Below are 288,358 nucleotides of genomic sequence, written 5' to 3'. Positions count from 1 at the left end.
GTAGATGCACTGAATAATAGTGTTGTACAAGCCTGGAGAACTCTCATGGGAATCAATTTGACTAATACACACACAGCATAAAAGGGGGTATTTCACCATCAAAAGGATGTTTTTTCCCCTGAACTGGAGAACAACAGCAATCATTTCAGCTAGAGTTTCTCTATGGCAGTTGGAGAGAAGTGATGGCTTCCCCATGGATTAACATTTCCTGACTTTGCTCTTCACACAAAGGTTACAACTACTTATGTTATATGCAAGTTATGCATAATAATTAGAAACAGGGCACACTGTCTAAATCATCATACTTGTTAGCATTTCAATGCAGATATCATTTTAATCCTTGCATTTCTAATGTCAACAGTAGCCGCTTAGAGTTGTCATTGAAATCTTTAATTTCTCCCCTCTTCATATTGCATCTATGTACACACATTGTTCATTGATTATGGTTTGGCATTTCTTCGAGGTTTTTATAACCTTGCAGTAGATTTATGCACACAAGAACTTAAACTGGCAACCTAAGTACATGTTATACAAGAGAGGTTATATTTGAATGAAAAGTATTGAAGTTACTATCCTATTCAGGAGGATTACATAGATAATAAAAGGTCAGCTGAGATACATGCCATTATGTTAACATGCAAAAGAATGTGTAGTAGTAGTAGCAGTAGTAGTATATGATGGGAAGGGTTTATTTATAATAAAAGCAGGTCATGCTTTAGGAATAACTTTAGGATAGCAGTAGACAGTGATAATGGATTATTGTAGGCTTATAGGCCATTTTCATGTCAGATAAAACAATCAGTTTAAACTGGAGTCAGATTCTCAAATCCTAACAAAGCAAAGAAAAATACCTGAGGAGCTTTAGAAAGAAGTTTTCATAAGAGCTTTGAGCTGGGGTGGTTGTTTCCATCAGCAGGCCTCTTGGCAGTGGACCTTTCCACTCATATTAAATTCATACTGAAAGTCCTGACAGTGACAGTGACTTTGGCACATCAAAAATACAAGTATTTTCTGTGATGTCCCATAGTCAGTAACAACTACCTAAATCAGGACATTCCCTGATAATTAAAAATAAACACTTTTAGTTTTCATGACCAATAGTTGCCTCCCTCACAATTCTTCCAGATTTTCTGCAGTTTGGAAAAGGGGAAAGAATTTCTCTTCTCTGTAGTTTCCCTATGCAGGGTGATGAGTGTTACAAGGTACTTAAGGCCCTGTACAAGTCAGTTCTGAAATACAGTTCATGCATTACTTATGAGTTTTCACTGAAATGTAAATCTGAGCGATTTTCATTTGTTCCCTAGGTCTTAAATGAAACATTTACTGAGTCCAAGGAATCATTCTCAGAGCTCAAATTCTAGAGAGAAGTGTGTGGTATGGTAAAAATTATTAATAAAAAATACATACATGTCCAGGCAAATAAAGCTTCTGCACTAAAAAACTTCACATTTGTCTGTATTAATGTTTAATGCATTTGTAAAAAGCAGTCCTGCTTTGTAGGAAATAGCCACAAAAGTGTCCTGCAATCTACTAGCACTTATGATCACAGCATGGGTCCAAAGAGGATTGTCAGAATTGCATGATCCATGTTTGATAGATCAGAGGAACCATAAAGAGTATATTAAAGCCATATTATAGCTGCTGAAAGGAATGCAAAAATATTTCTGGATTAGCTCTAAAATTAGAGGTAAACTTATAATTTGATTGGCTTAAGCACACAGCATATTAGCAGTAGGTATTGGAGCTTGCTAAGAAAACTCAGTTATGACCTACAGAAACCAATTACACAAGAGGGAACTAAAAGAAAATTTAAATTATGAAATCACAATGTTTTATAAGTGGCATGTCTTTCTAATATACTAAAATAAAAATAATGAAATACTATAGTGTGTTCTACCATAACCAGTTTACATCCATGGTATTGAGAACAAAGCGTAGTCATAGTTTCTTAGGCAGGTTTAAAAAATGCCTAGTAATTTATCTGGGCAGTTTGCTTCCATCTCTGAATTAATAAGATATGTGGCATTTTAAAAACAATATAAACTTAGCATCCAGGCAAAATATACTTGCTCAAGCATTTTTTCAGATGATTTTACAAAGGGTTATTTAAGTGATAATGCTGTTGTTCTTACATTTGTGTCCAGCTAGGAGCATCATGATCTGCAAGTGCAATGGAAATATTTCCAATTATCTTCAAAAGATATTTCAATTTCAACTGAAAAATACATTTAAAATGGGGTTGTGTATCTAAAGTAAAAGTTAGAGCACTGAATTGAGTAATTCCACAAAATTTTAAAGAAGTGCTAATATTTGAAGTAAATGTGACTCCAAATAAACACATTAGATGCAGACACCTTGTGAAAATGCAAGCTCAAGCTATTCTCCCTTGAAAGATAAAAAAGGGCAGGGGATCTCAGCATAGTCTCAAGCTTGTTAGACATGTACACACATGACTAGTTATAATCTGAACTTGAGACTTGAATCTTTCTTATTGAACAATAGCTTAATCCTTCAAACTCCTTGGGGAAATAGCCTTAAACAGGTGAAAATAAAATACAATTAACAAAGAAGTGAAAAAAGATGAGGAGCCCTTTGAGACTGTGGTGAAAAAAAAAAGGCAAAACAAATTACATTTTCCAACCTGAATAAATCTTTGTAGGAAACATAAAAAAAAAAAAAAAAAAAAAAAAAAAAAAAAAAAAAAAAAAAAAAAAAAAAAAAAAAAAAAAAAAAAAAAAAAAAAAAGCATAAGAGGAAGAAATTAAATAGATCCAAAATTATGAGTGCACTAGAAAACACAGCACAATAAACTTGAAATCAGCCTCTTGGGAAAAGATTAAAAATAAGAGTTGTAAACTATACGAGAAGTATTTTGTAGAAACTGCATCTTGTTCAAAAATAAAGCAATCTAACCTATCTTTCCAGATGCAGTTTTCTACAGTTTAATTTGCTAGGCTAAGTATTGGTTTTGAACTTTTTAGCTGATTTCTGTCTAACTAGCTTTAATTGTTATGTTTACTTCTAATTGACATTCAGCAATTCCATGAGTTATTCACTGTGTTAAGAGGTTCAAAAATATCTTGAAGCTAGAGCAACCAACTCAAATGCTATTCAAAATTTCTCAAAATGTTAAAGAAGAAGTTCCATAATGGCTGCAAACTTTTACTATCAAAGGAGGAGTACAGAATTACTCACAATCCACTCCTGTAGTTAAAGGCTCCCAAACAAGAGAAGCAAAGCATACCACCATGTCTCAAAAATTGTTTATGATTGAACTGTAGTTTTTAAGATAAGACTATTTACAAATTTATGTTGTGATTGGGAATGTGCTTTTCTGCATTGTGCAAAATTCACTGGTGTGTGTACAGCAATTGGTTTTAAAGAGCCAAGGGACAAAGAAGATACTGAGCATTTCCAAAAAAATATGGTGAAGTCTGTCAGACCAAGATTCTTTCCTATGTGATTCCCTAGGATTACAGTCTCCATAAGGGCAAATTCCTGTTCATAGACAGAATTGGCAGAGTGTTGAAGCACTGGAATATCAAATCCTTTATCATTAATTTGGCAGCTAGAAATTAAGCCAAGGTCTCCAGTTTATACTTACAATCAGAGAAAGAAATGTCCATGGGTGTCTTTGTTCTAGCCTCAGTGTGCACGGTAATGCAGCAATGGAGATGCAGTCACAGATTGGCAGCCGTGTACTTCAACCCCCAGTTTGAATTTTGGTTATTAGTCCCTGTGTTGTTGTATATGCAGATACAGAGATACAAGTATATTCATTTTATTCTTAGTGTGCTGCAATCACACCTACATTTTACTTTGTAGTTATACCTTCAGGGAATAGCTTTCAGGAATATTATGCTGGGAAACTTCCCAGGAAAATGTCATTAAATGTGTGCATCTTCTCTCCTATCCCTCTCTTCCTCCTGAAATTTTCTCCTTCACATCAAAAGTTTACTGTTACTTTGAAGTAATAGGAATCAAAGAAAAGGGAGAAAGCTGGCTCTATCAGAGCCAGTGTTGAAAAGTTCCTGAGGATGTGGGAGAGATGAAAGAAACTGGAATTGTTTCAATCAAAGATAAGAAGTTGGAGGTGGGAATGCAAGGATTTTTGGACAAGTGGAAAGATGGGGGGAGGCATACATATATTTACACACATATTTCAGGGGTGAAAGGAAGTAAGATAGCACAAAGTTTCTGAAATCGACTTCAATATGTTATTCATTAAATCCTTGTTTTGCCTCCTTTCAGTCAACTTCTTGGTACTATTTCAAAAATGAATCCAAGCTTGAATAAAAGAGTCACAGAGAATCTCTGCAAAGCCCTTCAGAGTGAGTACAGTAAATGACAACTTTCTGGACGATGAAAGATGATGTTGATGTGTTTAAGCATCTCATCCATTTCAAACCTTTCTTCAAAAATATTTCAATCTTTATCAGTTCCTAGAGCTAAAAATAGTGGACAAAAAATATAACTCTTTAGATTGCAGCACTTTTAGGTTAAAGTATGAATGTAATTTAAAATATTCTTTTATTGCATATCAGATTTTAGTTAGTGGAAGTCAAAGTCAGCAAACTCTGAAAGAAGATAACCAGTTTGGCTCTAAGAAGTTCAGGGCAACTGAGAGGCTCCTCTCAAAGACGTAACATACAAATGTCCTGGAACTCACCTGAAAGGAATACTGTCCAATCTAAAATGGATTTCTGCAGGTATAAATCCCCTTTCGCTGCTTGCCGTTTGCAAAACCCACTCATTAAAATTCTATAAATATTCTTTTAAATCAAAAGGAGGTGTAGTTGCTAATATCCAAGATGTCCCATCTTTGAAGAATCTCAGAAGAGAGAAAACTTTATTCCTTTTCTCTTCTTCACTACAGGAATAATTAACAAAGATGAGAAAGGACAGCAAGAATAATAAAGCCTCAGTTGTGTCTCCAAACATATGTGGATGACTCCACACTCCAAAATCACTATCCCAGGCTTCATCCGGATATTAAAGCAGCAAGACAGAGATTACATTTCATTGATAGGAACAGACAGAGCTACAGATATGCCATTCATCTCACCATCTGGGCTTGTTTGAAGCAGGGAAATACAGTCTGGAGCACAAAGTATTTCCCCTAGCTACAAAAGCAACATCTTCTCTTGGACCCTGCACACTGGTAAGTACTAGGTACCTTTTAAACAAATGTATGCATCATAGCAAAGGAGAGGAAGTGGAACTTGTACCTTTGTGCTAATCCTTCTCCTCCAAAAAACAGCAGATCTGGTTTCTCTGAACCACTTAGTCCAGAAATGGATTGAAAATGAAGAAGGCAAGCTGAAGATCAGCTGCTGAATTACATCAATTGAAAGTGACTCCACCAGCTTCTCAGTAGACCAAGTACTGAATGTGCATATCTGTAAGTCAATATCAGCAACAACAGCATGAAACTTCAGTGTTTTGTTGAAGTATAACAGGAGGAATAGGTGCTGAGCAGTGGGGGTAAGGAAAGCAGAGGGAGAGTTTGAATTATACTTATCATGCATGGATCCTACACATTTTTGCACCTTTATTCTGATTCTATGGAATTTCATCTTTAGGGGTGTTGAGGAGTGGAAGGCAAAAAAAGCACAGGACTTCCCATTACAGTCACAAAGAAATCCTATGAGTCTGAATTATGTTCAAAATCATAGATGCAGGAGTATCAGAGATATAAAGCTATGCTACTAATTACTCCTTCATATTACTCCTGAGCAACACCAACCCAAAAGTCAGAGGTTTCCCCTCATTCCTTCTTTCTCTCATCAAAGCCTGACACAGAATAACCAGTTAGAAAGTAAACTGAGGAACCATACTATCAAAAGATAAGATGTCTATTCTGCTTGGGGCCAAAAGGGGTAACAATCATTGACTCCCTTGAATTGTTCAACTCCAAACTTTCCTTCCATTTGATTCTCGTCACAAACTTCTGCTGACATCACTACATAGATTATAGGGTCTTCTCTCATAACCAGGAGGGGAAGAAACATCATGCCCAACAAATCAAGCATAATCAAACTCATTAATATTACTGCCATTTGATATTTCATAAGAGGAATTATAATCATCTTCCAAACAAATATAGAGGCTGTTATGTGAGGATTGCAGGGTAATTCAGCTTGGAAGGGATCTCAGGACATTTCTAGTCCAACCTCCTGCTCAAAGCAGAGCCAATTCTGAGTACTGATTCCTGGAACCTGACTCCATCTCTTTCATGACCTCTCTGGCACTGGAAGCTGATATTAAGTGTCCCCATAGCTCCTGTGCCATCTCTTCTCCAAGCTGAACAAGCCCAGTTCCCTCAATCACTCCTCACAGGACAAGTGCTACAGCCCACCCACCATCTTCAAAGTAATTGAATATTAAGAATAATATTCTAGATGGAAATAGGACACATCAAAAATTCCTTCATTCATCCAGTAACAACTTATGGAAGAAATACTACAGAAAGGTTAGAAATTAGGCAAGATGTGGCCCTATGATCTATACTGGTGTAGTTAAATCCCAAACTGCTATATTGAAAATACTGCTATAGAATCTCTCATAATTCATAAAATCATGGGAAAAGTCAGACTGGAAGGTGATCTAGCCAACTTCTGCCCAAAAACAAGGTCAGCTGTGAAGTCAAGGTTTTAATTCTTCAGTCATCTATTTCACGGGCAGCAGATGAAGAATTCAACCTTATTTTCCATTTTCCAAACAAATTCCATTTCTTGCTAGCCCACATTTCATTATAGGATTCTAAGGAACGAAAATATTTCATTATGAACATGGAAATTGCAAGGCAAGAGGGAGGGGAAGCCATCTGTAGCAGAATACACTGCTCCTGTTTACATTCTCCCATCAGTTTGTTTACAGTGAACCCTCCTGAACCTCTCCTTGTTAGATAGGATGCCTTCCCTTTGTGTTAAGCAGGCTTATGCTTAAAGTCAGAATGAGCAGATGGAAAGAAAACTTTTAACAACAAGAGTGCTCCTCCATTGTACTTATGATAACAAAACAGTACAAAGTGTCAGCAGCAGGCAGAGTCTCCTGCCATCTACAATATTAGGTATATTTCTGGTTTGCTTCCATCCAGAGTAGCTGTTTCTGAGCAACTTGAAACATGCAAAAAATTATTTTTAAAAAAACCTAGTCAACTGAGGACAAAATTCAAAGGAAGTCTTTCATTCCACGTCCTCTCCTTTTGTGTATAATAAATACAAAGAAGCCATCAACCTACAGCCTTGGTTCAGAGCTAGTGCACAAGTACAATTCATTTATGTCCCCGCTTGCTGTTTTGCAGTCAGGGCACCTTAGGGCATCACAGGCAGGAAAAGAAACAAATGCCTCAAACAGGCAATTAGAACCTGCTTCTAGCCAGTCCCTTCAGTGTTGAATTCAGACACAGCAGCTTGCACAGCAGTTTCTGGACCCTGCTTCTAGATCTTTCTGAACCCCTGGGATTGCTGGAGGACTGCTGGGTACTTTGAGGGGCACCAAGGCTCCTGCCACTGCTGGGTAAGGATAGCTACAGGAGATTGAAGTCTCTAGCAAGCTCTAGCAGCTTCTAACAAGATCCCATAGCTGCTCTTGGTCAAAGGTTGTTCTAGTCCTAATCAGGATATTAGGAAGGGTCAAGCACCCTTTCAGCAGGAGCTACAGAGAGGCATGGAATACATTTGATTGTGGAAAAGGGGTTAAAATATTTTTATATGTGCCTAGCCAGCAGTAATGACATGGCATAGGGCACAGTGACTGAAGCAATTAGTCCTGCTATCCTCTGGTTACTGAGGACTGTTGGGAAGAAGCAGGATCCACTCAACAAGTGGAGCAAAAGTTATCTTTACCAACAGACTGGCCAGCCTAGTAAGGAAACCTTCAAACCAGGAACAAGGGGGCCAGGAAGTTGGCAACAGCCAACGCAGAAAGGAAATTATGTGTGGGATTGGCAAGTATCCAATGTGATGTGGACAGGAAACACCTCAATCTGACCTGAGGAGGATGCCTCAAACCTATGCAGACAAATGAAGTGCCAAAGGACAGTAGATTGCCTATGCTTTCTCTGAAATCCGTAAACTGGTGCTTCTCTGAAGTGCCCGTACACCAGTTTGCAGCATGGCGAACAGGCAGGAGTAATTAGATGTCTGTTACAGGGCTACAACCTCCTTTGGTTAGAGATGTGGGGTAGCTCACTCAACTGCTGCAATGGGCGAACACAGGCTTTTTAGGAAACCTTATTAGGAATGGTAGATCCAGATGCATCCACCATTTGGATGGTCAGGACTGTGAGGAGGGAGAATTGCCCTTGATGTGAAAACAGCAGATGGGTGATGAGCCAGCTGACAGCTTGTAAGTCAGAACCATTGGGCAGACCAAAATCAGTAGTATCATGAGGAAATACTGGATTTTGTGGCCCTCGTGCTCATGCAGACTTCAACCATCTTTCAAGGATCATTTCCCTCCAAATTCAAGAATGGTCACCTCACAATGTGCAGAAAGTCAAACAAAGGTAGCAGAGAGCTCTTGAAAATCTCAGCTGTAAAAAAATAATAAGAAGTGGCAGAAGGGACATTTGACCCAGGAGGAATACAGAGATACGGTCCAAGTGGGGAATGATGGTGTTAGGTACAACAAAATCCATCTGGAGCTGAATGCAGCAGGGAATCTACAAGGTAACAGGCCTCACTTCAATCTCTGAGAAGGTAATGAAGCAAAAAAAATTGGAATTACTTTCCAAAAATATGAAAGAAAAGGAGAGAATAGTCGGTATGCATTTATGATGACATTTTTATATTGACTTTAGCAAGGATTTTGACAATTTCTCCCATAACTTTCTCACAGACATATTGATGAAATGTGGAGTAGATTAGTGGATAGTAAGCAAGGTGAATTGAAAACTGGTGGAACTGGCAGGATCAAAGGGCTGTGATGTGCAGCACAAGGTCCAGGTGAAACCAACCCCTAACAGTGTCCCCCTGGGGTTGATACTGGGGCCAGTGTTGGTTAACATGCTCATTAACTACCTGTAACGTGGGCCTGGGTGCACATAACAGGAGGAGGGGCTGGTACACCAGATGTTGCCATTTCAGAGCCACCACAACAGCCTGGACAAATGAGTCAACAGAAAGGTCATGAAGAGGGAAGAGCAGAAGTCCTGTATCTAGAAAGGAATAATCCCATCTATCAGCACAAGATGGGGGCCAGCTTGCTTGGAAGCAGCTCTGCAGAGACTCTGCAAAGGAGGGAATGAACAACTTTTTCATTAACCAGCAATGTGTCCTTGCAGCAAAGGCAGTCAAAAGATGCTGGCTTGTGCCAGGGAGAGTATTGCCAGAAGGCTGGGAGAGCTGATCCTTCTCCTTCACTCAGCACTGGTGAAGCCACTGAGTGCTGGGCGCAGTCCTGGAATCCCCGACGCAAGAGAGACATGGACACGGGTGGAGCAAGTCTGTTTACAGGCTGTGAGGATGATTAAGCGTCATATGAGGAAAAGCTAGGACTCCTCAACATGAAGAAAAGAAGGCTCACATCTGATCCTGTCAGTAAAGAAGATGGAAACAGACTCTCCTCAGTGGTATTAGCCATAAATTAAAATACATAAAAGTGCGATTTAACCATTAAAAAAAAATTTAAAAAAAAATGAAGAAGAAGAAAGAAACCATATTTTCAGTGTGAGGGAGATTAAACACTGGAACAGGTTTCCCAGAGAGGTTGTGGAGTCTTGGCCTTTGGAGATATTCAAGATCAGATTTAATACAGCCCTGAGCAACCTGACCCCTTTTTGGAGACAGGGGGCTGGACAATCTCCAGATATCCCTTTCTACCTCAGACCCTTCTACCAGACTCTGTGGTTCTGGGATCAGTTTGGTCACCTTCCCAAACACACAACCAAAGTGCAGGGACCTTTCACTGTGTTACATGTAGACTTGTGTTCACCTGATGGGAACCCTCATCTGTTTTAGCTACACTACAAGAATGCATTCATACCCATACCAGAAAAGGATCATGACCTACAAGCCCTGGAGTGCTGTAGGAACACGTGTATGCCGCACTGCGCCGGAATCACTGGGAACTGCTGATGGAGTAGATTCTTCTAGTTAAAAAGCCTAAGCAGAGACATAATTAGCTATGGACTCAAAGCTATATTTGCTGGCAGTAGAACTCCCAGGAAGAATTACTCTGATTTACAGTAACTTTCCACTGAGGATTTCAAACTTCACCAAAAAAAAAAAAAAAAAAGTTCATAATATAACAGCAGAGATGAGAAAACTCCCCAGGAAAGTTTTCTGTGCTGGAATATTTTTGTAATATTTTTGCAATATTTTTGCACCCTTTCTCCACTCTAATTACATACAAGACTGTATTTACTAACAAAAGGATTAGGAAAACTGAAAAAATATTGCCACACTCTCTAGAACCAGTGATGAAAAGAAATGGCTGTCTAGTTTGCAAAATATTTCTATTTGTCAGATGTTTTTATTTTGCAGTTTTGTATCAGAAAAGGGAAGGGGCAAAAAAAAAAAAAAAAAGAAAAAGAAAATACCACTAGAGTCTATCCTGTTGACTCTGGCACCTGCAAAGGAATCAAAGGAAAGTAGAGCTAGAGGTTTACTCTCCTGCTCTGAATTAAACAAAGAAGGGACTTGAATTTAAGTCTCCAGTTAATGCCCTATGGTTTAATTTAATGGACTATGTTAGGCAAAAAACCAAAAGTCAATGGGGCTAATATGACTTTACTGTGCCTTTACAATACCAAGCACTAAAATGAATCAAAAACTGGCCCACTTCAGCTTCTTAGCTGAAAACAACATTACATTTTTTAACATTTTACGGAAAAGAGAAAAGCAAGCAAAAAAGAAGCTGAAACCTGAAAGGAGGTATTTTTAGATGGGAGATTGTTTGTTTTACCATGGAATCTTTTCTATCACCAAGCACATTGTACAGGATGATAACAGAGCTAACAGAAGTCCCTTACAGGAAAGCAAACCATTCTGTGGGATCAACTAGGTTAATTTTAAGAACAAAAGAGAACAAGACAAAATAATAAGTACCAACAACATCAAAAAGGCAGAACATATAATACCTGTTCATGAATCTTACACCATATGGTACAGTAATATGATATACATACAAATACCTGCAAGTATGCACAGCCATGTCCTGCATCACTCCTGTTCACACAGACACATCAAAACTAGCTTTAAGCTAACTACATAATTGTTGCTGTCAGCATAATCACAGCATCTCAGTGCAGACTGGAACACCTACTGGGGAAGTTTATTCAAGACCCATTGGTAATGTCTACCAAGACCAGCACTTCCAGAGCAATACTAATAACTGTATTTGAAATAGAACATTTAGCTTCATATATTGGCACAAGACATACTTATTCAATACTACTGGAAGATATTCTCTAGCACATAATTCATCGTGGACAAAGAAAAGGAGCAGATTATAAAGCTGACAAAGAGGCAGCAGCTTTGTAAATTTATACAACTTTTACCATCACCTAAGAAACATCTATCTGCATCTTTGCTCAAAGGTTCCCAGCACAATATTTCAGAAGAGCAGTCTCACCTGGCTAGGAAACAGTCACAGCAGAGGTCAGGGAGCCTGTAAGAGAGAGACATTAATTTCAGACAACCAGACATCCTCCAGGATCCCTTCTTATTCCAACTCTCTGATCTGTCTCTGTCTCTCTCCCCAGATGCCATGAGGGATCTCAGGACATAGCAAGAGCCATGAAATTCAAGCTCTTCAACGTAGCTTTCCCTCCAGAAAGGAGAGAGGTAAATGGATCGACATCTAATTGTTTCAAACACCGTGTTGTTTAATCACCAATTAGACCTCATTTCTCATCTGCTAAGTTCAACCTATTGATTTCCACTCACACACTCTTCTTGTTTACTGTAAAGACAAAGGCATGCCTCCTGTGTGCTCAGAGGAAGCAGGAGCTGTGGCCCCATGTGTACCCCAGCAGCCCCATCAGCACACATCCCTGCCTGTGCCGTGCCCAGATGCCCATGTCAGGAGCAGGGCATTTTATTGCAGGCATAGCTGCACAATAACAAGCCTGAAAGCTCCGGGCTGAAGCTGGCTCGGAGCAAACATCTGACTAGGCAGATACTACAGTCGAAAGCTGCCCTGGGGTTGTGCCTGCAGAGCTCTCTGTTCGCATTAGTTTCCTGACTTTCTCAGACTTTTCTTAGAATAATTTTACATAACAGATTGGGATGGCACTTGGAGTAGGTGCAGCTACATAACCCTTTATAGAGAGGTTGTATAGAGGCCTCTGCACAGCATAAGTACCAAACTAAAAGCAACACTCATCTTCAGTGCCTGGCTGTCAGCTGTTCTAGGATGAACATATTTTTAGCACTTGTCAGTATTCCTGATGCTTAGGCACCTTCCTCAGAAAGTTTTAAAATCATTGTTTCAGCAAAGTGTTTCAGTTTCCACAAAACAGTAATTTCTGACAAAAAAAAAGAAAAAAAATTGTGCATTCATTGATGCTGAGCAGTTCTACCAGTTTCTTAAAATAAGCAAAAGTAACAGCACCAGAAGCAATGAAATGCAGCTATATACATAGTAGAGGCAGGAAAAAAGGCAAAAAGTGACAATGTAGCAAACAAACTCGAAAAAAGGTTTGCATTTATTACCTGGCTATTTTATTTGCTGACCAGTGTAAACCTATTGTTTTTGCAAGACATTACTTCATCTCAGCTGCATACTGTACATTTTCTTGCTGCTGTGATCTGAATGGGTCATTCTTATCTACCATTTCACAGTTTATACATCTTATTGATACTACAAAATCAAATTCTTAGCAAAAGGATGGCCTGTCATTTTGTGGAAAATAATCTATACAAAGCTGAGCTTCTGTTAGCTTATCTGCACCCATCAAATTAATCTGATTACTTCTAAGCTTCCCTAAACTATTCAGAAGTAGAAAATTCTGTTAGAATTAGGAGTTATGATTTTTATGTCATTCTAATGTGCTTAACAAGATAAATCATTACAGAATTCAAACACTTTGGCAACACATATCCCTGGCAGGGGAATGGACATTAAAATGGCCGCAAAACCAGTTTCTCACGCTCAGGAGACACCCTAGAGGGCTGTCCTGGAACAGAACTTCAGTTCTGCATGGGCTTAAGTCAGATAAAACCAGCTGAAGGAAATAAAATAGAATGTTGGAGAACATACATTTCAGCAGTTCCTATGAAGAAATTAAAAAATTACAAACCTACCATCACAGATAGCTGTAGAGACACAGGCTGATTAAAGAAAAAATATAGTACCTGATCCTGTTTGGCTAGATGCTGAAAAGCGAAGTCCATTTATTTAGAAGAACAAGACGACAAAGATACAATCTGTTTAGAACAAGAATGTAATTTTCAGTTGCATGTCCACTTTCAGCAAGTGCAATTGCTGCAGGAAAAACAGAAATCGAATCACACTTGCTGCTAAATACATATTTAATTGCTTATGTTTTTTTTATATTTTGTTTTGCACCAGACTGTTTACTCTGCTCATGATGATGTGGAATTAGTGTTGCTAAGTTTTCTGCTTCCTTTAACCAGTCTTAAAGTGCCGCCTAGTGCACATTTAAGGCAACATCCTCGCCTAACACAGCAGTGCCAGGGCTGAGCATGCAGAATATTCTGGCAGATTTTATTTATTTCATTATCTCCCTCCAGCCAATTTCATCAAATTTTAGGGGCTGAAGTGATTTCTAGATCTCTGGGAATGTGTATTAGTAGAAGTTAATCCAGTAAAACCCTGGATTGATGTAGCATAAGAAGTCGTACTAGTGCTGTCTAGCCTTCCAACCTGCACAGCTATGACAGAGGAGGGAGAGCTTGTCAGGGACTCTGGGGCACTCTGGGACCAGCTCTCAGCACCAGCTCCCACCAGGAGGCTTGCAGTAACATCAACTTAACCCAGCAGGCTGGACCCAGCCCGGGGGCCATCAGCCCCACAGAGAACATCCAATCCCCAGACCTTCTGTCCTCTACTCAGCAAGAAAGGATGAGTCCTTGGCTCTGTCTGGACTTAGGAAAAAAACCTTAAGGAGTGGATTGATCTCTTTGGAGGCTTTGGAAGAGAGTGCCAGGGCCTGATACCCTCCCTGGAGTTACAGCTGGCTGCATCAAACTAAGCAACAGATATTGCTGGAAACTGCAGTTATTTAACCACACACAGACACAGCACTGTACATCATCCCAACTGCTCGTGTTTTCCTTGGGAGTGAACAAATCGCCAGTGCTCTGTGGCACAGTGAAGGAAAAGAGGAATTGTTCCTTTTATTTTTAATCACAATGATAAAAAGCTGGGACTTACTTAGAATCCTGTCAAGAATTACATGAAAAAATCTGAAATTACCTGAGCTTTTAGCTACCTGACATTTGCTTGAACCACAGATTTCTTTCTCCCTTACAAAACCATGTACACTCAAAATGAGCTCTGCTCTTCCTTCACTAATTAACTTAACACTGCAGTGGTATGAAAGAGCCTGTTTCTCAAATGCTTAAATATTACTCTTGATGTATAGGGATCTACCTGTCTTTTGTGATATGTTGTGATAAGCTAATTTCTTCTGCAGAGCTTTCCTGCCAATAAATTGTAGTGCAGGAAATCACAGAATCACAGAATAAGCTGAGCTAGAAGGGACCCACAATGATCCTTAAGTCCAACACCCAACCCTTCACAGCCCCATTCCAAAGAGTCACATCATGTGCCCAAGAGCAACATCCAAACACTTCTTGAACTCTGTCAGGCTCGGTGCTGTGACCACTGCCCTGGGGAGCCTGTTCCAGTGCCCAACCATTCTCTGAGTGAAGAACCTTGTCCTAATATCTGCCCTAAATCTCCCCTGGCACAGCTTCAGGCCTTTCCTTTGGGTCCTGTCACTGGAACCACAGAGATCAGTGCCTGCCCCTCCTCCTCCCCTCGCGAGGAAGGTGTAACTGCAGTGAAGTCACCCTCAACCTCCTCTTCCCCAGGCTGAGCAAGCCAAGTGACCTCAGCCATTCCTCATACCACTTCCCCTCAACGCCCTTCACCTTCTTGGTTGCCCTCCTTTGGACACTCTCTAACAGCTCCCTGTCTTTCTCATTTTGCAGTGCCCAAAACTGCCCCCAGCACTCGAGGTGAGGCTGCCCCAGCCCAGAGCAGAGCAGGACAATCCCCTCCCTTGCCCGGCTGGCCATGCTGTGCCCAATGCCCCCCAGGACAGGGCTGGCCCTCCTGGCTGCCAGGGCACTGCTGGCTCACATTCATCTTGCCATCAATCGGGATCCCCAGGTCTCTTTTTGTGGTACTGCTTTCCAGCATCCCATTCCCCTGGAACCTACATCCAGCATTGTCCCAGGCCAGGTACAGAATTCAGCAGTTTTCCTTGTTGATCTTCATATTGTTGCTGATTGCTCAGCCCTCTGATTTGTTGAGAACTCTCTGCAGGGTCTCCTTGCCTTTAAGGGAGTCAGCAGCTCCTCCCAGCTTTGCATCATCTGCAAACTTGCTCACTCCCATGTCCAAAGCATTTATGAAGATGTTACAGAGCACAGGGCCAAGGATGGAGCCCTGTGGACCCCCCCCTAGTGACAGGTCAGGTCACCAGCCTGATGTCACCCCATTCACTGTAACCCTTTGTGCCTGACCTGTGAGCCACTTGCTCACCCATTACATGAAGTGTTATCCAGCTATGTGCTAGAAATTTGGTAAACTATTACAACATTCAGCTGGATAATTATAAAAAAACATTGAGAGAGTCCTTTGGTCATCACTATCACAAATAAACCTAAAACCAATTGAGGATCAATAAATACATCCAGCTGGAAAATCTCAGTGACAAGACGTCCTTATAATTAGAACAGCAGCATCTGCTTTCCCTGTTCTACCTCACAGAAATCACCTCAATCTTGCCTCTTTAGATATTTAGCATTTACACTGATGAAATGGATCAAAATTCCCAGGCAGAAGTCACTGTACACATACATTAAGAATATTTTGACCCTTCTTAGTTTTCTCTTCTTTTCAGGATTAAATCAGAGTTCATAGTATGCCTCCGCCTTTTGTGGTTTTATTAATTTGTACCTAATTACTTATAGAGCTATTTTGGTTTGACATTATTCCTGCTTGGGCTCTGTTAAAAGATCTTCAACAGCTGTTCCAGATCAGTGTAAGCATTATTTCACATCCATTTTATCATCAGAATTAATGAAGAGAAAAAAAGCACCTGACTTACTGTGTAGGCCAGGGCAAGTGGTTTTTTCTCTGCGCTTAGTTTCTATATCAGTACCACCTTCACAAATACTTATCAAGAATCACTTTTTTTTTCCATTCATACAGTACTAATCATGCTCAAAAAAATGCCAAGAAAATAACCAGCACTCTTATGTGTGTCTTTTAATGGTGTATTTAAAATTGGTGTAGTGCAGAATCCAAATATTTTAAAGTGTCATTAGACTACAGATAAAAGGACCCAAAAGATCATTAGTCCATCTGGTCAAACCAAGACAATAAGACTTCATACTACAAGATTTGAAAACACCCAATAATGTCACAGCAAGAACTGCTATGCAGTAATGAATTAATTTATTTATACTTGCCACAAGCAGCTTGTTCCCTCATTCTCTTCCCTGTAACCAAATTACATATGCAAAGTAGGATCTGGTAAGATTGTTTTTCCCTGCATAAATATATACATACTGCTGTGTGCCTATTTTAGAGAAGTCAAGGTCAAAAAAGTCTACTTTCCGTTTGATGCAGCAATTCCCACTGTGGTTCATATAGAAGATTATTAAAAAATCTTTGCTGAAATAGACCTTAATTGCCTGAAGAGTCCAAGTGACAGCATCTGAAGGCTTTCTTCTGAAACTTGTGCTTGCTGGAGTGCTGGATGGACCCAGCCTTTAAACACCTTCAACCTCTCAGGGGGTCAAATTTGGTCAAGAAAGCTGAGAAGACTTTCACTGAAAGGTTGTTCACAAGAAACCACTGAAGCTGTCCAGTCCAGTCTCACCCTCCAAGCAGGATTATCACCAGAACTGAATCAGGTCATCAGTAGAAAACGCCCCAAAGATACTCACCTGGCTGGGTGCCTCACTGCACTCCTGGGAAGATGGGTTGACTAAGCTGACCCTCCCCATGCAGAAATCATGATCACTGCCTCCTGATACATCATCTGTACCTTCTGAGGAATTCTGGTTCTCTCATTTTCATAGCTCCCCATATTGAAGTAGTTATAAATACTAGATCACTCCTTAGTCTCTATGTGACCATGTACATGCCCAACTCCCTCAAAGAGCACATATCCTGCAGTCCATCTTGGTGGCCCACTGACAGACTACCAGAAAATAATTTATGTATTTACTTAATTGAAACATGGCTCTGCTCTGAAAAAACTTCCGAAGTCACTGGGATGTATGTTTAATCATGCTGTAATGCTATAGACTCCAACGCCGCTTCATCTGCTAGGCAGGACAGCTAGATGACAGAGAATGACAGAGGGTCTTTCAGATGCTATTATGCAAGCACACACACAGAGAATTCATCCTCCCCACAGAGAATACTGTACTGTAGCACATGAACTCTCCCACCTCTGTACTGCAGCTGAAATGACTTCAACATACCTCATACCTCAGGTCTAAACTAAAACTCTTGCACGTATCTTGTTAGCATTCCATATGGCTGTGGTTTGGCCCCCATCCCCAGACCATTTTGATTGGAGTCATATCACCTTACACAACTGAACAATGTACTATACCATGCATTAAATTGTTCATATCTTAGCTCAGCACTTTCTAGGTATTGTCAGGTTGCATAATGTCACAGTCACTACACCATCCCAATGGATCTTTGTAATGACTCCTGGTAAATTTCAGTAGGTCTGGAAGAGGATTGACCTTCTTAAGAGGATGAAGCCATATGAAAAGTCAGTTAGCAGAAACATGCTTCTCTTGATACTATTCTTTGTCTTGCACCAAATATTTAAAATTTCAGGATTTACAACTAAAATCTAAAGTGAACACATCAGCAGAATAACCACAGCCACAGTTTCATTAACAAACTGAACAGCTAGAAATTAGAATGTAGAATGTATTTTTAATACACAATCTTGTGTTTAGCTCAGAGCAAGAGCAGCAGAGTCTGGCCTGCAAAGTACCCCTCGAATACCACCTAATGCTTAGGCCAACATAGGATCTACTTTTTTCAGCTCTTGTGTCAGTCACTTTCTTTCCAGTCACTGGTCTAAAAATTGCCTTTTTATCCCTGAACATTTTGACTACAGAAAACCACTTAAGTAGCTTTAGTTCAGGACTGTGTCAGCTCCACTCTAGCCTGAGCTACATCATATTTTCCTCAGTCAGACCTTTTTGATCCAATGCATCCAAGTTCAGTGCTTGTTTTGACATCTGCATTCTGAGAGCCAAGCTATTCCAAAATGGCAACAAACAAAACAAACTAAAAAAAAAAAAAAAAAGAAACACCAACCCCACCAAAAAACAAACCACCAACACAGACTCTGACAAATTAACATAGTACTAGAAACAGAGATAATTTGCAACAAGATTTATGATAGATGCCACATCTCAAAATTTCATGGTAAGCATTGAAAGATGGAATTCTATTCATAGAACTCTGTTCATAGGTTATATGGTCCAATTTCTAGTTGTTGTTCTGTAATTTTGCACATGCACGTAAACAAGTGAGAAAACAATATTTTACTTTTCTCTTCCAAAAGAAAAACATTTTAATCCTGCACCGAAAAGCACCGATGTACAAAGGCTGCTTAAAGGCAGTGATAAAAACCTAACACCTACCCTACCTGCCAATATCTGTGTGCAGAAAACTCAGCTAGAATCACAAAGAGTTTGGCTTAGTTTTAATCTAGCAACTGTTTCAGAGGATTTCCATTACTTTTACACAACTGCAAATGTTTTCCATGCATCATTGCATACCAACAACATTTTCCAATGTCTTTCTTCGATAAATTTTACAGAAGACCACAGCAGGAAATTCTGCATGCCCCATTGGGCTAGCAATCATTAAATATACAACATCCTAATGAAAGGCAGTTTAGAGTACCAGCAAAGAACTTTTCACACATTGACAACCAGTTTCTCAGCTTTTGAAAGCCTCATAAAAAGGCTTCCAGCTGCCATATAGTATTTACAACCAAACAAAAAGTAATCCTTGGCAAATGTCTTTGCAAAAAATAACTACAGAGAATAATAAAGTGGTTAAAAATGGAGTCACACCAAGAGTAAAAACAAACACTAAACCAATCCTTTTTAGCCTTCATTCCTATTTTAAATTGATATGACTCACTCTTCCACATCATTCTCCCACCTGTGCAAACTTGGAGGTGATATGCCAATTTTCAGTCCTTCAGCACAGACAAATATGATAACAACTGTCCTGTCCTCAGCCAAATTTCACACAACTCAGCATTCAATAGTACAGAACCAAATTTAGTTCAGCTGAAGCCTAGTACAGACTGACACAGTAGTATTTTGACATTCAACTATGTTTTTCATAAATTTATGATCAGTTCTTGAGTAAATCTCATTTCATAAACAAGACAAGGGAGTGCAGTTTCTCAAGGCTCTTGCCTTCCCTTTCCCCTTGGCTGCACAGGGACCCGTGACAGCCCTCAGCGCAGCAGGACCATGATTATGGTCTGGACATCAGCAAAAGAGAGCAGAAGCCTTTTACAGGGGCTTGCATTTCACTGTTTTTGGACTGCAGGAGCCAGTCAGCAAGGCACACAGCAGTGTTAACCCCTTCCAGCACAGAGAGAGGAGGGGATAAGACCTGCACCCAGAGGGGGAATGCCAAGGGGCAAGTGGGGCCAGGGAAGTTGGATGGGAGAGCATTTGGGGTTCTTATGGGCTGGCCAGCAGCAGGGCAGCTGGAGGCATGCTTGGCAATGCACCAGTGTACAAATCCAACCTGGCAGGAATAACAAAAGAGTCAGATGATCTGGATCAGCATCAAAGGCTTTATCACAATGCCCTATCCAAATCCTACCCAAAAAATATCTTGGTATTTGGAAAGGAAACTTCAGATGACACTTGTGGAAGAAGGCCTTTGTGGCAGCTGGACTAACATGCTGCACTCTCAGTAAGAATCAGTCCTTCCCCCAGCCCCAGCCTGTATTCCCAGACAGCAAGCTGCAACTTTCTGAGGGAAGACAGTGGGTTGGTAGCTATGTGATATGACTCAATACACAGCCAAAGGCAATGGCACATATCTGACCTATTTTAAACCACAAAATGTGGAAACAACTCTCAGCAAGAAAATATGTGCTTTACTTTCAAGAGCAGGGAGGCCCAAGTAGTCCAATCATTTACCACCCAAGATGCTAAGGAGAAAAATAAGTCTCTCACTTCCAGTGTTGTTACAGAATCTCAGAAATATTCATGTCTCTAATTACTTGATGATGTTCCTAATATTCTTCACTAATGCTTCCCTCTCATTTTTTTTCCTGGCCACCAGCAAGCTACAAGAATCTTGAACTGACCCTATTTACATAGGAAGTTTTTTTTCTAGATTGTATTACATTATTTTCTTATTTACTTTGGAAGTAATATATTATTTAAACATAAATTAGTTGGTCTCAGAAAAATGCAATATTAGAAATATTAGAAAGACAAATGTATGTTTAACTTTCAGCTGATTTTTAATTTTGTAGTTCCACAAGAGAAAAACAGGCTTTTCCTGCTCCCTATAAAAGCAAGAAAAATATCACTAATGCGGAAACAATACATTGCAAATGTATAGAAATTGTTTCTCTAATCCTTTTAGCCTACCCCCAAGAACTCCAAACAAACAAAACAAAAGGAAAAAACCCACAACTAGAGCTTTGTTTTAAGCATTTTTTACTTAAAACCTTTTCCATTTTGCATTTTTAACTATAGGGAAAAACTTGCAGTTTAAAAACACAATTACTATCTATTTTTTCTTGTCTTTCTCACTCTCTCTAAGGAACTTGTGTAAGAATCCCCTTTTTAGCATATCTGCTGAGCTTATTGGCCTGGTCATTAAAAAAAAAAGCTGAATAAAAGCACAGATGTCTGCCAATAGAACCACCTAAGTTAGCAAGAGTCAGCCAGGAGCCTGCCTCCAGTGACATCTATGAAGATGTCCTTTCAAAAAAAGAAAATGTTTGCTCCCTCTCATCACTGATTTTAATAAGATTCATTGGCTGAGACAGCTATTCATGCACAGCAGTTATGATCCCCTCAGACTTTCACTGACCTTCAGGGAATTATCTAAAAGAAGGAACCAATTTCCATTCCTGGAAAGGAGGAGGGAGAAAGGCAAGCCCCCTCTCACTGTGTAAAGGTAAATACTTCAACAGAAAGAGCTCTGATGTTATAAAAGAATTCCTAACAGCAGGAAAGAAGGCATCAAATCAACTGCTGTCATTTTAAATATTTCCTACAAAGGAGGAAATATGCTTTAGTGCAATGAGATATCCAGCAGTGGATTTTTATGTAGCATGCTCAAGAATTAATCTCCATGTTCAACCCTGCGCTACTACAGCTGAGTCAGCACCATTCTTTTAAATGACCTGATTCTGCAATCGCATTATTAATATCATGAAAATTACTTTCCTCTTTGCTGTTTTGTGCTATCAATGGAAAGCCACAGAAGCAAAATGCATTAGCTCTCCCAGGTCTCCTCTAGGATTATTTGCATCAATACAAACTGAATTAATCATGGAGACATTTGAATAATCACCAGTCGCGTGATAGTGCCAGAGCTGTGTCAGGAGCTGTGGTTCACTGCTGTAAAATGTTGCATTTTATTTGTGTTATTGTCATCTGAACCATGCATATTTTACCATTCTCTATCAGGATGATATCTTGCAATCTGCACTGTTATTCCTTTTTATTTCTTGGCATATTTTATATACACTGTCTGCTTTGTGTTCCCTAATGTTCAATCCTAAATTTTTAAGTGGCACATACTTAAATTTATGAACCTGAAGGGGGGAATTCATTAAAAGAAATATCAGCATAACAGAAACCCCCTTTGTTCTGAAAGACATTGACTCAACTTTTGATTTGTAGTGTTTTGTACAACTCTAAGCTTTCACTGCAAAGAGGAGAACAACTAGAGAACCAGAGGATTGCTCTGATGGTCACTAAAGTTAAGCTCTAATTTCTGAACACTTCTATAATTCAAGCAGCCTGCAAATATTAAGAGTAAAGTACTTTGGGAAAAAAAACACTAATGACAAAACAGACCAGTTCTAATCCTACTGACTGGTAATCAGTGGGTTCAAGGCAATTTGTGGAGCCTGTTTAGCAATCTAAATTCTATAAACTTCAGCATTTCTAGCAATATATTAGTAACATTTTAAATTCAAAAGAGGTTCAGACAGCTAAAATCAGAATTCTGATAAAAGTGCTATAGGGTTTGTCAACATATTTAATCTGCAAAACGAATTTTAAAAGATACTTCATGAAACAAAAGCAACCAGACTTCTCATAAGACCATACTAGAAGCTTATCAAACATTTTAATATACTGCTGAAAAAAAATGCATCTCCCTCAAAAATAGTACATAAATACATATGAAAGAGATCCAAGAGGCATGAGAGTGACAAGCAGTCTTACACAAAAGCTTACATACAAAAGCAGGAGTCAAACAAATTACTTGTACTGAAAATTATCATAGAAACATACATTTACACCACTGATAAGCATGGTTCAAGTGAGTTTTAAACTATGAAAGAAAAAAATCTTTATCAAAGGAAATTCAGAATAACCAAAGTGCCACGTGGTTGCCACAGGCTTTGGAAGAAGGACAGCCACAATCCCATCTATCTTGCCCACCACTTTTCTGAGTCCTTCCAGCTTTCAGGCCCCTGTTGCAGCAGTATGGCAACATAAACATGATTTCCCTGAGACACAAAATTTCATGATGCAAACATCCTCTAAGCAAAACTATGGAAATAGTATCACCATACCAACAATAATAAAACTGGAACAGCAAAAAGCAGCAATGTACTAAAAAGCATCCAATCAAAGCAGACATTGGAGCAAACATTCACTGGAGTAAATATATTCATCTCTGCCCGAAAGGAGACAAGACCTGTCATTTGGGAGGGCAAAGGCATTTCATGAAAGTACCACAGCCAATTTATCCAAACAGTCAACTGAGCTATTTTTCATTAATTTCCCTCTGAAATGCTTTTTTCTTTCTTGTATGTAGAAAACAATGCTTCAGAGAAGTCCACATGGGGGAAAAAAATCAAGTATTTAATCCTACCCTGTTACTATACAGCTCCAGTTACCATAACAACTTGCTGTAGCTCTTCTCATAATAGGCTTAGAGTAGCTTGTCCATAAAACCATTTTGTGACTGGAACTACAGCTAGTACCCTATTCTGCATCCATGCAGTCCCTCTGTTGCCAAGAGTCAAATTTGTTTCATTTTAAGTGTAAATATAGTTCACAGTATTTGAGATTTTATGGCTAGAAAAGCCAGACTACAGGAAAAATAGCAATCACATCACTTATCAATATGGCACTGCATTAATCATTAAAAAAAACCCCAAAACACAGCCTCCTGCTGTTCATCAAATGCTTCAGTATTTCACTATGTTTATAACAGGAAAAAATATTTTAAATACGTGTGAATTTGTAGCTGTATTTTCAGTTATGTCACCAGTTCAATTACAACAAATCTGCAGTCCTTTCATTTCTAGATTTGAAAATTAAATGCTATTTAAGCCTGCACTATATATCAACTCTTTTTCAGGTATCTTTTATCTCTGTTCTTTGATAAAGTACTCCAGCTATGGAAAATGACTGTGAAATCTGCCAAAATTCTGTGAGTAAAGTTGGAAATCTGGTACTAATTTTTTTTCTCCATTTCATAACACAAATACCCTTTCATCATATTTATTGTTAAATATCAGCTTCCCTTTAGCATCATTTAGGTAGGAAGTGTTTGTACAAAGGCTAAGATGAAACTTGATGTCAAAGTACTAGGTTGAAAGATCCTCAAAATATCTTCTAGCTGTTTTGAGCACTAATAATTCCTTAATGAAATTACCTTATCTTTTTAAGATAGTTATTCACAGTGCTTCAATACAAGGGAAAATATGTACATCCAGGCTGGTCTGCTATTTGGTGTTCCCAGTTGAGTACATTGGAGTAAAGGTGCCAGGCAAGTGCAACTTTCAAACGTTAGAACCTTCTAGACACTCTCTACTATCAGGCAGGGTAAAAGACTAAATTTAAAGCTCCAGAATTTTTTCTCTTGAAGGAGAGAATAAACATTTTTCTCCAGATGACAAATTCAAATACAGACAGCTCCACATTTTTCATTCCGCAGGAAGCCTTAAAACCTCCATTTAAGCAGATCATAAATGGGAACTCATAGGTTTGCCCCTATAGCTGATGATCAAGATCCACCCTCATCCCCAAAAAAGTTTTACTCCTCTGGATCAGGCCCTTGGAGCAGGCTGCACTCTAATCCTGTATCTGGTTTTAGTGCAAGAAGTCTAGCAAATTCTTACCAGTACCAGGAACTTGCCCATTAGATCCAAAACCAAGTGGCAAAGTAGGCAAGGAGTGGTGCCCTCTCTGATTCTACAGGATAACTTCCACAAGGACTGGGTGAAAGTCTCTGCTCTGGCTGCTGCCTACTCCCTGCATGAAGGGACTCTCTCAAATTTGTGCGCAGCTGGGAGCCAGGATGAAGGTGGGCAATAGCCTTACTTACAGATATGAAAAATCCTCACAGTACCACTGGTTTTCCATGCAATTTTGTGTACTCTTAGTAAGACATTTTCTGTACCTTGTCAACTGTTGCAACAGCATTAGAGTCCATTTGCTGTTACATTTAATTTCTTTGTTTCCTTTTTAAATGAATTTCCTATTTTAAATCCTCCACAGCAAAAGTTTATTTCTATCCAAATCATTTGTATCTGCAAAGTTCTCAGAGGTATTCAAATTTCAGGTGTGCTATTTTATGAAGTTTGAACTTTAAATCATTCCTAAATCAAAGCCAACAACGTGGCATATTTGGACTTAATTTGATGTGCAAAGACCATTATTATCTAGTTAGCAATCTCCTCTCAATTTCAAGTATTTTTAAAAGATCAGTAAGGGAAAAATTCTGCAGTGTTTCAGTCAATGCATACAAGTCATTAGCTAGCAGAATGTCAGACCTTAACTATGGATAGAATTTTGTCTGTTTAATTAAGAAGTGATGAAGAACAGCCATAATTTTTGCATGTAAGCATCTTAAGTGGCTCTAGTCCAATTGATTAGTATTTCCTAAGCGGAAGTGGCAGGCTAGCAAACACCACTTTGCAGATGTTAGCTCAGCTCTGGCATCAGTAAAGTCTATACTAAAAACTTAAAAAGGACATCTGAGTACAATAAGCAGATCTTTATTTCAGATCCATTAAAATGCTGGAAATTGCATTGTCAGTAAAACCAGCAAAATGGATATGAAAAGCAATTATTTCTACCCTTAAATAAAAGTGTACTTGAATCTTCCTTGGAAAAATAGCAGTATCAAATTCTTGGAAAATTACTAATCTGTTCAACATAGTCCAACTTAATACTGCAAATTCCACAATATGTATGGCTAAACAACCTTCTGTGGAGGGAAATTAAAAGTGAAAGACCAAGAAGAGTAGATGAAATGACATAGCACAACCTAAATGTTACCAACTGCTTTACAATTATAGTTAACTCTGTGGTCAATTTAACAGGTTTTTACTGTATACAAATTAATGCCCTGTTTCTATTAAAAATTATCCATGTCAATCACTGGCCAGTCCATTTAGAGGGAACAAATAAACATTCCTTTAGGAGCACATTGCAAAATCCAAAGCTGTTGTCCAAGACACTGCCTTGTAAAACACAGTCTGAGCACAACTTGCGTGCAGGGTGAGAATGAACTTCCAGAGAATTCGATGCAAATGCAGGATTTGGAAAAGTACATAGGAGCTGTGAGGTTCTGGGACAAGAAATAGTGGAAGCCCAAAAGAATTTTAGTCAGCAATAGCCTTAGAAGGCCTGGAATACACAAACACAGAAACTGCTTCCTGCCCAGTAAAGCTACTCTTTCATACATCTCCATACACCTGTCATACACATGTACAGGACAGTGCCAGAGAAATGCCTGCCCCATCTCAAGAAGCCTCAGTGGGGACAACCACTAAAAAACAAGAATGCTAGAGGCATTCCTATCCTGAGATGCTGTAACAGCTGTATATCTACAAAAAACATTGAGAATGAGGTGCAAAGCCACATCCAAGTGCACACGCAAAGTCTGCTGTATTGTCATAGCATGAACAGTGAGTTTGGCCAAGTGACCTTATCCTTTATGCTCTTCTAAACACAGGCTTTTTGCTGTATCTCTTACCAAGCAGCTGGATGTTGCACCAATTCATAATACCCTGAGTATTACCACTTGCAAATTACTTCCAAGGGAATGAGTACTCAGGAATTTGTCGGAGACCTGATTAGATGGTGAAATGAATCAGTGTTAGAACCGCAGTAGACTTTGATCAGTTTAAAAATGGCTTGTTTGAACATCTGAAATCATTAGCGAGGTGCAAATGGGAGTGATTTAATATAGTGTTGAGAGCAATTAGATTGGAGTTCATTTTGTAGTGTCTATTGAGAACATTATTTTTATCTGGTTTAGAAACATTATAATACTTGCATAATAGATGCGACACCCATTCTCCTTGAGCATTATTATAAATGTCTTTCCAGTAATATTCATACATGTGAAAGCAGCAGTAAAAATAGTATTTGCTCTTGATCTTTTTCTGGGAGAAGGCTGAAGATTTTGGTGGATCAAATACTTATTCTGCCTTCCAAGCTCTTTAGACATTTATCCAAAGATCTACTAAAGCAGTCAATGCAGATGGAAATGAAACTTTAAGACCTAGCTCTACAAGGTATTTATATGGAATTGCTTTAGAAAAATCCAACTACACATATTTAAAAAATGCACCTTCCTTACAAAATGCCATTAATCTGTAAGCTATGCCTCCAGTTTCTCCCAAAATTTATGGCATTACTTTTAAAATAAAACCTAGTAAAATGAACAACCTCCAGAAAGATCCAGTTCAGAAAATATAGTGCTCAAAGTCCCAGACTTTTCCATTATTTATCAAATTGATTTCTATGTGAAATTCTGTGGTTGCCTCCTCTCCTCTTCCCAGCAGTTCTGCCTTTGTCTCCAATAACAGAAATTTAAAGCTCTTTCTTATATCATTTTGCAGTAAAAAACTGTTGGGAAATATAGCTGGTTTAATGGTAGCCTGTAGAAAAAAATATATATTTTTATATAAATACATATTGACTGTAGTGGTCTGAAAATCAAGAAATATAGCTCAAGAAGTGACCTACTGCCAAACAACAGGGTTTTCAAAGTATCATTGTTCCAGACAGGTTTATATCTACTGGCATGAAAGTAGATCATATGAGAGGGCCTGAGCCAAATCAGTTCAAACTCAGGAAGTTTTTGGTAAGCTTGGCAGTCTATACACATGGAATAAAAAGTGCCATTTAGAAAGCAGTAGTAGATCTGCCTCTATGTGATTTATGTGCAAAAGCAAAATTGTGCAGAAACAGACTAGTAAATGGAGGGCCTTATTTTTTTCCTAGTGACTGTGTTCATCATGAGTCATTTCTAACACAAAACACTTACTAAAAAATTGATCACTTCAGGCTTTAAAGTTGTTTTCCTCACAGCACCTGCATGTGATGTATAGAATTAATTTTATCTTCATTTATAGACAAAAATTTGAGGCCTAAAATACGCTCATAAACAGAAATTCTATGACAGTAAAGAAAGCTACTATGCCAAAATATGAAGTTCATGTAACCAGCTTTTTCATTCCCATCTATTAAGTCTCTTGTTTACTCAGGCATTGCTGAGATATTTGTCTTTGTGCCATTCCTAAACAAAAAGCTGCAGCTTCCTTCAGGGAAGCATCAGTAGTTCATATCAGTGGAATGAGCATGCTCCACGCTGGCTCTGGATAAGGATTCATCCCAAATCAAAGGATAATTGCCTGCTTCTCAAAGTCCTATTCCACAAAGTAAGGTTCCACAAGTAAATTTTGGGTTTTCTAGGACAGCATTGACATGGGAATCAGCTTTGGCACATTAATCTTCACTATTTAATGTTGTAAACACTTCTCATCTGCCAAACAATTTATGCCTTTTACTGATGCTAAATCCTTAGAATAAACATATTAACTATATACAGAATCAGTTTCAAATAAAATGATGATTTCTGCCCCAACGCCAAGTTTTCACTCAGGAGCTTAATTTTTTTTTTTTGCTAGGCAAAGGAAAAACTGCTGTTCCCCTCATTAGCACTCCACAGTTATTGAATGATTACTTCTCCTTCAAACACTTCCTAAAAACTCACCTTGCTGAAACATGTGAATATGGGGGACTAAACTCATGATCGTTCACTAAGCTTCATTCATCCTGCATTTTTAGTCAGGTATTTTACAGGATCCACGTAGCATAATCTTTGTCATATGTTTTATAAAGCACAGAGTACACTAATATTCAACAAAAGGTTAAGAAACAGATGAAGAACTAATGAAGAAACTAATGAAGAAAACAAAGAGGTTGTTCAGGTATCATAGGAATTTCCAATATTAATTCTTGTTGGTTTTCTCTCCTGCAGGCCATGATGACATGGAAGACAGAGCCAAGCAAGGGAATGCAGCTCATGAGTTACAATCTAGTTCCCATGAGGAAGCTGGTAAGAACATGATTAATTGGAGTCACCCAAAAGCATTTGAACTATGAGTTATTTTTCTGAAGCAAAATGTTTCACTGTGCCTGTGCAAAACACAGAATTTTATATATTTTAAACATTCTGTAGAAAACTGACCTTGTTCAAAAAGTAACCAGAATTATATTCTTCTTCTGCAAGTGGCCAGATGGAAAATAAACAAACAAGTTCTCAATGCAAGTTGTCCTCACTAAAGAGTTTCATTGTTTTGGGGAAGGAAAGGGTTGTGACATTATTTTATTTTACACAATCAGTCCTTCAATAGCATCAAGTCACTTAAAGAAGAACCATCAAAATAAAATTAAAAAGAAACCAAATTAATTTCTGCCCTTGTTGTAAGATGGGTAATTACACAAAACCCAACAACAATGAAAGCAAGATCATTACAGAGAGAGTTAAATAGAGAGAAAATCCCAGAGGAGCACATAACAGATGTGGATGCTATATTACACCATTGTTATCAGGAAAAACTATTCTCTTTGCTTGTAAATTAAGTTAATGTGTTAGTATTAATACTTAGGGATTTGAAAAATAAACCGGATTTCAATTATCATCACATTTCTATATATGGTGAGGATCAAGTCCCTTGTGTCAGGATGCATCCTGCAGAGTATTAGCTACTTAGAAGTGATTTTTCTGGATTTTTACCTCCACTGTTTCTAGGATAACAGGGCAAGGGCATGGCAGGGAAGGATGACTGATACAGGTGGCAGGCAGCAACAAAAATTCTGACTGGCCCTTCACTGAGACCCCACACAGGCTCCCAACACTACCCATCCACCAACCCAACAGGGCTAAAGAAAAGCAGAATTAGGGCAGGCCTTACAGCAGTCCATTCAAAATATCCCTAGGATGATCTGAACAGACAGGTCAGAGCTAAGGGCTGTGGCATATGCACGAGTAAGGAGAAGCAACACCCAAGGGCCCCAAGTCTGACCCAGTCAAGAGAGAGGGAATAAAAACATTTCCTCACCTCCCTGCTGCAGCCTCACAGCTCATTTGTGTTCTCCAGTTTGACCCCCCCATGGGCCTTGCCAGGGGAATCTCTTTGCATTTGAGCAAGGACCTGAGCCTTCATCTCTGCCTGCACATCTTCAGAGAACCTCCCTGTGCCAGATCCAAGTGAATCAAGCCAGTGTAGAAGGTTCTTCAGTAGTACAAGGAGCCTTCCTCCCACCACTGAAGCAAGAAACAGGAAACTTGCATAATTAGTTAATTTAGGCCCTGTAATGAGCATTGTTTTATGTTGTGGCATTAAAGAATGTAGGAATCATTTAAAACCTGGAAGGCAAATTCACTGTTGGTGCAAACAGCTGACTCCAGTGACATTCAGCTTGTTTATGCAAGCAGCGAATTTGGCCTGCGTGTACTTTTTGCTCAATGCTTCTGTCAGACAATGCAGAACAAACAATATTTGGCTTCATCTCACTCTGGGCAGATCAACTATTTGCACCCAGGACTTTTTTCTTTGCCTGCCAGTTTGAATTTTCCCCCAGCCCAGGCTTTGATGTACCTTTATAACAGCTGCAAAACACATTTCATGCCAAGGAGCAATTTGCAGGCACAGCACTAGACATTTCAGAGCATTGCTAGTTATTCATACAGTATTTTTTTGGCAGCTTTTCGAAATATAATACCATAGAACTGTCGTCTCTCACAGTAACAAGTATTTTCATGCATTAGTCTCTTCTGTGAAAATAATTTATAATTTTTTACCACAACAGAGAACTCATCCTAGCAACATAGAAATTTTAAATCCAATAGTTTATTTTAGTAGTGCTAATTCTAAAGCAGTCTTAACAAAAGCTATGTTGACATATGTGTACAAAATATCTCAGGTAACAGAAAGGAGGAAAAAAGAGGCAACTCCAATAAAAAGCACCTTGCATCCCCACTGCATGCTTTAGCTGACCTGTCTTTCCCCAGGGAAAGAATGCAATGCCTGATAAATCATATACATGCTGTGAAAGCAAAGGCTCATTTCTCTGTTCCTGTTTTTTCTGTACAAAATGTACATAGAAATACTTTTAATTTGGATAACAATTCCCCATAAGAAAATATTTCTGTTAAGCAGACGTAAGTCTTATGTACCTCATTTACTTGAAACTCCTACAACTAGGCTAGGAAGACTTTGCACTCTGTCTGAATTTATGAGTGATTACATAGCAAAGATATGGTAAATAACATTTTTTAAAAAGAAAACCCAAATGTATCCTTTATCAGCAAAAAATAAAGCTGCTCATATTAGCTTTGCTCAATGAAAAGAGTTTCCATCACAGGCTAGATCCTGGAATATGAGAGGATGACTTTTTCTTAGTTTAGTTGCCTTTTAATGACCCAAATGTATCTCCTACAAAGTTTTTCAAGGACAGTTTCATCACAGAATTTAAATTCCATTGATATTCAACTACAAGTAATCCACTCCTACAGGCCAACAGCCCCAGGGCACCATTTCTAGCCTTCTATCTTTCTCAGTTCAGCAGGCACATCACTGTTTTCTTACTTTGTGTTTCACATCACAGGCAGACTGAGCCATCACCCTGAGCTACATTTTCAGTGTAGAAATCAGACATTCAAATCTCATATTCTGGAAGACATCCATCCCTGCTCACCAAACCCTCCCGTCTCATTCACCTTGTCAAGAAGTCATCTCATCAGACTTAGAGCCTGATATTCTGGCTTTTAGGAAAGTACTAATTCATCTCCAGGATCTGGGCTGCAGGCTTTTCAAGGAAAACCTCCAGAGAAGAGCCACCTGCAGCAAGTTTCAGCTCACCAGCACAGGTCCCCTCTGTCCTGGAAGGCAGGTCAGCCCTGCTTCTGCAGGAGGGAGTGTCTTTCTCCTACTTGCTCCAGGCCCAGAAGCTCTTTGTGAAAGAGAGGAAAGGATAACCCCTGCCAATTCACCACTCTGCTCCTGCCCCCTCACGCCCCCTCCCCAGCTGCCAGGCAATTTGATGTTTAGCTGGCAGCAAGCATCTTGTTCTCTCGGAGAAAGTAAACTAATTGCCTTCATTATTACTGCTGTTTCTCATCCCCTTTCTGCTTTGTGCCACTTGGCTCTTTTGATCATTCTTCTTAAATATACACAGACTTCAATTCATTTAGATTTATCAGTGTTGTATTCTGCAGGTTATTACTCTCTCAGAAAGCAAGTTTTCTCATAGTGTGATAGCATTTGGATAAGTAAGGAGTCAGTGTCTCCCTTTGCACCTTATTTACTTTTCCCCTCCCTCCACATGTCAGTTAATAAAAAAATATGGATGGAAAGCATAAGAAAATCTTATGAGATAAGAGCTCCTGCACAAACAGACAGAGAAGTTAAACATCATCACCTAGGAAATCAATAGCAAAGTCAGAAGAAGATCCAATCTCTTGATCCAAATCCAACAGTCTCAGAAAAGTACTTTATGTCTAACATCACGTTGGTTTCATTTAAGACATATTTCTCATTGCTGTTGCTTGAAATACTTTGAACAGGGAAAGAAAAAATAAGTGATGAGCTCTCCTTTATTTTCCTGGTTTAATTTTAAATTAAAAAGAGCCTTGCATCATCCCTAAATCCTATATTTCAAAATTTAAGTTTGCTTAAAGAAGAAATGATTGAATGAACAGCAGAAAATGTTTTTTGTTTAAAAAGAGGAAATTGTTCTTTAAAAAGGAAGGAAAATATCTACAAGTATTTCTCAACTGCAACTTGCTAGACATAGATACAAAATACAAGCATTTTAGTCCAATTTAGTTGACAGAATATTAAGTACATAAGAAAAATAGTCAAACCCTAAGGACTGATTTTCTAATATTTAAAACTTTACTTAGAAGTATTTTTGGCTGTTTGGTAGGTGAAAGAGATACACACATCCAAAATGATCAGAGCACATAGTGCAGCAACCAGGTTGCTTTCAAGTTGTCATTTAAGAGACCCAGACAACAAAATACACAGCCAGCAAGGCAGCTGGATGCACAATTTATTTCCAGTCCCTTTTCTCATAATAAAGACTACTTTTCTGTCATAGCAGCAGCATTCATTATATCCAAAGCAGTGAAACAATGAAAACATCATCACACTGTAATTGGCCTGAGGGATGCTGGCATGTCACCTCTTTCTGCCAGAAGAACATTGCGGCTCATTCCTCCAGTGATCCCCAACCAGAAGCAGCTCTGCAGCTGAGAGCTCTTGCCCCTTTGTTATAGCTATTGGGCTGTCCCATCAGGGTTAGATGTCCTAAAATGGAGTAAGCAAACTCAAAACTAACAATAAGTCATCCCCACAGGATTCCACTCTGGCTTGTCACAAATTGTCGGGCTTACAAACAATTACAATTAAATCATTTTGTGATGAAACTGTTATTAAGAGACAAGACAGAAACAAAAACAGCAGCAAAATTCAATTTGTTTTCTCACAAAAGATACATTGTTGATCAGCATTTTTCAAATCAAGGCCTTCTACTCCTGTGTCTTGTAAAAGACAGAGGACATTTCTCTAACCTCATTAAGTTCTCAACAAAGACCAGAAGGAATACTGTCTTCAGTTTTCAAAAGATGACATATGGTGTGTTCCACAGGATTGTCAGAACTAATCTCTGAAATCTTCACCTTAAATTGGCTGACAACTGTGCTAAGCTAAAGTTATTTTTGTATTAACCCTTAGGAATACAGATTGCCAGCAAATAGTAAAGCTAGTAACCTTTGCAATTCCTTTTTGCTGTGGATCTGAAAAGCTCAAGGCATTATACATGTGTCAGCCTTCAAAACATCCAGTAGGAGTAATACTAAAGCCACTTTAAGGTAGAAGCATAGAGTAAGAAATAAAATAAATAGATGGCAAAAGAAGTTTGCAACTCAAGGACAGAGATAATTTCTCAGTGCTAGCTCACAGCTGCAGACAGTCTTGTCATTAAAAGAAGTTATTTCCTAAATGTTTTCCAGACCCACTACATCAGCACAAGCCAGTTTGAAAACTCCTGAAATCTAACATTTTTACATACAGAAAAATGCACAGAAGGCACTCGCTTTTGTAGACATTATGAAAGCTTTTCTGGTCAGGACTCAGAAAATACTGATTCCAACACTTCCATTGATGTAAATCAAGAATTTGATGAAACCTGAAAGACCTGTGCCCAAATAGAGAATTAAATTGCTATTGTCCTGAGCAAGTACCTAAAGTGAGATGCTCAAAAATATTAAGTATATTGAGTAACTTACCCCCTCCCCCCCCAAATCTATAAAACACCATTTTGCTCTTCACACATCCCATGGAGACAGCTGATTAAACACTAACACAGTCAGCTATTACAGCCAGCAATCATGTAAGACAGGACCTTATTAAAAGGGAAGTTTTTTCCATAAAGTACAGAGTTGCCAGGTATAACTTCTCCTTCCATCATTTCAGATGATCTCTTCTAGCTTTTGCTGGTCTGTTTCTAGCATTACTCTGTACAGCACATGAGGCTATTTAAAAAGATCAATAAAATCAGTGAACATTAGCAAAATCTGTTTAAACAACACATCCAGACTAATTTTTCTCAGAAACTAGACAATATAGGCATTCTTTATCTTAGTAGTAGAGAAGAGGAAAGCTCACATCTCTAGAAATCATTTCCCTTTGTTGATTTCTTGATCAGACACAAGATCTTCCCTCAATTCCATCTAGAGAAGTTGCCTTAACCCTTCCTATATTTTCTTCCACTAAAGTGTATTGCAACATATGACTGCTCCAAGGTGAGGGATTATTCTCAAAACGTTTGACTAGAAGAAAAGAAAACCTTTTTGGAAGCAAGGAATATCTGTTGTCCCCAAGACATTTTTGTGTTAGATTCCTACATATTTTTATCTCTAAACCTTGCTCCTCACAGCTTCTTCCTAGCTGTATTTCCATAAACAGCTACAAGCCATACTTATTTTTGATCTGCATGTTCATTGTGCTTGACTGTAGTGCTAGAAATCACAGCCCATCTGGGTATGTCTTTTCTCTTTATCTGACTACTGCTTACAAGAATTTGCCTCTGCATATTCCCCAAGCTGTGAATGTGGTTATTCAATCATGATACATAAAGATCATTTCAGAGATAATCTCAGATTCAACAAAAAGTATAGGCAAAAAGATAGACCTTCCTTTCATGAACAACAAGGAAAAAATCTTCAGCTGGTTTTGTTCAGGCAACAATATCAATTTACACACAGTCTCTAGGAGACATCACTGGGATTCTTGTGAAGAGAGAGTCATCAGAGCCAGAGACTCTCTGGCATGCACCAAACATTAAGCCTGTAAGCTCCTCTAGGCAGAGAGAAAGAAAAAAAGAAAGCATTCAAGTCCCTTTTATATCTCATACACTTAATACACAAGTGAAGGAGCAAAAATAACACCAGTATAAACTCTTCATCTAGCAGCTCATCACCTCCATGGGAACTGCTATAGCAAAGATTTCAGGTCAGCTTCATATTGATCAGATGAAAATCAGTTAACCATTTTCTCCTCACAAAGATTCTTTTCATGAAACTGCAAGCATCTTAGTGATATAGAAGCTTCTTGCTTGATAACAGAAGAGAAGCTTTAACTTCAACAGTCCTGTAAATTAGGCCACCAACTGCATTGTGCTGCAGACTATTTTCAAAACTCACTGCATTCAAAGGAATTATGAATGTCTATGTATTGCTCAAAATTTTACCTGTTGATTTTATGAGGGTTTTTTTGCAGCTGTACAGTCATAATAGCATAGGTATGCCTAGATTTTTGCAAACTTTATTTCAATTTTTCCCTAAAAATTAATGATGATCTTTTGCAGTAGGCCAGTGTAAGTTCAGAATCTGTAGACTCTCTTACAGAGCCCTGAGAAGCATTCTCAAAAGAAATACAGACATTACTGCAATTCACATTATCAGAACACAGGAAGTGTTATACCTGAGAATACCATAGGATTGTCAGATCAGTCACAGTTGGCCTATAATTAATAGCATTGCACTGACAAGCATATGCATGTGCATATATATTGAAATTATATGCATAATACAGCTTTATCTTGCATAATATTCATAACATATAAAATAATATGTAATATAAATAATTCTCTCCTGCAATGCTGATGATAGTGGTTTCCAGTTAGACCTCATATACAGTAAAATCTTATGCCTTTGCCAAACCATGTATCAGAACATGCAACACTATCAGTGAAGCACTGGCAGCCAGCAGGCCCTAGGTTTGCAAACATCTAGCAATCCAAGCCTGTTTTACACCAGCTACATTGGCAAAAATGTTTTGCTTTTACACTGAAATCTTGGCCTGTCCAGGGCAACACCACCTTCTACTCTGCATTGCCATTTCCAAATATAGGCAGAAATAATCCTTTCTGTAGTACGTTTACAGGAAGGCATCCAGTGCATTTTTAAGTGAAATACAAATCTATTTTCCCCAGCAAAGCAGTGGAATTCCAAGGTTAGGGGAAATGGTTACTCCTGCCTTTCAGTAAGATGATGTCTGTTATGTGAAGATACATGGCTGGCCAGGATCTAAGTGCCCCAAGACGTGTTTGTGAGAGCCTCCAAAAACTGTGAAGAGTGGTAAGTTACTGTTCCAACAGCACCTCTAAGTCCTAGCTCACACCACCTTTCCTCCTGGTTTCAGTAGTCAGATAGGTTTTACCGTGCCAGATTTGTGGCCACACCCTGGTGGGTTCAGATTCCCCAGGTGTGTCCAGCCCTGTCTCTTTTGGTGAGGAGCAGCTCTGTAAAACAACAGTGCACTCCTGTATGAACATGTAACTTCCATCAACACAGGGAGCCCAGCACCAGGAGACACCCTCTTTCCCCCCTCACCACATTTCTACCCTTCAGTGTTTTATCCAAATGTTCATCTTCATGACCATAGCAGATTCAGAATTCTCCTAGCTGGCTGCAGAAGAGCAGGACCTGACACACATTTGCTGCCTTCTCTTGACTTTTGATTCAGCAAAACTTTAATAAATCCTATAATTTAAATAATCATATTAATATGAGCAGTTGCCACCACTATGTTGCTTTCTCATACCTCCATCAGGTCTTTTTAACGCATAGGATCTCTGAGAGGAGGACTAATTATTGCTTTGTGTTTGCACTCCAACATGATTGAGCCCTACTTACAAGGCCCTACTTTAAAATAATTGCATACTTTTATAAATTGCCACACAGACAATTCAAGCACAGCTATTTTTCTTCAGTGCATGTAAAAAAATTCTCACTTTATAGTCATTTGGAAAACAAGATACAGCACTGAGGACAATACAAATTGGCAATTTTAAAAAGATAGAGATAGATATACATTTAAATCCCTGTCTAAAAACTTCAAGACCTAGGATGAACTTTTCATGCCTAAGCCTGTTCTTATCTCAACCAACTCTCTAGTGAATAGAGAAAACAATTAAATAAAGCTCACGGAGGCATTCTTGAAATCTGGCTTTAAGACTAAATAATAAAAATTGCATGGAAATTCTTTTCCACTATTTGGGGCTTAATTAGCTTAACATTTGCAGGATATAACATCATTTAGTCAAAACTAGACACTACATTTCATCTGGCTTCAAGTACCATAGACACAACCAATTCCACAACATTTTTCCACGGAAGCAGATTTTTGCCTGTAAAATAAGTTAAAGTGTTAGTAGCTCCAGGTTACCCAATACATCATATAAATGATGGCATACATTAATGTGACAGGAGCTTTCCAAGGAGTTCATGAGAGAAACATTTCCATGATCATGCATCAGAGTATCCAGAAATTCCTTTCTAGTTGTAGCAACAACATTCATTGTTCTCTCCATCAGACTATGAAGAGTTGTGCTGGGTTAGTTTGGGTTTCTCATAAAGCAAAGAACCTGATAGGAAGTGGATATTTTGATCTATGTAAATATTAAACTAAAGAAAATGATGATGAGACAGTTAAGGCGATACAGGTTATTACATTAACCTGCCTCAGCTGCTCATGAGGAATGAATGCTGAGCCATGAAACTCAGCTGTAATTACGTAATGTTGGATGAAAACCAACAATTTAGAACTGATCACTTAACTCACAGTGTGAAGTGTTAATGTGTAACACCTGTGTGAGACAAAAAAGGCAAAAAAATCTATTTTTTTATTTAGCAATTTTTTAGAGATGTGGAATTTAAATCAGAATTTAGCGTCTTAAAAATGCCACTCAGAATTTAAACAGATTAACATGTTATTGTACTTAATACACCAGTATTTTCAGGAACAGGAGAATGTTTGCCTAATTTCCTGGGATGTTATTAAACATTAAAATTGCATGGGAAAGCATAGTCGTGCCCACTTGTTCACATTAATAACATCATCATATGAAGATCTTGCACACGCCACATACTTCTCTGCCAGCTTAATTTCCAGTTTATGGAACGTTTCATGGAATTTAGCTAACTGGGAATACGTCCATAATGAGTAGCACAAAGGGAAGAGGCAGCACAGGGAGCTGCACCGTGGGCCAGCCCTGTGTCCCTGGCGCTGTGTGCCCGCGATCCCCCAACAGCGCTCACGGGTGGAGGAAACCAAAAACCTGAATTTCAGCTGAAGGGAAGCACCAAGTACAATATGCCTGCAGCACATGACTCATTCAATATCACTACCCCCAGGCCAGCAATGTTGGGGACTATTGCTACAGGCAGATTTAATGCCATCTTTAATATACTTTGCATAAGCTGTTGTTTTTTTTAATTGGCTATACTGAGTGAATTTTTTTTTTAATTAACAATAATGAAGCACAGTCTCCAGAACTCCAAAGAGTTTTTCCAAATAAAAAGAAGCTCTAATGACAGATTCTGAGCTTTTTTAACATGGTGAAATAAGGTAATTCCAGTGTCATTTGAAAGTAACACTGGCTGCAGAATACTGCAGAACACAGAATACCCCTCAGAAAGAAGCTATGGAAAACCTTCAGGAAAATTTGTTCCCCATTCAGAGTCACATGACTAAACGCCATTTAAATTAAGTCAAAACCAAAAGTTATTGATTCTCTCTGATTTTCAACAAGCAAATTTTGAAGTGCCACATGGATAAAAGAGTACACAAGAGTCTGGTTGGGTACAGCACAGGAGTAGATTACGTTCCTTCTCACAAGTACGTAAAAATTGTTAAGATTTTCAATTTAGACAATACAGCTTAATTTCACAAAAATCTATGTCCAATAATAAGCAAAAGGGAAAAAATAATCCAAAAAACCACATCAACAAATTTTAGGAAGATTTCAATGTGCAGATTTTTTTTTCTCCCTTCCTATACCCATCACAGTATTTATACTCTTTACACAATATGACAGGGCAGTACTTTAATAAGTAGGATAAAATTGCTTTAAAATATATTTCAATACTGAATAGGTATGACTAGGATACAAACTCACCACAAGTGGTGGTATCCAAATTCTCCACAGAAGGGAGTCTTCACAGATGATTGCTCGACTTTTGTCAGAGGTTAAAGAATATGTTAGACCCCTTTCCTATGCACATATTCTATTCTCCCTATTATTCTTTGTTTTGTTTTCATAACAGATAAAAACAAAGAATTTCAGGTTAAGCAGCATTCCCAGTTATAGAAGTAACACTGCACATATTGGGATTAAGGCAATGAATACTGTCCTGTAGTCCCCAAAATTTTCAAAGATATTACCTAGAAATCATGAGAATGGGTGTGAGCAGATTCTCACATAGATATGCACACAAGAGAGTGAATGTGATACTTAAAACACCACATGACTTTCAGAATTAATAGGATTTGACCCTTGAAAGAAAGGAAAAAAAAAATCTGGGGCAGAAAAAAAGGTGTGACAATGAAAATCCAATACCAAGTACAACCACAGAAGCTGCTCTTGATAACTGTTATATTCTCTTCCCTGTACATATGACCTGTAGAGTCTCTCCAGAGACACTCACCTTCCTGAGGGGGTGTAAGCTGTTCTCCTGACTGAGCAGACACCCCTGCTCTATGTGACTGACCACGTGTGCCGCTTCAGGAGCTTCGTCTGGAACACACAGATCCAGAGAAACCAGAGGTGACTGTGCCAGGTAGGCTGCTTTTGGGGCTCACACCAGGCTACTTTCTATCTCCCCTGCTTTTGCCTTCCCCATTCCAGCAACCTTCACACAGGAAAGAATGTAAGAAGAGAAAATCCCTGAAGCCTACAAAAGAAAAATTAGCAAAACAGCAAATCTCTATCTGCAGTAAAGCAGGGACACCCTTATTGCCAGAAAGGGACGAGCCTGAGACAAGTTCAGCCATCCTCAACATTAGGAAGGATAGGTTTCTTTGCTCCTTCCACTACAAGTACTATGAATAAATATTGTATTTGAAGAATCTCTTAAGATGAAGTGTATGGAAATTATTTTTGTAATCAGATTCTGAAATATTTGGGGTATTTTTTCCACATTGATTCAAGAACTAATATAGGCCTCTTCAAGTAAAACTTCAGGTATTCATATGTATTACTCAGCGGGCATTAGAAAAGCAAAAAAACTACTAAAATACAAGGCAATTTTTATTGAGGTACATCAACAGACCCTTAACGACCTATTTTGGCATGAAACTGAGAGAGTTTTAGCATTTTGAACAAACTTTAAAATCCCATTCTGCTGTTTGCAGAAAAAAAACCCACAAACTATTCCCTGCAGCCAGAGAGTCTGCTCTGATAAGAGTTTTATGAGACTAAGCATAATTTTAAATTGAATAGTCTTTTTTTCTCCATATAATTTGCCGTTTCTCCCCATTCTCTGTCTATCCCATAATTTTATTTTTTAGAAGTAGTTTTCCTTCATATTGGATTTTAAATACGCATTATTACAATTCTGTTAAGTAAGACTGCGAACACAGTGTTCCTCTCAGTCAGGAAAAATGTCTTGTGACAAGTAAAATTTTAAAGCTGTTTAGTTTTCAGGTAGCATCTTTGCTTATGTTTTAAAAAAAATACCAAAAAAGTCCCCACCACTAAATAGAAATTCTGAAACTCCTGAAAATCCAGCCTATGAATGGACCCATTTTGTTCAAGGATCTCCAATCCACTGTTTACACAATAATCCATCATCCTTCAATTTCCAACATGTGCCACCTATCCAATCTCAACTTTGCCATTTTAAATCATTAATAATGTTCTAGTATTGATCGTTCCCTGACAATAGATGAATGACGCATCTGCATGGATTTTGAAGAAGACGGTTGAATCTTTATTAGCTCCAAGATTATTCCTCCTCTTCCAAAACCCTGTCACTTTACTGTTCCTAGACTGTTAGATGACGTCTTTCAACAAGTAAGGGATCAGAGCTAGCACTACTAAAGTAAATCCCTTGGCATCTCTCCCTCTTACGAAGATAAGAATAAATCAGCTGTCCCCTAAGACTCTCTTCACTATTTGCCCCTGGAAGCTTGTTTCTCAGCAGACTTTCCTTACAAAAGTTGTAAATTGATAAGGTACATCCCTGTAACCTGACAAACCTTATTTGAATTTCCCTTTGAAACAAACTGTCCCTTAAAATACATGTAATGACATAAGCTGTTCCCTTTTCTTCCAGATAGTGAAAAACACTTCAGGCCAAAAATACACAGGCCAATCAGGCATGAGGGTCTGGGCAATATCTCCACTGCTTAGGAGAAGGACAGACAATGCTAGCAGAACAACTATCTGATTCTCAGGAGTGCTCAAATGCAGAAAAGACTTGTCAGATTGCCAGTGGCTGCAGGAAAAAGACCAGGACCCCAACTTCTTCAAAATGTAAGGAGAGTTATGTCTTGCAACCAGTACATTTTCAGGGCAAGGATATAGGGCAACTTCAGGTAGGGACATATTTTAGGCACAATTTAGGGGCAAAGGTGATGAAATATTATGATTAATACCCGAACAATGTTCCAGCATGCATCAAACTCCATTGAAACATCTTTTAATTCCAAAATATTTATCTTTATTCTGATCAACCCCTATTAATGCAGGGGGTGGTCAGCACTTACTTCATTTTCAGCATTTACTGTGTTGTATTATTCCCTTTCAATAACAGGATTTGAGATGCAGCATAGACTATACACCTTCAGGTAATATTCTGAAAACTACTCAACTTCAAATTATTTTTTCTGCCTGTCAGGGCTCTTTGTAGGTTGAAAATCACCAGACCTATAAATCACTATATTGCTTTGTTATGCAATCACAGATTTCTCACACTTCTCTTTTCTCTGCAGGTCATACACATACAGTGTTACGACCATTCCCTAAAATGTCTTGCACTTCTGTTAAAATGTGTTTTCCACAGAGAAAAGCCCCAAATTGAGAACAAAAAAAATCCTCTGAAAACTGACTTCTGTCTTTTGATTAAAAGGCAAAATACTTGAGCAAATATTTACTACTAAGTAGTCTCCAGGTTTTCTCAGTGAAACCACAGCAGCCCCACCAGGCAGCCAGCTTATCTTCTGGCAACACCCCTGCACAGGATTTTCCCTGATGGGCTCTGCAGCAGCACAGCAGCTCACCAAGGCAGGCAGTCACCAGCACAGCACATTGGTTTCAAGACAGCAGGCAAATCTTTTCAATCACTATTTCAGTAGTAAAACATTGAAATGACATTGCTGGAGGAAGATGAGGGGAACATTGATATAAATGTGAAAGCGCTCAAACTGACATCTGAGAAAGAAGCTAAGACACTTTTACCTAATGCTATGTTAATAAGGGTGGAATAGGTACCAATACTGTTTGCAGGTCACATAAATAAAATCGTGCATAGTACTCGGTAAAGTGGTGGGTGTTGAGGTTTCACTTGCACTTTCACGGGGAGAAAATGCAAAGTCAAAAACCTTTTGTATGGTAGCTTCATGAAACACAGTCAAAAACCCTTTGTACAATTGCTTCATAAAACACTGTAAAAATCCTTTTGTAAGATAGCTTCATTAACATTAAAAACATGTAAGAGTATGACATTCCTCTTGTACAGGGAACAGCTACAAAGGTAGTAACCCTCACCTCCTGAACATCACTTTATGTTACTTGATAGCAAACCCCTGTGGAAAGCACATTAAACAATATTAGCATAGAGCTTCCTGCTTCACAGAGAACAGAATCTCCTCACGGTGACTAGAGCAAGTAGAAGAAAAATGATGTCACAAAAGGTGACCTCTGAACAGTTTTATAGAGAGGTGATAATATAAACCTATTCTCCCAAAATAGAACAGCACAAGAATTGCAGTTACTAGCTAAGGAGGATTAGTTCAATTCTCCTATAGCAAGGAGAAAATATTTTGTTTAAATTTAAGAACCTAAAAATTAAGAAATATGATTACAGTAGGGAAAATCCAGCTTTTCTGACCTTTCCCATTGACAACAAGGTATGAGTAATCTGTAGAAACACTAGTCTTGTCATATCAAGCAGCGCATAGCAGCATTAATGCTGAAGACCTTCAAGACTCCCTAATGACAAATGGTTGCATTGCAGCAGCACTAGTTAGCATGCTGAGTGCCAAAATCCCTCAAGAGTCAAAATATTCCCCAAAATATATACTACAAATTTTGGGACGTTTTGAAAAGTAAACACAACAGATTTCCTACAAACAAATTGAGCAATTGAAGACAGTCTTCAATTTTATTTGGTAATGGGGTTGATTTATTTTTTAGAAGCAGTAAGAGAGCAAATTCATACAAGTTTTAGTCAATAAAATGCTGCTTTTATAGTCAATAGAAATGCTAAACTTATAAGCTTTGAGGATTTATACATAAATAAAGATTAAGCTCGGAAATAGGCACAGCATTCTTTCATTCCTGTATAAAAATATTTAGGAGCCTTTGAGCCAAGCTGAATGAGTTTTTTCATAAATTCAAGTATTGATATTTTCCTGAAACATTTACATTACAATTTTTTGTTATTTATACATACTTTTGCTTCTCACAGTTAAAAAAAAAAAAAGGCGAGAAACCTCTCATGGGGATGGTTCTCCTGATTTTCCCTTTACCAAAAAAGCTGTGTTAAGGGGTGTTGGGAGCAACAGCCACCTCCAGCATCTCCAGCCCAGGACTCTGTCCTGGTCCCTGGGGCCAGTCCAGTGCCTGGGAGCTCCTGTCTATTCTCAGCCTGAGGGATGTGGCTGCTTCTTTTCCAGCTACAGGTTCAGCCACTGGCACAGCTGCACACACATGCAGGAGCTGACAGGGCTGGTCACACGGGCTGCCACACACAAGGTGCTGCCTTCAACACCTTCCCAAAACACAAACCAGACAGCCAAGTGCCCTCCTCCTCTTCAGCTGGTAGAGACAGGAGGCCGCTGGTGAGCACACACCCACCTTCGTGCACCCCCCCAGTACCAGCAGAGCCCCTCCGTCCACCCAGCACCCCTGCCCACATCCCGGGCCCTCCAGCCCTCCTCCAGGTCCCCTCCCAGGTGGTTGGCGCTGCCAGGGGTCTGCCATGAGCACACCCGGGTACAGCTGCTCTGGGGGACACTCAGGCTCTGAGCCACCCTCCCCCAGCTGCGGACACTGAGCCCACCCGCTGCTCCTGGCACAGAGGGTGGCACAAAGCTGCCACTGGCTCCAAAGGCCAATGGAGCCCTCACCCCCACTCTGACTCCAGCGGCTCCAAATCCATTCACACAGCACCACAGCAGCTGGAACCTGGTCTTTGCAGCACTCCCACACAGGGATTCCACAGCAAATCTTTAAGACATGATCAGATCCGCAGATCAGACAGACCGTGATCAGTGTAGGGTTCAGTCAGTACTGACCAGCTTTTTTTACAAGTGAGCAACACCTTTTTAATCCCTTTCTGTCCATATCCACATTTCCCCTTTGACTCCCTTCCCGTGCACATTCCACCACCAGTACAGATAGAAACAACAACCCTTTGCAACATCCTGGACCCTCAGGCTTACAACCTTATCAGTTTTAAAGTGCCCATTTGTTAGCAGATCATTCATTCATTTTTGTTTGCTTCTTGTCTTTGTCCCATTATATTTGTCTGCCAGGTCTGTGTCTATGTTTCAGTTATTGCTTCCCTCTTCTTTTTATCACGTTCGACAAGGTCCTTGACCAGATCATCTTACAGAAAGAAGTGTTCCCATGTTCCCCACACTTACCAGTTTGACATACCTGTACGTACACCCACACAGTCTTACAAACTGCTGATTAAAGTGAAATCAAGTAAAAAAATACACTTCAGCCATGGGAGCCTTCCACCTATTCTTGCTTCTGATGTGCTCAGGCAAGGACTGCATTCATACTCTTGTAAAGGACTTATATTCCCTGCTTTTATAAAGCAGTGCCATTTTATTTCAATGAATCCTCCAAGAAGGAAAGTTATACTCAGCATGACTAAAAGGTGCTTTCAACTCAAAACACAAAGCAGATTATAGTGAGAAAAAAAGTCAAGGTGGTCCACAAACCAAAGACAAGCATGAAGTCAACAATTCTATTTTCTGTGAGAAGGAGGAAAAAAAATTCACTTTCTTTAACTTCGAGGAGAAGCTTGCAAGCCAATGCTGTAATTGCTTTACTCTCTTTTTAAACCACTAAAAATATAGAAAACTTTTAGTAAAATGCAGCATGACTTTGAAAAAAAGGATACTTTTTCTTTCCCTCATATTTCAATATTTCCATTTATGTGTCCAGCTAACACTCACCACCTAACAAAGATGGGGAACATCAGTCTTGGGAGTAGCACTACAAAATAGTGTTTTAACTCCCACAACACCAACCCTGCTGCAAAATCCAGAACTGTAAGCACTGAGAAGATTTTTTTCTAAATAGTTTTCATTTAGGAGTATCAATAACATACTCACCATGGGTGGAGAGGTAGCCTAACCACGTGGGCAATGAAAACACATACTAAACAGAAGAGTAGCATGACTAAAGCTGAGGAAGAAAGAACATGAACATCCTTGGAATTCCCTACCCCCCTCCACAGCTCCAGAAAGACTTTCTAGACTTGAAATGTCTGACCTCCTGAAGAGTCTAATTTAAACCTCTCTTCTCCTGAAAGCTTTCACTGCCCCCTTTTTACCTCATATAATCTAAAGTTCAGAAACAGTGTCAAAAGGACACCAGAAATTATGCTTAAATGTGTGGCCAACAAAGAAATTATATCTAATATTTCAAAATTCTTGGAATTAGAGGATGTAGGGTAGAGCTTTTGCTGAAGTGTTTATCTAGGTAACCATTAGAGGGGCTCAGTCCTTCTAGGCTCTTACAGTGCACAGAGCAGCTTACACAAATGTATTCAGCCTGAGAGAACAGCTTCCTTACAAAGGTGTTTCAAGTGTCCCATCTCCCTGTTTAACATGCGTTTTGTGTCATAATTTAATCCTTTCCTAGGCAAAGAATTTGACATAGCACTGTTGGAAAGATTAGCTCTTCCCCCAGCCTCAGCCCCTCCCAGGACACTCTAACTACTGGCAGTTCCTACACATCACCTCAAAGTCGCTGCAAGTATCAGCACTTCGTAGCAATTATACTTTACAAAAAATTCTGCAGCTTCTAATTGAGCCAGGCACTTTTTATATAGGAAAACACTTGATTATTTTTTCTCCTTTAAAAAACACAGCTTATGAATTTTACCTGCTTACTGATATATTTGACACTATTGGAAAAATAAGGCAGCTGATTTAGGAAACAAGAATTATTCACACTAGAGAGATCTGTATCATTAACCATTTTTTGTTTCTTAATCTGTTCTTTGTGTGCTGAAGATAGAGCAATTCTGCCACCTAGAGTAAAATTCAGGTCCAAGATAAAAAGATTTTGGTGAACATATACTGTGTGCTTGACTAATTTGAAATGGAAGAGATACTTTCTCTGGCAGATAATTAAATGCAAATATTATGGGTTTATTCATTTATTTTTTTAAGGCATGCTACAAAATATTTAGTCGGGTGCTTGCTATCAGAATCAGCAGCATTGCCAGAGAACCAGGTGAAATATATAATAAATACAGCTGAGATAATTTACATTTTTATTGGTCCTTTCATTACACACTTCTCCAAATATTTCCACAACTTCACACAGAAGTTATGTTTCCCCATATAAATGGAAGAGAATTCCCTTAGCAAGGTTTTTAAATCCAGAATTAGTCTATTTGAGCAAATCAGAAAATTAAGAAAATTATAATCCAACTGAAACATAAAAATGGTTCCAGTTCATATATATATATACACACAAACACACGTGTGTTTGTATATTTCCAAATATTACTATTACTATTTTGGAGGCCAAAAACTGCTGCCAGTTGATACATGAAACACTGTCTGTTCACTGGGAGGGGAAAAGTGAGGCAATGGCAACACAAATTTCTTACACAGAGCTGGTGATCTTTAATTTAAATAAAAGCCAGGATTTTAACATCTCATTAGTATGAACTAATGCCTCTACATCCAGTTGTCTTACTCACAAGAACAAAGAACTTGTCTCCTCAGATAGGAATCTGTGGTTTTAAAGATTCTGATAAATTTAATGCAATAACTCATCCTTTTCTGGGGGCTGAAAGGACATATGCTGAGCTCTTCCATGAGCACTCAAAGTACCAAGTAACGCATAATTTTACTCTAGTGACTCAAATACATTTGTCATCGTGGTGGATGGAGATTTGCTTGCAACTAAAAAGACTAAATATATTATTTTCTTCCTCTCTTTTCTCTCAGTCAGGGGAGAGCACCCTATAGAGGGTATGCAAGGTTAATCCCTTAGCTCATCAAGCAGTGGCTGAAAAGGCAGGAACAAGAATTCCCTTCAGGGGCAAGTATTGGATGTAACCTTCAGACCACAAAGTCTTTAAAAATTTGTTTCTAGAAGCCAGGAGAGTTTGCCAGATAAAGCCTCTGTCTTTTGTGCAGATCTGTTCCTTAAACACTGCTACTCCTGAAGCTGAAATAGTGAGATAACTGAACCTTGGCATGACCCTTCCTAGCCATCATCATGTGGTTGCTCTTGTGATAAAAAAAGTACCAAAAATCAGTTAATCAGGAATCAGAAATAGCCTCTGCTTCTTGGCAATAATATGTTGCACCGAATGCACATAGCACACTTCATCCGAGGATCTAAGTGTTTTGAAAACATTAATTAAGCTCTGCACTGCTATTATGATTCACAGAATGCCATTATCACACCCAAGGGATGCAGGAAAGAAAGCCATTGAAGCAAAATATAGGGAAGCAAGCCCTTGAAAGCAAAATGATTCTGGTTCCATTTCAGATCACATCGACCTACATACATCCTAGGACAGAGAAAATGAAGTCAAGGATTACTCAGAACAGAGCAGTTGATTTTTATGTGATTTATGAAGCATAGATACTTTTTAAAAGTACTGGTTTCTTCTGACCTTTCTTCCTTTTCTTGTCATTTGCAGGATTATGTATTATTAGCATTTCCCAGTCCTACTATTATTTCTGTATATTCTGTTATCTTCCTAACCTTGAATACATTCACCTTTCTTTTCAAATCTGCTAGTCTCAACCTACTTCCAATCGTTTGACCTTTGAGTATCACATTTCCTCCAAACACCCTATGCCTCAAGTTCTTTCACTTGACATTTCCCTCCAGAAGTCAGAGAACATTTTTTCCTCTCTCAGCCTTTAGCACATTTTTCAATACTGCACCAATCATTGCTGACTCCCTGGGGAGCAAATCATTTTCTATTCTAGGAATCAGGAGTAAACAGGCAGAGTGGATCTTGGGAGCCAAGAGCAGTAAGCATTCATTGTCCACCACTACGTCCTTTCAGCTCATCTCCATTACAGCAGAAACACACTGAAGGATATGTTTGAGGTTCAATAATTGGTGTGTTCTGTGCTGTGATAAGTCTTTGTGGCATCAGTCATGTTATCAACAAGCAGCCAGGATGACTGAGTGCCTCTCGGAAGTGCCAGTGCACCAAAGCTCAGTGGGCAGACACCAGGACTTGGAGGCCTGCACACAGCTGGCAGGGCTGTGATCTGACTGGGACCATGAAACACGGTGGGGAAACTTACACAGCTTCTGCAAGGGGTGGTTATGTATTGAGGTTTTGTGGACTTCTTGTACAAGTTCCCCATGCACTGGTCCTGCTGCTTATGCAGGCTTTGACCACCCCAGTATCTGGTGGAGGGATAATAGAGCAGAGCACAAGTAACTGAAGTAACTGAGGATGTTTCAGGAGTGCATTAATGATGACTTTCTGACTCAAGTGATCACCCAAAAGCCAGCCAAAAAAGGGCAGATGCTCTGCTGGACTTCATCCTTGCAAAGGAAGAACAACTAGCCAGGGGTGTTGTGATTTAAACCCCACAAGCACCTCAGCCCCCTACAGCTGCTCACTCACTACCTTCTGCAGAGTGCTGAGGGAAAGAATTAAAAGAGGAGCAAAAGTGAGAAAAATTGTAGGTTGAGGTAGGAGCAGGAAAGGGAGAATGACAAAAAGAAAAAGCTTGCAAAAGCAATTGTTTAGCGCCAGCCAACAAATGCCCAACTAAATCCCTGAGCAACATCAACCCCTGGAAAACTCCTTCCCAGTTTTATGGCGGAGAACAATGTCACGGAATCTCCTTTTGGTCAGCTGGAGTCAGCTGTCCACCTCCAACCTCCTCACTGCAGCAGAGTAAGAAACAGAGAAGGCCTTAATACTGTGTTAGCACTGTTCAGCAGTAGTGAAAATATTGGTGTGTAATGAGCCTCACTTCAGTCACCAGTCCAAAACATGGCACTTAGGAGGTATTTTCTGCACAAAATTAACTTCATCCCAGCCTGACTTAGTACAGGGAGTGTGAAGGCTGGGGGCAATCATGAGTTTGGGATCCAGAAAGGAGGGGACAAGGCAAATACCAAGACTCTGCACTCCAGAAGAGTACTTTTGGTTTCCTCAGGGACCTGCTTTGAGGAGCCATGTAGAGTACAGGTCTGGAGAAAAGAGGAGGGCACCTGTTGGATTTTTTGTTCAGGAATCACCTCCTCCAGTCTCAAGATTTGTCTCTCCCAATGTGCAGAAAGAACTCCTGCACAGATGTACAGGAAGTTCATTTCAAAACCATCTATCAAAAGGAAAAAATAAGAGATGACAGCAGGGACAAGTGACCCAGGAAGAACACAGAGTCACTGCCCAAGCGAGTAGTAATGGAGTTAGATAAAATCAAAGCCCATCTGAAGCTGAATCCAGTGAGAGACACAAAACGGAATATGAAAGGCTTCTACAGGCATATGACCAACTTAAGGAAGATTAGGGGCAGTGTGCTGCTGAATGGGCTCTATAGTAGCAGTCAACACAGATAAGGCTGAGGTACTCAGTGCCTCCCACACTCTGGTCCTTCCTAGCAAGATCTGCCTTTCAGAAATCTCAAGTTCTTGAAATCAGCGAAAATGTCTGGAGCAGGGAAAGTGCTGTCAGTAGAGAAGAGATGCACCCACAATGAGAGAGCCAGCCAATGTAATGTCACTGTGAGACCACGATCAATGATCTTTGAAAGGTCATAGTGACTGAAATAAGGTTCCTGACGACTGGAAGACAGCAAATGTCATGTTCCAGAAGCACAAGGAGGCAGATATGAGAAACTGCAGGCCAACTGGCCTCACTTCAAACCCTGGCAAAGTGGTGCACCAAATAATCCTGGAAGCTATTTCCAAGTGCACTCAGAAGGTGATGAGTTAGCATAAACTTACAGAGCAGAACTCATACCTGAACAGCCTGGCAGCCTTCCACAACAAACCGATGAGCTCAGTGGGTGACGCTGTGTCCCGGCGGCGGCAGGCGATCGGCATGCCCGCCACGAGAGGCCGCGCCCCACCTCAGCCGCCGGCAGGCGGGATCGCGGTCCGGCCACTGCCCGGGGTCCTGAACTGCCACAGGCGGCCGATAAACGTGGACTCAACGCCGAAGGATTGGGGCAAAGGAAAAAAGGAAGGACTCTCCGCTTACTTCTTCGAGCTGCTCTATTTCCTTCCCGCGCAGGAGCGGTGCTGGGGTGGCACCGCATGGAATCGGCAGCGCGACACGGGAGCGGCGCCGGAGCGAGGCGGGTGGCGCAGCAGGGCGCGGGCAGGGCCGCGGCAGTGCCGGCCGTACGAGCGACCCCTCCCGCAGCAGGAGCCGCGGCAGCGAGCGGCGGGGCTGTCCCGCGGCGGCGGCGGGGCAGCCCATGCCGCACGGCTGCTCGTCTCCGGCGGCCGAGAGCGGTGTTGGCTGCAGAGGCCTGCGCGGCACGAGTGCCGGCGGGGCACGGCAGCCGCGCCGCTCGACGAGGGGGCAGTGGCAGAGAGCGGGAAAAAAAGAAAACCAGCGGCTTTTACGGAGGAGGGGGGTGGAATCGCAGGAGGGGACTGTCTGGCTAGCCAGGAGGGGTCTGGGGGGACAAATGTAAACATAACCTGGAGCGGGAAAGACACAGACCAATGGCAGAAAGGAAAAATCGTAACTGACAGCGAATTCTCTAGATAAAGGGGTGTCTACAGGGGCAGAACTTTTGAGGATAGACAGGGAAAAATCTGGAATTATTAAAACTGCCACGGCGAGACAGGGGACAAAACAAACCCATACAGAGACTAAACATACTCCTCAAACCCCCACTGCACTAGGCAGGAAGAGACCGTGTATCTCCAAACTCCCACTGCCACAAGTGGGTGAGAAGAGAGTCATGGATATGGTTTATCTTTGCTTCATCAAGGCTTTTGACAGTCTCATATAACTTTCTTCTAAATACACTGACAAAATACAAACTAGAGAAGTGGACAATGAAGTAGATTGAAAACTGGTTGAACTGCCCAGATGGTTGCTGTGATCAGCAGTTCAAAGCCTGGCTGAAGGACAATCACTAATGTATCCCTGAGGTTGATACTGGGGCCAGTACTGTTTAACATCTTCATTAGTGAACTGAAAGATGGAACCGAGTGTGCCAACAGCAAGGTTGCATATGACAAATTTCGGGGAGGAGTGGCTGATACACCAGATGGCTGTGTTGCTTTGCTGCCATTCCAAGGGACCACAGCAGTAGGGAGAAATTAGTAAACAGAAACCTCATGAAGTTAGGGGAGATCAAATTTAAAGTCATGTATTAGGGGAGAAATAACACCATGCATCAGCACAGGCTGTCTGGGGCAAATGGAAGGAAAGCAGCTCTGGAGAGAAGGGCTGGGGGATCCTGGTGAACTTGAGTCACCCTGCACCCTTGAAACAATCCAAAGCACTAGGCAGAGCCAAGACAGCAGGCAGATCACAGAATCACTAGGTTGGAAGAGACCTTCAGGATCATCAAGTCCAACCCATGCCCTAACACCTCAACTAAACCATGGCACTTAGTGCCACATCCAGTCTTTTTTTAAACACATCCAGGGATGGTGACTCCACCACCTCCCCGGGCAGACCATTCCAATACTTTATCGCTCTTTCTGTGAAAAACTTTTTTCCTAATATCCAGCCTAAACTTCCCTTGGTGCAGCTTGAGACTGTGACCTCTCATTCTGTCACTTGCTGCCTGGAGAAAGGGACCAACCCCCACCTGACAACAGCCACCTTTCAGAAGTGCAGAGAGTGATAAGGGCACCCCTGGGTCTCCTTTTCTCCAGGTAAACACCCCCAGCTCCCTCCGTCGTTCCTCACGGGGTTTGTGTTCCCAGCCCCTCCCCAGCCTCGTTGCCTCCTCTGGATGTGCTCGAGCACCTCAAGGTCCTTCCCAAACTGAGGGGCCAGAGCTGGACACAGCTCTCAGGGTGTGACCTCACCAGTGCCGAGGGCAGGGGGAGAACGAGCTCCCTGCTCCTGCTGGCCACACTGTTCCTGACACAGGCCAGGATGCCCTTGGCCTCCTTGGCCACCAGGGCTCACTGCTGGCTCCTGGTCAGTCACGTTCAGCCCACCAGCACCCCCAGGTCCCTTTCTGCCTGGGCACTGTCCAGCCACACCGTCCCCAGCCTAGAGTGCTGCAGGGGGTTATTGTGGCCAAAATGCAGCACTTGACACTTGGACTTATTAAACTTCATCCTGTTAAACTCTGCCCATCTGTTCAACCATTCCAGGTCTCTCTGCAGAGCCCTCCTACCCTCCAACAAATCGGCACACGCTCCCAGCTTAGTGTCATTGCAAATTTACAATGAAATACTCAACACCCTCATCCATGTCATCAATAAAGATATTGAACAGATGATACTTGCAGTGGTGATACACAACATAGGTACTGGGACCAGCCCTGCACTCCCCAGTACAGACATACAGCACAGATGAATTGGAGCAATTCCAGCACAAAAAATACTCTGGAATCTCCATCTGTGGAGATAGACAAAACCAAACTGAATATAGTCCTGAACAACCTGCTGTAGGTAACCCTGCATTCAGCAGGGGTGTTAGATTAGACAGTCTTCAGTGGTTCCTTCTGATCCTAGTTCTGTGACTATGTGACCCATGTTCTGGTGACTGGATAAGACCTAAATAATTTAAAAAAAAAAGAAACTGACTTTCCCCCAATATGTTTAAAACTCAACATACAGAAAGAAATCAGAGACTGTCAGACATTCTCATACACTAGCTGCAATCCACCAGCAGGTTAAACCTGCAGATGTCTCACCCACAGTAAGAGCTCAGAACACTTTTGAAAAACTAGGAGGGTTCACTGAGTGCATTGGATTCCAATTAAGACAAGCTGCAACACTTTTTCAAGAATGGAAACACAAACTACAGAAACAGGGACTATGCTCTAGCAGAATACTTGTTAATGTTGTCAGATAATGAGCAGAAATGAGGGGATAAGGTTGAACATTCTTCTCTCCTATTTGTGTGGACTCCATTAACATATACAGGGTTTTCAAATAGCTAGAACACAGATGTGAAATAGATTGAGAGCACTACTGAAAGTCTTTTTGATGTTTTCATACCACTTATGTTTTACATTCTCAATACTTTTGCATCTTTTCCATTCCCCCATCATGTTACTTTATGAAAGTCCCTGTTTAAGAAGCAGGAAGGTGAAACCTGCTTTTTATAATATATTCTTTCCTGGATTTTCATTTCAATTTTCATTCACTCCTCCCCATGCCCCCCACCCTCTAAAATATGAATAGGTTAGAGTATCTTGAACAACAGAGGAGAGTTTAATGGAGCTTTGGAAAATCACCACTTTTCTTTGCAAGAAAAAAATGCTTAGCTCTCAGAAATTCTATCCCTTAATCTGGTATAGTACTTTTAATTAACAGAAGCTTAACATTCATTCACCCCCTTGCAAGAAGCCAGTCACTATTGCCTTTATTTTACCAAACAATTGAACTGTCTAATTAAAAGTCACAAAACAAATAAGTGACAATGAGAACTAGATTTCAGCTTCTGAAGCTTAGCTAAATGTATTATGTTATCTATTTATATTCATTAGAGCAAAGATCTAAAGGCATATCTTTGCCAGTACTCACCTTTGAAGGGCCAGAAGACAAAAGAAATCTCTCACTTCAAAGTAACAATAGACAAAACAACTGAATTTTTCACTTGAAAGATTCATTGCTCTAAGGTATTAGTGGAAATTTATAAAAATACTTACCCATCTATTTATTTCTACATACATATGCATGTGTGTATATATATATATATAAATCACACACACACACTAGCTGATGTTGATCTTGAAGTAGACAATGTCAATTTTCTTTTAAGGAAGCTTTTGGGGTTTGGGGTTTTTTCCCCTCTCACACTAATGTGAATATTGCCATGCTAGGCAGTAGCTATTTCATCTCAATAGAACCTGGTTGAGCTGCTCAGGGTTGAGTCTTATCAGGTACAGCCCTCAAATCACACAAAGCACAGCCAGCAGCAGCCTAGGCAGATCAAATACTAAGCTGGGGTGCAGTGGGCAACCGCAGCAGGGACTGCTTTATCTGTCTCCTGAAACAGAAAGAACAAAGTCCTACCAGTTCATTAAAAGCAGCTTTGAAAGTCCTGTAGTTTTCTCAGGTATTTCCAGAGCCACTTAAGATGAAGAGGGCTGTAAAAAGTTGTGTAAGGTTCATGAAACAAACTTCTTCCCAGTTCAGAGCAAGAAATTACTGTTGTCTTATCAATTAAAAAATGGAGAAAAACGCCACACCATTTTCACTAAACACAGGTAAATGACCTGCAATAGTGCAGAATATAAGTGATAATAAATTATATTCTTCCACAGTGAGACTGCACCTTTTGTTTTCATACACAACAGACATTTTCTGTGTATTTCTACAACCCAGTTCTACAGTATTGTGGAAAGAAAGTGCAACTAAAGATTCAGTGATTAAAGTTTTAGTTACACTTCCAGAAGGACTTAGGAGGATATGGTCAGTTTCTTGCTAACAGAGATGGGGGGCAGAAGTGCAATAGAAACACCAGTAATAACCTAACTGGAAAACATTATTTGGAAGAAATTCCTTAGCTAACTTGCATGAGCTATAAATATCAAGCTGGCAAGTTGATGGAGCACTATTTAAGTGTTTCCAATTGATAGGATAATATTTTAAACCAACCTGAAATCCACAGGTGCTGATAAATCTTTCTGGTGTCCATACCAGTAAACAATAAAATTCAAGGAGCAAGGAGGCTTCTAGGTATAAGATCCACAATCCAACAGTATTTTCCTGAAAAGTAATACCAATGTGATTTTTGAATTCCTGCCATTTCCATTATTCTCTGTTCCTCAAATTCTCCACTGCTTCAATCATATCCTACAGTAGAGTACTGATCAAAGCAGGTGTCCTTTACTGCTGCAATCCCCTCTTTTCTTATATATAGAAAAGCATCCCAGTAGGACACTCAGATTTCCCCAGATCTTCAGTAGGAAAATTGTGAATGTGCTGTTTCATGGGCACAGCACTAAAACAGTCATTCACCACTGCAAGACCCTGAAGAAAAAAGAGGAAACAGCCAATGTTTCAGCAGAGCTCAGGCTGCACCTAAAGTGAGAGAACTATTTGTTTAATTTCCAAGCCTTCCTGTTTAAATGAATGTTTGATTTCCCCCAGACAGGGAATACAGTAAAAAGTAAAAGGCTTTTTTCACAAAAAGCTAAGAAATGGAGCTGCCTGCCTAGTTTATGTAATTCTTTGCAGAGAAGTCATCCTCTAATGTGAATACTAATTTCCCTTGTGAAAAGGAGCAGCAATAATAACCAACAAGTTGAATGTTAGCATATTTGCGACCTGTCAAATCAAAATGTGTGAATTACAGTGCTGCTTTCTCCACTGATGTTTGAAATCTAACATATGCCAGTTTACACAGTGCTTGGAGATGGAGAGCATCTTTTAAAGTCATGGATAACATACACCCCCTTCTCTCTCTGGAACAAAAGAAGAAAATTAATGTTTGGTTGTAATGCAACAAAAAAAAAAAAATCAATCACAGCTCTTTGATAAAGGTTTGTCTGAGATCCCCTGGAAAATAGGACACTTGAGAATTCTTAATTACAGTAGATACAAATCCAAAATAGTTACAGCAAATTAGTGCCAAGGAAGGCTGAATTACTTCCATACAAATCTCAGAATAGTTTGGTTTGAACGAAGAGGCACCACCTTTACCTACAGATGTAAGTAAGCAGAGTATGGGGCAAATATTCTTCACAATTTTGGTTAAGGGCATATTTAAGATAATCTAGATAAAGAAGTGAATGTGTGTTATTAGGGATCTTACACTTGATTTCAATAGCTCTAGATAAAAAGGTGAGCATGAGCAGCAGAACTGTATTCACTGCTACACACTCGGGTACAAGGCATGGGGAAGTCTATAGTCTTTAATTGAAAATGCCAGCTGACATTTCTGCTTTTGTGGAGCTCCCTTTCACAGTACTCCTGCAGGATCTTTATTTTTAAAACACAGACTCTCCAAAGAATTCTGAAATTATTACCATACAGTGTTACTAATGAGGGTCTGAACAGCAGGAGTCTGGTCAGAAATGTGGAGGAGCCCCATTTGTGTTTTTCTTTAGCTTGCTTTAATGCTGAAGAGTATGTTACATCTCTCAATATGATGATTCAAAAAGAGCAAAGTTAGTTTTTACAAGAGAAATGATTACCACAGCAGCTGATGATTACCTTGCACAACTGGCCATACTATAAATGTCATTATCAGGAGTACACATCCAATCCCAATCCCCATGTGCAAATTAGCACATTAGTTGTTGATTAGCAACTCAATAATCCTACATGAGGCTGCCAAGTCTCTTTCATAACATCCAACCTACATTTAGAGCATTCTGTGGGATAAATTAGTTTATATTAATAAAACTAATCATCTAATGGCTCTTGTACACTTTTTTATGCACATTCCGTCTTTAATGAAAATAAAGCCTGAAAAATCTAACAAAGTGCCTTCACTGTTCCTATCAAGTACACAAACATATTACTCCTTTTAGTTTCTTAATTCCTGGCCACTATGTCACAAGCACTGTCACAAAGGGTTTGCAGAACTCCAAGAAGAACTACCATGTTTCCTTTCATTCACACTACTCTGGGATATAGAAGAATAAAGTAATATTAATTTTTTTCTTTTCAAGAAAATAACCCTATTCGAGACTGCAGTAACTAGAGCTCCTTGAAGGCTTTTCCGTCATTTATATTGGCATGATTTAGGCAGAAATTAGAGAATTTTCTCCACTACCTGCAGAGCCTCAATTGGTGTATTTGTCTCTGGCTTATGTTAGCACTGGTACTGAGTAGCTACAGCAGCTCTCTCAGACATGCCACTGATCACTAGCAATGCACAGCAGCTCTGGCCAGACCTGCCTGGACTGCAGTATTCCAGGCAGAAAACTCCAATAAATAACAATAACAAAGCAAAACTCCAATAAAAAACCCTGAAAAATAAATTGAAAAACCTAAGATTTGCCTGTAGAATGAGGATATACACTGCTAGCAAGAAAGCAGCAGAGGTGTCCCAGACCTGCTTTAGGCACTGGAGGCTGCACAAGTCCATTAAAGAGCATAGACTGCACTGCAGAAACCTTTCATTGCATTATGAAGACAAAAGTCAGATTCACTACAAAACATAACTTCATGTTGAAGGCAATGCTGCCACCAATGGGTTGAGCAGATGACTGAAAGAAATCAAGATCACCAATACACAACTAATTGATGTATTTAGTTAGTCTACACTAGAAAACTTGTCTTTAAAGGATGTATTATTTTCTATGAGAAGTTTCTAAATTGAGGTTTTTGAATTTTTTTTTAACTGTTACATATTAACTTTGGAATTTTCAGTGTTTACAAATCAGAAGTCATAATCAAAGCAGGAACTACAGACTTAAAGCACACCAGTGGCCAAGCAATTGTCTGGATGCATGAACAGAAGAACTCTTCAAAGTGACAGGAACCTTGTTAGGAAAAGTTCACATTCAGAAGCCCTTTGCTTGTTCGGTACTGCAGATACATTAACTTTGCCAACTTTATCAAAACCCTGTGTGTTTTTCTTATGTCTCTTCTGAAATTAATCAAAATCTCTGACAATGCAAACTGCAGTTATCCAGGCTGTTATATGCTCCAACTAGGCAACAGCAATCTGAAAAAAGAAAATACTTTAAACACAACAAGGATGGGGTTTGGGAGAATTTGGAAGGTGGGGCTGTTGGTTGGTTGATTGGTTTGTTGGGAGTTTTTGTTGTTGTAGATATTTACGGTAGTTATCCATCTTGCAGTCTTCCTGGTAGATGATATGCTATCTCCAGAGGAATATCAGATGTTATTTCTGATGTTTTATTTATCTTTCTCAAGTATTTTATCTAAAATTGCTACAAAAAATTTATACACACTATAGATTGAGCATAAAGCAGAACTGACCTTTGTGGTTTTTTAACACAAAGTATTTCCATTGACAATCCTTCTTAGGATCTTATATCTACACTTTTTAAAAGGGTGTATTTCTTAAGGGCAGGAGTAAGGAAGGGGGAAAAAACCCAAATATCAACTACATAGTCTGTTTTTGAGCTTCCCTCATACGTAACTTGTACCTTCATTCATTATTCCAGACTCCTGCATTCCAGAGTACAAACAATTCATGGTATATCCCTTCTTCTCCTGTGCCCCTGCCCCCTGTCTCTTTCTTCATCCTTACAATTATTCATGTGCCTGCACCCCCAGGCTGTAATGGTGACAATTTCTGGAATATTTCTCGGAATTTTCTGATGAGAAAAACTGGAGAGTGGATAGTTTAGTAGTAAAGAGAACAGGAGATCCAGCATGAGGTTCAGAAATTACTTCCAGGATATGATTAGCCATAGACTGAAAGCTAAGACCTCTTAGAATACAGACAAAACCTGGCCTTTAGAACTTAACTATTTAACTTCCTCTTTGGAACACAGAAGCAGAAGAGGAAGGATTGAAACAGACAAGTACTGCAGCATTAAGCGGACAGAAAATTCAGCTAACCTTCTCTTTGAATACAAATAAATTCATTAAATAAATAAATATTTCCCACTGTATTGATATATTTGTGGATACTTAGCACAGCTTTACAAGGCACCCAAAGTAACAGGGAGTATATGGTAGACCTTTCTGAAACTGTTCCAGAACCAAAATAACCAGGAACACTCTCAGCCTAGGAACAGCTAAATGCCCAAAAGATCTTACAGGAGATTACCTGTCCCATTTCAACCCTACATCACATCCTTCACCTCACTTAGGGCAAGCAGGATACTATAGAATTTCACAAGTGATTCCATCACCAGTGAAATTGGAAAAACTATCAGTTTAAAAGCTGAGTTTTGGCAGTGTAAGGCAACAGACTTGGATTCAATAGTAGTCAAATGCAGTTCATCAGAAAAAAAAAAAATCAAACCCTGACTTCACTGACTGCATTCCAGATTGCTGAAGCTGTTAATTAACCAAATCTCAGTAATGTCCTTTGGGATTAGAATGCTGTGTGTTCCACTTGCTTGGGTGCCAAGTCTTGCAGTAAAATAAGCCATTTTTTATAAGCTATGCTTAATAGCTCAATCAAGATTTGCAGGAGAAATTAACAGCATGTTCCCAATAATTTAGCTCTCTGAAGATGCTGACTTAGGCTTTGCCAGCCTATATGATTTCCCCATTGATAAACTGTTAATAGTGTTTAATCAAGAACACCAAGGACAAATTGAAGTGAAACTAGTGACCAACTCACACACACACACTAAATTACTGCTTCTGAAGTGGGCTGAACTAGATAACTACAGCTGAACATAATTTATATACAGACTCAATTATCAATATCCATTTTTATCTGGAAAAAAACTAAGTTAAATTCTCTAAACATGACTCATATTGAACCTGTGGTTCACCTGTGTTGTCAGTCCCTGATTTACCCCACCACCATCTTGTCACCTCTACATAAGTGGGATTTTTAGTTACAAGAGAAGCTGCATTGAAAAAGCTCTTCTTGAGCCTCTTCCTTCTCCGAGCTTCTTCTTCTCCTCTCCTTCCCCAAGTTAAAAAGAGTATTAAACAACAACAAGGGTTTGGGGTTTTTTTTCTGGTAGAGAGCCACAGGCTCTCAAACCAATCCTCATGCTCAAAATCACAAGGCTACATATTATTCCAGCAGTCACTTGGAAAGGCTTTTCAGCTTGTTCAGAGGGGAAAAAAAAAAAAGGAGCGAAAAGAAAACAAAACAGCACAAGCCCAAAATGTTAAACAACTTAAGCTGAGAAAGGATCTTTCAAGCAAAAGCAGGAAGACTCAGGATTTAGAAACCTGACTGTTGCACCCTAGTTGCCAAACAAAATGGTCTCTACCTTTCCTTTCACAGTAATATTGCTGTCAAGCTTTAATAACAGCATGAAAAAAGAAATACTGGCCAGAACCCTAAGGAGAACCAAGAAAACTTATCTCAAGATAAAATAATTTGAAAAAAAATCAAGAATTATATACTCAGGGAACAGACTAAGATCAATTAAAATTACATAACATGTTCACTAACACAGTTTCACTTTTCAAAATGAAAGTCAGATTTATTCAACATTAAGTGCAACAACACATCAGAAATCAATAAAATCAATTTTCACTTATAAAGTAAAGCAAAGTAACATGAATAAACACAGGAAAATACTGTCTGAGACTCTCCAAGCAGGACATTTCTCATAAGACTCACAGAAAAGGAAAAAAAAAAGATTTTTATATGCAAACAGACTAAATTCCCCCAAATTCAGGTTTTTTTCCAGTTGTAAAGCAATATATAGCTAATGGGAGGTAAACTAGAAAAGGGGATGAAATGCATCATGCTGTACAACACCAAAGAAATACTCCAAATGCATTTGTGTACAGCATTAACAACATGCAATAGGTGAGGTTAAAAGCAAGTACAGTGTATATATTAGAGACAGAACCTAGTCAGTTTGAGGGCTTTCTTTCTTGTTTTAGTTCAACTAATGAAAACAAACAGAAGCCAAGAGCAAACAGAGGAAGAGCAGAATCTGCATGGAGAACATCTCTTCCCAGAACAGTAAACATCTTAAGATTCAAATTTTGCACTCATTTACTTGTCTTGGTCCTCTTCTTGCTATGTCATTAAAACATATCCAGATCCAATGGGCTTTATGCAAGTATCTACATTTTTATAAAGCAGTAATTAAACAAAACAATGCAAGTCATTCCAATTCTGCTAATCTTACAAGTCAGGCATTAATATGCTGAACACTCACTACAACTCAATGTTATTTAAATTTAAAACAAAAACAGGGCACGACATCTCCCAAACAGCCTTGCTGAAGTCTAGGGTATTCTCATTATATTTGTTGCTTGGAGGAGAGCAATGTGAAAACAGACAATGTGCTACCCAATTCATTTCATTAAGAATTATTCAAACCATACTTTTAGACAACAGCTGGTCTCTTTGTTCATTCTATTCAGCCTGACAGATTTCTCTTTCCAGTCTTTTTTTTTTTTAAACAGCAGTTTTTTAAGACAAACTCCCAAGATCTCCTATAGATTTTGTCAGCTATTGAAAAGCAAGCAAGCATAGCACACATGCAAGTTAATAGACTTAGAGAGCCAAATATAATTAACTACAAAGTTCCAAGCAGTACATACATCTGCATTCCCCTGGGGAGACTCCATTTTACTGGGAGATGGATTTGAAAGCTGATAAAGAACACAGGTTACCTGGTTCACTTCTGAAGTTCTCTGCCTTCCACACAAAGACTTACCAGAATCCATTCTACCACCCAACAAGCTAACAAGCTAGTACAAATATTTAAGATTGTCATCAATTTCTGTAAGAATGGAGTGATGGCTGACAACTGAAGACTGACCTTAATTTTAAATGAATTCAAGTCTGAAAATAATTGTGCAGCATTAACTTAAGACACAAATAAACAATCAAAGGATAATTAAAGGATAACTTTACCACTCAGACACAAATCACACCAGGCAATGCTCTACCTCGTTCACCTGAAGTACAGCAGTGTTTTTACAATATCCAACTGTGACAAAGTCTTTAAAAGGCAACTATTTATCACTTATCTATTAGTAATTCCCAAAAAAGCCTGTAATACTCTAAATTAGAAACAACTACCAGTACCTGTTTTTTTAACAGGAGAAGGATCACAAAGAACTGAGTTGAATTAAAATGAAAGGAATGCGAAGGACAAAGTTTTCATTCAGATGTCTTTAGCACATATTAAACCAAAACTGACATGAAGACATGCTACTAAAGGTTCTCTGAAACTGCTCTGAGGTCTGGCAATCACCCCAGTTAGTACTGCAACTACTAAATTTAATGTTGGGTGAAAAACAGAATAGAAATTAGAAGAAGGTAATACCCTGGAGAGGACATGTAAAGAAGAAAGAGGGTTTTTTTGTTGGATAAAATGTTACTGATCTGAAAGCCTTGAGACTGAATGTACCACTTATCTCCACCAATCTAAACTGTGAGTGTTCCTTCGGAGATTAAATATCACCGAACATTTTTCATCCTCTCCAATGAGCAAGAGGCATTTCTTTTTACCTTGCTCAAATGTGTAATCCTTAACATCAAAGCAGAAATCAACCTTCCCACTTTCATTTCAGTAAAGCATTAAATGCACAGAAGACACACACAAAATTTGGTAAACTTGAGATTTAAAGTTGTAAAGAAAAACAAAAGATAACACAAATCTACTTTATTTCTGATTGCCTGAAGTAGATTGGTAAGTACTGCCATCTGCTTAAGCAATGTCAGATGCAAGAGCACCCAGGAATAATAGTTTAAAGTTTGACATTTGTTGCCACTTATATGAAGTGGTGCATTCTGTTTATGTAACAGAGGACTAAGTGGAGAGTCAGAAAAACACCATCTGTACTGGGCTGAAAGCAAAAACTATCTGTTGAATACCTGAATGACACATTTGAACTGCAAATGAAGCCTCAAAGAATGGTCACCTAAACATCTACACGCTGTCAGGCAGCCAAACTCTGCAGGCAATTTTTGGTAATTAGTTATCCCAACATCTGTGTCTCTAGCAGAAAATGTTAGCAGCACTCAGACTCAACCAGGTATAGTGGGCTCCACCATGAATCACTGAAGATGCAAGATCCAGGTTAAACTGCCTACAAACAATTTGGAGCAGTGAATCAAGTATAAAATAGTAACACACCCCTATAGTAAGAGCAACTGGAACAGATGAGAAAAATGTGTTCATCCAACTTAACATATAGCACAAGGAGATAAGCAATAGACAAGAGGCCCAAGAATTAGTAATTCCTGTATTTGGCTTTAAAAAAAAAAATTATTTGCATTGTCCACTGCTCATAAATATGCTTGTAATTGAATGGAAAAAACATATTTCATTGCATACTTATGAAAGTAAGATAGCAATCCCTCTCCAGCAATGTATCATGGAAACTAAATGAAACTATTCTGAAACTCTAAAAGCTGGTGATACAAGAAATACTAATCAGCTCATCTCAGCTCATCTCCCTCCTGTGCAAGCCATGCTCCCATATTTTGGGAAGAAAAAGGGCAAAATTTGAAAGCTTTAATTTCTAATTAGATTTATCTTTTTAGGCTTTTAATCAGTTTTAAATTACTGCCTAACTCCAGCTGGCATCCATAAATATCATAAGAAAACTGAAATCAAGTATTCTTATCTTCATAATCTCCTAGGCTTCCAAACAAGGAACTACATTCTTACTATAACATTACTACTTGGATGACAATTGAGAATTTTTTCTCTTTCAGCAAATTGCCCTTCAGGAAGTAGAGGGTAATCCACTACCTAGGTACCAGTGGGGGAAGAAAAGTTGACATATGCCTGGAACTGCCAATGAACAATTTCAAGTTCCATCACTGAGCTGTGGGGATGAGGGATGGAGGGGAACCCACCAAAATGAAAAACCAAAAAATGCAAATGCAATCAAGCTGTTTTAATCTCTAAATCCACTATAAGATGGTAAAAAGCATTCCTCATGGTAACCAAAATGCCCTTCCCAAAACTTTTATGCTAATCAAGTGTCATGTAGCTTTAGTAAGAATTGTGGAAAGGTTTGTGTTTGTTTAGCTTTGGAAGAACTGGGATTTTTTTTCTTCTTTATACAGAGCCTTACATTTGACACTTCTTCAGTTTACAAGTGACTTAAACAGCAACCTTAAACAGGGAGAAGTCTTTTAGGCAATTTCCACAAAGGAGCTGCTGTCCTGACAAAGTACTCTAACAAAATATTTAAATAGCAAAGAGCCTCATCTTCTGAAATACCAGATAATTAAAAATAGAACATGGATTTTAGCTATAAAAGTGAAAAAACACCCAAAACAAAAACAAAACAAAACCCCACAAACCAATCTCTAATGACACTAGCTGACTGTCTCAAGTGACTGATATGCCCTATGAATCCTAGTGGTTGGAATGCTGGCTGGACTCAGTGACTGCCAGAGTTCAAGTGACACTGGTAGCAAACGGAACAGAGAACCTTTTGAGGCACATTGTCTGACTTCTCAGATGTGGACATGTGCCAGGTACTTCAGTGCTAAGACTGGATTTGATGACTGCCAGTGAAGACCTACCTCAGAGCCAGTGCTCTCAGCATCCCTCAGTAACATGACTAACCATTTAAAGATGGGAATTTCTGCAGGAGGAGCAATGGAAGCCACTTACATTGTGGACAAATTTAAATGGCAAGAAATGAGAGTGACTATTAAAATAATAAAAAATAAACTCAATTAACGTAGAATTAGTTTGTCCTCCAACATATAACACTCACCTCTTCTGATTGCATTAATTTAAGATTTTTGTTTTCTAACACATATTAAGAAGCAGCTATAGCATTACAGGACAGGTGATACACTGAGTGTTGAGAGTTGTCTGTACTCCAAAGGTTTGCCATTTTGAAGCCAAAATCTATCACTATGATAATGTTATCTGATTTGTTTGCACAGTATAAAGAGGTAATTTTTCCAGAAAATAGCTTGTTTTTTTAAAAAGATACTTAGCACTTGAACTCTCAGCCAATAAAGAGTTCAATACCTCCTCTATTTCACTTTTAGTAATACTTACTAGAGAAAACTGAATTTGTCTGTTTTGGTGTCTCAATATTTGAGTTTGCCCAATTTTGATATCAGAATTAAGAAGTGCTGCTCTTCCACTACTCAGTACCAGCTTTTCCTCCACGTGTAAATGTTTACTCTCCAGTACCAAAATGCCTCTTCAACTGTTTTGGTAATGATAGAGACAGAGTTACTCAAACCTCACACCAGCCCCAGATCTTATTTTGAACTCAATTATTGCTACAGCCTTCTCAAGTGCAGCAAGATTTTTCTGGTAGTAGTCTTCTCCATGTTGTTTGGGAGGCACAGGAAGTTCCCTACTTGCATAAAAGTGATTGTTCCCTTTGTAGATGTTCAAGTACTTCAACAGGCTTTAAACTACAGCTCTTGAAGGCTCAGCATTGAGGTGGTTCTTCAGCACAAGTCTTTTTTCATTGCTGCTTTTTGTTGTCTGCCATGTACAGAGTGTACAATCTTTGTTCAAAGAGTCCATTGCTACGTTGCAATTGCTTAATTTTGAAGCTACAGCTGGTCAATCTGATGATTCAGAGAATAACGGAACAATATTATGTTCTCATTATTTTCTATTCCACTAATTTTTTCTTCTGCAAACTTTATCAAATAGTTGATTTGTCCCGTGATTTTCTGCATAGATGGCCTACAATCAGTCTCTGTTAGACAACAAAACTCTGGATTATTTCTGTTCTCTTAAGGAATTAACCAATGTACTAGGACATTTAAAGTACTTGCACATGCAAGGCCTCCACCCCATTTTATAACCCTTCTCTTTCAAACATATCACTAATCACAGTAAATCTGTTAAAATGACCACCACTTCTTGAGGAGAGAGCTAACACATTGGGTATGTACAGTGGAACCTAAATAGAAAATGATAGAAAAGACACATATCACTCGATTTCAATTAGCTACAGGCTTTGAAGGCTCCTTACTAGAAAAAATATAGGCAGTCCATGAAATAATTCTTTCACACAGTACATCACATACGTATTGGCAAGAAGTGAGCCCCTAATCACAAGTCCCTGGCAGTGGCACCTGCTACTGAGGCAATTAGAACACCCCTATGGAAGATCTGAGACTGTTTAGTCATCACTGGGTAAATTGCTTCTGTTGACTAAAGCAGGAGATATTTCTTTGGAATGTACCTCAGAAGAAATTCCTGCTCAGTATTAATATTTTCAAACTGAATAAAAGGCACTGTTGCTTAAGCCATACATTTCTTGTCTCCAACTGTTTAAAAAAAATAAAAAATATGATTTTGAACACCTAGCTACTGCTACCCTAAGAAGGCTTCCTTGTTACCTCACAGTAATTTCATCTCTCCCTAAAAAAGCTTCACAAAAATTGCTTTTATCTGAAGCATGTCATCTCTCCTTTATATCTATCTTTATATCTAAAATTATGAGTTAGTATAACAGTATGCATTATAAAATTATACCATTTACTTCAGACATCTCTGAACAGCTAAATCTTCAAACTATACAAAAATAAAGTGTATGAAATCTTACAAAAGGAGGACATTAAGACAATAATAGCTAATTCAAAAAATATAATAACTTATACACAGCAGTAAGCATAAGCAATGTAGCCTACGACAGCTTCCAATTAACAGGACCTCTGAAACATGTCTGAAACAAGAATCAGCTAGAATTGGAACATTCCCAAGCACAATAATGCTTCCAATTTATTATCTTTACCACAGTACAAACTTTCACAACCCAAATGTCCATTGTCTGTCAATCTGTAAACAAAAGCTAATATTCCCCCTCCTCATTTTGAGAGGTGAATTTTTTCAGTCTTCAGTCAAGTTTCACAACCATCTTGCATAAGGAATCAAGAGCCTGTTCTCTTGGTAATTTAATTTTTTTTCTTTTTTTTTTTTTTTGTTTGTTTCTCATACAGCCCGCAGTGAATTAAAATCACAGTGAAAGTCCTGGGAAAAAAATGATCTTTACAGCAGGACTTGAACCATTCTAATAATAAATGCATCTAACAAAGCTTCCCATAATAAAAGCATAACATTTCCATTTCCAGAAATCAAGTCAATTAGAAATGCTAAATTCTACTTAAAAACCCCAAAAGATCTAAAAGTGAAAAGATTCATCTTCTCAGTCAAATACAAGTCTTTCAGTTTCACTTGCAGAGACTGTTCCAGTCTGTAAAACAGTAGTGCAATTCATTTAGTTCTACTTCTTTTATTTTTGTTAAAGTCCGGTAGATAAATGTCCTATTTCTATGGAAAGACAGGAAGATGCTCCAGTAAACAAGAAACTTTGGCAAGCCCAGAAAGGCTTACTAGTCCATTAAAGCTTAGAAGTCCAAAGTGGCTTAAAAATGGTTTATGAATAAACTTAAAAAAGCCCAACAAATCAAATTTAAAAAAAAAAAAAAAAAAAGCTGAAAAAGACAACCTAAAAAAATTAAAGAAATAAATAGGCAGAAATTAATGTAAACTGTCTGAACGTTTTAATGATTTCTCATTGACAGCTGGCACAACCGTTGACAGTACAGTCATTAAATATAGGTGACCTACAGAGTATTCCATTAGGGCATCCACTCTGGAATGCTCAAATGGAATTACATTCCTAAAGATTTAAAAAATAGAGTTCTTATAATATTACTATAGGTTTTCTTCTGCCCACCTCACTTACACTTCTTCTTAAAGAGGTTTTTTATTTTTGATGGCTTTTTATTTTTTTCACCATTCTGGTAGAGGTCCTGGGGGATGCTGCTTATCCTGGGGACAGAAGCAGCTTCGTGGCTGGGTTTGCTATCACTGCCGGTCGAAGAACATGAGGTGTGACGAGGCTTTGGGACTGGGATCCCAGTTGAAAGCTGGTTCATGCTGCAAGACTTCTCCAGGATTCCATTATAAACTTTGCTTGCAGGACTAAAGATCATGCTCTTAGTTTCTGCCATGCCTACACAGTCAGGAGAGCCCCTAGAAACATCTGCAGTTAGAGAAGAGGAGTCTCCCGTAGATGATTCCTCAAGTGAGAATTCTTCTGGTGATACTTTCTGAGGAGAAATTGTCTGGTACATCTCAAGACTTGCTGGAGGAGACTGTTTTCTTCCAATAGATGAATTTAAGGAGTCACATTCCGAACCTGTTTCCTGTACTTCCCTGAGTCAGAGCAGAGAGAAGAGAAAATATAATGAAACTACAATTTCCTTCATACAGTTAAAAAGGAAATTAATTTAGAATCAATAACATTAGTCTAAAAGCACCACCCACACTTTTCCTTAGTAGTTAATTAAACAAAAAAAAAAAATTAAGTTAAACATTTTAAGTTACAACTTGCATTACATCATTTTATTATCTAAACTTAAGGGAATTAGTTTGTGCAATCTTGCTTTTGTGGGCAGCAGCATCTGCCCAGAATCAGTCATTTGTATCTCACTTCAAAGAACAAAGTCTATCTTTCTGGCACGTGAAGTCAGAAAAGTTATGAAATGAAAGAAGGAGATTTAAGCCTATCATATACAAAAAGTTTCTTCAGGACAAGTGTCCCTACCTTTCAACAAGCTCATTTGCTCCTTCCAAAAGGAATTTAACCTTTTCCTATGAGGCCATGTAACAAGAGTAGGTACACGCTCAACATGCTGTAAGAATTGTGTTACCATCCATCTCCTCTTCGCCCAGTAGCTGACATTGCTTTTGATCCTAGTTTCAGATGTAAAAGCCAGTAACATATTGTAATGGAGAATCAGGGTTAGTTCAGTGCACCCTGGATTGTAACATTACTTAACTGTACATGACATGCTAGCTATTTACATACACATACCAGACAAGAACTCTCTGCTCCACGTAGACTATATTAATTTATATTATCCTACAGATTACTTTAACTTTTGGCTTGGTTTAACCTCTAATTCTAAACTGTTAGTCTCAATAATCCTATCAAGAGCTCCAAGTGCTGTTTGCTAATCTCCGTACCATTGTTTATCAGCAGAGAAGTAAATGGCTTCCTCCTCCTCTTCAGTTCGATAGAGAGCTGGGCAGCTCGACACAGAGAGGATGTCAGGGTCAGGGGAGTGCAACGTGTGCTGAGACTGTGGAGATGATGGCACAACACTGCGTCTTGATCTACACAAGCTACTGCTTCTTGCCAGAGTGCTGGGAGCTTTTACAATGGACCCTGAGGCAGAGAAAAAGCAAACCAAAACCCTCCAAGTGACATTGATGTTAACAGTATCTACTCTGAAGATGAAGTAGCAGATATCTGCTCCAGTGACAGTGACTTTTAAACAACTTTGACATCGCTTGACAGTTTCAGAGGAACAAAGACTGACACACCTCATACATTACATTCTACAGCTAGATGAAGCAGCTAATCAAGATGCAACTGCAGAGATTTTGTGCCTGCCAAATACTACCCTGACCAAGTACACCAAAGCTCTGGCTCACTGTACTCTCTTGAGAACAAAAAGAAAAACTCCACTGGAACTCCCAACCCTTCATAAACTAAAAATAGCAGTGCTGAAATTAGTATGTTACACAATGTCTTGTATTTTCTGTGGTGATTTGGAGGTTAGAAGAAAACGTAAAAGTTTTGCAATGTTGGTATGACTAACCAAACAGCCAACTGATATACACTACACTAGTTGAAAAACAGGCTAGATAGAGAAGACCAATTTCATTTACATAACATGACAGAAAATACATAATTCAACCTCATTTTAAGATCAAGAAGTTTCTTTTAGATAACATTGTCTCTTGCCAGGCTGACTATGAATTTCTGGAAGTAAAAATACTAAGAATGGGTGGAGACAGCCACACAAGACTTCATCAGCAAAGTACCCAACAGGAAGTGATAAACTCAAATGTTCCTAATCCAACTCCTCCTTCAAAAGATTATTAGGCAGCAATACTTGTACAGAAAAAAATCTACAGACCTCTTGTCAAGCTAGCTACAAGTCTTAGGATGTTTCACACCCCTCCTCAAACTGTCCCATGGATTGCAACACTGCTTATGTAAGATACACCAGACCCTTACTGGTGCTCAAAATTGTTTAACAACCACAACGTGCTAAAAATCCCTTCAATTATTTTTGTAGAAAAGGATGTCTAGCCTGACAAAATACATTTGATTTTCTGCAATGCCAGTTTATCATCATATAAGTTACAGTTTCCCTTCCTGGAATCTCAGAAAAGGACAAGTTGTCCACTCTCTTTTAGTACAGAAGATCACTAACAGGATGTAACTGCACCTTTGCCAACACATAGGTTTATTTCCACTCCTGAGCAGGAAAGAAAGGTTTGCAATTCTTAACATGACAGTTGACATGTAACTCAAACTTCTAATATTACTTTTGAGGAATTCCCTACTGACCTTAAAAGCTTGTTGGGAGCTCAAAAATCATCTTGTGTCATTACAAAAAAAGTTCCTCAAAGAGCAAATGTGAACTGAGATAAGAGAATAAGAATCTCTTCAGGAAATTTGTGCTATAGGTCCAGGTAAATTCAGATACCATCCTACTTACTGGTATTAAAAAAAAAATTTAAAAAAAAAACAAAACTAAAAAAAAAAACCACCCAAGATTGCACCATCGGTGAATTTTCAGAGAAGTAACAAGCATTTTAATCCTTTGTAGGTGTATACACACAGGAATATGAAGAATTCAGCTATATTCAGCTATGACAATTGAACACGTAGAATTTTCCAGTCCAAATGAAGCTTACTAAATCAAGGAACCAGATAAATTCTAATGAGCCAATGGAAAAACAGAAGTTTCATTATCACCTTCCAGCTGTAAGGACTTTTTTCCAGTGTCAGACACTATTTCTTAATCCATTTTTGTTGTTCAGCTTGAGATTGATCAAACAGCTCTATTACTTGACACCATATAAGCCTATCAACACAAGTGCTCTGGCACAAAGAACCCTGTCCAACAGACTTCAAATTTTGTCAATCTTATGAGTCCAAAGGATGCTGGGGCAAGGCAATAGCCCAGTCCGCTTTAGATCCAGTGATGGAAATAGCTCTTCTTAAGTGACCTCCTGCATGGTGCATTTTGCCTGGAGCCTCATGGCCAAGACAAGCCATTATGCTTCTGTCCTTCCTCGTGTGCATTTGTTATTTTTGTCTAAAGGATGGGAATAATTCAGTATTTACTGAACTAACCTACAGTTATTTGACTCCTCAACACTAGTTTCAACAGCAGATCATTTAGCATATTTTCCTCATACAGTAAAGTTTCAGCTAAGTATGCTATTACAAACGGTACAGTCTTTTCTAATTGTAGTTCCTTTGAATCAACTGCACTTTCTTCTCTGTTTTCACTTCTAAGCAAGAGCTAAATGAGAAGAGGGCCTAGAAAAACTCACAAGTCTGAAGTTTTTTTACACATATCCAAGTGCTGTCATTGTAGACCATCTGGAAAATCATGACACTAAATGGAGCACTTCATTCTGAAATCAGACCACAGGCTTCTCGATACAGAATTGGAAGCTTAACTCTAGGCATCCATATTTTATTGGGTCTCCAATAAATTTGTTGCTAGGGTATAAATCAAAGTATTTGCACTGAAGACAGCTAGAGAAACAGCATTCCTTAGAAGTGATCAGAACTTGCACTAAGTTGCAAGAGGATTAATGAACTTTTCACTGTGGTCTGCAGAAAAAAAAGGTTGGTACATTAAAAATAAAAACAAGTGCCCAAGGCATACTGAGTGAAGCCAGCAAAGTGGCAACCTTATGCTATTTTAAAATACAATTTGAATTTCTTCTGAGAATCCCAGCCCTGGAAGAAAAACGTACCCACATGACAGTTTTCCTTCCTACTCATTCCTCAGCTTAAAACAGCTTGTTTGAATAACTGCATGGGAGCTCATCTTGTCGATTTGCCTCTAGAGTCCAGTTAATCACAAGCTCCACGAAGTAGGCTCTTGTTCTGACACTATGACTCATGATACAAGGGTGGTCTGAATCCCCAGTGTATATCTTCTGATCATAGTTTAACCAAAGCTGGACTTCTCTCCCTACAGAACTCGGCCTCTCTGACAGACACACAAACAACTGTATCCAAACACAAACATTCTGCTTCCCTTGAAAAAGCTTCCCTTGAACAACAACAGGATTTTGTTCCAACCACGAAAGAACGTGTGCAAGGCTGTATAGCATGCGGCCTCCCAAAGGATGTGATCTTTCTCATAGCTCAAGGAACCCTGGACTAACCTCATCCCTTCCATCTGAGCTAACAAACTCAGCATTATTCATTACAAACTTTTGTTTAAGTAGCAATCCAAGGTTGACAGCCACTTTCAAAACCTTAGCCGAATTTGCCCCACTCTCCCACTGAAACAAAATACAGGCTTTTTCTTCATGTTATCTTCACTGCAAAACCCACTTTTCCATTTAAGTCCCACTGGAGCTAGTATCTGAAATCCTACACAGAATTTTGGTCTTTTTGACTTTGATCTAATGCTGTTTGATTTCAGTACTCTTCTCCCACCTGACTTGAAAATCCCATGTCCCACAACTTTTCCCCTTTCTTTTTACCAAGCTCAACACTTACCATGAAACTGTGAAACTATTGGAGGAGTGTCTTCATCTAAGTCATCGACTCCCCCTGCAATTGGGTAGGGAGGAATGGAAACTCGAGGCATAACTACCCAGCTGTGATCAGAGTAGAGAGAGGAGGTCAAGCTTGGCAGCCCAGAATTGTGTGCGATTTGAAACCCGCAAATCTTCTCAATCTGTTGCCATCGATACAGACGCTCCCGCAAACACGTCGTCAACTCAGAGAGTGCTTTCCTGAAGAAAGACACATATTAAAATTATATACACTGTGCTTATTGATAAAGCAAAGCAGCACATTCATTCCAGCATACCAGAAGATCCCTTACATCTGTTGAAATATTCACATTTTAGTATTTTTTAAATTGATTTTGTAAAGTGCAAAACCACTAAGACACTCTATTCCATAACTCTCTGGGAGTTCTGTTCCTGGAGCAAATAATCACAAAAGAATATGCATCCTGTCCCAGTAACCCTCTTACTTTGCTTCAAGAATTTTATGGTCCACTTCATCCAGGGAGGAGCTGTGTGCAACATGTAATGTTCCAAATACAGTGCTTCTCTTCTTTTTTATCTTTTCTGCCTAGAAAGCAAAGTAAAATGAAATGCATAAAACTAGTAACATAATTAACAGATGACAAAACATTAGCAATATTGACAAGTAGCAAACAACAATTCAGAGAAGAAAAAAGTACAAATGCTTATCTGCTTTGTGTTTACTATTTCGTATCTCTAGCAACAGATCAGAAAATCTTTAAGTAGCTGAAGAATAATTTATTACCTCATCTTTAGCAATTGCTAATTGCATTTCTGCATGCTGTCTTTTGATATTGTAATATTGTACTTCAACTTCATGTGTTAACTGAAGCCACTTCTGCAAAGCTTCAGGAACAGACCAATTACTTCTCAACTCAAACTCCTTCTCGGCCTTTTTTAAAGCCATACGAACCTAGCAATCAAGAAGAAATGAAAGTGTCACCAAAAGTATCATTAGAAGTAACAGGTGAATTATAAGCACCTTTATAGCCCACAGCAACATAGCAAAGCTTGAAAGAGTTTTGGTGTGTGCTGACTGTTGTCAGGTATGCAGACCTGGCAGCTCTGAAATCTAGCATATGACCTTCCATATTTTTTCCAAGGCTATATAGTTCCTAATTTGAAGTTTAAATATTTTTGTAAGATGATAATTTTTTTAGTACAATAAATCCAAATTTATTGCTGCTCAGATAAAACAAAGGTATTCTCTCTCTTCTAAGAACAAGATCAAAAAAGCTTTTGTATATATATTTTTTCAGTGAATCCCAAAATATTATGAAAAGCTAATATACAAAGTTTACAGCTTCTAATAATTTCAGGATTATTTTACAAGATAATGGCATGACTGACAGACAATCATTAAGCACTCTTAGAATTTCTCCATTCAAATCCAGCATTTGGGGAATGCTCTTTTAAACACTACTGAGGATCTAATAAAACTAGGACCAATTTAAAGTCAACACTAAATTTATTAACAGCTGGCAGATACCTGTACTAACTCTTCCTCTGCATATTTGAGCCTGCTGAGCTCACATTCAGCTCCCTCTCTCAATTCCCTGAGGCGATGAGCTTCACGTTTTGCATCATTGATCTCATCCATCATTTTGCGCTCCAGATTTTGCTTTTCTACAGCAACATTTCTATTCTCTTCTTGTGCCTTCTCAAGCCTTCACAATTGAACAAAAAATATGAGAAAATACACAGCACATTTGTTAAAAGTTTTAGTCCTCAGGATAACAAAATGCATCCAGCAACGGGGCAATGGGCACAAACCAAAGCACATGAGGTTCCATCTGAACACCAGAAAACACTTTCACCATGAGAGTGACTGAACACAGGTTGCACAGAGAGGTGGTAGAGTCTCCATCCTTGGACATATTCAGAAGGCACCTGCACATGGTCCTAGGCAACCTGTTCTAGATGGACCTCCTTGAGCAGGAGGGGCTGGACATCCAGAAGTCTCTTCCAACCTCAACCACTCTGTGATAATAAAAACTCTGCAAGCTTCATGAATCAGCAGCAATTACATCACACAAGGTGATATCCACACCAGGCAAAATACCCAAACTTTTGAGTGAACTATCACTAGAAGTGTAGTATCAAAACACAAGTCTCTATAGACAATTGTGTTACAGGTGCACCACAGACTATCAGCTTTCACATTGCTATATATGCAATAGAAACTAATCAGCTCACATCTGTTTCAATCTTAAAAGCTTAAAAAGAGAAAGAGTGTTCTCATTCCCATCTATGCAACTATTTAAAATAATAAACTGTAATTATATGAAAACAACAATACATACATGAAATCTGTAGGAAAAAAGACTGAGCCTCTATTCTCTACCTTCATCCACAAGTTTGCATTGCCTGCTAAAATATCCAGGAGCAATCTCTACCCAAGAAATCAGCACCACTAAAATCACAATTTCCATGCAAAGGGAAGATGAACAAAATCCAAAGGCAGTTAATGCAAAAAACTTAAGACTGTAAAGGATCTGCATTTGTGTTTAACCTCAAAACAAAAGGACAACTTTTTTTTTTTTTTCCTTTTAGGTTTTATACCTTTCCTGCAAGTCAAGAAGACTTTGCTCTGCTGTTTGGAGACTTTCTAAGTCCTTCATCATTTTTGTGATATGTTCTCTTGAGGTTCTGTTCTGTGTATATGCAAACCAGCAGCCTCCAAAACCAATAACTATAGAAACTGTTAATATAAAATCCTTCATCCAGTTGTGAGGGGGACCTGTGCAGAGAACAACACCATCATTAACTAGTTAATTGATACAGACAACAGACTAAGGCCTTCCCCCCATCTCCCCAGCCTAGAAGGTGACAGAACCTAATGCTAAACAGAATTCTAGTTCATTTACCTCAAACCACCTCCCACAGCTAGCTCTCTAATGTATTCCACAGCATTTTCCATACAACATAAGCAGGTCTGCTCTAATACAATTTACTTCATCTATACTAAAACATTCATTAGACTGAGAAAAGCTTACTAAACCCCTTTAGAGTACATACTCAGTACCTTTATTTAGAGTTAAAATAGAGTTCCACAATTGCACTGCATCAGGCCAGTAGGAGGTGTAATTAGATTTGAGCAAGTTCTCCCCAGTCTGCACCCTCTTAAATACCCTATACTGAGTTAAAAATGCAATTGGGAAAAATCAAGTACATTTTTAAATCGTAACAGCAGCACTTTTTAAAAGTAAAAGTTGGATTGTTAAATTATCATATCCAAGATTCACACAACACATCTTTGTTAGCACAACTTTTATAGTCACTTGCACCTCTGTAAAGACAGTTTCTGTGAGCATTAAAGGTCTAATACAAAGTGCTTTTCTTCCCCCCCCTAAAATCCCCAGCTCAGATGTGGCCTGACTAGTTCAGGAGCACCTGACATGCACAGTACCAGAGCAGAGCTGTACCTGTACCAGTGAGCATGCACAGCACTGGGGATGTGGTATGGACATGGCTGCCTATGGCAAAATGGGTCAGATGTGCAACTCCTGCATTAAATTTAACTGCACTCAAACTCAAGAGTGCACAAAAGACACAGGTGTTGGATTTGCATCACCATCTCATTTTTTCTTCTTGGGGAAGGTCATCCCCTCTCATTTCAGCATCCCAGCTGCACTGTCCAAGCTGATTGAGAAGTGAATGTAACCTTAGCTATAAATGTAATTTAAACGGTCAGAAATATTTAGAGGACACTTCTTGTGACACAAAAGCCAACATCCATCTGTCATGTGAGGTTATACTAAAATTTTTACATGATCTTACACACAGAAGTGAACCTTTGTTCTGCTCACAGCACCCAAATAACCTTTTTTAATTCATTGCAGAGTTCCACAATGCATGCCAAGCAATCCATCAGCACATCCACAAAATAGATAAGCTGTCCTATCTACAGTATCAAGTGTCATGGAAAATATGCTCTGTTGAATTCCTACAATCAAGAGATAAGGAAAAAACTCCAAAAAGTTACTAACGAGTGAGAGGTCCAAATAAAACAACATCCAAGGCTTTAAGCTGAAGCTTCTGTCTGTGACTCCGGTCAATTATTTTCAAGTGAGAGATCATGAAAGCATGTTCATTTACTGCTATCCTGTTAATGACAAGACAAAATGTTACCTATTCCATAAATTATATTCAGAATCAGTCTATGCAAAAGACATCAATAGCATTTCCCACAGTTATACAGATTACAGCAATGCAATTAAAAGTGAGAAATACAATACAGCAGTAATGTTATATAAATGCATATCATTAAGTGGCAAAAGAAGAAAATAAAGTCATTTAACTATTCTTTTCTTTCTGGAAAACAGAATTAAATAATTAATAAATAAATTAATAAATAAATCTATTCAGCATAGTTAAAGGTATATTTACAGACTTGTGACACCAGCTCCTAAATACACACAATACTCAGGCGTGGTATTTATGCTCCAGGAAGGCATTTTACAGTTACATTGTTGTATATACCCATACAATAGACCAGAAGATGTTGAAAAGGAAGTTTGCTACCACACAGAATTATGTGACCTTAGATAAGGCCCACAGAAAGAAATAAAACTTTTAGGAAAGTTGTATTTTGAAATATTCTGGCAGAAAAAAAAAATGCAGTCACCTCTTCAGAACTGCAAGGACACATCTCTTTTCTTGCATTTGACTGGATCTTGTTAGATTTTAGGTTCACATAGTTGTTCCTACCATTTAAACTAATGCAGCAACCTGTGGGAAATTATTTGAAACCAATCCAGAAGATATATTCACCTGGGAAGTGTTGTTCCATTGACATTGCTGTCTCTAAAATTCTTTTCATATTGGGGCAATTCAACAAAATCTGAGAGCCACTGAAGAGTGTCCTCTTGAGTCCAGTTATGAACTGAAAGAAAAATTAAATTGCCTAAGGTTTTTAGTAAAAATCAACAGCTTAGAGGACAAGCGGTAGAAAAGCAGCTTACAATAACCAAGAGAGTTTGGCCAAATATAATTCCAGAAAAATTAGCATTACCAAGGTGTTTCTGGCATTTTGCCTTTTTCATTACATGCTCCCCTGTGAAAGCTTAGGCAAACTATAAATAAACAAGCATGGAACTAATAGAACTATTTCTTTATACTAAAACTTTCACAGAACAATTGAGTTTTTTGCTTTAGTTTCAATCAGGACAGCATCTTGTGACTTTCAACTACTTAAACCAATTCCAACCTCAACCCCTCTGTCCTCGCTACTCTTGCAGAACTAAACACACATCAGCTGGTGCTGCAACCATTTGAGGCAATGTATCAAGATCTTCCCCAGGATGATGCCTTAAGAACTTGTTTTGACAAGAATTTTCTTAGAGGCTTATGCCTTCTGACCACAAAATAGGAGCTGACAAGAGAAGGAGAGAGAAGACTGAAATAAAACACAAAAAGACAGAAGAAATTTAACAGGAAAACTATTACATCTCTCACAAACATGCCCAAGAAAAGTAGAATAACATGCAAAAAATACTTTACAAAAAAATGCTAAAAATGTTGATAATAATTAACAACTTTCCTTAATAACAGTAACACTCTACATAAACATTCATAGCTGTCCTAAGAAACATTCACAGATGTGCTAAGAAAATACCACTCACAGATATTACCAAAAAAATCACATTTCTGTCCCTTACAGAGCAGCTGCTGCAGTTTACAGCTTCACACTGACAAAACTGAAGGGAAATTGTTCACTCCATTTATGAGTCTGCAAAAGTCATTCTGCATATGAAAGAAACAGGGACGGTCTCTTTCTGGACGGACATGTATTCACATGACAATCTGGGGGGATTTTTGAACATTTCTCTGTCTAGCATGTGACACTGCACACTGCATGTGACAGTGCTGGGCAGAGATTATCACTAGGACAAATTCTCAGCGGTGACTTTTGACAACAATCCTTTAGAAAGCACTGCTGCAAACTTGACAGGTAAAGCTGCAGGCAATGGAAATTTTTATGAGTTCAAATTCATATTTCAGTTCACACTGTAACTGAAATAAGGACTTCTAAGTCTATTGTCCACACCAGCACAGCTGCAAAATAAGCTTAAACATTTTAGATTATTATCATTCCCGATAGGCAGAGACAGAACTCATTTCACAGACTCACAGCTTCAAGAAACAAACTCAATGCAAACCTCTTGTTATCCATCCATATGAATGGCTACACAACCTTCCCAGTATGCTGTCCTATTTCTTTCTCTGCTGTAAGCTACAGTCAGATATTGATTTGACACAGACCTGGTTTTGTCATATTACAATATTACAATTTACCACATTACTCTAAGATTTTATCTGAGCTCCATTTATAGACAGGTAGTTTTCCCATTGCAAAGACTCTTAAGTGTTCTGTGAAAAACAAGCAATCAAATTTACAAATCATTCAAAGTAATTTGACTGGTCATTACAAGTCTCAAAAGAGTGGTAAAATGCTCCAGAAAGATATCACCTTAACTGCATTCTAGAAATGTGTTCATAGAATGATCCAAAGTAAAAGCATTGTTTTGTTGTGACATGAGGAAAAAAGTACCCAAAATAGCCCCTGCACACTACAGACTATCACTGACAGTACAGAACACTCAATTTCAGAAGCCACACAATTCACTGAGTTTATAAGTTGGGGGAAGGGTTAAAAATACCATTGAGACTTTTCACTTCTACTGACAAAAGAATTTTGTAAACACTCTGCCAAATTTTACATAAATTTATAGGTTTTTATAATCCAGTGGTAATACTAAACATATTATCCTGAAAGAAATGAGCTACACATTTAAGTGGTTTACCATAGAGCCAATCACATCTGTTGCACTGCCTAAACTGGTGTGATGTTTTCTTCATAGACTGGCAATGAAATTTTTCCAAACAAATCAGTTATATTCTGGAAAAATAACTTTATTATTCATTATTATCACTGTATCAGATATCCCATTAGTACAGAAACTGCAAAAAGAAGCAACCACAGTCTATCCTAAACTAGAACTGTAACTTGTACTTTCTGTACTCTTGTACTGTTACTCATTTATTAAAGAATAATATCAATTACTTATTTATTTATGTTGTGGCCCTTTAACTGACCATTCAACCACTTAAGCTATGAATATATACTGTAATCTATTATTCTGGGATGTCGAGATCTGAATCTCTTTTCTCGCATACATATTTTGCAAGAAATTTAGATTTACTACGTCAACTGATTCCTCATTCACAGAAGTCCAGTGCCAGTGCCCCCAATCCCCAAGTTTTGCAGGTGGACTCAGACTCTAAACTACACTGCTCTTGCTTTCCTATTCTATCAATCAGTGAAAACATTCAAACTGCTTCTTTTTGTTGTTAACTTCCATACACCACATCTTGGTAAGGAGGATTACTTGACTTGTCTCCAACAAGACCTCATGACACACATATGTGTTTGTTCTACAACAGCATAAAGTACTGAAAAGCAAACTGGCCCTTCTCCACAAGAAGCACTGAGACATGGCACAAGGCAAATGTGATATACACCAGGACCACTGAGGGGCAAGCAGGACAGCTGAAATTCATCTTGATCAGCACTGCCAATTACAATGTGCCAACTCACACTAATTAGCTGAGGTTGTAATTTTTCCTTAGTTTAATCACCAAAAAAGAAAACAGTACTTCAGACAGCAGAATAGCAAGCCACAATTACTTTAAGTTAAATGCATATAGCATTACAGAGTTATTATAACATCCTTCTCTCTCACAACTCTTTTTACAAAGAGATATCTCCAGAGAGAAGATGTCAGCAACATGCTTTGGGCAGGCAGGTATAGAAGGCACCCCAGAGCAGTACTCAGTCTCTAGATCTCCATCAGCTGTTTTATTCAGACCACAAGTCTGAGTTTTGGGGTTTTTTTTTTATACTTCTTTTCAACTCTTCTACCAACATACCTGAAGGTGAAGACAGCAAAAGTAGCTTTAAATGGGCCCTATGTGAAAGTTTCTCATTGTTAACCCACAGTAATTAGAAGATCAGGCTATTTACCAGTTTTTTTGTTACATTTATCATCATGTTAAATTTATCATATCACACAAAAGGATTCAAAACTTAATTTTTAGGACCTTGAGCAGTAACATCAGGAGTATGCAGCATTATGTAACTCATCCTTAGCCAAGCCCTGCTTGCATTCATTTCCAACCTCCAGATATTTAAAACCTGAGAGAGCAAATGATTAGAGAGCAAGGCAACCACAACATGTTTGTGGTATGCAGTTTAGTCCCAGTTGCTGCAAGAACACTTGTACAGTAGTACATCAGAATACAACAGGTGATCACACATGCAAATATAGGGCCATTTTTGCAGCTTTTTACCCTAATAAATAATGTACCAGACTTCAGTTCATTCTAACTAAACTAAATTAATTACAGTCTTGTTTTGTACCAAAGGAGTCCTTTAAACTGAGTGGCAACCCAGCAACAATAGGCTAGATGCTGATTCAAGCTATGATATGACTCCTGCCATGCAGGTAAAACCTGTAACAGCCTTGAACTTCCTTTAATTTGCACCAACCTAGACTATGCCTTAAGGATTCTGCACAAGGCAGGGACATCAAAAACCTGCCCAGTGCCAGAAATATTAAAAAGCAATATTCTGAAGCCCCTCTTTTATTAGGCAATTTTAAGAGCTTTGAATGCAGCCAATCCTCAGTGTTACATTCAGTGTATAAAATCCTTCTCAATCAATTATTTAAAAGCAACCTCTACTTTCCTTAATCCTAAAAGGAGACATCAAACAGCAATGGCATTTTTTTGCTTTCTTCCCTCACACCTTATCTGCTTTGCACCACCAATATGTTAAACAAAGAACACCTTTAAGCTATTTGACAAATATTGAAGACAAACATTCACATACAGCAAGCTTTATGGCAAAGAATAGGCAAATTCTACTCAGTATAAACTACGCAGCAGTAGAGCCTGAAGATGTTTTTGTATATACTGTCAGGAGCACTAGAGTTTGCAATTCTCACACAGACACCTCAACAGATTGTTTAAAAGTCTCAAATTACTGATACTATCATTTACACTACCTTCCATCCTCTTGTTTAATGTTGTCAAATTGCTATAAACTAGTGGCACATAAAAAACAAATCAAGATTTCCTAAAACATACAGAAAGGAATGGCAACATTTTCCATGTTACCTAAAATCAAATAAAAGTAATTCATTTTCTGAGGGGCTTCATGCTTTCTAACAGTCAGCAGACCACTGTTAACACTGCTCAGGAGTCTCATTCTAAAGGTCTCCCTCTGGTGCAATTTTAGTTCTCTCAGCAGGATACACAGATAAAGCCACTATCAGCAGACAATGAGATGAGACATTCCTCCCCAAAATCTTTTGAGTCTTATTCACTACATTCAAGAAAACTGGAATAAAGATATACACAACAGACAAACTATACTTCTAGAATCACTATAGCCTACATTCATGAACAGTTACTCATGACTTAGACCTACAGTTTTGAGGAGATCATTTTTTCTGATGATTTAGTTGCAATACCTTCAGGGAACAGGATCTTCAGCGAATAAGTACTTAAGGAATATTTGAAGAGATAAGACCAAAAGTTACTGGTTAAAACAGATATTTACTACATTCCAAACACTTCATGCATTACCTCAGAGTGCACTTAAGTGACTTCCTGCATTAGCAGAATGAACCAATGCCATATTCCTGGTTTCATTCCCCTCCTGTTCTTACTTTCAGTTGTTTGACCCATACCAAGTTTTAGATCTCTCTATGCTCACCATTAGAACATGTCATGGTTTAGAAATGGTATTCTCAAATTTGGCACTCCTTTACAAACATGTGCAGTTCCCCCTCCCCCTCCAATTGGAGGCACAAAGGGTAAAGATCACAAGTTGAGATAGGAACAATTCACTGGAAACAGCAATGAGATAAGAAAACAAACAATAAGAGCAACAATACAATAACAAAAAGTATAAGAAAACTAAATTACTCACATGGAAAGCCCCTGACAATGAACAAATACCAGATGGGTCTGTTCCCCATGTTTCTCCACCAGAATGAATCTCTTCTCTGGGCAGAGAGAGACACTCCAGCTCCCAAGCTCCCAGCAGTGACGTGGGGGTGCAGGGGTAGGATAACACCCTGGCTGTAGCCAGCGGGGGTGCAGGTGTAGGATAACACCCTGGCTGTAGCCATGCCCCCTCCTGACTGCTGCTGAAAATTAATCCTGGCCTGGCCACAACCAGGACAGCACAACACCTTTGGAATGAGGGCTGAGGTGGGGAAGGGGCCGAGGAAGTTAGGTATTTTTCGCCTAACAGTTCCAACGTTTCAGATCTCTTTTTTAATCGCTATATCCTGGGACATATTTGGCAATGAACACTATGCTGATTAAACACTGTCCTTTGATACTTGGAATAGTTGGCTCAACTTGCTTATTTAATTTAAATCAAAGTGAGGGAGGGCTGGGGGTGTTGGGTTGTCAGTATATTTTACTGTATCCTAAGTTATAGATTTTTCAAAAATTCTCTGGACTAAGAATTCTAGATCTTTGTAGCTCAAATAAAATTGAAATCAAAGTGAAAGTGCATTGAATTTTCCACTTAATACCGTATTATAAAAAATTTTAACAACTTGGGAGAAACCCTCAGGGTTTATAAAATAAAACATACTAATCTGGAATTCAGCACTTACACCAGTCACCTTGATAAATTAGAGCCTCATATAAGCTACCTTCGTTTACTTCGTTTACAATACACAAAGCACATGAAGAGGAAATTACCTTTAGCTGGACTAAAGGAGTTCTTACTCAGATTTATGTGTGCCTATAAATAACAGTGTCAAAACAGACTGATGAAGATGCTTCATCAGTTCATTCACTACTCTATAAGTGGTGGAAAAATTGTTGAATTACAAGTATGTCATTTTCAGCTATACTTCTTTGCCTACCTTCAGATGTTTTCCAGCGTTTCCACAGATCCTCAATGGTGATATGCTTGTCTTCTCTGTGCAGGTGACTATGTTTATTTGAGGCATCCTTGTATTGCATATCTTCCCTTAAAAACTGAAGAAAAGGGAAAAACATCATCTTAAATGCCTAAACAACAATTTCTGGAGAGAAACTACACAGAAATCGGGTAGAGTCTTTCCCATCTCTTTCCCATGCAAGCAGCAGAGAATTGATCTGAGTTTTCTATATCAAAGACTCAGAAGGTAAGGTAAACACTCTTACAAGATTTGTTTTTCACAATTATTAAATCCTAGGAAAACTGACAATGCAGTTTCCACTGTACAGAGTTTAACATTATTAGCATGCCTCAGATTTACAGTGATTACAGGAACACGCCACACAGTCACACTGTACACTTCCCTATTCTAGTGGTATTTAACCAACTTCTCCTCCTTGAAAATAAGGCCATGTAAGATTTGAAAGTGTGCCAGTCATTTTTGGATGAGTAATGCCTGAATCCTGCCATACCAGTTAAATGCAACTGCCTGAGGGATGAGAGTAAGCTGTTTACTAAGTAGTATTAAAGTCTTTTGATTAGACAACAAAAATTTGACTTCTATTCATCGAATTAAAAAACAGAAGTCATCTGAGGGCCAATTTTATGCTTGCTAATCATTCCTCAGTGGTTAGACTCCAAGCACAGAAGCATTACATAAAGCTGCTTCATTTTCAGTAATTAATAGGAAGCCTTTTAGCAAACATTATAAAAAGGAATATCATGCAATCATGACATACAGAGTGGGTGGTGAGGCACTGGCACATGTTGTGCAGAGAAGCTGTAAATGCCCTATCCCTGGCAGCATTCAAGGCCAGGTTGGATCGGGCTCTGAGCAATCTGATCTAGTGCAAGATGTCCCTGCCTACCACAGGGAAGTTGGAATCAAATGATCTTTAAGGTCTCTTCCAACCCAAACCATTCCATGGTTCTATGATACAATTTTATGATAGCAGTGTTGTATCAGTATTCCACAAGTTGCTACGAACAGTTCTCCAAAGACATACCCAAGAAAAGCCATGGAACTGCAAAATTAATTATTTTTTTTAATTTCATAAAGGCCTAGAAAAGTTGGAATACTGGTTGGTAAATGACCTCCTGTTAATAGTGGAAACCCTTGACATAAGTATCAGACCCTGAAAGTATTGCATGAACAGTCTCTGTGGGTGAAGACCTTAGGATTAGTATCAGAAAACTAGTATCTGGTACTAACACTACCAGAAAACCAAGTAACCTTCCACAGCAGATCCCTTGCTTTCTTCCGTTCATGAAGGATGAAGCTGCTCCAACAAAACCAGCTACAGATAGTCATGACAGCTAAGTAAAAAACAGCCTTTTATACAGCTGATCATATGTCATCAGCACTTCAAGAGAGGTGAGGAAGAAACCACACTAGTGATGCACTGCAGAAGAACTCAATTCTTAAAATTCAGTCCAGGTAGTAATTCAAGTGCACAGCACCCCGCAAAGGCTTCATTTGTAACAAGGGCTCCATTCCTAACAAATCTACAGAGTATACCATTCAGAAACTGCAGGAGACACTGAAAAGTAGCCAAGGTTAAATAATAATATTAACTCTTAATAAAAAGAAACAGTATACAATAGCAGAAATATGCAAGCAAAAGCTAAGACCTACCAATTCTCCCTAAATAAAATATTTTTACTAGAATGTGAAGGAATCTCAAACTATGAATGGATTCAAGTTTCTCCCCCGACAGATTTGGGACAACATACTAGTTTGCCCTCCTTAAACAAACCACAGAGCCATAGTATCAAAACACTGATTGGATGTAAATCCTCTCGCATTTATCTACTGCTTCAAAACTTTTTCTGATTGTCAGACATTAATTTTGTAAAGATTTTTGATTCCTAGAATAGTTCCATTTAGCCCATACAAGCTTCATAAGCATTTTTAACTCCTTTTCCCCAAGTGTATAAGAATGGCATAAATTGAGATATATAAATATACATATATGCACACACATGCATATACAGGAGAAATATATGAGAAACTAATGAAATATGTGAGAACTGAAAATAGCAGCCTGTTGGGGCAAAGGCAATTACAGAACTTCTGAAAAAACATGGATCAGCAACACTAAAAAGGTTTAATAAGCACAGGACTGTACGCTGTAACTGTATGCAAATGTAAAAATATCTGTTGCATATTCCATCATCCAAGTGGGAACTCTGAATACTTCCCATACTGAATACAATGCCATATTGGCATGGCTACCATGACGCTTCCAAATTCTACAATTGTCATGCAACATGCAATGAAAGATGGATTGCCCTGTTCATTCCCACTCCATGTTTATTAAAGGTTAAACTGAAAAGCAGGAGTAATACAATAAGAAAACAAAATAATTTCTTATCCACTAATGTCCCTAAACCTTTCCAGATTACAGTACAGTCTTACAGATGGAACAGCAGGAAAGAACTGATGCTTTCCCACCTTACCTTTTCCTTCCAGACTGCAAGTATCTGCTGTCAACTGACATCCCCAGAATATCTTTCAGGAACTTGCAAAAAACATACTAAAAATACAGCAAAAACATGTATTACATGTCCCTCTCTGTAAAGAGTATCTCTTTTCACATGGGGGTTAAGGTAAATGCTAGCGCTCACTCTTCAGCTTTCTAGTGACTGATGATGCATTGTCCTTGGAGACTCCAAATGTCAGGCATGGACATTTTTTTTCAAAACAAGTGTTGTAAGGTGATCAAGTTGCTGAAGAGGGACAGAATATGTTGTATATATATGTTGTATAATTGGGCTTGGCCCAATTTTGAGTCTTCTCAGGTAAAATTCAGATCACTTTTGTTTGTACAAACCCACTACATTTACTGAGAGTTGTCAGCAAAGGCTGTAAAATATCGAAGGTTGAGAACTTTTGTTCGGTTACAGGTGCCGTCAAGGAGCATGTGTATTGCTATTAACAGCACTACTCAAGTGTCAGAAGTAAAGAAGAGAAGGAAGATGCCGGCTGCAAACAGGAATCTCCACGGTGTTACCGCTCAGCCCATCCCAGCCCCGGAACGCTTCCCGGGTTAGCGCCGGGAGCGGCGCGGTCCCTCCGCCCGCAGTTGCGGCGCGCGGCCGGCAGAGGGCGCGGCCGGCAGGCGCTCGGGGCGCGGCTCGCCCGCGGCACTGCCCGGGCCGGGCGGAGCGAGCCTGGCGCACCCCCGACACCCCCGAGGGTCCGGTCTGACTGCGGCCCTCCTGCCAAAGGGAGCAGCTGGCACTGAGCAACCAGCACAGTGCCTGCTCAGGGACAGAGACAGTGCATCTCTGAGAACTTCTTCCAAGCGAAAAGCCCTTCTTCTCTTCTGCTCCCGGATCCTTAGAAAGTAACCACCGTGACTTCTGCAGAGAGGTTCTCTGGCACCACAACGTCACAACACCTAAGTTACAGTGCACGTGTCTGGAAAGAGGTCACCATGTTTCAAAAAGTGCATTCACTAACAAAGAGATATAAAACAACATATAACAACATTAAACATCTTTCTTTTGTATAAAAGATCTTTATTTCAAGAGTGGCCTAATATGGAAGTGCTTCTTTAAGAAAAAGAACTGGGACCTAAATTAACGAAAGACAAAAACAGAACAATTCCAGTTAAAAAGAGGATTTTTCTGTTCCTTGTCATGGCAGCTAATCTCTCTTTTGTTGCTCTGGTCATTAAGTATACAAAGAAAAGGTTAGAAAAATAACTCTAAATAGGGAGGTTAAAAGAATAAGCTCTAAGAAAAACACATTGAAGTGTTATCTTAGCCAAGAGAATTACTCAGGAAGGAGTAGCCTTTTAAGACTACAAAGTTGAAACCGAGAAAGCAGAAGGTAAGTTGCCTAAAAACTCTGTATGAAACAAAAATAATCATTGGTCAAAGCAGTTACTTCAAAAACAAGTACAGAATTAAAAAAAACACCACACCTAGACTTGAAACTAGAGTTTTGATCCCAGAAGTACTATAACAGCCAAAAAAAAAAAAAAAAAAAAAAAAAAAAAAAAAAAAAAAAAAAAAAAAAGAGAGAGAGAGAGAAAAAGAAAATAAAGGAAAAAAAAAAAGGAAAGAAAAAAAGTTAAAATATCGATGCTGCAAGACACACTTGCAGGACAAACAAGCAATTGCATACTTTCAAGAATGCTACTGGAAAAGTAAAATTAACCACACTCACTAACAGCAGCAGGAACCACTCTCATGATGTTTATATTTTGTTCTGGGTGAAAGCTCAAGTTCATGATTTTCAGTTTCATCAACTGAGGGTCAAAACAGACTCTCTAACTGACAAGTTTATTTTAAGAGCAATTAGTAACATCACCTGGCGAGGTATTACTCTCACCCTTGAGCATCTATTCCTCAGTGTTATTTCCTTCAGGTTTACTCCTTCAAAGGGAAAACCAGCAAAAGTTCCAACTTCAACCTTTTAGTACATTTCCTCACATCTATTTGCTACAAGATTTGTGGCAGCTATTGCAATGTCACACGTACTGACTAAATTATAATGGCAGATGTGCTTTTGAAAGGCAACATACTATGATTCAGGTATGACTGGCTACCCTACAGAAATGGCTTCTAAAGATGCTATAAATTAAAATAAGAAAACATGTTCAATAATATTAATAATAAAACATGACAAGAACAGTGTAGGATACAGCCAGGAAAGTATTATCAAGTATATCTTAAATAACCTATACATTCTATCAAAAAAAGTTACTGCAGCTGAAAAGAAAAATGTATCTCTCTACTGCAAAGCCAAAATAGAATTTCCAAGGGACCACTTCATTGTAGCAGCACTAAATAAAGAGGTGCAGACAGCTTGGTGTTAGCTTCAGCACGTCCAAGGAGGCAAGGCGTGAGGCAGGTCCAGTCCAAGCCACGCTGGAACAGGTTTCTATGCAACTGTACCCAGGGTAACACGTGCTGCCTCTCTGTGGGGCTTCATTGCTCAGGCACAGCTGTCAGCTAACACCATCCATGTTTTCACACAAGACCCGGCTCCTTATCCTCCTCTGCAAAAGCAAATTGTCTAGACACGTTCGGAGCTGCTTACAAAACTTCAGGAGATTAGAACACACTATCTGGGGACAAATACATTAGGAGTTGAATGAAAAAAATCAATTCAAAAAAGACCTCTATTAAAAGAGCCACAACAAATTAAGGAATTCAAAGTAACCCAGTAGCTTTGGGGGCAAGGATTTGCTGTACTGGTTAGGAAGCTCAGAATCCTTGTCTGAAAGACCAATGTTTGTAACAGAATGTCTTGCACAGTGAGATGTAAATGCACTTAGGAGCCATCCCAGTGTCATGAAAAATCAGTTATACTGTCCTCAGTTTCTAAACCACTGCGGCACATATTTTTCCACATGCAGAATTTTGTCTAAACAGCTGACACCAAAATATTAAGTTGTTTACAGAAATATCAACTCCAGTTTGAGGACTTTTATTACATAAATGACAATGACAAAACCAAAATACTAAGGGAATTTGAAAGGCCATTTAATATCTTGCTAAGAGTATATTTCCAGAGAACAAAATGAAGCCTATCCCTGTCAAACTTACTGAAGCAAAAGTGCTATAATAGTATTACCATTGCAGACCATGCTAGCTACTTCTCTTGCTTTAATGACTGTATAGAAGAGAATCATCTTCCCTGGTTTAGGCCATGAAAGTTAGATTGTATTTGATTCTTGCCTCCAGACAACATTTTTAAGTCAGTCACTTCAACATATCATCTCTGAGGTTCCAACATTTTTGACCGTCCTGATAAAAGCTATTATTATTATTATTATTATTATTATTATTATTATTATTATTAATATTAATATTATTAATATTAATATTATTAATATTATTAGTATTATTAATATTATTAATATTATTAATATTATTAATATTATTATTATTAGGAGGAGGAGGAGGAGCATGGGGCAGGGTGTTGGTGATTTTCTATGGGGTTTGTTCAGCTTGGAGATTTTTATAAAGTGACAATTCCAGTTACCTCCTTAAAAAAACTTAAGCAAAATATGAAGTGATCTATCCAGAGATCCCACACATTTGTGCCTTTAGCTTGGTGAGACATTGGACACACAGCAAGATACTAATACTTCAAAAACATCAACCTATTCTAACACTAACACAGAGAGATTCCTTGAGGAAATTACTTTATGTAGGACTGCTTAGGGAAGTTAAGGAAACAGGAAAAACCTATGTAAATAGTGAACATATGATAAGTCTGCTTGTGTCTCATCATTAAAAAAAACCACGTTCCCATGGTGCAACAGATGCTTCCTGAGGCAGATAGCCTCCCACAACACTTGACTAAAACCTCAGGAACACCACATTCTCCCTTCCAGTTACCCATTTACAGCCTACCCCTTGAAACCAGCTTAAACAACCACAATCCTTGACATATAAAGTAATAATATCAGCAGCTAAGTCTGATAGGAAAATACATATTAGCTTGCTCTCAAAATAAGTACAGAAGGCTTTTTTTCTTCCTTTTTCTTTTTCTCTGCTGTACCACACCAAATATTAAGGAAAAAATAACTACTCCATGCTCAGACTAGAGCCCCTCTAACTTCCTAAGAAGACTTCAACAAAATTCCTCATGTTTTGCTGACTGTTAAATCCCATGCTAAAAATTTAGATTGTTTCCTCACATCAACTTTATCAAAGTCAAGTTTCTTTCCAGTCCGTACAAAGTACGTCCAAAGGTCTTCCAGTATCAGACAGTTTTTGAGGAAATAAGAAATATCTTCATTCAAACTTTTTAATATCCTAGAAGAATTTCTTCTTTACAGAATGCTTTCATGTGGTCCTTCATTTTACAGAGGAAAAACAAGCTACAACCTAAAACAGGGCATAAAAACATTAGGAAAAATAAACTATGTGCAGATGAAATGTCTGGAATCACTATCAGGAGTTAACTGGATTAGCAAATTAAAACAGTTAAAATAAATAGTTCAACATCTTTAGCTCTTTTTACCTTCCTGTCTCAAAATAACTTATTTACAAGAACTTCCTTCCTTGGTGTAAATATACCTTTGCAACACTTGTAGTGCTGGTAAAACAGCAGAAAGTTATTCTACTTTGTCACATTCTTCCTGCCAAGTAAAAAGAGAGTGAACATCTAATCCACATACTCAATATGCTGCTCTTCAGGAGTCTTGCAAGTAAAAACCATGCAGCATAAAACAGAAAATCCATTCCCTGCTGTTAAGTAAAATCCCTCTATTTCATGTGAGCTTTACTTCTAATAAAGTGGGTTTTTTAATTATCAGTCCTCATTCTTAATCAGAATAAGCAGCATTACCCACTGTGATAAAAAAAAAAAAAATCTGGTTCTGAAATATAAACAGGACATATTTAGTACATATTCAGACCTACTGTAATCAGGTAACTATGTAACTATGTTGGTAAATGTAGATCTTTTAAGATAATGGTAAAGATTTAGTAAAAGTACTACAAGAAAAACAGAGGTTACTAGCTGAACTTGCAATTAAACTTCATTTCTCATTAATTTCAGGTTTGCATTTAATGCCTTAGAAGAAAGCCCTCTATGCAAATACATATTCATCACTAATTTGCGTGGAAATTATATGTAGAAAGTGCTACTTTGCAAGGAGTGGGTTATTAAATATTTCTTCAATAATTAAAAATGAACTAGCAGAAACAAGGGCTACAATTAAGTCATCTTATTTTATGCACAATGTGTAGTTTGAACGTACAGTTTCAACCATCTCTAATTACCCCAGCTGATCATCATGCCTCATCAACTATTACAATTTCAGCCATTTAAACAGGTCTTTAGCATAGTTTCTATTGCTTCCTCTGGAACAGGAAGAAACTTAAGGTCAGGTATAAAGATGGTCCACTGGAAACCAGGGCAAATCTTCTGAATACTAATAAAATGTTTCAGTATTTTCTTTTAACTTCCTCAATTTCGGTGTATAAAAAATGCAGTACAAGTCAGGAGAATCAAAGTACTGGGAAGTTCTTTGGGAAGCTCACACTCCATCACCAATGTTTCAGTTTGCAAACTGAACTGTGCCTGTCCCAAACATTCTGCAATAACAAAGGCAGGCTATATGCATTATTTTTGAAAACTCATGGCAGTCAGGTGAAGTCCCTGGTGATCGAAAGAAGGAAACATCACTCCTATTGAAAAAGAGGAGAAACCCAGACCTGAGAAAATAAAGACCATTGAGTATCACAGCTCTGTGTTTTGGAAGATCATGGAGCGGATCCTCATGGAAGCAATGTTACAGCACACACAATGAAGTGATCAGAGACAATCCAGCTTGGCTTCCCTAAGGGATCAGTGTCTGACTGATTTGGTGGCCTTCTATGGTGGGGTGACTGCAATGGTTGATGGGAGAATATCAAACAAATCATCTACCCAGACCACTGAAAGGCCTTTGACACAGTGGCACATAACATCCTTATGCCCAGACTGGAGAGAGACAGATTAGAAGGATGGATCATTTGATGGATAAGGAACTGCCTGAATGGACATAGCTGTCAATCATTCTCTGTCCAGGTGAAGGTCAGGGATGAGTGGTGCCCTTCAGGGCTCTCTCTTGGGACAGGGGCTCTTTGATACCTTCATCAATAACACAGACAGCGCACCTAGCAGGTTTGCAGATGACATGGAACTGAACAGCCCAGTTGAACTAGAAGAAGAAATATATGTCATCCAGAGGGATCTGGACAAACGTAACAAGTGGGCTCATGAGAATCTCCTGAAGTCCAAGGGGAAGGTATTACACATGCATTGCAGCAATGGGAGAAATTATTGAGACTGGGAGAAGTCATTGAGAGCAGCCCTACCACGAAGGACTTGGGGGTGCTGGGGGATGAAAAGGTGACCATGAGCCAACAGTGTGCACTCACAGGCCAAAAAGCGAGCTGCATCCTGGGCTACGCTGAAAGAGGAGAGGCCAGCAGGTCGAGGGAGGTGATTCTGCCCCTCTGCTCTTGCGAGATCCCACCTGGAGTGCTGCCTCCAGCTCCTCAGCACAAGAAAGACACTGACCTGTTGCAGAAGTCTGGCTAACAAAGATGATCAGAGCACTGGAGCACCTATCTTAAGACAGGCTGAGAGAGCTGGGCTGTTCAGCCTGGAGAAAGTTCTAGAAAGATCTTACTGCAACCTTCAGAACATATAGAAGGAGTATAAAATAGAGGGAGAGCAACTTTTTACCCAGGCAGATAGCAACAGAACAAGGGTGAATGGTTTTAAACCAAAACAGGCAAGATTTAGATGGCATGTTAGGAACAAATTCTTTACTCAGAGGGTAGAGAGGCACTGGAACAGGCTGTGTACAGTGAAGTTGTGGATGACCCAATCCCTAGAAGAGTTCAGGGTCAGGCTGGATGGGGCCTGTTGATGCTGTTAGCACACAGGCACACGGAAAAGTAAGTAGCATCACATTAAATTTGACAATGATAATTCATAACTTAACTCATTCAGGGAGAACAATCTTCCCCTAGATGTTATATAAAAGGATGACAAAACTAGCCCCCATAGAATCCACAGGGCTAGATTCTTCTCCCATTCCTCTACAGTAAGAATGGGTGTCAGAACCATATGACAATACCCTCATTTTTTAGGGGACATCTTCACTCCCCTTGGTTGTCAAGCATGTGCCTAACAATGGCCAGAAAGCAAAAGAAACAAGCACAACAAACTACATAGACATTTCCATTCCTACCCAGTAATTCTGAGAATCCCAATGGTAAAGTTGAGTAAATGCAAGGGCAATCCTTTGCCAGGACCACCAGGAGCCTACCTACCAAACTCATTCAAGCACAGTCCCTACCTACCAAACTCATTCAAGCACAGTCCCTACCTACCAAACTCATTCAAGCACAGTCACAAAAGACTTCCTTAGGTTGTAGGACCTAATTTACCATTAGTAAGCACAATGTTTTTACTACTTGTCTGTAAAATGTAAACCAAACCAGAAATCTTTCTTCTACACTACTCTCTGTAACAGGTACGGTTTAACACCATGAAGTGCCTGCAACAGATCTAAGGTAAATAAGATAACCCAGTGATGCCTCAACCAAGAAATTTTTGAGTGAAGAAACCACAACACCAAGCAATGGATCACATCACTCTCTTACTGCAAGCTAAACCATTCACCTTTGCCCACCTCTTACACCAGTCACAAAAGTAGCACCTTTTATACAGTCATACAAAACCTCAGGCTAGAACAATGGACAGTAATATCCCATTTCAGACAAATAAAGAAATTAGACTTTCCTTCCATATGTGTCTGAGAAAAGGACTGAATTAAGAAGAACAGCAACAACTACTCAAGTGCTGAAAGATAAAGAGCAGCTGTACAAAACAAAAGGATAAAAAAGACTTCATGAATGCACAAGTAAAGTTTTTTTACTCCTACCTCATCACTTTCGTCTACTTCGATGCCACCATCTTTGTCATCATCCATCTGCTTATGGATCATGCGGAGAGCTTCCAGGCTGAACCGGTCCTCCTCAGTAAAGCACGGGGGGCTGAGTGAACTGCAGGGATCTGAAGGAGGACAAAAAAAAATCAAAACAACACAACAAAATGTTATTTACTTTCACTTCAGAATAGAAAGCTTCCAAGCAAAAGAAAGGGTTTAAAATTCTGCATTGTGTAAATGTATTCACGGCACATAACCACCAGGTCACAGATATCAAATTTAGCCGTAAAACAGTAATTGTACAAAAAAAAGTGAAATGCTTGTGTGTGCAAATCAACTCTTTTTTTATTCAGGAAGGAGTCCCAAAAAACAGACTGGAATAGTTTTGACTTCCATTTATTTCTTCCATCCCACTAACTTACTATCTCCATTTTTTCTTTTATCATCCACATTTAGCTCATGCCAGTGCACTGGCAAATAAAGCTACCACATTTCCCACCCTCCTTTCTGAAATCTGAACAAAACAAAGAACAGTGGAAGAAAAGAAAAGGAATTGTCATATCATACAATCGTAATTTCATAAACAGATAACAAAGGAATGGTAATCACATTGCAGATCAAATTCTAAATAGGTGGTAGGTACTGCTGAACACAAAATACTCAAGGCTCCAAGAGCAGAAAACACGCTGCAAAGAAAATTCAGCTGATAGTAGTACACGATGTATTAGTCCTGTACACTCAGATCACAAACTGCAGTCACTGTAGAGCAGGATTCCAAGTCAAAAATAGAACACTTTCATTTGCATTCATTGCTGAAGGCTCATGATTTGCACACATCTGATGGCTCAGCTTGCACATCAAGTTGCTAAATCTGTGTTCTTTCCCTTCTACAAAGTACATGCCAAATGCTCCAAAATTCTACAATGCATGATGATCAACCATCACCACAGTGGCCTTACACAGACCTTGGCATTAACTAATAGCAGTTATTACATTAATTCTGATATACTGAATACCAGCAAAGAAAACAAGGTGGAGAAGGATACAGAGAAATAGTTTTTTCAAAATTTAACTTAAATAAGGTAGCAAAAATTCCCACTGTACTAGCCACTATAAAACTGCACCAGTTCCATAAACTGTTACACTACACTTATATCAATGCAAGTAAAAATTGAGGGAGCATATGAGTAATTTTACTTCTAATCTATCAAAGAATTAAGCTTTCTTGTTGCTACAGAATTTATTAAAAGACTCACTTGTATAAGTAAAGGAAGCACTTCTAGAAAGTGAGAGGAATCAAATGTCTTCAGAGAAAAATTCTTTAATTTACAATTTCATACCAGCTGGATTAGCATGATTCTGCTTTTCTGTCTAAAATGAATTTTAAAATAATTGAAAATCAAAATAAATTAATGTATAAGGTTACAAAGCAGGAAGTGCAAAGATAACAACCATGACACAGCTGGAATCTCAGACACATAATTAACAGGACTGGTTTCCACAGCTAGACACGAGTCAATACATTCCTACTTCATACTTCAGTTTTATTATACAGGAGTTAATGGAAATCTTATCTGTTCCCATGCAGCAATTAAAAAAACAAATAAACAAAGCAAAAAAAACCTGAACACTTCACTGACACTGTCCAAGAACTGAGAGGTTTTGCTTTTAGAACTACTTAATGTAGTTCTAAAAGCAACACCTAATACAAAGACTGATTTCTATATTTATTAGTAAATAATTATTACCTATTAATGAATATTTAATTTATAAAATGCATATTATTATTATTAATTACTAAATATTAAACCAGACCAATCACAAACAATATAATTTTCAGCTTTGGAATGCAACTGATATTTTATGAAGGGGGAGAGGTTAATTTTAAAAAATCTATTTTATTTGTCCATTTTTTATTTATTACATAAGGTTTAATTTGCACAATTCTCAACCTTCAGATTTTTGCCTTACAATGAAAAAATTACTGTCATTTGAGGGGGTAAAGGACCTATCCCTGCAATTGCAAGGTGCTCCATGTAGAAAGGTTTCCCTTGCAATAACAATGAATCACCTCAAAGTTCTAATAATAAAATTCTCATGGCCATGAACAAAAAATATTATTTTACTAAAATACAATCATATCAGAATAATCTCTGTATTACAAGTTATGATCTATACTGTATCTTAAGTTAGAAGAAAGCATAGTTGTCAAAACAAACAGATCCCTCAAACAAACCCAACTTGTTTAATTTGTACTTAATTCTATTCTAACGTGGAATCAAAGTTCAGGTACACGTGTTCACAGTTTGCAAGCACCCATTCAAATGGTTTTTCATTTTGTGCAGCTGAAACCCCAGTTTTTCAAATCAAGAAGGTTTCCTCAGAATATATTTTCTCACAACCAAGGCTGATCGGTCCTTTAATCAGGGTACTTATTTAAATATGCCTTTTTAGGATATTTAAGCATGAAGGCACTTCAGAGAGCTATGGCTTTTCTTGAGAGAAGTAAACAGGCTGCTTGTGCTTCAAATGTCCCATGTGCTGGCTCCAAGAACACTTGATCTCTCTCTCAAGAGCCGATAGAGTGCCAATTGCTCTTTTTGGGACTGAGAACAGAGCAGGACCACACGTCAACTCTAATAAAAATTAACCCGCTCTGAAGAGAATCCAGATTTATTTTCAAGCTTATTTTCATCTGGTAAAATTAAACATTTAGACGGACAAACTGACAACACTGGTCATCCCCTTCCTTAGAGAATGATCTCAAAACAAACTACAAAGCCACAACCTAAAGAATATAAGTGAAAAGCATTTCACAAGCATACCTAGGGAGCCCTATCAAATCTAAAAAACAGCTGATGGAAATTTGATCATCTGCAGTTCTGCAGAATATTCTACCATGCAGTAGAGTTTGCCTCAATTGCATGGCAAAAACAATTCAAATTAATACTAGATGGAGTATGGTTAGTTAACTGGATGTCAGGGAAGTTTTTGAGACAAAAGCCAATAGAAGAAGTCTCAAGACACAACAAACACCAGAAATATAGCCCTGAAGCCCCACAACAAATCATAAGCCTAGCTGATAATTTTTCACTTTGAATTGACACTATTGAAGGTGTTCTGGGACTCCAAACCTTCTCTTGGACTTTAGGGACAAGCCTGATTTAACGTCTAGACCAATTTCTCCATCCTAGTCTGGGGTGTTGTCATAAATACACTTAGTCCAAAATCATCACTGCAGGAAAGAACAGATGATAAATTCACTCAGGGAGTGAACCAACAGTTTGGAATTTGAGCTTTCCTTTAAAGAAAAGCACAGAAGAATTAGCAAAGGAACCAAAAGAGACAAGGTGGGCAAGGGGCAAAAAAGCACAGCAGATACCACTCCAGGCACAAGTTATTTTATATCTCAGTTTTTCATGTTGCTCAGAAGCAAGGAAGTTTCAGAAATACTGGTCATAATAATGAAGGAATTTGTTCCTGAACTACTACATGCCAGACTCGTGGCTCAAAAAACTTGGCAGAGGATTTTGAAACAAACCTCCCTCCCGCCTTGAGGCAGTAAGTGCCTCCCAGCTCTAAGGCAAGGGGGGAGGTCCTCAGCAGTCAGTGCACAGGAGACAGTCTGATAATGAACCAAGCACAGTCATCCAACCCAAGATAAAGAAAACTTTATAAGTAAAGGGAAAATAACACTTCACACCCTTTCACCCCACCCCTCCTTCCCCCCCACTTTAATCTTCTTCAGTGAGACTAAAATAAGGTGAGACTACAAAAAGAATTTCAGTTTGAAATTCCTCTCAACTTCAGATTCACAGCTGAAGACAACAGAAGTTAAACTTAAAATGTGACATTGCCAATACAAGCCAGAAAGGAAAATTAAATATCCCCTTAAGCACTCAGCAGAGCCCCTGAAATTCATTTAGGGCTACACCATCAGAAGAGTTCCCAAAGCAAAAAAGGTATATGCACCTGATAGCCTTTCATCCACCTTGCATTTGCTTCTCCCTAAACACCTGCAAATGTTACAGACTTCAGAATAAAAAGGACTGACAGACCAACAAAGAGGGAATAAGCCTGCAGCTCTCTCACACACCTCCTTTTGCATACAGACACTGGAGCACAACAGCTATGGCTGTGCCAAGCTGACAGAATGATTCCAACCAGGTGTTCACAGCTCCAGTCTGGAACTTTTCAGTGTCTGAGCAAGTCTTCTTAAGGATACAGGGACACACAGAAGTTTCATGATTTTTCACAGGCACCTGGAATCAGGTAGACACTTCCAAATCTAAAATTTAAATGCCTTTAATTTTTTTCCATTAGTTGACTGAGAGCAGCGTCGCAGTCAGGAGTTAATTCAAGAGCCTGACTACCACACATGGTTTTTGTTCTGTGAGGATGTTCAGCATTCACCAAGAAAGAACAGCATTTAGAAAGTTTTTTAGAACAACATATGGCAGTCCTAGGGCAGCCCGCAGGGTTCCCATGCCTGTCTGTTACTGATGAATTCAGAAGTGCACCATGCTGCTCCAGGTTTATGATTCCTCATTCCTAAAAAGCCATATGGGATAAAGGGAAGCCTCACAGAAAAGGCAAGCACTATAAAGCATCAGCTTCCTAAGTACATATTCTCATCTTAAAATAACTGTGCTTCAGTATGCCATGATGACAGATGTGGATTTCTTTGCATTTTCCAGACAAAGGAGGTGGCCACAATAGGTCCAACCCCCTGCCAAAGGAATATTCACCTAACTGGGATTCTTATTTCCTTACATTTCTGTTTTACATGTACATTAATATATTGCAGTTTCTTAATCAATTCCATGACACCTTTCAAGACAAAAAACCTTTACAAGAACAAGTTTTGAAGACCTCAGTACAAACTGGAGAGTCAGATAGTACAGGGATTGATGAAAATACTGAAAAGCAGGTGTTTTCAAGAATTTTGTCTGATGTTCAAAATAAATTTATATATAGTAAAGGCAAACATGTTTTTATTTTAAATCCTTACATAATACATCCTGTCACTAAAATCTTTAAATGCTTGAGACAGCCTCAGAGTGAGCTTCTTTTAATCTTTCAATTAAAAGCTCCCAAAGCAAATCACTCCTACTCTTAATAATTAAACTCCTCCATATGGCAAGTAGGCTGAGCAGCATCTAACAGTTAACTTGACAAAGTAATTTGTGACATTATTTTTCACTCCAATTAGTTAAATAAAAGTTCATCATTGCAGCTGATCTTTCCACTAAAAACATTAAAAAAAAGAAAAAACAAATAGATAAAATTTTGACAAAAAGTGCAGAATACCTTATCTTCTAACCACAACAGTGATGTTATTTAAATGAGCTTCCCGAAGAGGAAAATGCAATAATACTAATGACAGCAGGGCAAGGGGAAGAGGTGCAACAGGAAATCTGGAACATTGTTGTCCCTAAAGATTTTGAAAATGTTTCACATTAGGCTTTTCCATTGCTATGAGCTCATGCAATAACAGTAATTAAATTCATATATTAAACTCCTGACTGCTAAGTCTGATATCCTGAGCACTTATTTCTGAATACACATGTAATGTTTAGTGACTGGTAACACTGCAGTTTGACAGAAAAAAAAATAACAACAAAAGCCCCAAACTACTTGCAGATAAGCTGCAAGAAAACTGCCATGATTGTTTCAAAATCCACTAAATACCTTCAGTAAAAGAAATGACATTTCAAACAGCCTTAAAATAAATCATTACAGCTTCAATACGCAACAAGCGATTTTCGCATGAGAGATTCGGATCTGATTTTGTCACTATTGAAAAGTGTCCATTTATTCTGCTATTTCAGTATCTTTTCATATATACAGATCAATTAGATTCTTTCCCCCGCATAGAAACTTGATGAGGCAAGCAAGGCTTTGATTTTTTTTCTTAAATCATCACTAGCTCATCTCTGCTTTCTCCACACCCACAAAAAAGCTGTCTAATTCTCAACTTCATTCTCTATACACTGGGGAAAAAAAAGAACATCAGTGAGATCTGTTTATTTAAAGTAGAAATTCAGTCAAATAATATTATTAACAAAATTGTTAAGGCAGGTTTATTAAAGCTTTTCTAATCTTTCCAAGGTAAAATCTTCAAAAGAAGCAGCAGGCACTTAATTTTCTGATCGCTCGTTAAGACATCAAAACATCACACACTATCTCAGAAAAATGTTTAAAAACTTCATACCCAGATAAACAGTAACTCAAAGGAAAAAATATGACAGGAATTCCCTAGAGAATAAGATTTGATGGCAAATTAATTTTGCTTTAATATAACTGCATTAAAAGCAACTATTCCAAATCAGCAATGCTTGTTTAAAAAGGAAGCTGCAAAGAGGGGGTTGAATATGTTAATCATGCCAAGGATCATTCTGTCAAGATGAAAATATCAGTATAAATACTTCATTTAGACTGATAGGAAATTAATTATTAAAATTACAATGCTGCTCTGTCTGACTAAATAAAAATCAAGAAGATGAGTTCATGGCTTTTCCATCTCCTTCCCACACCCTCCCTGAGCAATTACACAGTTTGAAGGGAAGAGGAAGTTCGACAATTATTGTATACAATGGTCAAAGCAGACTGATTTAGAAGAGGAACTCCTGCCAACCCTAACAAAGCAGGACGAGAGGAAACTGGGAGATGCATCTTACGCAAGCCCCTAAAATCCTGTTTTTCCCCCCTTCTAACCCTACCTGTACTCCTATGATACCTACTATACAAACCTACAAAAACATATGGATGGATATTCAAGGTAAAAAAAAGATGCCAGATGTATGATACTTGCTCTCAGCAACAGAAAAGTCTCTTTCACTTTACTTATATTTATTAGTAGAAGACCAAGAAGGGAAATACTTCAAGTAGTTTAAATCTAAGTTTTCGTGCTTTGGTGGTAAAGACTGTTTAATGCATCTTCAGAAATGTATGATGTACTCTGTACATTATAGTGATTATCAACACTATAAAATTCCAATAGTTCCAAGAAAAAAAGAAATTTACAGACTTAAATAGGATGCGAATTCACCTGGAATAAACACATCCTCAAAATTTAAAAGGACGCACTCTTATTTTCCTTATGTGTTTAGAAAAAAAGGATTTAGTGGATTTTGAGTTCATTTGTCAATAGAGCATTCATTAATCTGATGAAAAAAGTTACAATTTGTATTCATATGTACTTGGTGACAAGGCATAACACACATCTAAGAACATATAAAAACACACTTCTAAGTTTTTGTGTATTTTAGGTCTGATTGGTTCTTTACTGCTCTTCTAACAACTTTTCTAACAGCAGGGAGCTGGAAAAGATGCAGTATATCCCTGATTATATACTTTAATCTGCCTAAGAATTTGTCAGCTCTTAAGAAGGAGCAGCAGCGTAGCATTTAAGCCACTTCCTTAATTTGGTCAGGAAATGAGAAAAGTGATATATACAGGTGACCTTCAAATGTCTAATAACATGCCCATGTGATTTCGAAAGCAAATATGCTGGTAACCATTTTCTTACTAAAAATTCATTTTCTTGCTCAGAATTCCATCCTTATTAATACATTAACCTAGAAGCCTGATCTCCAGATGCCTGATGAAAGCCTATAATCAATATTGAGTGTATTAATTTCAATTCAAGTAGGGCTCAAGACCTAGAAGGAGCATGAACCACTAAATTCCAATTTGGAAGATAGTGTCCGCAAAATATAGCAACCATGATAATATGGCTGATACTAAAAAGTCACAGATTTTTTCACACTGAAAAGGTAGTTCACAAAGGTGAAGGGAGGGAAGCACTGGAGAAAAAAAGAAAAATAAGGTGCTAAAATACTTAAGTTTAATAAAAAGCCTAGAAAGTTTTACCGATGTGGGTTTAAAATTTAAAAAACATCTGATACTTTCAGACAAACAAACTGAAATTTTCAAAAATTAGAGGAGTTTATTAAAGTCAAAATAATTATTTTCATATAAAATTATATATATATGTATCCATCTTTAAACTTAAAGTTTTAATCACGTCAGTGTTTCCTCTGATATATTTGTTTTCACATGTGATTCATAATCATATCCCATATCCATGAATCAGGCATGTAAGCATGACATTGCTGGCATTACTGAATTACTTCACTCTTCTACACCATTTGATCTAGTGCACATATTATTAACTGTTCCAACCAAGGAATCAAATTTAATCCTCTGTGAGCACCATCTGTAGCATCATCAGTTCCCTCACAGTTCCTGTAACAACATGTTGTCAAGATGTATTTATACTTTAACAGATCATGTCAGAATTATAGAACTGAAACCTACATTGAAAAGATGTCACATAGCACTCACTACAAAGGAAGATTAAAATAAAGCACCTGGGCACTTCTTTTAAAATATATATAATCTGTTAGGATTCTAGCATTTGAGTATTACATTTGCCATCCTATGTTTATACTTTCAGAAATACAAAGGCACTGAATGCATAGATTCATTTTATTTAATAACACTGTAATGAAACACTTCCTTTTAGCTCCATTCAACATACCAGTAATTTTAAGTATGTACAAATATCATTTTCTTTAAATAGTCCTATTAGCTTTTGTGAAAATTTAGTGGTACAGATTGTTGGCTGGTTAAGGACTATCCTACTTCCAGAAGCTTACGTGAACTGCTCTGCTGTTAGCACTCCAACTCCAGATTGCATAACTGGCAGTTTTGCTCCTACTAATATGCTGCTAAATATTTTTCTCATGATGAATTTCACCAAGTGATAAACCAGGCTGACAAATCTACTTATGGTGTCTCAGTTCACCTTGGCTTATTTGATGGAAATTAGATGTAAAGAGCCTTTTAAAAAACCCAATCTTATAAAAGAAGAAAAAAAAAATTAAAGAATTAAATAGTCATTCATCTCAGGAGATACCATATCATCATTATGCTCTTGCTCAAACTAAGCACAGACAGTAAGATATACAATTATCAGGATGTTAGAATAAACCAGAGCTGCACATATCTTAGATATATCTTGGCTGATACCACTCTGGCAAATGTATTTCTGGGACCAAAAAAACAGTAGCAAATGGTGTATTTTTCCAGGATGTATTTCATAGCTGTTAGAGTGGGGAATAAAATAGAAGGCAGTTCTTAGACAATGAGTACACACTGGGCATATACTCTGTGCATACAGCCATGCAATGGAATCACTCAGAGTAGAAAAAGAGGGAACTCAGTAATGAAACAAGAACTCCAAAACCTAGAATAAGTTCTATCATGTTAGATTTAGCTCAGACTGACAAAAAGTCCATGCTACAAAATGTGTTAAATATAATTTGCACAAAAGTTTAAAGCAGTACTATTCCACCTCTAGTCACTGCAAACAGAAGAAAAAACAACAAGGGAAACTCTACATTTGCTTGAACAGCACACCTTGTACAAACAGTGCTCGTACAGCTTCAAACACTGTCAGCTGCTCCCCAACAGCATGAGCATATTTGGGATGCAAGGAAGAGCCACGACAATAACTCCACATATGCTCTAAGGCAGAATAAGCCAAAGACTAATGCTAAAAGGATTTCTAATTGTTCCTGCCCCTGCTGTTCATTTCTGTCCCTGTACTATCTCCTTCCCGGTACCCACACAAGCACATTTGTACAATCCTGCTGCAGGAAAGATGGGGACACTGATTCTGTCTGATCTCTATGCACCTGCACAAACACTTTTGACAGTGAAGGTGCAGGGGAGGAGGAGGAGGCCCACGCAGAGGCAGAGATGCCCCGCACAGCCCCAGCACTGCTGCTCTGCCCTGGCGCTGACACATCCCACGCTCCAGCTGAATCCCGCCAGCAGCACGGCAGGGACAGAGCCACTGAAAACATGGAATGGAACAACATCTCTACACTACTGGAGTGGAAAACTCCACCTCATTGTTTAGATCCTGGCTTTCACTACTAGGAGGAGCAGGACGAGGATGTGTCCTGGACAACTCGTTGCAATTAACAACTATCAAGTGTTTTTCCATGTTTTTTTCGAGTGTATTTTGTAGCCTTACAAAACCTAAACCAGACCTTTGCAGCACTAGAGCAGGAGATGAATACCAAACTCAAAAAGACCTCTCCACAACATCTCCCAGAACAGTTTCAAACACCACAATTTGTCCTTTCTCCAAGGCCTCCCCATGAGCCTAGAGAAGTCACATCTCCAGGCATAGCCCACTTGGGCAGCAGTCGGTCCACATCACAAACAGCCAGCCTCGACAGACACCACATCTCTACAAACACACACCAGCAAGCTCAAGGTGCCGGCTAAGTGCACGTCTGCCCCAAGCACTGCTCCAATTTATGCTGTGCCTTCATTTAAGCTCCAGTTGTTTTGACCCTTTTCCAAAACCTTGGCGCCAGAACATGCATTAACAACTAAACACACAAGGCTATAAAAAAAGCAGCATAACAGAATCTGTCCCAAAGCTGACAAACTATGACACTTGGCTACACAAAGCCAAATGAGTTTGTGTTTGGGACTGTTTTGCTCTTTAGGGACTTGTAAAAATTTTTATTATTGGCAGATGAGACAACAGCTTTCTGAAGAGAAGAAACAGACAGACATACTTAAGGAAAGAGCAAGAAAGTACAAAGATCTTTTATAATTTAAGACTGTGACAACTGAAGTTATAACCAATTGCAAAAGAATATTCATATATGATCCTTAAAGCTAACCAATGACATTAGGTGATATATAATCTACTCTTCAGTCCCCAACTAAACCCCACTGTACGTTCCTGACATACACTGGGAAAAGTCAAGAAGAAATGAAGGGCAGTGTGCTTTTCCCAGATGATGACACTTTTACTTCTGAGATTCATTACACATACTTTATGACATTTATACATATTATTTCTTTAAACATAAAATTTAAGTGTATAGTTTTGTCACATAAGAACTCAAACATTAACACTGATTTGTGCCTATCATATTTGAAAATACTAACGCATGAAAAATAACATTCCAGGTTTTTTAACTCTCCTGGACACATACTGCAAACAGAGCTGTATCTCTTGCACTGCATTACTGAAGGTGCTATTTGCTCTCCCCACCAGACAGCAGTAGGAAAACAGGCACTGAGTCAAACTGCAACAGACAACTGTTTCCACTACATTACCTCCTCTTAATGTATCAAGTATCAACACATACAGGCAGTCCATCATTTTCAATATCAAAAAGGAAGCAACTTCCTTAAGTTAAAAAAGCCATGTGCCCTTCATTAAACACCAACAAAAATAAACCAGAACCATGAAAGATTAATTCTACTTCAATACATTCAATTAGACTCCATTTTCCAAAACCATAGGAAGTTAATTTCACAAGAAATGTCATTCTGCTTCCCACAGAAATACACTACAAATAGAACATAGAGAAAAAACCCAATTTTAATAAATCAGAATTGTTTTCAAACATGTTGGGGTTTCTGTCTTGTTTTGTTAGGTGTCCTGTTGCTGGGCTATGGCCTTCATAGCCAATAAAATACATCTGAAGTTGTTCATTCACATCTCTGAGAAACAGGTTTGGTAATACTATTCTGCCTTGTCATTTCACTTTGATTTAATCAAATATAAGGAACATACATACTCCAGGCTTTATCTCTGTTCTCATGCCCTAAATGCAATACCCTAAAGCTGACATCCAAAAAACACCTATTCCATGTCAGTCACATCTATTAAACAGCACAAATGTTTAAATATTTTCTATACCAACACAGTGACTTGTAGGCTGTAAATGTTTGCTTTAAATCTTTTTTTGTCTGTAACAATTTTAAAGTAATTTTTATGCCAAGTCATCTGCTGGGGGCAGGCCAACAATGTTTTTCTATTCTGTATTTCTGAAAAATACAGAGTACAATTGACATACAGCTGATACCAGAAAATGGGAGCATATTTACGCCTTACTGCCCATAACAAAATTCCAAATTCTCTATTTGCTCTACTAAACAACAAAGAAAATAGTCTTCTCCCTTCATTAACTTAATTTATTTACTGAAATTTTAATTAACACATATAAGGTAACACTTGGGAAAGTTTCCAGTTACTATGAAAACAGACAAACATAAAAAATCCTCTTCTGACATTTAATATGCTTGCTGAAGTTCTCTTCATGCAAGTAAAATCTTAGACCAATGTCAAACCAAAGCCATAACATTGCCTCTAAAATATTTTTAAACTTACTCAGTTAACACTATCAAAAAAAAAAGAATCAACATTTTTCAAACTAGGAGAATATGCTCAGAAAAATTTCACTCCGATCCAAAAATTCTCTCTAGAGAAAACACAGTGGAGACAAAAGAACAGCAGTACTTGCATACATGACAAAGATGAGGCTATCATGAAAAGAGAACCCAACTCTGAAAACCAAGGCTTTTATAGTTTACTTCAAAGTGGTATCATTGTAATTTGAAAGCCTAGTACACTCACCATATTGTAAGCAGATGCAGGTTTTCTCACTTCCTTGACCTATGATAACATTACACACAGACCATGCTACTGACCCACTTTCCTACTAGCTCAGTAATCATCAAATAAGTTCTCAATTTGTCCTTCCTTTCTTTTTTAAAATTTAAATTTGGTATTCTTAAGATTTGTTTGAAGGGAGAAGGTGTCAAGGCATTAAAGGAAAAGTCTTCCATCCAGGCATGCCAGAAATTCAATCTGAAATCTTTCTTTTAAGCAAGTCTATAAATTTACTTCTCTTCAGCGTTTGGGAGTTGGCCAAATTATGTGTTCTTGCAATGGTGACATTCCTGCCCAAAGCACAAGTTTGACATTCACTGGTCCCTTTTCAATCAGCATCTATCATCTCTTCGCAAAAGCAGATCCCACAATAACAACTGTGTCATCATTCCTTCCCCTAGCCCCTGACATTGAGGGCTCCAATTCACAAACACAAATAAAAATGTCATCCTTATTTATGAAATCTTGTATCCTCACCCTCTTTTCTTAGAATGCTCCAAGGAAACACTCTGTACTAAAGAAGTTGCTGACACAGCACATTTATATCCCAAAGCATAAAGTAAATTATAACAGAAGAAACAAGGTAAGGCTGAAGAAACCCTTGGAAAGTCCTCTCTGGGACTTGACCAGGACTATCTGTGCACAAGCTCTACTTCCCTTCAACATGTATCTCCTGTCAGTGGTAAAGAATGTCTGTATTCATTCATGCATATGAATAAACCTCTCCTAAGCAATGCCTTGGCAAAACCCGTATGTTTTTACCATCACATCAGTTGGAACCAATACATTGAATATAATGAAGAGGGACGAGTTTCAGTGGAACTTAAGGCATGCTAAGAGAACAAGGTGCCAAGAATTGGTATGCCTGTAGAAGCCCAGAGCTTGAAAACAGGGCAATAACCATCCAGAAGCAAGGATTCATCTCAACAAGAACAGGCATGTTCGCTCAAGAATGGGGATTTCTGTAAAGCTGCACTATGTTGCATAAAATTGCTTTGTATCTTGCAGTTCTTAAAGAACTACTTTTTACACAAGGAGATATTTTGTATGCACAACCTTATAAAGGCAGAAAACTAAAATTCTACCTGCATGGCCGTGTCTAGCCCCAAATAAATGGCAACCCACACTTGTAAGTGAGATCTATTACAAAAGTCTACACATTTGTCCCATAGCTAGAGCAAAGAAACTCTGACACTGCTAGTCCTCTCAAGTTCCAGTAAAATTCCACATTGTTTTGATAAGAGGCCTCACCTTTCCTTTCAGTGATTTAATAACAGAGACATCCGAGATTCTCTGGGGATTAATATATTCAAAAAAGTTTTATATGGCTTTATGGCATTTACCAAGTTTTAAAACATTTTGTGAACAATTAGCAATTTTCATGTGTAGAAGGAGAATGGAAGAAAAGACAGGCTTTTTTCAAAATGTTTTTGTAAGCCAAAAAAGTAATTAATGAAAAAGTGTTACATAAGTTACTGCACTACAACTGCAGTCATGATCAAAAATAAGATTCAAGATGCTGTTAGCTAAGTTGCAGTCAAAAGCAGAGGGAAGGGAAAGAGAAGAGTATGGAAATAGTAGAAAAAGAGACAAGATAGTAAACCATCAACATCACTGATCTATTTAAGATCAGTGTAACAAAATCATCCTACAAAAAACATTGAGTGTATTGCAAAAATTATTTGCAACCCTAGATAGCATTTGACTTTATCCATATTTTGACTGGAAAGCTGTAGAAAATTATTCCATATATGAAATACACTAATAAAGGGAAGAAACAAAATCAGATATATTGAAGTGAAATTAATATGCAGAATTAATGCAACCAACAAATCTATCCCAATAGAGTTGTGTTCTTTAAATTCCCTTGTTTGATACAAGACCACATGGTTAATGATTTACTGATCCCTTACAAAGGTTTATGTGTTGTAGTAAAACCTGATTAATAGAATTCCTTTAGCTTGGCAATTAAAATAAATATTCCACGACTATTAAAAGCCAAAGACACAACTGCAAGAGCACTAGACTGAAGCAAAAATTAAGTATATACTATTCCAAGTACAGATAACCAAAAATTTACATAAACTGTCAAACAAGTGAAAACAAAAAGCACACCTTTAATAAAAAGAAAATTGAGAGCCAAGTACAATTTTTCGAATTGCAATAAAATTTTGCAAATACATGCAGAGACAATAAAAAAAATCTACTTTACTAAAAATGCAATCTATGATGCTACTAGAGCATCACCTTTAAATTAATCATTCCTTTTGCCATAATTTATGTGTGCCCTTCCAGGCCAAACAAGAATAGGCAATTCCACAAATGCAGACCAACGAGGTGACAAATGAAATAACTCGCTCCATAACATGAATTTTCATATCTTTTTATTCTAAAAGCTAGTGTTCCTTTTATTCTAAAAACAAGTAACAACTAATTCCTAATTCCTGCCTCCTCATTTTTTAAAAGTGTATATGAAGTAGCATATGCAACTTCATACACACTTTAAAAAAAATCTCCTTTAATAAACACAAGCACATGCTTTTCTTATCTCAAAGGGCCTTCTACCTGCAGACCTGTTTGAAATGACTCCAAAAAAGAGAGCAAGAGGGTAAGGACTTTCATAAAAGGAGATATTTTATATGCTTTAACATCCACTTGTACTTTTCAAATTAGATCAGCATTCGTTAGAATTGTATACTTCTACATATGCACAAAAAAAGTACACACACAAGCACAAATAAGAGTGTACATAATTGCTAAACTGCAGAAACAAAACACAAGCAACTATGAAAACAAGTAGGATTTTAGCCCCATTTTTCACACGGACATCTTGATACAAATGGGATCTGAAGATTTACATGTTCTCACAAGATTTTATTTTTATTCCCATATGTATTGCTACATAATAAGCCACATCAGTATATGCCAAGTTCATATAACAACACCTGAGCACGGGCCCATTGACCTACATATGAAAAACACCTGAGGTAGCCCAGGCAAACCCAGAAGGGAGGAAGAGTTTTTGAGAACAGTTTTCTACCTTTTGAAAATAAGCCAGATGGCAACTTAGAACCAACTTGGGCAACAGTTTCATGTTACATTTATCCTTCAAAAAATGCCAGTTAGTATTTGTTCAATGATCCCTATTATCTGGATCCAAACCTAAGAGTGCCACCTGCATGCTGCTCTGCCTGCACACCATACCTGAGTCTCATTAATCTGTTTCTGCAGTATAGCAAATTACCCACCCACATGAAGATGTGGCTGATAGAAGCCACACCTCAGAGAGGCTTCAAGCAGAAACAAGGAAATCAGGTCAAACACACAGTCATGTCTGCTGCATTGTGTCTTGCTGTCACCTCTGAGACTCCAGACTAACTCCACTCTCTCTTCTCAGAGCATCGCCCAACTCCCATCAGAGCTCCCCTGCCCAGGCACCCCGGGTGCCTTGCACAAGCACAAAGCAGGAGAACAAACTGCAGCACAAGCTCAAGCTGCAGCCCTTGGTGCCTCATCAACTAATCAGAAAGATAACAGAAAGATGATTTCATAAGTCAGTGTTTTGAGTTTTTCTGTAGGGGTGCCAATATTTAACTCAGCTTGCACATGCCTCAAGCGGGACTTGCAAAGTGAACACAATCACCAGCCTGTGGTTTTGCACACTCAGTTCACAGCCAAGAAAATACTTTTCCTTCTGTTAGGGGACAAGAGAGAGACAAGAAATGTGTTGAAACTAAAGGAAATACTATCTCCATAATTACATATTCAATTGGAGATGCACTAACTCACTAGAATCTAACCAACATTACCAAAGAAGGTTTGTGTATAAATGTGCATAATACATAAATAAAATGTTTCTTCTTAATAGGAATTACCCCCCAAAAATGTGCTGTCATTCATCATTTGATATGTGAAATGTTTTAGCAGAAATCAGGAAAATTTTGCTTTGTTTGGACCCACAGGAACGCTTAGTCACACAGAGCCAACAGATTCCTGACACAATGTCCTCCAATTGTTTGCTATTTAACATCACATGTTTACCAAGTATGGGAAAATTACCCCTCCCCATAATGGGATTTTTTTATCTCAGCCTACCAGAGCACACTGGGTTCTCTCTTCCCTCATCAATATAATAAATATTGCATTAATATGTTCTAGGAGAAAAACTGCATTCAATTCTGTCTGAAAAATGTTGACTTTGTTTCTTGAAGGCGTTGTTTCTTAAAGCTAGTATTTTACCTGTAGACAAATTCAGCAGCCAGTAGATCATACAAAATCCTTTTCATAAGCTGTTGTACTCAACAGAACAGACAGTACAACGTGTAAAACCAAACTAAAGACAATCTTCAGAGACAGGATACAAATGCATCAGAGAAATATTGAACACAATGTATGAAGCACTTCTTTTGTACTCAGAGGCTTACAACCACTTTATGCCTGAAAACAAACACTGACTTCCTTTTTCCCTGCTGGAGAGCTACAAGTTCAGTTGCAGAAATGACACCAAGCATAACAATCTTCTTCCTTCCTACTGAATTTTGCTGTTGGCAAAGGAAAACACGTTAGCAGAAAACACCATCTATGACAATGTGCAGAGAAATTCAAATCTGAGCTGCAGAAGGAGATGTGGAGGGGAAGAGGCAGAACAGCTGACCATTGCTGACTGGCACACTAAATCACCTGAGGTAATTAAACATATTGGAATGTTTTTGAGAACTTCTTACCAGAAAGATTGCTAATTGGTGTTAACTCCACTAAACTGTTTGCTTAATAAGCAGCTATTAAAAGTTGCTAAACAGAGAAAAGCAGAGGCAATTACACCTTCCTTGCTTGAGTACTGCATGCTGCTCTGCTCATCTCTAAACAGAATCAGCATAATTTCAAAGAAAGAAAGGGGAAGTCTTCATAAGCAAAAAAAAGCACAGGATAGAAAGCAAAGTGAAGAAAAACAAACCAAAAGCATACAAAGGAAAACAAAGTGAAAAGAACCAAATCAAAAGCATACAAAGAAAATAAAGAAAAGTTATTCTTCAGTTGACAGTACTTTGAAAAGCTACTAGCTAAAAAAAAGATACAAACTAGATACAAACTGTCTTTCCATAAATGCCTTAATACACACTTATGATAATGAGTTCTATTGATCATCATGTCCAAGACACCAGTTTTCTTTCCAGTGAGATCTACATGATGGAACATAAAGCCATGTTAATATTTGGTAAGATAAAAATCAAGCAGTCTGGAACACATCTTCACAGTTCAGGACACAAGGCAATTAGTAATTGTTTTTTGTTAGGAAGAATTATATTAAATTGCTGGGCACTACACTTCTTGCAATACCTTTTCTCAAGCCCCAGGCAGATGGATATTTCAAGATATTAGATAAGCTATTTATTTTCTGAATTTTTAAGGTAATGACTAGGCTGTTAAACAAAATTTTAACCAGTTACTTATGGACCAGTGCAGGAGGGAAAGCACACAATAACATGCCTAAAATCCTGTTTGTGAATAGCATCAGTTTTGTCTGACAGAGCAGTCTCTGGAAAAAATACAACTCCCTAAAGAGCCTCTGTCAATTTCTACATTACACCAGGATGGATGATAAACATGGCTTTTTGCTTACAAAAGCAGACACCAATGTCTGAGTTTATCCCACAGGAATTGAATCCTCTGTCCTATCAGGAAGTAAAATTTTAGCAATATGCTTGTGAATAACAGATGACAGCGATAGATGCTCAGCAGAAATGCAAGTAAGTTAATTCTTTTATGAAAGCAGTAAAAACAGTCCCCAAGATCACTTTGTTCTGAATACAGTATTTTGCTAGTCCGTGAAGATCTACAGTTACATCCAAAATTTGATTCCATTAATATTTTTTTTTAAATGGGTTAGGAGAAGAATATGATACATGCATTCTCCTTGTCTGTTATCCAAGTCTTTGGAAGAAAACAAATAATTCTAAGTAAGGCTAAATGATGTACAACAAAGTGAAAAACCTTTAGGGTTTGTTGCAGCATATTTTCAGTACTACTGATTTTTGGACAATCTGTTCTCATGCGTACACTAAAACAAATTCTGCTAAACCAAGTTTTTTAAAAAAGTAAACCTACTCTAAACACAAAGGTGCTTTGTCAGTGAATTAGCAAAGAACTTTCAGGCACGTAACAAAAGTATGCAAGAATATGCCGTGAGTGGAATAAAAAATACACAATGTAACCTGCCAGGCACCCTCAGAGTGGAAAATTTCAAAATCACCATATTTCTCCTAAAAAAACAAACAAGATAATTAAAGATGTTTCTTAATTTAGCATTTCTGTTTTGCTTTATAATTGTTTCTTCTACAGTTATAAAATTTATACAGCTAAAAAGCATTATTTACATGAATAAATAGCACTTACATGAAGAAATACACCAAAAGAATGGGAGACAAGGAATAATCCAAAGCAATATTTCACTGCTTCCTGACTTGTTTACTGCTGGGAAGTGTGTATGCAACCCTTTGACCCTACACAAAACAAATCTGTCACCTGTATGTCTTTAAGATAGTTTGCCATTAATAGCCAGAAGTTGTTTTCCTAAACAAATGCAAAAGTAACTAAATTTTTTTTACAATGCAACAGCATGGACAATCTTTGCTACCCTCCTGTGACAGAGCTTTTCCAGCCCACACCTTACTCCACTGGCAACTTTTCCTTTGTTGCTCTACCCGTGTTCAGTCAGTCTCTATCTCCTGTTGAACATTCACTGGGCCAGACTGACCCTCTCCTTAGTTACTCTCTTCTTTCTGCAATCTTGTGGGGCAACAGTGACAGCTGGTTGGGACATCACATACTGCAGCAAGCAGGTGCATGGAAGAGTTAAAACTCTGACATAACTTTTGCTGAAAGTTGACTATGCTACTTTTAATTATGGAATATTTCATATCCATGGAACATTCAGTTATTTACTAGCATCGCTATACACAAGCAAGGTCCCAGTTCAGGGATATTAGCACTGTCACCCAGCATAAAACAGTCTTTTTGCAGATATCCAATGATACAGGCATTCAAAAATTGGGCAGAAATTACAAAAGTTTAAACAAATCCAGACAGTAATACAGCCTTAACTAATCTAAATGGCTGTGCATCATATTTATCAAGAACATTTCTCAAGTACTAACCCTCACTTCATTTATCCTCTATCTGAACTGAGCTACTTTATAAACAATATAAAAGGAAAATTTGCACACAAATCTACTTCTAGAATTTTTTAACCCATTGCTTAGCAAGTTTCATTGGATATTCAACTGAGAAAATGACTAAAATTGAAAGTAATGTCAAATAGGCATCCAAAGCCAAAGTTTTCCCCAAACAAAAACAAAAAGACATATATTTTAAAAACTACATGACAAAGTAAGTAATTCTATACCAGAAAAATCATTACTTCTAAAAATATTTAGTTATTAAAAGATTTGCATATAAAGACCTGCCCAGAAGATTTCTAGAAGCCCTAATTACATGAAACACATTTGCTGTGCTCAGATTACAGTGCAGAATTTAGGAATAAACGTTCATCTATTACAACTTGCATTAATCAGAGGTAACAGGCAAGAGTTCCTGCAGATTCCAGCGTTAGTCCAAAAAAGTGAACAGCCACTCAGGAGAATCCTGTCAGATATTCCCAACTTCTAAAAGATCCTCAAACACAGGACAGCTGCAGCCTCCTAACAAGCTGCAAATTATGTTGCCAAAAATTCTTGAAGATTCTGGGTTTTCTCTGACTCTCTGATATCTTTCAAATACAAGTCTGTGCCATCAGAAATAAAGGCACTGCCCACAACTCTCATCCTTTTGACTGCAAAAAGAAATGAACACTACTGAGCCACTCAGAGCAACTCCAGGGCTGTGGTAGCTTCAAAGGCAGAGTAGGCAGCCCAGCACTCTGCCTGTGACTAAACCAATCACAGCTGCACGATACTGAACAATTGTGGGCGAGCAGATCACAATTTCTAATTTAGCACAACATTCTGCTCTGAAGTACAAAGTGTAACTTTAAGCTCCCTGATGCAATTAATGCAGAGGTGGAATTGTTCTTTTTTCTTTTCTTTTTTCAATCTTATCTACTAAGACTACCACATGGGCTGATGGCAGTCTACTCTTTACTTCTGACACTCTTTATGAACATAGGCAGAAGGTTCTAAAACCAGCTGTGCATCTTATATGCTCTCCCCAAAAAGATCTAGTAAAGCAGCGAAATTCTTTCTGGAATCTACATGGCATTTTCAGTTATGTACTCTTGCACCCAGCATTTTACAAGACCTACACAATTCCTGCATCAAAATTTAGCATTAGAGAAATGCTATCTTTACCTTTTCAGTATTCCTGTTCCATTCTTAGCTTGGAGCAAACAATAAGTGGAAGTGGTAAACCAAATGAGTTAAGGGTGCTTGAGGTACACAATCAGAACATATAAAATATGTACAGGATTTGTTGGGGTGAAGAAGGGAAGGCAAGGACATGCAACAGATCAGACATTTTAAAAAGAATTTACCAAATATTTTAGGAAACATTACATCCTAAAAAATTCCATTACACTGCAATTCAAATGAAGTTTGTAAAACAGTTCAAAAGCTAAAGTGAATTCAAGCACTGATCTTCTCTAGTAAATAAACCATCTACAAGGAAATCTCAGACCTCCTGAAAGTAATAAATTATTGCTAACAAGGCTATCAAAGAAGAGGAGAAGGAGTTAATACCACTTCCCTTTCCTTGAGTAACATATTAACTATAGCTTGTTAGGTAGTATTACTGATTGGCTGAAACCTTATCCTGCAACATTTTCAAACTAAATAACAGAGGAAACAAAACTTAAGTGCACTTAGTAAGCATTGCAAACATAAGTATCAAATTAATTATTCATTCTGTAGCATTCAAAAATTTAAAGACATTAAAGAAATATGGCAAAAATCCCTGACTCAAAAAACAATTAAGTTTATATGTAAACATATATCCTTAAACAAAAGAAAGCACTGCTTTAAGAACAGTTCCCATATTAACCCAAGTGAGCAATGCTTTTTCCCCTATTTCTGAACTAAGTATCATCTTCACACTCAACAGAAATCTGACACAGTGAGCAGACCTAGTGGCAAGGTCCATATGTCCAAACAGCATTTCCTATTTCACAACAAAACAATTTGAGTCTATTACAGAAGGAGCCCAGATGCTGACACCGCAAAAGACCTGAAATTAATCCTGTGCCTAAAGATTCTGGTCAGTAACACCATGGATACGCACTTCAACACCTCTGGGCCCTACAAACTCAACAATGTTAAACAACAAAATAATAAGACTGGGTGAAGCAGGAAGCTGCATAGTAAATGCTACGCAAATCTGCTTTTCCAACCACATCTTGAAGTTTGCATGGTACGAAACACTCAGACCCCAAATGATGCTGCATTCTCAAAGCCCAGGATAACAACAATAGCTTTGGCATGAGCAAGAGCCATTCAGAAAAGCCAAGAAGGAAGCAGGCTCGCTGCTGGATATTTCCAGTGTGAGAAGCAGCAGCTGCTACTGGTCTGGCTGCTTCCCTCCCCTCTGCGCCCTGCACCCACCAGTAACCACTGCAATGCTTCACCCAGCTTTGCAGAAACAAAGCTTTCTGCCTGCCCTGCCAAATGCAAATCACTATTTCCCTATTTCCTCTAAAAGGAACAACAACCAACAGAGAACTGGAGGATGCCTGAAAGCCATCCTTTGGATGGTGACACCTTTACAAAAATAAAGTATCATTTTTGATAAAAGTATTTAACCCATATTCAGGTATTTAGGTGTACCTGTTGTCTTTATAAAATCTTTAGATTAGGAATGAAATACTGAAGTTACTTGCATTACAATTAAACCTCATAACCATTTCAGTTGGTAACAAAAAAGTACAATTTAAAATCAAGGGATTTTGCCTATTTAACAAACAAACTAGCTTCAGCTTGTACTTTGAAGAATTCTCTGTTTAACAGCAGTTTGAGATAGGCCAAAGAAGTAGCAAGTTTCAAAATATCCAAGACTATCAGTTGAGGCTACTTCATAAAACAGGTGAACATGTCAAAGACAACAGCTCATTATTCATGCAAATATTACAGGCTACTTAAAACTCTCAGGCAAGATGCACAGGGTAAGAACAGCATTTACCTTGCCCTAGCACTGCAATGCACTGAGAACTTCTTTTTGGTGTTGGCACCTGTACTTGACAGCAGCTTGAACATTGTAACTCACTCTTTACTACATCTCTAACTTACACCTAGCTCACATACTAACACCAACAAAAGACTCAGAACTATCCTCTCCACGAGGTATCAAACAACCTGGGGCTAAGCAGAATACTTTAGGGAAATTCCTTATATGCTTTAGCTCCACACAATACAGACTGTTCTGTAGTCAGGTGCTGAGGTCAAATTCACTACCTAGCCAAACAAAAGGAGCTTTGAAATACCCAAGCAGTATAAATGGCAGCCTCTGAGCTGATCCTAGGACATAAGATGTTGTTTTCCATAGTGGTTTACCACTGATTTTTCCAATTCTCATCTGTGTGCAAAAGGCAACAAAGAATTTAATATTAATAAACTTGCCAAGGTCTGTCTTGATAGTTAAATACGTGCTCCTTTCCAGTTTCTAACCAGTCTCTTACTACGTTTCCAATTAACTTAAAAGAATTAAGCCTGTTCTTTATGATCATTCTAACTACAGCACACACCGGGAAAAGCAAACACAATTTTCACTCCTTTAAACATCATATTTCCCTAAATTTTTATGTGCAACAAGTCTTGTAACCAGCAGAGTGTTTCACTTCCACTTTCATTTTAATTGTGTACATCAACAAAATTTTGAAGAATGCAAACTGAACATTCATGAAATATTTCTACAGTCAGTTTCCACAGCAGAACACAAGACCAGATAGTTTCACTTCAAGTACTCACAATCAGACAAGAAGCAGTGAAACAATTCTTCTTATTCCAATAACCTTTATAAACCCTTGGGGGCAGGGCAGGTGGTGGACTGAATAAAAAAAAAATACAAGAGGCCACAAAGTCTGAGAAGTTAGTTATGTTCCCTCAGTATCCTACAAATAAGGGTGGCCTGGTAGTAACTACAGAGCAAATGCCCATTTTCTGAAGCAATTTGGATGAATGATCTTCAAAAATTAGTTTATCAACCTGCAAAATCATCACCATCACCTAAAACCCTACAGCTGCCTAAAATCTCCATTCACAGTCAGACCTGAAGGGAAAAGACCAAAGACAGACAGCAAGCCACAATATCTGGTCTTTAAGCAGTTACACTATTACTGTGTTCTGAAAACTCTGTATATTCAGTTGGTATGCTTATTCTCTGCCTAAAGTCTTCTCAAACACTTCACAGACCCTAAAAATACAGCAAACAACAAATTATCAGTATTAAAGAAGCACTTCTTTAGACATTTCTACTAAAGCATAGAGAGCATCTATTCAAATGAACAATCAACTATTACATTCATATTTAAAGAATAAAAACAATAATTTGGGCAACAAGGCAATGTCTTGTTCTTTGGCTTTTATAAGAATGTTAATGTGCTGTTGACAGCCTTTTGAGTATAGAAAACTAAGTATGAACTAAGTAAGAAAATCAAAACCAAAAAAGTCATTGTAATTTTATTAACTTCTGTCAAGAAAGAAATTTTAGTGTTAGGAGACTGCAAACCAATACAAATCAACAGCAGAAACACAGTTCAATAAAATCAATTTTAAACATAAGTCAATGCCAGCAAAAATTTTGCTAGTCCTCAGACTGAAATCACCAAATTAGTTACACCTTCCAAAACCTAACCACCTAAATTATGATGTAACATTCTGACATCCTCCTTGAAGTACTCTACCCTCATTCTTTCTACTTTAGCAATCACTTTAAACATTTGCACAGAAAGAAAAACGAAATGCTAATGGAAATGGCAACCATACTGCCAAATTGTTTTGTCTCAAACAACACAATCATACCTGTAGTTTCACAGAAGTTTGCAAAAACATATGAAATAGCCACCCTTACTCCAAGGTGCCCACCCAACTCAATCTTGCCCAGGACTATCTACAGCAAATGATGCAGTACAGAGAGTAATGGCAACAATTTTTCCCCAAAACAACACATTTTTCTTTTACAAAACAGTCCACTGTAATGAGATTTCTAGCTCAACTGCACCTGTTCATGCAGACATGTATTTTCCACTTCAACCTGGAAACTGGGAAGCAGAGCAGTGATGTATCTATTTTCAAACATTCAGCTGATTTTACAATTAATGCCTCCAAATCTCACAGCACGAAAATAAATGCCAGTTTTCTTATAGTTGCCTGCTATATATTACTCATTATTTCAAAAAAGGCCTACCACACCCTTGCTACCTCCCTCCTAAGACTCAAAACCCATCTGGCCATCACAGTGCTTTTCCATCCCTCCCTCCACCTTATTAGCCTTCCTTGCTTCCAGCCCAGTGTTCATTCAACCTTTGCAGTAGATTATTCCAGCAAAAAATGAGCCCCACAATTAAATTGCTCAGCATGAGGAAGAAGACATGCTGAAGGCCTAAATTGCAGCTGCCTTTGGTTTCTGAAGAACAATGGCCACAGGGCAGGTCTTTTAACACCAAGGAGTCCTACTAGCTTATCTTACACAAAAATACGTATAGAAAAGCACTGGCAAGCTTGATTCAAGTATCTTAGCTCAGTTGGTTAGAGCATGGCTCTAGTAACACCAAGGCTGTAGGTTCAGTCACAGTATGGGTCACTTACTGGGGGCAGGACTCTATGATCCCTCAGGATCCCTTCTAACTAAGAATATTCTCTGTTTCTGTATATTTTCTAGTTTTACATATCCTTTCAAGAGACAATGATTAGTATTTCTCTGTATTCATTATTCGTAGTATTTCTTCCTGACCAACACCCAGGCTTTTTTCAAAGAACAATACACAATTACTCCCAAAAAACTCAGCTAATCAGAGATCCATTTAATCAGTTAAATCAACTCTAAGAATACACTTAATGGTGCAAAAGCACTCATTAAATTCAGCTCCTTCCTCTTTTCTGTCCCTGCACCACTCTTCTGCATGTCAACACTACCATCTCATCCCTCTGTCAAACAGCATCATGAAATACTTTCAGAGACCTGTGCAAGCAACAGCAGCTCACACTGAGTCCCAGCTCCTCACCCTGCTACACACCAAATTTCTGATGCTCCATTTGTAACCATCCAGTACTGTGAAGATGCATCCTTTTTCCTTCCAGCAGGACAATACAGTAGCTGTGATTGTTCACCATGTTTTGTAAGAAAACAGTGATTTCTGCAAACCTGATCACAGAGCAGGCTGCACACAGAGCTTCCACTCCGTTGGAATAAGGAAGTCTTACCACTCATCAACATCAAGAGAAATTAGAGCCCTGACTACTGTTCATGGGATACTATAAACAGACATGAGGCAACATAAAACAAGCTTCCGAGTGCTTCGGAGACAAAGGAATAACACATCACAGATGCATAGTTTCTTAGGATGTTTACTTAATAAACAAAACAAACTAGCTTTACTTGGATTCTTTTATAAAAGGGTTTAAAGTAGTCAACTGGATGCATTTAGAGTTCAGGTAGGTGGGGTTTTTTAGCTTTCGAGCATCTACAGTTGAATCAGAATGGGACATGTTCTTATTATCCTCTATTAATAAAATAACATTTCATTAATTTCACTGAAGTACATAATTATGCCTGGCAAGCAATTTTAATTTTGAGATATAAACTCTCTTACAATAACTCAACAGGCACAAAACAAATTAACTCCCAAAACAAAGGTTTCATCCCCAACCATCCATTTTTCTGCAAGCAAAGTTACTATTATCTACAGTAACTAATCTCTTTAAGGAGCCCTACTAAAATCACGCCTCTACTGCTAATCTAAAAGCCTCCCCAAGTGTTATGGATAGCCAAAGTACTTCCTTATCTATTTTGAATGTCATTTTTCAGATGCACAGGTGGTAACGTGGGCAAAATGTTGCTTTTTGTAAGCTAAGTCTCCCTTACCCACCTTTCTCAAGTGCTATTTACTTGGCACGTGTAGGCTTCCACTAAAATGGTTAATAATTGTTTCCCCCATCACTTTCACCTCCTCACAAGATCCTGCTCAGTGCACTGAACTGAAGCAAAGACCTGATCCTGATGAAAAAAAACCAGCTTTCAGCTCAATCAATTCCCCCAGGCAGACCACCTCTAGACACGATAAGCGAGCAGTCAGAACACACAAAATAGGCAGGGAGGGAGAGAAAGCAGCAAGCAGAAAGGAGGAGCAGCCCTTCCTGCAGAGACAGCCCATTTCAAGGTCAAGTCAAAGCAGTCCCCAGGCTAACACCCTCTAAAGCTGCAGAGCTCCAAGTCCCCAGCCCTGCCTGCAACACTGCCACTGTAAAACCAGTTATTGGCAGTGGAGCTTCACAAGACCAAAACCAAAACATCTCTTTACTTTAAATGCAGTCTTGGAATGCAATCCCAGCGAATACAGACTCATACACTGAGTCAATGGAATCCTTTTCAGTGGCTCTTATCTGTATTTTAGACTGACATATTAATGTGCTGCTTCCAAAGTAACTAGAATACCTTCTACAGCACAGATAGTTTCAGTAAATATATTCAGGGAACATGAACCAGGTATCAGCAAGAGACTGAGGCAGCCAGGTTCCATAAAAATACCAGCAAAGTTAAGTTTTTCAAATAAAAATTAAAAATATACTCTGGGAAAGACAGAATTGTCTCTACATATTTCATTTGCAACTAAAATCCACCAGCAGGAAAGGATATAAAGATATTTTCCTTCCTGACACTTAAGAATATAAATTTTGGAACTATATGATATTATGTAATCTAAATTTCATATTTAGCAAAACAGTAGAAAGTACTTGGCGCTAAAAAAAGCAATTTCATTTTCACTTCAAAACAATTTTTAATACTTCAAGCAATGAAAACAACTGAAGCCAGCAGTATTTTCACACAGACATACAATGTTACAGCAAGAAGTTACCTTGCAACCTTCTATATATAGCAATCTAGAATTAAAATATGGTAGAAGGGAGGCTCCTACTCAGAATAACTACCTTTCATATTTGTTTTAAAATCATCACAGAACACCTGATTTGCATATGCTTTTTATTTGTTAACAGTACAGTATTTCTTGTTTGTTGTTCTTCAAATGAAAATACTGTGTAGCACTTCAAAATGAGGAAAAACTAATCAAGCTTGTCATTTCCTGACTACTAGAGAGAACCAACATTCTTTTTATATGCTTTAGATCTAGGCATAAAAACAGAAGACCCACCTAATTAATGCATCTAGGGAGGGCAGGATGGAGGAATGCATTTCAAGTAAAGCCTGTGGCTGGGACAAAAAAAATTCAGACTGACAAAAGTTATCAGTCAAGGCTTGTAATTCCCCACCAAAGCCCACTGAACATACTTCTATATGAAAACTGAGTATATCTTAAAAATAATCACTTGTTGAGCCATTCACTCATTTGTCAAAGGCTGCATATATTAAAAATAACAAACAAACAAAACAAAACAAAAACAAATCCAAAAAAACCCCCCCACACCATTCAGGAGATATTCTTGACAAATATCCAGGGGAGCCAAAAGGAATTATTTACTATTAAAATAACATTTGTGTGAAAATTTCTTTTCTAAATAACGTATTTAACTTGCAGGAAACGGAATTTAAGCAATTCAGCTCACAGAGCTACTAGATGGAATTGAGAAAAACTGTTCCTTTATCTCTGTAATGCTTGTTTAATAATTGCTAATAACAATAACAACAACAACAACAACAATAATAATAATATAATAATAATACAATTAACCTCTTCCTTTATTCTAAACTACAAAGTGAGAAGGAGCATTCAGACCACACGTTAACAAAGTTTCCCCTTTTAAGGAGAAAGTGCACAGAGCCTAGAAAACCAAAACATCTTAAGCAAATTTTTATTCAAGAAAACCTTGCTTAAATTAATACTCTATCACAAGGTTTGTTTGTTTTTAAACACAGCTTTAAATAGGTTAATGTAAACTACTCAGTTCTAGAAGCTGAGCATATGACAATTTCTTACAAATGAACATTAACTACAGAAACACAGTACACACACAAAAAATAAATCCGGTATTAAAATTTTAGCTGGAGACAGTACCAGAGGGCTGGGCTTGCTGACAGTTTTTAAATGATTCATGATGCATAAGAAAAGGAAGGAAACAGAAACTGTTGCCTAGAGGAAAAGGATCAAAGCTATCTTTGCATTCCTATAAATTCTGAGCTATTGCAGAAGTTAAGCTTAACACAATCCAAGTAGCCTCAACAATTCCAATTCACACAAGTTTCTGTAGGGCTGCTTCTGGTTTACAATACAAGCTGCAGTAACTCAGTGATGGTTCCCTTCCCATCTCAACATCTAGGAATCACTGAAGATTCACCTGCAGTAACATAGCACTGCCTGCATGGAGAGAAAATCTCCTGATATACTTAAAAATCTTGGCCAGACCCCACAGGAATGAGATGGAAAAGGTCAGTGGCTCTTACCTCTTAATTTGAATTCTGTTGAAACAAATGAGTCAACAGTTCTGAGTGCTGTGAGCTCTTAATTCTTAATTGTACTGACAAGCACATTGTCTTTGGCTTCCAAGGTGAGTTTTAGTTAAAATTCTACATCTCATTATACAGATTTAAAGACGTCTGCCTCTACCAGGTCTTTGAAAAATGCCATGGATTTTTTGGATTTGAAGGAAAATGAGCAAGATCCAGAAGAAAAGGACAGGAGGAGGAAAGGTGTAAATGAACTCTCTTCAGTTAAGTTTGAATTGCTCAGAGAAATCAAGCGAAGAAGGGCAAATTTTCTGACAATCATCACATTCTGTCTGTGCTGACTCTAAATTTTAACAACACAGTATAATTTTATTCACCCCTCCTCTTTCAGATATGCAGTTTCCATAGTAACTTGCAATACTTAGTAGTAACCAAAGGCAGAATAACACTAACTTATGTAATACCTCAAAACTTACCTTGGTTTCTAAAAACGTGTACATGCTTATTTTAGAACAACAAACATTGTGGTTATTCATTTTTTACACATTCCCTATGCGGTCAAGATAAACATCTCAAGTTTCAGTATTTCAAAAAGCCAGTTTCACAGACAGGTTGTAACAGACTAATCCCAATGAAGTCTTCTCATATATCAGGATTTCTGCAGTAAATTAGTCAACACTTACGTAAAATAGTAAACTTGACTTTTGAAGAGTCTCTGACCATGCACTGATTAATTTTTTTTTTTTTAATAAAAGAACACTAGTAATTTTCTTAGCTTTCCCACATCACAGCTCTTTGCTATGCATTCCTCTTCCTAAATATTAAGAATGAACCCTAAACACAAAAAAGATATAAAGATGCCCAAGTTAGAGAACATTATCTAAAAATCAATTAGAAGGCTATCAAACTGCTTACTTCATACAAATGCTAAAAAACCCCAGTATTTTTAGGTGATTTTCATAGTAGTAGTATCATCATCAGAAATCTTATCAAGATCAACGGCTCCTGTCCCTGGGCACAGTCCTCTTTTCACAAATACATGGCAGCCCAACCCAGCTATGACAGATCAGCATCCCTGGAGTTAGGTAGAAGAAGATGAGTCATGCCCAAGTTGCGTGGGCTCAGCTTTGCAGAATCGGGTAGGAGGTCCTCAGAAAAGCAGAGCTGTCTTCAGAAAGCTTACAGCTGAAAGGGCAACACAAAAACCTGCTGATGGAGAGATGACAGAGCTCCAGCATTTTAGGGAGCAACACTGGGGGGATTAAGAAAGGGTCTGCTACATACGACTACTGTAACACAAAAAAAAATACCAGCTAAATAACCTGTCTAAATCAAAACACTCAGACTGAATCCTCAGCAGAGGTGAAGGAAAGTCCTCACAGGACACCAGAAGGTGCAGAACACACTGCAGAGTTACAATCAAAACATTGGAAGGCTGTAAGGCAAAAAAATCAGCTAAGAGCAAAGAAGTTACAAGTGCTTGCTGTTTTATCTCTGAGTGGCAGTCCAATGCCACTAAGCTACATAAAGGCCAGGATTTTTCCTGGTTGATTGTTTTTTTATTATTTGTTTCAAAACTGTCTACAGATCCAGCCATCCACAGCCTTTTTAACTGTATCTCATAGTTATGACAATGCAACTGCTGACTGAGCTATCAAAACACAGATCTCTCCTGAATTTCTTCTGTTCTTCATCACTAAAAATAGAAAACATGCTAAGAAATTAAAAACTTAATTTAACTGAGAAACTCATTCTATTTCAAAGACAAATGACAGCATTGAGATGCTATCAAAAAGGCAGTCAACACCCTTTACAGGAGACAGGACTTGAAATTTGTCCTCCCACCAGAAATAGTAAAACCAGACTACAAGGAGCTTTTCTATACACAAAGAGAAGAAATGAAATTGCAAAAAACAAACAACAAAAAAAACCTCAAACCTGTATTGCTGAGTCTCCATCACTAGAGAAACCAACTAGCAGTTTACTAAAAAAGCAATGGAAATCTCATAGCTCACAAACTTTTAAGACAAGTGCGTGCCAAACTAGTCATGCAAAAGCATTTTGCTATGTGCCCAAATTCACCATCCTCTTTGTATTAGCTCACCATACAATGAAGTCTCACACACAACCACCAAATTCCAAATGCATTATTCAAGCCCCAAAAGGTCACTGATGCAGTTTCACAGCCACCTTAGTGATAAAATTCTATGAACAGCTCTGTTCAGACTATCACTAAGTGCCATCACAGGAATCCTTGTTCCCACCTCCTGACACCATGGTGCTCCCTCTTCTTTGCACTGGTGCTAGGCTTAAAGTAAGTTAGGAAAAAGTCTGATAAGAAATTCATAGTTTTACCTGTTGCCTGTGGTTCTTGCCACATTCCTGCAAGCCAAAGCAACAGACAGTGCTCATCACAACATTAGGGCAAGTCAGGCAGTACAAAGCAGAAAGGGAGCATAAAACTCCTTCCCTCCTGGTGGGTCAGTAGTGGGATGAGCATGCCTATTCCTGCTAGCTCTCTTCTGGTAACAATATTACCTGCATGACCAGCTGGGGTCAATCCAGAGAAAAAAGTCCCACCTGAACAGCAACACACATTAAAACAGCTTAAGCCAACTCTAGAGCTGCAGCTAAAACCACATTTTCCAGAAATCTTCACTTCTCAAATGCCAAAGCCTGATTAATTTGAAGAGCTCAGAGTGTTAATATGATGGCTAAGTTCCAGGAAAGAAATGTAATTAAAAAGAAAAATCTTTGTTGCCTATTATTTCTTCAATGCAGTGCTGTATTTAAAACTGGTCTCAAATATTGTAAGACATAATTAGAGAGAAATTTATTAGTCAAATACAGGTGCAGGATCTCTGTCGCACCCAAAGGCAGCCAAGCTAATCCATGATCATGGATTAAATTTAAACACGAGAAGAATCCAGAATTACAAAGCAACTTAAAATTGGGTGAATATGAAAATGTGAAAACCCAGTGCTATCTTCAAGCTTTGAACAGAAGGTTCCTTAAAACCTTCTACCAAATTAAGTAGTGAACAAGCAGAGTTGGAGTGAATAGCAAACAGCCTCATGGTGTTCCCTCCAAGGGAGACACAGTTCTGTTGGTCCAATTTTCATAATCATGACTAAATACCTTCAAGCACAGTATCACATTACATACTCAGCTGTCACTTAAAAATACTGTTAAAAAGGCACATATACACAGGAAAGGCAACAGCAATGATAATCTATATACTCAATTAAGTAAGTACCTGAATATCTGATAAATATGGCAAAAATAGAATCATAAGCTCTTCCCTAGTCCTAAAACTCATCACACATCCCTTTTCTGTCAAACATCTAGATTATATTTGCCACCCTCTTTTCTAAGCCAATAAAAACCTCTGATACGGAACCTGTTTAACAATCTACACAATTTGACTGTTATAGGTAAAAACTTTCCAGCCTATATTTAGTCTAAATCACACCCACAAAAATTTACTTCCTCTTAACCCACACCTCAACCACATGAAAAAGAAAAAAAAGAAAAAAACCAACATAAAAGAAGCTTAAAAAAACTCCCAGTGCTTCTATGAACGATTTCTTACATACTCATCCCACAGCCTTTTCCACCACATCAAAATAATCCAATATTTAAATAAAATTTAAAAATTAATTCATAGTTCTGAACCTCTCAAAGCCACATGATTTAATACTCAAAACTGGACACAAAAGTGCAATCAAAAAGAAAAAAAAAGAAAAGGAGAGAAAAAAAATGCCTTCTGTACTGTCTGTACTTTTAACTCAATCAACATATCCAAGGATGGCATCTACTTTTGCCAGCTGCATGTTGCTCATTCAGACCATTTTGTCACTAAAAGTCCTGAATTATTTCCTACAGCTCTTTTTCCCAAACATCTCTATCTAAGCATCCCATAACCTCTTCCTAGCACAGCATTTTATGTGCATCAGCTTTTTATCTTCTGGATAACCAGTCAAAATCATTCACTGCTCTCCAGACAAGTGTTGGCATTCTCTCCTAACTGAGCAGCGCTTCTGCAACTTTCACCTTTTAGGAAAATGATAGATAATATAACCAAAATCACCCCCTGAAAACATCATCTGTTTTTTCCCTAACGTTCAAGAGTTCTTCCAGCTTTGCAAAAAGTAACTTAAAACTATTTGGGAGTTAGTTAGACAGGCAAACAACCTCCATGACAAACTGAAACATGTATTTATTAAGTGGATGAACACAGAACTATGGTGAAACCTCCTAAAATTTAAAACTGTTTGTAAGATGGCTTTGAAGCATATGTATCTTCCAGACCATGTTGTCATGTAACACAATAAATCCACTTAGAGCATGTTAGATTTCTCAAATAATTGTATTTCTTCTTCACGCCAGTCACTACTAAGTGGAAGAAAACACAGCTGATAGGCATCTCAGTACCTTTACAGTCCAAAAAACATTAAAAAATTTGTTTTTTTCCATACAGACTGACACATCAAAATTGATTAAGCACAAAATGTAGACAGCATCAGCAGTATCCAGAGTAAGAACCGCTTACCACCACCTACAACCACATCAATCACAATCAAAAAACAGAAAGAGAGAGAGCTGTTCTGATACAGCACTTCCACAACACCCCTGGGAGGTACAACTGCTGCTCCACAGACTGCGGATGTTCCAACTTCCTCAGTTCGTACCGCAAGCCAACAGACTGGACAATTCACACTGCGGGAATGTCACGCCCCCAGACAGGACCGCTAGATCACGTAGCCTCGCATCTCTACCTTGGAGTTATTTCATCACGACTGCTGAAGTTTCATTGATTCTAATTAAAATTCATGTCTTTAAGGTGTTGGGCTGAGAAGAAACCCAGGTATGCGTGGTCAGCTGAAGTTCAACACTTTTCAGTTCAGGGTGTCAATACTATTCCAAACAACATCAGAAGTTTTTAGCTGAGAAACGCACACTACTTTGATTCTGAAGGGATATGGCTTCTTCTTGTTTCATCCACCTTCCAAGTTCTTCCTTTCAATTACGGAGCTTTTTGAAAAGCACATTATGAGACAGGACAAACTTCTAAATGTTTCCGAGAATTTCCTAACATACAAATCCCATTTTCTTAAGAGAACTGTCTAAAGGTAGCAAATCTTCCTCCTGCTCATTACAAGACAGATTCAGAATGCGTATAAGCGATCCAGAGCCATCAAAGCCTGCCGAAATTAGATTATTTTAAATGTTTCAGCAGAACCGCTGTTTTAATTGCAGGCGTTCCCAATTGCCCTAAGTACGGTAATGTGACTTTTCTTTAAAGAATTAAGTGAAGGCTGGAATGCCTTCCCCTTTCCCGGAGAACTAAACCCCCCTGGGGCAGGGATGGACACCTCTGCCTTCGCAGGAGCCGTGCAGCGATACAGCGGGACCCGCGACCAGCCTGTGCGGGTCCCTCGCCGCGCCCGCCGGAGGCCGCCCCGCGGGTGCGGCGCCGGGGCGGGCGCGCTCGGCCGCTCTCGCCGCGGCTGGCGGCGGCCCGGACACCCGCACGGGCGGCACCGCGGGAGCCGACACGGAAGCGGCGGCTCCGGATCTCAACAATATCGCTATTCAACAGGATCCTGCACACATCCTGCGGCGGGCTCCTTCCCGGGAAGGGCCGCGCCGGGCAGTACCGCAGTGCCGCCGCCGCAGCCGGACCCCCTGCAGACCGGCCCGGCGCCCTCTGCAGAGCCGCACCGCGCCCGGCCCCGGGCGGCGGGAGGCGGCTCGGAGGCGCCCGGGAGAGCGGCGTCCCCACCCCTCCACCGACAGCCCGCCCGCCGGCGGGACGCGCCGGGGCCGTTACCTGTCACCGGCTCCGCCGCAGAGCCGGCCGCGCCTCCCCGTCCTCCCCGCCGGCCGCCGCCGCCGTCCGCAGCCTCCAGCTCGCACCCCGCGCCCGCGGCGGCGGCGGGCAGGAGCAGCCCCAGCAGGACCAGGCAGGTCGGCACCGGCCGCACGCCGGGCGCTCGGAGCCCGCTCATCGGTACCGCCGCTGCCGCGGAGCGAAGGCAGGAACACAGGGACGGAAGGAAGGAACCCAGGGCTGGAGCTCCGCGCTGCACCGCTGCCGCTCCGGCGGCACCAACCCGCTCCGCGCCGCCTCCCGCCGCTTCCGGCGGCCCCCGCGCCGCCGGGCGACACGTCACCGCGCGGTGACGTCACCGGGGAGGGGGCGGCGAGAGGCGCGCGGCTTCGGTCCCGCTGCCCGGACAGCGCGGCCCGGACCGGACGGGACCGGGCAGGACAGGACCGGGCAGGACGGGACCGGACCGGACCGGACCGGACCGGACCGGCGGCAGCCGCAGGTGCCGGGGCCGCAGCCGAGCCGCCTACATCGCCGGGCGGCGGGGCACTCCTGTCGGGGCGCGGGGAGCAGCCGTCCCGCAGCGGCCCTCGGGGGTCCGCCCGGCTCCCCGCCAGCCCGTGCCGGGACCCGCGGAGCGCTGGCTCCTCCGGTCCGCCCGGCGTGTCCCGGAGCCCCTCCGATCCAGAGCGATTGGGCCGGATCCAGGAAAGGCACCGGTGACAATAAGAAGTTTTCGCTAAGGGGCAAAACCTTGGGCTTTGCCCTTACCGCACCGCCAGTGCAGGCACCTGAGGACCGCTTTCTGAAGCTCGGGTTCGGTGTGTACTACAGCACTCTCAAAACACCGACAAAACGAGAAAAGGAAGAGTTTCAAATCTGATCTCACACAAGTGAGACCAGGAAAACTAAGTCTTCACAAAGATTTAACCGTGATTTCATTGTGCTTAAAATCTTGACCAAAAAAACGCCACTTTTGCTTATGATGTTTCCATCAAGCCACTGAATGGCAGTAAAGTCTTGCTTTGTCCTGTCCAAACCTGTGATGCTTTACAGCATTCCGTTTGGAACCATTCAACGAGAATAACACAGCCTTTAAAGAATTCAGTCTAGTATCTTAGATACACAGTACGTGAGAAAACAATGCAACACAGATGATAAAAGCTACATAAACATTACGTTTTCTATTAACTATTGCAATTACCTAAGAAATAACAGAAGAGGGGTTGAAAGAACCTCGAGAAAAGCCTTTGCCTGCTTTGTAGACCCTGCAGGAGACAGGAGCACTAAATGGAGTTGTACAAGCTGCTTCTGCGAGTCAGCAAAATCTGGAAAGCTAACTGTGAAATCATTACAGTACTATTAAATGCAGCAGGAAACAATTTCTCTAGTAATATAGTTGGCGTGCAAACTCCATCCAGTTAAAACATATTTTCACGGTGTTGTATATAGAGGGTTAATTCATGCTGTTTATATATATATGTGTATATAAAATATTGTAAAAATCCAACTCATGTCTTTGACCACCCTGGCTGGGAGCAGAGTCCTATTTCTATTCAATTAAGTCCGTTAGCTTAAGAATGAAACCTTCCCGGGCCCATGAGCATCGACTTCCCAGGAATGCCTGAGCCTTTCAGGAGGACCTGCACCTGGAGCAGATTACATCTACCATCTCCAGTACTGGCACCACTCGGTTACGTGTGAAAGAAGGCTGCCCAGAGGAAATTCAGACAGCCATCCGGCACCTGGACTGGCTTTGTATCTGTATGGTCCCAGTTCTACATGTGAAGGGACACAAAGGACATTCTGTCATGGTCCCAGTGCTACATGTGAAGGGACACAAAGGACATTCTGTCACTTCTGCCCCAGGCAGAATACACGGGATATAAGCTGGCTGTGTGAGACAGTCAGGGTGAACCACCGGGGAGACGCTGGCACTCTGTCAGTCGGATCCAGGTTCACCCAGCGCCAAATTCCGGAGTTGACGCTGCCTTGGCTGTGGTGGGTTTTTCAAAATTCTATTTCGTTATTGATCTAATAAATCTTTGTTATTTTTTTTTTTTAATTTGGCTGCAGATTTGATCATTTATAACAATGGGGAAAAAATACCAAAACTTTTATCATATAGCATATAAAGATTTGGAAAATGTGTCTAAGTCTAGTGAACTCTGATTGAATTGTGAAGTCTGTGCACAGCGTTATCATTTTTGCTGGTGAATACAAGAGCTTTTAAAGACCAACAGTATCTAACCAGATCTTATGTAAAGAGAACAATGAAAAGCCTGTATCTTAAGAAAGCTTGTTCAGTGTTGTTTAACTTTAGGGAGGGGAGCTGGAGCAGTAAATTTCCCAGATGGAAACAAAGAAACCAGCTGTTAATTTAATTAATTAGTTAATGTTATATTACAAAGAGAGAGGAATGCATAAAGGGCACATGAAAGAGGCAGGTTTCCTGGGTAAGTGTGAACTGTTTTAACTGAGAGTTAGTGAAGTCAAAAGTTTCACACTGCACAAGTACTGTAAAGAACTGCCTATCCTGCATCAGAATAGCTGTGAGATGGGGACACTCCAAGAAAAACTGATGTGGGCCTAAAATAATAAATGATCCTTACTAAAAGTCCTCTTTCAGTATTGGTTCATTCTCACCTCCTGCTTTTAACTACAAGTCCCCAACTCATTAAGCGTGGAATGGATAGTGCGAAAAACACCAATCACTTCTTTTCAAATTCTTAAAGGTTTAATAGTAATAAAATGGTTATAGAAATAACAATACAGTTAAGAGTAATAATAATTTGGACAATTTGAATTAGCATAATATGAGACAACAAAAACAAAGAGTTACGGATGTCCGGGTACCTTTTTCTGGGCAGCACAAGCCCGAAAAAGGACACCTGTTAACAAAGGATTAACCCTTAAAAACAACAGCCTGTTGCATATTCATACACTTCACACATGATGCATAAATTCCATTCAAATAAAGGATTCGGTCTGGTCATCCTCACCTTCTTCCTCCTAATGCTAACAGCGCCTTCGAGGCGGGAATCATTTCTTCAGATAAGAGGGCAATACATTCTTTTTCATTGAAAGATTTAGGTGTCCTGTGGCTGCTAGCTCACTGCGAGTCCTTTCTTTAAAAAAAGTATCTTACATAGCATAGTTCCTATTTTAACATTTTGTTATACCCCAAAACTATATTTAACACACTACTTAAGAGAATTAATACAGCATTACTTTCTAACACAACACATATAATATTCATTTTAATATTTGTGAAAAGCCAATCATAAAATATGCATTTTTCACAGATAGTTTTCAAGCAATGTCTGTGTTCTGGAGTTAGGGGTTTGTCACTGCTGGTCAGATAAAAGATCTCGCAGTGAGAAGCTTCTTAGCTGGAAATGCCTCAGGATGCAGTGCCACTTCATATCATGCCAAATCAGCTGCATGAGCTCAGAATCAAGGAAAGTCTGCAGCCTAACCCATTAGTCCACAGAAACCTAAATAATTTGTGGCTTCAATATGAGGACCCAAATTCTAAGGAGTGCCCTGCAAGGCTTCATCACAGAACCAGAGAAGAATGTGTGACATCTAGAGTTCCTCTAGTCTAACTCCCTTACTCAACCCTGAGGAACGTTACTCATAACCAGATGCCAGTTTCATTTCAGACTGGTCACCACTACTTTTTAAGTAGAGTGGTTCAGACTGCCATGCACCTTGTGTACTTACCCAGTCCCTACTGGACTACAAAGATGCTGTGGATATCACATCAAAAGACCCTTGCTGAAATCAGTATGTGCTGCTCTTATCACTTCAGTCATAGAGCCAACTCTCTCATGACCGAAGGCAGTTGGTGGAACTGGGCTGGTTTTCTGAACTGACTCATCCTTTGTCATCCCAGAAATGGCTTCCAGAAACTTTTCCTTCATTATCTCCTCTGAGAGAGATACTTGGTAAGGATGACTGCTCTGCAGTTTCCTGCACCTTGCTTTGATGATGGATGTGACATTTGCTTTTTCTAAAAACTGGAATTGCCACAGCCTTTAGAAGGTGATAGGAAGCAGCACAATGAAGTTACTCACCTTCCTCAGCACCTTTACAAGCAGCTGCTGTTTAGCCCTTAGGACTTGCAAACATGTAATTTGCTAAATTTGCTGAACTCTCCTTCTCCAAATCTTGCCAAACTAGGAATGGGGCTCTGTGAACCCTAAGGGCTGACCTTGCTAGTAAAGAACAAGGGAAAGAGGGCTTTGAGCATCTCAGCCTTTTCACAGTTCTTTATCACTAGTGACCCGCCCCGTCCATCAGCAGAGCTGTGTGGGTTTTGGGTATGCTTGCTATTTAGAATGTTTTCTCTACCTCTGGATGTAGACAGCTGTAATAGAAGGGCTGGAATTTGTTGTGAATGGAGAATGGATGGTAATGTCTGGGCGTGGGGCTGCTGGATGAAGCACACAGCAGCAAAAGCGTTCTCACCTTGGACTATGCTATTGGCATCCAAATTAGCCAACCCAGCACATCTATGTGCAGTTTTGCAAGAAACGTTTTCTCTCCTTCTGGAGAAAAAGAGCAATGAAGAAATCCCGATGACTTGCAGAGGTGAGACAGGATGGCGACACTGATCACTATCAGCTGCCAAAGGCTACAAAGAGGCATATCCAAAATCTCTGCACTGTTGCCAGCCAAGAGGAACTGAGACATGAGGAGAACCTCAGAGTTGGTGTCACTTCTCTCCTGTGTAATTGCCATGGATGCTGGACCCAGCACGGTCTGGACAGAGTCTCACCTCTGGGCGGCCTGGTCACCTCTGCCTTGGTGCCCCGAGGCTGCAGGAGAGCACATGTTCCCGGGGCTCCCGGGCGTGGGACACCCTGAGACTGTGAACAAAAGTTAAAGCTGCTCTGTTTCGAGGTCTGCTCCAAGTACAACCACCTTCCCCGAAGAAGGTCTGGCACTGGCACATGCACATTGTTGACAGAATGTTGCAACAGCGTTTCCCAAAAGTGCCTACATTTATCTTTTTGCAGGGAGCAAACAGGTCTTGAAGCCTTAAGAGTTCAGCCATTTATGTTACTTTCTGTCACGAATCCTGATGAGTATTAATGCACTCCTACAGTCTTGGTCGAAGTTTCTGAGTGTTCTTTGCTGTGTGGATAATGTGAGAGGCTTTTATGTGAGTCTTGTCCTGCATCCTTCCATTGATCTTCAGAGCAGAAAGCTTTTTTTCCCTTTTATTAGTGAGTATTAACTGCTTTGAGTTGCCTTTCCTGTTAGCAATTTTATCATTCACCTAGCCTTAATCACCACATTGATTTATCTGAACAGAAAAAGGGAGAGGAAATAATCTTCAGAGTTGTTTAATGCCAATAGTTCTTTCCAATATATACATTCAGCCAGCCCTACAATAACCCTGAAGCAGGTTTGAACAATAGAATAAAGGAAAAACAATATTTTTTTCTGCCCTTTAGTGCCATTTGCAGTCTCTCCAAACTAAAAGCTGTGAATGCTCTGGGTAGATGAGAAGACTGATGAGGAAAAATGAGCCAGACTAACAATAACAGATGAGAAAGAAAACTAGTGGGAGAAACAGAAACAAAGTACGAATTTAGAATAAATGCTACAAAGTTACCTTACAGGAAAGAAGGCCAGAAATTTTTTTTTTTTAATTAAAAAACAATGCAAGTACAAACTGGCAGTAAGTTCAAATTCAGATAAGCAGTTCAGATTATTGGTAAATTGTTCAAGAAACATTTGATACCATAAGTGCTGTGAAAAGAAACATTCATTTTTGAACAGGCTTGAGATTAAAATTCAAATATCTTCTCTTGGTTAGAGAAGTTATTCATATCTGCACCCAAATTATAAAACTTTCTAGTTCTCAGATTTCATGTGCTGATGAAATATCTAATGAAGGTTGAATTTTGCAAGATTTGTATTTGCCAGGATGAGAGGATCAGTTTAGGAACCCCTTCTTAGATGTTTCTTGATTACTGAAGTTTATGTTTTGGGGTGGGAAACTTGTTAGTTCAAGAGGAACTTATACAAAGGATTTTAAGTGGTCCTGTATTTCCAGCTGTTAATTGACTAAGAAACTATGGGTCACAGATGTTATCTCAGTCCAATAAGAAAATTGAACTCAGAGAATGGAAGTCAGTGAAACATCTTCTTGATCTGATGGGAGTATTAGCCCTTATCAGTGATCATGAGTCTAGATATCCCTCAAACGAGCAAATTACCTGCTAACAGGCTAAAATGCTGCAAAAATTACAAAATCTCTTTCAATAAGAAAGAAGGAGCAGTCATTAAGGGCAAAACAAGAGTCGCAGATCTGCAAAGAACTTTTTAATTAAGTTTCCTAGTCTGAGAATTATTTTTTCAATCAGCATTGTCACAGGCATTACAGAAGATTTTTTCTTTAACACTTATGGAGTAAAGACAAATATAAAAGAAGTCTTGGAACACACACTGTTCAGCAAGTGCTCATTGCAGCTGATTCTTGTATTGCATAGAAGCTTTGCTTATCCTTTTTTCAAATTGTTGAGCTCTTTATGGGAACAGAGATGCCATTCCAGTTAGAAGATGTTGGCTAGGCGGACTGTGGTTGGATTCTGTTTATTTCAAAAATAAACAAAGACTCAATCTGTTTACACAAGATCTGGAGGCACATCCGGAGATACCGAGTCTGAAGGAAAACAATGGCAGAATCAGGGAATGAAATATTTCAGGCAGCACTTGGATTTCTGGAATCTGTAGTAGGAGCCAAACAGTTGCCAGGACACAATCTTACTGGTGGTGCAGGAGCAGGGAGGGATCTTGCTATCTTGAATATTTTGGCTTGTCAGATTACAACAAAGTGATGGGTTGTTGCATATTTTGACAACTAAAGGTCATTTGAAGCAACGCAAAAACAGTTGTGGAAGTGAAATACATTACAGATTTAGGTGATCAGAAATATGTTAAAAACTACGAAGGGACAGCCCTGGAGATGATGATATGACAAAGTTCATAATCTGATCAACTCAGAACATACATCTGGTTTTGCCAAAATTGATTGCCAGACTGTAAAAGTCCAGGCATCTTATTAAATTTTAACAAGACTTTGGTAATTTTGCATTCACATAAAAAAATCATAATGGGTTTATTTGTAGTTCAAACTGTCTTTAAATGATCAGTGTCACCATTCCTGATGTTTCATGAACAGCAATATTAACACAACAAATCCAAACATTAAAAATAAATTGCTGGCTTTTTCACTCTTCAAGCAACGTGAGAATTGAACCAATTTCAACACAGAAGTGAGAGCTATAGACATGACTTGCCAAAAAAGGCTATATTAGAGGGAATGGAGAACAGAGCATTTTACCACCAAATAAAAAACCCCAAAAATATCCCAGTATGTACATAATATTTCTTTGACTTTCCCTGAATCTCAGCAAATCTCTAAATCTGCCATTACCTAAGCAGAGACAGTCAGTGCTTTGTGTCTTCTTATTCCCTCCCTTCCTGTTAGACAGGAAACAAGAAAAAGCACAATCAGGAGCTGATGAGAGTCACTACTGCACACAACTACTTTTTATTTTATAATAAGCATACTGACCAACTGTGTGGAAAAAAAATAGAATAAAAATCACAATTTTAAAAAAAATATCATTTGGACAGAGTCATTTAGCACATTCTCGTGAGTGCAGCAAGTATTGAAGAGTGCCTCCTGGGACATGTTTGGGTATGGTTTTGCTCAGAGAAAATAGTTCCTACTCACATGTAACAGGAACTGTCAGAATGGAGTCTGCTTATTCAGGCTGGTAGAGGCATTCTGGGGATCAGTTTTCATTTTCTCAGTGTCTATAAAGTAACTGTTGCATTAAAAATAATGTGAGTAGTAAATTTCAGAATTTTTTTTGTCTAAATAAAAGCTTAGTTCATAATATATAGAGCTGTTCTTTACCTGAATGAGCATGGTCAGAAAATGCTGTCAGATTAATTATTTACAATGGAAATAATTTGTCTCTTTAAGATAATATTTGGGGTAAGAACAAAGACTGTTAATGACCTTCTGAAGAAGCAAGAAGAAATTCGCAAAAGCTTTTACTTCAAGTGTGGTTTTGATACTTTTAGAAGCTGTTGATTGAAAAGTGGAATGAGAAATCACTCAATCAGAAGTCAGAACTTCGGTGAGTAGGAGATTATATTCTCATGATCTGTGACTAACAGGGAGCAATAAAAAGCCTAGTGAACATGTGTATCGTATAAATACAATTCTATTGTCAGATGGCTTGTGGTAAATTGAAATGGCTGCTCTGAGGTCACAGCAAGCAGGCTGTTTCCTGGAATTTCTGCAGGCAAGTTGCACATCCTGTAAACAGGAGCTCTCAAAATCTGTGGCATTGCACTGCCAGGTACTGTGAGCGACACAGACTCTAATAAATAATATCATTCTGCAGAGGCAGAGAAAGCTGGTCTCAAATTACCCAGAAAGTTGAAGGACATATGCAAACCACTGCTAAGAAAATCAAACAATAGATATTCTTTCTCTGCCTCAATTTTTGATATGTTTTGAATTGGATAATAGAGGGAAAGCATCAGAGACTGTATCCCCAGTTAAAAGGTCGTTGGATACCGACCATCTCCCTGCTGTCAGAACACAACCATGGGCATTTGGTGTTATCACTTGGTACAAACACCTGCATTTCTCACAAAAAATTTAAAAGAAAATTTTAAAAAGAGTAAAATTTCATCCATTGCTTACATTTTCAGAAAGAGTAGACATAGTTCATTTTTGTTCCTGCTTGCTTTGCAGGTTGTGGTACTTGCAAGATTGTGTGCAATGTAGCTAGGCTTCCTTGAGCATTGGAGTTGAACAAGTTTTCATGATCTTCCTTGGATCTGGATGTTTTTTTATTCCTTAATCTGCCCATTATGAAATTGTGACAGTTTTGGTTAGGATGGGACAAAAAGGTTCTGTATTCATTGAAGTTTTTCAGCTTTCTGATATGACTTGTATAGGACAGGTCATTTTTTTTTTATCTTCTACTTGATGAGTTTGAGCAGTTCTTTCTGAACTGTTCATAGCAGTTAATAGGAAATGCAGGGAAGGGCTCAACTAAAAGTCTAAATCAGGGACAGTCTTAACCCCTTTAGAATCAATCGAGAGTAATGGGAACTTCAGGTTGTTAATTTCTTACTAAAATAAGCATCTATAATCTGAAGCTTTTCAAACATGGAGAGGAGAGGCAAATCAACTTTCAGGAAAAACAACGTATCTTCTGTCTCTTATCCATTAGGAAATGACCAAATAACACTGCCCCAATGCCTTTCTTTATTTCCTGTTCTTGGGACACAGGAATCAAAATACCTTTTAGGCCTTACTGATATAACTAGAAAACAACCATAAAAGAAACTGCTCACTGCATGAACGAGTTGGAATGCACATCCCGTAGAAAAGGGTAAACTTTTCCTAATGTTTTAGCATCTGCTTTCATGTTTATGCTGCAGTAATTTCAGAGAATGTCTTCAGAACTAAAATGACTAAAGGGAGACTCAGAAGAGTATTTGATTCTTAAGATGTGCTCCCACTGGAATTACCTGTGCTAACCCCTGCAGTGTTCCCCTTCCCCTGGAATGAGTGTCTGTGACCACTCAATAGTGAAAGTTTCGGTATCACTTCAGAGGAGGTCTCTTCTACACAGTCTTGATCTCTCTGTAATCTGTAAAAGGAGACAAGCTCAAGAAACAGTTACCTACATGATCCAAAAAATTAAGTTCAAAGAATCACAGAATGGGTTGAGCAGAGACCTGGCAAGGACAGGTCACCTTGTATGTTGCTGATGGCTTCTGAACTATAAAGACTTGAAGCAGATGTGACACCTATAGAGAGTTACTGGAGAGAAACTGCAGTTAACCATAAACTATGGCAGTGGGTGTTGTTCCTTAAGGCAGGGTGGTTGCCTTGTCCTGAGAGTTTTAAGCTGAAAAGAACAAGTGATGTACTTCTTAAATGCTATGAACTTCCCTTTTTCGATCTAACCGATCTCACAGCCTGAAAACTCACAGTGAAGTAAGTGGGCTAGTGAAAATTTAAAATATATTACATTATGGAGGAAATAGAAAGCTTAAATGCCTAGCATTAATCCTCACTGAAATCTTAAGAAAGCACTGAGTCTTGAAAGAACATTTCTGTTCCATAGTAGCCCTGCCTTTGAATGGTCTGGTCCCACCAAAAGCAGAGTGCACAGCACTGACCTGTTTGCATTGGAACAGTTTCCTGGGCGGTATCAGTAACCATCTCTGTTTAAATGTCTGGACTGAAGTCAAGAGAGAGTAATTTATCCTGCACTTGTCATTTAAAAATCTCACCATGGTGTTTTCTAAGGAACAAAACTTCCATCTAGAGAAAACTGAAAAGATGGCTTACATTTGCATTAAGAACATAGTAATTTCATTGGGTTGTGCCCAGTTTTCTGGAAGATCTACAGTAAATTCTACAAAAAGAGGACTAAAAAAGCCAGTTCATCTCAGAATATTTTTTATTAAACTGTTTGGAACTTGTGAACAAAAGATCTCTATCTATGAAGGGCTATTTCTTCTAAAACATTTTGCATTGCATATATTTGTACTGAAAAAGAGGGTGATATTTTTCCCTTATAAAATAAAACATACTGAACTGAGATTTGATAATAATGTTCAGAACTGCCTAGCAAGAAGAATAGTAGCCTTGAGTTGAAAATACAGAACTGAGAATTACAGATCAAGCTTTTAAACTAGGAAAATACAAATACATATAATAATATACAAACACAAAATTAATTATTCAATGAAAACAAAAAAATATCTCATCTGGCAAAGATGGACCTTACATGTCAGAGAGACTCATGCTCTTTATATTCAAAAAAATCTCCACAGTTTACTTAAAGGAAAAAAAAAAAGAAGATAAAACTGTCCAGCTGCTAACATTATGCTATTGTAGATACCATGTAAGATGATACTTGGCTTTTTCTTTGCCCAGATTGCTTGGTTAACTAACCTTAACATTCTCTGTCTTTTCTCTGGAACCAGTATTTTCACTTTGTCCTAGTCTCATGTTCTAGAATCCTGTGTAAAGATCTAGTGCATACAAAACAAAGCAGTTTATTTGTACAATCTACCACCTTGGCCCTTCCCTCATCCAAAGTCAAGTAGTAGGGATTAGATTTCTGACAATGTTTTTGCTTGCAAGTTAGTGCCTAACACTCCTGTGTGTGTGATTTCTTCCAAAGCCAAGGTGGCCAAGGTCTTAGACAGTTTTCCAACTTTGAGGAAACACTTAGGTTATCATCCAGCCTGAGAAATCTGCACTTATTATGGTGCTTGCAACTTCCCTGCTTCTCTTTCACTACTCCCTTCTAACTGAAATCCTGGCAGGCAATGCAGCACTCCCTTTGTCCACAGAGCTCTCCAGTGTCTGCATTTAGAATGGTCACCTAGGATGTTCAAGAGAACACCCTGGGCATCACTTCCTGCTGTTTCTGGAGGACTGCACTGATAGGAAGGTCTCTGATATATTTGGCATTCTAAGACTGCAAACCTCTGTTTAGGTCTTTTTTAACCCAGATTGTTGCAAAGCCAAACATCTACCACTTCCACCTTTTAATTGTGTGTTTTCAAGACTGAATATTGATTAGCTGCCTAAATAAATAATACTTGCCATAAACAAACTGCACTATAATCCTTACCCCTTATCCCTATTACCACCTAATGCAGGAATGGACTGATACCAAATTTAAAGTTTTTCCAGGATTTCTTTGTAACACAATAGAAACATATTTCCCAGGGGAAGAGAATAACCCTAATCAGAAAGGTTCCTATTTTTCTCTAAGCTGTAAACAGTAATTCCCATACAGGAAATCCAGATTAGACAAAACTATGTAAGGATATTTGTTGAAGATTGCAAAAAGAGAAGGGAGAAGAAGATAAAGCTCTGGAACAGAAAAATCTAGTGGTATTTCAAAGTCTGAATTTCAAAATTTATACAAACATATCAAAAAGACACTTTATCTTTTGTATGATTAACAAAACTTATTTAAGCTTTTAAAATAAGAAAAAAAAATTGTTGAATAAAGATGCAATATAAAGTCAGTAGAAGAAAGTGTTAAAAATACAAGTAGCAAATGATTGCTTTTTCGGTTGCTGAGGTCAGTTTACCCCTTTTTCCACACACCGTTTTTCCACAGCTTTTCCCTTTCTTTCAAGGATTGCTTTCCCCACAGTGGAAGTGCATTGGGTGAGGCAGAGGTGGCAGATGGGCTCTCCTGCCTCCGTGTTAATGGAAATGAGGGGCATTAATGCTCCTAACACCCCTTTCCCATGTCTGTCAGTTACCTGAAATGCTTTCAGGAACTGGGTACAGTTAGAATGTATTACAAACTAAAATGAGACATCTAATTTGTCTTAAGGTCAGAAATGATGGAGAGAACTTCACCAGTAATGTGAGTGCTGGATTGGAGCTTCCTTCACAAGCTGTAACTATGCCAGTTTTCCACAGTTAGAACTTGATGTTAACATTAATGATGCACAATTGGGCTTCAAAGAAATGCTTGTTTTTGTAACCCAGATGCACTTGGGAGAAAAGGGAAAATGTTGTGACACTAGACTTATTATCAAAAAAATTTAGATAAGAAATAGTACTGAACATGTAGAAAATTAAGTATTATTGCTTTTTATATTTTCTGCTGATCTACTATTTATAAATAGACTTATTAGGGTATAACTATCCTAAACCGAGCTTTTCAGAAAAAAAAACTAAACCCATAGAATGTAACACTCAGAGAACGTTTCTTGGATAAAATGAACAATCAGATACCTACTAAAACGTATTATGTGAATAAAACATAATATTTTGCCATTGACTATCAGATTCCAACTTGTCACTTAGCAACATGATACAGACTTTTTTGTTTAAAGCAAAGCACAGAAATTGGTCACATGCTTTGTCTTGCACAAATTGTGTCTTTAACTCTTTTGTTAAATATTCCATTTATTTTGGTCATAATTCCAAAAGAAACAATTTGTTCAAACTGTTCAGCCAAACACAATGTCATTTGGCAAAGCACTGTGGTCCTCCATAAAAGCCAATTCCCTAGAGATAATTGTTTGCATATATCAGTAGTCCAACATCTACAACATTTTGAAATCTGGGCACATGGAGGCCCCTCTGCAACTTTCTTCAGAGAACCTCAAGTTCACTTCCTGTAACCAGCAATGTCTGACAAGACATAGAATCAGGTGAACCTCCCTGGGCTTAAACAAAAACTGAAAAAAAAAAAAAATTGCCAAAAAAGCAGTATTTCTCCCTTTGTACTAATTTTAAGGCTGATCCCTGGTTGGTATTTGGCACAATCAGATGGCAGTACCACTGTTTATGTGTTGCAGTCAGAGCTTACAAAACATGGTGATTAATCCGAGACAAACATCTTGTCCTAACCACAGACTCATTCTGTCCCCCTTAATAACTGGGGACTTGTGCAGCAGCGTCCTCCCCAGAAAAGACAAGTATCCCAAGATGCTTCTCCAGAACATAATTGGCCAGTAATGCCATAATTTGGTAGGTATACTCTTAATTGCCTAATTTTAAAAGTACTAAGTTGAGACATTTTAACACTGTTTTGAAGCACAGCTCAATTGTCACACTGCTGGATCAAAATGATCTTCCCTGCATTAACAATTTTGTTAAGGTACTGAAAAAGCCGAGCATAAAGTGTACAGGAAAAGAAAAATCTTTCAGTGATTTCAAACAGCAGCACACAGTCTCTAGGTTCTAGAGATTTTGGTTTATTCCATGGTTATTTGCTGCAATAAGTGGTTCAGATCACAAACGTGCAGCCCCTCACTACACGTGTGACCTTGTGCTAAAAGCCAGAAAACCTCCAGAAGGGAACTTTCTGCCTTCTGTACTGATTCCTAAAGCTGTGAATAAAACCCTGAATCCCAAGAGCTGGAGTTGTCCTTCAGCACTTCTGAAAGCCCCCACAAGAATGATACCCACCATCATTCCTATGGCTGCTGGAGGGGGAATTATCCCAGGGCTCTTTCTCCTGTGGTGCTGCCCAGTCCAACAGGAAGGCTGGCTAATGCCCCGTGCCTGCCTGCCCTTCCCAGGGCCCTCACCTTGCCCTGGCCCCGCTGCTCTCTCTGCCCAGCAGCTGAGCTTCCTGGGGCTGGAGGAAACCTGCTGGAGCTGGCTGGGCAGCACAAATACGTGCTTCAGCTAATTGCCCTTTCCGTGTGGGCTGTGGGGATGGAAGCTGCTGGTCCAGCACATGCAAGCTGCCAGGCAAGGACAGAAACGGCCCGGAGGAAAAGAGGAAAAGGAAGCGTCCAGCAGCTCCCACTGCATCCGTCCCCTCCCTCCCCCATTTCCTCACATAAAACACTGGACAGAATATTTTACTGATTTGTTAAAATATTTTGAAAGGCTCTTCCCCTTCCTCACTAAAGATACAGCCCTTCAGTTTTGCAATTTATTTCATATCTTTTATAAAATGCTTATTTTACTGCTAATTAACAGCTCATTGTATCGCTATCCCCAAACTGATCTTTATACAGCAATTCTGTTTCAAGGAATCCCTTCTGTCTTGCTGGAAGCATTTTATAAAATTCATGAGAAGATAGTAAAATAGGTGCAAGCTTAATTTTTTTTTTTTTTTTTTTTTTTTTTTTTTTTTTTTTTTCTGTTTTCTGGCAACAAGTAGAAATGTGTCTTAAACTGGAGACTCCTTGCAGCCTTTTCCCTTTACTGGGATATCTAACTGTTTTACAGTCTTTATACTCTCATCATTTCTCATAATAAAATTTGTTACTATGACAAAAAAAATCCACTAAAAATTATAAACTGTTCTAGTTATTCAGTTGTTCCATGACCCAGCCATCAAGATTTGAGCTTCAACATATTTTGGAAGTACTGAAGGAAGATAACTTGGGTACATTTTTAGACAAGCCTATTTATTTTTGCATTTTTTACAACAGTCTATTTGACATTACAAGAAACCCTTGACAGACCATAGCCAGAATCCTAAGGTAAGCAGCAAAATATTTGATCATTATCTATAAATATGAAGACAACTGGTTCTTGTACTGAAATGTCTGTTTATATTGATTTCAGATAGGGAGGAATGGACCAAAACAATTTGACTAAATCGAGCCATTGGACATTAAACTGAGCCTGTTTAAAACAATGTAATTATCATGTTAGATATGATTCTATAATCACATCTGGCCATTACTTACAACGGGAAAAATGAAAAACGAGTTTTAGGAATTTGGAAGTCAAATGACAGACTATATACGTCAAGAAGTTTGGACTGATCTCTAAAGTTAAAGAATTAAAACTTCAATAATTGATACTACCTGTGTATACAAGAGAAGCATCTAGCTGCAAGACAGAAACCAGTCATTTTAATAATAAATTGAATTAGTATTATTTAAGCAAAGGAGATTAAAAATACAAGTATCAGCCAGAATCTGAAACAGAGTCTTTTGCTGGAACTAAATGAGTAACTGAGGGGAACATGAAAACAACACCGCTTCAGTAAAAACAACACTTTAAAATAGATTTTTAAAAATATATAAAAATCTAACAGTATAGTTGAAGCTTAAGATGAGGATCTAGTTCAGTTTTTAATCTCATCCTAATCTCCTTTTAAGGCACTTATGCTCTGTACTCCTGTATACAAGGTGTGTGGGCACCCTCATGAGCTCCAGAGCACAAGGTTCCCTTACAGGCATCAGGAGAGACACTGGTGCAGGTCAGGCACAGTTTAAGTGCCCCAGTGGGGAAGATGGAGGGGATGCAAGGGAGATGTGAGATAAAAACAGATATTCTATTAGTCACAGAACTGCTTGTTCAAACAAGAATCAAACAGTCTCTATCTCTGCCTACTTATAGCATTTCCAAATTTATTGAAAATTAAAAAGAAGAGAAGATACTGCTCAAAAATCCTAATCTGGAAAAAATTAAGGTGCTGTTCAGATTCTGCACTGTGTATGAGCACAAAGCAAAGGGAATTAGAGGGTCAGCAGGCCTGTAGGGAATCTTGCTTGCTATTCAGTAAATACTTTTAATTCTTTATAACACCATGGTAGCCTTGAAATGACCTTATTGAGCCACAATCCTTGTGACTGCTTTGTAACATTATAATTTCTAAACTTCTACCCAATGTATGGATTTTAAACACTGCAAAATGCTGCATTTTTAGATGGAGATCTGAAGATTAAATAAGATCTTGTGGTTTATACACAGAGTATCCAGAAATTCAAGAGAAGAGAGACTACTCACCTCCTTGAGGAATCTACTCTGTAATCTTTAGCAATTCACTTAATCTTTCTAGGCCTTCATTTCCCATATATAAAACAGGGTAATACTTGCTGTAAAGGATAAAAGCTACCACGTCTTTTTAAAAATCAAGTGTCACAGAAAAACCTCTAGTTAAACAGTTAAAACAACTTCTTGCAAATATTAAGGAAAACATCAATTTTCTCTGTTATCCAGAGCAAAATTTCCCCAAATATTCTCAAACATTTTATCTGCTAAGCAGTTTGATTCTTTATATAGGAAGTGATACCACCAAGTCCCCAACTTAACCTCTTTATAAGTTAGCCTTATAAATTTACTAGTTCAGTAAGTTTCTACTACATTATCATGACAGAGACAAGTTTCTACTCATTATCATCACAGACATACCGCTCATACCCCTACCTGAGACTACAGCTTACACCACTTGTCAAATTTTGAGCAAGGTATGAAGGATTCATGTTTCACTGACTTACATTCAGTATGGCAAATAATGACACCTACATGTACATAAGCATGTACATGTTCATAAACCAGACAAAACCAAAAGTCCTATTGCAAATTCAGTAACTATATAATCCATTATAATTTTTTGGCTTAGAGCCTTTTTCAGGGGTTTAGATACACTCAATCAAATCAGATTATTGATTCCAACTTTGGTATTAAACAAATCAAATAAATTTTGTGAGGAAGACCTCACAAAAAGGTATGAGAGCTAACAGATGATGCCAGCCTGACTATAGTGACAATGCATCATCAGCATGGGCAGGGCTCTTGCACTGAAGCCTGAGCTGTTGAATCACAGAGGCTGCAAAACTGTCAAAGGCGTAGCAGTGCCCTCCCAGAGAGGGTGTGGGGCACAGCAAAAGGACTCTTGGCATCGTTCTCAGGGCAATATTTTGTCTCATGCAAAGACTGGCTCCAACAAGTTCTGAAGGAAGCGGTGCTCAGGCCTTCTCTGCAGGGGAACACAATTTGTGCCTTTGATCTGGGGAGGAGTTCAGCAGATGCATGAGATAGCTCTATACCTAACCAAAGATGAATGGGGAATGTGTGACTACATCTCTGTGTATGAAAAGAATAAACAGGAGCAGTTAACATGAGAAAGAACATGGAGAAAATTTCTGTGAAAAGAATAAATAAGATAGGGATAGCAAAACTGATGTATGATCCCATTTTTTCCTAAGAAAAAAGTAAAAAATAATCTTGCAGGTAAAAGTGTCTTTATTTTCTCACTTGACAGTATTGGAGATGATATCCTCTAAGCTGTGAGCCTGAACAAGTAATTTCATATTAAAAGAATAAGAGCTTTTACAACTCTGACAATAACATCACAAAACTCAGATCACGAATTACATTTACTTTATTTAAATTAATATCACATGCATTTTAGACAGTGATTCATATTATTTACTTGCACAAGTAGTCATTCTCAATGTACAAGTAATTGCTTTTACATTGCTTTTACAGTGCAGTTCATTAGCATGCACTTCACACAATCATGTGCAAAGTTATTTTTTCCAATTAGAAAATATTAAGGTAATTATTTCTAAATTGATTTCATACATGGAGTTTAATTTTGGTTTTATGCAGACATTGCATAGTTGATGCTTAGCTTCTCCAGAAAGACTGAGATGTGGTACCACTATTGTTGAAACAGATCAAGTGACAGTAGCAAACAAGAAGATTTGAAGAAGAGGCATAACTTTCAGGGTTGAAAGGTCAGCAAGGACAGCCTAGGATGAAAATCAAAAAGGCTTGTTAAATTTGACATTTGAATCAAATTTCCTCAAAGCAAGTTAAGAAGTCAGCAAAATATTCAAATACTGACTACAATACAGCCAATAATCAGATGTGGACATGGCGAGAAACAAATTATACTGGTTTATGTTAGTACCCTATGGCATAATTTTGCATTCTAACATTCCAAAGAAAAAACAGATTTACCCAATGTATAGTACCCAAGTAACTTTATTTTAGCCTTTAGCCTTACTTCAAATATACACTGCATCATGGGTGAATAAGGAGTCTAACATTTCAACTTGTTTCTAAAAATAATTGGGAATTAAGAATCCTTATCCTGTGGCTTGGCTAGTACTTGTGAACTAAGTCCAATGTAATGCCTCAAATAATCAATGTCTTCTCATGAAAGTATGTTAAAAAAAAAAAAAAAACAAAGAAAGTGATCACAAACTCTCTAAATCTGGAAAAAATCCATCACTGCATTTTTGGAAAAAAAAAAAGAAAAAATTAACAGGTGACTATATAAAGTAATAATCTTCATGCTAATAACTTCATTTTCTTAATTTCTTATGGCAGTATGCAGAGTGAAATTTCAGATTCACACTGACTAAGTAATCTTCTAAAATTCTTGTAATTTGTAGAACAGAAGCAACTAAAATGTACTGAGGAAAAGGGTACAAACCTCTGCAGTATTTCAAAAACAATATATCCCACTAACACAGATTATATATTTTAAAAAACTTAACTGTAAAAAATAATTTTATAACACTGCATTTTTATAGGAAATATGTTTATTTTCTTTTACTCCAGAAAAGCAGCATTATGTACTGCATGTTCACAATTTCCTTATTTCTTATCTAAGGTAAGAATTTAGACAGAAAGATTTGCACTATGCATCATGTGCCATGTGAAGCTTAAGTTACTCTTTCTGGCAAAGCATCAGAAACTATTTCAATCTCCTCTAAGTGAAACTTATCCTTACTTCAGCTGCAGCCAGTGATGTCACCTCCATCAGGTTGACTGCTCGGAAAGCAAACACAGCAGCTGCCAAGACTGAAAGAAAATGTCCAACATTTAGGTTTCTGACCTGATATGTAGTGGTTAGAATTAATCTTGATATAAAGTACCAGTTTTCACTTAGTTTAATTATTTTGATTCTGAAGAATAATATACAACAGGTGGCTTGTTTGAGTTTCTTTGACTGTTATTTTAAACAGACAGGAAAAACACAACATTCTTTCAAGAAAGTCTGAGTTTAAGATGAATAGCTTTTAATTAAAAGGGACAAGCTGTCTTACATGTACAAATGAAACCAAAAACTTCTCTCTTCTACTCTCCTACTTTGTATTTAAAAACTGACTCAACTGAAGATACATGTTTTCTTTAAAACATCCATCTTAAACCTTCCTAAACATGAGGGCACTATTTAGCTACAAAACTTTCAAAGTGTCTTAAAAGATGCCACGTTGAAGGAAATCCAGCAAAGTCAGGGGGACTCTCAATTGCTTTAAGTACTGTAGAGGTAGTTGCCATAAATACCATGAATCTTGTACTTTGTGAAAGGTGATGAATTCATTTACCACTAATACTGAAGCCGGGAGAACATCCTGTGTTCTGTTCAGAGAGCACTTAGCATTTTTGAGTATTGCCATTAAAAAAATTACCTGATATATTTTTTATTAAAGATGCAGTACTCATTCAGTTCCACTTTTCTAGATGATATATGCTTTGACATGTATCTAACCTGCTGTTTGCAGGTTGTCAAAGAGCAACTATTTTCTTCTCATCACAGAACACATTGAAGCTAATGAGTATTTGCCTTACATTTACACAGACTTCACATGTTTTGTAAAAATAATTCTATTACCAGCAAGAATTTCTAGAGAATTGTATCCCAGGATTCTGTCCCACAGAAGCAAGAGCTGGTCTGTAGCTAAATAACCAGAAAATGCTCGTACCATCCATTTAAATGAAATTCGTAGCCTGCAAACAAGTGACAAACAATGGTTATTCTATTTCTGCCTCCCATAATGACCAGATTGTCTGTAAATTGAAAATATTTCATTATCTTTCTGCATTTCTCTTCTCTTCCAGGAAGAATAAGCATTTTCTTTTGCTGCAGTAATAATCAATAGTTTAATTTGCAACAGCCATCATAAAATTATTTAGCATCTCATTTAATAAAGTACTAATATCATTCTCATAATCATTTTGATCAAACAATCACATTAGAGTGATCTTCAGCTATTATCACCCTCAATGTTTCATCCTTTCTGCCATTATGCTATTAAGATGGATACCAATTAAGACAAAACGGTTTTCAGGTTCTGTTGTGCCTGGCGCCATGAATTCATTATTGAATGACTCTTGCTCTCTTGTCTCTTCTAGTACCTTCTGCTGCAACTAACACATCTCTGTATCTTCTGTCCCCTAGGAAATACATCACTTAGTTCCATCAGATACAACATGAATTACTGAAACTTAGCTGAATAATGCAGCAAAGAACATTTCTCACAGAGCAATTCTCTCTTTCACAGAGCATGCAGAAGAAATGTACAAAGCACAGATACGCAGGTTAGACAAAGCACTCCATCTGACTCTCAAGAAAAAATGGAGAACTGATGGTTATACTTTTGTGTAATTTCCTATAGATCTTCAATTAAAACACTACAGAACAGCGTTTTCAGAATATTTCAGCATTTCCAGAATACAAGTCAGAAAGAAGTACTTACGGCTGAGCTCCAATTTCTCGGAGGTGATAGAAGAGCTGGGGCAGATGAGTTTGTAGTAGAGTCTCAAAAAGCAAACACAATGATACAATGCCCTAAAGAAACAAGATCATGTCATGAATACTAACACTCATCCTGTCAAATCTGGGAAAACACTAGCAGCATGTAAGTGTGCATAAATTTTTAATTCAAGCAATAAAACACTATTAATGATACAGTATTCAACTCAGGTGAGAAAGGCACAAGCAATTCTAATACCTTCAGTCACTAAAGCCTTGCTCCTGAAATTCCATGTATGTATTAGCAATATAATATGTTCTGACAGTCCTTTGAAAGTCTGAGTTACTTATGGTGTTTGTATGTTGGGGTTGAAGTACTTAATGGGTTATAATGCAACCTACTTGAACTATTTCCACTTTGATGAAACAGACCTCAGTTGCACTAAAAAATAAAGGATGTGAGAAAAAGTATCTCCCTGATAAGTAAAACCAAACAGCAATAGGGATAACTACAAAAATAGTTAAACATAAACACATTTTAAAAATTGTTTCAAAAATTACCATGGATATGAATAGATTCTTGTTGGACCCCTTTCTCTGCTATTAAAGATGGAAAGCACAATACCATAGCCTTGAAATGGTATACCAGGGACAGGATTTTCTTTTAACCAGGAAATATTTTCAAAAAGCAATGTAGCTTTTCAGCACTTTTTGAAGGAAAAAATAAATATCTACTCGGTTTTATTCTTCACAAATAGAAGACAAGCCAATTTTTACAAGTCTTGTACATTCAAGACAGCTGATCCTGGCCACAAACAGACAAATTATTTAAGCTCATCTAGTAGTACTAAAAAGTATGTGCTGTCATACCAAGATTCTTCAGTTAAAGAAACAGACACAAACTTGGTATGACTGAAATAATATCTAAATACATATATTTTATTCCCTTTACCCCAGACAATATTTCAGAGTCCATTTACATATCTTTAATGAAAGTGAATTTGTTTGACTCTTTGAACTGAGAAATCTATTGGATTAAAAAACTTGACTCTTATAAAAGACCCCAAAACCTCATGAAATGAGAACTTACTATTTTAATAAGGTACACAACAGCAAAGACTAACACTGACATAGAAAACAACAATATTCAGACTGGAATTACCTAATAATTTTCCCAAGGTTGCCTGAAATATTTTAGTATATTTTAAAAATACATTTCAATCACATAGAAAACCATGCTACTGTATATTATTGTTCTGTAGCAAACAGGATATCAGTGAGTGGATTTAATTCCTAATGAACTTACAGAGGGATGAGAAGAGATGGAATGGAGTCTGAAGAAAAAACGCACATACATCTCACGGAATATCTGATACAATTTGGAAGGTTCATGGTACAGAAAACAAAGTGGAGCAACTGAAAGGATAAAAGAATTATAATTGACTCAACACTGTAAACTGCTAAAAGAGTTCAATGATTAAGTGCATGAAGTATGAGGAAAAGCCAGGTAATTTATAGTACCACAATTTACAAGAACAATCCTAACCCAATTATTGAGAAAGAAGTATTCCATCACAGTCTATCATTTAATGTAAAAAGTCAAAAAAAGGGAGTATGATACATTGTAGATATTATTCCTACATATTTCAAGAAGCTAAACCAATTAGAACCTGCTTACTACAGTGCTAGCTTCTGAACCATAAGAAATATACTGTAAGGAGAGCACACTAAGTTGCAGGGCAATGTGAACAGTGCAAGTTTTTGATTAAACTGTCTCTAAATTTCAGTGGGCCATGGGGCCAGTGACCAGCTCCAAATTGATGCCCTATTTGTAAGACTGCTTGAAGACAGATATTGTGAAAATGAAAACATTACAAGAACAGCTTTTGGTTGCCACAATAACATCACTAAGTATGACAAACTCATAGAGACATGTTTATTTCTTACAAGATCTGTAAACCATGGACAGTTGGTAGTTTACTGTTTAGAAGTCTTCTAGTAGACCTGATTCAAAATAATAATTGATTACATTTGTAAAACAGCAGGTCTGAAACTTTGCTCGTTTTGTAAAAGTCTAGCATATAGATAAATCTGTTATATGTATGTGCTGCTCAAACATAACCATCATTCCTTGAGACTGACAGTCCATACATTCAATGCATTCTCACAGACAGCTGTCATACCTTTTTGTGAACAGCCTTTTGATCTGTCCAGTCATCATGCTGACTGCTTCACTTTACAGGTTTAATCATTTTTAGCTGACAGTTTGCATTTTAACACACTCACAGTTTCTATCTCTGCATTCACCTTTCCCTCCATTTTGCTTACACTAAGCTAGGGATATGGATATATTTATCTGCATACGTATGTACATATACACACCAAGATATATGTACATTTCTTAATATAATACAGATATATGCATGTGTGAATTTGTTTTCTTATTTAAGTATCAGAGAAGGTGGCTTAATAACAAAAATGGTGTCTGTGTATGAGAGGTGGGGTGCTAAGGGGTCAGAAAAGCAAGGGGTGTCACCCGTGCTCATGTTTTTAATGCTTGAAGATGGAGGTGGAAAACTTGTCAGTGTGCACATGTACATAAAGGCCTGGAGGGTAACAGAACAGCCTCTGACAGCTGGCACCCTGACAGTGAATGCATGCAAACAGGAAAAAGGGTATAGGATTTTCAAAAGGACCCAGACACTTCCTCACAGAGCAGCACAGTATGGAATACAGCGGATGCTCTGCTTGGTCCCAGCCGCTGAAGTCACAGTCTTGAGCTACATTACCATCTTTCTGCTGCCTTGCTTTTGACCCTTCTCCTTCTCAGAGCCAGACTATTCTGAGCCTGTGCAAAGACTGGGGAGGAGGGAGGGAGGAAAACTCACACCTCCATTTGGGAGACTGTTCTCAAGGGCAGAGTCAAATCCAAACATTTTGAAAAGCAGTTCACACAGAGCAAGTGAACGTCTCTAAGGGAGTCCCTAAGGAAGAGTTTGTAACTTAAGTGCTCATTACTCCAAAGACTCTGGATTCCCTACTCAGGTTCAAATTTGCACTTCATAGTTCAATTCCATTATTTTAAAGATTGTGTGTGATCATTAAACTTCATTATTAGTAAAACACAGCATTTTAAGTATAATCTTAAAATCTGCTTGCTCTGTGATGCTACAAACACCTTTGATAAACCAAAAGAAAAAACTGAAAAGTCAAAACATCTAATCTCACATCTTCAGATTTTTCTGCTTTTTTTCCTAAAAATATTGTTGATATTTGTGCTTTCCTCTGTGCAGTAAATTAGCAAGCATTATATTATGAAATGCTCTTTTAACACCTCTTGCAGGTAAATGTAGAGAGCAACAGACCTTTTACATTATTTATGTTTTTAAGAATTTTTTTCATGGGTAACTTGGTCTACCCAGAAGTGAAACACAAGGAAAGAGCACTTTGTTGGTAATCTTTATCCCTCTATTCATATACATTAAGATGCATAGCTTAGCTCAGCTATTAGCTCTCAAAGAAGGAATTCCCACATGGCAGCAAGCTGTAATATAAGTAAATAAAACAGCCTAAAATTTAAAAAATTATATTCAACAATCTTCATACACAAAAAACATAAAAGCACATACATAAGTTAAAAAGTTGCAGAAAAGCATATACAGCTTTAAACTTCAATATGAAGAAAAGCAATCCTGAGGTTTTAGCTTATGAGAGTCACACTTACCATACATAGAAAAGCCATGGAAAGGAATTACACCTGCAAAATAAAAATATTTCTTTTTTTATTATTCTTTAATAATCCTCTTTATGCATGCAAAAAATATTATTCCCCCTCACATTATCAAATTGTATTCTGCCTACATCAAGAATAAAGTATTTCCTTGTTATTACACCTGCACAGATCTCCATCTTGTACATACTTAGGTACAGTATCACCTATGTCACTACAACCAATGACATGCTTAAACACAAGCTACAATTCCTAGAAAGTCAAGTAAAGCTCAGTTTCCTTGAAGTTGATACACACAGGCTTTGCTGATATCAGAACCTAATTTCAGATAAATGACAACCCATAAATGTCATGCACTGACAAGAATGGAGTAGGAAAAAAAGGAGGCCAAGACCTCTAGTAATTCATGTAGTACTCAGACAGAACATCCACAGTACTTGGCAGCTGTAGCCTGACAGCTTGCTCCTCCTTCCCAGCTGATCTTAGCTCTCATTCACTAGATTTTATATAAGACTGGTAAGAGGTGGCTGCTTTGGCAAAAGATCGTAAGAACAATGCTTCATGGGTACAAAGCTGCAAGAATTGCAGAGGCAAACACAGAAAAACATGAAACAAAAGTGTGTTCTCCAACTGACTACACTGAAATACAGAAGACATAAAAGACAAGGCCAGAGACAGAGATCTAAGATTGGTGATGTAAGGCCTTGAAAGCAAGAGGAAAGAGCTTGAAATACAAATGGAGGGAAAGGATTCAATAAGGGATTGAAATGGTCAAGGTAAGAGCTGAAAAAACCAATTTTAATAACTGAAGTTATAGCAACAGCAACAATATTAAAATTATATAGATCTGTTGTGTCAACACAGATTTTGAAAGGAGAAGACTTTAGGGTGTAGCTTGTTCAGTACTGAAAAGCTGGGAGGTCAGCCAGTTTCAGCATTTATCATTCAAGTCCTCTAAGTGCTGATCCAAGACTGAATACAAGCTGCAGTATCACAAGTTGTTTTCCTTCTCCTTCCCACACACAAAGACAAATTCCATTTGTAATTACTAACACCAGGCTGAATGTGGGTTTGGAGTACCTTCCATCCAGCTTACTCCTTTTAATGAATGAATTTCACAGAGTAATAGCAAAACATAACTTGCCATAGAATAAGAAAATATCATGTATTTGAGGAAAAAAAATCTTTCCAAACTGCCACTAGAGGAGGCAAGAGTATAATTCATACCATTTGGAGGATAGAAAACAGCATATTCTTCCATTCCGAGTTTTCCTGTGAACCATCAAACCACAAAAAAAAAGTCATTAAGCTGTAAAATGTATAAAGATTTAAACAATTTAAATTAAAAAGTAGGTTTTAAGTTACAATTACAAAAATCATAACTAATTACATTATTGACCATCTGACATTGTCTAAAATGTGGCAAGGAATGCAATGGGACATGTACAATGTCAGGTATAAAACTGAAATGCAGCACCAATAAAAAAGAATGACAAACAACAAAAAAAGAAGAGGAAAATTTCAGCAATGCTGTTCCACTGAGATTCTATCTGGGTATGTCTTAGGAGCTCTAAAGGTGTTTGCTGCAGATCTGGAAGACAGTGAAGCTGTAGGAGGGATAAGGGCAGACTGACCTAGGGACAGGAAAGGTCTTCAAACAGATACAAAATAAAATACAGATAAAAAAATATTCAAGTCATCATTAGTTTGCAACAGAGGAAAATGAATATTCTGATATAACAAACAAATATTTAAGTAATCCGCTGGATACAAAAGAATTAAGTCAAGAAAACCACTGATCATATACACTGATGGTATAACTTTTTTATCTTCCTTGCAAAATGAACAAATTGTATTATTAAACCATATTTTAACTATGGAAATTAATAATTCAAAATCTATTACTAACATTTACCATTTATTTAGAAATATAGAAGTGCTATTAAATATAATTACAAGTAATTAAAACTTGCAATTATTTTAGTTCTAAAATGAGAACATTCAACTAAAAATTTAATTCATTACATGAAAATTTATCGAATATTCTGTGTACTCTATTTACTCTTCACAATAGAATTTAGCACCTGGAACTTTTGTCAGCTTCAATGGAATCTGGACCTTGATAGTTTCCTAAAACAAAAATTACCCTGCAAAATTCCTGCCTACTACCCTATGAAAACAAAATCCAGTGTTTTCCAATTATACAAATGAGTTGCTTCATTAAACTAAAAATTATTTTCTCCTTTTCCTTTCATCAGTTTGCTTGTTGTGCAGCCTGGAATTATAATCTGGGAGGATGAGTATTTTTAGCATAAAGCACATCTCTTGGAAAATCAGCTAAAAATAGGACATACAAGCCTTTCGGATTTGCACTGCACAGATTTAGGTATCAGCAACATCATTCCCCAGATTTGTCTAGGAATACACAGGATGTTCTCCATTGCTGTGTTTCTGGGCTGCCACAGCTCTGTGTCTGAAGTGAGACCTGGGATCCCACTGCTGGTTTGCTCTCAGGTGAGCCCTTTGCTTATTTCAGGGAGTAGTTAAAGAAAACTCCATCATTCAGTAGAAGACAGTAAAAAAAGTAATAAAAAAAGAATTAAAAAATTAGAAAACAAACATTACTTATAGTGACATAAGAGGCAGCAAGATGAAAACTGTCAGCAGAGGTCCTGTGCACAAAAAGTACTTAGGGATCATATTTGGCTAAATACACAGGCATCAGGACCAAGGAAATCAACAGGAATGTAGAAGATGAAGGTGCATGGGAAAAAAAAGTGATTGGATTACTGAATGACTCAAGAAGGAAGGCAAAATTAGGAACCTCTATATAAAATCAAGGCAGGTGAGGTCGTAAGACACATGGAAACATCCAGAAGAATGGCATGAGAAGCTGGCAGAGAAGGCAAGCAGACTGAATCAAGAAATCTAAAGATTGTTAAGAAAACTAATGGGACCTCAAGTCAAAGAACATCCAAAAATAAGCTAATACTCCGGAAGATGCCATGCTTTTTAAAAAAATCAGTTCTAAGTACGCTTGGTAAAGCTCTACTCTCCCACATGTTTGAACAGAGCCCACAGTTCTTTAGCAACATGTTCTGCTCCTGTCTACAAATATTTGCAAAACTCACTGCTTTGCAAAGACAACATTCTATAACAACTTCCAGTTGCTAAATTTATTGGAGTTGCAGAGGACAATATTGTCTATTTAAATGTCTAGCTCTGAGGAAGACAGGCATTGTCATGATTTTACCATATTTTCATAGTTGTCTTTCATTTCTCCTGGTAAAACACTGCAGAACTATACACAGGAGAGTGGAGTAAAAGAACAACATTGCAATCTGTGATCAGCTTCTAAACTGTCAGAATCTACGCAGAAGTCAGCTGGGTACATTTTTATTAACATTCTTTAAAGTGTAGTCTACTAGGTGTAATGAACACAAACCAAATTCACATACTGTATTAGTGCATCAGTCAACAAAAATCTACATGATCTTTTGAAAAACAATTCTTTTTTTACCTTGTATGTATGATTTGGGTGGGGTGGCACTACTGTAAGTAAAGTGCTCCAGTACAGATGTATCTCGGGAAAAACACAGCAATACCTGCAGAAAAGTAAGTCAGCTGATTAACCGGATCAGAGCAATGTCAAACAAATTTAATGTCTTAATTAGCACCTATTAGATGCTATTTAAGAGAGCCAATAAGGTTGAAAGCTCTTCACCACCTTAGCTTGTTTTCCTGCTCAAATTTTCAGGCTCACTTTGAACTTGCTATAATTTCACATTCATGTTCATTTGTTATCAGTTTTATATCCACATTCTTTTACCCTCCTCCTTCCCCCTCGGCAGGTGTTCATCCCCTTCTGTCACAACATTAGTGACTGTATGTGTACCTGGCTGCTTTTACATCTTTTAGACTGCTTTTCAACTCAGTTACTATGACCTGGGGATGTCCTAGTAAGTGAATAAGCAAACTAATAATTTACACTCTTGAATGTGTGCAGCTCTGGAAGAACTTACATTTGCTTTCATTCCCAGGATCTTTACAAAATGTTTGCATGCAATTCAGCTCTTTCAAAAAACAGATTAAAATGCTCACCTTGTATCCTAAAGATCACAAATGCACATCATATAGTCTAAAGTATATTTGGGGTTTATTGTTTACATAAATGAAAAAAACTGTATTCACAGCAACTGAGTATAAAATTAAGCAGTAAAAGCATTCATAGAAAAAAACCACAAGAAAGAATTTCATCCTATCTAGAGTTGTAAAAATGGTAGTAATTAGTACTGTACGTAAGAAACTTTATGTTTTCATGCTCTAAAAGGCTGCACTATGAAGAATGTACACGAGAGGGCAGACATAAGGCAGACTTCAACTCAATGCCGATTTTGACACACCTGAATCCCTCTCTGGGATGGCATTGGGGTTTAAGCCCAGCTGGAAACCAAGCATCACTCAGATGCTCACTCCCCCTCTCCACCCCGGTGGAATGGGGAGGAGAACCAAAGTAAAACTTGCAGGCTGAGATAAGAACAGTTTAGTAAGTAAATAATGGCAAATGATAACAATAATGATAATAAAAGACTAATGCCAGACCCTTCCCAAACCCAGATCAGCTACCCGATTCTGGGTTGCTCCCCCCAATTTCTATAGCAGGTATGACGTTCTGTGGTGTGGAATACCGCTTTCATCAGTCCTGGCTATGCTCCCTCTCAGTTTCTTTTGTGCACCTCATCACTGGCAGAGCATGAGACACGGAAAAAGTCCTTAGTGATAAACACAACTTAGCAGTGTGTTATCAACACCATTATCATTCCCAATCTAAAACACAGCACTGTAACAGCTACTGAGAAGATTTAAATTCTACCCCAGCCGAACCCAGGACACTCTGCTCTTGAAGATTTTAAGAGTTTATTTTAACTGTAGTCAAGGTGTAAAACGAGGAAATGTTTCACTACATAATTTATTGTGAATAAAAATGAATGGATTTTTCCTTCCACTAATTGGTGCAAACATCTTCCCCACATCAGCATTTGTTAAAAGAAAACAAGCAAAATGACACACCTAACTATTATTGCTTTAAATTTATTTTAAGGAAAGCAGGTCATATTTTGACACTTTTTTCTTTTTTGAACCTCAAAACTATTTCTCAAATACAAACATCTTTTAAAAATGAATAATACTTTCTTTATCTCAAACAGTTTAAGCTAAATATTATTTTTCTGCAATACACAGTCGTATTCACAGCTGCCAAAATATCACTGACAATAACAATGCACAGGCAAATGTAATTCTATGTGTATGTTAACTGAGGTGACCGAAAGAGAAACTAATCTGAACAGGACATAAACTATGTTCTCTCGTAGGGGAAAGAATGTAACCTTCATCTGAGGCCCTCTTTTTTAGGAATACAGTGTCCAGTACCAGTATCTGGAAGTCTTTAAATGAAGACTCTTAATAAGCAATAGATTCTAGCTCAAACCTAAGTTATGACTACACACAAAAAACTCTGGGCAACATTCTTCACACATATTCATTCTGCAGGATGTAAGACTAAACTATTCCAATTGAACTTCTGGCCTGAAATAAAGAATTCACAAGTCTACTAATCCATGTGTTATTTTCCTCATTAACAAAATGATAGTGCTAAAGAAAACAATGGCCCTTTTCAAGTACAGAAATATTAACCAAATTCTTGGATATTTATAATCCAACTGAAAAGTAAATCACTGAGGGAAAGAAAAAAAACCCAAAGTCAAAGCTTTTATTGAAAAGAAATTACTTTATTAAAAGTACCTGTATTTTATTTCAATAGTTATGAAGAAGTAATAAAAATAAGGAAACTTAGGGAAAAAGAAAGCAAATATTTTAAAGGAAATAAATTATGCCATTTCAGTGTTTTTCCTGAAAACAGTTGTATGCTACTGAAGAAGTACCAATAATGCAACAAAATACTTCATCATTATTTAAGCCCAGATTTTCTCATTTTGATGGACATTTCATCTGTTCCATAACACACAAAGGACACACTCTGCTCAATGACTTGGAAAACTTAAGAGGCAGTAACTAGTCATAAAAAAAGCCATAAACCCAGTGCAAACCCAGAATTACTGTATCTGGTTTAAACTAACATTTTTATTATCTATCTTATTTAGCCAATATTTAATTCCAGGTATCATATTAAATCAATAAATAATATCCCATATCACAGTGACTCATACTACAAAATTTTTCCAGTGGCTATAGAACAAAATAATTTGGCAGTAAAGCATTTGCAAATTAGGTTGGAAGAGGAAATTATCAAGGAAAATGGATAACTTTTTTCTAGAACAGCGTCTGAGGAATACCACAAAATAGCAATCAAACCTAGAGCAACAAATAATTAGAAGTTTGAGATATTTTCTGCTTCAAAGCCATGCAGTAAAATTAGCCACATAATTTTTCAGAGATTTTTTGGTGAGTCTTCTTCAAACTACTAAAGACAGTTTAGTCATTTTAATGATATTTATTCTGCAGCTATTCTTTTAGTCAGTAGAGATATAAAAAAAGGAAAACATTCAACTGGGTTATATATTGAGAATGACGAGCAAAATCTATGTCTGATGGTCTTAAAACAAAAAATTATATCATATAATAGTTCATACTTCTTCAGAGTTTATAACCCCCTGTCTACTGCAAGTGTCAGTTAATGACTAATTAATGCCATGGTAGTCTACATAACAAATGAAAAACAAACATGAATCAGATTTTCACATCCCAAGATGAAGACACAGTATTAACAGTAATGAAGATCATCTTTGACCATTAAATCAAGAAAAACATGTAAACATGTAGTGAACAAATATCAATGTTTGAGTTGACCTTATTCAGACAGTTTGCAAATTTCACAAAATCACAGAATAACTAGGCTGGAAGAGACCTTCAGGATCATCAAGTCCAACCCATGCCCTAACACCTCAACTAAACCATGGCACTTAGTGCCACATCCAGTCTTTTTTTAAACACATCCAGGGATGGTGACTCCACCACCTCCCCGGGCAGACCATTCCAATACTTTATCGCTCTTTCTGTGAAAAACTTTTTCCTAATATCCAGCCTAAACTTCCCTTGGTGCAGCTTGAGACTGTGACCTCTCATTCTGTCACTTGCTGCCTGGAGAAAGGGACCAACCCCCACCTGACAACAGCCACCTTTCAGAAGTGTAGAGAGTGATAAGGGCACCCCTGAGTCTCCTTTTCTCCAGGTAAACACCCCCAGCTCCCTCCGTCGTTCCTCACTGGGTTTGTGTTCCCAGCCCCTCCCCAGCCTCGTTGCCTCCTCTGGATGTGCTTGAGCACCTCAAGGTCCTTCCCAAACTGAGGGGCCAGAGCTGGACACAGCTCTCAGGGTGTGACCTCACCAGTGCCGAGGGCAGGGGGAGAACGAGCTCCCTGCTCCTGCTGGCCACACTGTTCCTGACACAGGCCAGGATGCCCTTGGCCTCCTTGGCCACCAGGGCTCACTGCTGGCTCCTGGTCAGTCACGTTCAGCCCACCAGCACCCCCAGGTCCCTTTCTGCCTGGGCACTGTCCAGCCACACCGTCCCCAGCCTAGAGTGCTGCAGGGGGTTATTGTGGCCAAAATGCAGCACTTGACACTTGGACTTATTAAACTTCATCCTGTTAAACTCTGCCCATCTGTTCAACCATTCCAGGTCTCTCTGCAGAGCCCTCCTACCCTCCAACAGATCGAAACACGCTCCCAGCTTAGTGTCATGAGCAGATTTACTGATGAAATACTCAACACCCATTTCCATGTCATCAATAAAAATACTGAACAGAACTGGCCCCAGCACAGACCCCTGAGGGACACCACTGGTGACTGGCCCCAGCTGGATGCAGCACTGCTCACCACCACTCTCTGGGCCCGGCCATCCAGCCAGTTCCTAACCCAGCACAGAGTGCTGCTGTCCAAGCTGGGGGCTGCCAGCTTTTCCAGGACTGTGCTGTGAGAGACAGTGCCAAAGGCCCTGCTGGAGTCCAGGTACACAACATCCACAGCCTTTCCTGCATCCACCAGCAGGGTCACCTGGTCATAAAAGGAGACCAGGTTGGTCAAACATGACCTACCCCCCTATGCCTGTGCTGGCTGGGTCTGACACCCTGACCATCCTGTAAGTGCTGTGTGATGACACTCAGTATAAACTGTTCCATGACCTTACCTGGTACAGAGGTCAGGCTAACTGACCTATAATCACCAGGATCCTCCTCCCCACCCTTTTTGTGAATGGGCGTCACATTGGCCAGCTTCCAGTCATCTGGAACCTCCCCTGTAAGCCAGGACTGTTGGTAAATGATGGAGAGTGGCTTTGCAAGCTTGTCTGCCATCTCCCTCATCACCCCGGGGTAGATTTCATCTGGTCCCATGGATTTAGGAACATGCAAGCAGCTTAGCAGTTCTCTGACTGCCTCCTCTTGGATAACAGGGGGACCATTCTGCTCCCTTATACCATCAACCACACCAGGAGGACAGTTGTCCTGAGGACAAGCTGTCTTCCCACTAAAGACTGAGGCAAAGAAGGCGTTAAGCACTTCTGCCTTCTCCTCATCTGCAGTTACTGGGTTCCTTCCCATCCAGTAGAGAACAGAGATTGGTCTTACCCTTCCTTCCTTTTGCCCTTAATATATTTGTAAAAACATTTTTTATTATCCTTTACAAAAGTTGCCAAATTAAGTTCAAACTGAGCTTTGGCCTCTCAAATTTTTTTCCTACATGCCCTAGCAACCCCCTTAAATAATTCCTGAGAAACCTGACCCTCCTTCCAAAGATGACACATCCTCTTTTTATTCCTAAATTCCTTCAAAATCTTGTTTCCCATCCATGCTGGATGTTTGCCTCATCAACTCATCTTTGGGCACACAGGAACAGATTTCTCTGTGCCATCAGGATGTCTGTTTTGAAGCATGCTCACCTTTCCTGGACTCCTTTTTTTTTAGGGCTGCTTCCCAAGGAACTCTCTGAATAAGTCTCCTAAATACGTCAGAGTCTGCCCTCCGGAAGTCCAAAGAAAGAGTCTTACTGATGTTCCTCCTAATTTCATCAAATATTGAGAACTCTATAATTTCATGATCACTGTGCCCCAAGCAACTTCCAACCACCACATCTCCCACCAGCCCATCTCTATTTGCAAACAACAGGTCTAACACAGTCCCTCCCCTGGGGGGCTCACTAACAACTGTGACAAAAAGCTCTCATCCATACCCTCTAAAAACTGCCTGGACTGCCTCTTTTCCGTTGTATTAAGTTCCCAGCAGATGTCTGGTAGGTTAAAGTCACCTACAAGAACAAGGGCTGGTGATCCTGAAACATTCTCCAGCTGCTTATAGAATAAGTTGTCCACCTCTTCTTCCTGGTTGGGTGGACGATAACAGACTCCCAGTAGGATGCAGTCTTGTTGGCCTTCCCCTTAATTCTTACCCATAGGGACCCAGAAACAGTTGTGTGACGGAAGCAATCCTATAAGTAGCCATACCAGTCACTACCTTAGTCAGAAACAATGTCTTTCATTTAAAAATATGTCAATGCTTACTGCAATAGGTCACTGTAAAGCAAGGGGGTATTTTAATTGGACCTTGAATATACTTCTCATGACCTAATTTTTCTGTACACAACTTTTAATTGTACAGCAAAGCTGCAAAGGGGAAAAATATGGCTGACTTTGTATTTTCCAGCTTAGTGCACTGGAAAGACATTGTGTATGGTCCTTCATAGCAGGAGTGTTAGAAGCTTGCCCTGCTTCTAAAAAGGGCAAGCTGTGTGTCCAAGACTGCTATTCAGAAGAGAAAGTATATGCAGTAAATAGATGTATCTGTCCCACTGTACTCTGCCTTACAAAGGCAGTTCTCACTCCAAAGATGATATAATCCTACAGGAGTGTACCTCCTAGGTTTTCTAATCCAAAAATAGTTACATACCTGATATAAATAATCCTCAAATACAAAATAGTAGTCATCATTGCTTGCTGTCAGCTTTACATCCTGTAATAAAAAAATACAAGACTTTGAAGTCAAAAGACCTCTCTTCAGACTCCCATGGAGGCTAAACTTAACATGGTGATAGAAGACACTGTTTCACTTTCATTCAAAGAACTACAGCTAAGCTTAGACTTCACATTGTAAAATTTAAAAATGCTGTATTAACTTGATTAAGTATTCAGAGTTGAAACTTGCAATAGAAGCAGTCATACCCTGTTGGTTCTTTCTCAGAAACCCAGTTACTCATTCAAATGAAGATATTCCTTTATGACTTAACAGTTCAACTCAAATGTCTTACACAAGAGACAACACAGGCACAAGGAATAAGTTCACAATAATGAGTTCACACTAATGATTTTTACACTCCTCAAAACCATACCATCTAGTATTTTTTTGTTAAAAAACCAACAACAAGATACAAGTGTAATAAGCACATAAATCACTCACTGTTTAGTGAATTACTTACTTTGTAAATCAGGCTGTCCACTAAAAGGTTGTGTTGAATCACATTTGATTTAAGCTGTTCATAATACAAGATGTCCTAAAATTAAGAATATTACCATCATCTGTCTGAAACATGACCTGAATTTATATTTAAAGTAAAAAAAAAATTTTTCAGCAATTCCAAAAAAAGAAGCATGTGTTCGACTGAAAAAAAGCAGTGCATATTCATAAAGCATCTATCATGGTTTATGTCCAAAAACGTGTTACATTTCTTATGTTATTTAAATTTTTTTCAGTTATAAAACAAAAATCTTACCATTTTTATCTGATTCAGCATTTCTTCTTTGTCTGCTAAATTTTCATGTAACATTGATTTGTAAACTTTTTCTCCCTCAAAAATATGTTTCATTTTTATACAGACTGCAGGTTTTCTGAAAATTATAGGTGGTATAAAAATACCATACCTCCAAATATACTTCTCTTTCCAAACAGCAATTAAGTGCACTTCAGGATTGCAGTGAGCAGCCTTCTTGACCTTACAGAGCCACATCCCAAAACATTCATATTGTATCCACTTCAGAGCATAAAGGAGCTCTAAAAGGAGCTCATGGGCAAGAGAAACAGTATCTTTCAGCAGAACCCAGCAAAGCTACTTTCAGCAGAATCTGGATATTCACCTTCTCTGAAATAAAGGTTTGGATTACTCAGCAATGTCTGTGCTGGCACAGTCTACCTGTGTCCGGGCATGAAACCCCTGGCACTAGAGCTACACTCTCACTGATGAAATGTTGGCAGGTCATGATCCATTTTTAGTCACCTTTGCCATGTGACTGCACTATTGCACTTGCCTCTCAATCTAACAAGGACAAAACAAATACCTAATCAGATTACATAAAGTGAAAACAGACAAAAGAGTTAAAGGAAGACCCTCCGGTGAATTCTTGAAGAAGGTCCAAAGGAGAATACTCCTTTTACCAGAGATCTGTGAAATCTGTTTGTAAAGTACATCCTTCTGCAGACAAAGATGAGGACAGTCTGTTACTGTAACTGAGTTTTCTGATGTTTGAATGGTACAGTGGGGTCCTTTGCCTACTGATCCTAATCTCAAAAACTCTTCTGATAAGGCAGATATACATAATGTCCCATTATGAACTTGCCACCTCACCTATTTATTAAGTTTTTAAACCTTGGAAACTACATTCAGTAATACCCATAGCAAAGGAAACCATTACTGATTTTTCCATGCTGGAATTTTCAGAATTAAGATTTTCCACCTATTAACTCAATAAACTTAGAGAGGGAAGAAAAAGCCTATCAGATAATGAACAAACTTCTTTCCTAAGCACTGTTTCAGTAGCATGCAGAGACTAAACAATTCTGCAACACTATGAATAGAAGGAAAAAAAATTAAACAGATTCTCAGTAAGTGTGTACCATCCATTTTGTGCAATGAGACAGACATCCCACAGGAAATAACTGTGATTCTGTGATTCAAGATCATATGATTAAAATATATATATAGCAAATTGGACTGTTTACACAGACAATATTAACTGTGACACTGTTCACCTTCAAATGTTTGTCTTTGCAACCTTAAAAAGGTTCTTTTAGCACAGTTCCTCTAAAGTGTACCATTACAAATGAAAACTGAGAAACAATTCATTGTCAGGCAATGTGTTTATATATTTCTAAATAATCCTGCATACTGAGCTCACAGTTTATAATTTTTATTATTACAATGCTAGATTGCTAGCATCATTCCTTGCTTGGCTGTATATTAGCTTTATACAAAGGCTGAGCTTTACTGAATAAAATTGTCCAAACAACAATATTGGATGCTAGCACACACAGTGCTGCCCATACCAAACCCTCATAATGTTTCACATCAAAGAAAGGAAATTCACAGTTCATGTGATTTAGAGATTCATACAACTATAAATGTAATAGAACCTAAATTGCAAATCAGAAATATTACAGCAAGGAATGTCTGCAGACAACTCAACTCCAGCAGAGAAACTATTCACAATAGGTAGAGAAAAGGAGTGTTAGATAAATACATAAAGTCTGTATGAAATTCAGCACATCATAAAACAGCTACATGTATACGGAAACTGTTTTGCTATACTTCACAAAAAAGAAAGCCATGTATTCATTCTATGCAAGAAGAACATCTCAGGGTAGCATTTTGGCAGTAGTCACAGCTTACTTCTGTGTAAGAAACATTAGTTAATGCACTGCTTAAACTGAACCACGGCTATTCATCTTAGAGCTGTGGTATTCCACGTGCTGTTCTACCTGATCCACAGGCACTCTGCTAGGTCTCATGCAAAAACCTGATCTTTTAAACACATGTACTCAAAGTCCATAAAACAACTTCAACTTAGAACCCAGGATAAAAAATGCTATGCAAAAATAGTCTTGGAAAAGAAGACAGAAGATTATGACAGCTGTTACATTAGAACAGTTTCAGTTTTGCATGAAGAAAAACATTCACACGCACTTGCCTCACAGCTTAAATTATTTTTTTCAACATAGTGTATCTTGTCCCGACTTGATAACCTCTGTTTTCTATAGGGACTGAGGGTGCATTTTGTATTTCACTGTTTTTCAATCCTTTATTTCAACAATCTCAAAGTAGTAGACTAATTTCTCAGTCTGCATCACTTTATCCACCCTTGTCACTTTGTCTCATTGTTATCTCTATCATTTTCTAGCCACTTGCCCTCATCTTTCTACAGTTCCTTCAGCATCATCACAAAGTATTGTCTCACCACTAACTCCTTGTACAATCTACTCAGTTCAGTCTCAAGGCTCTGGATCTGGCAGAATGTCTCTTAAATGAAAATTTCTACTGCACTCGGAATAATGTATGTGTTTAAAAGAGTTTGTTTTTCTTTTTCATCTATAGCTGACAAGTATCATTTGCTAAGTGTGCAAAAAATTATCACAAGGTAAATTATTATGTACATATAAAAGCCTCACATCAAAGTTTCCCCAATTATGCGAAGACCTTTAAGAGGGATTTAACTTTTTAAGTTATATTAAATATAATAACTATGGCATAGCTTCAGATATGGCAAAAATTTCATTGTTGAGGACTTGCATCAAATATAAGGTACAATGCAAAACTGTTGCAGTACAAGGGAACATAGAAACAATCCACATCTTACTAGCTCCTCTCAAAGTCTTTTTGATTGTACCTATGCAGAGTATATGCCATAATACAAAAACAAATTATAAGATATGTAAATCCATATGATGACAGGGTCAAACAACCAGGAAGAAGATATAACACATCTTTTTATAAAACTTAGCAAAGATATGAGCAGCTCAGTCTTCTTCCCAGGTATTTTTTCTTCTCCCTTCCAAAAAAATCAGCATCATATAGGAAAATCTCAGGCAAAAATTTCACCACAGCAGAGAGCTTTTTAAATCATGAAATGTTTATCAGTTTCTGTAACAACTCAGTAGAGCATTTCTATTTTGGAAAACACATCACTAGAAGATATCTGCTTGCACTTTTGTGTTCTCACCTTGTCTTCACATTTTACTCTCCCTTCACTACTTACCTCTGGCTGATTAGAAATGTTAAGAATGAGAGCCCACAGATCAGCTCGGAGTGCTGTTGGACATCCCTGACGAACGTACTGCTGAGCTGCAGCACTATCTTGCTCTGCTAAAACTGCAATAAACAAAGCATGTAATGAGTTGATGCAGTGTAAGACTTCTATCAAATACCTTAATTTTTAACTTTAAAAACTGGCTTATCATGCTGTAAGCATTAGCTAATAGGAAAATACTGAAAAGATCTCGTTTCCACAATGCAACTTTTAAGTAATTCCTTGGGAAACAAGGCAATTGGTACTAATCAGCAAGGCTGTATTACATTCTGTCATAAAATAGCACTTAGTATGTACACATGACTATATCAAGGCTGGTTACAGCTACTAAGCTGTCATCATGCAGAACAAGCAGCCAAAATATTTATAGCACAAAATACTTCTGGTTTAACTATGAGTGGTATCTCAGTTCAAATAGGAGACTGCCACTCATTCTGGCTTTTTTTGTCTTCTTTCTTTCCATGTTAACCATATGAGCATCTTCACAGATAACTGGGGCAGAATTTTCCATTCCAGAGTGTACTGTCATGTTCTCTCATTATTGCTGTATTTACTCTAGAGGACAAAGACCTCAAAAGATGTTGGTTTGCCTTCATATTGACATAAAACAAATACTCTGCTGCTGACAGGTTTGCTTATTTCGGTCACAGTTGTGAAGCTTTAGGCCCTCTGTCACAAGGGCCTCATGCTGAATACAGTACTGTATATACCATAGAACAGATTATCTCATTCCCTACTTAAATCTACAAACTTGAAAGACACACATTTTCAGCTATTGTAATCTGGTAAAAGTGTTCCTCACCAAGGGTGTGTGATTAACTGTACCCTGATACCCAAAATGTCTTTCACAAAAGAGAGAGTTGTGAGAAATTTCTGTGTTATTATCTAGACATTACATAGGTATTCAACTGCTACTTGGAAGTTTCCAAATCCACTTCCTCTAATTTTTCTGAAGTGTCTATGAAACAGCTTGCTTTTCTGTATCTCATTGAATTTGATATTCACAATTTCTGCTCTGATATGACTTAGAAAGATGAGGTTTGGAATTAAATATCTATCTAATTGATTTTTCTTTCCTTCCCTTTTTGCTTAAATACTGAATAGACCAGCTTGCCAAATATTTGTTTAACTTGCAGAGCTCTAACACAGACATTTCTATGATCCTTTGTTCCTGCATGAAGAGGGCAAAAAAACCCCCATTCCTACATTCCCCACAGAACTTCAGAAATACTGTGATTCATCTTGGCATCCAAGGGTATTTACCTTATTTTTCTTACTGACATAGAAAATATTAAGAAGTACTTTTGGTATATACAAGATGGGTTTTACTAAACACCATAAAATAAAATCCTCAGACTTGGCAATACTTCTAATATAAAAGCAAAATCAGTACCACAGTGGCAAACAAAGTCATAACTAACACCTGTCAGAGCATGCAGCAGGACTGCCACTGAATGAAAAGAGATTTCAGTTTTTGGTGAAGGCACTTACATATTTACAAAATTTATAGTCTTTGAATATAGGAAAAGCTAAGGTATTCTCTAGAACAGAGCTGCTCAGTATATATATATATGACAAATACGAATGACAATGTGGAGTTGAATGAATGGCTCAAGAAGTCTAGAAAATATCATTTATTTGGAAGAATGGGAAAAGAAGAGAGGTGGACAGTACCTAATGAGTTGCTCTTGGATTAGAAAATTAACAGTGCAGGACAGAAAGATTACAACAAAAGAAGAAGAAAGAAAGAGAGAAAGATCATTGTTTTGTTACTGCAACAAAAAAATGATGATGAAGCACTTTTGGGACAGTATCCTGCCAATTTTTTCCTTTGGTGCTAATGTTCAGCAGGAATCAGAAGAGACAGTAATGAGTAAATATTGGTGTATTTCAACCATTCCTTGTATGCTTCTTCTATAAGCAAACTTAAACTATTAAATTATTACTTCTTTTAACTTCCCCTTCCTTTTGTAGGTTATTTCTTAACCTACAAAAACAATCCTGGAACTTTTCAGAAACAGCAGTATAAAGAGACAAGTAAGTGCATATTCCATAGTGGCTAATATGGAATACTAATACTAATTGCTAATACTGCAATATTCTGCAATTGCAACTGATTATTAAAAAGACTATTCTGACACAAAGGCATAGATCCCATTACAATAATGAGATCTTTGTGGGCAGAGAAGGGTCTCCACAGAATTTTGATTTTAAACTGAAATTCAGTAGTGGAATAAGTTAAGTTGCCACCAAAAAGATGTCTATGTCTTCCTATTTTTTTAATTGAAATACCTGTGGAGCTTTTTATCTGGTAGCTACTGGTAGACTGCAAATGTTTGCATTTCTGTCCCTGTCTAAATGATAACAGTATTAGTGACTGTCTATCTAAATTACAATGGTATTACTGATAATGCTTTGTGCCAGTCTAAGTTCTTAAAATTCTAAGAGCTACATACAAATACAAATTTACTAAATGCATTCTTAACTACTCAGAGTTTATTACAGATAAAAACAGATCCATACCTTTCTGCCCAACACGTACATGTTCATTTTCAAAGAACTCTAGAAAATAAAACCACAGAACAGCATGGCAAAAAATAAATGAAAAAAACACCCCAGTGGATAATGTGTGTCGTATTTTTAACACACATCATTACATTCAGTTGCTATTTACTGCTAACACCACTAAAAGTTAACCCGCACTAGAGAGTCAAAGTTCTTTTTCAAAAACTAATTTGTGTTTCAAAAACACAAATATCAAAGCAGCACTACATTAAATGATTTTCAACTAGGCAAGTTTCCATTTAAAAAGAAAAATCTTGTGATACTCTAGTGATTTCCATTTTTATGCGGAAGGACCATCTTAAAACCTCTTCCTACAGCAATAGATTCATACATGGAAAACCAACAGAGATTATACACTATTTAAATCACTGAATAGTAATATATGGATATGTCCTGTAATATTTTGACAACAGTTATTTTAAATGTTTTTATGTATATCTGTATAGATATATAAATACACCTATGTGTTAGCTGGATTAACATTTACTGATAATGTCTGTATTTCTGGAAACAGGCAATGTGCTTCTCTAGATCCTGAAGAAACTTCTCCAAATCTGACTCTTCATATAGTCAATGTTTTTTATTATTAATTATATTTTACTATGAAAACAATCGTAATTACAGAGCAAATATTTATAGTTTACTATTGCAAAAATACATTTTTTTTTTAAATTTTGAAGGATTCTACTCATTAGTGTTCTGTTTGAATGACTGGAGCATGGCGTTAGCTTACCAGGAGGCACTTGTGCTGAATCATCAATACCTAGCTGTCCTATATTTAAGCCCAGTTCACTAAAGTCTTCTTTCTGAAAAGAAACAGAACCACAAGAAAATAATTAATATGTTTAATTCTCTAAATCACTTGAGATTTCTTCTGAAAGGCTTAATGTGAGTATTTGCTGAACCAAATTAAGTTCTTCTAAATGCATATATTTGAAAAAGAATCTCACATCAATTCTTAATCTGGTTTTAGTTATAAGCCCCAGTTAGCATGTCAAGTATGATCTACATCTGGATGTAGTGAAATGGTGAATGAAAGATCAGGTTAAGGATCTCTAACCTGATCTCCCATCTCTTTTCCAACCCAGGTGAAGGTTTTTCTACTAGCATATAATCTGCAAGAGCCTCATCAGTGAAGCATTTAGAAAAACTCTCCCAGATAATACTCTAGTACTCAAATATTTATTTTCATTTACAACCTTACAACAAAGGGATTTAAAATTATATTGAAAAGAAAGTCAGAAGCTAACTCGTTGTCAGGCTACTGATCTTGTACAGAATCTGCAGAACTGAGATGTGCTACAAATTTGAAGTTTCTTATACAGAAGAAAAAAATTTAAGTGAATAACATGTACAAAAGTGCATTTTTGGCACAAATTAAACCTGTGTGGCATAAAATGAAAAATTCTCTACTGGCAGGAATTTTACTGTTTATGTTCTATTTTTCATTAAAAATATTTTTAATAGAACTTCTTTATGCTCTGTATTTTAACTACATATTTAGATTGATTTTCACTTTCAAAAGGAAAAATTTATGATAATACTAATATTTATTTTTATTAGTTAGAATCATAAGAATCATATTAGTTTCATAAGAAAGAAAAAAAAAAACTCTTACAGAAACCTCTTATAAGAAAAAAATATACTTACCAATTCTGGAATATCTTTAACTTTTAAGGGAACCTGAATTAGTCCCAGATGATTTCTGAAACTAGGCTGCTCTCCGTTTTCATAATTTGGGTTTCGAAGATTCATCAGTACCTTAAAGATTGTAGCTCTGTCATTTCTTGCTTACATTCAGAACTCTTCTGAACATCATCAGTGTTACAAACACTACATTCAGCATAAAATCATTTTCCACAACTTTATATATATATATATATATACACACACACATATATACACACATATATATACATATATACACAAATTATCAAATTATATCTCAACATTTTCAAAATCAAGAAGTATTGAAATTTTTAAGGAAGGTAACATAGTCTACTTTGAAAAGTCAGCTCAATAAAAAAGCAGAAATAATTTTTAATATACACAATTAATTGCTGACTACATGTCTTGACTGAAATTTACTTCCTCATTTAAGCTATACCAACAGCATATTTGTGATGGCTACAGTATCCAGGATATTTTTCAGCATTACTTTTCTCTGAAAGAATTTTTATCCATCTTACACAGGCAATCTTACAGATCTTCCAATAAAAGTGCTACATAACTTGGTACTAAAATAATTCTTTATCAAATAATAATATCTCAAAATATCTTCTTTCATCTAAGAAAAAGAAATTACAGAATTGAAAAGTTAAAGCAAATATAATTTAAAGGACAAGGAATCATTTCAAGGTAAGTAACTGCAATCTATAAAGGAATTTACAGTCTCTTACATACTGTTATTCCAAGGTATAAATTTTTATATGTTGTTGAACTGCAAAGATTCTTTCTGACATGAATTTCCAGCTCCTATGAAATTCTCTCATAATATTGTACCTCTACAGTTCTCACTCTTGTAAGTATTCTAATACCATATAATCTCACAGTCAGACTTGTTAATTTAAAGAAACTGCAAACTCTGGAAAGAAAACAGCATAAAAGAAAAAGAGTGTGATCATGCGGGCTACTGAATAAAGGTAAAAAAAGACGGATTTATTTACAGATCCCAGATTAAAAATACATCATGGCTGTCAGTAAAATGATGGAAAACAAAATAAATAAAACATTTTCAAGATTATTTTGATTAATGTACAGAAGGAGTGATATGTAATACATACTGTTTTACTGTGATGGTCTGTGCCTGAGTCACAGAAAATCATGAATAATACTGACATTTAAGGCTTTAAAGATTCCATAGTCGCCAATTTTTTAATGGTCCAGTTTGATTACATACAAAAGCCCTGAAATTCTACACAGTCCTGTTTCATGTTTGATTTTTTACAACCTAGATGACCTACAATTACAACTGCATACAAGTTTACAATCTACTATCAAACAGTCTATTAGTTTCACATATTGTGATTTATGAGCTTAATATATTGGAATTGAAAATGTAAAATGGTTTACAAAATCCCTTGAGAATCGCTCTCCAAGGAAAAAAAGTCGGGCCCAAACTATGCTTCAGATGCTCAAGAGAAGTTTATCACAGGTTCAATTTGAAACTGCAGTTAAAAAAGGGACAATAGCGTTTTGTTTTGTAAACCAAACATGGATTCATAAAAACCATGCCAAATTTCACTTGCTATAAATAATAACTAGTATGAAACACACTTAGCAATTATTTTTCCCACTTAATTTAAAAGACTATGATGGATACAAGCCAATGGCTGAGTATTGTTTTATAAAGGCTTACCTCAAGAAAATCTTTAGGTGCATAAACAGGCCGGAAAAGACTTAGATCTGAAGTAAGATTTCAATGACACTATGTTAAAACCAAAAGATCAAAAACACATGTGCCATATTTATAACACAATCTAGCAATTTAAATAACAGATTAGAGCAAAGATCAAAATAACATCCTCACAAATATCATGGCAACAACTACCACATATTCTCTCATGATTATGCTACTGATAATTGTCTTATTTTTTTTAACCTCAGATAAATGAAGAGGAGGATGCTCTTCAAGTTCTCTTCCAGACCAAACCATTCTATGATTCTATGAAGAGAACAGTAGTATCACAGGAAGCTTTTACTTAATCCTCATAAGTGTTTAGACTGAATCACTCTTAGACTTAGGAAAGATATGATTTTCAAAAGCAGGGTATTTTTTAACAGCTTAGATTATTGAATTGCACACATCGCTGCCAAATGAAAACTGGGGAGCAGTACAAAAAAATCCATGAAAAGTGTTTGCCACCAGAGAGATGATACAAACCAGCACCTCTGCAAAATCCTTTTTAAGGAACTTGGCTATGAACCAGCATGAGAGTTAGCCTTGCTTTCCCCAAGCATATCACTGATTATTCTGCCCAAGAGTTATTTTTACCTTTTGTCAAGAAAACATCTGAGCTTAGTTCCACAGTTCTCAACATTTTTTGTTAGCCTGAGTTTACAATAAGAGGAGCTGTCTTCTAGTTGAATAAATCTCTAGAGCACTGGAATATGGAATATGACACAATAACCTCTCAGTAATGATTCAATGTTAGTACAATAACTCGAAACAAAATAAGGAAATAAGTATTTATATTTGCATAATGACACATTGCAAATGAAAGAAAGACCAAAATCAATTTGCCTTGAAGAGATTAGATTAACCTTTGGCTGGTAAGTAAGATGTGCATCCTTTCTTTCTATGTACAAAAATTTAATGCATGTAAATTTAGTTGACCTTACCTGGCTCATCAGTTCCCATTTCATTCCATTTATTAAGCAATTCTTTTTGTTCATTTGCAGGCCTCTGAAATACACAAAAAAGTGTACCTTCTTTTTTTTTAACAGAATGAATAAAAACATGCTTATTTCAAATATGTATTTATTTCAACTATACATTAATGCAATGCTTTACAAAATAGCAATACGAACTTATTTGCTAACAAATTATCCCTAGCCTGAAGGTACATCACACACTGGGAAAGCCCAAGTTCAGTTCCTGGAAGGAAAGAAGCCCATTAAATAGTTTCAGGTGCTTAGTAATGAATTTAGGATATTTAGTACTCAGTTTTGTGTTACTGAAGATTTACTGCCCATTCCATAGAGCTGTTGGACTCTTATCAAATTCCTATCCCTGGCAGCCATGAAAACCAAATACAGCAGCATCCTTTAGCTCATGATGAACCACAGAGGTTTTGCCACCTATCACAGAAGTCAAACAGGGAAATTAACAAAACATGCTAAAGTTACTCCCTAATTCCATGATCTTTAAAATTAAAGCCTCTATATTAATTAAACACCCCCCCCCCAAAAAAAAAAACCCAAAAAAACCACAACAAAAAAAAAAAGACCAGAATGAATGACAAACATAATCAGCAATGTACCAGTATCTCTCTCTCTCCTTATGTACCAGTTCAACTACCACCTTCTGTGCACACAAAGCACATTTGTGTCGAATAGTTATACAGTTGAGTCTGCACACAAAATACTGTTATGAGCAATAAACACATTCCAACATGCTGCTCCCTCAAGAGGATAACTACTGCAACAGCAAAGTGGAATATCGACCTGGAGCATTCATTTTCTCCCAAGCTGAGCTGACACATTCTCTGCCACCATCTCTGAAAATTATTCTGCATCAAAATTATTTAGATACTGAACCTGCAGCTCTTGATAACCAGGTCTAAAATGAAAATTACATTACAAGTGTGCAAGATGAGGCTTAATTTGAGAGAAAATGTCAGTTTGAAAACAGAAAATTAACAATACGTTACCTTCTGCGCTAGTGGGATATTGAGTTCTGTGCACATGCTGTTCAGACTTTTCAGAATTCGCTTCTCCCAACTTCCCTAAAATACATCACAAAAGATAAATTATAAGGAATTTATTTTTCCTGAAAATTGAATTTACTATGCAATAACACGCAGTTTTTTGAAGTCAGATATATATAAAAAGATAGCAAGAGTTACTGACTGACACCTGCAAACATATGAAGAGAATATTTATATACTTCTTTCCATGGAAACAATAGATCAAACAGATTTAATTCTTTACAACACAAAAAAAGAATTAGAAAATTTAGTTGTTCATATTTCACATCTTTTAAAAAGCATGTATTTTACAATTACTGATTTTTATATATACTTAATGATCAAGCTTCTTTATAGATCAATATTTAACACATTTTTCAAACAATTATAAAGATCAATCAACTGTGCACAGCAAACTGTGCACACCTTCTCCACTTTGGGGCCTGAAGAGACTGGCAGTCTTTCTCCACAAAAAATATCTCAGATGTTGTCAGAAATTAAGGAAAGTTAGTAATCTGTATTCTGTAATGCTTAAAAAAATAGTTTTTCTAACACAATGCTCAGGAAATAGTTGTCTAATCGGAGAAAAACGGAAGTAGACAATACTTCAGTGGCCAGTGGACAGCTTAAAAAGCAACCAGATTCTTCTGGCAATTGCATTAGGCTTCAATAGTGCCTACTCCATGGCCAACTCCTCTGAAGTTAATGCCAATTAGTAATGACTTCCTTGTCACTGGACTTGGTACTTTGCTTCCGTGATTACAGCACCACTGGTGGGTTTTATACTTAATTTAGTTTTCTGTGGATGACAAGCCAGACCTCAATCACATGAATGCAAAGACTCCTCTGAATTTCATTTAGTTCTATTTATTGCTTGTAATTTGCTCTATACGCAAATTTTACAACAGTTAGTTACTGTTTAACCATGCTTCTCAAAGTTCTGCCCGAGCGAGGCGGCAGTTTATTAGACATGAAGCAAATGAGAGGAAGGGCAGTTTAAAAAAAAAATTAAAATCTTGTCTATAGTTGTTTCATTTTAGCTTTCATTTACAAGGTAATTTTCAAGATCCTCTCATACCTTTTTCCATCAAAAAAGTTGCAATCTTTCACCAGAAATTTTTCCTCACAATCAAGTCATCCCTTCACTTTGTTCTGCGTAAACAAAACAGATCTGAGTTTTGAATGTAAGGAATGTTTTCCAAATTGCATACTTTTTACCATACTCTGTAAAATATTTTTCTTTAACTGTATTATCATATTTAAATCCCCTTCAAATGCTGCAGTTACACAACACCATGTCACAAACTGGTTCATCTCTCACAAAGTGGTAGTATCAAGCCTTTACTATTTTGCCAAGAAGTGAGGTTTTGTTGCTAGAGAAATAAGAAATGAGAGAGCACAAATATTACTAGGTCATATAGGATAAGGAAGTGGAAATGGAGAACACACAGGTAGTAGCAGGAAAAACAAAGTTAAAGGTAAAGTCTTTTTTGGTAAAAGCATGGTCTAGATCAGATAGCTCAGCTTCGTGTCCAGCCAAATCCTATGTGTCCAATGTTGTTTCCCTTAGATTATCCCAATGGCTAATTGCTCCCTATGCAAAAAATTTTCTTCTTCTGTCCAATCAGAATCTCCCCAAGAGTAACTTGTACCCATTATTGCTCATCTTTTCCCGTGACTCTTGTAAAAAGGAGACTCCATTTTCTCTGTAGCCACTCTTTAAATACTGGAACAAAGTCTCCCCTAAGCCTCCAGTTCTCAAGGCTGAACAAACCCAGCTCTCTCAGCCTTTCCTCACACGTCAGGCTTCCCAGTTCTTTGAATATCTCTGTGGCCCTTCTCTGGACCCTCTCCAGTCTGTCCACATCCTCTACTGTACAGTGGGGACCAAAACTGCACACAGTACACCAGATGTGACCTGACTAGCATTAAATAGAGTGGGACAATGACTTCTTTATATCTGCTGGTGATGCCCACATTGATGCAGCCCAGCATCCTGTTGCCTTTCATTGATACAGCAGCACACTGTCCACTCATACAGAGCTTGCTGCCCACTAGCTCCTTCAGGTTCATTTCCTTCAGGCTGCTCTCCAGACAGGTAGGGGCTCCAAGCCTGTGCCGCACTCTGGATTATGTTTTCCTATATGCCAGACCTTACATTTGTGTTTTCACATCATAAGTCTCCTGTTAGCCCACTCTTCCAACATATTCAAGTTTTTCTGCACAGTGACTCTCCCTTCTGATGTGGCCACTTGGTTTGGTACCATTGGTACCATCACTTCATGATATCATCAAAATTAAGGGAGGACAGGTGGAGGGTGCATAGGCAGGGGAATGGCAAAGATATGCTTAAAGATATGAAAGCTACAAAAGAAAAAGAGACAGATAGAAGCTTTGCAAGACCAAGAACCTTCTAATTCCAAGGAGCAAAGGAGATCAACACACTTGGTGTGACTGACAACTGCTACACCAGACATTAATCCGCTCACTGCACTGGGGATACAACAATTGGTAATAAACCATTTATACTCAGTCATAAACTGCGACATAATTCATCTTTCAAGACCCAGTAAAAGATAATCAAATAAATGCAAAAAGACAAAACCAAAGTGAAGGTTATGCAGCCTTTCCAAGCAAGATACCTCTCCAGGACGGCAGGTACCTAAAGTGAGCAGAAACGGAATGCACTGTTCTTGACTGAAATAAAAGGCAGAGGGAAGAGGTCATAAAGCCATTTTATTGATGGGAACAATACATTTAACAAGATGATTCCTGCAGTCTAACAAAGAAATGCAACACTAAGAAAACACACTATTAGATTGCTATGGTTACAATTATTCAGTAAAATAGCTGAAACTGAGGAAGGAAGCATTGCAATTTGGAAACAATTTCATAGCATCACAGAATGGTTTCTAACACCTAAAGACCACACTTGAAGGGAGGGAGAAGGATTATTAACAAGGGCATGCAGTGATAGGACAAGGCGGAATGGATTTAAACTGAAAGGGTAGGTTTACATGAGATAGAAGAAAGAAACTCTTTACTGTGAGGGTGGTGAGACATTGAACAGGTTGCCCAGAGACATTGTGGATGCTCTATGCCTGAAAGGTTCAAGGATGGGTTGGATGGGGCTCTGAGCAACTGTTTGTAGTGGGAGGTATCTTTGCAAGGGAAGGTTGAAACCAGATCTTTAAGGTCCCTTCCAACCCCAACCATTCTATCATCCTATGACTTAGATAGAAAAGGATAAAGAAATTGTCAACAAACTTACAACAATGGAAACAGCATCTTAAATGGGGCCTGTAGCTAATAAAAATAGAATATGACAAATATGGAGGACATTTTTTTATGAGGACAAATTTTGATGATAGCACAAAATATTTTTTTCCAACTGCTGTGATGCTAAATGGAAATAAAGTAAAAATAAAAAAAAAATCTACCTACAAATTAAAAAAACCCCAGTCTTTACTGTCAAAACATTAATTAGATTTTCAATACCTATGAAAGCAAATTGCTACGTTTCACTTTTATCTCTCTCCCAAAAGGTATTAGCAACCTGTACACTTGTATTTTAGCTACTTCCAAATATTTTAAACAAACAAAATCATTGCAACACTGGCTTTGTATGCTTTTTATATTGTTTATTTAATCAAAAAGAGCAACAAAACAAAACCTAGTTGTGATTCAATTGCTCTGATGATGCTTGTTTTCTTACAGGCCCATTATCTACAGTGATAAATGTGTGTCACCTTGAAAATCAAACACTTGCATGTATCTCAGTGGTTTTAGAAAAGATCATGTTAGTTCTCTAACTGTGCATTTATTATTATTTCTCAACTACGATAATTTACCAGTATTTCTCCAGGGAAAGGGTTTACAAGTCTTTATCAAAGAGCTGTATTTCAAGAAAGAGTTTGAAAGACCATCATACTGGTTTGGCTGGGATAGAGTTATCTTTCTTCCTAGTAGTTGGTATGGTGCTTTCTTTTGGATTTGTGATCAAAAGGATGTTGATAAAACACAAATGTTTTAGCTATTGCTGAAAAGTGCATACATAGCTTCAAGGTCTTTCTAATGCTTCCCCAACAGCAAGGAGGCTGGGAGTACACAAGAATTTGGGAGGAGACAGAGCTAGGACAGTGACCTCCAGTGAGCAGTGGGATATTCCAGACCGTACAACATCATGTTCCAAATAAAGAAGCTGGGACAAAAGTTGCCTGATGGAAAGTAATTAATGTATCCCTATCCTGCCTCGTTGACATGAGTAGCTTTTGCTTTGCCAATTAAACTGTCTTTGTAACATGGTTTCTCACTTTTGCCATTTTGATTCTCTCCTGCTTTCCTGGGGGAAAGTGAGTGACTGAGCTGCCTACCAGGGTAAACCCACCTGGAGGACATGGATGACTAATACTCTTTGAAACAGGGAATTAAATTTTGAAACCAGCAAAAACAGGACTTCTCCTGCTCAGTTTTAAACTACTGGAATAACAGGCCTTTCTACATACAGCTAAAAACACTGCAAGTATTACACACACTTTTTTAAAATAATAACCCATGAAACTGATTCAGACATACATACATATAGATAGATCTCTCTGGTTTTTGCATTAATAAACTAGTAAGAGTGATTCTTTTCAGGCAGAAAATCGTGGCATTACATTTCACACTACACAAAAAAAATTGATTAAAGCAATCTTTAGCCCCAAATCCTAAAGACTGAAACCCAGGACAGAGAGATAAGACTTAGGGGAATAAACAACAATATGATTGTAAAGGTAACACAATTTGTTGAGTATTTTGTAAAAGAATACTGCAATGTATTTCGAGGTAGACTTAAATACACCTTTATCCCTACCTCAGATGTTTTTGTTAGAGCATATTTTTCAAGCTTGTTATTTTTTCTTTTACATTTTATGTGGATTTTTTTTTGTTTATTTCAAATGGCATATATTGGCAAAAAATTAAACAAACAAGCAAAAGTATTTTTTCCTGACACCAAAAATCCTCGTTTAATCTTTACAGTCCAGTTGCTCTTATTCTCCTTCAATATGCCTTAAGCTCCTTAGCTCTATATTTTTCATCTTCCTTTCACATTTTTAAGCACTAAATATATCTCTTCTTTCTGAAGATCTCACTATCTCTGCAGCCTGTTATTTTTCATCATGAAACTGCCTGTGTCCCTTCAAAAAAATGCTTTTGTAACCCTAACAAAATGACCTATAGCTAACCCTTTTTTTCTTCTCAATGAAACAAAATTCTCTTCTTTGACATATGCACATCATCTCTATTCTCATTTTTTGCCTACCTGCCACTATATCCTACTACCTTCTTGACTGGAGAATTACTTGAGCATTTTCTGTATTTATGTAAAATGTCACATATACAATATTACTATTAACTTTGATGCAATTACAAATCTGTGCTTTACCTAAGGTATAAAACCTATAAACACAATAACACTCTAGAGAGTAAATCTCAAATAGTCTAATTAAAGCTCTGATATGAATGCTAAAATTGATAACTACCAACCTGTGCTTTCCTCATATAGGCTAAAGGTTCTTTAATATGTTCAGGTGGTGCTGCAGGATGACAGGGCGAAGGAAACCTGTAAGAAAAAATATGGTAAACTTTAAAAATTCTGATGTTTTATTTTGCTTAATTAATCCTGTATTTGTAAACCTAAATATAACTTCTTTCAAGAGAGCAATAGCAAAAACATACATGTGTGTTGATCAAAACTGAGTGTTATTTTTAGAAGTATCTTTTCCTCATCCATTCTATGGATACAAATAAGGTAACAATATGCAAGAATTAATAACATCCCAATGTGAGTTCTTCTTGTATTAAAAATAATGCTCCCTTATAATTTCACATACTTATAAAATAAAATATTTATATTAACAAAGCAGGTATTTTAAAAGTGTATTCAGTTCACATCATGTCATTGTTATGATTTCCTGGAATTTTTCCACTCCAAGTCATCAATTTTTTCAAGAGACAATATATTTTTTTGAGGGTCTCATTTTAAAAATCAGTAGTGAATATGTACATGTCCAAAGTAACTAGAATTTTGAGTGAGGTGTTGACTTAAGCAAAGCTGAATATCCACTCATAAACTGCATTATGACAAAATATAAAAGCTGGAACAAAATTTAATAACTAAACCAAAACACTAATTTATCTTTCAGTAGGATAGGTTGTTTCCAATGAGTTTTTGTCAAACATTACATCCAGCTTAATTTTAAGTGGCTCAGATGTCTTTCAGGAAACAAAATTTACACATAGCTTCTCTAATAGTTAGCCTGATCTTTCATTTGTTTGAATACATTCAATCAGTTCCTATGATACGTTTTTGGGAGACCCTTCCTAATTTCTTCCCATTTTTAACAGATAAGATCATTCTTGTACTTGCTGCAAATTTGTTATGGACTATTCTGCTCCAATGTGTAAAACAGAATCAATATCAACAGATTTCAGAAATGCTGTTTCTTGGCTTTTCCACAATGTTCATGAAATCATGGTGTTCATAGTTAATTTCAATTTTCAAGGGCAAATTTCGTTATTTTGCTGCTTATTTCCGTGCATTAGCCCTAGAGACAGGTAAATATTTTTTTTCCTGGGAAGATACAATGAAGATGAATCCTTGCTAACAGACAGAAGCATTTTTCAGAATTAAGTTCCTCATACTACTAAATATACATTGTGCTAAACCGGTAACTCTAACAAGCTTATTTACATTAGCACAAATAAATTTGCATACACAATTCTTATTTTATAGTTGCATTCATGGCTATACCTGCCATGAAATTCACCTTTCCACTTGCCAGAATGTGACGAAAAATTATGCTTCCCAGAAGTCTAACCCAAAGTTTGCTGAACAATAATAAAAAGGAAACTTGGTCAATTTGACTGTGTTTATAACCATATCCCAAGCATGATGAGCACTGACCTGAGAAACCTAGAGATCCAATATCTTAACGATTTTTAAAAATAATTAATACAAAAAACATGTGCAATGCTGTGACCAATACCTCAATTAAAACTCATTTGCAGCAACTACCTCATTTACATAATTATATTATGACCCTTGGTACCTTTGGAAGTAAAGCCAAAAAGAAAATACTATAAAGTAACTACAAAATGTGGTGGTATTTTTTAATTTATTCTTTAAAATGCACCTGAGTCCAGTATTTTCACTAGGATGAAAAAGAAATAATAGCACTTTAAAAACAGAAACTAAGCAGGTACCCTTGCTATGACAGATATTGCAGATTACAGTAACACACCATACACCACTATAAACAAATGGATCAAAAGTAAATCATGTGAGTAGAACTCATTAAGTGAAAATACTAAATAAACTCACACATTGAGTTCACTATAAACAGCATTCTGAAGCTTCTTTTCCCAACCTGTTAAAATAAAAAAAAAACAACCAGAAGACACCTTTAGGAATTAATACTAATGGAACATCAATCAGAGGTTGCTTTGCATTCACTGGAGTTTTATGTCTGGTCTCAGTTCATGTCTACCTACCAGAGAGACAAGAGGAGACAAAGAAACCTTAATCTAATCAAGATGGGAAAACTGCAAGTTGAAACCTCTATAGAGACTGAATACCCTTTATTTCCACCTGCTGTTCAAATAATAACAACATCGTTTTGGTTAAAAAACTTACATTCTATTTCTTAAAGCCATCATTTTATAAAACCAACAATTAATATTAATAGACACAGTGTTCCTGATGATTATAAATCTGAGATCATTCATCATGAAATCCTCACATTATAGTGACATAGCCTACAACTTTCAATGCCAATTGCAAATTTAACTAAAGGTAAAATTTTCAAGAGTATCTCCATGGAAGTTAATTTCCATTTTCAGAAGTGACTGAACTCTCTATTCACTCAGAACTTTCAAAAAAAAAAATCACCAGTATCTTATAAAATGATAAAAGCACTTTGCATTCATAGTATGTTTTTCAAAATGCAGATGGAATCCAACAACACTTTCCCTTTTAAATTTTTTTAATCTGATTTAATAATCTGGAATCACTGAATGTCTGCTTCTGGCTACTGTCAGTGACAAGACACCAAACTCCACAAACCACTGTTTTCATCACTTATATCACATATGTTGTCACATACATCTATCCTCTTCACAAATATATCAATGAAGTATTACAAACCTGATGTCTTCAGAAAATCCTTAATATCCTCTTTTAGAGATTCCAGCTTAATTTCTGGTTTGTGTAGGCTAACCTAATACAAAAAATAAAAAAAAATAAGTATCAAGAACTAAAGAGAAATTAAATTATTCAAATTATAAAGTAAGTAATGAACATGCTTAAGGTTACACCCAAAGCAAACTCCTTCCTTGAGCAATAGCAGTCAAAAATATCAGTTAACTTTTTTTCTCACTCAATGTCTTCACCTTTTTCATCAATGCTAAAAGCTGTATGTGGGGAAGAAGAGAGAAAAAAGGAGTAGAATATGCAATGAACGCCTATAAACACACATGTTTAATAATGTGAGCAAATACCCCGCATACTTAGCACAAATGCTAGACTATACACATTAAGGAATTGGCCATAAGGTACACATAGAAAAAACTAGAAGCCAATCCCTGTATTTCACCTGAAAGAATGAAAACTGAAAACATTCCATAATTTTTCACTTAACCTTCCACAGTTCAGCTTTTTCAGGTAAGAAATGCCATTTTCAAACCAAAAAACCGACTGCCCTGAACACTCCCCACTGCAGTTGTGACTACTGGGTATCTGTGACCTCTTGCAATGAAATGCACTCAACACACTAACCAGCACTAACCAGCTTTACAACCATACCATGATACAACCATACAGATGGTACTGCACATCTTTCAGCAACAGCAGGACCAGCTGCTACAGCATCTCCTTCTTCTGCAGCTGGACCAAGAGGAGAAAACCAACACAACACAAAGGTCCAAAAGGACAACAAGCAGAAACTCAGAAGTTTCTGTGAAGTGCCTTCTAAGACATATTTTCCTAAGCATGGTCCATGGCAATAGCTGATTAACATGAGACAATAAAGCTGAAGGTTTAGAGAAAAAAAAGAAATGCTGCATGCTAACTTGAAAATAACACCAGGAGATCTGTGTGTCCACAGCCACGACAGCTCCAGGCATATGTTAGAAGCATATGGCCATATCATCTACATAGAAATGTGAGACACCTCTTACCAAAAGCTACTCAAGAATATGCTGTAGGCATATCAGCTACTGATTCTATTGCAGCAAGCTTTCCTGCTGCAATAGAATTTTAATTTTTATTTTATTAAAAAAAAAATCTTTCAGCGACTTGTGCAGATTTCCAGCCCTAACAGCAGTGCTGACAGCAAGGCATGCTTTAAGTCCATGGCACACAACTAAAACTCAAAAATCCTGTACTTTGCCTTACAGTTTATACATAGAAAAGGGTGTTTCTGCACTAGAAAAGCTGGTCTAGGTGAATTCACAATGCAGAATCTAAAAAAAAACCTTTCCATTTTCCCCACATGAAAAGAGGAATGGACAATAAGGGAGAGAACAACAGCATCAGCATTTAAAGTCCCCTTGCCATTACAGGTAAGGGAGGCATTTATATTTGGCTTATTGACTCCAACAGCAAAGAGACTATTTCTCAGCATGCTTCTGAGAAAGAAAGGTCATCATAAGCACAGACCAGAAGGTGTGGTGAGTTGCATAACTCTCATGTCAAATGACAAACATGTACTCCATCCAGCACAATGGTAAAAGCTGGCAAAGGATGTTTACTGATATCTGGCAAACAAAGATTTTTATGTGTGCTCTTGGGCAGTTCACAAAATACCCTTTTAAGCAAAAACCTCAAGGAGGATTTTATGAAGAATTCCTTTTGAAGCTACTTTGATGGGAAGTCCTATGTCCTTTTTGGACATTTGTCAGGCTGAGGGTTTCCTCTGCTGCAAGGCAGTGGTTTTGTATGTTTACTGTAGAAATTTTAAATAAAGTAACACACATCAAGCAGGGCAGATTTTGCCATACTGTTCCTCAGAAGTTTTTGTGCACCCTTTTGTAAATGTTCAGCATTGTCTTTGAGTTAAATATGGTTAATTCTAATCTCAAGGTCCATGGGGTTTACCCGTCAGGTCTGGCATACTTTTTAGATGCAAAAAAATCCCCTCACAAATACAATTCATTGACAGATGATAAATCACACAAAGAATAGAAAGCTCCTGTACAATCTACTATATAATGGATTAATTATCTTGACACTGGAAACAGTCCAAGAAATTATGTGAGTGCAATCAGAACAGTGTTTTAATTCTCTGCTGTTCACACACCTGTGAGCTCTTGGCTTATTAAGGAGTATCTGATACTCCTATTGACAACAACAGGTTTTTTTTGGAGATTCCTGGAAATTTTGGAAATTGATACAGCATATCACATTAGAAGGCATTAAGGAGTTCAGTCCACAGACTACTTCCCATTTGCCCTGTCAGGCCAAAAGAACAACAGAGGTCTTTCTTGTAAACTGCTGTTCCCAAGAGAGCCTGTTTCCCAGCTGCAGAACAGAAAATCCAGAGACTCTCCTGTATGCAGCAGAAAGGCAGTCAAAAAGGAAACAGGACAGCATGCTGGGGAAAAATTTCCCCCGAGGATTACATCAGTGCATCAACCTGCACTGATTACCTTCACCTCTTCATGCCCATGTATTCAGCCAGATATTATTTCATTATTCCTAGCCCTGATGCAGCCAATATTCTTAGGCTAATCTTTAACTTATCAAAACATCTATCTTTAGCACCTTTCCTGCGTCCTTTTTCTTCTCTTTGCTGAAAAATCTCTACTGAGACAAATTTTCACATAAAAAATGTGAAAATTCCCCCCCAAAATTCTGGGGGCACTTTTGTCTCCACTTTTACCAATTCAGAGTTCAGTTGCAAAAGCCTCTTCCCATTTACACTTTCCTTCTTGTTTACTTGTGTACTACAATCAGCACATTCCTAAGTGCTAAGCAGAACAAGAGAGCCACAGAAACTGTTAGGTTTGCTGATCAGTTTTCAAATCAGAAATTAGATACTTGAGAATGTGGCAAACAGTTCAGCTGGCAGCTGCAGCCAGCTCTAACACAGACCATATTCCAGCTCTGTTTAACACAAAAAGGGAAAACACTCATTTTGGTAAGTGAAAGGAACTCTCTTCGGAACTGTTTTGCTGTAACTTAACAGTATAGTACCTCTTTAGAATTCATATGGGTGTTTATGGGAATTAAACTGAGGAATCAAGGGGACTTAGCAGAGCTGCTGTTCCAAAATTACTAGTCCAGGTCTCCCACATAATCTTGTTTTTCCTTTGGATTAACTGATCTAACTTATTTCTGTGTTGTACCATGTTGGAAAACACATTTAGGTATTTTTATTTTAGGTAGGGTTGGTTTGTTTTAAACTGGTACAACATACTGACTAAGTCTCATTTGCATTTTTTTTCCCTGTGATTTTTTGGTAGAATAAAAAAAATATGTTGACAAAATTTTATTTATATAAAAATGCATTACTACAACTTTACATAGATAAAAATGTCTGCCTAAGATTTATTGGGAGAAAACCCCACATTGATGAGATTTGTCCTCATGAATTAATTCCCTGCAGGATCAAAAACCAGCAAACACCCAGGCAGAACTACCAATTTCAACACACACCATCTTGAGGAAAGGGTATCTTACTTCTATATGAAAAATACTATCTGTTACTATAAGGAGATTATAACATGCAGGTAATAGAGAGTGAGCAATACAGGGGAACAATTCACGAAAGCAAAGGGTGACAGCTAGAACAGGGAAAAAGCCAAATATACAGAAGCTGAGTCAGGGCAATATAGAGCCCTGGAAGGGAATAAGGATGAAAGTCAAACATTTCAGCAAGAAATAACAAATAATTTTTAATACATGTTAATGCCTAACAGCTTTTCCCTGTAAAACTGGCATTGTGCATAATCTTATGGATAGGGCACCGAGCTCCAGGTGTGGGATGTCTGTGTTCCTCTACAGTCTTGGTCAGCTTCCTGTGAATCAAGACACATCTGTCCCTTCCACATTCCCTCATAAAACAAGCTTTACAGCATTCCTTGGCACCCCCCAATTCTTCAGCTGTACAGACCCAGACTTCAGGGACCTTTAAAATTTTGCCACATTTGCCGGTGCCTAGGGTACCACTAACAATGTAGCGTGTACATCTTTGATTTTGGCAAGGTATCCTGCTGAGATCTGCGCAGTCACCATCAGAAGTGATACTCTAAATGTACTCTCTCTGTACCTGGATGCCAAGATGGAAGAAAATCCAGACACTCAACACTGCTGTGGCTGAAAGGAAGCAAAAGGATAGCACAACAGTAAAATGATAAAATTGGTGGAAATAGGAAATTGATTCACAGAGGAACTGAACACAGAGCTCAACCTATTTACAAATTAGCATCTAAATTTGAAAGTGGCATTCAGTGATCATGACTGGAGCAGCACTGATCATGCAAGAGATGATCCATCAATCACAGCACTCAAAGAAGTATAAGAAAATAACTAGAGGACCAGCAACATACTACTAAGAGGAGGCTTGACAGAACAAAGTGTTCCAGCATAACTCCTGTGTTAAACTATTTCTTTTCTCAACAAGAATAAACACTGCAGACAAGTGATCCAACTAAACTGAAATGTGGAATTGCATCAGGTGAACACATATTTTTATCCTGTTGCAAACAGTTCTGCAAATAACTTCACACAATCCTAATATTTTTACAAGCTATCAACCATAATTTCTCTTCAAAGCTTTTTTGTTTAGATAAACATGTACCCTCTCAAAGCATTTATTACTGTTCAGTATGTTTCTGCACAAGTGCACAATTTTTTTCAGTTTTATTGCTATTATTTCCCAAATTACAATAAAACAGAATCCCCAAATATAACGCATCTTTAGAAGAAGTAAATTCAATGAATGCTAATAAATATTCACCATTCCTTATGTACTTCATTCTACCATAACTGGACTTTATAAGGACCAAGCTGACTTAGTAAAATCCACTTCAAGCACAACTACCACAATTTCAACATAAACACTCACTAAAAACTGAAAACCTGCAACTTTAGGGGAAGAGATTAGTTTTGGTTATACATTTCTGTAACAGAAAGAAGAATCATTCTGAGCCTAACTAAACAAATTTCAGTAAGTGTGAAAGCCTGATTACAATGACAATTTTCCAACCCTTCTACACTTCTACACGAACTACATTAAGGGAAAAAATATTGTGAACTTTCTTATACAAGTAAAAATAACCTAGCAGATACAGAGAGCTTTAATCAGCTTCATATGGAAGTAAACAGCTTCAAATGCTATGCTGTGGTACAAGATATAAGGATATAATTTAAAGATGTAATTTTAATGTTTAATACATTTTCTAGGTTTTGAATATAAAATTAGTGCTGAAAATAAAATACAGACACAAGGCAAAAACCAGAATCCATGTTACTAAAAAAGTACTACTCAGCCAGTCAAGCTTGCATTGCTTCTGAACTCCATCATCTGATCAACACATACTCAACTGCATTGAATTTAAAATTCACTATAATGCAAATATTACTCCTGAGCCACTTAAAACAAAGGCACAAATTCTATCAGCAAGCATAGTAAATCCTTTGCCAAATACAGTGCATGAACATGAACCATTAATTTTCCATGATGACTCATGAACCTACATTTGTTTATAATTTTTATTAAATAAATGCTACATTGTACATTCTCCTCCTTAATTTGATCTTTTATGTAAGTTTGGTATCAATTTCAGATACCAATCAGATTGGTATCAATTTCTCTTTTTTTAACTGGCAAAAAATATCGTGAAAATAATATGCTGAGACATCCTGCAAACCACAGATTATAATAAATTATTCTAAGCTTATTTACCTACACTTTAGAAGCACAGTCAGGCAGTACTCCAGCTCCAGTGTTCCTAGTGTTCCCAAAGGAAGTCCTCTCCTCCTTTGCCCCATCTGAAGTCTTGTAAAGACCTTTACCTCTCCCTTTGAGCAATACTGTCTTTAAAGCTTTCTGGTTCTATCACAGGTCTGCTCAAAGTCAAAGAAAGGTGGCAGACTCCCCTCCTCTGGACAGTGTTTCTGACCATGACATCTCCTCTCCAGCCTTCTTTGTACCTTCAGGTACCTCCACCAATGTGTTCTCACTCCCAAACTTAATGGCTACAGTGGAGCAGGATGGGGTATCAGGCCTGATTTTTACACTTACAATGCCCCTTTTATCCTACTGTAACAGCCCTTATCATGCTTTGTTACAAGTTCCCCACAGGTTGTCCCACTCCAGCCATACCTACAAGAAACATCTGAGAACATTTATGCAGAAAATGGCAGTGGGGGACTCCTTGCATTGTGAGTCTTTCTTGTTCAATTTAAAACACAATTTAGAATCTTTATCTTTCATTTAGAAACTTTCATTTTATTGTCACCTCCTGTTTTAGAAAAGTTCTTTAGGAATAAGATACTGAAGCTTTTGTCTGTTGGTTGGTTTCGTTGGGTATTTTTTAAATTCTGCCACTTGCCCTGGTCACTAGAGGTTCTGGGCAACTCTGAGTTAGGCTGATTTCTATTAGAGGTTTGCATGGGACAAAAATTAAGATTGATTAGTCTCAACTGATTAATCAAGCCTAACTCAAAGGTTTTCAAAGATCATGAAAAATGCAGTTTCTGAAATGGCTGCAAATGAAAATGTGCTAAAAAGGTAGCACTTTTTCATGGCTCTGAACAGTTTCATTTTTATTGTCTGTTCACTAACACAGATTTTCCCTAGAGCAGAATTTTAGCAAGATTTCCCAAAATAATTTGTTTCAAAACTGCATTTTGTCCTAGAGATGTCCATGTTTTAGTTTTTCTAAACACCTCTAATCTCTACCTTAAAAACATTTACCATTCAGAAAGGGAAGAGAAAAATTATGATAAAAACAAGCGAATTTGATTACAAACTTGCACAGAGAAGTTGTGCCCAGAAAATGAGGTCTCTCCTCTGCTACCCCACTAACACCAGCAGTGTTAGTTGAAAAGCTACTACCTAATATTTTGGCTCCTTTTCACTGTTACTCTTTCCTTTCAAACACACTACAAAGTATGCTCAGAAGAAATTCCAAAGCGATAGGCACATTAGAAATCTTACCCACATTAATCTCTCTTCCTAAATACAGTAATATATCAATATATCAAAAATCAACCTACAAAAATCAACCTAACATTTATTTATTCATTTATTCATTCATCACTTACATGACACTACCTCTACTTCAGTCCTTGGGATAAAAATGTGATTATCTTGGTATCCCCAGAGGTCAAGCTCTGACAGCAAATCATTTGATGCCCATGCCAAAGTTATTTCAAAGAGATTGTGTATCACAGCCCTTGACGCTAGCTCAGGCTCCCAGTGACAGCCAAGCAAAGCACTGGTTTGATCAATTCATAACCACAGGGCTACTCTCTCACCACTCACAAATAATGTCAGGATACTGTGTTTTCCCCAAAATTCTATTAACTCATCAATGAAACTGTTCATTCTGAGTTCTCCTTCCTAGAAAATAAAAGAAGAGACAAATTTACAAAACACAGCTTTTCTAATAGCTAAAATACTGTTTGTGAGATTACATGTTCTCTCAAAATTTCAGGGATTATTAAAATGGACCTTAAGATCCATTTTGACTGTAGTGCTCTCAGAGACAGTACATATTTTTGAGGAACAAATATCAACATAATTTTCTACACTAAGAGATGAAGAATATTTGTGAAGTATAACTGCAATATAAATATCCAAAACAAAACTAAGTTTCACTTTGATGCATTGATTCCAAAGACTTCTCAAAATACAGTGTGCATCTCCCAAAATCCCCTAAAAAAGGGACCACCTTTCAAAATCACAACTTTTGCAGACCAAGCACTGTTAACCAGCAGACAAAGAACTCCATCACATCCTACCAATAAACTAGAGTTCAGGAGTTATGCACAGCAACAGCTAAGATTTCGTATTTGACAGTGCAACTCCAGCAATACCCCATGTAATGGGAGGAACATCAAACACTAGCTTTAATACAGAGTGAAGCAAAATTCAGAAACTCTCAGAATTCTGTACAGCTGGTCAGGGCAGAACAGGAGACCAGCCACTTACTGAGGGGCCCTTGCACGGTATAGCACTAACATGACTGTCCAAGCTTTATAAACAAAGCAAGTCTTCTGTGCATGAAAGAACATAAATGCATGCAAGGTCAATAAAAAAGCCTCCTCCATCAAGAATACACAGACTCCTGGCAAACACAGTGTACATTTGGCCCTGCTAATTTAAACTACAATCTCCAAGAGATAATTCATTCAATTGAGAAATCCCATTGTTGATGTATCTATAAACTTTCATATCACTACACATAGCTCTGATTTAACCTGCTGTTACAAACCCTTCACACTAAGAACTCTAAGAATCAGCTTGAATATCTGTTGCCCTGTTTCTTTTCTTTCCCCTTAACACTTCATATGACTAGAATGACCGTGACCTATACAAACACTTCTTTTTTCTTCTCTAAGAAATCTGTACAACAGTACTCTGCAAAGCCATCATAGCAGATACATTCTCGTATTCAGCAGGGATTTAGGCACTTCACTGCCCTTTCAAACTCCAAACACCACCTTGGGAGAGCACTGCTCACGTTCTCAGTGTCCACCTGCACAAAATGGCTCCACCAAACCAAAGCCACCTGCCCTGTTTAGCACCTTCTAAACACCCAGCCAAGTCCTGAGGACACCAAGCTTCCTCCTCTCTTAAAAAACCCATGTAAATAATGAAGTGACTGTGAAATCAGGCCCTGCCAGAGACAGGGATAAAGAATCCCGTGGAAGGGAGTGCATTCAGGTCTGTTAGAAACAGGAACATAGTGGTTAGAACAGAGCCCTGTTCACTGCCTGTTTTAAGGACAAGATGTGACTCTCCACTCCTCATGTCAGGCTTTTTAGGATACTCAATTTCCCAACATTTAGCAGAACCCAGTCTCTAAACTCTTTCAAGCCCCCTTCAAGTCACGTACATTGGCCTATTCAAATATTTAGGAAGCCCTGTCAACAGAAGCAAGGCAGACACACATTTATAAAAGCATTTAGAGACCAAATCAGTACATTTAAATACAAAACAAACAAAAGACAGGCAGTGTGACAGTGATGTCACTTGCTTCAGAGAGCTTCAGGGACATTGAAAGAAGAAAATCATGTTTCACTTAAAAATGCAACAAAACGAATGGACAAATAACGGACATGGTGTCCTAAAAAAACAAAACAACAAGAACAAAGAAACCCTCCAACCAAAAACCCCCACTAACCTGTATAATTTCAAGCAGCATTTGAAAAAAACCCCAAAACCAAAAGCACAAGATTTTATAAAACCCAATCCAGAATATTTCAGTAAAGCACAATATTTGTTACAGCACCACGACTAGGTTATTATGACCATGAAAATTGACGCAATTTTAATCTGAAACATCCTAAATTATATTCAGCTGAAATATGAAAATCTGGCTCCAAGTGCAGATAAGTTATTAAATATAAAAAAACCACAACTGTTATCCCAGCTACTAAAATTTACTTCCATGCGTATTTTTTTCATTTATTTTCACGTCCTTTCACCAAAACCTCATTTTCTCAGGGACACTAGGGGAGCGGGGGAGGGTGGGTGGAATTTAAAGCTCTCCAAATTAAAGATTAAAAAAGCAATTCGTTTCAGGACCTATATTTGAAGCAGTGAGATTTCAGACGGATAGTCTTCATATTCACTGCGAAATCCTCGGGTCCCAGGGGGAAACACAATAAACACGGCTCTGGAAACCAAACACGCCGCTCTCCGGCCCCGCCGAGGAGGGAGAGGAGCGGGACAAGGAGGAGAAGAGGGAGGGAACGAGGGGCGCCGGGGCCCGGACCCCCTGCCCACGAGGAGGCCACCCGGGCTCGGGGCGCCGGCCGGGAACAAAGCGCCGGGAGGGGCAGCGCGGAAGGGAGGCGTGCGTGGGGGCACAGCGGCAGGTCAGGGCTCACCCGGGCCTGTCGCTCCAGCTGTGAGTGCAGGCTGGAGCCCTGCAGGCGCTGCACGACCCTGGCGATGGTGAGGGACAGCCCGCGGTCCGGGTCCAGCATCGCGGCCCCTGCGCGGCCGGGCCGCCTTCGCCGCCGCACCGCCGCGTTACCCGGCAACGGCGGCAGCGGAGCCGGCCTGCCGCTGCGTCCGGCCGGGAAGCGGCGCCGCACGGAAAGGTTCCGCGGCGCCGCCGCCCCGCCCTGAAGGGGAAGGAAGGCCCCCGGGACGGTCGGTGCTCTTGGGCGAAAGGAACGACGAAAGTCAGCGGGTCCGCAAACCATCAGAAAGTTTTATTAGAAAATTACTAGAAATTTTTATGCCCTGACCTCCTCTATAAGCACAAAAAGAATGGAAGGAAGGAAGGAAAAGAAAGAGATGACGGGTCCTGGTCCCAGCGCAGCGATTCAGCTGCTGCGGTGCCCGGGGTCCTGGGCTGATGCCTTCTTACGACAGGTTTGTCCAGCCCGAAGACAGGTTCCTGTGTGCTTCTCGAGGGTTACACGTCGGCCCGTATTGATGCGAAGTTTTGTTGCATTTTTGGATCTTTTTCCTCGTCCGCTCGGCGCGGTGAGGCGTTCGCTCAGGCTCGGTCGCGGCGCAGTGCTCGCCGGGGCCGGGCAGGTGTGCGGCGCTGTGCCACAGCCCGGCCTGGTGCTCCTGCCAGGGACTGGCGTCCATTTAGCCTCGCTGGGAAAAGCTATTCCTATCAGTAACAGAACCATGGCATCACATTTTTACTTATTAGCCATTTTTAAAGTCCCAGAAGGATCAAGAAATAAGCTAAGAGAGGAGATAACATGGAAAAGCTGATCGTTGACCTCTAAAGCATTAGGACCTATTTTCAGCTCTGCGGATGACCTCTGTAAAACAAAGAGTGTTTCAAGATTCTGAAACATGAGGAGTAATTTTTTCACTGTTGTGAGTGACAGATATGAGGAAATTATAGATGTAATCAGTTACATCAATAGAAAAAACAACTGCATGTAATAGGTATTAAAAATGCACCTGAACTCATTTGTCTGCAACAATTTTGACTTATCTGTGAGCATTTCTGGATAAAATGAAGTTTAAAGAAGAAAAGAAGAATAGTAACAGAAAGTCAGAGATCACATTCTTTAATGAACTGAGAAACCTAAAAAAGTCCTTTATGCTAATCAAAATACTGAGGAGAGGTTGCTTCTCAGTTCATGGAGAGCACTGGGAAATGAACCCAGTTGCCTGCCAGTGCCTTGAATATCTATTCTGATTTACATCAGGTTTTCTGTCACTTCTTTTCTTACATGCATGTATGATGTTAGGGGCAACAGTAAACACTTTTTTTTCCCCTGTGTATTGACAGAGTTAATGATATTTTTATCTACATTCCCAAGTGAACAAGCATACAAAGTGTAATAACTTTCTGTGCTAGTTCATAAAAAAAGTCTGCAAAATGTTCCATACAGAGAGTACCTTGCCTCATTTTGGTTTGTTTGGGTTTTTTGCGGGTTTTTTTGTTTTTTTGGTTTTTTTTTTTTTTAATGAGGATAATTTGTTTGTGTGGTTACTTCACCTGCTAAGAAAAGCACATGCAAGAAAACTGGAGGGTGACCATGAGCTCTGCAGGTCAATAGCTGAAATCCCAAGTTTCACATTTCAGCTGCAAGTGGGAGAGAGCGCCCTCCCTCCTTGCCTGGCACAGTCCCCAGCAGCATTTTCCTTTCCAGTTTGTGAGCAAGCCTGTGGACTGGCACAGGGATGGGAGTCATATTTTGTGTTTGGTGGGTGTGTTATTTGTCAGGGCAGCTTGATATGTGAGGAGTCAGAGGCTGGGTACATTCCTGGTAGCACAACACAGTCTCTGGCTGCTTTCCATGTGATCTGCAGGCACCACATTTGGCCACAGGGCAGGTCATGGAGTGGGACAGAAGCCACATCACCTTGCTGATTAGAAGTGTGTGTTTCCCTGCTGCTGGGGAGTGTGGGGCAGCCATACATCAGGCGAGTTTCATGTGCAATGCTTAGGACATTGCAGGTCTGCAAAAGCCATCCTGGTCACTATAGGTCAAGAAAACAGGACAAAAACCTAATGTCAGCTGCAGATGAGTAATTTCCTGCAGTTGACTATCTCTGCTCCGAGGTTCCCTTTATAACCCTCTGCCTATCCACACCTGTTGGTCTTAATTCCCTGGTTTCTTAGGCTGTTTCCAGTCTGGTTTCCCTCCACTGCATTTCCCTTTGTTCAGTCACATCTCCAGTATGGGTAGGAAAACTTGCTTCTTGTAAATGCCAATCCAAGCTTAAAAGTAGGGCGATGTGAAGAGATAATCCACAGAATCTTACCAAGGGCTGTTAACAGCTTCTTGTGTATCCCTACCATATCTAGTTAAGAAATCTCATGCTTAAGTGTGTGCTTCTTTTTTGTTTCCTTACAAGGAGTGGACTGCATAGCAGCTTGAGAAATACAGGGTCTTTATTCGAAAATATCACGTAAATAATGGGCATTTGCAGAAATCCCAACTAATGCTTTAGCCTATCCCCCTGGTATAACCCAGCTGGTTTAACTTGGTTCCTGTGAGAAGTATTTTACAATTACAGCTTTTTCACAATGATTTACTTTTAAACTGCTTGCAAGTAAGCAACTGCAGTACAGTCAGCATAGAGTGGTTTTATGATGTCCAGTACCACGTACCAGAGGTAGCTTGTTGGTTTTATTAGGAGTGTCTCAGTCTTACATCCTTGAACACCAATTGCCTTCCCTTTGTATTCCTCCTCCATTCCACTGTAGCACGTTATACCTTAGTTTACTGTGTTTTGTGTCAAGTTAATTCACTTTACTGTGTTGGTACTGGTATCCCAAATTATTATTTTATTATTCTGTCACAACAGGTCTGGAAAGCACCGAGAATCTGGAAACAGAAAGTAAAAATTACAGTCAGCCAGCTTGGCTTTTTCCATGTAATATGGTAGTTGACCTAATATCAAACTAGGCTGTCTGCAGGTATCACCAAAGGAGGCAGTGGTGTTGTATGACAGATAATGGGTGAGGGAAAACAAAAAAATCCCAGCAAGGTCAATGAAATCCCAACAGTCCCAATCACAAAATCCCAGCAGTCAACAAAATCTCAGCACTTCCAGTCAGCTGCTCCCAATACACTCTGCCTAAGCCATTCACATCACCCACACTGCCCTGATCACCTTTCATTCTGTTGCTGTGAGAAATGCCAAGTCATGAAGTCTCCTCTTAGGGCTGCTGTCTCTGCTGAGGGAACAGGGGTGCAGAAGGACTGGAGTGGGAACACTGCCTCCTAACCTGTGCTGAGGGTGGGTGCCTTCATGCACTCAGTGCGGGCAGAAAAAGGGAGCAAGGTGTGGTGCAGAATAGGACTGAGCATGCAATCACTGGGACTCACTGCTGTGGGTGAGCCACTTCCCTTTCCTCTGCACCCTGAGTGCCAAGGGGATTGATGCTATCCAGGGAGAGCTACATCCTGCATTCACCTTGATAATGCATCATAAATGCTGTGTAGCTCTCTTCAGTTATTCCCTTTTTTTGTGCTACAGGAGACACTACCAGGATGACAGTGTGGGCAAACCCCAGTGGCAGTCTGGGTTGGGTGTAAGGATGGCACTGTCCCGAATCAGGCAAGTGCCACAGAAACCCAGGTTTAGAAAAAAAACCAAAAAACCCCACAAAACCAAAACCAAAAAAAAAAAAAAAAACAACAACAACCCAACCCAACAACTTTCTATTTTCTGCCAAAACAAGAGGAAAAGACATTAGAGAAAAAAACCTAACGAACTCAAACAAAAGCCATGCACATCCTCCTTTAACCCCAAACTTCCAAATCCACCTTTCTTTAGACAGAATACTTGTATTCCCACTCAGATAAATTGGATTTTTTGTGTAGTCGTTTAGTGATTTTTTTCATCTAAAGAGATACTCCTGTCCAAAATTTCATTTCTTCTTTCTCCACTTGGAACCATTTTAATTCAGGAGGGCTTAAAATCCATTACCCCAGTCCTCCATTTCAAGCCATTATCAGAATTTCACCTGTGAACTAAAGTGTCAAGTTCCAATAGATCCCTAATCAAGCAGGTACTTTCCGAGAACATCATATTCAGTCTTTTATTCACTCTTTATATTAGACAAACGTATTTTAAACTTTAATCTCTATTATGCGCCAATCCTGCAAGCTCCTCTTTATAATATCTACTGGTTTCCCTGTGCAGTCTGAATCATGATGTATTGTTTGGAGTTGATAACAGATGTATGACAAAAGAAGAAAGATCTGTTAGTGACTCACCCTTCTGACTTTCAAACTTTATTCAATTACCAAAAAGTGACAGTGTGTATTTTGACAAGTTTCAATATTTTGTTCATAATAATCGGTTCCTTGGAGTAATGAGATTTTGTTTTTGCCCCAATACCACTGATGCAATCTAAAGAATGTAGGAAGTTTAGATGGTGTATCTTCACTTATCAGAGAAGAAAACATCTCTTATTGCACAATGTTGTCCATGAGAAGTAATATATTTTCTCTAATATATGGCTGAACTTGTGAGCTAGATTTTGACTACCAGTGATGTCAAGGATTATCAGTCTAGTCTTAGTAGTTTTATGTTGCTCCAGTTCTTGATTTTAGGTAATTTCCTACCAAACCTTGGCTTTAGCTAGTGTAAGCCTCCCTAGAGAGGACCATGTATTTCAGGTCATACTATCCATTAGTGGTACTTTTTTGTAGCATTTCTGAGTCATAGCTGGAAGTGTGAGTTATCGGATATGTAACAAAACTAACATGCACACAGTCCCTAGTTTTTCTAGTGTTATTAGATTTAGTCCATTTTTCATGTGTTCTATTATTAGGATTTCTTGGACCTAAGGCAGAAATGGAGTCCATCTAGGTACACACTGAAGAGAAACACATGCTGAGTCACAAATACAGTTGATACACTGCGTAGTTTATGCACTTCACACATAGCATGTATGTTTTGTTTCTTTAAATTGTGTATTCACCTGAGAGCAAGTCTGTTGGAAAATGTATACAACTATTGTACGTAGCCAAACCTTTAAAAAGACATGATTCAGCATTCATGAACAAGCATTTTCTCAGGTCACACATAGCAGTTTACTTTAGCTATTTCTTTTAAGGTTTTTACAAAATTTACCCAATTGGTCTATAAGGAAGAAAAGCAGTAAAAAGAGCTGTCTCAGTGGATTCTTAGTTAACATCTCCATGTTAGAGTTTACTGGTGTGTGGGTGTGCTAGAGTGAGATTCTATGTTCTTTTCAAACCCATTAACTCCAGTGAGTCTATGTGATATAAATACAAGCAGGACTTGGGTCCTGTTTGTCACAAGAAGTATGCTCTTTTTGAAAATAGGAACAATCTGATCTAGTGAGGGGCATCCCTGCCCTTGGAGGGGGGGATTGGAAGTAGATAATCTTTAAGGTTCCTTCCAACCCAAACCTTTCTATGATGCTATGAAAGTATCTAAAACTTATGTGTGGTGATGTTTTAATATCTACTTTTGAAAAATATCAAATCCTCTCATTGTCTGTTTATTTGTTACACATTATTCCACTGAAATAGCTTCTTGATGCTATATCCTACTTACTGCAGTAGGGGAATTTCGTCTTCTGTGGAAAATATAATAAGTGTTTTAAGGTAGTCTGTTCTACGTCTGTTCACTGCCTGGAATATATACAATTTACTACACAGTCATATCAGTGCGTGTTGCAAGTCTTCAACAACCAGCAGACCACCTTGGATACATTATGTAGTGTCTAGATCATAGCTGCCTTCTCCTTAATCATTACGAGGTAATCATAAACTTTAGTTGGCAGAGCAAGGATCTCTTCTTGAGTGTGTTTTTTTTCTTCTGATTAAGATTTAATGACAAAGTTGATTAATCCTTTCTCTTCTCTCTCTCTCTTTTTTTAATGTGAAGGATTATTCCATTGTTTAATTTCTTTGTTTGATAAATTTTCAAATAGAAGACTCAAAAGTGAAGAATAAACCAAAAGGAACTAGAAGCTCTTGAAAGGTTTTTGTAATGGCTATGGTTCACCAGCTACTGTAACTGTTCAAAAAAACAATCTAGTTTCAGTCAGGGAGATTTTTCCTTCCATTACAAGGATTTTTCACATATCCTTTTCCTTGATTTCCGCTTCCTTAACTTGATGTCTGCTCTGTTGGAAAGACAGCTGGAAGTGCAGCAAAAAGGAAATGCTGAATGAGCAGAAGATAGCAAGCAAACCTTCATCAGTTTCTCATAGTTTTTTTCTCCAGTGATGATGCTTTCCTTTCCCTGCATGGACAAATAAATGCTGTGTATCGTTGAAAGGGAGCACTGGGCACTGATTAAATATCATCACCAACTATGGAAAAGAATCTTCTCTGACACATCCTGGGCCATAGTGAGGGCCTAAAGAATCCTATGGTGAAAGAGTTGCTGTTGTCCTGTATTAGATCAAAGGAGATTAAGTCAAAATGTAAAACTGAGCCCTAATTTCTAAATTTCTTCTCTTTGTCTGTTTATGTACAGGAATACATTATTGCAGAAAATTGCCTGAAACATTGATTACTAATACTGCCTGTTATAAGGAATTGTTGTGCATATATGAAGCACAACTAGATGATCAAACTTCCTGTGGAAGTAAGTTCATTATAACAGCATTTTCAAAAAGTCACCCAAAAAAGAGTGGAACAGTGGGATGGAAGAGCATATATGTGAAGCACAGCTCTGAAGGCTGGATTCAGAGCCATTGAGTGGCAGACTACCCTGCTTTCATTAACCCAACACATAAAAATTAATATACGGATCTGCTTAAAGGGAAAATGACACCAAAATATCATACACAGCTCTAGGGAGCACAAACAAACCCAAATTATTTGATTTCAGATGAAGCTCTGCACATTGAAACCAAAAATTTTAAATATAAAAATGCAGTTAGGTTTTCTGTTTTGCATCACTGTTTAGAGGTCTGTAAAGAAATGTTTCAAATGCACAACAAATTTGCTAAATCAAAAAAAGGACAGAGGTAGTACCTAAAAAATTGTATTATTTTGTTAATTACAGGATACAGGCTTGAATCTTACAGTCTATATTGCAGCATGTTTCCAGAAAGACCAGGAAGGAAAATTAGAAAACATTCACAGAAGTGAATGTGGTAAAGGGCTCAGGAAGGGTTGAAATAAATTGCATTTATTGCAAAAAAAAAGAAAAAGAGACAAGGTATGAAACTGATAAACCAAAAACTGTACAGCCTATCTGAGACTATCAGTCATTAATATGAGTAAGCAGTCATATAGCAATGCAATTTATCATTGATCACTTTTGGTCTTCATAGGAAGGACCGCTGTACCCAACATTCCTACCCACTATTAAGCAATGGACACATTTTCCAGAGTAGATGGGATAAAATGTGCTCTGAGCTTAAATAAATACACGCATTTCCTGGTCTTTGTGTGAAACTGAATTGAGGCTTGCACTCATAGAGAGTAGAGCTGACTGGATTCCTGCTGGATAATGTATAGCATCAACCTAAAATATGGAATTAAAATTCCTTATTGGAGTTCTTCAGCAGCAGAAGGGCTTTTCATTTTGGCAAAATTAGGCTAATAATGAAAGCACCATAATAAAATTTTAGATCAAAGGTGTGACATGTAAGCTTGGCTCCCCCATATGTATTGGCATACAGGGAGATAACACCATGAGATCATCACAGAAGCATAGATTATCCTGAGTTGGAAAGGACCTCAGTGTCATCATCTCTAGACCCTGCACAACACAATCCCCAAGAGTCACACCATGTGCCTGAGACTGTTGTCCAAACGCTTCCTTGAACTCTGCCAGACTGGTGCTGTGACCACTTCCCTGGGGAGCCTGTTCCAGTGCCCAACCTCCCTCTGGGTGAAGAACTGTTTCCTGATATCCAACTTAAAGCTCCTCTGACACAGCTTCATGGCACTGACTCTTCTAAGGAAGCTACTTCTAAAATACAGGGTTGTTTTTCTGTTTCCAGATATATCTATGGGGTTTGCAGCAAGAATATGGATGGGACAAATATATGAAATAGATACTACTAGCTTTCATAATCTTATCCAAGAGGCACAAGTCTTTGAGACTTAAGCATTTATTGCCTCCTTAGACCTGGAAATAACACCAGTTGGAGGTACTGGTGGAGGAACCCAGCTCAGTTGGGTTGTCTAAGGGATGAACAATCCAGACTTAAGGTGCCGCGTTCAAATTCACAGTTATGGTTAAGTTGGCCTAAAGCAGAAGAAAACTACACACAAATAGGATGAGTAATAAGTAAAGAACCATTCATGAGGATGCACTGAAGAAGGAACAGAAGTTGTTATCATGTCACTAACTAAATGAGCCACGATGTCAGGGTGATGGGAAAAGTGTAAGCAAGGAAAAATCCTGGGTTTTTTTTCTCATTCCCTGTACTATTAAGGGGAATGAATTTTATTGCCTTCTTGATAATTAAGCTGGATTTCATCAAAACCTATCAATTTGTACTGCCAGTTTTTTCTCAAACAGTGTTAAATCTGTAAGGCCTTGGCTATTTAGTAACACTTCAGACTACAGAAACAAAAGTACCCTATTATTTTAGCTTGGATAATATTGTATGTGACCTATCATCTGCTCCTCTTGAAACATAAGATGAAAACTTATTTACCAATTTATATAATGATCTGAGTTTTTAGAATTTATTTGAATATTTCCCACAGAATCCAATTTTAAATTTTTAGCCTTCTCTTTATAAGGTCTTGTGGAAAAGGTATTCCGGTATGAAATGGCTCAGTTTAACAGCTAATGAAATAGTGATTTATTTTTTTGCCAGAGCATTCCCATTTGAGTCTTAATGACTTTCATGAGTAGTCATTGAGGATTAAGTGAAGACTTTGGGGAGGTCTGTCTCTACAAAGTATTAAATCACAGCTGACAATTCTAACTTTCTAACAGAAATGTAAATTGAAATTAAAGAGATAAGATTGTTGTTAGATTATGGTTTGAGCAGAATTATACTTTAAGTACTACTGGGTTTAAAACCAGAGTGCATGACAGTGTAAACTGGGAGTATTTAACTAGCATATTTAAAAACACTTTACTTGCTCCAGGAACTTGAGTCTGTAAAGCCTGTAAAAACAAAACACAAAATGTTACTGATCTTTTGTCATTATCTCATCAGAAATACCTTTCTTACTTCAATTTATACATTTTTCCCACATTGTAGGATTGCAAAATGAATGCATTAGAATGAAAGGAGAGCACTGTGAAGAGGTAAGGTATCCAAGAAGAGACTCAGTAACCAGAATGTGAGTATGATCTGTGACTGTTTTGCACTGCTTTTTCTGTACAGAGCCCACTTAGCACCAGTGCAGTTGGTTCCGGAAAGGGCCAAACCAGAATGGCATGAAATTGCAAATACGAGATAATGACTTCAGGCACACACACAAAAATATTAGGAAAAAATCACCCAGTTGATTGCAGTCAATATACTGCAAATTTTCAAATGTTTGTTTAAAAAAACCCAGGAGTGTGGCACGTAACTTTTCTATATACAAGGATTACATCCAAGAGATCCAACTTCTGATATGCTTAATTTATAAACCCTGGGTATTTGGACACACCACGCAACCTGACTGAATCCGACTATCAAAAAGTGAGTGTGGAGAATTTGGAGCTGAGTTTGTCCTTGGAGTTTTGTTTCTCCCTTCTTTTGAGAGTTGAGACTTCTTGGCAGATTTAAAACAGTTTTGTAATGTAAGCAAAGACTAAACAATGAAAATTAATTTAAAACTTACATACTTTCAGTCACATTAACTCCCTGCACTATGTAATACCATATAAACATGAGCAAATAGTCCAAACTAACTACAGCAATTGTTCCTCAGAGTATATTTTCTTAAGGATTATGTAGACAAAAGCCTGGCAAGTAAGGCCAACAATACCATAATTTAACAGCTCATCTCTGCTGAAACTCTGGAAAGTATTATTTTCAGTGTTTTAATAGTGTTTTGAAATTGCTATCAAGTATTCCAGGACTGCTTAGCACAATAATTGAAATAAATTAGAGTATTTTTTGTCGCTATGGACTTGACCTGCATCCCCCAGTTTCTCAGAAAATTATAACTGACAACTTTCTACATACAGTTATTGGATGGCATTATACCAATCAAAGAAGTCCAAAATGCAAAGGGCATTTAGGTAATTTACAAATAAAGCTAGACATCCCAGAAATTAAGACCTGGAAGAACACTTCAGCTGGGGTAAATTGTCTTTGCTCCTGAAGGTCTCCCTCTACCTCCTTATTCTGTTCAATAATTAGTCCAAAGTTCAGCTAGCAGAGTTCCACTGGACTGAAAAAACTGGCCTGGAGATTATCACAGTAAGAGAACAAGAGTCAAACAATAAAATACTTAATTGTGTACAACAGAACGCAGGCCATGAGCCTAATTTAAAATCTTACTTTCATTATATAAGCCCATAATTTGAAGGGGACAACCTGCCATCTTGCTGTCTGTCGACCCTTCCATGCAAAACCATGACAATGGGAAACCAGAAAAATTCTAGACATCCCACTGTCTTTTGCTTTTCTGTTTATTAGATCAAAATCCTACTTTGGTTACATACTTTCAAGGAGTGTTGTTTCCCTGTGGGCTTTGCTGACAGGGTTTTTATAGAGTACAGTAGCTTTCTATGTTGTACCAGTAGTAATGATAGATAGGTCTTCTAGTGGAGAGACATTTTGCAATATCTTCTAAAATTTTTACTCTTTACCCTCACTTTATGGTTTGAATTGTTTCAAATTACTAAAATTCATACTCATCAGTTGTTGAGAAGAGGTTTAGCCAGTTACTTACTCTTTAAAATCTGAGACTATGTGCCCCTCTTTGATACTGAATAACAGAATTCATCAAAATATAATAAATTGCATGTTCTATTTCTTGTGCAGACTTGTGCAAATTTATGTCAAATCAGATGACTCCTCATAGGAAGTTTATGTTTCCTGTAAAAAACTGAAACTTTAAAGAATGACTATTGCTGATTAAATTTATTGATTTTATGTAAGTGTAATTTTTAGTATTTGTCTAATAGAGACAATGCCTCTCTTTATTCCCATATCTTGGGTTCCCTTAAAACAAGGATTAGATGACTCTTGGGAACTCAGATGTCAGTGAGCAAAGCTCAGTAGTATTACCTTAAGGGAATTTATTATCAACAGACACAGATACTCCTCTAAAAATGTTGATGTTAGATGAAATGCTATGGAACACAAAGTAATTTCTCTCTGTACATAGTAAGACACGCAAACTGAAGCCCTGGCTTCAGACATGCTGGTACCAATTCACCCAATAATACATTGGCTGACCTTTTCCATTTCCTCCCTGCTAATTGCACAGCCACTCTCTAAATTACTTAGTTGGTGTTGTGAAACTAACATCTCTTTATCTAATTCTGTGGAAATGTGGAAATCCATTTGATCTTAACATCATGAGGATAGAGTGGCTTCTTTTGAGAGCAAAGTATCAGACAGCAGCAGTCTGAAAAGACTTCCTTGCTTTTCCCAACTCTTCCACTCTCCCATGGAGTGGCCTGTGCCAAATACGTGCTTTGTTTTTTCATCTTTAAATTGAAACTCAAAGCAGCTGCAGTTAACATGACTAATTTCATTAATATACCTCTGTGAGATATGCTAATGAAAATCACTTGTGGTAAAATAGTTGTGACTCTTTGTTATGTGCCTAACTGAAATCTTAAAATCAAAGTCTACGGTTCTCAATTGTTACAGGTGGGGCTTTATTTAGCAGCCTGTTGCTGTTTTGAGCTTTATTAGGGAATTGAGCACTGTCAAGAACAGATGTACCATTTTGTTGCTGACGTTATAACTCATTGGGGTTGTTTCTGGTGGCAATCCCTGATCTTTTATCTGTTTTTTACTAACCGTGTCATGACTGTACCTCAGAAAAGTCTCAGATGACCAGTACCTTAGAACATGTACCTTAGAACAGGATTTTGACTTTGACTGAGGTTGGTCTAATATGCAAAGGTTTGCTCAAAGGTGAACATTAATGGTACCAACATTTGATGGTGTTAATATAATCCAGAAAAAGTTATTTCCTGGGCCATGTGTTGATGCAGTTTACTTGGTGTGGAGCTCTAGCACATAATATACCCACAGCATAAGGATATACAGGGCTGTTTGCTTGCATGTCTAGCTTATATCCTGATCTGTGTTTTTCTAGCAAATTAATATTCACAGGGTGAAGGGACAAAAAAGATTGAACAACATCATGTATAGCCTTCAAAAGAAAAAAACGCCTTTTAAAAATATCTATGTTCCTCTTTCATGAGTGTGTGTTCATTCCTCATAGCACTCATGAATTCGTTATGGTAAAACACAAAAAGTAAAAGGATTAGCTTCAGTTGTTCAGAGAGCACTGATGTAACTTCTGCCCTCAGTTTTTAATAGGTAGAGGGCCAGATGTGAGAGGAGAGGAGATGCAGCTGAGCTCAGTTATGGTCTGAGAAGTGCCAATATGAATAGCAGCATGCACAGTGAACCATTTGGGCAGAATGAGTGGACCATGACTAATCCAAGACTTCAGTAATATCACAGGGCATCAGAAGGGTTGTTATGAGAGCCTATGTTACACTGGACAAATGATTTACACATATTTCTTTGAAGCAGTTTCCCTAAATTGTATACAGAACTTGCACAGAAATATCTGGAGCAGAAATCCCTTTTGCACCCTGGAAGCCCATAGAAACTTTGCCATGATTATGAACTTGGACCTGAGGGTTTGCAGGGACAATATGCTTTATTCATCCCCTTCATCAGAGAGCCTTGAACACTGTACAGAACTCACAGCCATCACCTGGGAGGTTTCATTTCCTCTCTTCTGAGGAAGGTGGTAGGACAGAGATTAATTAAGCAACATGCCATGTAATATGTGACCTTTCCAGAAGCACTGCAGGGGCAGCAGGAGCACCTTGTTTGCCTTTGATCCCATCTAAGGTTGGTAAATGGTATTTCAGAAATCCCTGATAGTACAACAAGGTGCTCAGAAGTAAATTTCACCCTTATATTGTTTAGTTCAGATCAGTATGATCTGAACAGGACTAGACCATGGCTTTTCATATATGTTTTTTCTAATTGTTTTATTTAATTTCACTTGTCTGGACAAAAAAGACCTGGTAGGCCTAACCTAAGATAAACCTAAACCTATTTGTAAATTTGACACCAGATACAGGTATGCTTTTCCAAATTAATAATTTTAGAAGTGGATTTTCTGTTTAAATTAAGATCTTTGTCAAGTTAATGAAAGAACAGAACAGAGTATTCTTCAGGAAGAAAGAATGAGGTAATTGTAAATTGATGTGATTTAGTTTTGGATGAGAAAAGATCCATATAGATAGCAGGAAATGGCAGAGCACACCAACTGTTTTGGCTGCAAGGGCAGTGTGTTCAGCATATGACATTACAGAAGAGAAAAGGATTAAGACTAGAATTAGAAGAGGCAGATTCTTTTATTATCACAGATTAGCAAGCCTCCTTCAAATACAGGGAAAAATATTTTGGTATACTTTTGTTCAAACTATCAACACAGTCATATTGAGATACCTAAATTATTTCTTAATTGAAAAGGAATTTTATTAATAAATCAGTGTTGCTAATAAAACAGCCAGTTCCAGAGAAGTTATTGCCTAAAACTTTCAACATCCCAAATAATGCATGGTTAAGTACAAGTGGACAGACACTCGGGTTTTTGTTTCTCCTAAATGATAAAATTACATCTGCAATGAGCAAGCATTTTGTTAAAACCTCCTTTTTTGTCTCTCCTGAAACTTGCAGGGAGACAATGAGATGATACTGGTCTGCATGGAGAGTGATCTATCAAGCAGTTAGCTAAATGTAGCGGAGAGAAATGATACAAAGGCAACTCAGAACTGTTCAAACATGAGGACTAGTGGCCATACATTTGAGTAAATCTATGCAAAATAAAAGCCTAGGAAGACAAAACTGTTTGATTGCAATATGTTTCATGCAGAAATCCACTCCAAAATGGGAGTCAAGAGTTCATAGCAAATTCTTCCTCATTTACTCTGGCGATTTAGCTAGCAGATGCTGAATGAAGCTCAGCCCAGGACCAGATGGTATTCATCCAGAACTTCTAAAGGAAATAGTAAAATTATTAACTATGATGTGCAATCTATTGTTTAGATTTATGTTGTTGCCAGGGAAAAAAAAGTTGTGTAAATGTGATGCCAATGTTTAAAAAGGACTCCAGGGGAACTAAACCCTTGGAATTGTGAGCCAGTCTGTTAGTCTGGCGTTCAGAGAAGGAAAACTGATGAGGACTCTAATAACAGATAAAAATCTCTGGACAAATTTGTAGAGGAAAGCTGCACCTTATACGTTCAGAGTCCTGAGTATGTGAACAAGGTGATCCAGTTTGTTTTAAACACTAACTCCACAGTTGCTGGGATTTGCACGGAATATCATTCCCTCACACATTCTGCTCTTGCTTTTGGTTGAAATTAGTACCTTCTGGAGTTAGCATGGCTCAGTACTTACCCCTCAGCTCTGCAAGCCTGTGCTGCACCTGCTGTCTCCTACCACTGTGATCCAGCCCCTTTGGGTCGCACACAATACAAGCTGTGGCCAGTGCAGCCTGGTTCAGTTTGCCTTTTTGCCAACTCTGTGAAGCCTCCAGCCATGGCTGCTGGCCTCATTGGCTTCATCCATCTTGCATGTGCTTAGCAAGCATGTCTTGACCCTGAAGTGGGCCCATGCCTCGGGTTGGGGCTCAGTGAGGGGCTCCTGCTGTCATGGGGAAGCTGTCCTTCACCCTGTGCCACATATCTTTGAGACTGATACCAGAGACCTGCACTGGCTTCACAGTGTTAATCACAGCCCTGGCCAGCCTCTCACATCCTGAGAGCAAGGTGGTCAGTGGGACCATGCAGTGGTATGGGCCACTGATGGCCAGCTGCATCCAGGACTCCCAGAGGTACAAAGGATAATTGAGAAATTAGAACTTCCAATCTAACTTTTCAATCTACTTTCCTACATACTTATTCCCATTATTTGTACTATAAAGCAAAGCTGGCAAGGCTGGAAGAGAAAGCCAGGCTTTCCAGTCCGTGTATATCAGCTTTGAGAGGTCAGGATTTGTTTTAAAGAACCTGTTACTGTTCTGCTTTTCAGTAAAGAGAAAATAGTTTTCCATTCAGTTATAGTAGAGATTAATTTCTAATATTAATTTGCATTTCTGGCCATAAACAAGCTATATACTGGAAAGTAAAAGCCTATGACTTTGTGAACACACCAGTGAGGATGATTATTAAAAAAGCAGAATTTCTAAGCCATAAAGGTCTTTGTGTTTTCCACTGGTGTGTAACTAATGTGGCACGATTTATCAGGTTTATCAAGTTTGTCAAGTCATATACAAGTTCTTGCACAGAGGACTGCATAGGCTTCTGCTTATATTAACTGACAATTCTAATATACTTTCATAAGATTTGATCCACTAAGTGAAATGAGTGAGTTTTTCTGTTGACAGTCTGGGGTTTGGATCAGACACGTACAGCACTTTCAGATGAAACTAGCACTTTGCCAATTGAGATAAATGTAGCTGCTTTTATTTTTCTGAGCCTACCCTATCTTCAGTTTACTTTGAAAAATATGAAGACAAGAGTAATTTCCATGTAAGGAATGCAAAATCTTCACTATGTTTTTCTCTTCTTTTCTCTGCCCTTTTATTAAGCAACTCTTCCCATTTTAAATGTTAGTTGAGACAGATTTATCACTCTCCTCACTCACTGGGTCTCATTTATAGGCTGTGACCTAACAGGCTGCCTCTGAGAAATAATGCAGAGACATGAGTAGAAGCAATCTTGCAAGGGGTTAATGCTGTAATCTTTTTCTAGCCTGTTTATAATCCCAACAGTAGTGCAGTAACAGAAGAGGGTGGATCTAAAAAGTACCCGTAGGGATGTGTGTGAGAGTGTGTGTGTGCATACGTGCGAGTGTGGATGTGCACACACACTTTCCTTTTCTGATCGGCCGTGTGTGCCTCTGGAAGAAATCCTGTTCAGCCAGAACAGGACTCTGTGTGCTGGGTGCTCCTGCTGGAGAGTCAGAACAGCTTCCTTGCACAGCTGCCTCTCTTGTATTTCTTCTGAAGACTTCATTCAGAAACCACTTGTTTACTGAAAGCATGGGCAGATAGTTACAAACCCACCTTCTTCTTCGTCAAAGCTAACCGGTGGATACAGAAGAATGGAAATAGTTGATGCTAGTAGCTTCCTTGGGAATGTTACCAACATTACTGATTTCCTCTGCGATATCATCTTGGAAAATGACACTTTTTTCTGTGTGGAAGATGCACCTTATCCTTCTAAAGGTATGTATGGAAAATTGATTTTTTCCAGGCAGTTTTAGTTCTAGCTGGATGCAGAGATACTATAGAAAGAAAGAGCTATGCAAGGCATTTTCTCTGAGAGAGTGCAAAATCGACTGCTTGCTTTTAAGTTAATATGAGAAACAGACAGCAAAAAATTTAGTATGAGCTGGTTTTCCAAGTTCAAAATTGAACTAGATAAAAATTTGGATATAATGGAACATTAAAACAGTAACACTTTGGAGCACAAAATGCAAACATCTCTGCTAAGAACTTGGAGAAGCATGATTTTTACTCTGTTCAATAACAATGGAGTGATCAGATCTGATACCATGTATGAAAGTGATTTGATATGAAATCATAGCACTCTGAAGCTGAAAAAAAATCCATATATTAAAATGTCTTTTGATTGCTTGTTCTTTTCTTACTTCTGCATAAAATAGGATCTCCCATGGTGAGTAAGTGGTGCACAGACAGTAGCATGAGAAGCACATGCTTTAAGAAGTTGTATTTGACTCTCCAAATATACATTGTATTGCTTATATTGTAGATTAATGCTATGCAATTTAGGTAGATCAGAATACATTTAAGAATTTCAGCAGTTTCACTGATTTTGTGTTGGTGTAAAGACATAAACCTTCATAAAATTGAATACACAAAGGCTTTTACCTTCTGATTAAAGGTTGAAATATATAATAATAATCTGAGTTGAATACTGTGTAACTGATTTTTCTTGTGACAATTTTCAGATTTGCATCAGATAATACGGATTCTGCTGTATTGTTTGATATTTCTGCTCAGCGTTTTGGGGAACATTCTGGTGATTACGGTGCTGATAAGAAACAAGCGGATGAGAACAGTCACCAACACATTTCTGCTGTCACTAGCAGTCAGCGACCTGATGCTCTGCCTTTTCTGCATGCCTTTCACCCTCATTCCCAACCTGCTAAAAGATTTTATTTTTGGAAGTGCTGTTTGCAAAACTGCCACTTATTTCATGGGTAAGTCTGGGAAGTTTTTACTTATTTTGAAGATTGACTAATGAGACAGGTGAGAAGGTATTTAAAGATCTGTAAGAGGCCGATTGTTTCCATCCACCATTGAAGTTACCAGTATTACAAAGAAAAAACTTTGTAGTGCAAATCTTCATGGTTCTGGTGTCCTTGGTCTGATCCAACACAGAGGTACACACACTTAACTTTAATGACATAAAGAAGTGTTTTGCTGGATGTGAAGATGTTGCATGATCAAACTTTAATGAGGAACCCAGCATATGCACTTGCTTAGCCGTCACTGACAAGATTCTTATCAGTGTTCGGATCACCCACCAGAAATGATGGGCTTGTACATCCTCAGTAAGGGCAGATTTTACCCACAGATTTTTGGCAGCAGTGATGAATAAAAAAGAAAAGAGCAATAGGTGTAATTTGCAGAGCTGGAAGTTGGAGCAAGTACTCTTTGCAGACAGACCAGGTGTGATCAGAACTCACCAGAAGACCATAAAACACAGGTATAGATTTTAGAGGCTGACTTTAGTAAGCATCACTTTTTGTGCCTTGACATACTCCTTTTGGTTGTGGAGCCAGGATCTAGGAGTTTCAAAATGTCTGGGTTGTGTACGTGTGTGTGATTTTTTTGTCTCACTTTAATATTTCCTCTGCATTTGCTTGTTTCTTAACCAAAAAAAAAACCCCAAACAAACAAAACAAAACCAACCAAAGAAAAGAAAAAGAAAAAAAAAGAAAAAAAAAGGAAAGAAAAAGAAAAAAAAAGGAAAAAGAAAAAAAAATAAAAAGAAAAAGAAAAAGAAAAAAAGGAGAACATTATGTAAAGTTTTTGCTGCTTTGGGAGACCCTTAGTTGATTACAGAACCTTCATGTCCCCTTTCAACCCATGCCCTTGAGAACTTTGATGTAATGTGAAAGTACACACCTAAAGTGTGCGAATGGGAAATCAACATCTTTTTGTAGATAAAACCAATAAAACTAAAGGCCATGTTTAAACAATTACAATGAATTGCTGGCACAAATACCCTAAAACATTACTGAAGCATTGTCATCTTCCTCTTACTGCACACAGTGTAAATTACTTTATAAAAAATCCAGTGAAATAGAGCAACATAAAGTTTCTCATTATGAAGCTGTTTAATTTTAAGAGTCAGAAAGAGAAGATTTCCCACTAAATGTCCAGGTAACAGAGGCATCACCTGACAGATACTGACAACCATTGCATCAACTATGGTCAATTTTTTCATTTTAAGATGTAGAAAGACAAATTTTCAATTACAGATGATTTCTGTAAAGCAAACCGTAACAATATTGGCATTTTATAGTCTGACACATATTCACAAACACAAATAAAAGCTCATTCACTGAAAGGAAAGTTTGTGGCAAAGTTAAGATGAAATATTGATAATTTTACAGTGGTGAACTTGGGCACTTCAATGACAGAAACACAGACAACCACAATATATTTTAAAAAATATGAACAGAGGAAATTAAGGGTACTCGAAGGACAGAAATTCTGCTGCATGACTTCGTTTCTCCTTGTTTGTAACTCCATCAGCATCTAATTAAAAAGTTGTAATCGATTTAACTCTCTTGAATGAGAAAATCAGATCACAAGTCAAGCAGGACGCTCATAAAAATTAAAACAATAAAAAAGGGACTGTGAACATCTGTGTTGAGAGAGTAATTAACTGATTTCAAATGCTTTGTTTGAATTTCAGTGCAATTAGTGAATAAACCGCAGTAGCAAAGAGAATAATTAAGAGTAAAATTGTCTTCTTTCCCTCTCACCAGAATTTTATGATTGGACAGAGTGTGTATTTTTTCTTGGACTTTTGGAGTAAGAGAAGCGCAGGGCAGGAATATGAGTCTGGAGCAGTCTGGAGACCCAGACCCTCTGCCCACACATTCTTCCCTGACTTCACCAGACTAGTGTTTATAAATACTTTTGCTTATAAATAGTTGGCTATATTTTTAAATTTCTGTATGCATACAGCAAGTTAGCAGGACCACTTGAACATAACATAACCTTTGAAACAAGAGGATAACCTTTTTCTTTATTTTATATGTATAGGTGTCTCGGTAAGTGTCTCTACCTTCAACCTGGTTGCCATATCTTTGGAGAGATACAGTGCCATTTGCAAACCACTGCAGTCCAGGGTCTGGCAGACAAAATCTCACGCCCTGAGAGTGATTGCTGCGACCTGGTGTGTGTCCTTTATTATCATGTCCCCATACCCAATCTACAGCAAACTGGTACCTTTCACCAAGTACAACAACACCACAGCAAATATGTGTCGGCTCCTTTGGCCAAGCGATGTCATACAACAGTCTTGGTAAGGATAACTGGCTGTTAGCAAATGTGTCATTATCTGCTGGAAAACAGGATTTCATGGTAGCAATAAGCCTATGGAAAATCAAGTATTAACCTTCAGCAAATGTGTACACTCTATTATTCTTATTTAAGATGTAAGAAAACCCCAAAATTTTTAAGCTGCTTACATTTTGACATTTGAGTGACTTTTCCCTTGTCATAGGAAAGACTGCCCAACATGACAATGATTCTCACACCATGGTCTGCTAAGCCCCAACTGTCACTGTTGAAAGTGGGGTTTTCTTTCTGTAAAGAAAGCATCTATCACTTGTAGTAGGAATACTGCTTTCACTCATTGACACATCAACTTCAACATTCTTAGAGAAATCCTTGATTAATTGTTGAGAAATGCAGACCCACCCCTCTGTGTGCTGCCTTGCCTGTTAATTTGTTTGAAGGTTCTCCGTAGCAGAGAAGTAGAATATGAAGCTGCAAATGTCTCATTTGAGAATCCTTTTGGTTGCTTATGGAGAATAGGGGCAGAGAGAAGTGGGGAGAGACAGGCTCCCAGTCCTACACATCCAGGCAGGGTAAACAGCAGCACTATCAAACAGCAATAGTACCTAGACATGATGTCCTTGCACGTTGACTAAACACTGACTGGCACTGAGAAAGCATAAGATTTTTTTTTTTTGACACTGAAGGTCAGTTAGAACTGGGAAAAAAATTAAAGTCTGCAGCATTTTGGTATGGTATATCCACAAAGAGAGTAACTGTGTTACTCTAATGACTTCAGTAGTAGTCTCAGGTATTTGGCAGCATGAGGAGGAAGTGTACAGGACAAAATTCTCTTCTCTGTGGTCTCCTTACAGATTCCCAGGTGTGTTACTGGGTTTGCACCAAAGTCACAGGGATCAGGAGAGACACAGGCTCATGGATGCATTTAAACATCATTATTTCCCCAGCTTGTCACCACATCAGAGAAGCTGACTAGGAGAATAGAGTATGTGAAACCACATAAAAGCTGCTTCCTTTACCAAAGAGATTGCCAGTCCTGGAATCCCTCCTCAGGAGCTCTTCATGGCGCCAGGGATGAACACCCAGGTTGTGGCTGCTCTGGTTTTTCCCACTTGTGCCAAGGCTCTCTGAAAGTCAGATCTCTCTGAAGCACAATAATAGAATAATTTGCATTGAAAAAGACCTCTAACAGAATTGAGTCCAACCATTAAAATATTTTTAATGTGCCAAGAACCCCTTTAAGAATCAGCAGGTGCTCCTTTAGCTTTTGCAGGGCAATTTTTACATTGACCAAAATTACAGGGCATCCGATGCTCATCTGGTTCCAATAGGGAGTCCCACTCATGGGCAGAGAGAACTTCTGCCCCCTTTAACTACTGTGGGAGTGCCCATCTCCTCTGGGCTGCATAGGTGGCATGAAAGATGGTTTTTGGCCATTATAGTTTTTTTCCTGATGTACCTTTCTGAGGGAAGCAGGAGAAGAAGTAGGAAGCGTCAAATTTCTGAGGTGTCAAAATGATATTTTGTATTGGCATAAAAAAAAATTTTAAAAATCTTGAAATCCTGTCTTCCCCAACTCTCAGTTGTATAAAAAGGACTTTTTCTGGTTTTTTGCCATTCCCTAGTCTCAGTGGGTCTTTTGATTCTTTAGGTACACTTTCCTGCTCCTCACACTCTTTCTCATTCCTGGGATTATAATGATGATTGCGTATGGTCTAATTTCTTTGGAACTCTACAGAGGAATAAAATTTGACGCCAGCCAGAGAAAATCTTCACGAGGTAACACAACAATTTGGTTTGGGGTGGGCTTTTTTAAGTTACGGCTGAAGATGCAAGCAGTCATTTTTAGGCTAATAAAAGGAAAGCTTTCTCCTTGCAAAAGTGATCATTATAGTCAGTTATATCATGAACTTGCCAGCTGCATTTCTTGATTACAGTTACACTGCTGTTAGCAAATAAACTTTACTTATGGCTTGTTTGCAAAGATTCTGGGCAGAATACATTAAATTTCTAATTTGTTTATTATAGAAGTACCAAGGTTTTTTTCTGGCCATGGATGAGGACCATGTTTGTCAATAAATATCACAATGAAAATTATCAAAGTAAAGTACAAGCGTGTAGCCTTGAAAACTATCTTCTGTCCATACTGGACTAAGCAACATTCTTACACCTTTTGCATCAGTTTGTACAGAGGTAAGGTGTGAGAATACTGGGAGACAGTGGATTCAGAGCAGCTGATAACATGACTGACCCAGAACAGGCCAGTGCTTCCTTTGCAACAGTTGCTCAGCTATGAATTATGTTGTTTATTTAGATTTAGACCGCATTCTTCATTTTTATTTGGCCGACCGTTCAGAGATATTTTGCCAACTATTTAAACAGCACTTTATATGAACAGAAAGAAGAATAAGTACCTGCAGCGCCAAATATGAGGATGGAGATGGATGTTACCTCAACAAAACCAAAAGAAAAAGGAAAATGCCTTTGCAACAGCTCTCTGCTATGAGCCACAACAAAATAGAGAGAGTGAGAAGCAACAGCTCTTCTGCCAACCTAATGGCCAAGAAACTTGTCATCCGCATGCTGATGGTGATAGTGGTTTTGTTCTTCATTTGCTGGACTCCCATCTTCAGTGTCAATGCCTGGCGCGCCTTCGACACGGCTTCCGCTGACCGGCGTCTCTCGGGGGCTCCCATCTCCTTCATCCACCTGCTGTCCTACACCTCTGCCTGCGTGAACCCCATCATTTACTGCTTCATGAACAAGCGTTTCCGCATGGCCTTCCTGGCTACCTTCACCTGCTGCGCCCAGCAAAAGCCCCCCGCCACTCGGGGAGAGGCTGCTGAGGAAGAGGAGGGGAAAACAACCAGGGCTTCCCTCTCCAAATGTTCTTACACGCACATGTCTGCATCTGCACCCCCCTGAGCTGCGCCAGGGGAGGCAACGAGTGGTGAAATGTCTGGGCTTGGAACGTGACTGTGGCATCGGCTGAACGCCGTTTAGTCCTGAGTTAATGAAACACTTCAGCTGACAGTAAACACAGCAAGAATTTTATGGGAAATTGATGCTATCACTGTATGAGTGTTAAATCACTTTCCCTTCAAAAGTACAAAGGAGGGAGCTCTGAAGATAAAGGACTTTATGAAAAGCCTTAGAAGTTGCTCTATTTGTATTAAATTCCACTGCAAAAATGGGTGTCCTCTACATACATCAACGGCTTTGCTCAGTTTTCAGATGCAGTTCTGAGTATCTCAAGATATTTCCAAGATGCAAATAGATTCTCCTCAAACATGAATATATGTAATGCAGCCTTCACTTCACTAGCTATGCCTCATAAGCAAAAACCTTTCTGTTACATTTGTAGTATCTTTTCACATTATTTTAGCTGAACTAATACATGTTGAGATAATTTTGGTGCCACTCTCACACGGGAATTCCGGGGTGGTGAGAATGGGCTTGTCCGTGTGAAATTAATGCTCTAAGTAAAATAATTTCTTTTTAAAAAATAAAATTAAAATAAATATCGTTGGCTTTGTGGGTAGAATGCTTTCTTCACTCAGGCAATAGAATAAATTAACATAATTTAATGTATTTTTTACTTCTATAAACCCCATAGAACAAGGACAAAAAAATGGCTTTTTTTCTGTGCAGCTGAAAGCACCCTCATATGCAAGTGGTGAGGTCTAAGATGAGCCACAAAGGCTCATCTCTGGAAATTTCCACAGTGGGAAGTACAGGGATAAATGCTTGGGATAAAGCAAAGAGGTGTGTCACAGAAGAGGCAGGACTAGACACAGGCTGGTGCCCATGGCAGTCACATTTCACAAATTCATTCACAGCCACTTCAGGCACGGCACTCCCAACATGGAAATAAAGGCATTGGGTGCAGAATGGCAGAAAGGGCAGATACAATGAGCAAAGGCTGAAAGGCTTTGTCAAAAAACAGTTTTTCTGACCTTTGGAGCAGCTATTTTCTCCAACTACACCTACTTGTAAACAGATTCAACATGGTGTAGAACAGCTTTGAATGTTGTAATTATTGGTGTTTTGTTGAGCAAGAGTCCAGTCTCTTTCCTGTGCAGCACTCAGGTGAGTGTGGGTGTTCAGGTCTTGTCCTTCGCACTGTGGAACTCAGGTGGAGAAGTTACATCACTTATTTTGGTTTGTGAAAATATCCTGTTGGAGATGTTTCTATCTTCTAGCTGAATCAATATCATTATAAACCCTTGTTATTAGACAGAGATTAAATTTCAGCACAGCGTGGAATGTAGATGTGGATATTAAATATAAGCCCTCTCAAGGTTTTTAATCAGGAAAATCTGATCTCTTTACAGAATGATTTTAAATTAGAAATGTACTGTGAGTTCTAGGACCCAGATCCATGTTCTGCACTCAATTATTGCCTGAAATGGTTTACCCTAACAACTTAGGACACAACTTCAACTATTATTTTTTTTTCCATCCAGCTTGTCCACAGACAGGAAATTAAAAAAAAAATTCTAAACACTATTTATGCACAATCCATAGAAACAACGTTTTGCCTGCCTACTTAATAAAGTAGCACTGCTCCTGGAACAGTGCTGAGACTACTGACATCCATCTGACCTTTTGCAAATACTCAACAAATTAAATAATGGGATTTAATTCATAGCAATAAAATGAAAATTTTACTTCACTTACAAATACATGCTGAGACCCTCTACAAACATGTCCTGTGTGCTGAAACTGAAGGAACAAACTTAGCTGCTTTGGAATTTATGTGGAACAGTGACAGCAGAAAACATACTTGTGAAGTATTTTATACCATTTGAAAGCCTGGATCGATTATAGGCAATAGTTTGAAAATTGTTAAGTAAGAAAACCCTCCACAAGTTAATAACATACTGGATGTGACTGTTGCTGTCTGTGTGATGTATTGCAGGATAGCACATACCACACCTCTGTGTGCTCTTTCAAAAGCAAATTCCTTTTTGTAAATGCAGCTCCTCAGCACCTGTTATGTCACCTGAGTGACATAACAGGACATGCACAGTTTGCCTGCTCTCACTGATTGGGTCTGAGGATAGTGGTTTCTGATGAAAGCCAAAAGCTATTTTCAACAATGCCTTAATCAGATCTCAGACCCCCATGGCCTCCAGTAGCTGCAGCTGAAAGGAGCAGAGTTTCTGATTGATTCCCTTCTCGTAACTGTCAGGGAGCACAATTTGGAGGTGATGAAATGAGGAAGGCAGGGGAAGATCCGGATGGAGTGGTGGCTGGGAGACAATCAGGGAAGGGTTGAAATGTGCCATTTCTCCAAGGCCCCTCTGTGTGTGCGTCACTCGTCCCCTCCATTGCCCCCTCTGCACCTATTTTCTTGTTATATCAACACAATATTTCTTTTGATCAAGCTCCCTAAGCCACAAACCTTATGCCAACTTCCAGCAAGAATTAGGAATTAAGCTTTTAAAATGCAATATAGCAATCCAGTCATTTTGAATTTTTCTGCCCTGGTCTCCTAGCACAGGAAATTTCAGCCCTTCTGCATCTTAATGCCATTTTTCCTGCTCTGTGCATTGCAGAAGTCATTCCTGGGTCCAAACGTTTCCCTTTCATTGTTAAAGAATCATGGCATCCTCCCAGTACCTTTAATTCAGATGCTGATGTCACTGGAAAGGTATCTTCAGCAATAAATATGGGTGGAATAAACATACCAAAATAAAAACAGCCTATGAAATCTTCTCATTTTAGCAGTAGTTTACAGGGGTTGTGGAGAAAAATCCTATCTACTACAAGCAGTATCCTGCTTAAAGCAAACTGTTTTCCAGATGTAGCAGACAAATGGCAAACCAATGAATTTTCAGGTGCATAATGTCCATAAATCTCAGAAGTTTTTATCTTCTTTGCCTTTCTCCCAAATCCCAGGGCTTTCCCCCCCTCCCTGTCTGTCTTCCTCTTATCTCTTCCAGCTGCATGACACCATCTGATTTTTCTCCAGCATGCTTCTCAGTCTCCAGGTTACTTTCCCAGCACCACCAATTGCTAGATGATTTTTTTCCTCTTTGACAGGTTTATTTTCCTTCCCAGATTTACTTCCCCAGAAAGCACTCTCATCTTCATTTCCCCTATCATCTCTGGCTGACAGACTCCTGGAGCACATTTCTCCAAGCAATACATCCTGCCCACAACACAGCAGCTCTGCAATCCCCCCTACACTCCTACAGCTGAGCTCACACAGTGGCTCTTGAACACTGGCTCTCTAACAAGCAGGATGTGCTAGTTCAGGAAACAAAAGTGAAGCATTAATTACACCCAGATCCTCCTTTGATACTTCTCTCATTCTTATTTGCAACCTCTAATATCAGGGCATGCTTTAATGCTGATGCCTTACAATACTGCCAAATACAGGACTTGGTGAGGGGTCAAAGGAAAGGTATTAGACAAAACACCTTAATGCTGTAAATGGAAAGCTGTATGTGGCTTTGGAACTCCAGCCACTAAAGGTTTACACCCCTTATACAAGTCATGGCCTCCTTTCCAATACCACCAAGCCCTTCTTGGCAAAGTGGAGAGCCTGTCTGTGATCCCACCTGCTCGTGCATCCCATCCTGTTCCTCCTGCCTCTGAGCTCAAGGATGGTGCAACCCCAGAGCACCCACCATGGTTCATCACAGTGCAGCCCCAGAACACCCACCATGGTTCATCAGAGTGCAGCCCCAGAGCACCCACCATGGTTCATCATCGTGCAGCCCCGAGCACCCACCATGGTTCATCATTGCAGTGCAGCCCCAGAACACCCACCATGGTTCATCAGAGTGCAGCCCCGAGCACCCACCATGGTTCATCAGAGTGCAGCCCCAGAACACCCACCATGGTTCATCAGAGTGCAGCCCCAGAACACCCACCATGGTTCATCAGAGTGCAGCCCCAGAACACCCACCATGGTTCATTGCAGTGCAGCCCTGAGCACCCACCATGGTTCATCAGAGTGCAGCCCCAGAACACCCACCATGGTTCATCAGAGTGCAGCCCCAGAACACCCACCATGGTTCATCAGAGTGCAGCCCCAGAGCACCCACCATGGTTCACAATGCAGCCCCAGAACACCCACCATGGTTCATCAGAGTGCTTTTCTGGCCTGGAATAGAGGACTTCAGGATCAATCAGTACTGAAATGGATGTTAGCTAAACTGAGGGTTTCTGCTGGTAAAAGATGCCTATTCTCAAAAGGAAAGCTTAGAGAGATAAAATCTAATGGTTTTGAATTTGGTAAAGGTTTATGTGAGAGCAGAGGCCTTTTTATTACAGCATCAGAGTGGTAGAGAGTATTAAATGAAATGTTGGACTTTTGGTTGGGTTTTATTTGCCTGTAAAATGTTTTGCTCTTCACTTCAAATATAACACAGACCAACCCAATACTACTTCACTCAGATGTGCATGTAGGTCAGCAGTTTGCTCACCCCCTGGCCACAGTTTCCTAGTCATTTTTTCTATATGCATTATTAATTTCAGTTAAACAGCTTCAGCCTTTATGCACAATCCATCAGCATGCACCCAGCTCTTCTCCCAGGTGTTATGCACAGCAAGCAATGCGTGCCTTTAACATGCCAGAATTTCTCTCTCAGTGTGTATAAAAACCTCAACTTCTAGAATTACCTGGTTTTATTTTTTTCCTTCCACAATGCTTTTTAGGCTGCCTTGGGTACGTCCTAAAGAAAAAAATGTAAAGGAAATATTCATGAATTGTAAAACTCCTGTTTTGCTGCTTAATGGCAATTCATCCCTGCTAGGAGCTATTTGTCTGCATCTTCACAGATAACTATTTCATGAAGAGTTTTCTTGGCTTCCATTCCCAGTTGTGTCCAAAAAGCTGACTTTGAGCTAGCAAGATGTCAGTTGTTCCACTGTAAAGTGAGACAAGAACAAAGCAAATTCATTAGCATCAGCTGGTAGTAAACATCAAGTAGGAATCATCCCCTATGGGGTAAACACGAGTTAATTGATGTCCTGCTATTTTGACAGTTATTAAAATTTTAAAAAATATTTCCTGTTACAATGAAGAAATGCAACTTATATACAAAGTCTGATTTAATACAGTAGACAAAAATCACTGCATAGGTCCCGTGAAAGTCATACAAACACCAGAATTACAAAACAGGCATGAAGAAAAGTCACATGTACAGAACCTAAATTCACAGGAAGGGAGCTACTCACACGCTTTGCTTGCTGTCAGAGACAATTTTTTTATTATTATTGGATGGACATTGGCTCAGGGCCTTGTTATAAGAATATTTAGCAACTGCTACGAGGCCTCATCCCTGACCAAGTGGAAAATGACACACAGAGGTGAAACCACAGGGGAAGCTTTGCTAAAAAGATAACAGTGCCCAAGAGGGAACTTTGCATTGACTCCTACAAACCTGTTATGGTCCTTCTAACACCTGAGATCCTCAGGATCTCATAGCTAAACTGAAGGTAGGTGTAGAGCAACCAGAGATGCTCCTTGCTCTGCAAGTGGCTCAAATCTCAGCCCATAGCCCTGTGGGGACATCTGGCAGTGCTGCTGTGGCTGGCTTACTGTTATTGAAAAGGAATATGAGGATGGCAATGTCATCCAAGACACTCTGTCTTTGGAGTTGTTTTTCCTGTTGGCATCCCAAGAGATGGTCCTGACACATGCAAAAAGGAACAAGAACACTAGAGGCAGGTATGGCACTGAAGTTAATTCAGGAGTTGTTCCTCCCCTTCTTGTCCACCAGCCAACACAGAGCTCACCTCTGCCACCACTGCCATGGGGAGAGGCAGCCTCCAGGAACATGATACTCCTTCAGACAGAATAGGAGTGACAAAGGCTTCACAGAACAAAATAACCAGTTGCAGTAGAAAAACAACTACCTAATGCAGCAAAGGATTATTTTAAAAAGAAACCACAAAACCCCACAACCAAACCCCTCCCCAAACTGTGCTGTTTACATTTAATAGTTACCAGTAACTAACATTACACTAGAAAGAAGCAGGTGTTGCCTCTCCTGCCTCACCTCCAGCTTACTTTTCTAAGGCTCTTTTTCACCACAGAGCTCCTGTGTCCTCATTTTGAGGACTGACAGCAGCAGTCTGCTGTGCATCTTGGTGCTACCACCTGGCTTTGCTAGATAATAATTTTCAAACCCATGTGTCTGCTTAGGCTACAGTGCCTTGAGGGTTCAGTTATTCTCCTAACTCTATCAAAAGTAACATTTCTAAATGAATATAAACTTACCAAAATGCAATTTTATAACTGATTCTTATTGTTTCTGTGCTTCCTCCAAATGTAGTTTGAATAATGTTTTCTAATCTACTAACACATAAAACTGAAGAACTTTGATATTATTTCCATGTGCTTGTGGGCTCAAATGTAGCCATCTGTGCAACTTCAGGCTCTCCTTATGTGCCAAGAATTGTTATTTACTTACATTTGTCCTTGGTCCTCTCAGGAGGAACATTATTTGAGCAAGTGCTTTAGAGCCCTTTGCTGTGTCTGTGAGAGTCTCCCCACCTGTGTGATCAGCTATCGCAGGTATCAGGCGGGAGGGCTTTGCAGGAGGGACACCTGGGAACACCTGCTTTTTACTTACACCATCAAGGAAATGTACACCCACTTTTTGGTTTTTTTTTCAGTTTTTAATACTGCAAAATTTCACATCTGGCTTGAGGTCCTTCTACTTTGCTTCACAGCTTTAACATGAATCTTCCTCTTTCACCTCCTATAACTGATCTCTAGTTCCAACAATTCCCCTTTTCCTTGGGGAGTATCTCACACACAGGTCACCAACAAAACTACTGTTTTTTCGTATCCAGGAAACTAAAGAAATTTTTGGTTGCTTCTTCTGATGCATTGCATTCAGCTTCATCAAATTTAAAATGTTAATTTTATTAATATTTCAGGATTTCCATGTCTGCCCTGACAAATTACCGTTCACAATTGTTGGACCATCTTGCACTTTATGGTTTCTTGCATTTGGGCCCTTCATCTCCTTCTGTGGGGTGAAGTGAGATGTGATGACTGATTACCTGGTAGGAGCAGCCCACAGAGGACACTGAAAACAAGGGGAGACAGATATATTTTCCAGATTTCACTCTCTGCAATAAATTGGAAGGAAGGAGTGACAGCACATACTTATGCATCATTAAGGAGGGTGAAGGTTTGGGCAGCAAGGCAAGAAATTAAAATTTTTAGCACCTGATGAAGCAGGAGGCCACTGAGTACATAGATTGCATCTGTGTTGGAGAGGAAATCAGCCCAAAATGCAGACATTTAAAGTCTTTTGGTGTGGGTGAGTGGATGAGGTAGTTTACACCTGCAGCAGAAATGTTCAGAAAGGAATAGCTCTATCTTGCAAGAAATGGTGTAAATAAAGGTGCACAATACCTGAGGTGCTGCTGATGATCTGGAAAACTTTTACACATTTATTAGCTACTTCTACTTCAAGCTCAGACTAGGTCAGTGCCATGTAACCCTGCTTGTTCCCAAACAGCAGCTCTGCAAACAATGTTGGGCTTACATTTGCAGATTCTATCGCAAGTGTAAACTACTACATCCATAAAACCCAACTCTCCTTGTCTCTGAGTGTCCAAGAAGAAATTGTGTATTTGTTTGCAAGTGTTTGTCCACACTAGTCACAAATACATCTGCCCAGAATCCTATTCTGGGTGTGTCCATCAGGACTTAATTCTGGCCCAAAACACCCATCTGTGGTGAGGGTGGGGCTTGGAAGACCACAGGAGCAGAGAGTCCAATTGGACCAGTCAAAGTTCAGGCTTTGTTCATTATTATTTTCCATGTCATTTGGAGCAGGCAGAATAGATTTAGTGCTGTAGCAAGGCAGTGGAGCGTTTGTATCATTTACAAGGAAACAATTCTTTCACTTTTCTAATGAAATTTTAGCTCTGCCTCCAAGCTGAGATCCCTGCATATCTCCATTCAAAAGCTCAGCTGATGACCAGACTGACTGACTTTGGTGCCTTACCAAGCAGAAACCCAGCACCCCACTGGCCTATTCCCCATCCAGCAATTGCCAGAGCAGGGGTTTTCCAGGCAGCAGTTACAGCTTGAGGTTCAGCAGTCCCCCTTTTCCCTTATACACAAATACACTTTTAGCCCCTTGCATTTTTGCTTAAGGCCTGCCACATCCAGATTCTTATTGAGGACTTGCAAGTGCTAAAGGCAATGGTTCTTCAGCATCCTCAGTTAACGTGAGTTTTCATTTGTGCACACTAAATAATTCATATTTCTCCATCTCAGGAATATAATTCATTCCTTGAATAACTTCACAGTTCAACTCCAGCTGGGAAATTAGGTGAAGTGAGAGTTCTTCAGGAGCTTTCCTATTAAGCTACCCAATAGAACAATTTTTGATAAAGATAAGCCAGTCAGAGTTAATATATTTTTTTGGCAGGAAGAAAGCTCTTATTACCTAAGACAGAAATTCTGATTTAAGGTGAGAGAGAATCAGATTTTAGTCCTTTCTGCCTCAGAAAAGGGATTTAAAACTAAGTTGGCTCCATTCCAGGCAAGATGGACTCACTAAATGGTTATGATGGAAGACAGACTTTACAGCCTCTCTGGTCTGATACTTTATCAACATCTATGAACTAATCTTTATTAAAAAAACAAGGGAAACTTCTCTAGAGAAATATTATTTCAGTAAGATGCACCCCAACTTTGCATCTGAAGTATCTATCTTGACCAGACTTTTTTCTTTACTGTTTTCCCCTTTTAAAATTTTGGTTTTAGACTTGCTCTGGCTCTGGCAAAACACATCAAATTAGTTAAGCTCAGATAAATTCATGACAATTTCAACTTGGATGGGGCACATGCCTGAGTTTTTTTAGTAGGTATCTTGTATATGATTTGATATTTTATATTTGAGCCCTTGACAGTTTATCAAGGACAATGAATTGCTAGAGAATAATAATTTTTAACTTGGTTCTGGTACAGTCCAGCAGTACACTGAATTGTAATTATCATTAGTCTGTTATTTAATTTTTCCCATTTTACATCACCAGGTTTTAGAACAAAATGATTCCTAAGGTCTGGTCATCAAGGCTACATCTGGTACTCAACAGAGGGATTTCATGTGTGGGTTTCTAACAGCCCATCCTCTTGTCCCATATGAATCACTCTCTCTCTATACATGTCTATGCAATTGGAAAGTTTTCAGCCACATATACAGAATAAATTGAAAAACAAGGTAAACATTGTTAGTGCCTATTCTAATATGACCAGCTGCAAAGAATTTGTTTAAACAAGTAAATGCAAGTACAGGTGAGAGAAAGAAGTTAGATTGTAGTATTTGTTAGATTGTAATGTGAATAATGTGCAACTGATTAACAAAGGTTTTTCAGATTCCAGCAGATGAATGGCAAAACTCTACCATATTTCATACCTGTATCCCTCAAGGTGGCTGAAAAAACATGCTGCAGAGATCTCTGTATCATTTTTAAAAGCTATGACATATTTCAATTTTCTCCTTGATGTGAAAACAACCCCATGGAGGTAGTAAGCCTAGTTTATTGTTTCACCATCCTAAAATCCAGTGAGAGGAGATGAAATTCTTTGTTTTCTAATTTAACACATTTATCTTGGTAGCCACTATCTATTTTCAACAAGTTTACCTGTAAGCTGACAGTAAAAAGGTGTGCAAAAATAGAATTTCATAAAAATTTATTATTTCAAGCTCTAGATCTGGAAGACATCCAGGGGATAAAGACACCCAGATCATAAGTTTTAGCATGAAACTCACTTGGCTCATGACAGCCAAGGTATCTGAAGGCAGAAATATAGAACAACAATAAAAATCAGATTAGGGCTTTTTTCTTTGAATAAATAGCACAAAATTATTATTAACCTGAAAAAGGAACCACTTGGTCAAAAGTAGAGCTGTATTTGAAAGTCTAAACACTCACCAATTGCATTTATCCTTCCAAAGTAAGGAATTTTCCTTATCAACATTATTTCTAAATTAAATGAAGAATAAACAATTTTTTTCAGACCACAGTTTGATTTCCATATCTATTAAATCTCCAAGGTAAAACTGTTTACCAAAAAATTGATTTAGAAGTCCAAAGTTTTCTGAATGTGTGAAACTGGGAAGATGACACAACATCAGTCTCATGCCTGAGGTTACCACATCAAGCACAGTCCAAAAGGCAGATGGCTCCTTAAGCCCTGGAATGCTGTAAAAAGCAGTATGGAGCAGTAGCAGGAGTCACAAGGAAGATACAAAAGCCCAAAGAAAGATTAATCCATGTCAGATCCTTCAGGAATAGTTTAATTTTCTCTCTTCTGAAATTTGCAGTAACTGGTGAGTAATCTGCACAGCAGAGCCACAAGACATTTTCACTAGAACAAAATTAAACCAAACTTCCCCTTTGTTGAGAATGTAGTCCTAGTTGTCTATTTGGTCAATACACAAGATTTAACACCTTTTATGGTTTCATAAGGCATCCTGCTGTGCATTCCTGCAGACTGCCAGCCTGTGCCACCTTAGCCATCACACCTCACCACAATGCTGGAAATGATCAGGCTGCATCTCCTCTAAAAGCAGAACCAGGGTAAAGGAACAACAGGACCACTCACTTCCTCTCCTAAAAGCAGCAGGTGCTGTGCTAGAAACTGCACTGACACCAAGATGCAACTCTGCTCTGTCTGTACACTGAAGTGCTTGTTTTCTCATTCTGGCAAACAAAGAATTACACTAAACAGTGCAAGAAATTTAAAATTCTTTCTTTCAAAGGCAAAGCATAGAAACATGTTGCCTTAGGACTAAGATGAGGACACTTATCTTAGTCCTAAGACTAAGATCAGACATGCTACTTCCTAACCTAATGATTTCTTCCATGTTAATTTTTGGAAAAGTTCTAATTACATTTTTAAGGCAGTACATTCAATCACTATGAATCTTCCACTGCCCTTCCCAATTTTCACAATGAAAAACTGTTGGCAATGAAAGAACTAAAATGGAATCTGAAGCACACCTAAGAGAGAACAAACAGCAACAAAGTAAAATAGGGCTAACAAGATACAAACCAACTATTTGTGTCTGGGTTTTTTGGTATGTGTGTGTACCTACATGATGCTGCACAAGGCATGCTTATGCAGATAAAGATGAATTATAGCTAGCCCTGAACTAAACTCTGCAATTACACTGCACATACAGAATTATCATGCAGATACTTGAACAGAGACCAATGAAGTTGGAAGGCACTGCTGTCACATTTTATATGCATAATGACACCACCAACGTGGATCTCAGGATCACATCCCATTTCACAGCAGATACTTTGGCTGGATTTTAACAGACAATGTACAATTTTATTAAAATTATCAAAATCAAGAAGAAACACTAGAATTAACTGCCTCATTAAAAAAAAAAAAAAAAAAAAAAAAGAAAAAACCCCAAAGTCCCCTAAACTCACTTGGAGATTTTAAGAACTAAGTTTTTGTTTGCCACCAGCTAGCTATTAAAACAGGTAATTTCAAGACAGAAAACAGTATGTATAGATCTGTGCTTCTATCTTTTATGTAACTGTTGAGTTACTCTCCAAACAGAACTATGAAGCTCTTGGAAGGATTCTGATCATATGGTCTGCAAGGCTGCAGCTTCTGTATCAAAACCCTTATTTTGATGGCCAACAGATGGCAATTTACTGAAATGTTGTAATGTCCTGGTATAGCAATGAACAGATGAATGCAGTTGCTGTTAGTTGTAAATGCCAAAGGCTTCCAAGTCAAGTCACTCAGGAGAAGCTAAAGCAGAAAGATGAGATGGAGCTTGGGCACAGAAGTAGCTGCAATAGCACAAGGCCCCAGCTTGCCTGTGAACACATTCACTGGGATTCACAGAGGTGGAAAGAGACAACTTTTACCAGTGAACAGATCAGCAAATAGAACACCAAAGAAGGTTTAAATGAACAGAGATGAGGGGGCAACATAACAGAAAATACAATTAAAAGATAAATAAAAAGCAAAGGGTTTCTAAATTCAAAGAATTTACAACTTTGCATGGTTCTAAATTGTGCCCCCCTCAACTAAAAACCTGTAGATCTTTAGGGCCAGGTCTGTAGATCCTTCCACTCCATGTATCTACAAGCAGCTTAAAAAACAAACATTTCTTTCTCCCCACCCCACAGTCCAGCAGTAGAAACAGAACCAAGAGATGGCAGTGTGTAGTCACAAAAGCTGGAGTTCACCTTACTTGAAACCAAGTCCTCTCCTAAATTATGCAGCAAAATTGACACATTCTGAGAAAAACTGAAACATAATTAAGGATCTGGAAAAGTACACATGAAAAATAAGGGAACTGAGACCATAACACAAAGGCAATAGCACACAGAACAGACAATATCCAACTTTTAACCATCCCTTTCTATACTCAAAGGAGATGCAGAACCTGAAAGATGTTAAATTCAAAAGATTTAATCAGATCTTTCTCAGACAGTAGTTAACTTGCAAGTTTGCTTCTACAAAGAATCAAGACTTTCTCAACTTCTCTCACTTTAGCACATGTCATTAAAGCCTATATTCAAAACAGAAGTATTTTTAAGTAATATGGGCTATAACTCCTCATGCTTTTGATCTAACACTGAGCTTGTACTACTGGATATCAGAAATAAATATCCTTTACAGAGACACTCAGTTTTTTCCACCCTGCCCAGGAGCATGCATCTCCATCCTAAACAGGGCACTGTGAAAGGCTAACTACTTGACTGAGTTCAGTAGTTTTGAATGTTCTGAAATGGAAGATGTTACATGCAAACACTAAATGAATCATTTCCTCTAGCCCAAGTATTTCACACCACTCTCCTTTTAATCTTTTCTTCTCTGAATCCTACTTGGATTTATTATTGAGACTACCTATATAGCTAATTGCCAAAGCTTAGCTGAAGAGATTTTTTTCTATCCATAGCTGGTCATCGAAGACCAGCACCATCCCATGCAGTTTCTCCCAATGACACCAACATTAAAATTTAGGAAGTGACCATTCTCTTTGCAAAAACCTCAGATCTAATTTCTATTCTGTTTCAGAAGAATCAAGTTATCATTTCAGAAAAAGACTGAAGGGTCTTGGAAATAATTTTGAGAATAATGTCCATAATGTCTCTGTTTCAAAAAACAGAAGTTCTGCAACTGTTGAATTTCTATTTTATACATCTTAATGGCAAACAACTTGCAGATGTATCAATAAAAGTATCTGTAATCCTTCTTTAAAGCCAGTGGGTTTTTTTGTTGTTGTTTTTGTTGTTGTTCTTGGCTCTCCTACTTAAGAACCATTTTTAGCCCCTTCTCTCTCTTACAGGTAAACTTGTAGTTCTTCAATCAGTTGAATACAACACTAATTAGTAGTGGCAGGCTTCTGCTATTCTATATTCTCTCTCTGCCATGTCCACTTCCCATCTAAAAAACTTTCTTGAAGTGACTGTGTCACTCGTGCTTGCAAATTGAGAGTGCATAATTTCTAGCTGTTCCTGACCGCCCTACTATTCTGTCAAAACAAGAAATAAGTTAATTTGCTGAATTTCTGACTCTAGCTATCAACCAACTGAATGAAATGTTAGACATTCAGCAACTAAGAATAAGATTAAAAGGAGTCAGGTGCACTAGTTGCAAAAATGAAGTTGCTAAAGTTAAACAATTAAACACAGTTCATTTTTTCTTATTTAATAAATTATATAAAAAAGTGAAACTTTTTTTTACACATTATTAAAAAACAGTTTCTTATCTAACTTCAGCAATAATACAAGCAAAAATGAAACCGATTTAGATTTTTGGGTGGACATTCCATATCCCATTTAAGTGGAGTCCAGTGCGCACAGCCTCACAAGTACTGATGAGTTCTCACTCCCAGGGTTGGTTGTCTTTGTGCTGTTCTGGTTCCACAGAAGACCTCACTGTTCATTTGGGGGAAAAAAAACCCAAAACAAATGAAACAAACAAAAATCAAACCCATATTGCTTGGTCAACATTAAAAAAAAACAATAAAATGTGGCAAGTTTCAACACCTGTTCAAACCATAAGTACTTTTGTATCATCATACAGATGTTCAATGACGTCTGTCACAGCAACAGTAACATGGCATTTTATCTTTAGCCTTGTAGAAAAAATGCAACCCGACAGTTTATGCACATACACACACAGAGTACACTTGACAAGAACACTTTTATGTGGTTTACATTTCACTTTTATTTAATCCTCAAAACTGCCCATATTGCAGGGATTTTCTTGATGAAATATGGAACTGAGCAATTAATTCTACAAAATTATGGTAAAAACTTGCTCGTTTTTCTACCTTTATTGCTAAGAAACTTTACAGGTGCACAGTTTGTAAAAATAACCCTTTTAAGACTGAATGTATACACATGCTACAAGATTTTAAAAAATGACATTAGCATAGCACCTCCAGATGGGGCAAATGCAGTGCTGAACACAGACAGAATGTTTACGAAGTTAGAACTGCTCATTTATTTTACAGCTTCTAAAGAGAAGAAATTGTTCAGTCCTAAAAGGGTTAAGTAGAAACCCTAATATACTTCTTTTTCTAACAAAGCTGCCACTCAATCCCACAGTACAGTGCTTGAAAACAAAGTCAAAAGTCTGGCACAGGAAAGTATACACATTTGTTCAGTACTCATAAACACAGCTGCTTTTGAAAGAAAGTAAATAATATGGTTAATAATTGAAGAGCATCTTAGTTTCAAGATGGACATCTCTATGGAGTCACTTAATCCACAAGTGGGTAGCTTACTTCCAATAGATAATTTGATTCACTAGGCATTAATATTTTCTACATGGGGAATTCATCAATTTATGTCTCAAGTTAATGTCTTTTCAGGTAACCATTCTGATTTTTTAAGTCTGTGCAATGAAAACAAGTACAGAATACCATTATTAACATAGCTGTGGGATGCCCTTGGGGCAAATAATTAGGAAAAACATCAGCAGCAGATTATTAAAGACTACGCTAGTGTTGAATTCTGAAACGCAGTTCCGAGCAACAGAAAACAAGAAAAGGCATAGCTAAATTAGAGCACTCACTTTGCTTCTTCTTCCTATAGTTGGAACTATAACAACATTCTGAACACAGACTCAATTTCTATGTATACAGAATTAACAGCAGACTTAACAGCTAGACTTGAACAGTTATAAGAGTTTCATAGTGAAACATTTTATAAGTAGTTTTATCAAAATCTTGAGATATTGTTAATATCATGAAAATTGTTAACAGCTCACAAGGCCAATATATGTAACAATATCACCCCACAGAAATAAAAGTTCAGGAAGATAATATATCTGAACAACTGGACGTATTAATAACAGTAAGGACCTGGAAGACCATTTCTGTACTACAGAATAACTACTGGCAACAAGAGAGCCACAAGCCAAATGAAAAAATGTGGTTTAAAATGGTATTGTAAGCAGAATAGGCTCTTTTTTCACCCACTTGGCTGTAGTGTGTAGAACAGCAGATATTAGGATAAATCTTTACAAGTCAAGGGATATTATATCTATTGGGCAAAATTACCGCACGTAAAGAAACTGAATATAAAAAGTATTGCATTTATATGTAAAAAAAATTAAAATAATGAGTATAAAAGCATGTGTCAAGTTCTGAAAAGCTATTTTAAATAGTCTTTGAAGGTTAAAAGGCTTGTTATGGTTTGCCTGCTGTGTGTCTATCATGGTTTCTTGAATACCCTCTAAATCTGATATATGTATCTTGCTTATTTTAATTCTCAATCTAATTAGTGATGAAAATCTGTGGCTCTTGAACTAAGCTGTACTGTAAGATATTTATGTGCTTCTAACAAAAACACTGTGAAACAATTCCTGCCACAACACAATAACCCAAAATTTTACAGCACATACAAAGGTAAACAGATTTGCAAGTAAATGCCAGTAAACAGTTTAAAACAGAGATAAGGCCACAATGAATCCTGCCCTTGGTCACTGAAATGGAGATGAGGTGAGGCAGCATTCACTAGTGCTAGGAACCAGCATTGCGACTACGTCACGGGAACACGTTCTGCAATACAGAGTAACGAGTATGAAGGCCTGTGGTAGAATACAAGCACATTTCAGGAGGACAGTGGCACTGATTTTACTAGTTGCTAAATACGCTTTATAACCAATTTCTTCCTTTAAACACATTGTTTCCACATGTACAACGGAGCACTAAAGCAAACAGGCAGAATGGAGCGTCAGAGTACACACAGACGGTGCAGAGACGATGCTTTAAAATGGTGGTGGGTGTTGAAACTGGAATCAGTGGTCAGAAATAAAAACCCTACAAAAATGGTCAACAGGTAAGCTTGTAAGCAATGCACTGTAGGAAACCACAGGTTCACATTTACACAGCAGTTGTGACTTTTGCTTCAGGGTACAGAAAAAGGTGAACACACCATGAAATTTTGGCTTTTAAAGAGGAAGATCACACTGTCAGAACTTGTCCTACAAGTCTATGCCTAGCTCTGTTACTACAAATTAACTACTGGGGTATTCAGTCAAATACAAATGAAGCAGGCAGGTCTACAGGGAGGGACAAAACATGGTAAAGTCAAAATGAAAAACAAATGCAACAACCAACAAAGTCAAAGTGCAAATGAGCCTTGAATTTATGCTGGAGAGAAGACTTGAATGTTGCACAAGCTGTTGGCAGGGAAAGGGAAACCCACAGGAAACAAGGATGGGAGGAGTTGACATCTTCATAGTGCTTTTATGATTTTCTATTTGCCCATTTCTAAGTAATAAAATTTACTTCTAATTATTACTGTATGATCACTTCACAATGAAAGCACGTTCTCAATACAAGTGTTACACAAAAGTCTGGCCTAATTTACTGAACAGAATGAAGAAAAACATGCTTGTTGTGATTCTCAAGTGATGAAGGGCATCACCTACCAATCCCATTTGTAGCACATACTTCTCATGGTACTTTAGTTTCATGCCAACAAGACAGAAGACATGCTGCCAAATGAAGTTATTGGGAACATTCCACTTTTGAAATAAAACATTTAACTTACACTTAATACAAATTATGTACAAGATTAGAAAAACCTGAACAGATCCTGAAACATTTTCAGATGTAATATGACTGAGCAAGGAAGAGGGGGAGTAACCCAGTAACAACCCTTCAAAAACACCAACGTATGCCTGTGACATGAACAATCATTAATATGACTGCTTGAGATGCCACTTTTAGGAAAAAAACTCATGTAATGTTAGAACCTCATGAATTATCACTATAAATACATATTTAAAAAGAAAAACAGAAATAACTATTAACAATGACTGAAAACAGAGCACTAAAGTTAACATACATTGCATGTATTGCAGGCAAGGCAGAGGCATTTTTTAAAGCTTTTGCACAGACTTCATATAATCTTAAAAAAAATATGCTGGCCTTTACAAGGTTCTACTTGCTGAAATAAAAACAATTTCAGTTCATAAAAAGTCACAAGACTTCAGTTTAAAAAAAGGAACAGTTCCAGCCACAGACCAAAAATATATATTTTTTTTTAAAACTGGAAGAGTATGGTAATTAGATTATACAAGCATGGTCAGGCTTGGAACCTGAATATACTTCAGAGCAAAAGCTCAGAGAAAAAAAAATATAAACTATTTGGTAACAAAAGTGTACTATATGTTGTGATACAAAAAAGGTATGGTGAAAATGTACCTTTTATACTAAAGCTTATACAAGTTCCTTGGTCCATAAAAACTATGTTGTGTTCATGTTTTCTAGTTTGCTCAACATGTATCCCAGCCACATTTTTGTTTCTTGCCCACTAAAAAAACCACAGCTGAAAAATAGATTTTCAATAAAGTTCTTATGTTTCGGATGTTGGTTTTTTCTTTTTTTTATTGTGGCTTCTGTTTTTAAGATCAGCACTTGCAGGTAACAAGGTTGAAATCATATCACCTAAAATGGAAAAGTGTTTTCCCATGAAACCACAAAAATTGTTCAGTTCTCTTGAACGTAGCACGAAAAGTCAATTAAAGTCCAGACAAACAACAGTAGTTAGGAAACTACAGTTGCCGTAGATGATGTGACGTTGGTGGGGTTTGTGCTGACGCTTGTGTAACTTCCCTCACTGTTTGTGTTTGTTTCACTGGAGGCCATGAGGCTTGAGTTGGCTCTGAGGATTGCTCCAGCAGCACTGCAGTGTGGCCGTGGCCCTGGCTCCGGTGTGTATGTAAAGGTAAGGCTGGTGGAGTAAATTATGCCATCGTTACGGACCAAAGTTACTGGAACCTGGACTGGCTGTCGGACCCACCTCCAACCCTCTCGAAACGCAGAAATGTCTGGAACAACACAAAGCATGCTCTCTGCACATCTGAAAAAACAGGAGAGTCAACTGAGTACAATGTACTTAAGTTAAAAAAATTCAATAAAACAGCTCTGTTGGAAGTGGAAGTACAATATTCAACTAGTGCACACACTGACCACTTGGGGGCTGACCAAAAGTTACAATCATATTGTTAAAGCCCAGTTTCCTTTATCTGGTTAAGCACAGAGAGGCTTGGGACATCAACCGCCTTTCTAGGAAGCCTGCTCTAGTGTCTGACTACCTTGTCCGTAAAGAAATGCTGCCCAATGTCCAGTCTAAATCTTCCCTGGGGCAGCTTTAATCCATTCCCATGTCCTGGCACATGATAGAAGGAAGCAGAGCTCAGTAGCTCCCTCTCTACTTCCCCTCCTCAGGAAGTTGCAAGAGCAATGAAGTCACCTCTCAGCCTCCTTTTCTCTAAACCACACAAGCCCAAAGTCCTCAACTGCAACTCCTTGGACTTTCCAGCCCTTCACCATCTTGCCACCCTTCTCTGGACATGTTCTGGTACCCGAACATCCTTCTTAATGGGGAGCCCAGAACTGCATGCAGTGCTCATGGTGAGGCTGCACCAGTGCTGACTGCAGTGGGACAGACACATCTTTTGACCAGCTGCATGCAGTTTGGCCTCCCTGCTGCCAGGGCACATTGCTAACTCATCCTGAGCCTCTGGCAACCAGCACTCCCAGACCCCTTTCTGCAGTGTATGTACACTTGAGTGTGTACACAAGTATACAGTATACACTCTTAAGCACCCAGTAAAACATAAACACCACAGAAGTAATAGCAAATATTGTACCTGTACATGGTTTCAGCTTCCACATCCCCAAACCAGACACGTAAATTTGGAGTGAAGTTCTGTCCTGTAAGTTCCAACATTGCTACATCCCCACCACCATTCAACTGGAAATGGAGCAAACAGAAAAAGAACAAGAAAACCCCCCCCAAATATGTATTATTAAGAATAAACACTCTCCCCTCAAAAAAAAACCAAACAAAAAAACCCACCAACCAAAAAAACTCACAAACAAAACCTTCACATGAAGATAAGAACTTTAACAGTGCTGTTTTTATCAGCTGAACAAAACCAAAACACAAACACAATCCACACAACTGAACTATAAAGAAGTAACACATCTAAAAGATACTGCCAATTAATTTGATCCTATGAAGGAATTTCCAAGTTTTGATAATGGTCACTTAGAATAGATGTCAACAAGGCTTTGAAAACAGAGAACAAAATCTTTCAGAGAAGGTGTCGGGGGAGCTTTAAGTTTTTCCTCTGACAAATGCTGGGGTTTTTTTTAGTAAGGTTCTCTGATCTATACTTTGCAAGAGTCAAAAACAATTTCAAAATAACCAAACAGAAGTCCTAAGGATATCACTGCATGGTAGTTTCAGAAATAAAATTCTACAATACAATATTAAATTACAGTAATACAATTAGTGTAATTAATTGTATTAATACAATATTAAAATTCTAAAATACAATACTAATATTATTCCTATGATGGATATGCTCATGTATTCTGAAATGTAAGAAATAAAACTTACTACAACAAAGTAATTTTATTATTTATAAAGCTATTAAGACTGTTTTCCTACAGTATTTCACAAGGATACCATGATGGTTAAATGAGTATGACAAAAATAATCTTACAAACCAGTTTATTAAAACAAACTACTAACTTACTTGAAGACTTTCCACAACAGGCACAGGTGTCACTGGAGCATGGACTGGACCCATCCCCTCATAAAATGTGTATTCTGCTTTGTCTGTGCTAATGATTGTCCAAGAAGCTCCATCATTAATCATTTCTTTATTTGGTTCTTTTGGGCATGGAGTGGCCTTAGAGAGAAATGAAAGTTTCAAATCTGATCTGTAGAGATGTTTGTCAAGTCACAGACCTAAAAACCAACTCAGCCAGTAACAATGCCTGTTATTTCAAAAACATGTTTCCTTATGTTTTCCTCTAAAAATGACCTAGGGAAACCCTCTTCACATTTCCAAAAAAACTACTAGAAAACTAGTAGTTGTGAGAACACCATAACTCTCACCTACAACACTGTCACCTCCTCCAACCTTATGTTGGAGTTTCATTTTAGTTCAACTTACAAAGTTTTAATGTTATTCAATAGGCATTAACAAAAAAACTACAGCAACTGGAAGCAGCTAGCTGCTTTAAAACAGATCTCTTATTAAGGCAAAATATCGAAAACAGCTACAGAGTGAAGCAGAATACTTTTCACTAGTTATGATTTTTATCTGCTCAAGATTTTTTTTCTTTTTAGAGTTCCTCATCCTCCACAAAATGATGGAAAATACAAGCTTATATTGCAGCATTTGTGCAAAGACATAGGAGAGAAGCTGAAGTGACAGCCTTACAAATTAGAATAATGGAGTCACAGAATGGCTTGCACAGGAAGGAACCTCAAAGGTCATCTAGTATCTCCCTCTAAATACTACTAAATTAGTATACATAGGTAGATACATAGAAAATACACATTTTTTTTATGGCAACAGAAGCCTCTCTGAACAATTTCACCACCCAGCAACCCATAAGAAAATTGTGTATAGGTTAAACACAGAAAAAAATGGGACAAAAAATTCTAATACCTAGATTCTATTTCCCTCCATTAAGCTTTAAGGATGTATTGGTAGGTAGTTGTAACCCTCACTCTTCAAAGTAGTAGATAAACTTCAATTAGCATGAATTGTCCATATTAGATGTTAAAAACCAAAGCTGCATTTTCATGTGGACTCTTCATTCTGGTATGACCATGTACAAAGCACTGAAAACAGCTGGCAAGGGAAGTGTGTGACATGGATAGTAACTACAGATCCCTCCAAACTCAAGATGCCCAAATGAAACTTCCATCAGTAATATACACAGCTTCTGAATTACTAGCCCAACTTCAAAAGAGGAGCCATTCTACAGGAACTGTTGTATACTATTTTGAAGCATGACACCATTCCTACAGGCTGATTGTAATTCTTGTTGGCATGGAATGATATACTTTGAATCATGACAAATAAAAACCATGGATGGGAAAAAATGAACAACGCTGTAAAAGATCCTTGACTGACTTCTTTCACATTTCCTAAGTCCATGATGTGGAAGGCAAATGATACAGAATTTGTTCTCAAAATCCAGTTAGATCACGAATCATTTCAGTAACACATTACTCTGTCTGTTACAGAAATCTTTAAAAGGTTTCAATTCCTCTTTTAGAGAAGCATTCTTCCTTGTCACTTCCAAATTAGGTTCCAAGGACATTTCTCACCCTTCCTTTCATTTTTTAACTAAATTTTCTCAACAGGTGGTATTGGAAGATTAAAATGCCTTAACATCATGCTTAGTACTCATGTACTGTCTGGCTTCAACTGGAGACAGAAGTTACAACTTAGGATCCTAGGGTTGCCACTGACAGTTGTCTGAAACCACCACCCTGATGTGCAGGGGCAGGTGTGAGTGATGACACAATGCTGGACAGCATCAGAAAACAGGGCTGAGAACAACGATCTGGTATTATTTTGCCAGTGTGAATCTCTTGTTGACCTAATTCCGTAATACTGGGCGCAGTTCTGGTCTCCCTATCTAAAAAAGTCATGGAGAAAAAACAAGAGAAGTGACAGAAAGGGCAACTAAAATCACCAAGGAATGCTGAACTTATGAGAAGAAATGGAGAAGACAGTGCTTTTCCAATTAAAAGAGAAGAAATTAAGATGTTGATAGCTAAGTGAATGCAGAACTCTTGCTCACTAAATTCTGCAAAACTGGAAGTAGGAATCACTGACAGAAATTGTTACATCATTCAAAACAAATACAGCAAACATTTACTACACAGGGAACAGGAAACCTCTTGAACTTTCTGCCACAGATTACTGAAGAAAAAGAACATCTGCACATTCTGAGGTTATCAAACCAATGAACACATCTACAAAATGACACTAAAAGACAAGAGTCAGGAATGCAGCCGTTAACAACACTTGGTACAAGTGTGGATGCTGGCAGAGTACAACCACATTGGACTGTGAAACACAACCAGATCCACCTGCTTCCTTTAAGCACCAACTCCTGCTGCTGTTGGCAGACTAGGCACAGACAGGGATGTGCTCTGATACAGTAAGGCATTATTTTATATCCTCTCTGCATGCTCCAGAACACATGCATGTCGTGAAAGAAAGATCTGGCTGGTGCTTCAGCACCTGAATTTCAAGGTTCATGCTCACCTGCAGACTTTTTACAGCCTCTTTGCTTTAAGCTTCTATGGTCTCTATATAGGGCTATTTCCATATACCCAAGAGAGACTTGTCATCCTAAAGTTTCAGGATTTTGGGGGGGTTGTTGTTTTGGTTATTTTGGTTTTGTTTTTTTTTTCCAAAGAGTGACCACAGTTTGTCTAGATTTTTACTAAAGGATCAGTATACACATGCTGTTTCCTTGGTCTTTGTCTTTTGATCCAAAATAAAAAAACCCAGATAAAACAGGATTTCTCTCCAGACATTGGCAGAAAGAGTTTATCTTTCACTGTGATTTCACCTACCAAAGCATGGTAGCAGTCTGACATGCAAGTTACCAGATTTTATTCAACAAGTATCAAAGCATGGTAGCAGTCTGACATGCAGGTTACCAGATTTTATTCAACAAGTATAAGCAGCAGGTTCCTACTCCACTAGGAGAATTCAGGATAGGGAGTGTCCTTTTATCTAACTCCTACCCATGCAGAAAGTTCAGAGCTCTTAACAGACTGGGCTCCACAAGTGCTGCTGAAACTGAAGAGTGGTAGGACATCCTAACAGTCCCACAGGCAATTCCAAGATGCTGAATTAAGGCAGGTGTCAGAGAGGCAGGAGCTGTTTCTTCATTCCGCACTCCTATACACTACTCTAAGAATGATTAAATAGCAGGCTGATCCTGAGTTATTGTAGTTCACATTTCACAGCTTTCTCTTCTTAATGATAGTTCACTCTCCTTTACAAGAATATATATTGACAGATAAGTATTTCTGCTGTGTGCTGTGGGTAGAAACAATAGATCTAGTCCCTTCTGAACCACAGGTCATGAACATTTATTGAAATAGGAACAAAGCTTCTCACATTAGCTTTCCATTGTCCCTGTTCAGGACAGAATTGAAATGACTCTTTACCAAGCCTCCCTGTCCCTTCCCTTGAATTAAGGGACATCTTCAATGTTAGCTTCAAATTTCCTACCTCTACTTTTCTTACCCAAGAAGGTACAGCTGTTCTAAAGAAGTCCTGAATCTCTGGCAAGCATGGCCATCTTCCTGGAACACAGCATTATCTCTCAACACCTTTTGTTATTTGAGCGGACCCCAAAATATTTAAAGAAAATTGCAATACTTACGCAGTCCTGAACTCAGTCAAAGTTTTCAAAGTCACAAAATATTCTGAGTTGGAAGTGACCCACAAGGGTCATCAAGTCCAACTCAAGTAAAGACTAAGCATGTTCAGGGACTGAACCCACCACCTTGTTGTTTTCAGTACCATGCTCTGACCAGCTGAGCCAATCTCAGTGTCCTTGGTCTGGCAGGAATTACCATGTGAAAGTGCTACAAGCATGCAAACACACAAGAGCCTAAAACCCAATGTTTTTCTCCACCTGCTGGAGAAAAAAGTATTTCTAAGATACTGCTATTCTTTACAGACAAATCAAATTTGTCTTTTCAAGTTACTGTGGGCAACTGCCACAGCTGTTTATGTTTACACTCTTAGCCAAGAGCAACACATGCCAGCTCTGCTGAGTTCATCATGGAACAAGACTATTAACAACTGTATCACTTCCTACTTGCTGCAACCTAGAAGGGGACACACAAATAAGTGGTGCAGCTCCACTGGCTGGAGTTAAACCTGTTAAACCACAGTATCATGACTACATGCACAAGTTTCCAGTGTGTTTCCATTTTCTCCACTGGAGAAATGAGAATTCATTTTCCAGAGAGACATGGAAGAAGATTATGAGGAAAGAAAAACAGATTTGGAAAGGCACAGATAACAATTTATTGCTTTCCATCCTCTTTTTTCAAAACAAAGTATTAGACTCACATTCAAAACATACTGCACAAATGGCATTCATACATAATTTGGGGATACTTGAGAAAACTTTGCAACTACACTTATCTATTGAAATAGTTTTGAACAACTTACTTGAAATTGGATTATTCTCTCCTGGGAAAGGCACAAATACATTCTCTCAGTGTCTTTAAGGTAAAATGCACATTTATGGAGCTGTGATACTGGATCATCTGCATCCAATAATGCCGTCTGTTTATCTACTTTTCGAATTATCTGTGATTGAAAATTATACATATACACTTAGAACAATTTCTATACTTTTACACTTTATTACATATATACAGTCAGTAAAGGAAAAGTAATTTTTATAACATTTCCATGCCTCTCATTTTGATATTGAAACTAGATTAGTAATTCTTAATGCTTTTGAAACATGAACACAACCTTGAAGTGATACTCAGTACTTCAATGTGCAGCAGGCATATATATTTTATCTATTTTTGCTGAAGGAGTGGGGAAAAAATTGAAACTTCAGCAAAATCTACTTTTGTTTCATTTGCTGGTGTAAAAGAGCAGTTATTAATTATATTGTTATCTTCAATTATTATTATTGACTATTTTTAGTAATTAATATGTTTCTACAGAAGCTTTCACCACTGATGGGATCAACAACATTCTGTGGCAAACTGGTAGCTGAAGGAGAAGAATTAAAGTAAGAATTAACTAAAATGTCCTTAAATAGAGTTTTGGAAACAACAATCATAACTTACCTTATCAGTAGCTGGTAATTAAATATTACTTAAAGACAACTACAAAGAACTACTGTTCCTTACATTTGGCAGTGCAGTGAAAAAATATCTGCTGACTTAATTTGGATCTCTTTTGCCAATTAATTTCTAAAATCAAGAGCTATTCCCTTAGACAGTGAAAATCTGTAGCTTGTAATTTTAACTCAACTCCTAGAAAGAAGTTTAATGCTTTATGCAACACTACCAGATGCAACAGCGAAAGTGCCTGAATATTTCTAAGATGACAATCAGAAACCCAATTGTCCTTTGCAATATCTAATTACAACAGAGAGTATTATTAGTAAAATAAATTTAAAGGTTAATTTTTTTCTTCTAAATACTTTGCATTTGCTTATAAAATATCTGCAAGTTATCTTTTAATTGCATCACCTTCCATTACTCCTGTAAGCAGGATGACACATATTCCCCATGGCAAACAAAACAGGAACTTTTAGCCTAATTTGCTTTAATCTGTTTCTACTTACAAATAAGGTTTCTGGAATAATAAATGATGGCATCTCATTTCATCAATAAAAAAGTATTAACATGAAGCCCACAAAAATGCGACATCCTCTTACTGAATTTCCTGTGCTTGAACCATATTTGTAGTGTAATCAGTGTAACTGCTTTTATTGTCAAACAAAATTTTCATTTTGTACCATTTACACTGAGCAGGCTATTATCTTTTAGCTAAGTTTGGTATTGGGAGAAAAATTGACATTACAGTCCCAGTAAAATTAGTGTGGAAAGGGGAACAAAAGCCTGACTGCAGGAAGTCTGTTTTTATATTGGTGCACTCTAAAGATTGCTTCTACCTAAATTGGAATTAGCAGAGCCTTGTACAAAACTCATAATGAGCTCACAAGCCACAATTTCACTGAAGATCCCATATGAAGCACTATTGATTATTATTCACATAAAATTCCACTTAGGCTGGGATTAAATGCATAAAACAGGGAAAAAATCTATAATTATACCTAACTTTATTTCCAAAGCCCAGTACACTGTGTATCCAGAAGTAATATTTTACTTGGTTCACAAACCTTAACTGGTTATTCCAAAGGCAATTCCCATATTTCAGATTTAAAACGATAGTATTAATAAATATGAAAAAATGGTTTTTGCAAGCTGTTACTGGTAGAATATATACTCAGGAGTACACAGAAGTGCTTTTAGATTCAAATCAGTCAAGCATTTTTAAAGCTGTGCTGGAACTCAACACATGGAAAAGTCCTACTGGATGAAAATATTTTATTCATCTATTCAGTATCAATATTTGAAGCCTTTTGGAACAGAGAAATCTACAATACTGTTTTTAAAATAGATTAACCTATTTTGGCAGTCCTAAATTCTGAAAAATTCCCTATCTTATTTTACAAGTTGTTCTTTGTTTACAGAAATAATTTGCAGATACAAAAGTATGTTTTAATCAAAATATAAGCCATTTTCCATTAAAAAAACATGTATTACCCAAAGGCAACACACAAGACCAAAACCTGTAAACACTGCAAACCCAGCTATGGAATTACACTAAGTTGCCATCTATAAATTAATTACAGCATTGGAGAAATGAAACTGTACCAGTCTTGGGAGTGCCATGCCAGTAACTGAGCATACAAGTTTGACAGTTTGCCCATAATGAATGTAGCCATCTCTCACTGTGAATTCTTCTCCTTCTGATTCATCATCATCCACTGCATGAAAGAGGAATTTTCAGAATTACTTGTATTTTCTTGATACGAGAAACATTTAACATCACACTATTACATCAAATATACACTCAGTAAAAAAACAAGTGTGCATATGGGCAATTAATATGGAGGGAAAAAAAAGCAAGATTTTTTTGTGAGGATGAAGGAAAGAAAGTGAAGAAAAATACACAGATTTGTTTTTACTTACACAGGTGAATGTAAAATGCTCCCCACTGTTGTGAACTGGCATGGAAATTTCCACCTTCTACGTGCAAATATCTGGTGCTAACTGTTTGGGATCGAAGTCTATTAAATAGTGCCACTTTTGTCCCTGATGCAATACATACTGCAAGGAACACATACAGACTTGAGATTATAAAATTACTTCATTATTACATAGAAAAGTATCAAAAAGTCACAAATAACATAAAATAAACTGGAGAGTACTTGAAATCAAGACATAATTATCAAATATTGGTGAATTTAGAAAATATTTATATTTCTGACAGACCAAAAATAGACATAAAATTATTAGTGCAATAACATACAGAGTGGCTGTTCTCCAAAGGCATGCTAGCTCACAGAATTCTGCACTTAGCCAAATGGGCTAGTGCTTGCCAGCTGAAAATTCCTTCTGTTCATAGTTCTCCAGCAACTGATTTAAGCATAAGCTTTAGCTTGCCCTTGTGAAGTACTTAATACAACTTTCAGCAATCATTTGAAGAATATTTGAAATATAAAGACAGAATTCTTACAAATCACAAGCAATTGAAAGGAAGACAGATGTAACTATGTCAAATTATAACCATGCAACTTGTAATGTTCTCAGATCTGAATTTATTTATCATTCAAAAGACAGAAATGTAAAATTTGCTCCCCTAAAAAAAAAAAAACCAGCAACTAAAATTTTGCCATCAGAATGGGCATGTTGTTCTACTTGGTACATATTTACTATTGAAGAATTCTTGGTTCATATTCACTGTCCATCAAAACTATCTGTCTGAACACAAATTCAACAGTGCATACTCTGAGCCCACGGGCGTGAACTGCACAGCAACAGATTGCCTTTAGTCATGTGCCAAGCTAGCGGCCCCGAGATCCACATTCCATAGGTGAATGGGTTCCAGCCCAACACAGATGGAAGAGCCTTTTAAAGCACTAGTGAAGAGAGAGAGAAAAACAAACAAAAAAAAAAAGGGTATCTCTTGAGGTGCTCCAGTGGTATGCAGGCAAAAAAAGGTGGAGGAAAAGCAAAAACGTTCCCAATTATACATTAGCACCAGAGATACCGTTAGTTGAAAAACATGGTAAGCAAATAAATCTGGGTGAAATATCACCATACAGATTTCCTAAATGACTACTTAAAAGGAACCATGCAAAACAAAAATAAGAACAACATGAAAATGGTATGAGACAGCAAGAAGGTGGCTGTGATGTGACAAAGTGTAGCTCGGATAACATGATGCTACTCATCACAATCTGAAAACAATCTCTTTGATACTGATCAAAACATTCTAAGCACCAGATCATGGCTATTAGAGACATCCAAAAGCTTAGAAAGCTGAGGTAGAACATTCTTTATACACTTGACTACCTGAATTCATTCCTTGGAATACAAGGGGGTTTGGGTGGGCCTTTTATATTTACTAAATAATTAACCACGACTGCATAAAACTCAACAGTGTAACCTATCTATATTGGAATATTTTAAAATACACTGACGTGTACAGTTCTGAAATACAGCAAAAAAACTGGAGTTGAAAATTTTGATGCATTTCCCTTGTAGTCAGACCTTAGAATACATAACAGAAACAGTAGTACGAAACAAAATTAATTGCTAAATAAAGAAAAAACAGAGAAATACTTACAGTCTGCATTTTTCAGTGACTGTTTCTTTTTAGAGGGTTTGGAGATGACTTTGATCCGTTTACTGAGGAACACACCGATGTCATCACTATTGCCATAGAACATTTTTACCGATAACATGAAGTGCTTTCTCTTGTCTGAGTCTGATATGTATAATGTTTTGGCAGTGCAATAATTCTGTAGGTGAAAACATACTGTGGTTTGTTCTTTGAAACCAACCCAGTTCAAGAAACTATGCATATTTAACTATGAATGAAATAGGAAAATTGATGCAATAGTTTCTAAACCAGTTCTAAAACCTGTTTTTTCCATCTCTTCCCTATGCATTTCTTTTATCACTACTGTTGAGCTTTGTGAAGTGTTGCACCCAACCTCATTACCCTATTATCATTCCAAAGACCCTTACCAGGACTAGAAGAGACGACTGGAGACCATAACTGTGTCAAAGCCACCTGTGAGGGGTCAAGAGCACTACTAAAAATTATTATTTGATTAGGGCTGTACAGACCCTGCACTGGGCATGCACAAGGGACAGCCTGCACAGAAAATGTACTGAGTTAAACTTTTCTTGAAAGGATGGGAAATGACTGGGTTTTGAAACACAAGGAAGTTACTTTTGGCTAAGTGTTTATGCCAGGTGACAACAGAATTTTTAAAAAATCTCATAAAGAACTTGCATTATTCTTTATTCTTTTCCTATTTTGAATATATGAAGCATTTCTGGTAGACTGTGCTGGAAATACCAGGTAGCTATAAAAAGCTGCTTAATAATACAACCAAGTAACAACCAGGAACACTTTTGCTGCTAGTTCTAGTCCAACTGTTTAAGTCATCACAGATACCTTAAAAAAAAACCTTGTAAGCAATTTACACCACTGTAAAAATAACTTAGTAAATTTTTAAGATGCTACTTCAACTGCATTTTTAGGCAAAGGGACTTAAAGACTACTTCTAGCAGCAGATGTTTTGGTATTTCCTTGTTAAGATTATCCACTCATGCAAGCCAAGGAGCAGGACAGAGAATTTGGTCCAGAAGGCCTATTTTAGTTAGCCACTGATGCCTACCAAATAACCTAACAGTTTACTGAGTCTGCATCGACAACCTACAAATTAAATGTCAGCACCCTGCTATGACCCTAGGAGCCAAAACCAACTATTCTATTGTCCTAAATATTTTGAGGGATTTTTTTTAAACCACTATACAACACCTTGAAAGAAAATGATCCAAAAATAAGAAAGGGCACTCCTTGAAATATGCACCCTATAGCTATAATATCCTTTGCAGTTAGTTATCTTATTGGTTTATTACAGTTTTTCTACCTTTCCTTCCAAGTTCAGCTGCTGCATTTCTTGGTCACTGTTTCCTATTCCAATAAAGGCGCAAGGTTGTGACTCCTGCTCAGTGCAACCATCCCGCTCCATTTGCTCTTTTTTTTTCTTCCATCCACTGCCCATGAGATACACACATGGAGGAGGACAAAAGAACCTGAAAACAAAGAACACATTATGGAATCACACAGTTTTCCAGATAAACAAACTGATGCGTACCCAATGCTTTCACATTCACACTTTGTACTTGAGTTTATGCAGTTTAGACCTTCATTTGTCTTGAAGGTTTTCTAAAATGCAAAAAAAACCCAAAAAAAGCAAAAAAAAAAAAGCAAAAAAAAAAAAAAAAAAAAAGCACAAGGAAAATCAGCAGTAGATGTAATGTCACTGAGAATCTTTCCAGTTCAATAGATTCCAGATAACACTCTGCATCTCTATAAAATACCTTACAAAGAGATTCTGAAAGAAAGGAAAAAAGGCCTCAAAAGTTATTATAGTCTTTTGCAGGTGCTTGACATGATGGAGCAATTAATATACACAGAACAGTTCCAGAAACTAATTTAATGGACAGCTGCTGACTACAATTCCTACATATTGAGAGTTTTGTCATATGTAAGAAGGGAGTTTATTCCATCCAGAGATAAATCTCTCCCCAGATTTTAAATGGAATAGATAATTTTATATCTTCATCAGTAAGTGTAAAAAACAAGGCCTAGAGTTCAGCAGCACTGACTCTAATCATATTGCAATATGTTCAAAATTAAATTCAGCATTATAATACAACGCATTGGTCCTGAAGTTTCTGCAAATTGTTAAAGCCCAAATCCTGCAAAGGTTTGGTTTTAGTTAGCAAACAAGCTGCTGTGTTTTTATCATCATTTCACTATGATGAAAGATAAAGTGGAATGAGTACATGCAGTTGTGAGGTAGCTAAGGAGGCATGTAAGGGAGGAGAACACGAAAAAGTTTCTAATTATTTTATTTACTTCAGTTTGGAGAGTACTGTTTTAACTTGGCACTTCTGCAACCCAACAATGACTCCTACCTTACAGATGAGGGTTTTCTGGCCTTTTTTTTTTTCCTTCTTCTGTTTTTTTTTTTTTTTTTTTTTTTTTTAATTGGGCTTGGGACATCTGAATTCCAGGCAGGGGGAGCAGGGTCCACGCTGGAGCAGCAGCCAGTTGTGCTGGTGGGCAGATGTCAGGGCAGGGGAGTAAACTGAACTGTGGGCTCCAAGTCATGGAAAATGACCAGAGGACAAAATTATTCAGTTTTTAAGTGTCTGTGGGAGTCCTGGGCAAGAGAGGTCAGTGCCAGGTAACCAGCTGAACTTGATCTGAAAGATCCTTTTCATCCTAAATGATCCTTATTTCTATTAAACACCATTAATGCTAGCTTTAGTATGAAAACCTAGTGTAAAACTCCTATTTATCTCACCTATTCAGCATATTTTTTTCCAGCATGAGCATATATATTTAACAGATATAAATTGTTTTTTTAAGTTACAGAATTCTTAATAGATGAAACCAAAGCCATGTTATTAATACCATACAATTAAATACACGTACCAAGAATACATAAAAATAAATGCAAGTATTTGTAGTATTTTTGGTTAATGGACACAAATAATGTATATTCTCTGTCAGAGAAACAAATCACCAAATTTTAAGTTCTACTGCTATTTAAAAAGTCTTAGTGGTTATGAAAATGAATAAAAATTTACTGTCTGCAGGCAAAAAACTCAAACTTTCTTTCTTGACTATAAATCTGCAGTCAAATTTTGTCACTTGCATTTGTTTTATTTACAACACAGCAAAGCAGGTGTTATACCAATAGATATACAGCTGAAAGATTTATGAACCTCTTTCAAAAGTATCATGGTCATCATCTGTAAGCTATTCCTGATGAAGAAGTCATGCACGGATTAAAAATTAGTGTCAACCTTTATTAACAGAGCAATGCTTTGGTAAAAAAAACCTCCACCAAACAAAACGAAAACAAAAATCTATTCCAAATAATATTGCACCATAAATAACATGACACATTTACCTTCTTTCTTTATGTACTCCTTTGTGGTTAGAACACAAGAAAATCCCTACTTTTTTCATACCCTTTCTCATTTCAGCTTTATTCTAAACCAAGTCCTTTGAATAAGTACAGCCACTAGATGGCAATAAAGACCTGTAAGAAACAAGGTGTGACCCACTGATGAAGAGAAAACAAACCACAACAAAAAGCACTCTTAAAATTAGAATTCACAGGAACATCTTTGAAAACTTACTCAACAAAGAAACTTTTAAAGCTGATAAAATTTTAAGTTTGGTTAAAACATGAAGAAAAAGTCTGGACACTCACAATTTGAATGGGTTTTCTTTCTTATGTATCTACCTCTTAGCTTTCAGGCATAGACAGCTACAGGCTTGGGTCTTTTTACTTCATATTTACCATCCCGTGAACTCATGCACAGAAAAAATTAGCTACGAATATGCTATCCAATACAGAAAACGTAAACCAGGTTTGAACTTTGAAAACACTGCATTAAATCAGATAAATATCAAAGGAGAGAACAGTATTCCTTCAGTCAATTCAAGCCCATCAATACAGAGAAAATGTGGTACTCCAAGAAGAGAAGCTACTCCAACTGAACTTGCTAGGAAGCAATGGGAAAAAAGATCCGCTCGTGTCATTTCTACCTAGTTCTGATGCACTCAATGCTCTCCTCAAACCACAGGCTTCTGTCACAAAGGTTTGCTTTTTCAAATCATCCAAGTCATCTCTGCGTGCATCTTACAGAAGCCCTTGCCTTCCGGAGAATTTAGATGCTTCTACTAGCTACTTATTTTACATCCAGATAGACTTTAGAAGGGAAGTTTTTCCTTTCTGTTGGTAAAGTATCTGTTCATAAATTCCAAGTGTTTGTCAATTACTCACATTGTTCTGAGTATGAAACTGCTCAGCAATCTTTCTTCATAGAAGATTAAAGAACTAACAACATCCACTAAAGAACTCAACAAGACAACAAACAAATGAAAAATCATTAGGTACTACAGTGCTAAGGACAAAGTGGAGCTATGGGATAAGCCCTGGAAAAAGCTATGCTCTCAATAACAAATTTTATCCAGAGGAAAGGCACACTCAGTTCAGAGAAAGGAAGTACTTGATTAGAAATTACAGGAGCTCCTTCAAACAGCTGTAAAACAAGACAAAGCTACAGCGTTCTCATGCTAATCAGCTGTGATCATGTTTAACTCTAAACAGCACAATCAAAATCCCTATCTGGCTCACAGTCTTTAGATGAACTATGCCTTGGAATCCAAAACACTTCAGTCCTTTACACTGCTGAATGTTCACACTGCTCAGACTTTGAAGTGACAAGTCTCAGTCAATGGTAAATATGAAAAACAATACAAGAAGTGCAAACCAAATACCCACACTCATCAGGACTAAACAGCACCTGAGTCTCTATCAGTTGAATGCCTTTGGAAGGTGACAGTCATCCAATACAGTAAACATCAGGCACAAAGTCTTAAATTCAACTAAAGCCCAACCGCCCAACCTGGGCTTCTTACCTCCTGGCTTCTTTGCTAAGCTAAAAACCATTAATTTTGTGAAGTGCGAGGCTCATATGAAGGGTAAACTCAAGAAAGTCAACTGCTTTCATTCCTGTTACTTAGAAGTACCAAAACCTCTCAAATTAACCTAGAAAGTCTGCATCCATGCACCTGGAATAGTGTAATTGTGATGCCTATTTAAAACAGGCCAAGCTACATGAGATCTGCACCATCTACAGTAAGCTTTTAACAGAGTATCTCACCACCTGGTAACCCTCATAAACACTGAAAAGTAGTTATTGTGCTAACCTTTTAATTATGATGTGCAAAGTTTGCTAATCGCAAGCATTTTCCATGACTTTGCAACAAGTAAGACTTAAATAAAGACTGGAACAAGAGGTGAAGTTTGTCTAGGTTTAAGTTCTATTTTTACTTGAAAGAGATGTTAAATATAAGAAACAATTACTTTTGTAACTTGAATTCCTCGTTACAAAAGTAATACAAAGTAAGTTATTCCTTAGGTCCGAAAATTAACCAGATGATATCCATGCTACAATGAAATCCCATGGAAAACAGGAAATTTGACTACAAAAATGAGTATAAAATAAGTTTCTTTCTAAGATATATGCAAACCAACTCACTTCAGAAACGGTGAATGTAAAAATGATGAAAACTTGACTGTCGAGTTGCATAAAGAGCATTAAAACTTTACTAATTTTGCTTACTCCAGAAATATGAAGAAACAGAGGCCAGTTTGCAATAAATAAAGCAGAAACAATTTAAAAACTCGAGAAAAACAAAAGAAGAAACAGGAATATAATAATTCATCATTCCATTTTACTATGTACCTTAGGGCACACATGGATCCAAGGATTTAATAACTGGCACTTTCCTTTATGCTGATAATAATGGAACATCATTACTGATGCTGACAGTCTGGGAACTAGCAGAACAATATTAGAGACAGTATACATGGTACAGTACAGCTTAAGAGCAACTAAAATATTTAAACTGAAAAAGTGAAACCGTAGTATGTATAGGACAAGAGGGAACAGGCAGAAACTGGTGCACTGAAGTTCCACTTGAACACAAGGATGAACTCTTTACTGTGCAGGTGACTGCATATGGAACAGGTTGACCAGAGAGGTTGTGGAGTCTCCCTCACTTCATTTCACTCCACACCTTCATTTCATACCTGTATCACAACAGCAATCATTTCAGCACCATACTACATGATAACCAACAACCAACTATTTTCATTCCTGATCTTCTTTCATAAAGCTCTCAAGTTTTCTACACTTATTTGACATGCTTCCATTCTTAAACAGATGAAACAGAGATAACCTGCATGAACAAATGCAACTGTTAGGTCTAGAAAACCATATATGAAGGAGCATCCTATTTGCTTCTACCAGTCATGCAAGAAAACATCACACAGAGAGGACTGCAAGAGAAGATTGCAGGAAAAGCACCTTTGCCTAAAAAGCATTCATTCTCATGTATTCCTGCAGATTCTGTCGCTTAGAAAAGTACCTGTAATTGTAACATGTACTGTATTGATTTTTGCAAGGAAATGTTTATCATAAATACAGTCATAATTGACCTATCATTCTTTTAAAACTTACTACAGATGTGATTCAGAAACTTATCTTACTGAGGCTAGCAATTTCCCTTTCATATTAATGTGAAATTATTCAGAAAAAAACTCCTCTACAAGTATTCACTGTTGATCACCTCATTTACTCCAACATTAAAATGAAAGGTTTAAAATGAGAACAATTTTAAGCAATGGAAGAAAAGCTTAGCCCATAGATAGGGAACCTCTTGGTAGCAACTGGGAGCACTCCATTGAATGCTATAGGTTTGCAGTACTTGTTACATAATTACATTATTTAGGAGGAAGCATTTTATGTTTCTTCAGACTACAGAGCAATCTGAGGAATTCTGCAAAGGGCTATGCACCCAACTACACAGTGTAGTTTCCTTAGCTCCCAGCTGTAGACAGACTCAGTACAGTGTAAAAAGTTACCTTTTTTCATTTCCATATGATTTCTGCGCAACCTTCGCATGGAGTATTAGCACTGTTTGGTCACCTCGCTCCTTCAGGTAATTTCGCATTGCTTCCCTAAAAATCAAAACACAATATAAGCTTTGAAAGTTCTTTCGGTTTTGTTTACAACAAAACACAGACAACTTTAGGGAGAAAACCCCAGAACCTGAAATTCCAAAAAGGCCATCATTAACAGGGTCAAGATGTGTTTGCTCACTGTTTAAGACAATTATACAGGAAAAAGAAGTAACTGCACAAAACTAGCAATATGGGGTCTGTGATCATTTAAAATTACTACATTTTCCAGAAAAAAAATTTCTTGTGATGTACAATCATACCAATGCCAGTAATTGCACCATGTTTAAGGTCCTATTTCATTAAGCACCATGCCACAAATTAGAATACATTTTATTAGTCAAATATTTTCTTCAGGACCTATTTAGTATCTCATGATAAGGACAAATTATCTAAGCTTTTAACCAACTCAGTGCAATATTTCTATACAAGTTTTTTTTTGAAGTTACTAAGAAAAAAATTAAATTCTTCAGCATATTGTTTCACCTAGTTTTCTAGAGAAAATATCTCCTTTCTGCATACAATCAGGTAAAAAAAAAATTTAAAAAATGTTTTATTGTTCATCATCACTGTAATTACAGATGTTATATAAATGCTGTAATTACCTCAAACACACCAACAACAATTCCTTGAGAGAAGCAAGAGAACAATAACAGCCAGTCACTCTTCCGTATAATAATCTAACTGTTCATTAAGCAGCATGCCAAATTCAACACCCTAGGGATCAGCTGTGCCGGAGTGCTGGCAGGAACACCAGTTCCTGAAGGAGCTTTGTGGGTTGAAAGCCCACCAATGCACTCATCTTCAAAGTCATCTACCAGATAAATAAATTATGAATTCATCAGGAATTTATAGGAAAAGATAAAGCCCTACATAAGAAGGATTTTTCGTTTGGCTGTTTGGATTTTGTCTTTTTTCTGTGAACTGCGCCAACTATTGAATTCCCTTAGGACAGATCTGGAAAAACAAACGTTTCTAGTGAAAAAAATCATGGAAGATAGAAAGCAGTATTTTATTGACCAGACCTTTTCCAAAAGAAATCCCCACACAGTTTCATAGAGAAAAGCAAGTAGATTGAGCCAGGGCTGGGTTGGACAACAACAACTCAGCTTTGCTAATGATGTTTTGCAAATTCTTGTGTTTGTCATGCCTGCATAAGACATGATTAATATCTAGCGATTAGTGAGCTGATTTTCTGTGTAAATACCAGGATATAAGAACAGAGAATAGACTTGAATTGCTGTTTTAAATACGGACTAACTTGATCTTGATTTACATTTGACATTGGTAAATCTGATGTTTATCCATGAAAGTACAGCTGGAAGAACTGTTTCAAAGCCCACAGACTCACTAATTTACAGCCATTTTTTACGAGTATATTTTAAACCCCAAAACATAATTCACTGTGAAATTATTATTATACATTTCATTATGATATATATTAGTTGCATTTAAGTTGTTTAAAAACTTCTAATCTGACAATTTGAAATATTCTATTAACAGTACTATCATACTAAATTAAGAACATCTGTTTTATTAAAAACTTTTGACTTGACTACTATTAAACTTGACTACTACCAAACCCAGCAACTCACACAGAAAACTGCTTGGTGCTATCTGATCTTTATTTAGCATCGTATGAGGAAGAAAATTTGTGTTTTCTATTGGTCTGTTTCTACAGTGGATTTGTACAATCCAAGCTCCTGTGAGAATAAGTGATGTTCCCCCTCCAACAACTCCCACTGATATCTTATGTGACATTTTCATTATTCAATGCTAAAACTCTTCATGAAGGTAGTATTACTATAGTTTACATCTGAAACTAACTAGCATAGTCATTATGAACAGAGTAGTGTTGCTCTGCTGGAGATTATTAGTCAAACCAGATAGCCTTTAAACACAAAACCCACAGCAATTTTCCAAAAATTGAACTAAATGCTTTTAAAGGTTTACAAACACATTTTCAGCATTACATAAACAAGTCAATCTTAAAAATCTGGGTGACAGTTGTTCTGTTGCAGCAGTTTACTCTTCAGAGGAAAGTCAGGTTATTTGTTTCCAACCTCTATCATCATAGGAAAGGTTTTCAAACTGCTGCTTTGAAGGATGGCTGGCACTTCTCAAATACCCACCCTGTATTCAGGAAAGAGCAACGAGCATACCTAGTAGCTAAAATCCTGCACATGGAATTTAGAGTAACTACAGTAAATAGAAATACTGCATAGTCTCAATATCTCATGGCATAGTAATTTCTTTTTTTGTTGCTCTTTTTGAAACATAGAAGATACATTCTATTTTTGTTCATTTTTTTAAATGATGGAATATAAATGCTATTAATAACTTCAGGGTTATAGTATATACGTTACTACTCAAGATGGAAAACAGCTCAGTACTTAAAACATAACATTTTCAAATATCCCTGAAGACTGCCAGGCCAACAAGAAATCGCCATGTTTGTTCAAATACTTGTAAGTCAGTACAGGTCAATTTTGCATTGAAATGAAGTTTAATGATGACAAGGTTATCCCGAAATGCAGAGAGACAGATATTCACAACAAAAAACGTAAATGGTCCCCCCCATCATGTGCTAACATAAGGTATCATTTCATTCAAAACAGAGGCTGTCAGGGTGACAAGAGGCTTCCTCTATCACCACACAAAACTATAAAAACAAATGGCTCATCCTTTTTTGATTTCAAGCAAATAGTGGAATTTAAAGCCAGGAGCTAATTACAATCAGCACAGTCTGTGGCACAGAATAATAAATATTCACACAGACTGTGTTAAAGCAGATCGAAAAAAGAAGGTCACTTCTTAATAGTTTCTGGTGTAAATACATCCCAGGCAGGCCAGAGATAAATCAAGCACTGTATTCCAGTCACCCTAAACACTTTCCAGAATGGATTGACTTGACAGTTTTATTTGATACTCTCTCTGATTATTTGGGGTTCAGCAAAAATTGGTTCAGATCACTTGTTGACAATACCACTTTCATTTCCGGCAGCAAAAACTGTTTCATGACCTACCTTTTACTCAAGAAACAAATCAGCTCATTCCTGAGTATTTAAAAATAAGCAGATCCACATCCTACAATATAACCTACATTAACTGATACATGAAGTCAACACCATTTCTAAAAATGCATTTTGAGTTTCATATTAAAAATAAGGCAGTCTGTTAAAAATTGTAATTATGGCTGCTGATTGCATATATAATTGAAAAGCTTTGATATTTAAAATTCTAGGATTAGCAGCCCACAAATTTTTAACTTAATTTTTCTGAGAATGCAAAGGGTAACTTCAGAAAATTGTTTAATACTGAGTTTCTTTAATGCTTACCTTGTGAGCCGTTTCGGTTGAGGTCGCTCTCCAAATTTCCTGAAAAAAGAAGTAGTTGCTAATTTAAAAAAAAGTGTTTAGACATAATTTTACAGTAAGATACCATCCCAATTTCACAATTTTTGAAATTGTATCAGAATTTTACATCTTTTCTTTGTAATTTCCTAGATAACATCACTATTAATTAACTGCCTCCTCAGAACAGCTTTCCCACCACAACAGAGGCTTTTTAAAAAAATTTGAACACTAGGTAACTTTCTTTGTTGAAGCCACATTTGCTCTCAGAATCACTTCTGGAAAGTTCAGATATCACAAGAATGTAAAGAAATAGATCTCTGCCATAGAATTGACCAGCAGTGCCATCAACAAGCCTGTACTGTAAACATACAGAAATTAACAGACATATCTGTGTTGACAAATAAGTGAATGCTTTCCACCAGGACAATTTCTCAAAAATCTGTTTTTCCTTCATGACTTCTTACAAAAAGGATGACAACATTTTCATACATGCCAGTACAGAATTACAGGAAAAATCTGTCCTATGGAATACAGCCAAGCTTGATCCATAAATAGCCTGCAATACACTCAATGTTTTTTCACCATAAAGTGTTTTGAGACAGCTGTACTACTTTCAGTGCTTCAACACTGTCCTTGAGAGGAAGAATATTCTTTACACTAGGCTAAGACTTTCCACGAAAGTCTTTATTTACCTAAGACACCAAATTAACACATGGCAGATACATTTTCATTACCAAAACCACCCTCAGATTAGAACTAAATGGTCAGGTGAAAGATCTGAAAAAAGGAAGGCTGCACCCAGCAATGTACATCTGCTAATCCTGGTGAGGAAGTGCAACCACAAGCTAAAATGATGACAAAGACAGGGGAAAAAACCCCCAAGAAACCCACAATGCAAAACCAAAACATAGCAAAAAGACAGGCTTAGCTTAACACCTTTTTGCCTAAAAATAAATAGAGATATGAGACTGTGCTTTTACTACCAGTGTTCATAAATATCTCTATGACTTGCCAAGTTCATTTTATAGGTGGGCATAGCTTTCCCTTTATGCTTCCCGGATAGGGAAAAGAACCCTTTCCTACTATTGTCCTACAAGAGTGTTGGAGGCTCCCTAGGACAAGAATTTGATCATCAAGTGATGTGACAAGAAGTTCCCCTGTTCGTGTAATGGATCTGTCCTGGACTCTACAGCTACTGATGGTAGAATGACTTCATACATTCCAATTTAATTTCTGTAATCCTATAAATGTACAAATATGTAACTATTATCATTTATATAGCTAAGCTAAATAGTACTCTCCAGACAGGGCAGTGACAACACTTAGCCAATTTTAAAGATATTTTTCAAGACTTGATAAATCTGTCTCCTAAAATACTGGCAGTCCACATAGAGGAACTGAATAAATGACACAAAGCCAGATTTTCTTTTCAGCTTAAACAATGAAATAAAAATTTATTTTTCCAACCAGACATAAATTCCCTTCATGTTTTACTTTGCTGTTGTTAGTATACAGTTCAGTTCTCTGGCTTGCTTTTCATTTTAAATGAAACCAGAATTCTTGCTGTGAGATTTGTTTTCATACATTTTAAATTTTGAGGTCTACTGGACACAAATTGAATTTATATTTTTCTCTGTGGTATGCATCACTGCATAGACATATCTGTAATGCAGAAAAGGTAACTAGAAAACCCAAACAGCTTTGCAGTTTGGCAGAGGGCAAGTTACATCCAAAGCCTTTCTGCTTCTAACACTTATCTTTTCAGGATCTGCCTACCTACCTCCTGAGCACACCCTGTGCCTCTGATTTTCCCTGGGTAGCAGTGTAACTAAGTGTATATCCCAACTCCCCCATACTACCTGTGTAGTTGTTGTTCTCCCCTGAAGACCCAGGATCATCCTATTTGACAGAGGGTCTGTGACTGACTGGAGAACAGATTACACCTTTAAGCAATACTCTACAAACAACATCCCTATAGATTAGCTCCCTGCTTTTGAGCAGAATTACTGTCTTTGCTCCAATCCCTCTGCACATTTCAATTCACCACAAAAAGAATTAAGAGGCACTTATTTTGGAGCAAAGAAAGCATGCACACTACACTTACTACTTGTACTATGGCAAATAGATCCATCCAAGATGAGGACCTTAGTACACCAGAAACTGCATTAACACAAAAAACACCCTTATAGACAAAACCTCACTCCACCCTAAGGTAACACACACCCTTGCAGAACTCGAGTGCAGGAGATACATTCCCCTTGCACATAAACTTAATTACTAAAAAGAGTTTATTAACAAGAGAGCTACACAACACAGTTGCAATTACTGAAAGAAATAAATACCATCTCTTCCCTTAGTCAAATCCTGAACATACAACACAGGAGAAAAGTACCAAAATCCCCATTCTTCAGAATCAGAGCTAAAGCACGGAGTCACTCTGAAGATACACAGGGCAAACTGATCTGACGCTCAGTGCAGTACCTCCCTAACTCATATACCAGCTTTCCACAGCCTCCTCCACAAAAAACAAAGTTATTTATGTCACTGTAATCAACTTGTGAACACGTATAAATGCCACCCCTTAGCAACATGAACGTTTCAAAGAGATGATGTAAATTGGGTAAACCTTTTATTATTCTTTCAATATACAAGATACAGGTAGAATAGGAGGAAAATGCATCTTGATATTTACTTTTAAGTCTCATGTTAACTGTTTCTAAACTAAATTCAATGACTTTTTCTCAATAATGTTGTCTTGACAGATGACTGATGGCTATGTACCATAGCCACGGTGTGAAAGAACAGCCTTTTCCTGCATCATTACAAATAATTTCAAATACCCCATAAATATTCACCTCCCTAGCTCAACAGCAATAGTTAAAGAAGTTAGAATTAAAAAATGATTAAGAATTAAATAGAAAATGGAAACATCACCATGTCATGGCATTATTCTGCCACACCCTCACAACTCTAAAAACTTGCAGCAGCGGAAAAAAGTTATCTCAGAGTAATAAAAGTTAGCATGAAAGTCAGTATGAATAATCAATAGTTTTTCTATCCAACTGGCTAATATTCCAGCCTTCAGTGAGCATATGAGAGAAAAGTGACAAACAGATGCAAAGATCTAAGAGACTGATAGAAGACATGCAAAATGTGGAAAGGATATAGCTATTCTTTTCTGTCTCACTAACACGGGAATTGGGGAAATATATCCAACATCAAAAATTAAATTTTAAAATATATTTTTCTTTGCTCTACAAACAGAAAACCAAGTTGTAAAACATATTGGTAGAGAATATTGTGGAGGCTGAAAGCAGAAGTAAGCTCCAAAGACTAAACAGAAGCCTGATACAGAAATCAATTAGATTCTATTAAGTATAATGACCTGTTTTTTACAACCTTGTCCTCAGGAAAACCTTAAGTATGTTCTACCAGCAGCAAAGAAAATAGCATGAGTTTAAAAAAACCCAAACCAGTCTACATTTATCCTGTCTTTCACATTCTTTCCTTACTCATCCATTACTGATGACTAGCAGGCATGGATCAGTATATATGCTCCTATGAACCAAATATATTCCAAAGCAGCAACTGCATTCAGGATGCCAGATTTTCAGTTACAGTACAAAACTCAAATAACAAACAAGTCACAATTGTTTTTTAAAAAACAATCACATGTATTTTGTTTAATGGTTCATCTGGTTTACTTTTTTGCAAACTGAAGTAGGGATGTGTACGGACAATATAACCTGAAGGACAGAAACTATCAGCAACTTCTACACAGAAGACTAAGAATCTTTTTAAGTTTTCTGATGTTAAGACAGATGAAAATGCAAGAAACATATTCTATCTATGGTTTTGTACTAAATGACATCCACTGCACAAGCTGCAACTGTTGCAATTTGAAACTTTCATATTTGACTAGCATGTTGAAAAATGAGCCAATTCAGACATTACAAGGTTACCTGTCAGACATGACAGAGACTGCAACACTTTTCTTGTGTACATTTTCACTGGATTTCACTGTTCTAGAATTTCCTTATCTATTCAGTATTTCTATTTCTCCTTTTTTCCATATTGAAAATATGCAGATTGATGAATAACAAAAATGTACAGGAAAGGAATCTAAAAATTTATCATAATTCTATTATTGCAGAGGTTATTAGACAAGATAAATATATGTAATTTTAAGTCCTAATTATAGGTTATGTATCATTATATCTGAATGCTCACCAAGTTCCTTTAATTTGCTAGGTTTTTAAAATTTTACTATCAAAGACTAAGTGCTCTTTCAGGTGTCCTGCACTGGGATTCTAGACATAGAGACATACAGTCAAGTTACCATTTCATTCACATCAGCTCAAGCTGTATTCTATTTGTACATCCTAACACACTGTACTGGAAACATGAGTGAGAGCATTAGTCACACCATAACCACTTGCTATTGGAGCAAGTTATACTTGTCCTAAAAATTCTTTTCCCAGTTCTGTTTTTATTTCCAACCACCAGTTACTAGTCTATTATTTCCTGTATTTTGTTTTCTGATGCTTTGCATAAATTAATTTTGCTTCCATACTTTGCACTGTCGGCATAACTCTTTCTTCAATATCATGCTTAATGAAAAGAATTATTTGGGACAAGTCCCAGTTTGCCATTTAAAATGCTTTTCCCCATTCACAGAAGTGTAAGGAAACACAGTCCTTCTCCTTTTATCTCTTTACTGCCCTTCAACTAAGTATGGAAGTTAAGAAGTAAAGTAACACTAATCCAGTCAGTACAGTAGATAGTTTTACTCAAACTTTTAAAATTCTCAGGTTAGGTAAACACATGGCACAATATACAGGATAAGTTTCAAATGTCTTCAGACAATAAAGAATGTGAAATCCTATTTGGAATTCCTAGCTCAGATACAATATGTTTTCAGCATTTATCAGTACTTGTATGCCTTTACTAAACTTGCCAGACTTTTTTTTATTATATATAGTCTTATTTTATGGACATAGATGATCTGGCTCTTTTTTTTTTTTTTAATTCAATGGTTCTATGTGTCAAGTCAACTTTGGATGGAAAAATAAATAAATGAAAATTACCAAAGCATTTCTACCATTCGCAAGAAAAGGAATGATGGAAAAAAAATCTCTACAAAAATCACATGCTATCCTGTCTTCAACTCTGACTGAAGATCTATGGTCACTGAACAGCTCTAGCATCCTCCTGCCTGGAATATGAACTGCAAATTTTTCCGGTACTGGTCTTCAGCCAAGAACATCATTTTAACAGTCCCTGAGAAAGACCATTCACCTTCATGTGCTGAGCACAGAAGCCTTAAAAAAATATTTCCACAACATACGAATAGAGACAAACTTCAGCAATTAGGTATTGTATCTTGACCTGGCCTATGGATTGACACAGTTTTTGGCATCTAGTCAGAATAGCATGGATCTTTCTGTAAATGGTCTCCAGAGAAGCAAAATGCAAAAGGGAGTTGTCAAATTCAACTACAGCAGAAACAACAGCTGAGCAGAAAGTGTGTTGGAGAGGCCAACATGGGGGAGCAGAAGAAACAGTGTGGACTAGGAATGGGAAGACATGAGCCACAAACTAAGACTTGCTAAATGCAAAATATGGACCTGAGACCATTTTGGAAGTGGGGCACCAGAAAAATGTGTGACAAGGCTAAACATTTGAATTTAACTCCAGAACATACAAAGTGTAGTAAAAATACACTACAGTTACTGTCTTTTTTTTTTTAATTTTTTTTTTTTTTTTTTTTTTTTGTGGCAGAAGTTTCCCTGGTGTCTTAAAAATTTTGACACTGAAAATAAAAGTAAATAACTTTAATAACTTTCTTTACCCTGAAGAATCCAAAAGCATAGTATCCAAAACCAGGCTGCCCAGAAAGCTGGTAGATGTCCCATCCTTGGAAACATTCATTGGACAGGGTTCTGAGCAACCTGATCTGACTGAAGACATCCCTGCTTGTTGTACGGTATTTGGACTCCATGACCTTTAGAGGTTCCTTTCAAAACAGATATCCATGTGTTGAGTTCTCTATTTCCTTTCTGCCTTACACAAGTATGAAGAGATCATGTGGTGCTTTGCTGCCCATAGATCACTAAATAATCCAGGTGTATATTTCCCCCTCACCATCAGATGGGTGAAGAGAAAAACATGAATAAAGAGCAAGAAAATGCAGATGTTGACATCATGTAATTGTTTAACACAGAAAGCAGAAGTGGAAGTAGAGAAAAACAAAGTGAAACGGGTCACTCACCACCACCCAGATCGATACCAAGCCACTTCCTAAGCAAAAGCTAAACCTCTCTAAATCCCACTCCCCTCCAATTTATTGCTGAGCATGACATCATATGGCATGGATTCTCTCTTCAGTTTGTTTGGGTCACCTGCCTGGCTGTATGCCCCCCAGTACCTTGTACCCCGCTCAGTCATTGTGGGGGGAGAGACAGCAGGCAGAGGGAAAAAAAGAGAAGGCCTTGATGCTGTGCCAACACTGCTCAGAAAGAGCTGAAATATCAGTGTGCTATCAACACTGTTCTGGTCACCAAGAACACGGCACCGTAACATCTGCTAGGGAGAAAATTAACTCTGTCCCAGCCAGACCCAGACATGCTTTCTCCATGGGAAACAAATGCCAGATTTTAAAAAGGCACAGAGTGCCTGTTCATTGGAAAAGTTTCACCCCCAAATACCTGACTGCAAGATCATTTCCAGCTGGACTACTCACTTGCTGGTGCTTTTGACTGATGCAGCAAAGGCCTAACATCATTCCTGAACAGTAAACTCAATTCTTTATTAGTCCTGTTATATCACAGTACATGTCACAGTATTTGTTGCAGAAGATGTTAGAAGAACTCATTAATGGGCTACAAGAGATGACTATAATACCACAGTATGGATTTTGGAAAAAATCCCCAGACAAATGTCACAGAGAAACTGGCCTAGACAGAACTTACCCCACACTTTTCAGTTCAATGGTTTCAGTTCCATCTCCCAGAGCACAAATGTCTCAACATTGTGATAAGTAAGATATGGCAATCACTATTTTAAGGCAGTAAAAGACCCAGAATATTAAACATAGAAATTAAATACAGAGTAGAGTGATCAAGCAAAGTTTTTACTTCCTTAGAGGAGATCCAAGGGAAATAATGCTTGAAACAAGAGGAGTCTGATAAAAAAACTCCAGATTTTTATATAGTCTTTGGCAAGGTCTCAGACTACATTATGAATTCAGAAATAAAGAAAGCAAGAAAATCCACCTTCTGCTCTCTAACAATATGAAGTGACAAAGAAGTCTGGTGAAAGGCTCAAGTTAAGTCCCAACACTTCTAATACCTATCAAACAGCTGGTATCCCACACACCATTACATGTGATAGGATTGGGGAAAAAGAAATGTTGCCATTTCAACTACTCTTAAGTGCATTTCAGCCAGGAGTGCAGCAAAGAAATTGCTGTGCTTCACTTAACTCCAGTTCTAAAAACAGTGCCAACTGTCAGGTGCAACCTCTTCCTAGACCTCTTACAATGTAACTTGTGAAACAAACAAGAGTTTGTGATTTAACAGTCAGACAAAAGCCTTTCAAGGAAAGAAATTAAAATAAGAAAAGTAATTTACAGGTATTTTTTTATCATCCTCCCTCAGCTTTAAATTAACTGCTACATATCTGGAAAGCTAGAAAGTCTGTCAAGTGTTTGTTCAGCTCTTAGCACCAGATAACCAGACTCTGGTTGTAATAGGCTCTATTACTTTCTACCATGAGAAATGAAAATACTTCTCAAAGAATTAATTTCAAGTTACTTTGCAATCTGTTACCACAAACTCACTACACTACAAGCTCACCAATATGGGATCTCAAGGGTTTACTTGGCCTACTGAGGTTATCTAAGATCCAGGAAAGTTAAGTACTCAGATTTGCATTCAAAGTTTGAGGATCAATGTAAAAGTATTCCTTTTCAGCCACTAACAGGGACATCATCTGAGAAAAGCTGAAAGACGGATTTAAGTAGCATGCTGGGACTTCATTTTTGCTTTTTCTTTTAATTGTCTATCCTCTGCCTATTTCCAGCTTCAATTTGCTTACCATGGATAAATTACTAAATAACTGAAGAGACACTGAGGAAAGTTCATATTTATGGACTTTTAAAATGCATGAAATTATCAAAGCTAACATATGCAACAGTGCCCATGTACAGGGCACATTCATTAATTCTCAGGAGAGATCCCTTAATCTGGCATTTGCTAGAAGCACTTCCTTCTGATTGAACAGCATAATACAACTTACATGGTAAGACTCAGCCACTCCACATCAGACTTGTTTCAGTTTTGCAGATTTCTACATTTAGGATAACATGTTACAACAACTGCAAAAGCAGGTGTACATTTTAAAACACAGGATATTCTGTTAATATAGGTATACTTTTCTGTACACAGATTTCGGTGAAGACAAAATATAAATACTGAAAATATTTCTGTGCATTCACCTTCACATAGCCATAGTCTATTACAAACATTTTAGAACACAGCTCAAGAGGGAAATGATCATGTGTAAGTAGAAAACATTTTCCCATTTGGTGGTTTCACAGACCCAAAGAGGAATTCCTATGTATTGAAAAAAAGGGCCATTTATGATCCAGCATGAGCTGGCATACGAAGACTACCACATTTCATATAGTGGTTGGATCCACAGCACTTTAACATGTTTCCTCTTGGAGATAACTGCCAGATTTGATTTCTGTAAGTGCATCTTATTCCACACTGATATCCTTTATTTTTAAATGAATCTGAAAATAGTGTTATGATATGTCAATGCTAAAAATGCAGAGGTCCAAAAAGTGATGACCTACAGGTTTTGCACATGATTAAAAAGCCAAAACACCTCAAGGACACAATTTCTAGGAGATTAATGCAAAACACATATAATTGTATGTAAGAATTCATTTAACATGGAAGAAAACACAAGCAATTACCTATGCTCAAACAGAATATTTAGCACTGATCTTCTCCATGGATGAAGATATTAAATAAATGAACCATACCAATGGCTAAAAAAATGCCATCAGAAGGAAGATTTATCCTCTCCAAAATAAAATGGGTTCAATATACACAAGTCTGATTATGGGAAACAGAAACAGTTGTATTACCAGCAACATCCAGCACTAAACAACTTCCACACTAGAAACATAAACTAAAGAACTAAAATAAACTAACCAATATTGTCAAAAGAAAGGACAGATGATGATGAAGTAATTCTTACCCACTCTATACTCCACAGCCCACAGTTCCACACAACCTTCGTTCTCCACAGCACTTCTCAGACAACTCCCCCTCCATTTCCCACAAGTTTTTTGGGGTTTTGCCCTCCACTGATTTTTGTAGGTTGTTGTAACTTAATGCCATACAGTCTAATGTGACCCAGCATACCCTGTATTCCTAACTGTCTGCATAGCATCACAGGGTAAGGAGTCTTTAAATCCTTAGACTACTCACACCCTAAATACCCTGTTTTGCTCTTCTAAAATATCACACAGCTGAGGTACAGAAACTGCTGAAGAAATGACACCTATTTCCCCCGTTGCTCCCTCTAGACACAACTATGTCCATATGTGTGATCCTCCCAAGGCTGATGAAGTCAGCATACTGACTGAGAGCTTCCAGCTCACCCATCCCAGGCTGGTTCATCCTTCGGGATGAACACACACACACTAACAGAGTCACACGCAGTCATCAACTCACTCTCACTTTTGCCTGCCAGCAGCACTTTGGCCCTGATTCTCATTAGGGTGTAATAAATATTGCTATAAAGACTTTGTCCTGAAGGTTTTAGTTGAATTAAAAGCTAACCCATTTTTAAAAATATATACAGTTTTCATATTCACATACAAAGAACCAATGTCAGCCAACTTGCTTTGAAACACTATTGACACAAGGTATCCTCTTTCTTATCCAGCCTACAAAAGGAGAAAAAATTAATTAAAACCACACCAATCAAGAACGTCTAACAGACATGAACAATGGATTTCTACTACTCCTGAAGTTCCTTTCTCCTCTGTAAAGAGTCAATGATGAGTGGTCCAATTGCACTGTCACTCTTTGGAAAAAGGGGCACAGCAGACCCTAAAATCACAAAACCAGGTTTTTTACCAATACACAAAACATTCCCCCTCTTCAACAACAACAAAAAGAAGACCCACCTTCTCCAGGGTGAATGCCACCAACCAAGCACTATCACATCTTTGTACTGCATGATTCTGTCCTGCCCCTGACTATACCTAAAGAATTTAAGTCCCCCAACACAGGGAGCATGTTATGTGTTTGAAACAAGTCTTCCACTCTACAGCACTGTACACACTTTTGGCACTGTATCAAATAACACTGACAAAAATACAACAGAAAAAGCTCTGCTTCACTTAGTCACGCCCTCTCACTGCAAGTCACTGGTTCAATTAGAAACTCCCTCTCCCTTTTCTGACCTGCTTTCATCCTCCCACACTGCTCTCATTACTGTCCTCTCTTTTCCAATCCCTATAAAATCACAGAACCACAGCTGCAATTTAAATAAAAGCTTGCACTGTATCAGCAAGCAGGCTCACTTTTAAATAACCTAGAGAAAATAAACAAATTCACTTCTTTATAGCAGTCTACCTAGATATGGAAAAAAGCTCTATGCAGTAATCACTACACTTGTATATGACTCTAAAAGTAAAAAGGTCAGGTCCAAAGAGGACTTAATTTTAATCAAGACTGCATTCATGCAACTTTGCCACACTAAATGAGGTAAGGAAGTCAGTAATGATAGCTTGTTTAATGAGGAAGTGCCAAAATATACACCTGGAGATGGGATTTCCCTGTTTTTGCTTTTAGCTGCAGGTATCTACAGCAAGGGGCTAGTAATCCAAAGATCTCAGGTATACTAAAGAACTTGGATACTATCACAAAGGATAAAGCCACTAAAATATTGGAGCGGTGCAGAATGTAAGAAACATAGTAAAACATTAGTCAATTTATTATGATTCCTTTAAATTCACATGCTATTATTTCTTTTTTATTAGCTGCCTAATAACATTGGCTCAAATATTTAGTGGAAACTGTAGACTTTTTGGACACACATACCTTAGCAACTGACCAAGTTACTAGCTTGAAAAAGCAGCATGCCAACAGAATCCCAGTCCCTAAAACACAGTATAATCTGGCTCAGCTATTGTAACTGCATAGGAAATGTGCTCATTAGTTTTATCTTCATCCATTCAAACAAAAAGAGAGTGGATACTTGGAAAAGGGAAAACACCTGCACATTCAGTTCACAAAACTGACTATTAAAGTAATGGCAATACATAAAATCAGTCTGGAGCATGATTCTACACAAAACATCTCATAGTCACAGCTTTCATTGACAATGACTTTGCCCAGTTTATGATTACTAGAACTCTTCTTGTCCATCTGAAACAGCAAATTTTCCTTGAGATATCATTTTGCACATCACCTTTGAATACATACTTCACAAGCAATCTTGACTCTTATTTCCTAAGAAAGTGATTATATATCTCCTACTAAACCATAATTTAAGTATCAGCAAGTCCTTAAAAGCAAGCAGTTACCTATTAAAAAATTAAATTTCTAAACATGGCAAGAACAGAGCTCTGGAGTACCAAACCAGTGCTCTTTAGAGTTACTACTGGCCCATAACTGCAAGTAAGATTTAGTCTGAAGAAATTTTTTTTAGAAGCATAAGGGAAAAACTCCTAAGGGTACTGATTATTATCTCTGTTGCCTGATTACTTGCAAAAAAGTCACAAATTAGAAATAAGAGGAGACTTTTTCAACCACCTTCCTGCCAATATAGGAACTCAGCACTATAGTATAGTACCTAATGATTTGTTCAACCTTCATTTCAATGACTGAATGTTTGCAGTGTTCAAAGAACAGTTTCTCCTCTGTAAATATAATTTTCATCCCTAACAGGAAGATAAGCAGATATACTGTGCAGAAGATAACTTTAAAAAAGTGAATAAAAAGAAGGAAAAAAGTGAACCACCACCATTCACTGTAATACCAAAAATATATAACAGGAGAAATTGTGAATGATTTTATAAGGAAGTGGTAAGGAACTGTATTAAATTTGCAAAGGTGGAAGATTCTCAAAAAGCCAGACTAACCTCACTAACCATAAAGGCAAATAGGTATTTCTTTGGAACACCTCTTTAAGAGATAACATGTTCTTGGTGGGTACAGTCATTGGTAAGCTCCAAAATCCCTAACCACCACTCTAATAAAGTAATAGGATAATCTCTCTTCCATGTCCTTTTCCTTACCCTATACCCTCATAAACAAAGGAGCTTTATTGCTACAGCAACTGCTTCCTATGAGCAGAAAAACAAGGAGAATGGCCTAATCTGTCTCTAAGGGGCTTACTGTCCCTGCTCCAAGCTCCTCGACTCACTTGCCCTGCACCACCTGCAGTGCTCAGACCTTCAAAAGGAGCTAACTCAGTCCATCAATCTGGCACACCACTAATACATGGGAAAGCAGGAGACAGGGAAACCAGTCATGTTGGTTGCAGAAAGCTGTTTGGTCACCTCAGCAAACCCAACTTCAACAGAAGCCAAAAAAGATTACAGGAGCAGCTAAGCAAGCCTGTAACTCTCATGGGAAAGAACTATAATGCAAGAAAACACGCAGAGGAATCCATTACAGAAAATGACTTGCGAAATGCAAGTCTTAAGCAAAATTAAAAGATCTCACCAAGAGACTAACATCCTTAGTCAAAGTTTAGCTTAGGATACCTATAAGACTCTCAGCCCTAGTGCAGTCAGAACTTAATGCAAAATGACAGCTAAGTAAACTGACATCTCTAAGGTTTAAGCAGAGCAACTCTGACAAGTCTTGCTGTGACAGTTTAAGTCACCACTGCCTCAAATGCCTCTCCCACCTCACTGCTAGGTCAGGGCAAGAAAACGTGCCTGTATCCCAGCTGCTCCAGTTCACAGTTGGACTGTGGCTTCAGAAGCAGCTGAGCTGATTTGTCACTGCCAAACAGGTCTTGCCTGCCAGCTTCCCCCAGCTGCACTGACCTACCCTCAAACACCATATTCCAGCACTTGTCAGACCTTTCCACAGATAATTCAAATCAGTAATCCAGAAAAAACCTATCTTTTTGGGGACGCCAGAGATGGAAAGGGGAAAGGACAAAGGCTTCATTGATTCAATCACAAACCCAGTGAACGCCAGCATCACCTCACTGCAATAAACAGGCACACTCAGGAGAATGTGACCACCTACTTTTGTAGCAGGGCACTGTTAGAAACCTGGTACACCCCCACCTTCAATTTAGACTCATTTAGTATTATTGTAAATACTGTAAATAATAATAATATCAACAATAATAGCAAAAAGCCAACAAAAACCAGTTCATACTCTCCCTCAACTGGTCTCATTTTAGGAACTGTAAGCTCTGACAGCAGTGCCTAACCCTCCAAAGCAAGTTTCAAGAGCCATTTTTAAATATCTTTGCTGTATTCTCACACTTCTAAAACACACCTCTAAGAAATGGGGACAATTCCCTATCATCTCCCTCCTCCGGCAACTCAGCCACTTTCAGTCACCTTTTGTCACGCAATATAATTTTTTTCCTTTTTTTAAACACAGTGTCATTACAGTATGTACCCTCTCCTTTCATTCCCTTTCTTCCTCCAACTTCTATACTGTGAGCCTTCAAAATGCAATATGGAAGCTGCTCCTTCTAGTCAATAAAAGTAAACTGCTAGAGCTCTATAAGCTTATTTCTCTGAACTGTCTCACCCATTGATCCTAGACTTGTAAAACAATTCGAAAATTGCATCAGTATGCAAGCAGAGAATAGATTATCAGCACCAAAGCAGGCTGCCATGCCAACAGTAATTTCCAAATCGGTAAATAAAATTTATCTCCTCAGTAGATTAAAATGACACAAAACCTGTGCATACATACACCTTTTAACAAAGCTGTGTTTGGCACCAACCTGTGTTACAAAATTATAGGGTTTCCTAGATATCAGATGTTTTCTTGCATCACCCAAGAATTACATGGTTACACTAACATTAACTGGGTGCAGCTGTAAAATGAGCTGTCAGTATCCTAGAATTAATCAATCTCAAGAGTATTGTTTCGTAATTAAGCTTATGAATACATCATCCCATGAATATAAAAACAGCAGCAATAAACACATCCCAGAAAAGAATGAAAATTAGAAGGCTCTTTTCTAACTTTCTAGGACAACTAAATCAGTTGGAGGCCTTCTCCACTGTTGGGCTTTTTCCCCGTGATTGTGCTGAAGGTCTCTAACTGGGAAGCATTTAATATAAGCAAATGATTCTTAAACCTTTAAAGTCACATAACTTGCACAGACAGCAAAATTAAATAATATTCCATCTACAGCTTACAAACTTGTGTTTTAAGAAAAACAGTTGTTTTAAAAGATTCAAAAGCTTTGGACTTTTTGTCACTGTTGTTGAATTAATTTACACTGTTGAGTTAAATTCTAAGTTTTTAAGATATTAAATTATACTGCAGCTACAGCCCCAGCAATAATTTATAGAGCATTCCAACATAGGAAAGACAGAAATTCATACTGCCGTTTTAAAAATGCTTGAAGGAGAGAGGCAAAAATAGGTAAGTACAACAAAAACACTATTTCTGTTAAAATGTTATAAGCTAGAAGCTCCTTCTAATTGTTGCTAGGTCTAACTGCAAAACTAAAATATTTGGAAACAAATTGCTAGAGAAATATAATCTCCACAATTCCTACCATCAAACATGATAATACTTTTAACAACTGTTATGGTAACTGGGTCAATGATCCCTGTACAAGATAATTAAACAGACACTCCAATAATAAACTTTTACTCCTCCTTATCACAGTACATTTACAATAACCATATGAAAAGATTAGATTACACGGCTGGAATGTCAGCAAGCTAACACCTTATCATCCTTTTTTCTGGTATTACAGTATTACAGGTCTCTTACATAGTCACACACGCTCCCATTGTGCCCTAACAGCTTTTATGCAGCATTTTTCGTAAGAAAAAAAACCTGAAGAGCACAAATGTAAAGCAGTTATTATTGTCCATTTTTTAAAATGGATATTGTGTGAATCATACTTAATTCAAGGAGGCTTGCTTTTCGGGTTTGTCAAGTTTAAACTCCACACAGATGCAAATTACTGGTAAAACTTCTCCCTGCATCTTAATGAGGTACACTATAAACCATGAAGCCAATTTGAAAACAAGAATGTTTTTTTGAGACAAACTTTACTTAATGTAGGTATTCTAAATATTTAAGGAACCAGTAGTTCTTAAAAAAACTGTACCCAACAGCACTTAACTTCTGCATGATCTTGAACCTGTGACTGCTACAGCACGAGTTTCCCAGAATAACACCTGTGCTGGCACAATTTTTTTGCCAGGATTTTAAAGCATGAAAAGTGTGCCTAAGCACTCTTGTGAAGGCTCCCAACTGCTGAGCTCTGAACCCAACCTCTTTTCAAAACATTGTCTCATCCTTCCAAGAACATTCAGGCCAGAAGGGAATGTAAATTGTCAGAAGTGTCTTGAAGCACTAAACAACCAAATCTGTCATTTCAGTTAGCAGCTACCAACCCTATCAAGTGTACCTTTACCAGCTAAAAATGACTACCAACACAGGACTACTAAGTATGTAGTATGTGGAACATGGCAGTCTATAGAGAGAGACCTCCTTCCCGAAATTTCTGCCCACTGCTGCTTCAACAGGGCAATGTGAACTCTCCAAAGCAGAACCAAAAAAATTGACAAATGCAATCATTAAAGTTCAACAATCAGATAGATAACCTGAACTGTAGAATGAAAATATACAGATGGCCACACAGCCAAGATAAATGAAGAAAAAAAATCTCATCCAAAAAAAATCAAGGGGTAACCTATATTGAAGCTACCACTTAGAATTCACCACTTTAGAGAAATGGGATCTTTTCTTTAAGGCATTAATACGTTCTGAAAAATATGGCACACTCTGTCCAGGGACCAGGCTTAGTACTGTATTAGTACAATTAATAAATTGATTAGCCACACCACCCTTGCAATAACTTAGGAGCCCATAAATCTGTTTTAACTAAGTTTAAAAAGAAGAAATGAGCTTTTAAAGAAAATTAAGTTGCTATGAGTTTTATGAAAACTGGAAGCTGGATAAACATTGCCAATGTCACCAAAAAAGACAAAGCAGAATTTGGAAATTACTGTTTCACAGGTGATGATTTTGCATATGCCATTTAGCTAGACAGTAAGCTTATGCCTTAGATCTATTAGCACTACACTTTGTCCATCAGGGATGAAGGAGTTCATGGTATTGTTCCATAAACCTTCCTCACCATAGAAGGCACAAGTGTACAGGATACAGAAGTTCTTTAGTCCTACCATTTATAGAACAACTTAAGAGGCTAAAAACCCACAAACCTGTCACATGACAAGAGAACATACACAAAATGCAGTCTAAACAAATGAAGGAAATTCAGAATACAAGTTTTAAAGTGCTTATATTCTCTTATATAGTTGTGGGAAAGATTAAATACTGTGAAGACAGCATTCATATTGAACACAGTATGTTATCTACATACTCAGGCATAAGAAATAGAGAAACCATTTGCTCTGTAGTGAGACTTTGTAAACAGAGCGTCTCCAGAGCTTCTAGTGACAGTAACACATTTATGAAATGCAACTTAACTGTAGAGTTACAAACAATTTTAGGTCCCCTGCCTTAAGTGGACTTCTAAACAAAAAAAGGAGTTGCATACTGAATTTATTTATAATTACAAACCTCTTGGAACAGGTATCAAAGTTATGTTATATTTACTAGCCTGAAAAAAGCCTAATAAAATGTTCTGGCAAGTTAAAGATAAACACCAGAGGAGTGTAGCACCATGTAAATTTTTTTATTTCCCCAGTGGTTCACAGGTTGTTGTAATAATTTGGTGTGCCAAGTTAGCCCATTTGCTATGACAGCGTCTAGCTCTCCAGATAGATGGCATTGCTGTGGGTAGGGGAAGGACTGCTGGACTACTTGTGTGAAAGAAAGGTAGTGGGAGAAGTGAAATGTGAGCCACAGGTTTGGAAGCCTGAGGTATTTTTCACTTCTGTTTTTTATTTTTCCATACACACAGGAAACTCCCTTGGGGGGGAGAAAGAACAACTTCCCTACAGCTAAATAAAAGGACGTGTTAAACAGAGAAGCCACCCAATGTTTCTGTACTCCAATAAATAAAAACATAGAAAATCAGATGAAAACTTTAACACTGAGATAGCAAAATCTGCTTTTCCCACCTCCAAAATTTCTTCAATGTCTTTGCAGTAGTAGAAAATTCAAGAAATGATTGCCTCCATACAAATATACATACATCATTATCTAGCCTCAGAGAGTTCATTCTGTTCCCCAGCCCAAAACTAGCATCCATCCATTCCTCTCCATTCCCTGTTGCTATTACAAAGTGAGGCAAAGATGAGGAAGAAGGACAGAGTTAAGACAATCCACTGAGGTGTGCAAGGCCTTCTGCGCCCACTGCTAGTGGATGCACAGGTTATTCTTATTAGAGCAAGGCTCCAGCAATCCATTTCTCCATTTCCAGCAGCAGGATTAATGGACAGCTGAAGAAGACTAAGAACCATACAAGCCTAAAATGGTACCTCCCCTCAACCTTCTCCTATCTGTGACTATTTTCAGTTCAGTGCAAGGAAATCCCAAGGCAACTTCACATCATATGATCAGCCTCAAAGACTTGTCCCACCCCAGAATCAAAATTTAGTTTTAACAGATCAGTAAATCCACGTTCATACTGGAGTGACACTGGAAAAGCCTGCAAATTACCCAGCTCAGCAGCCACAGATGCTTACCGCTGACCAAAGTGCTGTGACGGAATGCCACTGCTATCTGAAGGTACACACAGAAACCAGCTGTCAAGTGTGGCATGATAATACAAATTCTTATTAATAAAATTAGCCACAAACTTTAGGGGAAAGCATAATAAATCTCTACTGGTAATTTTTCTGGGGGAAGGGAAGGGCAGCAAAGGAATGGTACTACCGAGTTTTCTGGATCAAGTTAGCTTTTTGTTTTTGTTTTCTTTTTAATGAAAGGATTTTCCAGTTTTCCCCAAGAGAACGGCAACTGCAAAGCACAACGCCTTTTAGGAAATAAATCTTCATTAACTACACAAACAGTGCCATGACAGGCACTGTTTTTCAACCCAATAGCTTTTCAACTATGATCTTTTTACTAGTTATAAGATCTGGCTGGCCATGCCACCACAGCATGGGACAAACCTGAAGTATACTCAATATTCAGCACACCATTCCCAAAACACAAGGAGTATAGAGAGCTCCAAGGCTGGTTTTATAAAGAAAACCAGAGTTCACCCTTTAAGGTATACTAGAGCCCTGTATGCCACCCAACAGCTTGCAAGCAGCTTGAGTGACAGGTGAATACAGGTTTACTTACAGGACACTGTGCCAAGACCTAGGGCACTTTGAACTTAAGAGTCCTCAAGATGTTTCTAACAGCCACAATTAACTACAACATGGCAAAAAACAGACAGAATAAGCTATCAAAAGGACTGAGACAGCACATCAAAAGCAAGTGGACAATGTAATAAACAGCGTCAGGCAGAAAAAATGTAGTGGATTCCATTAGAGATTATTTGGCAAAGGAGAAGCTGATAAATGACTCAACTCTTAGGAAAACTGCATGAAGCTACTTCTGGCTTCCAAGAAAGAAATTAAGAAAGCAGCTGAAAAAAAGGAAGACACCACAGACTGAAAGAGCAATGGCAATCTGAGACAATGCTTAAGTGTTTGCTTCCTTCTTCTTAAACTATGGACCAGTGCTGCAAGTCTGAGTTTAAAGACTTCTTTTACCAAATGAAAAAACATTTAACCAAAGGAGCAAGGTTGCACACATTAGCCTTGCTGGCTGGAACAATTATTCAATTCTGATATCCAAAGGGTATGCCTGTTTGACTTTCTAAATTTTGTTCCAAAATGAAGTGGGGGAAATGCTTTAGACAACGGCCTACATGAGCTGTTTAATCAGCAAAAGTAAACTGAGGCTCACTGTTGGGAGAAAAAGTGCATCATTGTTACACATCTACTTCCAGAATATCTGTATAGTAATCTTTCAAATATTATTTTTTTTGTTTTAAGCAAGAACAGACCAAATCAGGATGTGTATCACTAATAAAAATGCATTCCATAATGAGAACAGCAAGTGTAAGAAAACTATCCTGATCAAACTGGTAATTTTTAACCTATATTAAGACACCCTGGTATGATATCATTTCTGTAGGGTTCTGAAAAGGTATTTTAAAAAGCAAATCAAATGCTTGCATTCAACCACTGAACCAGGCAAAAAGAAAAGTTACTATTTTATGCAGAATGTCACACATGCTCTTTTAACCCATCTTACGTTAGAAGAAATTGTATGTATAGTAAATATAAATCCAAGTTGTATACTAAAGTTGTATAACAAACACTTTTAAGTCTATCTATATACGCAGACACACCCACCACTTTTTGGGCAATGCTTACTTAGGGAATTTAACCTGGTCTCAGCTTCACTTTGTTTGCTTTCATCACTGCAAAAACAATCCTTTCTCCCTGTTCTGTTACTTTAGAAATATACCATGTTAATAAGAACAAAGTGTCCTGCTTCTTCACAGCTTTCAATATACACCCTACAAAGCCACTAGCAACACACTGCAGTCTGTATTCAAAGTTCTATTTTATCCATTCTCTTTGGAGTAGCAAAAGGATAAAAAAATAGTAGTAGCTTCCCATACATGAAGAGGATTGAAACATTTCAAAAGAAAGAAGAGTGATAGAAGCAAAAAATAAAACTCCTCCGAAATAAAGTAATCCTTCACTATGCCCTCTTCCCCCTCCCAAAATGTATTTCCTGCCTCCTCTGGCTTTACCAGTATAACTTAAATGTTATGCTTCTCCCTCTGTATCAATGTTTTGTCTTTTGTTACATTAGATATCTCAGGTTCTTGAATTCTTTAGATTTTATTTTCTCTCCTATCCTCACCAGTTCTTAAGCAGGGAGACAAGACGCATACAAGTGCTCATTAGACATCCCCTCTCATGATCCAAGACACTGACAAAGTGAAGCTTCAAGTTCCCAAAAGTAAGGAATAGGGTTTGGATTTGATTTAAAACATACAGCTGTTAGATTACCACACTAGCTGAGCAGCAACAGTGACTTCTGTGCTCTGTAGATAATGGTTGTGGTGATGCTTTAAGTACACCACAAACTTTAGGGCTAGTAATAGCAAAATTTAGGGGAAAAAAGGAACAACTCTGTTGGGAAGCAGTCTGAAAGCACTGCTCTGGACAAACCTAAGTGAACATGGATTGCCCAGGAACAAAGACAATGGGGCTTACACAGAAACTTCACATATTAAAAAAAAAAAAAAAAACCAAAAAAAAACCCAACCAAAAACAGGGAAAGTATTCTGGCATGCTACTCCATTAAAAATAATTAAAGAGAGAGAAAAAAAAAAAGGAAATCCAGAAGCAAAACTAACTGAAGGCTGCTCACAAAATTCAGGAGAGGATACAACCAAAAATGACTAAGCAAAATATAATACCCTCTGTTATTTTAGTATGTTTTATATATGTAACAAGAGGAAGCAGAATTGACCAGATATAAACCTGAATCAGAGAAAAGGAATGTCAAGCTGTGGCTATACATACTCTTAAACTAATGTCAAACCAAAAAAAAAAAAAATAGTATTAGCTAGGAATGCAATTTGTGCAGTGGCAGAATAGTATTTTTCTTCTTAAAAATCTAATTTCATTACTGAAAAAAATATTCTATAATCAGGGCCATTAAGTTGGAGAATACTGAACACAACCAAGAAAATACCTGAAGTGTCACCAGCAAAATCTGCTGAGTACTTCCAACAACAATATCCAAAATTTGAATCCTAACAACAGGGGAAAACTTTCAGTAAGTGAAGAAGTCTCTTATCTCTACAGATATAATATTCATCACTGCCTAATACCTTCTGGAAAACATAGGTCTGTTGCTTATGGTTAGTTTTTTTTAGAGAACTAGTCAAACTGAAAAAGATAAACTTTTAAATTTAACCTGATGCAATACTACTTTCATGACTATGCAAACTGACAAGTCTAACCAGTCTACTGCTAACTCTTAAGTGCCATCCAGCAATATGGTGAGAAATTAAGGCAGGAAGGTCAGTTCAGTTTTTCTGATTATTTACTAAGTATTTAACAATCAAAGAAAAAGTTAAGGTTTTTTCCAGAAAAAACACGGAACCCAGAAACATTAGTAAAACCAGGGATATGCGTAGAGCTTTTCTTCTTCTATATTTTATTTCCATATGGAAATTCAAGCTACCTTCAAGGAACACGCTCATAACGACTGGCTTCACACTGTCTTGAGAGGTACCTTGAGCATATCATCTGAGGTCACCTTCTGTTTACTGCAGTCTCAAAAGCCACATGCAGATGCAGCAAGTCAAAAAGAATGACTACTGCTCTTATAGCACAAGGGATCCAGTAACAAGAGCTGCCCTATACTTTCTAGGAGTCTTTAGCAATCACAATTGACTGTCAGCACCTGGTCTACTGTTCCTTTGCCACCATCTGAACTATGACGTATCACTTCAACAAGCTGACTGGGAGTAAAACTCAGTAAAACCTTTTTAAACGTTGCTTCATAACAACTCTTTTGTTTTGCCTGCTAACTGTTGTGAAATACAGGTATTTTGCCCATTGCAAAAAAAAAAAAAAGAAAAAAAAAGGCAGAAAGTTCTGACGTTTGTTTTGGCATAGTTCTCACGTTTGTTTTAACACAGTTCTTGGTATTTTGAGAGTGCTGCTATCTAAACATAAGCACTGGGAACACTGATCTTATTTACTGTATTATCAAAACTGAACATGAGCCTGGCCAACATCTATATTATTAATTAAAACAGATTATCAAAATAGGTTTTCATGCCTTTCCTGCTTTAGGTGACTCTTGGAGCAAGAAATATGCTTTAGCTCTAGACAGAACTGCCTATTTTTTTCTCTCTATTTAACACATTCTTCTATCACTCTTACAGACAAACTAAGAGACACACTACCTCCATAATCAACTTCAAAACAATTAACAGAGGAAGGCACTCTTATTACTCTAATACTTACAAAAAGATCCCTTCAGCTTTTATATTGTGATCAGAATTTCATCTCAGTATCATCTGTGCTGACTAAAACAATTTGTCACAATACATCAAGAGTGCTACAAGTGTCTTTCAACGAGGAAGCCTTATCCCAAATACTTATTTTGATTACCTGCTCTCCATGACTTATTAGTGAGAAAATTGTAATGCACACATAAACAAAACAAAAGCAATATCAACCACATAATAGTAAATTAAAAAAAAAACTGGAATGCAAAAGTAAAATTTAAAAAACAAACAACCACCCCCCCAAAAAAAAACAAACCAAAAAACACACAAACAAAACCCTAACCAACCAACCACCAAACCAAACCAAACAAACCCCCAACAAACTACACCAAACCAACAACACCCCAGGACTCAATGCTGACAAAGAAGTACTGAATAGTAGAAGAAAAGAATTTGGCCAAAAAAACACTGGAACAAAAAGACATGTCTAAAATAGTTTTGATATATCCCCATAACTTTTGGAAGATATTATGCTGTTGAGGATTTTACTAGTCATCATGTATATCTACTACAAAACTAAGCATGAAGAGAAGCACACACACGCAGAATAACTGCAGCGTCTCACCAAAGCCTTTTCTTTTCTGAATTCTGACACTCACCACTGAAACCAGAGCTGGGTGGCAGATTTGGAAAGTAGTGAAATATTTTCAATTTTGAAAATAAGTACCTATATGGAATAATTTCTCCCGCAGTATAAAGACATGGCAACAGCACACTGCAGCACCACCTCATTTTATTACATGGCACATTTATCTACTGGTCGTGCCCTAATCACGGCATCTGCCTCACTTATGTAAGTGTAGCATCTCTCTAGCGCCCACTCTAATATCACCCACTATAACCAGAACATATTAATGATGGATACAGTCACTCAAGTCTTATTTACCATACCTTTCTGTTATGCAGATGAAAAACCTAAGGAAGTCTGATTTCTCCTGACCAGCTTTCACGGCCGCAGTTGGGAGAGACAACATGATGTCACCTGTCAAAACCCAGCAAACAGCCCATAACTACACCAAATACAAGAACAGAGGCAGGAGATAGTAATTCTAGTTCCACCTCTCCACAGAATCTGTTTGACCTTGGCAAGTCACAGGGGTTTTGTGCTTGTTTTTTCACATTCAGGACATGAGGAGCTTTTACGAAGATGGCTGGAACAACAACTGAGTAAGGCTAATTATTATTTATTCTGCCCGGCCTTAGAACTCTTCCACAACGGCATAAACTCTAAGAGTGTGCACAAGCACCCCCAAGACTCTAGACCTTCATATTGAAGGTCCCTTTATGTAAGATCACCACTGAAAGCAGTAACACCCCTTACCAAGACAACCTCCCCTGTAATCCATAACTGATAAAAGCTTAGTTTCAAAAATTATTCTGCTAAACAAACAACTTTAACCTTATTTTCTACACTGGTAGCTCCTAATCCACAATTTGCAACTTGCAAACACTGCCTGCAAGATCCTTTGCCACTGCTCCCAGACAAAATTACATTACAGAGTAAAAATATGAGCTGCCAGGAAAAGCAAGCAGGATATTTTCTGAAGAGTATCTTTTATTATGTGCAGTTTCTATGGTTCGCAAAAATTAGGAACCAGTATTTTGCACAATTCAATTCCTTCTTTAGGCTTGGAAAATTCTGAATTTCACAGCAGCCTGATCAAGTTTCATTTCGATACTGACTTTTCCTGGTAATCTCCCAAAACACCACACACTAAAAATATGCCACAAGTATGGCTTTGAAAAAAACAAAGTGCAGATGAAACATCCTACAGACCAAGCCATGTTACCAAGAATAAAAGTAGAAAGACATTTTTTCTGGCACATTCAGAAAAATGTCTAATTTGTCTGTACTCATAAAGGAAAAAATTAAGGTATTCATTCCTCTACTCAAATAACTATAAAAAATTATATTAATAACCAAAATACCAACTAGGATCCATTATAGTATATACCTTTAATCTAACCTACGAGAAGTAGAAAAATTAAATGAAGAACCTAGTATGCTCTCATGCAGAGCTATTAAAAATTATTAGTTGCCGATAGAGTTTGTTGCCTATTCCAGAAAGTGTTCTGGATTTTTAATGCGCTGATGAAATACCACTGCATACAAGCTAGTCATGCAGTACAACAAAATGGAGATAAATTCTTCCTCCTGAATAAGAAACAAATGAAGAAAAGTTATAACTGCAACCACTGTAAGGTCTTCATGTTTTCCAAGTGAAGCATGTAAACAACTTTAGAGTCACAGACTCATAGAACACCCTGAGCTGGAAGGGATTCACCAGGATCATCAGGCCCAATTCCTGGCCCAGTGCAGGACACCCCCAGATACACACCATATGCCTTGAAAGCATTGTCCAGATGCTTCTTGAACTCCATCAGACTTGGTGCTGTGACCACTTCCCTGGGGAACCTTTTCCTAATATCCAACATAAACCTCTCCTGACATAAATACACGCCGTTTCCTTACGTCCTGTCACTGGTCACCAGAGAAGAGATCAGTGCCTGCCCCTCTGCTTCCCCCTGTGAGAAAGCTCTAGGCTGTGATGAGGTCTCCTCCTGACTGAAGAAGACAGCTGATCTCAGTCATTCCTCATATGACTTCCCCTCTAGACCCTTCACCATCTTCACGGTGCTCCTCTGGATGCTCTCTAAGAGCTCTACATCTTTCTTACATTGTGGTACCCAGAACTGCCCCCAGCACTGGAGGTGAGGCTGCCCCAGCTCAGAGCAGAGCGGGACAATTCCCTGCCCTGCCTGGCTGGAGATGCTGTGCCTGATGCACCCCAGGACACGCTCAGCCCTCCTGCTGCCAGGGCACTGCTGGCTGATATTCAACTTTCTGCCAACCATGACCCCCAGGGCCCTTTCCAGCCATCACTTCCCAGCCTATGCACATCCACTGCTGCCCCATCCCTGGCACTTGCCCTTGTTAAATTTCACATCTGGGCTAGTTAGAGGGCTGGGTGATTGCCCAACCCTCTAACTAGCCAAGATCATGCTGCAGGGCCTCTCTGTTTAAATAACGATGGAAATACGTACTTCAATTCAACACGAATGTTTCAAGGCTTATCTACACAAAAAGACATCCTCAAAAAAGAGCCTTGCAAGCCTCCTGAAGACACGTGCTGTTGACTGAAGTGTACAGGCAGCTTTAGAGAGAACAAATCATGTCCCAGAAGCATGTCATTCATTAAAAAAATCTTATTAATCAAACAGTAGAACATAATAACAATTATATATTATAATAAAATTTTACAGATCCATCAAGCTTTTAAAAAATACTAAAAAAAAATCAGTGTTTATCTTAACCTCTCTTAATTTTATGTATAATTTTAATAAATACATAATATAAGGATATATATTATATATATAATAATCACCTGTCTATTGTAAGGATTGAAATCTGTGAGCTTAATCAAGAGACTTCTCACACTGCACATACCGAAACTCATATATTCTTTTCTTTCTTTGGTGGTAAAAAATTCACCAACACAAATATGCAGTTTATACATTTGCAAGCATAAGAGCAAGAAGATACAGGGCCATATGCCACCATCTGGATAACTAAAGTGCACTTGAAGAGCATGAATTATTTTTTAGAAAATGAAATTATTTTTAACAGTATAAATAGGCTCTGAAACAATGGCTGTGATGTGACACAGCAAAGGTGACAAAAGAGTTTCCTCAGGTTGTAAAGGTTACTTCATTTTTTTGGTAAAAGGTAGCAACCACATACAATACAAATACATACGCAAAATATGAGTAAAAAACACCACATAAGTAGAACCCCAGGAAATGAAAAACTCTAAGTTTAGCCCTTACTTTTCCAAGATTCAGTAAGAATATAGGGATATGGAAACTGCTTCAATTAATAATTTCTTCTTCAATGAAATGTATTGGCTGCTCCCTTTTCTGAATTTTTACATTACAAAAGATAACCATAATTCTATACTATTTCCTTGCAACATATCATCTTAATTAAAAATTAATGCAATTATATTAAAGGTAAGGATGAAGTGTATGACATTACAATGCTATAAGCATTTCCACATAAAAATAATGGAAGTTCACTGAGTTCAAGAATTAATTTATAATTATAAAACTGCCTTGAAATACTATACACTTAAAAGGCATATCGACTTTTGTCAACAGAATTAAATTTCACCAGACAATACAGCTAGTGACATTTACTTTTTTTTTCATTTTCACCTAAACATAAAGAAGAAAATAAGTAAAAGCCAGCATACCCAATTGCTCAATTTTTAGAAACACTGAAGTAACAAATTAAAAAAAAAAAAAAACCACTTAAAATACACCTTCCTTGTGAAATGCTCTTGGAAGGCAATATTTCAGCACATAAGTGCCACATAGCTCAGTTAATAATGTGCTTGCAATTAACTCCAAAGAATTTAGGGTTGCAAGTACTACGAACACAGAAAACTGATGTCCTGAAACTGTGCATAAACTACATTCTTCATCCCAAGAGAGATTCTAACAAACTGCGTAAGAGAATATTTGTTTGTATTAAATATGTATTTTTAAAATTCAAATTACAACCTATCTTTTCAAGTTTATCGAAAACCAAACATAGCAGAGAACACATATGCATTGCACCATAACTGTAATCTTCACCAACTATGAACTAGCAACTATAAAACCCTTCCTCAAAATCTTTACCTGAGAAGGCACCACAAGTCTTTTAGAAAGACTTTATACACACCTACAGGCTACTTGCTCTTCTTTTTAAACACAGAAATTGGAGTTCAAAATAAAGAAAAATAGTCCTAAAATAAATTACTACTGCAAAATAGAAATTAGCAAGTCAGAGGAAAAAAACTCACTCTCATTCAAAACCCATGAACATTATGCAATTCATAGTACGGAACAATACTTAAAAGAGAGCTATTTTTGCAAAGAGATATCAGCAAAAGATATTGCCTTTTAATTGGCTGTAGCAAGCACACACATACTATGCCAAATACAATAGTCTACAGATTATTTCTGGAGAAATCAAGCTATAGAAAGATTATTTTCAAACTTTCTTTGTGCTCTGTATCAACCAGAATAAGTCAAACAACAAAGAGCTACTTAACACAGTGAATAAACAAAAAGCTACTTAACACAGTGAATAAGCAAGAGCAAATAAAATCCAAATTAAGACCTTAACTCCATAAAATTGCTTCTATTGAAAGCAGAAGGTTAAAAGGTTAAAAAGAGTATTTGCCAGTATTTCAGAAGACTCCTTCAAGAATATATTGCTCACGAGGATTTCCCAATAGTCTGACTTGACAGCTCTTGCTCCTTGATAACAATTTAAATGTTAGTCATACAAAACCATCTACTCATTTGATTGTCAACAAGTTTTTCCCAATCTTTAACACTCATCAGGTGCATATACACAATACAATAGCTGTAGTTATACTACTACTCAAGTCTTAATAAGCACTGTTTAAACCTTCACTGACAGTAAAAACTGTAGCCTGAAGAACTCATCCATGAATTCTAGTCCTACAGTGTACATCATCCTGTTTCCACTCCATAAACATCACTTGAAAGCATTCTAACATCTCTTGGAGCCTAACCCTATGATGAGGCTCAGAATCAATAGCTATTTGTTATCTTCCTTGACCTGTCAATCACCCAAGACTACCAGCAATGCTTCTTTTTCAGAAATAACTCTCCCTCATTCCCTTGTCGTCATGACTCATCCCTTATCACTGTTCTTTCAGTGTATCCTCCTGAAGGAGCCTCCTCATTCACCTGTATTATTTTATTAATCACTTCCTAGGCTTTGGTCTTGCATCCCTTTCCATTTGTCTTCATTCTATCCAGGGCCAGGATTCAGATTCAACCATTAATTCCCTGCCATCAATCAGAAATATTCTTTCTACTCCCTATCTCCTGTGCTTGTCCAAGTCAACAGCCCAGCTCGAGTCTCTCTTTCCCCACACTGATGCCCCACTATCAGCTCAGCCTCAGCACAGAAAACACACAGGTCTTCTTCATTCCACCACTGCTTCAGTCTCCTTTCCACTACTGAAAGTCCTGAACTTAACTAAGCATTAACTCTCAAATCTACCTTGTTCTCCATAGGTCCTAGAAACAACCTGCTGTTGTGATCCTAGCAATGCCCATCACACCACTCAGATATCCCTGCAGCAGCTGAAATTTTATCATGAGATCACAGAAGTTCACACCTGATATAGTGAAGCAATCTTCATCTTTCAAGATCCAGAATTGATCCTTATGAACATTCCTCTCTACACTTTTACCCTACAGCCAGATCACACAAGTCCTTCCACATCTCACTTCTTGAGCAGCATCCACTTCACTCTCTACTTCAAGACCCTCACTGGTCAAGGTCCTCATTCTAAAATTACTAATCAGGATGTACATGATGTTAAGGTTCTGGTGAACTGTTATATTTTCACCTCTGAACTTCTTTTTTTTTGCCCTTGGGGTTGGGAGAGCTCCATGAAGCAGCACCCTCTTTCAAAGACCTCCAACAAGTTTTTTTTCATATTTCTCATTAAAAACAAAGAAACAAAATGACCAGATAGCTGTCACATCCACACTTCTACATTAAAATTCATGGCACTGATACCAAACATTCTCCAGTGCCATCACAGATCTCATGAGTCTTCTTTCACCCTTAAATCATTAAACATTCTGGGTCAGGAAACCCCTCATAACCACGGAACTCCAGGATGACTAATTCAGACATGGAACTTGAATAGCTTGTTACTTAGAAATGTGACTAAAACAATTTTCTACTGTACAGTGCCTATGGAAAACCAGCATCATACCAGCAATAAGCCTACTCAAAGTATTTTTGTCTTTTCCAAGGCTTCTCAACCAGTCTGAAAAATAATCCAAATGCTATATTGTATACTGCTATTACAGAGGTTTTAACTGGTAATTGAGTCCTTAAGAGAGTGCCTACTATTTATGATTTCCATCTGTTATTCTGTTAGAATCTGTGGATTCTAGTATTTTAAAGATCAGGTTGTCCCAGGCTCCTAAGAAGACACCATTGCATACTTTATGTCACTGTAAAAATACAAAATTAAGTTCATGGCACTAGAGATTTTCTCTGTCATATGGCTTTATTAGACCTAGCAGAGCAATTTTCAAGCTAATGGATGCCTACAGGTATTTTCGCAGTATAACAATTATTTTAAAACAAGTGGTTTGCACTCAAAATATAATTAAAGAAGCATTTTCATTAATTTTGTAATCTTAAAATGATATTTCCCTAAATTGTTCACAACCAAAATACTCCACAAAACCCCAAAAATACTATCCTATAATCCCAGCCATAAATTATCCACTTCTTTTAAACAGTAGTTGTGAATAGTAATTCCTTTTAAGTTACTTGTCTGATGTTTCTGTTTACTTTCTCACTGTATGTGGTTCTGACACTGTGCAGTTTAGCTTGTCACACTGTACATATGCATGAGTTTAATCAAAACGCTCCTTGTGAGGCAGCGGCACGAGTGTGCCACATGCCGCCAACAACAAAGCAGGAACGTACTCTGACTGCCCCCCAAAAGTGCTGCAGGAAATTCTTACTATTCCACTCCAACACTGCATAAACTTATGTACCATAACTTAAGCTTAAGCATGTAGTTTTCACTGGAAAAAAAAAATAACCACCTTTTTCATTCAGGTAACACTGACTGCCAAAGAGCCATAAGTTTTACCTCAAAGTTTGAGTGCCCATGTGATGCCCATTCAAACACAATGCAGGATTTGCATATTACATTCTTCAACTATTGCTTTTTAATTTCAAACACTTTTTTTTCCCCTGTCCAAGTAAGTTTTTACAGAACAGCCCAGAAAGAAAACTCCATTTACTAACCATTTGGGAAAAAAAAAAAAATCAGCTACTGGAGAATCATCAATTTTCAATCCTAATACACACAGACGACTCAGCATCAGAATGACACTCCAAAACCAGGTCATTTAATAAAAAAAAAAAAAAATTAAAAAATCAGGCTCCTTCATGCAATATAACTGCAACATTAACAAAAGTTAGCATATTTCATTTTACCTACACTGGAAGTATTTAACAATAAGAAAACAAAATTATTTTTCCAGAGAATTATTTGACTTATAGGTTTAAACAATAAATGTAGCATAAAATCCTAAACTACAAACAACTATTTCACTCTCGTTAAAATGGTATTTTTTTCTACTGCTCTGATTATTTGATCACTGTTTTAAAAATAATCCACAGTTGTTTTGTCAACATTTTAACAGACATCTAAAAAGGATAAAACCAATGTTGCAAACATGACAACACTTCTGACAATCCTGCAAAAATCAATAAACAAAAGGAAATGGAACCCAAATATTCACATGAGTAAACTAATAGAAATGTGGAAAAACTTAATTGCTAACTGGAGCACAGGCTAATAGTTATATCAAACTTTAAAAGCATTTGTTCCCTTCTTTCAAGTCCAACCTCTAAACTAGTACACTCCAGGAATCATAACAAACAAGATTAGCTTCCCTAAAGAACATGTAATTGTGAAATTGTATACCAGCCACAAGATACCTTCATCGGGACTGAAATCAAGCAAAAGCTTCAATTTATTTTTTCACAAACAAGAGTGAGGAATTGGAAACACTATTGCAGCTAATCAAAACAACAAAATACCATAATGCTACCTTCTCCACGAGAACAAAAGCATCAACCACCAACTCCACCCCACCCCCAAGCAGGCTGTTGCTCTCTAACCACAGAGCCAATGCTGTAGACAATGTAATCCCACAGGGAAGACAGAAGGTCACAGACACACTGTGAAATCTTAAAATAAGGTCCATGTTTTAGAAAGACCTAGAAGTACTTTAAAAAGACAAACTGTCATTTGAAACAAACAGCTGGAGTACAGAAACAGCCTGTTCTTCTCCCCACTGTCTCTCCCCTAATCACGTAGAGGGAGGTCACACTTGCTCCACGTAGTCCAAAATTAAGGATACGGCACTTGAAATAAGCAGCAGCAATCAAGATGTGGCAAGGATGGCAACGTGCAATGTGACACTGCAGGTGTGATTGCGTACTGTATACCAGCAGTGGGTCTGTTATTATTCATCAGCTGTAGGTGGCTAAGAGGGTGTCACTTATTACAGTGACACATGCTGCAGCTGGCTAGCCATGATTAAGTATTACCCAGTGTGGTTGAAAGGGATGGAGACTACCATTCATTATGATCCAGCGTGGCTTAGTGGCGTAGGGAAGCTGCTACCTTCCCTGCACCGCAGCATTTGAAGGAAGGCAGCTAAAACTCAACAAAGCCCTGGGAACGGTGTGCGGAGAGGAGAGAAAGGGAACCTCGGTCGCCCAGCCTGACGGAACGGGTGTCCTGCTAGCAGGGGCGGAGAGCCCGCCCGCGCTCGGCGCGACCGGGAGCGCTCCGCCGCCAAGTGACAGCGCCGGGCCGGGCCCCGGCCGGCCCCGCCGTGCGAGGGGCGCTGGGGCCCCGCGCTCAACTTCCAACCACAGCAGCAAAAGCCTTTGTCCGAGCGCTCCCCATCCTTAGCCGGGGGAGCCTGGAGGACCCCCGCCTATGGCGGGACGAGCCAGGGCGACCGAGAAGGGAGAACAGCCCGTGCCAGCCCCAGGTCCCCTCCAAGCTGGGCTCCGCCACTCCCCTGGGAGCCCACAGAGCGGGACCCGCTCCGAAGCAGCCGGGATGAGCACTGACCCTGCACGGAGTCCCGACCGGCGTGTCCGTGCCGGAGAGAAGGAAAGCAAAGTGAGCGCCCAGACTCGCCGGGACTCCCGCGCCGCGGGACGGCCGGAGAGTGCGGCCGCTGCCGGGCCGGCACCCGGGGCGCCTCCTCCGTGCGCCCACCCGGCGGGACCCCAGCCCCACGAGGTTTGCGCCGCAGGGCCCGCCCGCGGGCCGCCCGGAGGGCAGTCCCCCGTGCCCTCGAGCGGCGGCCGAGGAGCGAGCGGGCGGGCGCGGCGCGGCCTCGCCCAGGCAGCCCCGGGCAGCGGCGGCTCCGGCGGGCGCCGCGAACGCCCCGCACTCACCCTGTCACAACAGGCGCCATCTTCCACAAACTCTCGCCAAAACTCCTACTCTCGCGAGAGCGCCCCCCTCCCCGCGGCCCAGAGCGCGCGTGCGCGGGCCCGCGAGACACGCGCGGGGCGGGAGGGGGGGGGGCGGTGCGCACCGCCCACTCAGCGGCCGGGCTTCTCCCCTCAGACACAACAGCCCGGGCGTGGGAACCGCGCCGCTCTCGCGAGAGCCCGGCGCCAGCCGGCATGCGGAGAGCTGCACAAGTCTCGCGAGATCGGAGCGCGCTCTGGGGAAACCGAGGGATTCCCTCTGCCCGCTCGCGCGTCCCGCCCCCGCCGGCGCGAGGAGGGGCGGAGGGGGAGGAGCCATTCGGGAAGCGGAGGGAGGGGC

At 38.1% G+C, this 288,358-nt stretch overlaps 4 protein-coding genes across 6 annotated transcripts; 1 reads left to right on the top strand and 3 right to left on the bottom strand.

Moving 5' to 3' along the window:
• Nucleotides 1–60,775: 60,775 nt before the first annotated feature.
• Nucleotides 60,776–129,415, bottom strand: STIM2 (stromal interaction molecule 2). Of its 2 annotated transcripts, none has more exons than XM_084204661.1 (12): nt 129,115–129,415; nt 94,184–94,314; nt 83,716–83,830; nt 77,537–77,648; nt 76,753–76,868; nt 75,326–75,503; nt 74,253–74,430; nt 73,509–73,676; nt 73,210–73,310; nt 72,726–72,964; nt 69,146–69,347; nt 60,776–68,332 (listed from the first exon to the last, which is right to left on the bottom strand). In XM_084204661.1, the coding sequence occupies exons 1-12, from the start codon at nt 129,290–129,292 to the stop codon at nt 67,852–67,854; spliced, it is 2,199 nt and encodes a 732-aa protein (XP_084060787.1). In that variant the 5' UTR covers nt 129,293–129,415; the 3' UTR covers nt 60,776–67,851. The 2 variants fall into 2 exon arrangements, with proteins under 2 accessions (XP_084060787.1, XP_084060788.1); XM_084204662.1 differs by having other exon boundaries at nt 68,216–68,872.
• Nucleotides 129,416–146,790: 17,375 nt separating this feature from the next.
• On the bottom strand, nt 146,791–193,941 carry TBC1D19 (TBC1 domain family member 19). Of its 2 annotated transcripts, none has more exons than XM_084204711.1 (21): nt 193,796–193,941; nt 183,878–183,950; nt 183,056–183,101; nt 181,219–181,294; nt 175,654–175,728; nt 174,623–174,686; nt 173,640–173,686; nt 171,932–172,042; nt 171,015–171,087; nt 170,240–170,278; nt 167,666–167,778; nt 164,119–164,193; nt 163,593–163,655; nt 157,154–157,238; nt 154,861–154,905; nt 153,628–153,660; nt 151,210–151,319; nt 149,908–149,999; nt 149,043–149,158; nt 148,158–148,228; nt 146,791–147,168 (listed from the first exon to the last, which is right to left on the bottom strand). In XM_084204711.1, the coding sequence occupies exons 1-21, from the start codon at nt 193,892–193,894 to the stop codon at nt 147,094–147,096; spliced, it is 1,581 nt and encodes a 526-aa protein (XP_084060837.1). In that variant the 5' UTR covers nt 193,895–193,941; the 3' UTR covers nt 146,791–147,093. The 2 variants fall into 2 exon arrangements, with proteins under 2 accessions (XP_084060837.1, XP_084060838.1); XM_084204712.1 differs by lacking the exon at nt 193,796–193,941 and adding an exon at nt 193,491–193,596.
• Nucleotides 193,942–210,114: 16,173 nt separating this feature from the next.
• CCKAR (cholecystokinin A receptor) lies at nt 210,115–216,499 on the top strand (the record flags this gene model as incomplete). Its single annotated transcript, XM_084204354.1, has 5 exons — nt 210,115–210,238; nt 210,985–211,236; nt 213,317–213,578; nt 215,226–215,353; nt 215,973–216,499. The coding sequence occupies 5 exons, from the start codon at nt 210,115–210,117 to the stop codon at nt 216,497–216,499; spliced, it is 1,293 nt and encodes a 430-aa protein (XP_084060480.1).
• A 13,743-nt stretch (nt 216,500–230,242) lies between these two features.
• Nucleotides 230,243–288,032, bottom strand: RBPJ (recombination signal binding protein for immunoglobulin kappa J region). The gene is made up of 11 exons (XM_084204410.1): nt 287,980–288,032; nt 255,645–255,683; nt 252,211–252,306; nt 246,622–246,787; nt 245,304–245,478; nt 243,644–243,781; nt 243,326–243,438; nt 241,089–241,229; nt 236,613–236,768; nt 235,719–235,822; nt 230,243–234,925 (listed from the first exon to the last, which is right to left on the bottom strand). Exons 1-11 carry the CDS (start codon nt 287,997–287,999, stop codon nt 234,610–234,612), a joined length of 1,464 nt encoding a protein of 487 aa, XP_084060536.1. The 5' UTR covers nt 288,000–288,032; the 3' UTR covers nt 230,243–234,609.
• Nucleotides 288,033–288,358: the final 326 nt, after the last annotated feature.

The sequence above is a fragment of the Fringilla coelebs genome (genome assembly GCF_963513975.1).
Source record: "Fringilla coelebs genome assembly, chromosome: 4".
Classification (NCBI taxonomy): Eukaryota; Metazoa; Chordata; class Aves; order Passeriformes; family Fringillidae; genus Fringilla; species Fringilla coelebs.
The sequence above is the reverse complement of the archived record's forward strand: the minus strand, read 5'-3'. Positions and strand labels throughout refer to the sequence as shown.

Bases quoted from the DNA above. Each gene is read 5' to 3' on its own strand.
- STIM2 (XM_084204661.1), bottom strand. From the start codon at position 129,292: ATGAGCGGGCTCCGAGCGCCCGGCGTGCGGCCGGTGCCGACCTGCCTG. The intron at 94,315-129,114 runs GTAACGGCCCCG...GTCCTCCTTCAG, and splicing joins TGCGGCGGAGCCGGTGACAG to ATCCCTGCAGTTCACTCAGC. The intron at 69,348-72,725 runs GTAAGTGTTGAG...TCTCTGCCTCAG, and splicing joins AATAGTTTCACAGTTTCATG to GGTCCATTGTAAAAGCTCCC.
- TBC1D19 (XM_084204711.1), bottom strand. From the start codon at position 193,894: ATGCTGGACCCGGACCGCGGGCTGTCCCTCACCATCGCCAGGGTCGTG. The intron at 167,779-170,239 runs GTATGGATCTGT...TGTTTATTGCAG, and splicing joins TGTACGTGTTGGGCAGAAAG to TTTTAGCAGAGCAAGATAGT. The intron at 147,169-148,157 runs GTAAGGATAAGT...TTTTCATCCTAG, and splicing joins CATCACTGGCTGCAGCTGAA to GCTGTCCTTGCTGACCTTTC.
- RBPJ (XM_084204410.1), bottom strand. From the start codon at position 287,999: ATGGCGCCTGTTGTGACAGG. The intron at 241,230-243,325 runs GTACAGTTTCAT...TTTCAATCACAG, and splicing joins GCATGGCACTCCCAAGACTG to ATAATTCGAAAAGTAGATAA. The intron at 236,769-241,088 runs GTAAGTTGTTCA...TTTCTCTCTAAG, and splicing joins AGAGAATAATCCAATTTCAA to GCCACTCCATGCCCAAAAGA.